The sequence below is a fragment of the Pagrus major genome, chromosome 15, assembly GCF_040436345.1.
Source record: "Pagrus major chromosome 15, Pma_NU_1.0".
In the NCBI taxonomy this organism is placed as follows: domain Eukaryota; kingdom Metazoa; phylum Chordata; class Actinopteri; order Spariformes; family Sparidae; genus Pagrus; species Pagrus major.
In genome coordinates, this window is record NC_133229.1 from 9,710,036 (window position 1) to 9,911,916 (window position 201,881).

The 201,881-nt window shown below is 39.0% G+C and overlaps 2 protein-coding genes across 2 annotated transcripts; one reads left to right on the plus strand and one right to left on the minus strand.

Moving 5' to 3' along the window:
• The first annotated feature begins 377 nt into the window (after positions 1 to 377).
• Positions 378 to 120,355, plus strand: adgrb3 (adhesion G protein-coupled receptor B3). Its single transcript, XM_073482013.1, has 30 exons — positions 378 to 1,131; positions 47,985 to 48,095; positions 50,578 to 50,739; positions 56,650 to 56,814; positions 57,670 to 57,834; positions 59,647 to 59,811; positions 60,326 to 60,427; positions 65,463 to 65,569; positions 67,140 to 67,334; positions 69,188 to 69,256; positions 72,242 to 72,350; positions 80,271 to 80,417; positions 81,423 to 81,498; positions 84,219 to 84,321; positions 84,817 to 84,860; positions 97,450 to 97,576; positions 98,611 to 98,714; positions 98,827 to 98,929; positions 107,317 to 107,467; positions 109,329 to 109,398; positions 109,819 to 109,885; positions 112,165 to 112,250; positions 112,607 to 112,705; positions 113,024 to 113,195; positions 113,934 to 114,029; positions 114,874 to 114,913; positions 116,586 to 117,256; positions 117,380 to 117,415; positions 118,276 to 118,380; positions 119,667 to 120,355. The coding sequence occupies exons 1-30, from the start codon at positions 378 to 380 to the stop codon at positions 119,853 to 119,855; spliced, it is 4,590 nt and encodes a 1,529-aa protein (XP_073338114.1). The 3' UTR covers positions 119,856 to 120,355.
• A 6,320-nt stretch (positions 120,356 to 126,675) lies between these two features.
• lmbrd1 (LMBR1 domain containing 1) lies at positions 126,676 to 195,029 on the minus strand. The gene is made up of 16 exons (XM_073482093.1): positions 194,941 to 195,029; positions 193,086 to 193,262; positions 190,336 to 190,399; positions 175,259 to 175,356; positions 173,380 to 173,447; positions 170,693 to 170,781; positions 163,061 to 163,134; positions 152,219 to 152,344; positions 151,124 to 151,276; positions 147,133 to 147,197; positions 146,864 to 146,966; positions 143,884 to 143,988; positions 143,648 to 143,797; positions 142,615 to 142,696; positions 128,543 to 128,634; positions 126,676 to 128,079 (listed from the first exon to the last, which is right to left on the minus strand). The coding sequence occupies exons 1-16, from the start codon at positions 195,004 to 195,006 to the stop codon at positions 127,969 to 127,971; spliced, it is 1,623 nt and encodes a 540-aa protein (XP_073338194.1). The 5' UTR covers positions 195,007 to 195,029; the 3' UTR covers positions 126,676 to 127,968.
• Positions 195,030 to 201,881: the final 6,852 nt, after the last annotated feature.

Here is a 201,881-nt window from a genome sequence, read left to right on the forward strand (position 1 = left end):
TTGTGCCTTTCCAAACACGACCCAATTATAAATGTCTAAATGACTCACATTATTGCACCCAACCAACCTCCCCCCCCCCCCCAAAAAAAAAATAAATAAAAAAATAAATAACGGGTGAGGCAGCCACAAGGTGGCAATGTTTGCACAAAATATAGTAATGAAGGAGGCAGGATGGGGATGCAAAAGACGTGTTGCTGAGGTCAATGTGTCTTTTTTTCTCTCCTTCCATTTTCGTGCAAGGACTCTGGCTAGAAATGTGTGAATCACGTCGATCAACCCCTGACAGAAATCACCTAACGTGCTCCCTGTGTGCTCTGCTTTTAAAAATCCCTTTGTGTAATTCTCTCCATCTCTCCCTGCAGGCCAAATGACATAGGATGAAGGCTGTTCGAAACCTGTTGATTTATATATTTTCCACCTATCTTCTGGTTATGTTTGGATTAACTGGTGCCCAAGATTATTGGTGTTCCACTCTGGTCAAGGGGGTCATTTATGGATCATATTCGGTGACTGAAATGTTTCCTAAGAACTATACAAACTGTACATGGACGCTGGAGAACCCAGACCCTACCAAATACAGCATCTACCTGAAGCTATACAAGCGAGACTTGAGCTGCTCTGAATATTCTTTGCTTGCTTATCAGTTTGATCATTACTCACACGAAAAGATCAATGAGTTGCTGAAAGTCAACGAGTCTATAGTGTACCTGTGCGATTCGAAGAATATTTATGTATTTTTGCTGTATGACAAGAATTTCGTTCAGCTACGGAGAGTTTTCCCTTATGATTATAACGGATTGACGCCACAGAAGCTGGATGAGGAGGAGAAGTCCATTGTGGAGTTCTTGGTGTTGAATAAGGCAAGCCCCAGCCAGTTTGGGTGTCAAGTGCTTTGTACGTGGCTGGAAAACTGCCTGAAATTAGAGAAAGGGACAGTGGAGACGTGTGGGATCGTGTACACAAAATGCACATGTCCCCAGCATTTAGGCGATGGAGAATCAGAGAGCATGCTCATGCTCAACAACGTGGTTTTACCTTTGAATCCACAAACGGAGGGTTGCTTGTCACCCCAACTACAAGCTGGGCAGACCTGCAACCTGAGTGCAGAAGTGAAAAGGCCTCCTAAAGAAGGTGAGTATCCTGTCCTCTTCCTCCTTTACGCTGACATAGATATAGACTTAATGGACTACTGTATGCCTAGATAAGATAGCAATCATGTCAGTCAAATGTGCACGTCAATCACTCCCTTCTCTGCCCTTATTGCATGTTTGAAGTGTGATGGCCCATGAAACAAAGAGCACACATAGATATAGACTGCAGTTGGCTCAGAAATGTGTCAACTCCAAGAAACAAAGCTGCCAGAGGAGTTGGGTGCAGCAAAGACCACAGCAGCACAAACCAAAGCACCTAAAGGGGGTCTTTCATTTGGCTGGACTGCATTCAAAATGCACTATCATTGCTGTGAATTTAAAATGGCTGTTTTTCTACACATTGGCACAGAGTTAAAATGGCTGCAAATCCAAAGAAATTCTATTTTTGTGTGTTGTACATTTATGTCAGTGTCATCCTGACAAAGACCAGCAGTGGCCAATATGGACACGTCCTTTGCTTTTTACTGGCATCTATGTCACATGGAACAATTTGGATTGTGGATGCAGCAGTGTCAGATTGGATTGGGGTTAAAACTTGTGCATATGGTTTTAGTGCTCAGTCAAATCTGCAGCAACTGATAATGAAACATATTTACATTGAGAGTACTGAATAAAAAACTCTTTCTAAAGATGTTCTATTACATAGGGGTGCTACTTTTCCAGTGTTGCCATAGAGCAATGCAACGTGTTTCACTGTATGTTGGAATTGAGCATTAATTAACACGTAGTCAAGGGAAGAAAATGGCATTGTCGGCACGCCTGCTTGCAGTTATACCTCACACATGTGCATAAATGCATACTAATAACACACAATACACATCTACTCTCACAGGCAGTCAGCCGAATGAACACTTAATAGTAAATGTTTATGATAAGGTCATAATGGTTCTGTTCATTAGTGTCACCAGGTAGCAAGGGGGAGATTTTCTAGTCAACACATTTGTGTAGCTTTTTGAATTACAAAGGGAGCCCGTTTTGGCACATCGCTGCTTGCATTTTTACCAGATAGCAGAGGAAAAACCCCAGAGGAATTCGCTGCATACTTCAGAGGTGAGGTGCGTTTACTGTGACACACAAAGGAGGGGCATTCATCACGACACACTGAACCAAAAATAATGAGTCAACCTTTAGGTTTTCTTTTTTTTTTTTGGGGGGGGTTATAATGATAGCGGGGAATGTTATGGAGCTTTTTCCCCTGGGGCACTTACTAAAATAACAGTTGCTATTTTAGCACCGTGGAGAACAGGTGGCAGTTTGCTAATCAAGACAAACAGGTGAACATCGATTGCAGTAGTTCAGCTGTTTGGTTGACTCCTGCTGCTAGATCACATGTTCCTGAAACGCACCAATTCAGGATTTTTTTTCCAGAAATATTCCACTACTACGCCTAAGGTATTTTTAATGCTTTTGTGAGAGTTACTCTCCCTTCAAAACTCGCTGGATGAGTGGATGATGAACTCGTTTTGAGTATCGTTCACCTACCCTTTCACTAGAGCCCTTAAGCAATAATGCATACAGTTTCTGACGCAAATTACCATTACAACTCACCCTGCAGTCAAGTAGCATGTGCTGAAGACCAGGAAGTATGACTCAGCTGTGTATTTTTCGTCCGATGATTTCGTCATTTAATGAATCTCCTGTCCAAACCACAAATACAACCAGGAAGAGTTCAGCTTAATTTCCACAGAAAACTCTCTGCCCCCAAAACAACATTTGACATTTTTCTATCAGCATGTTAATAACAGCTTAAGAGCAGAGCTTATTTTTTTTTTTTCCTCTCAGAAGATTTTCCACAAGCTTCTATTTATAGGGTCGGTTGATGGGAGGTTTGAATAAATCCGTTTTCATCTGGATAACGGGGGAGATCACCGCTGGGTTTTTAAAGAGCACTGTGTCTCCAGTGGCATCATGGTGACAGAGTGGGTGTTCCTGATGAAGAATAAAGCATTACAAACAGTCGACAAGGGCTCCATTTGATAAAATCGCTTGTCTTTGATCTTCTCAGTTCCTGGTAGAGGATGGCTTTGGAGCACATCAAAGAAACGCAGGGCTGGAGGTTGTGTACTGCAGCCATGCCAGTGTTTCACACACATACTGAGGATAACAACATTTTAAAGGTTAAGCTTAACTGTCTGATTATGCAAAGAGACAGAACTCGCTCCTTCATTTTGTGGCATCTTGAACACCAAGGAGACACAATGAAATCCTTAACAGATGTACTACTCAGATGAGTCATTTATGCAGTTTTATTTTTATCACATTCTTCTATTTCATGAATAAAAAGTTGTAAAAAAGAGGCAGCACAGTGGCGCTCACAGCAAGACAGTTTTCATTCTCTGTCTGTTTCTTTTCGTTCTGTTTGTGTGGGTTTCCTCCCACAGCCCACACATACGAGTCAAGTAGGCCGATGACTCCGAGCTGCCCATAGGTGAATGAGTGACTGTCTGTGTCAGCTCTGAGATGGGTGACGTGTCCTGGCTGATTCTTGCTTCACTCTAGTGAATGCTCAGATTGACTACAGCTAGACTGATTCAGACTTTTGGAGTAGACAAAAGAAAAAACAGCTAGGTAGAAAATGTTTTACAGTTTTCTACACTGTAACTGGTGCATTTTATTTTGAAAAGATGAATCAAGCGCATAAAGAGGCCTTTATTCTACAGACAGCAGCTACAAGCAGACATTTTAGAGTATGCTCTCACCCAGATATCTGCCCTCTCCTCGTCCTATCCCATGCAAACGCCGGTGTTTGTGTGTGTGCAAGTTTATAATCCTTAAATTCACAATGCGCTGTTCAAATCATCCACAAATTGCTACTGGCTCGAGGAAATAAGCAACATCATGAGGCATCGTCTTGTTTCGTGGCTCAGTCTCACAAGTCTGCCCTTGCCTGAGGAATAGTGTCTCATCTTTTGTCTCGTTTGGTTGGAACTTGCCAGTTTTCAAGGATCGGGGTCAAAGAGTTTCATTGTTTGAGAGGGATGTGCTTTGTTGCATGTCTTTCAAGGTGTTCACTCTTAATGAAGCCTTGAACGGTGACGTTCGTGTCACGAGCACTCTCTATTAAAAGAGAAAGACTTGTGACTTTCTGTTTCCTGAAATACTGCCAGTGGAAAGCCTGTTTTGCAAAGTAATTCTTTTAAAATGAAAAGGGAAATCTGAGATTTCTCTTGCAAACATAATTTTGATTCTGTCAGATATTTCAGTTCATCTTTGCCTCCACTTCCTGTTTCCGTGTTGGTTATTGGCTTGTGGAGAGAGATGACAAACGTGGCAGTGACAGTAAGATGATTTCTGGTGATACGGGTTCGTAATTTGTTTCAAACCCGATGACGCTACAAAGATCTGAAGCTCATATGCATGCAAAATATTCACATTAATATTTTATGAGTCCAAAAAGTGGGCTTCTAAATTCATTGTTAGTACAAGAAGTAGGTTAGAAATGACTATGGCATCACAGATTTGAGTCCCAATCCTCTTGTTTTCCACTTGAGAGGAAAGTGTCACATTGATTTGACTCTAACATGCAATATTTAATACTGTACATTAAAATAAATACATTTTTTATTTGGATTTTCTTGCTTTGTCTAACAAGATTGACAAAGAGGGAAAGAGACTTCATCCCTTTACTGCTAAAGCTTTTCATATTAACTAAGATACATATCCACCTTCAGACTAAATGCAGATGCTTCTTTGTGCAGCTGCGTATTTGATCATTACACTTTCTGACGACACAGACCGTGTGCCATGTGGAAAATGGCAATAGGATTTTATTGGCAAATGAAATGTGTGTGAAGCGTTCTAATGCACTGTCACCCGCCAAAGTCCTGAGCACTGCAGCAGCTCAGCCTCGCTGCCTCACATAGTGAGGCCTTTTATTCACTTTGGATCTCAGTCAAGTCACTCAGTAGTCACACTGCATTATGCTCACCCCCATTGTTCAGTACACTTGGAGGCCATTTTAGTTCCAATTCAGTGAAGGAGAGAGCTCAGCTCAACAGCAAAGAATCTGTTTGTTTTATCTTCGACATGCATTATTTGTCTTTAGCTATAGTAAATACCTTGACTATCCCATGTCCCACTTCTCTCTAAAATCCTGAGCGGAATTATTCCAGCTTGTAGCCTACTGTAAATACTGTTCGTAGGCTCAGCTCTTGGACTTCAGATGTGTTAGTTTAGTAGATGCTTCTTCTGTGTTCATCCTTCTGTATTCAACCTCCTGAGGCAGCTGTGTTGAGAAATGCCAAAGAAAGTTGTCCAGGAATGACAAGGTCAACACAAAAAGCGTGATAGACTGCAGGACCCTGAAGAATCAGCGTGAAAAGTGCCAGCCATCTTTTTTGTCCATTAGCTGCGCATTAGATTTTGCCCATTTAAAAAAACAAAAAGGATGGTGCAGAGTGGGGAACGATTAAGTTTTATGCTATAATCAATTACGCAGCTTCGGTTTTGTGAAACACACAGAAATGAGGTCAACAATTACTTCTGGATCTGCAAGACTGTGATTATTAGAAAAAGATAATGGAGTCTGGAAGTGAGTGAGCAGTCGTTTTCTGTACGAGGCTAAAGAATGTACATGTATAAACTGTATATTCTTCAAATGGCCGAGGTTGCTGTTTCTGGGTATAAAAATTCATGAGGCTCTGAGGTGACTCCTAAGTCGTTTTACACTGAGATATAAAACCGCAAAAACTGTTGCCATGTTTAAAGTTCTGCTTAAGCCACTCACACTGTCACACATGGATGCAAATGGGCTCTGTGGAACCACAAAAGTCTCAGTTTTCCAGCTATTACAAATTTATGATTCAATAAAGTATTGGGTCCACCACATGGGGCCTGGCATGGTTTTTATTTTGCACAGCAAGTTGAAGGATTAAAAAGATAAAACTTGTACTTGTGCAGTTATCGATAATATTAAATAGCACTTCTGGATAATTGCTTTATTAAAGGGCCTGAAAACCTATTTTCCCAATTAGCTTCTTACATGAAGAGATGGGGTCTGATATGAACAATAAAATTTTATGCTAAAGTTAAATTAGTCTTAGTTATTTCACAGGGCTCAATTAGGAAAGGGCAATGTCATGTATTTGTGCAAATGTTCTGGGTATTCTGTTAAATTTCAGCTGTAAAACTTAACTTTTCGTCGAAGTTCATTATTTTTAATAATCAACACCGACTATTTTGACATTTTCTTCATTTCTAATTAGAGCAACTATGCTTCTACTCTCCAGAACCTAGATTCAGCCCCGATGCTTATGATGATAACCTGGCAGTGGGGTGGATGCAGATCAGCTGTGAATTCTGTGGTTCATTTGACATGGATTTGTGATCTTAGTCTTGAGGCTCTGTTTCAGCAGCATGGCAATTGGAAGTCAGAGTGATAACTCTCCGCTGTACCCAGACTGTGTACTGCAAACTGCCTTAAAGTAAATTAAAGCCTCGTGTTGGCACAGCTGAACTGCAGACAGAATGCAATGAAATGCAGGAAGCCTGGAAGGAAGAAAAACCTGAAATACAATTTAAAAAGTGTGGACATGATTTATGGTTTGCAGACATCTAGAAAGCATTACAGTGTGAGAATCAGTGAATTCATAGCAAAAAAATACTGCATGAATAAATGTTACAGTTAACATGTCCCCAGAATGCTGATCAAAAAAGAAAAAAAAAGTTGAAACTACTTTAAATGAAAAGACATTTTTTTGATAATTCAAGTAAATCTGAAATCAGTAAAAGTATTACGGATATAATTTTATGTAGTGTAAAATTATGTTTTACAACCCTGGGCTTGTTGTTCAAATGCAGAAATAGAGTATAACACTACAAGGAGCAATATGCATTGGTAACACTTTATAATAACCATCATTAAAAATGGTTAATTTATAGTTAATTAAACTTTAATTAATAGTTATTTAATGCTAACGACCAATAAAATGCTTTATAAACCTTTTGTTTATTGTAAAGTTGCAACTGATATTTATAAATGTTTACAATTGCTTAATACATGTTTATAAAGCAGCAAATAACTATCAACTAAAGTTTAAATAACTATACATTTACCATTTAGTAATGAGGGTTATCATAAATTATCATTATCATTATTATAAATTATCATTATCAATGCAATAATGTGCTGTAGTTGATTGAGGTGAAGCTCATTTTGAAGAATAAAGTAACATTGCATTGAAAATAAATACTCAAGAGTACTCAAGTACTCACTTAAGTATAGTACAGTACTTGAGTAAATGTACTTAGTTACAGTTCAACACTGACGGTTACAGATCAAGTCAAAGTACCAGTAAATTGCCCAAAAAACCTCAAACCTACATTTTTTAAATTAGTGCAATCAGTCCATCTCCATCACTTCTGCAGTGTCATGGAGGTGACAAGTCCTCCTTTTTAACTTTACAGCTTACAATAAATACAAATGTGATAAACACCGTGAGTAGCACTTGTGGCCTATAACAACGTCATATTACAGCAGGAATCGTAATCAGAGTAATGGCTTACGTAATGTAGTGTCTAATTCTCTGATGTGAGGCAGCCACACCTCTCTGTGGCAACTCACCAGTAAAACCCTGAATAAGCAATGCGCAAACGTGCATGTCTGATTTATTAGTGTTTGTATCCCACCTGTATGCATGTTTCTTGTTATGAATTCCAAACAGTGGTAGATTTGTGTGCCTGTATATCCACGCCGCACCAGCTCCCACAACTACTCATAAATTCTTCTTGAAATGCCACAGATTCGCCTGTTTAGCATTCAAGCTCTCATTCAATTCGGCTATGCCCATTAAATAAAAATAACACAGAGCAACAAATCTAAACCTCCACCGCCTTGTAGACAGTGAAAATGCTGGATTGGGGCTGGTTTGATAGACTGTTTGATGGTTTCCCAGTACAAATGAAGAGAAGTAAATGTGAATAGTAGCTTTTTTTTTTACCTATCAGTATCTCGGCTGCTTGATTTATTGCGCTTATGCTGAACAATTTGCAAAATTATCATCAATTTTGACTAAATCTCATTTTGAGACAAAACACGTGGTCTGTATTTTAAATGGCTGTACTACAGGAAATGTGCTTAATAAATGGTAAGCATTTCATTATTGTTAACAGTACTAAACATGTTACTTTTACTAATGCTGGATAATATAAAGTGTTACCAAAGACTGTTTTGCACATTCATTTTAAATGAATATGTTTTAGGTAAACACTTTATACTAAAGACCTTTTTGCTTTTCCAAAGACTTGTTTAACATCTCATCATGTAGGACACTGGTGCTGCATCAATTTTGCCGTTGCAGCACATGCACGGTTGAGCAGATTCTGTTCTTTGTCAAAGGCTCCATGCAGTATGCCACAGCGCCGTTTCCTCGCCACAGCAGCAATGCATACTTATCATGAACCATTTCCATTTGTAATTGCACGTCTTGCTTTGACATCACAGCATCCAGCCTCTATTTTGCAATTTATGAGTAACAGATAAGTGAACCTTGTAAATCAAAGGAATAGCCACTGTTGTGCTCTTGTTTCCTTCAAAAAGGTTTCTATATGAATGCAAACATGACAATAATGAGTCTCTATAGATGAAGACTGTCTCATGTTCTTATTATACATGTTTTTTTCGCAAGCATCATATGCATAATTCAGCAGTAACCATCATGTTTGATTTTGCTGCCCTCAAAAGAAAAGAAAAGAAAAGAAAAAATATTCTAGCAGCCTCATTCAGGAGAAAAAGAGGGAACACTATGAACTTGCTTCAACTGTATTCAACTAGTACTCAGTGTGAAATGAAGATCGGCTATCTTTGCTTAACAGCATTAAAGGAGCAATTCAGCTCATTGTACAAACAACACTGGACAACAACAATTGTGATTCTCATATGACAAATTTCATTTCGAATGCAAAACCCTTCAGAGCGGGCCTCAACAATCGTGCTATTCATCCTTTTATGAAAACATGAACATTCACATGAGTGTTTTGCGGCTTTGCTCAACAGTTCTCAAGTGAGGGCAAGGCTTTGAAGCTCTTAGTGTGAATAAACACTGTCAGATGTCTTGAACATTTCTTGTCATTTTTTAAAGAGGCAAAAAAAAAAAAAGAATCCTAACTTTTGTGTGGGCTGATTTAATGTGGTAAATTTTTATCAAGCCCTTGTTGTGCGGTGCCAGAGATGTTAATGTAAATTATGCACTGCGTTCAGCCTCTCAGTTGCATGTTCCTGCGTTTCAACCCAGTTAGTTTTGGCCTGTCACTGGATGGCTATTTCAGCCCACAGAGGAGAGGCATTTGCATAAACATCCACCCACAAAACCTGGCAAATGAGTCTGTCACTCAAAGACACTGTCTATGTGGTAAAGTGGAGGCAAAATCCATTTTTTTCTCAAGGGGCTTCTGTAACTGCTGCTGTTGTAACGGTTCTGTAGCTGTAATGGATGCTGCCTTTAAACTTACATGTTATACTATGATCTAGGGCAGCGTACACACTTACATAATCAGTGTGGCAAGACAACATCATGTATTCTACATATTCCCCAAGTAGATTTTTAAATATAACATCTATCAGACCTATTTTAAGCATTGACTTTTAAATACAGTTTTATGGTCAAGGGCATGAACTAAAAGGTGAAAGCCACTCAATAATTCACAGTTTTTCCTTGAAAGCCAGACTGACCAATTTAGAATTTAAAAACTTTCTCCTCACACTAGAACTAAGTGAATCCAGACTGATTTGTCAGGATCAGAAAATCCAGACCTAACTCCTGACCTTTTCTTTATTTTTTACCTACCACACACAACGTCTATTGGGTGCCCTCTTTTCCATCCGCTCTAAGCTACATAATTAGCATGAGCAAGTAATGAGGATGAAAAAAAATAAATATATATATATATCATATTTGAACTTCCTTTGTAGCCAAGCCTTCACTTTGATGTGAAAACAACACAACCGAACAAAATTGGAGATGAACGTGTCATGTTCTGTAGAAGATAAAAGTTAAGAAAATAGAGTAAATAAAACAACAAGAATTGCATAATGGTATAGGACAAACAAGTATTCATCAAAATATGTCAGTTCTCAGCCAAATGTCTTTGTCTTCAGAAGGGTGCACTATGCATATTGTATATTAAGCTCGTCAAAGTGCACAACAACTGTCGTGGAATGACAAGGCTGTGTTTTGTTGAATGCAAGTATATGAAAAAGATTGAACATAAGTTTAACAGTAAATAGTTTTCAGATTTTACAATACAGTGACATTCACTGTTCACAAAGAAACTAGAATACATCACACACAACTGACTGTATATAACATATTTATAATCAATAAATTAAACAAAATTACATTTCCTACAAGATTTTCATGTTTCAATTTGTCTTATTCGGGTTTTCAAACTTTTTGTGCCCAAGGCATACCAAAGGGCAAGCCAAAAACTCGAGGAACACCTGTATTCAAATCCGTGCAAATTAGCCTCTCTGTACTGTTTAATTTAATCTACTACTGACAAATAAAATTTGACAAACAACTATATTACTCATGAAATATTTAGAAACTAAATGATTCAAGAATTCATTTAAAACATTTTTATAAAACCACCAACACACATTTAAACCAGACAGGTCACAAAATTAAAAGTGATGTGTTTGTCTATATGTCTGTATACTGCATGTATTAGGTCTGGGCATTATACACAATATATATCATTATCGTGATATGAGACTATATATTGTCTTAGATTTTGGATATTGTTATAAGGTGTAAGTGTTGTCTTTTTCTGGTTTTACACTTTATGACAGTAAAGAGAGATAATTTTCTGAACTGACCAGACTGTTCTACTTGTTCTAATACTTGCCTTTACCCACTTAGTCATTATATCGTCATTACTGATGATTATTTATCAGTATTGTTGCAATATTGAAATTGAGGTATTTAGTCAAAAATATAATTTTTTTTGAGAAGATTTCAAAATATTAAGATATCTATTATCTTTGGTGACATAGCTGTAAAATATCAGAATATTATTTTAAGGTCACATCGCCCTGCCCTGGCACGTATGTATGTAAGTATATTGACATAATAATGTATGGTTGTAACAAAATCACATGGCACACCATTTGGGAATCACTGATCTACTTGGCCCAGTATATATGTTATCTGGTGTTTTTGGGGGGTACTACAGCCCAAAACAATATTACAAATGCCTCATCACATGGCGTCTTTAGGCACTGTTGAAATCAAATGCAGAACTGTTTATAGGTATACAATCATTTGTAAATTCATAATTTTGAAGGAGCAGCTCTCTGAAATGGCAGTACTAATGCTATACAGATGCATGATGGGATATTTCAGTAATGGCCATCACTAACTGAGACAGATGACATTTGCTTGTGCCGCCTGTATGGTTGCATGGAGCATTGTGGTTATTCGGCTCCTTTCACTGTAGGGAGAAGTGTTACGTAACACAGAATGAGATTCAGAAATTATAACTCTGCAACACTCTTGTGCCAGATTGTCAGCCTGTCTACAGCTCTCTGTCCTTCATAGCATAGATAGAAACAATTATGGTAGTGGGTCTCTCTCGATAATAATTATAATAATACTTATAATAATAGCAAGACCAATGATAAACTAAATCATTTTAACTTTAAGAGGTACATTTTTCTAATTACCTGCAACAGTTTTCTGAAGATATGTAGTAATTTAATAATTGGTGAACAGTGGAATCATAATTTTATGGCAATGACATCTTTAAACCCATGTAACTTCAGTGTGTTTTGTGCTTCTGTTAACTTCATGACCCAAACAGGAAAAGCAGTTACAGAAATAACTGGAGGATGGGCTTTTTTTTTCTTGACTGCAGGTGCTTTGTTGGGCTCCAGATCTTGATTACCTGAGTAAAACAACAAGTGCCCAAGTGCAACTACAAAATGGTTCTGTTTTGGAAACGCTGATGTTTGGCACATCCAAATAGGAGTCAGACTAATTCATCAAGTCTGGACACAGGGGAACTTAATTTGAAAATCAGATTAAAACCACATTCCTGGCGGCGTTGAAATCAAATTAGAGCAGAATTTCTGGATACTGTGTGTGTGCCACAGTCTGCCTGTTTCAATCAGATTTCAAACTGTTTCTTACACCACTGGCAACCAGCACACCACACTGATGTCACATTCAGAGCATGGTTAGCCTGCCAGCACTGCTGCACATCTTAAACTCATCTGTCAGTGATGCTGTCTGGTGTGGTGGCAGAGATCTGCACCACAACTAGATATTGCTCTGGCATGAAGAGAGGGACGATTTATCTTGATGCATTCGTCTGGCCTGCAGCATGCTAGTCAGACTCTGGTCACACACCTACACACGTCCTTACTGTAGCAACCAACGCAGATGGGGTAACAATGCATGGACATAATACCTAATCGATCACTTACAAATAGGAGTGTGGACAGTTGGTCCTGAAATTGAATTGGAAACACAAATGTGATTTTCTAGCCGTCTGGATATTGTCTTTTTGCAAGATAGCTTGTATCCACTGTCTTTGCTATTGAATGAAATGCATACCAGCTTATCTGTGAAGATCAATATCAGGGCCTATCAACACCATTGCAGATATGAGCATGTAACCCCCCCCTTTATTCAACCCTCAAAGACCAAGAACAATTTTGGACAACTGACTCTCCTGCAATTATTATGTTTTTCATACCCTATTCTAGCATTCAGCATCAACTGCTATACATCAATTGACTCAGGAGAACAGGCCCTTTTAAAGTCACTATTTTTACTGATTAATCGGTTTGGCCGATTAATTGGTGCCGATAGGATTTTTTACAAAATATTGTTATCAGCTAAACTTGGCTCCTATAGTTAGATATGCAGCAGTAATACATGCGCGACAGACTTTAATTAATGTCACAACTTCAGCGTAGACAAAGAGAGACTAACGTTACATTAGAGGTAGTAATTCTCCACTCCATGAAATACCTTCCACGTATTACTCTGGCGACAGGGTTAGGAAATATGGGCTAACGTTAAATCTTTCCGGTCCCGTCGTAATTTTAAATGTTGGAACAGCTGATTTTACCGTAGGCTGACAAGTGTGGCATTCAAGTCATATCTAGTCTCGCATAGCCAGACATCTCTCATCTGACCAGTTTTCAGTTTATTCTCCACACAAGTTATCTGGTCTCAAATATATAACACAACACCATCACAATGGTTTCACAGATTGTTGAAACTCTAAATGTGGTCAAAATCTGGGACCAAAACATTTGGTCAAGGTTGGTTAAAGATTGGGATAAAACGTTCACTCTTGCAAGATCTTTCGCAGGTCTGGCTTTACCATCTTGGCACAACCCTGTTAGAGGCTGCGCTTAGGCTTTTTGCAAGATGATCAGCATTTCTATGGCATGCTCACACTGAACACAAGGTACAGCTGGGGCTTATGTGAATGTCATTGCAGGTATTTTGGTCGTTAAAGTACTGGGTAAATTGATAGAGTAAGAGGTTATTACAGTTTATTCTCTTGAAGGTCCGAAACAAATTTTACAGCAATCCATCCAATAGTGTTCCACAAATGTCAACCTCATGGTGGCACCACAGAAAAAGTTGGAATGATTCATTCTCTGAGAATTTACGTCTGTATAATGGCAATCTGCCCAACAGTCCTTGAGATATTCGCTGAGATGGTGGACCGAGCAATCAACAAGATTTTAACGTTTTCATCTGCAGGGCTACTGAGAGTTTAAGTAGGGTTTTAGTATCAAGGACTACTTGGTTCTTGAGGTAAAAAAAAACTGTTTCATTGGTTGAGGGAAACCAACATTGGCCTCTTGTATCAGAGTCATGTGCCTTGTTGTTAGGCTTAATTATAAAGCTCATTTTCACCTGCTTTCACAAACGACCCACACTGTCACAGTCATGCTGTTTTCCAGCATTAATTTAGCAGCAACCGACAAAGTACACAAGTGAAGAAACATTCTTTCTGCCAGTCTGTAACGTAGAGAATATAACTGCTCTACTGGAGTATTTAATATCAGAAACAGGATCTTTATTTAAATAATCCTTAATTGTCGATTTAGTCATACTCTCCTCGTCATGTCTCAATGGCAGTCTCAGTGTGAGATCTCTAAACACAGTAAAATGAGCAAATCACACTCCACCAAATAAGTGAAAGTCTGCTGTGGGGGGACCTATCCGTTCGGCCAAATACAGAAGACACATCAGATGGTTAGTTGCTCTCTGTAGTATTGTATTAAAGAGAAAGAGCTTCAGAGCGCAGGAGTCATAATGAAATGTGACAGATAAAGCAGAAGCACTTGGGAGATGGCTTTGGATTACTGAATCAATACTGTACCACCACAGCTAGTCCAGACTTCCCAGACTTGCTTTGTCTAAGCAGAGTGTCCAGTAAAAGCCTTCACTTTGGTTTGATATTCTTTTATCCTCTGACATTGCTGGTTTGTAAATCCAGTTTAAGTGAAGAGGTCCTATAGCAAAACAAGCTACAGTATATTTGAAAAAATAAATGCAAAGATGCAAATGAAGTTCTGAGAAGGAACATAACTCACATGTCACCTGGGATCAATTAATTACTTCTCAGGAAGTCTACAGAGGCACAGGTTTCTGTTACTTCATTTCTTCACTTTGCTGCAATGAAGCAAATGTCCTCAGGGTGCATTGAGTACATTGTTACATCAATTTCAGCGGCGGTTACAGGTGTTACAGTGCATAGCTCTGATCAGTTTCTGATGAAACTGTCATTTTCTGCTTGGTGGAAAATTATGTGGAAGAGCAGACTGTTATGTAAATACAGTCAACATTTTGTCATTGCTGTATCAATGGGCACGTTAATGCTGCACTCAGTTGTGGAAGACAAGCGCTGGATTTATAAAAACAGAGCTCATCTGTTATTCTGTAGTCCTATACAATATAAACCCATTATTGGATTATGCAAGAGGTCAACGAAGCATAATGTGTCGGTATCTGCGTTCCTCCCTCTGATGATGGAGGCGTCTAGTTCATTGCTGGTAACTGTAGCCATGCTGTTACCTTAGTAACCATCCTCCCAGTCATCTTTGGACTGTCTGGTTATTTGAATTCCATGTACGACATCTCACAAAGCTGACACAGATTGAATTTGTTTCTGGGGTTTTTTAGCAGCAGTAAAATGACATGTTTGGCAAATGTCATTCAATTACAGTACGCTCAGTTTTTTTTAATGCATGTTGGTGCATGTTAGTTAAATATAATCAGGATGCAAAAAGGGATTTGAAGGGATGAAGAATTAGTGGTAGAAGACCAACATGTATATTTAATATTAGAAAATAATATGCTTTGCAGAGTCATTACTGCATGTCCTGTAACAAATAATTTATATCAGCAATCAGCTGATAGCTACATACATTCCTTTAGTCGAATTTTAAACTGAAAACAGACACCCCCCACCCCCACCCATAGGCATTTGCACAAGGTATTATTGTTTGCCCAGCTGTGGACAAGATAACCGGATCATTACTGTTTTCCTCAGAGTAGAAACTAACAACAACACAGGACAAAACGTAACATTGTGCAACTTGTAGTTCATAATGTTAAGTTAAAGCGAAAAACTTTTCATTTACAGTTTAAGATAGTGACTGTTAACTGCTGATATTATGGATTTGACATCTCTTGTTGTGATCTTTAATTTATTATTCACTAATTTGGCATCCTTTTGATCATGACAGAATCAAAGACAAATGTGATTTAGTTTGACATATTTCTTCAAACATTTCTTAAATTTGTTTTTATATTTCATTTGTTTTACTGTCTTCTGGGTAGTGTCTGAGTGTCTGTGACTAGGAGTACTCTATGATATAAATCAAATATGACTGCCATGTAAATGCTACGTTCTCTATAATCTGTTTAAGTCTTTGATTTGGTGCATTCAAAGACACCTTTGTTTCCAAAGGAAACATTAATAGACCATTTCTATGTGTGAAGCAGTTGTACAGGCCTTTGATTCTGTCTCTTTGATACTTACATCTATGAAAAAAGGTCATGTACACAGCTGCTGCTGTGTGTGTGTGTCCGTGCGCGTGTGACTGTGTGTATTATATCAAGCTAATGAATAAAGAGCAAATGGCACCGATATGATAATGGAGAAAATAATCGCCCCGTGATTCTTACCCCGCCTCTGAGCTACATTTGGTTTCTGTCAGTATTAATAAACACTTCCTGCACTTCTATTTCATGATGACTCAGTGCATTAGAGAATTGTCTCTAATTATGCCATGCATTTGTACCTGATTTAAAATTTAAATCCAAATGCAGAGCGTATAGAATATCGAAACATATGTGGGTCTATTGTGTGCCAGGGTCTCTGAGATCTGCAACAGACCTGCAACAGTGACAGACATTTAAATAAATAAAACTGCATTTGTATAGTTACAAAGAATTACAAATGCATTTATAAAAAAAGCAGGCAAGTAATTAATTTGTCATTATTCTCATTTTAATAATTCACTGCATCATCTGTTGTGAATTAGAATTAAAGAGTCGGTTATTTTGTCAGTTCCTCTCAAAACATTTATTCATATGTGTTAGTGTTGATGTGTTCATGCTGATCTATCATGGCACATATCATGTGATTTATCAATTGTAAAATAGCTTATGTTTCCTATTATGTGGTGAGGCTTAAATCCCGGTAAACGTCTAACCATCACAGTTGTTGAGAGTTTGAATGCATGACTTTTAGCCACACAATCCAGTGCAGTTCACTGTAATAGTTGAAAGCCAAACCTTTATAATCAAGCTTATTCTGAATTCTCAAGGATTCACCAAGGTTCAGTATTCCTTGTTCAGAGGCTTTATCACTTCTTTGCTCTGGAATGTATCAATGCGGGGATGATGGCTGGAGGCCATTACTTGATGGTCATCCTTGTGCGTCATTGGATCATGTGGTCACAGTCATACACAAAACCCTTCCTTATCACTGTGCCAAGTGAAATGTGCCTTAACAGTTTTGTGGAAAAAATGTAACAAAGGAAATCTTTAACGTGGTTGATGTATAAATGATTGCATCACAGTTTTGACTTTTGAGCAAAATATTTTGAATCATAGGTTTATAAATGTATTTATTCAGTCATCTATATTTGATGCTGCCCTATTTGAGATGCTGGCACACAACGGATGCCACAGCAGAGGGGAAATAATAAAGTTAAATCATAATGGTTTATTGATTTTTTTCGTTCGAAACCCTGTTTTTGCATGGAAGGACAGATAATTATTGCAGCAACACAGATGAAACATTTGCAGTAATTTACTATCTAAAAATTAGATTTACTGGACTCATGGAGGTGTCACGGTGAAAGGTGAAGCATTGGTTTCATTTGTACGGCACATTTAAGTATAAAATTTCAATCTTACAAATGCATAGTACCCTTGTTTGTACACACACACACACACACACACACACACACACACACACACACAGAAAAAACGTTTGCCTAATGTTGCTATTTGAAACGTCTAAAAACACTCGTATCCATGGAAACCGTTGCAGCAGATGGATCATGCATTCAGAGACAGTGGTGACATACTGCACAGCCTCTTTAATCATTGTTCAAACTGGAGGATACACACTTGCTATACATACACCAACACGCTCTTAATAAAGCAAATGTAGCCTCTATAATGAATCGTAAAGGTGACCCCTGCAATGTTGTCAAAACCTGTTGAAATGAAGCCTGCACTGAGTTCACACAGGGCTTTCCTCCAGGAGAACAGATTCACAAAGGTTAATGTTTAATGTCAGTGTGACAATATAAACATAAACCTTCTTTTTGACCTTGTCAGGCCCTGACAAATATCAAACTGAACTGTACTGTGTGTTGTACTTTTGCTTTGGCACGTGGAAAAAAAAAGAGTGGTACACGCAACTCTAATACAATTTTCTTCAAGGCAAAACTCCACTGCAATTAAAGAAAATTCACCTGCCAATTAAAAGCTTTTGTTAATATGCTTTGGGTCATTCTGTGATCTGATTCTCAGCTGTTTTGATTTCTCTGGTATTTCTACATGTCATGAAGAAAACATTACTGAAGCAATTATTGCTCTGGCTAGTGCACATGACATGTACACTCGTGCTACTGTTACTAAAGATAGGCAGAGGTTAGACCTTTGTCCTTTGACCAGATTTAGTTATACAGCAAAACTCCAACTAGTAGCCAAAGTCTTTATTTGCACGAGCAACCAAACTGATTAGTGACATTATTTATCTGATGCAGCCTAATTGGGGAACTATTAGTGATAGAGACAAAGCTGATGAATGTCTGCTGTTAACACAACCTAAGGTCAAAATGTTATCAGGATAAAACACTTTCAGCATGAATTGTGACTATTGCCATTGAATTAGCAATTTCCTTATTTGCAGTTTCACATGATGGATGTCACATGCATTCCATTTTAAACAAGAATACAATGTGCTGAATGTGATGTTATTTCGCCGTTGGACACACAACAAACAAAGCACCCATTTTCACAACAAAGTGCCCATTCACTTTCAAAGCATAAGCCCGAAAAATGCGTGACATTACAGTAAACTGCTGCTGCAGGGCTACTGAACAGTGATGGAGGCATTTCAGGTGTCTTTAGGCACCAACACCTGGAACTGCTCTGTGGGTTTACCCCTCGATGGGCACATTTATATGAAAATGTCTATACCCTCCAGTACTCTCCCGCAGTGATCTAAAGCTATCATTTAGCAGGTGCTTGGAGCTCAGAGATCCTCCAGTTTAAGAGCTCTGCTTCTCAGACCATCTTGCCAAGCCATCAGCTCAGCGGTGTCCAAAGCTCCACTGTTGCGATGTTGTCTCAACAGTTACTGAAGTGCAATAATTGCAGCTTTCTTCTCTGACGCGAGGTGACAATTAGAGAAAAGGGGGCGAAAGAAAAGGATGAGCAGTGAGAGCGAGAGAATTTCCTTGCCATTTGGCAGAGTGAACGTACACATACTGATAAATCAAAGGATTTTGTAAACATTGTTCTATGTGGGTGTCAAGAGATGCAGCGTTGACATTTTTTTTTTTCCGAGTGGCTCCAAATAAGCGATAAGGCCCTGAATATATTTTCACACTAACACACAGGTTTTTTGTGTTGCCTTTTGTCTTCCACTTTCACTTTGGAAATTACAGAGTTCACCTTAGCTCTGTGACTGTTAAGTGTAATCAGCAGCTTTAAGGTCAGTGTTGCCTCATATCGTTGACCCGAGAGACAAATGAAAAATAGTGTCTGATTTTGTTATCTGTGTTCGGAGCAGACAGAGGCATTACAATAAGCCTCAGATGTTAGGGTCAGTGGGCGTCTGCAGAGATTGCTCATCCCAGTGTCAGTGCTTATCACAGCGGCTTGCTCCAAAGTGTCCGTGTCTGCGTGACCCTATTATGGTAAGTTTCCAACCATGAGGCCTTAGTGTTTAGTCCATAAGGTGAATTTCACCCTCCATTTGCCATTACAGTCTCTGCCTTCCAGTCTGCTGTGTGCACTTCTTATAATTTGCACAGCTTACAGATTGCTGATTGGAAGTGTCTTACTTAGAGCTATATTAGCTGTGACATATGTTGCTGGCACAGCAGTAAAGCGTGGGCAAGAGATGTTAATGAGTTACAGATTATCAGTCGGTGCATTCACACAGCACTACTGCTGGTTAAAGGAAGAAAGAGAATTGAATCGATAAAACGTTTAAAAGGTTCTGAAACCCTATTTTCTCGATCAGCTTCTTACTTAAAAAGATGGCTATGTAGACGTGAGAATTTTCTGCAGAAGTTGCAATAGTTTTGGTTACATAGCATGTTAAATGAAAGCTTTATGTCTCATTAGTTCATTAGTTTTAAGTGGGCAGAGCTCCTTTGGGAATTGGTGATAGCACATACTTCAATGTACCAATCAGAAAATAGCCATATTTGAATCAGTTAATTTTTTGGGTTTACTCGTTATAACATTGATCATTACCTATACATTCATTAATATTTAATGTTCCGGAGAAAGTTTTGAGGGAATTTAGGATTTATTTTAAGTGTGCAACAATTGTAATGAATAGTATAGTATAATGTATGTCAAGTCATTTGTAAAGCCAAAATTATAAACACCTGCTAATGCAGTCTTCTCAAATGTGATGATTTACTACTTTTATCCATTTAACATAACTGCAAACTGAATATTTGGAGTTTTTGATTGCTGGTTGGATAAAACAAACTAATTTAAAGCACCATTTGTCATTTTGTACTTCTGTCAAGGGCTGCACAACATGGTCATAAAATGATACTGCAAATATTTTGACAGACATTTGTGATTGTAATATGATTCACGATTAGTGGGGATGGTCATTTGTGCCACAATTTCATTTTCACTGAAAAAACATTAAAATCATGATGATGTGTCAGTTTGGATCTGTGCCAAACAACAATGTTTTCTAAAGTACTTCATTATTATATTATTGTCAAACATTTGCAGCTTCTTGCTATTTGGATAGTGTACTGTGTAATACTGCAATTGCGAACATTTTGTGGATTAAACAAGTTAATAAAAAGATAATTGACTGACAAATTTAAAAATAACTGTTAGTTGCAGCCCTATGTACATCATCAGAAAAGCACAGCGGACTTTATACGGTCGTACAAACAGTAAAAGACTAATATTGCGGGGATCAGACCACAACAAGCAAGATCCAACCAACAGCTTACATAACACCAAGGACTTATACAGAACAACGAATAATGAGGACAAAGGGGTCAACTCTTCAATCTTCTCAATTTAGGTTTAATGTACCTGTTGCACTGACCAACTTCAACATGTGCCATCGAGGCCCTACTAAACACTGCACAAGCGATGTGACGTTAGTGATGAGACATTTCATGCAGACACTTGTAGCCTTATTAATGAGCTCATTTTAGCTACATGTAAAAATAGTAAAAACAACTGCAATGAGCAAACAGCTGGATATAATCCACTACAGCCTCCATGGGTCGGATATTCCCCACACTTGCCTCTCCACTGCTTGCACTTGCTGAGGTAATACTGTGATTAAATTACATCAGAAATTTTCCTTAGGGTCTCGCTGAGCTCAGCGAACCATTCTCAAATGTATCTGACAATCCAGATATCGAGCCAGAAGTTATTTTGACAAAACGGGCAAGTAGAAGTGTGGATGTCATAGGGTGGAATATTATCAAAGTGGTGAACACATAAACACATGATCATGTCAAGAGGGAGGTGTAGACATTGCAGTCAGCTGTTACAAGTACTAGTACACCAGGGTTTTGGTTCGAAAATGTCCTACATAACTGTATATATACACAACAATATTGCATCATAACAACTCTGGCTGTACTGAGAGTGGAAGCAACTCCGGGGTTTGTTCAATGAAGCAACTGATTTGATGTCACCAATTAAAAGTTATACAAGTGATTAGTTTCTTGAAATGATTTTCTGGGACGACCAAAAGTAAAATTTCATAATCATGCAAGGCATAACGACAGATTTGTTTCATAATAAGTAGAATGGCAGAAATATGTTGTTCCTCTAAAATCTCTACCTATCTATGCAAGAGCTTCTCTCATCATACTCTCTGTTGACTGTCCTCAAAATGGAAATGATCGATTACATTTTTTCCCACAATGATCCCACTTTGTTTTGCCGAAGGGCGCCCCAGAAATCTCAGCTTCCATTGAGCAACGATTGAGTTGAACTAGTTTTGTGTTTCTGTCTCACCGCCATGTGAGAATGCAGGACGCGTTCCTTTACTTTACTCCTTTTACTCCTTTATATAAGCGCAAAACACACTGAACAAATGTCTGTGTATGCTTTCAGCCCTAAGGCCACACTTGTTCACACAGAAAATCATAGAACATTATTTTTGTCCTTGAGGGAAGCACATATTTGGATGTTTGGCCAGTACTTTATTTGTGCCTGTCCTACAGATGCCCTCCATCAATTTCTTCTAACGTTCGTCTGAAAAAAGCATTGATTTATTGGACTTGCAGCATTTTTGGACATTAACAGTGAAAAAAACAAATTTCATCTCAGAGGGAGAGTTGGTTTGTGTCCATTCTTGCAGCATGTCAGGTGTGTAAGTCCAAGCCTGACTGAATTCCCAGATGGACTGAAGCCATCAGCGCTGGCCAGACAGATGAATCTAAAGCAAGCAATGAGATTTCTGCTGGAGTCTGCCTTTCAGGACAGAACGGCATTGGCGAACTTAGTGGGAAAGAGGTATTTGGTCTAGACAGTGTCTCCCTGCTTTTAATGCACAAAGCCAGAGCTTTGTTTAGAAGGCCCCTCACGTCCTTGGGCAGGGCAAAGCCTGTCAAACAGGGACTGTCAGAATACCTCCTGTCTTTAACAAAAAGAGGAGCACGCTGATCCTGTTTAATTATTCAAGACCTCGGACTGGCAAGAAAAAATAAACGCCACCCATCAGATAATGTCAGTGTTGGCTTCGACAGAGTAAACACCCACACAAATCTGTCGCTACCTTGGTATGTTATCACTCCGTTTTCTCATGAGAGTTTCAAATGTAAATTGAATGTCTACGGAGAGGCACTGCATTTCATTATTTTTTAAAACTGTGAAAGTCATGTAGAAACTATTTGCATTAAGCACAGCAGAGAAATGAATACAACCTATTCTCTCGACTTCTGGCCAAAATCACAAGCAAGTATGTTCACACTGGGGCCATAAGGGGACCAATGGCTTCACTGAAAAGACAGTAATAGTTTGTGCTGTAATTTGCCCCCAAAAAGCCACAGCATTGCTGCACACGATCAATGTTACCACAGCACTTAATGCAAAAGGTTGTAAATTCGTTTGTCAAATCAATCCAAATCCAACACATTTTCAGTCTATTTTCATGCTGCTATGCATTAGATTTTTTAAACCAATTTGCTTTAGAATAAGATTGTGCTGTGTTATTCTGTCGTCTCATACTTCAGGGTGCTCAAAATCGACTTAAGAAATGTTAACACGGTCTTTTCAGCATGGTGTGAAGTTAAATAGTTAAGCCTGTCAGATCCATTTTAATGTTTTTCACTGCAATATATTACAGAAAGCCTAGGAACTATAACTCAGCAATCAGTGAAATATTTTTGCATTTAGAGGTTGACAAAAGCACCAGGGCCAGGTTTTCATGAAAGGTTTTTAAACTGTAAAATTAAAGTAAATTGCCTCGTGGGCATTGGTGCATTACATTATGTCCCCATTTGAGTTAAACATACCCCCCATCAGAGCTGGATTTCGGTGTCTGTTATGCCAGCGTTGTACTAGTTCTGATCATCCCTTGGCTCGCTCTGTTAGAAATTGCTAAAATCGGCTCGGATAGACAAGAGCAGAGGAAAGTTTGCCCTTTAAAGTCTGTGCAGAAACACTGTGGGAGAGGGAGAGAAAACCAGATCAAAGACCCAAAATTATCAAGCCACATATTTTAACACTAGTTCCCAAAAGCAAATTAATGATGTAAAATTACAAGCATCAGTGCTCTTGGTAAAACATGCACCTCAAACATTGTAGCATTTTTTTTTACTTTAAAGACATATTCTGTTTCTAAAATGGGAGTGTGACAATACAACCGTTCAGACGCAGTGCAGCTGACGCTTCATCGGATGTTATTTCCTTTCCCATTTATTTCTGATGCTATTCATTGGATTACAGTTTGCTGGCTCATAATAGCGTAGATGTTGTCTGAGTTGATTAATTGGCCTATAATTGTGGAAACAAACATGTGTGAAGCCTGCGTGTTGTACCACAGTTCTCGATACTGTACTGTAGACATTTTAATTTTGCTTTAGCCGTACAGCATAACCTTCTGTATTTCACATCTGTTTGCAGCTGTTTCATTTCTCATTTCACATAATTATCTGTATGAATTTCTTGATGGGAAAGGCTACAAAAGACGTCCACAAAAAAAAGGCAGACGTAACATAAAACATCTGTTGCCATCTTAGTCCATTATACTACATACAGAGACAACATTCACTGACCTGCTTAACAAGCATCTGTCTGTGTGCTAAGAACATTATATCATATGAAGGTGATATGTAAGGCTTGTCTGGCTCATAGATATCATAGAAAAGACAGGAAAAAGGTGGAGATGCAAAAAAAAGGGGGGGGGGTTGTGAGCACAATACAATGCATGTCCCCCGCTTGCTGAGCAACCAGAACACCCCATGGCATGTTATATTTTGATATTTTCATAAACATGTCCTATTATTAGCTTGTCCTCCAGCATTTGTGACATCAGTCTGACTGCGGCAGTCTCCCTTCATGTCTTGGCTTTGCCTATTACACTTCGTCTGACTCACCAGTGGACTGTGCCTCCCAGCTGGCCATAGGCTGACACTCTCTTCCACCTCATTACCAGGAAGGCCAGTGAATGAAGTGAACGTGCCTCCTAGTCTAGTTAGAGGTTGACACCCGGGGCTGTACAATACCTTATGTCGTTTACCTTGGAAGACAACTGAGAAAACAGATATAATGAACCAAGTTAGGCAAGGGTTGTGCAGCCTTAAGATTGCTTTTGAAATCTTATATTTACATGCATGAGATTGAAATTTAAACTGCATGCATTTCCGTTTCTTCAATATGCCTCTTGCAGAACACTGATGTTGTCAGTTGCTGGCGAGAGTGGGAATATCTATCCACACAATGCTGGAAGAATTCTTGTCTCGGTAAAAGGCGTCAGACCCAATTCATATTCTCATATCCATGTCCCTCCTGATGCAATGCAAAGTGACTTTTTCCTCTATGCATTTTGCCCAAATATTTTTTAAAAATGTATTTAAAGCAGAAATGATTTTCGCCAAATACGCATGCATCCTCTACTTGGATTTAAATCTGTTACTCTTGCAACATTAAACCAGTAATTTGTTGACAAAATAATTTGGGCATGATAATGCATGCTGCTGTTTGCTTTTGCCTCTTCTGTGTACAGTAAGTATAGTCATAGCTCATTTATTTCTTAATAGAAAACACAATATATTATGTTTTGTCCTCTTAGGTATCGGAACATTAATCGTGTTTTGATATAATGATACTTTTATTCTGTTTTAATGAGCTATGCAGGAAGAGTACATTGAGACCACTGATTCAGGTTCAGACATGCATGTGGCTCCAATTATAGTCATCGGCTGCACTGTACTATATTTCACCTGTCAAATCTTTTTAAAGGGCAATCTCCATTATTAGTAGGTTGTTTAGAGTAAAAGCATAAGGTCACCTTTGTTGCTTTTAGTGGCCACGCCAGCTCTGCAATTTGAAATTTTGCCATTTCGCTAAAGACACTTAATTATGGATGGGCTGAAGTGAGCATTTATCATATTTCACGCCCAATATTATGACATATTTGTCAGAGCATTAATTTAGATTAATGGCATGGGGAGGGTTTTGGGTGATCTGTAAAGCCTTTGACAGCTCATCCCTTTAAAGTAAGATGGTTTTAATGAAGGTGGTCTGAACAGTAGGCAAATGTATAATAAAACTTGAGCCAGTAAAATGTATTATAGCTGCAGTGTGAAGCCAGACAGCGGCAGCATTCAATATGCAGTAATTGCCCCACTAGGTGTGTGTGCAGAATTAAGAGGAGGCAGGTGCTCGTCCAAAAATAAATAAATGAAACAGTGAGGGAGCAAGGGAGAAAACTGTTCTTTAGATAAGAATAGATAAAAAGGAAAAAGAAATGGGTTACTTAACAAGGGAACAGTCACCTCAGACAGCTTCACTGACCTCGGCGTACATCCTAATATTAAATAATCTCACATTTAAAATCAGCTCTTTCCATTTGCTCTATTGCCAGCAAAGAGCATTGTAGACACTCACAGGTGATAACAGGAGCTTCCATTCAAAGCCGAGTTTATTGAGAGGTAGTTCGGCAGGTGCACTAGTTGTACTCTGTCCACGTGCCTTTCGACCATCACCTCGGCTCCGGCATCGCAGAGAACGGCTGCATTATTCAAATGCATTTTGTGTCCCGGCTATCTGTCACGCAGAGGGGCTGTCAAGTGCCATAAAAAGGTGGGTGGTACTGTCATATGCTTCCCGCCCGCTGCTGAACTGAAATGAACCTGACACATAGGCTGAAGCACATAAACATAGGATGGATATTTGTCGTGAGGGTGGATGGCTGGGTCGGGGCGGACGCATTCTGGATGTTTACATCCTCTCCTGCCTACTTTCATACGTATAATGGGACAGCTGTGGACTTTAAAACACTGTGCTTACAACACTGCATGAGTCAGGGGTTTTTAGGCTCTGTAGCCCAGCAGAGACACGCTGTGTCACATAATATTAATTTTAATTAACCGTTGTATAGATGTAAAAAATGATAGACGAAGATAACAGGCTTTGTGTAGCTATTTTTTGTAGTTTCAAAAACCTTTGGACAGCTTGTTTTGTTTACATGAATTAGAACCTTTAAAACAATTGCATAAAGTAGTATTAATTATTTTTTAACTGAGGACCTCATCTGTCTTTCCATCTGTGATTTCTTGATACCTGATCTCAGAAAATAAGTCGCTTCTACTATAACTTGGGTCTTATCCTCTTATTGTGGCTATGTCCTCATGACAGACAAAGGAAACGCTAACAAAGACCAACTCTTTCACCCCGTTTGCGTCTCACTCCCTCCCTTAAGTCCACTTGTTTTAAAACCCTACAGAAAATTTATTGCCCTTACCATTGCCACTGGCCAAACTACTTTCGATTCAAGTCACATCAACTTGGGAGTCTCAATAATGCCTCTAAATGAGCCAAGTTCTCATTAAAGGAATTTCAAACACCCCGCTTCGACTTGATCTGTTGTCACACATTCCTACCGCTTTGTCCTTTATCGTGTTAAAAAAGAGAGCTTGGAAACGGACAGGGAGCCCAGTTCCCCTCACCCTGCCTTTAATATGGACAGAGTGGTATGCACATTGGTTGACTTGGTTGCTTGGTAACAAGAAGCTAGGCATGTGATTCCCTTCTCTCTTCTCTGTTTTAGATTTAATTATGAAGTCGTTTTATAAGCGATATGCGGGTTAGCTCATTTTGGACCTGTACCCATCTGATACATCGGAGACAATCCGAACTGACCCAGCTCAATATCACACAAACAAACCAGACATCTGCCTCATCCCTGACCCAGAGGATTGGAATGAGTGCAGTGTGGAAGTGGCAGTGTTTTTAATCCTTCATGCAATTCACTCGGTTAGATTCCAAGTGGAAGTGAAAGTGGCAACAGTATTGCCGGTTTCGGTAGCTGACATTAATAAACATAGTCATTTTCCGGGAGAGAAGCTAAATCTAGCAGACATCAGAGCACTGAACCCCACTGAGTTACCAAACAAAAGTCTTCTTGTTCTAACTCCAGAAGCCGCACTTTGTGCTGCTTGTGGCATTGCGGTCTCCTTTGCCCTCCCTTTGCGTTCGCTCAGAGATGCTGCTGAATAGATAGAAGGCGTGACTCTGGTGGGTTAGAGGCAGGAGGGGGAGGATGAAAAGCATCATGTAAGTAGAAAGGTCTGAGAGTTTTGGGAAACAGCTATTCATAGCAATAGGTCTTTGGTGTTTTTGATTATTTGTATGAATATACTTGCTGAAGCTGAATCCAACTAAAGCAATCACAGACTGCAGTCTAAATATGGAAGTGGCTTTGCAAGGCTGTACAGAGTTACAGTGGTGCTTGAGAAAATTGTAAAGTCAGCATGCTAAAATGCTCACACTGACAATGTAAACATGCTGATGTTTAGCAGGAAAATGATTTACCAAGTTCACCATCTTAGGTTGTAACCTTATGACTGGGCGCTTTGGTTGTCAATGCCTAACAATTTTTGTCAGGTTTGTGAGTCAAAAGTTTACTAGTCATCCACAAACGGGACTAAAAATATACTGTAATATATCTTGAACCCCTGAGAAGACATGCCCAAAAGCAAACATTAAAAATAGGCTGACCAACAACAAAAATAATCTGGGAACAAAGAATGTCTGTACAAAATTGTGTGCCAATCAATCTCGTAGATGTTGAGATACTTAACAAGTTCCATGAAAAATTTGACTCATGGATGGCATATGGGTATCAACAATTGCATTCGTTAATGATTATCTGTACAAACATTCATGGCAATCCATCCGATAGATGGATATTTTCAGGCCAACCCTGCCATTCCCAGAGTCATGCCACTAGCATTGCTTGTTAGCACCACACCATTCCTCCATCCTTATGGCTATTTAAAGTACTTGCAGTATTTTGATCAGTGATGGTGGTGGTAATGTGTTTCCTTTTCTCTATGATAATCCTAAATTCATTCACTGCATTTTCATTCATTCATTTAGTCTTCCAAATATATGTAAGCAGAGAATTGATTGCTACTCTCAGCTCAGGTTTCAAGCTGAAATCCCCTTGGTATTTTTCCAATTCTGCTATTTCCCTTAATGACCAAATACTTGCATATATAACAAATTAATGAATTCAGAAATATAGCAGTAAATACTAATTACAATGTCTTCAAACTAATTTCTCCGTTAATTAATTATTCACTTAATAGTACCAGAAGTGACAGTTGCATTGTGTCTTCAATGTCATATTCACTTTATGCAATAATTGCTTGTCAATTGTGACATATTCCAAGGTCTTTTCATTTATCACAAATTTGTCTAAAAAAAAACTAATTACAGCAAAAGAGAAAATATGTTATTATTATTGTAATGGAAGTGAGGATGATGTTTGGAAATTCTTATTTGATTCAAAATGTTCAAGCAAGTGAACTGTGAGCATTAAATACTGCACATAAAGCTCTCTCAGTTGTTTCAGTATAATTGGATGTAACTGTAGGTTGACCCTGAATAGAAGCACTTTATAGATGTAGTGATATATATTGCTTTTTGAAATGAGCGGTGCATTGACTGAGCTTCGGAAGCTCTCTCTGAGGTTTATGGAAGTCCTCTGTTATCCACAGTACCTTGCAATTCAAAGTTTACTGTACTTTTTTAAGAGGGGGGTGGGTAAGTCATTTATTGTCTAGATCTCCAAAGCAACAGAAAGAACAGGCACAGAGTGAGTGAGAAGAGAAAGTGAGGGATGAAGCTGCAGCCTTGAATAACTGTGGAGCCTGCAACTGGGATGAACAGATAATGAGCGAAAATCTCCAATTGATTCATCCTCTTGTGAGATTCCCCTTGGAAGTCAATTCCACTGCATGTGTCACATGCTTAAGATGTGGAAGAAAGTAGAAAAGGAATCTTTAATGTTGGCAAAGAATGCAGTTTATCGCAAAGCGAGATGTAGCTCATCATAGGTTGATCATGGAGGAGGTCACTCAATGTGAGCTGCCAAGCCACAGTTGACCAAGTCGTTAAGACAAGGAGAAACAGGAAGGGCTCATTTGTAATGAATTATTGAGAATGTCATATAATGAATCCTGTCTCCTGTCTCCGTAGGGTGCCTAGAGACACCGGAATTGCTGATTGCTCTAACTTCAAATGAATGTATTGCATTTTGCATTATCTTATAAATAAAGTCATGGAGAAAGTGTCGGGCCTCATTAGTTTTAGCTATTTACATGTCAGTGTTTATTAGATAGAAAGCTACGTATAAAGTGTATATTTACAAATAATTATCCTCACTACAGAAAGGGGCAGTATTAACCGAAGAAAGTCCTTTTTCTATTTGAAAATATGTATTTTCATTAGGGATATACATAGTGATGAATCTCATAACATAAGTTGCTTGTTGTCTGTTCCAAGATAGAGACAGAAATGTTATTGGATGTCTTGCATAGTTTTGTGACAGTTTCTTGGTTATGTATTAAGGGAAACTAACCTTCACTTCATATTAATTCTTCTGGGTATCCTGCCAGTTAGATTAATGCATATTTTACGCCCAACCCAACTGGTGCTCATGAAAAGTATCCATCTTAGAGGGATGGACTTATTTCAATTCTGACCTCTATGTCCAAATAATTGATTTTTTCTTTAAAATGTTTTGACATCAATGTTATTGTGTTAAAAAAAAGATCATCAGCAAATCTGTCTTCCTAAATATCACTACCATCTGCCTCAGGAGTGCCACTGGAAATAAACAGCATGGAATGCTAATTGTTGCCTTGAAAAATGGCTGTGGAGACACTAAAGGGAAATATGTCACTTGTTAAATAAAGAAACCACAACAAGCATTTAAAAAATGCCTTGTAGGAATAGACAAATCAATATTGCAATAAATGCTGTCCTATTATGACATTAGATTGCTCTTTTATGTGTAATCTACACAGTCTGGTAAAAGTGATTTAGTTTAGTGTACATCTGTAGCTGCATTTTTACTGTAGCATCCAGGGTATACCAGAGTTAAGCTATTCTTTAATGTACATACAGTGTATCTCCAATATACAGTGGTTCTTGTTGGGTTCAGAAATGTCAGTAACCAGTCACTGAGTTACAGGAAAGCTGTTGTACTTGTGTATGGGTAGGTGAGCAGCGCATTTAGCTAAAGGGAGATATGTCTGTCAGATGTAACAAATGCCAAGCAAGTGAAGATCTTGTCCCACTGAGCTCATGTTCCTTGTGGTGGGTAGCTGGCTCATAAGGAAAGTGGGACTTATGATTTGGTCGGCAAATGAAGGCTGTTTGGAGAACATGAGCTGTGTGGGAGCTGTTGGACTACTTCTACTAAGCATCCGATAAAAAGCCAACTGAGATAGGCCAGCATATCATCTCTCTATTTTAGAGTATGCTATAGTCCTCAGGAGCCTGTGCATTTCCTTATTAATATTACAATCAGTATTTTTGTCAGTATTAAACAACTACAGCTCCCATGAGTCTTAGCCATATGGCGTGCTGTCGAAACTTCATCTGCAGTGTTAAATGCTAACAAAGTAATCTTGGTATCTTGTTAAAATGACAAGGTGCTTTCATTGGACTCTCCAGTAGTAGCATAAGTATCATCCTTCTGAAAGATGATTGCCTGCCCTTGATGCCAACCCACTTTACTTGGATCAGACTTCCGTCAATCTGGCTCTTTGATTTCAAGACCATCAGTACAGCAACCTGACTGCTGCTGTTCTAAGCACAGGAAAATATCCTGTGTTGCCAGCAACCAATAAATGTGAGGTATGAACACACTGATTGGTTGGACAGTCAGTCAATCAGTCTGTCCTGTCTGTAATCTGGCACTTTACCCATAACCTCAAATGGCACTCGCTCATTTTGTATTGAGCGATGCTTACTTGCCCATATTACAATCTTACTAGTGTGTGTGAGATTGATTTTTCACCACAGTGCAAACTGTGTTTAACACTGTCTAACACTTTACTTAAACCCCGTCCGGGACTGTCTCATCTACTGCGTGGGAGACGGTCCCAGAAGGTCCCAAAGAAAAGCTCTGGGAAGCATCTGTGACTGGGGGTGTGGTAGTTAACCAGACAAAATGCGTTAGTCGACATTCATAAAGTCGTTTCTCTTGCACAACCAAGTGTTGGAAAACAGTTCATATAAAGCATTAATCTCACTTTAATGAACCTTCTCAAAGTTTGTTTGTGGCTGTTGTTGAAAAAAATACCAAGTGCTACAGTGGTTTGCACCAACCGTTGAGTGACAGTGAGCCTCCAGCCTCAGAGGGCAGTGATGAGCCCATTATGGTGTGGTGCACCACAATGTGGCAAATAAGAAGCAACATTAGTAAACGTACTTGATGTAGAGACACAAAAGTGGCATTGTCTGTTGTTAGACAGTATTTTTGAGAAAAGATTGTAAGGATAAAACTGATCTGGTTGGTTTTGCAAATGTACATCTGCTTAAATGGGATGTTCCATCATGATTTACTAGTGTCCAGAGTAATGTCTTTAGATTTCTTATTTGTCAATCCAACAACCCAAATCCTGAAGATATTCAGTTTACTAGACTACAAGACAAGGCAAAGTCCTGACATTTGCAAGGCTGAGAACCAACAAACGTTTGTCATTTGGCTTCATAAATGACTTAAATTAAAGCGTAAATATCAAAATAGGCGTAAAATTATTTAAATGTCAACTAATCAGTTAATTGACCAGTTGTTTCAGCTCTGCTAAGAAGCACAGCGGCATAGCAGGGTAGATGTAGATCTACTCTTCTTGACAATGGGAGGCTGATGTGATTATCCTGATTATTACAGGATGGCAGTACCATCAACTAATGCAGCAGCTGATGTTGTTATGTTGTTAATGTTAAATATGCTATTTAATGAAAAAAGAACTCATATAGGCGAAAAAACAATTCTCCAAGAGATGTTTAAATCACCATTATTTACACAAACTGGAAAACCACACAAGGCTGAGGGATATATTCATAAAAATCCAAACACACAACATCCTTGTTTTTTGCTAATAAAATATTTTTCTGATGCAATTCTGTATCCTCATTTTCTAGTTTACAGATCTGTGTTTTTATATTGACACTCATGGTTGTTGTTTCCTGTCATAAAACATGATTAGTATGTAGAGAGTTGTCTCCTGATGCTGGATTACAGGTAATTAATTTTTAAAAATGTCATCTGCTTTGACATTTTGCATTTAAAAAAAGAAACAAGTAGTACAGCAACAGCAGAGGGCAGCCGTAGGGCAAAATCCCAGATAAATGAAAATATAACGTGTGTTGTATTTTAAATATTTAAAGGGACACAGAAATTTAAACTCAGAATTTTAATATTTACAATTAATGAGGTAATGATACAAACTCCATACTGAATAAACAAGCTGTTCTCAGAGGAAAATAAGGTCCCGGGAACACTGTTTGAAGCTAGAGAGGTGGCAGGGTCCACCACATATAAATGAAGTAAACATTATGAAACTGTGCTGTCCTTTAAGGTCATTTTGTTTATTCAGTCATGACAATGAAGAGAGTTTGTTTATTTAGTTTTTTTTTTGGCATAAAAAAATCAGTCCATGAAGATCTTTCTCTTCTGATTAAAACTGCTTCCCTAAAACTATAAAGTGCTCCTTTAAGATGCATTAAATTTATAATGATCCTTTTTGATTATTTATGCAGCACACTATGAGACAATTCACAAAACTTGGCATTGTATTTAGGACGCTGGTGTTGAACTTCTGGTTGTCCCACTGGATAGTTTCAAGCAAAAATAGATACAGTAAGCTATACATAATGCACACACCAGACCCTGTAGATTTAATGTGAATCATGTGTATATTTATCCACTCCCGCAGCTGCAAAAATCATCCATATCGGTTTTTTTTACCCGAATATTTTTTTTCATTGTAGACTGGGGTATATTTGCAAAAACAGATATATCACTTTATATTTTACACTTTTTAGGTGTACATGCAATAACGATGTAAGATTGACCTCTGTGATCGTGAGAATGTTAAATCTATGACAGTCTGAAATATATTTTCAGTGCACTAGCATTTATTTTTCTATATAATGTATACAATTTAAAAAAATATTCTGTTTGTGCAATTGCAGGTTTTTATTTTTCTAATACTGTAGCATTTCATATGTAGACAGTTTATGGAGGACAATCATCCAGCCATAATCCTGCTGTACTATGTCTTGTCTGCATAGTACTCATGGTGCATTGTGCCCTCTGATTACCCTCTATTTTTATATCATCTTATGTCCATGGAGATTCAATTACTGGCTGAATATAGTTGATTTATGTGGCCATTCAGTGCCGCCTGTTTTAAAATCAGGAGGAAATACAGAAAATATGCATTCATCAGTGCCTCTAAATGCCATAATGAGGTGAAAGGATAGTTAGGACTAAAGTGGTTCCTTCGCCCATTTGGTGTACCATCCTTTTCTACTGTCTGAGTAGCTAACTCTGACTGCGGAGGAAAATGTAGCTATTGATGTCCTTGAACTTCTGCGTAGTTTAATAAATTCTAATTAGATTAGAGCAAGAGAGTGCATGCAGAGACGGCTTTTTTGTCTTTGCTGATTAGAGTGGAAAAAAATATATGCATGGGGATACATTTTTTGCATTGAAAAGCTCATTAAGGGTGCTCTCACACAAGCGCGAGGGGAAGAGGAAGGAAATGGTTTTGTCATTCAGGCTCACGAGCAGATCACACATTGTTTGTTGTGTGAGAAACGCACAATGAACAAGTGGTTGCCTTCATATGAGGAAATGTTGGAAGCTATATTTTGAATGCTAAATACGTATTGATTATTAAATGCGTGTACACAGCTGTATTTATTCAAGTGTTTCACAAAATTGATACTAAAAGATAAGCTACTCCAAGCACTTTGAGGAATTCAAACACTGTGAGTAATTTTGTCTTATTCATTCAGGCAAGATCTGAATAAACTGGGAGACATTATGTGGAAAACTTGCCATAGCCATGACAGACTATTCTCTGCAAATTAACCGCTTCACCTGGAATTGAATTGCAGAAAAGGATATGTTTTAAATCATCTCTTTTTTCTTCAAGCCCGACAGCACTTTGCTGAGAGGCAGACGACCTGAGAGCTTTGACTGCGTATCAGACAGGTACATCGACAATAACGTGAACCCACCGACAATAGGTCAGACAGGCTATTCAGCCAAAGCTATTGGAGGGCTTTGGTGTCATGGGCCTTTAAAACTCCACGTTCCTCTGCAGTGAGTGTGTCTCCAGCTCCCTATTTCAGTGCTCTGCAGAGCACAGCTGAATGGACAGCAGCCATTGTGTGCCCAGATAATACGCTTCAATCATCCTTAATGTCATCACAGCCAAAAAGGCTCAGAAGCTTGGTTGAAGGCGCTTCACTTCCTCTCATAGTCAAGAACAGAAGCTGAAGTTTTGGTGATAAGATTAGGGCTGCGTTTGTTTTGCACAGTAATTATAGTGACCAGCTGTACTAAGGCATGTGAAATATTTTTGAGGCTGTTTTTGATGCACGTTCGGTGGTGGCCTCTGGGTGGGAAACGATTAGGCAGTCATGTTAAGGTTGAAGCTGATTTAATTCACTTTGTTGAGTTTAACTTTTTTTTTTTCTTTTACATAATACTTAATATTCTGGACATGGTAGGCTGCGGGGAAAGCTTGTGGTGTGGTAATCAATTCCATACATTGGCCACCGGTAAGATGTTGAATGGCTAATTGACCACAGTAATGGTCCATGGCTGTGTGCTGGTGGACGATGGAGACGTGCACATTAAAAAACAATTAATTTCCAATACTAATGTCACTCTTGGCTGCCTCTGCTGCTGCATATAACAAGGAGCTGTCACTGATAAGTCACTCCATACTCCATCTAGGATTTGATCCAGGCTTTGCAAAGTTAGAAGGCCCTTTTGTTGGATTGAGAAACATACTTTCCTCTTGAAAGCCACTTGATGAGAATTTAGGCATCCCATTTGGTTTATGAGTTTTTTTTAAAAATGTTTCCCTCCTTCCCTGCAAAGCTTAAAGGGTCATGTTCTGGTCATGTACTGATTACATTTGCCGCTTCTAGCCACTGAGTCAAATTTTTCTCTTACTCTTGTTTACAGTATATTTTAAGCTGCAACGGGCAACTCTGCACTTTGGCAGCCTCACATGGCAGCAAGATACATTTTTGACAGTTGTAACAAGTTCACCATCCAGAAATCATGAGATGACTTCAATAAACTGCAAACTCTATGCTCTAATTTCACTGTGGTAGAGGCTGGGCAATGTTTGAAATGATTTGAAAGCAGAGCCAGGAGGTTCAGCCATCTCTGATAAATACTTTCTGGTTGTGGTTTGGTTGCTGGCGACTGTGTAGTTTGTTTCATTCAAATTTAGATTTTTCATTTCTATTTATCTTTTTACGCGCACATGGATAATTGCTTTGGTTATACTGTACGACAAACATATCAAAGTGAAATTCCCACACTGAGGCAATAGTTCGATTACATTATCAGCATAACCAAATTTTCCTCTAAATGACGCCTTTGATAACCAAGTTAATGGTTAACGTACCATAAGTACATGACAAATCACAGATTTTTTTTTTTTTTTTTAACATTGATGAATGAATGCTCCTTTCACTCACAACAGCAATGTTTATGTTTCCCTCCACCACTGACAACACAGCTGTTTGTACACAGACAGACCACATTGCATCTGGTTGACACCGCTGCCTTTTTATAATCAAGGAAAAAGACCCAAAAGTGACAAACATGGAAAATGAATGGACATGCATTTCCTACTTGTTTACAATCCGCTCTTTCATCAGTTCTTCTACGGATGATTCCAAAGGCTTTGAGTGGATAATAACCTGAGACCTTTTTCAGGATACAAAAATAAAAACATCATGAATTAATTATTCTGTTTTTAATGTGCCCTTCCTTTTCTTATTTTGCACAATTAGTTTGCCCTGCTGAAATTACAATTATCCCCCACCAACACTCAGCATAATTTCAACAGCACTGCTCAGCATAATTTAAAATGAAGATAATGCTTCTTTGCTCAATTAATTTAACAGTACTTTGCATCTCTTTGATATAGGGTTGCAGAAGTTTGAGAAATAAGACTGTGAATACATACATTAAACTTGAAAAGTGTACCGTAGCCAGATGGTACAGTTCATTTTAATATCTTATTGTTGAAATTTTCCAGTGTGTCTGTCTATTAATTTGCCTCTTTTGCAATCAACTTGACTAGAATAGACATTTTACAGAAGGTAAAATGGGCCAGATTTCAACCCAGTACATGATCACATCGCTGTTGAGTTTTTCTCTGGAATATTCTGGGCTTCCACTGATCATCATGTGGTTAAATCCCCTGCCTCTTGAACTAAATGGCCCCCTTGTCCTGGGACTGAATCCCCGTAGAGTGTTCTCTCCTGTGTTTCCAATTCTCACTCTCCCTCAACACTTTACAACTGTCTAAATAAAGAACCGAAAATACCACAGGTGAGAGGACTACAGACCTTACGTAAGACTAAACACAGGTTGTGGGTTAAGCCATTGCTCAGAATAAAGAAAAAGATGTGATTGATGTAGGCCTGGTAATAAAATAATGATTTACAGCACACTGTAGACAGATGAGCACATGTTTTTTTAGGTGGATCTTTAGTCTGTTGAATTACACCAAAACAAGCAATACTGTATTTGGTTATTTGACTGTAAACTATAGCTGTTGGTCATCTGGTTATGTTTGATTAAAGAGCTTCAAAACTGACAAGATAAACAAATTGTCATTTTGCGCAAATGGCCAAGCACAGCAAGCTGCTTTAAAATTCAACAAAATGAAAATACAAAATTCTCTTAAAAAGGGAATAATCTAGTTAAGTTCATGTAGCCCAAATAGTGTATGTGCTTGGTTATAAATATACAAACAGTAATTACCAGCGAGTGCAGCCATGCATGGCCTTAAAACTTGCAATAACTGTGATGGTTCTTGTGTTCCCAGACTTGGCATCAGAATCCATTAAATTAAAAATCCTATTGCGCTGCTGTTGTGCTCTTGTCTGAGGACATTTCAGCATCGCCACAGTGTCCTTGTAATTATTTTGGAGCGTGTGTTTGCGTTAACATGAGCTTAGCCAATGAGCAAAGACAGGGCATGTTGCAGGCATCTTCCTCATGACTAACTTGCATATGACACAATGTTCCCTGTGCTGATAGATGCAGGGTGGCAGTCTGAAGCAGTGGGTTTTACCACTGCAAAAGGATCAGACGTGATTGGTGCTGTGGAAAAGCTGACAGCATGAATTATGGAGGTCTCATTAGGGGCTGTTGGAAATGATTTATCTTGCTCTGAAATATGGTCATCCAACCACATTTGCCTCCATGGTTACAGAGTCCATATTGTGATTTGCTCTTTTAATTTCTTCTTGGTGTATCATTTTCAGTGTATTAGTGAGGAATTTCCATGGACGCCAAACCATGACTCTATTAAATCTAAGGTCACTGCTTGGTATGCCAAGCAAAATGGCTCAGAAAAGGACAAGGTATGCTCTTTGAAAATTGGCTGCTGTCGCAAAGGTGCTAAAAAATGTGTCATGTTTCTCACTTGACAGATGCATTGCTTGGCATGGTGGCATTGAGCTTGGCAGTGTGTGCGACTGCCGGGTCATCTACTGGGGTTGTGCGTTTCTATACTGATGCCAAGAGCTGCCGCCATAGTTTTCCAATATCCCTCAGCAGGAGCATTGTAGTAAGGATGCCTCAAAGGATAATTATGCACAATTTACAACCGTATATTAGAATCATATCCTGCTGGTCAAAAGAAAATCTCTCCTTTTTGAGGCAATTGGCTAGAACTTACAAAAGAATATTTCATGAAACGCTTAAAGCAAGTGTCCCAGATTTGAGGAAGACTCAGTATTTCACTCAGCATATAATGTGTAGTTTCTATACTATTCATGTAACCTTACTTCTCTTTTCTGAAATGGTTTCATTAGTAATCCGCTTCCATCCTTGTTTCTGTCGGTGCACAGTAGTCCTTTCACTTGTGTCCCTGCAGCAGCCCCACTTTTAGTCACGGGTGGTTCAGCAGTGTCGCCTTTTGAAAAGGGCTGGTGATTTTGGAAGTTATAAGCTGCAATCTTGGCATTGCTCTCATTTTAAAATGCACCATAGGCGGATCCACTTTCTGATAGTATCATGCAGCTGAACTGAAAGCACGACACATTGCTCGCATTATCATGCAGAGGGTACATCTTGGTGAAAATCCGGAATAGATGACAAGGAAATGAGTATCTTCATTTGTTGTTGTTTTCATTTTCCCCTCTCTTTTATTTAAATCAAAATGAAGCCTGCTTTCTGGAGATTGATAAGCGAGCATTTGTTTACAGCCACAGTGATGCGGATGATGCCTTTGATTCCTGTAGTAGCAGTTTATTACTAAACTGTACAGCTTTTGACAGAGTAGAGATTCAATTTATACACGTTTGGATGACATGAAACCAGACTGCTGAAGCCTGTTCCCTGAAGTGTATGGAAAAGAGGAGGAATGATCTGCTCACGGCACCCAGCAACAGGGCTTCTTGATGCAGTGCTTTGATAACGTCAGAGCTCCATCTAGGTTGCTTTGTGAGGTACTGCTCGATAACCTTGTGATTTAACACTGTGCTGTAAATTATCAATGCAATCTCCAGTAGCCACTCATTTGCCTACACATCAGTAATACAAAACACATCCTCTCTACTTGTATCTGACTGTACTCTGAGCGCTCGTCTCACTGCGCTCGCGCCATTTTTAGGCAAGTTCACATGACTTTCCAATGAGGTGCAGTGGCAGTTGCACAGAATTCTAATTTGGCTTCAATCTAAGTCATTAGGAGAGTCAACAGGAAGCAAACAGATGGCAGAAGGAATATGATGGATAATTGTATGTCTCAGAGGACAATTCATAATTTGTATCTGATTCCGTGCAACCCCCTCATTTTCCTAATGAAGGACTAATTGAGTTTTTTAGATTGGCTCAAGCATATGGTCCCACCAACAGTGAAGGGTTTGTATTATGGCTGTAAGGAGATACAGTGGCGACATTTGAGTAGATTTATGAGATTGTCTCTAAATGGCAGCCTGATTTTAAGGTCGGAGAAACATTTAAGACCTGGTTTGGATGTGGAAGTGTCTTCATGACATCATAATCATCATCAATGTCATCATCATTGTCATATTTCCTTATATTTTTTTACATTGAAGAGTAGTTTCTAAATGTTGGATTAAGGAAAACATTGCAAAATAATCTGAACTTTACTTATGAATAAATGTATATTTGATGTTTTTTTTATGTAAAGTATTTTTGTATGTCTTCCACCGTAACACATAATGACTGATATTCTTTTTGCTTCCCTCTGTAATGTGTTTTTGTTATTCTAACATTTTTTTCCCTCTCACTATTGTTATATACTTCTTGTAAATTGTAATTATGTTAATTTTTTTGTAGCAAAAATCCACAATCAACCAGAACAGGCTTTGATGATCTTTCTGCATTGATATTTAGGTTTTAATAACTCCAGCGAATGAGCAAATGAACAGGTGCTGTACGAACAGACAAGAATTTGTGGACCGTTGAATTATAATTAAACTGTTTTAGCATCTGGTCATTCTCACCTTTTCTAAAGGTTAATGTCTTTTATTTTGTTTTGGCATCTTTTTATATTTAAATATTATATCTGTATTGTAACTCATGACTAAAACAGATATCAAATAAATCTAAAAATGTACTTTAAGCACCGTACAACCCAGAAATATCTCTAGATTTTACCAAAATTGGCCAGCCATGGTAGCTCAGCTGTTGAGAAATGGATCAAAGACATGCTTGGGTACAGGGAGGTATCCCTCTTCCTGGTCTGCGTGGACTGTACGCTTGTCTCTATTTTGGGAACTTACACTCTTCAAAGTGCCGTGGTAATGAAGTGCCTCTCATTAAGAGCTACATTTGTGACAGTCAGTCAGTCAGTCAGGCAGGAATGCATGGAGGGCAGTAAGCGGAGCGCCCCTGATAGTAGCTACTCATAGGGGCCTCTGAGTAAAGGCTCATTTCATGCAAGGTTAGACACATCAGTCATTGGACATGGGGCTGGCTTTTACTGCCTTTCAATAAAATTACACATGGAACGTGTCCACACAGTGAAGATGAACCTGGAAATGAAATGTCTTCCATTGGACTCTCTGCGGCTGGCGTGATCACTGCCAGTGTAAAAGCTTAAAATTCCCTGCATGCAGAGGATCAAAGCCTCAATGATGACAAAGGTCATGGACCCAGGGAACTTTTTATTGTCTTTGATTGCGTGCTGAGTCTTTCTCTGTCTGTTATTTGTACTGCATGTGCTTAGTAGCTGGACATTAATTAGATCAAGCTTGAATATCTCTGTAAATATGGCTACTAAGTAAGCTTGAAAGCATCAGTGTGCTGTGATGGGTCAGAGAAGCTTTGAGCCCACCAAATCAGACTTGCATAAATAGTTTGGCCTGGTCAGGATAAATACTGTCCAGCACTATCCATGTTTGCACACCTTTGACACACTGATGAAGGCCTGTGTGGGCCAAGGCACATGCAGTTACACTGTTGTCTCAAAGTCTGAGCCGTGGTATCCTTCTGTTCTAACCCTCATTTACTGTCACCTGCTGAGGTCACAGCCCAGTGGTGACTCGGTTACTGCTCCTGCACAGCCTGTAATTTGAGCAGACATTTTGTAACATTTTGGCCAAAGATTTTCATTGTTTTGGCCGTTTCTGCATGCAGCGCTGGCTTCGCTAACAGATGCACCTCTGGAGATCATCTTCCAAAGCTGATTGGAACAAAAGAGTTATTTTCCTTTTTCCTTTTTAGAGCAGCCAGTTATATATCTCATGGTAAGATCAACTTGCAAAGCAGCCTGACTAACAAGGCTATAGCCACCAAATCATTTTCAGTTTATTAAAGTTGAGAGGAAGGAATGTTTTTGCTCAAAATAGCATAATCTCATTCCTCACCTCTTTATTGCTCACCTGATTTGTTGATAATCCCTGCAAAGCAGGCAAAATGGCTGCCATTATAAACTGATGGCACAGCATGGTGGCAGTAAGCAATCTTTGCATGCACCTTTTAAAGGATCCATTTTTTCACTTACTGGAGGTAATTGCAGGTTTGATTTTGCAAAGTGTTACTGAATGTAGTGCTAATTCTGCTACTTCCTTTCGCAAATTAGGAGCTTTAAAAAAATGTAAAATGTGAGAAATGGGAAAAGGATGCGTGTTGTGTATAGGTAAATGAATTTATTCTTAATTAGATATGACAGAAATATATCTACTTTGTAGATTACTTTTTTCTGTGAGAGTGATTACTACATGAGAGGTTCCCAAGATATCAGGTCTATAATTTTGCCAGTCAAAAGTCAAATTCCACAGCATCATATTAAAATTTTGGCCACCTATGTTGTAACCTGCATGGAAACTGTCAACAGACAGAGAGATTTGTTATTGACTGTAGCTGAGACTGACAAGGAGTCATCTTGGTTCATGTGTATCTATAGTGAGTCACATAAATCATCAGTGGGTCTGCTGACGACTACAGTTCTCAGAAGTTCTGCTATTATAACCTCTGGGACCCAGTTAAGTAATTTCCTGATGCAACATAACACTTTTGTTTGATGGAGCTGGCAATTTTATCTAAAGGGAAATATATGGCGCAGAGGAAATTATGTAGATATTTATAGTATAACACTACATTGTCTTTGACATGAGGCATTGAAATTAGTGAAAAGGGAGGTTAAGAACGTATACAGAAAGCAGAGTTTATATTTAACCAGAAGTTCCGCTTCTCCATGTACACCATATCTAAAAAAACTGCTTTGTTACAGTAAATTGACCTATAATAGGCCTTAAGCATCTTTTTTTTTTTTTACAGTACACTGTATATTGACTGAATTTCCATTACAGTATTTGCACAAGCTGCTAGATAGAATAGCTTGCAGTATATGACTGCTCTCTGAAAAATTACTACAATCCATAATATATAAACTAGGGATGCACGATATTGGATTATTGCTGATATCCGTTAAGCCGATATTTTCCAACTCATCCTGGCCAATTGCGATGGCTGATATGAATCAATTTTTCTATAGTGGAATTAACATATTATGCCTACTCTTATCATGATGGCCCACTGGCAGATGCACACACACCATGCTTTCCAAACGTATAGATAAATTAACACATAAAGATGTTACACTACCTAGTCAACGTTTCATAATCTAAGTGTTATTTTATCGACCTATCTTATCAGCAGAAATGTTAATTTCTGGCCAATGCCAACATTTACTTTTAAAGCCTATATGGGCCGATGCCGATGCTGTGTGTATATTATCATGCATACCTAATATAAACTAATTGAGATCTATTTGTAAGAACTATTTGTGAAGCTATTCTTCGGAAAATCCCCCTTGTCTGGTCCATCTGATCCAGCATGTGTCAGATTATTTGGATTTTTGCTGGGACAAGCTGCATGGCTTTGACCTTGTGTTAAATTGTGTTTGTAGTAAAAGTGGTTACTGCTGATCCGTCTACCAAGGTCATCTTAGCAATTCAGGCCTCTTTTTAGGCAAATGTATTCAATGCTCCACAAATAACCTGTGTTGACTATTTCAGTAAAGCAATGCCGTCTCTATTCCTCAATCCAGCTAAATTCAATTGTCATTATAACACCTGTAGTTTTTAATTCTTAGACCCAAGGTGCATGCTCTATCAGCGAGGCATGCCACTGTTATGTGCATGTGAAACTGAATGAATGTCTCACAAAAGGAAAAGAAAGCTAACAGTGATTGATTTCTTTGAATGGCATTGTCTCTCCTTTGTTGTTGGAAGCACGATGGTTGATTGATATCAATAATAAGTTATTCTCTTTAGTCCAGAATGAAGGACACCTCATAAATCTTAGACTTCATTTCCTCTAAAGCACACAGTTAAAAAAGTTTTGAATAAAGGCCAAAACTTGAAAATGATGCTGTCTCAAACAGAAGAAATGTTTCTGAGTAATGACACGCTGAATGCATCATCTGCGCTTTCTGCCTCGTAATATACAGTGAAGACACATTGTTTTGGGCTGCTTTGACAAATGACAACAGCCTGCCCCTCCAGTTATTAAAATTCTGGTTTGTCTCTCATGTTTACTGTCATATAGCCACAGGCTTGAATACAATCCTAGTAGTTCAATTAAACCGCTGTGCTTGTTTCTCAGTACTTTTCTGGTGTCATGTTTCGACATCCTGCTCTTTTCCATTCTACCTCGGGCTCTCAACATTAAGAAGAAAATCTCAGCTTTGTGGCATCAAAAGAGACTCCAGTCTCATTCACTTTAACTGAGTCTCCTTATGCTCTAAATTAATTTATTTCTCATTTGTGTACCAACAGGTTGATCTGTTTTAATAGCTTCCTGCCCATACCAATGTGGATAGAATTACTCAAACATCAGCCATGAAACGATGATGATGAAACGCTTCTATTTAAAAATGTGTGAAGTTTGATTCATGAAGTCTGCTCTGCAGTCACTGTTTGTCATCCAAGTATCTCACTGACATCAGACTTAATGACATTTTTATAATCTCTTTCATGTTGCAATGCTTTTGTTGTATTGTTCATCATGAGCTGCTGAGAGCTAGATTAGATTAGGTGAGACTGACTCCAGGGCTAATATCACTATTTAATAGGCTTAGTTGATCAATGTTGTGCAGAGGCAAATAATTTTTAAAGGTGCAACGGAGTTATGATCAATGAATTGTGAAGCCAGTCATGTTAATTAACATTTAAAAAGTACAATATATAGAATATAAAAGTCTACAGCTCCATTTAGAGTATGTCCTCTTTGGTACAGGAAGTGACCAGTTTCTTTTTATTTATATTACTATAATATACTGATATCTATAAATACATTTTAAGCTCTGCTGCTCTTTGTACTTGCTAAAATTGTTGCGTTGTAATAGAATACAGGACAGTAGTGTGTCTATAATAATGTCTATAATATTATTTTTTTCATTCTGAACATCAAATATTGGGCCGATAATGTGAAATTTATGTTATTGGCTATTGGCCTAAGAATGGAATCATAGCTGATAAATACAAAGCAGCTTGCTTTCTTTGACTTATCTACACACTCTGATACAGTAGGTGGCGGTATGCACTTTTAAGTTGGTTTGCATATACTGTAAACACAGGGACAAAGAAGAAGAAGACTAACAAGCGTAGCAACTTGTCGGATTCATAACGTCACACCGTTGCACCTAGGTAGAGCTAGGCAGTGTAGATCAGAGAGCCAAACATGTTGTTATTGTTGCTGACGTTTTTTACAGTTTCAGAGGAAGACAACACAAATGCAATTTGAAATGTGTGTTCCGCAAGGGTTCACAAAGGAGGGGAAAAGTCGAGTCGGGTTTTACCACACCACATCTTACTTGTGCTGTGGAAATTTTAATCATCAATCTTTGCTCACTACATCTTAGCCTTTCTTACACTCAGGTGTGCATAAACTACAGGTTAAGAACTTCTCTTAAAATTAGAAAAATGTCAAAATACTGGCCATGAGAAGCAGGTACAGTAATTGTCAGTTAACAGTATCGGCTAAAAATAATCCATATCTTGCATTCCTTATTTAGACTGAATGAAAAACTAGAAGTGTAAGAAGAAGCCAAGTTGTTCTGTATGAACTGTCTGAACCCAATCGGCAGAATAAATATTAGCAATGTACGTTTTTGCAAACCACAGATGTCGGACATGCCACAAAAAACACTTGGTTAGGGTTCATAAAAGATACATTTTTTTGGTTGAAAATACAACAGGGTTTTAGTCACAAACAGGGCAGTAGATGCCCGAACTTCAAAAACATTGGGTTTTTGTTGCCACTAACAAGGCTGGAAATTGTCCCGAGATCTCCGTAAAAATATCCAGTGGTGTCATGCTTACAGATGTTACAAAACACCTAGTCCACGCTGCCTGCATGAGCAGCACATGACAGCTGCGTGGCTGAACTGCTGCAGCTCACACATGTGTATGTGTCCACACTGACAGTGATACTGCTGCAGGGCTGCTACTGACAGCTTTATTTTTCTACACAGTTTGCCTTTGATAATGATCAATAAAGATGATGACATGATTATACTCTGCGATGAAAGCGATGGAGAGCGAGAGAGACACAGAGAGAGAGCACACCGGTAAAATAACTGCCTTTCACCTGTTGTGTATATTCTTTTCGTGTCATTGACATTCTACAGCTATAGACATTGAAACTGTGGTGAAGCGCTCGTGTGATGTCAATATAATTAATCACAGATCGTTTTCAGATCAATTTTTGCCGAGAACCACGCATGTCACGCAGAAATATCAGGCACGACCCTAAATATCTAGATGATGATGCGGCAGTCACTTGCGTGAGATGCGGGCAAACATGGGCACTAAAATGAAAAGCAAGATTTTCTGCCACGTACAAGTGCCGCTCTCGCAGGCTATGTGGACTTGGCAGTAACTCCAACACCATCGTCTTCACCTCCTAAGATGAAAGTGAGGCCATAAACATATAATGTGAATGGATATGAATGTCAATATGGTACGCGTTATACGTACACATTTGAATATATTAGTGGTTTGCAGAAACGTTAACTACCAACATTTTATTCTGGCGGCTGGGCTGTCTATATCCATCCAGCCTCAGTGAGCCCAGTGGCATGAAAGTGCTACTGTATGGTGTCTCATAGCTTACAGTGTTTAGTATTCATTTGCATGAATTCATTAAAAAGCAGTGCTTTTTGTATGGTTCCCTGCAAAGCAGCACACATTCAGGCAGACTAAATCAGACAGCTCTTTTTATCTTCTAAATAGGAGATAGGTTCACGATCCGAGACACCACAGGGTAGAGCACAAAAACACAATAAAGAGATAACATGTCAAAGTTTCTACAGTAGTTAGCCTCACATGACTGAATGCTGGATGAACTGCCCGCTGTTTGTCCAACCATCAGTGTACCTGCACAATCTTTGTCCAGCACAGAATTCACACTGTGCTTTCTGTTTAATTTTGTTGTGGACACAGGATCAAATCAGACTCAAAGACCTTTGAACATGCTTCTGAAGCTTGTTACTTTGTGCAGTCATGGTTCTGAAGATCCCAATCAGCATCAAAAGGCTGCGATGTTTGTTTCTACCTGGCGGCTTTACTCTCCTTTCATTATACCCTCCTTAATATTCTAATTTTTTATGCAAACACGAACACAGTTCTCCTGATGCTATACTGGGAAGGGATGTTTTTTTTTTTCTTTTTGGTCTTGATTAATTAATTTATTTTTCTTAATCCAATCATGGAACATGTTTGTTGATATGATTTGCTTAATGCCAACAGTCTGATGCGTGGATCAGACAACACTTTTTTTCTAGCCAAGAGATTTACCGTATAATTAGTCGTAAAATCTTTCAGTGGAACATAATCAGATGAGATGGCAGATTTCCTCCTCGAGGCCTCACTGAGAGGGAGGTCAGTCTTTCTAAGCCGACAGTTAGCTGTAGGGAAGACAGTAAACTACATTCGAAGAGATGACTTAAACATCCTCCCTATCAACGGCTGATGCATTGTATTGTCTAATGTACTAACATAAGCTATGTGTGAATTTGTTGTTGATGCATCACCTGCATTGCCTATTTGCAAATGATATAATCACCTCATTAGGACCACACTGCCAAAAGTAATGCAATTTTTAATGAAAACAGGTGTTCAGAAACATTTGCATGAGCTATTAAGTAAAATAAATGTATTACAGTGTGTCGGACTTACTTAAAAGAGCTGATGCAAAATTCTTAACTAAATGCAAGATTGCAAGCATCGCTTTTCTCAGTGTGGCATCAGAACATTGTTCTCATTGTCTCTTTGTCCCTTTATGGGAAACAAAGAGGGCATGCATTGTAATGAATACAGCTCAGAATACATTTGTCTAATTATACAAAGGCTCACAATATTTTGGTCTGGGTAAACTAAAAAGAAATCCTACAAAGATGACAAACTTTTGAGGAAACTGTGGATCAATAGCATGTTATGTCCATGACCCCCCTCCTCTGTGGCTTTCCGATGGCTTACACATTTTTACTTTCATTTTGTTTTGTTTTTCTTTTCTGGGTGTGCAGGAGGGTGGGAGGGAGGGAGCTGGTCTGATGACGTGTTAGAGTATTCAAAAAAATTAAACAATGTGAGTTTATTTGCATGTTTGCTATGTGTCTACGCTGTGCTTTCAAGCTCAATTAATACTTCCAACTCACCCTTATAAATTCGTTGCATTGTTCTATGCCCTAGAGTAATGGAGAAATTAAATACAAACGTGTGTGGTCTTTGTTTCTAGCCATGTATTGCAGTTGCTTCGAACATCCTGAAAAACAGTATGTAATAATAAGCTGTTGTTCTCAAGCCTAGCTTTCATATGAACCTCTTATCTGTCCCATAGAATATGGAATGATCGGAGAGCATACAGTAAAAAGTCAGCGGCCAAGATCAGTTCATGACACAAAGGCCCTGCAGGAGCAAGCTGAATCTGCTAAATTTATGGCACAAACTGGTAATACAATAGTTATGTTTCTTTACTTTATTTTGTTAACTAAACTTAATTTCATCATGCATGCTCTCTCTTGTACTGCACCTTTTTAAGTGGAAATGTTTTGCATTATTATTTTTTCCATTCTCTACTGCTACATATGAGCTAGGAAGATAAATTTCCCATTTCTCTATGAGTATTTACTTTGAATATGAAACATAATTGGGTTTTGTGGGTCTGTTTGTTTTATTGTCACATAGTGAGTTGGCAAGTGGATTACTCATACAGTATATTCATAGAACATTAATTAAACAGCAGTTTAAAAACTAAGGCCCTGATGTAGTTAATCATTTCCTCCAAGGCATGATAAATTAAATGTCATTCGATGAAAAACCCACCCCTTCAGCCAAATATGAAACACACACTTGGCAAAAGTTAAACTGATAGATGTTGCCCTTAGAGATAAAAATGAAGATGTGTGGCTTAATCATGTGTAGCATCCAATAAATTAAAAAGTTAAATTACCTACATTCATAATGACTTTTACAACCTACCACCTTAGCATTTTTTATTAAATCACATAGTACTGAAATGAGCAAAACCTTAATTTTGCTTTCATTATCAGTTCTTTTTGCTTTATTCTATCTTGAAAACACTTTAACTTTCAGTTTCAGTGGGTGGGTTTAGATCTAGCTCCTGTTGAGATTTTTTTTTAAATTCTTTATTTTGATTTTTGGGAAATGTTTTATTTTTTTCCATGTGTTGTTCCATTTAAATTGCTGTCATTGTTTAAGATCTCCTTTCATGACCATTTTAATTTGCGACACCATACAAAAATACTAACATATACTCATTAACACCTCTTCATTTTACACACGCTGTAGGTTTGTTGTTTCCCTGTCAAGTCGCATCGCTGTGCTTTTCTGTTTATCATTCTCACACAATTTACTCTCCCTGTACTGCCTCATTTAACAAATTGATCCACCTTTCAGTCTATTTTATGATCTGCAAAATTAAGGGCAGGGTTTAGATCCCTATTTGGCTGAATCTGTGTGTCCTTAATACTAAACTCTGAGACTACTTTAGAGCATATTGTACTTAAAATTCTAGCATGATTTGATGACTTCCAATGACATAAATGTATTCAGAGCTGCAATTGAAACTATTCCTCTTTGTATTAAATTATTTCTCTAATGCATAAAGGCTTGAAGAAAATGAATACTTCACCTGAGGGTTTAACATAATCAAACATCAATTATTTGGTGACTACTGATGCAGGAATTTGACTGTTCATTCACTTGTCACCAAATAATTTATTCTTTTTTCATTTAGGCTACCATGGCTTTGGAAATCACCCCACTGCCTCATCATAATATACAGCTTTATTTAGCATTTCATGGCTTCTTGATATTTGACCATTTTTTGGACCATGAAGATTGAAAGTTTCTTCTTATTATTATCATTAATTTAACTCAAAAGAGATCTTAAGATGAATTTAACAACCATGGTCCTAATCCTTACTAATCTATTAGAAAATACTATATATAAATATTTAATAACTTGTTTAATGTTTGCATGCAGAGTCAAATTACTTGAAAGTCTGCTTGCCAAACCTTTATATAGGTGCAACTGCCTTGACACAGAATCCATTCTGATTCTGTGGCTTGAATGCTACCTGTTACGTTTCCTTCTGGGAACTCACAATTGAAATTTGAACACATGGAAACAGCTGTGATCTGCTGAATACATTAGCTAACTTTCTCATTTTCCTCCACCCCTGGGAGTTAACAGGCTAAGACGGATTTGAAAATTATTTGAAAAACCATCGTCTCAAACACAGAATTTGCTCCATGGTTGTCAAGGAAACTAGATAGTTTGCTGCAGTGCAAGGGATGTCCATATCTCAGAAACTCTTTCTGAACTAACATCCATTAAATTCCATTTTATTTTCTCAGATGTTGTCTTTCTTGCATGTCACCATGTTCTTATGGAGTTTTTGTTTGTTTATGGTGATTTTCTCCGTTTGTTTAAACACATTATTGGGTTCCATTGAAATGCATGGATTATTTTTTAAAGATGAAACAGTTAGATGTAACCCCAATGTCTACTGTCCATTTTTATAGTCACAGCTATGCCCTCTTTGTGATCTTTGCATAAATGCACATCTAAATTTGTTGTTAAACGGCTGATTGATTTATACATGCACTACAGAGACCATTGTTATTGCAGATACTCACTATGATTCTAAACACAAAGCTCTTTATTGTGTCTTATACAAATTTTATAAGTAAGTATTTAGTGTTTATCAAAGGTCACATAAAGGTTGTATAGACTGTATAATAGTGTTCTTGTAAGTCTTAAAGACCCCACTTCACCCAAACGTGACTCATGTTGGCCCCTCCCCACATTTGACTAAACCTTGCCCGCCTTGCACAACCCTGCCCCGTAAGCCCTGCCCCAGGACCATATTGCTGCATTTAACTAGTGTCACCCTTCTCCCACACAGGTGAATCAGGTGCAGAGGAGTGGTCCCAGTGGAGCTCATGCTCTGTAACATGCGGTCAAGGGTCGCAGGTGCGAACAAGAACATGTGTCTCACCATACGGAACACACTGCAGCGGCCCTTTAAGAGAATCAAGGGTTTGCAATAACACTGCCCCTTGTCCAGGTAGTGTTAGCCGCAGATTCTTGAATATAAATGTTTTTTTCTCATTTGTTGTTGATGGGAGGAAATGTGTTGTTGTGTTTTAACGAACTTTTCAATGTGTATATTTAAGACTGTATTACTATCATCATTGCAGGTATTATTATAATAATTAATCTAATGCTTTTTTTTCTTTGATGTTATTTTGTGAATGTGTATTCTTTCTCATTATCACTTTTGTGTTTTCCATTTCATATAAGCGTAAAGGCAATTCATCAGCATTGAAATGGTTTTAATGACATGTGGTTCTGCATGGAGCTCGGGGAGCGGTAGATACTGATGTGATGTCAGCTTCATTTCCTTGAAGGTCAGCCGTGCATTTTAAAATAGCTTGGCGGAGTTTCTTCAAACACACTGTTAGGCATTTCTTCCTCAACCCATGATGGCAGGGCAGATGAGTCACTGGCAGTCAGGTATCAGCATCAGATGTTTTGTTTTTTTTGACTAGTGATTGCAGCGCGCCAATGCCGTACTAAACCAGGCACCTGGTCTTTTTTTGGGGATTGTTTATGCAGATAAATATGTTGATTTAATAATGAGATTCTGAACTCATGTTTAGTCAAGATATTTGATGGCGCTGATGAGTGTAGTGCATCAAAAACTCTTAACTGATAATTATTGCTGATCAAAAATAGCGCTAGCTGCATCCTCTGACATTCTGATTGATGATGTACTGTATTCAATTTTAGGTCTGGCATGTGCAAGTGGGAAGTTGGCAGATTTCAAAAGGGCCATTCTCTTACTGTGCGTGGACACTTAGAGCTAGAAAAAGAATGAGTCATTTAAAAAGAGCAGTTTCCCATATACCAGTCTTGGTGTGACTCCTCTACTGCCATTTATATTTAGCTCAGAAAGAATTTAAGCTCCTAATTCTCAAGAAATAAGAAGCTACACAGCCCAATTCCAGGTACACGCATCCATTTCCATAAAGAATAATTATTCATTCAGAAACAGGCTGTACAGAGCTGTCCATGTGAATTCATTATTGTCCTTGATTTATCTCAAGACCTGCAGACATCCGGCGTTTGCTCATGGCTAATTGTGGATCCAGACTTTTCTTTCACATAATAATGCAGAAACACTCATCACCACGTAACTAGGCTTTAAATTCCTGGTACAACAATTCTGACTTTTCTCACAAGAGTGTGTCAGATTGTTAGAGAAAATAAAAGGGAAAGTTAGTATGAGTCTTTTCCAATTTTCAAAACTGTCACCATACTTAATTCATTATGTTGTTTCATGGAGTTTTAGTCAGACTATCAAACGTACAGTAGTCCTGCAGTGTTGTGAAATTGCATTGCCTGTAATATCTGAAAGATCATGTTTTTTTTCTCTTCACTTATATTAAAAACCCTGCACTGGGAATATAAAATGTATTTTTCCCAAGTCATCCTCAAAAAGCAGCTGATATAGCACTAACCTAAAAGAAGAAAACTGGTGCAAAAAGAAAATCCCACCTGGCGTGGTGCCACATGAAACAGAGTTTATATCTAATATTCTGTAAGGCAGACAGATCGATTCGCTTCCTTCAAACTGTCTGTAGTATGCCAAGGTGGAAGGATACCTTAGAAAAAACAGTATGCTTAAATTATAGACACATCACTTTCAGTCTGAAAGGAACCTTACCTCATAGTCACCATCACCGAGAACACCAACATCGTCCATGACCAACGGTTCAGGGGCCGCAGGCTGACATCAAGCATGCCTCCATCCGAGCTCACATCCAACACAATGCGTCTGTCGAAAACAATAATATTACTGCTTTACAAAATATTACTTTTACCTGAGTAGTTCCCCTTTTCAACCCACCCAACAGCACTCAAAGCTATTTATTTTTCTTTTTTTGAAAGTCTGGTGCAGTTATTCTGCAGGAAGAAGGCAGTCCATTACAGGTGGATATAAATTTGATATTTCTACAGAAGATGATTTATGTCCAGTTCTAACAGAGCCAACAGTATTAGTTTATTTATTTATTTATTTATTTACTGTAGCACAGAATACAGTGAGATGAAGCTCTTCAGCATTTTGTTTGCAGAGTAAATATGCTCACTCAGTTTATCACAACAACACTCCCTGTCCTCTTTAAAACATTACTACAAAACGGGTAGCCTCATTTTATTTGATTTATGTTAGTATTCATTATTTATTTCAACACAATATTCACAATGCGTGGTTAAGATATTTTCAACTTGGCTTATGGCATCAGTCAATTTGAAAATGCTTGGCTGCCAGGAGAAGGTGCTAGCTTATATTACCTTGCTACCAACAGGTGACAGAGCAGTCTGTCCACCTCTATAGATTAATAAATTGTTTGCCACTCCACCCCACTGCCATCAGAAATGGTCAAAAACACAGAAAAGAGTCATACCTTTGAACTTCAGTGAGATATGTCTTCATTTCAGTGAGCACGGCTAGCTCATAGCTGATTTTATATTAGCTTGTTGAGCTAGCAAAGCGAATCAACGGACCACTTCGCCGCGCATGCGCAGATACGTCTGTCCGGCCTGTTGTACTGTACACAAGTTCATTCAGCCGCAGGCACCTTGCAGAGTGAACTAACTACGCTAGTGCTCCTTATAGTTATTATATCACTCAAGTGTAAAGGTATGTCTCTATGTTTTTAATGTGTTGTGACGACAGTGACCTCCGACCGAATAATCTGTTGATTTGTAGGCAAGCTAAATTCCCTAACACAACACTCAATCTATTTATTTCGAAAGGTAGATCAGTATTGTCAATTGATATACAAATGTCGACTATATTGACTCAAACTAATGAAAGTTTATAGTTTAGCTGTACCAAACACCTGCCACCAATAAGCTAGGATGGTAGTATGCAGGATGTGATATGTTAAAGTACAGTATCACCAGCAGTCACACTGCTTTTTTTTACAATAAACAGGAGAAACTTTAGCATAAGCTTCAGCTTAGCTAACTAGTGTTAACTTACTAGCACAAGCAGAACTAGCCCCTATGGAAAACAAAACATATGGTTCAGTCAGTACACAATGTTTAAACAAGCAAACCAAAGACAAATCCAAAATTAAAGACCTGAAGAAGTTCTGCCTTCTATTATTAACCATAAACACGATGCTAGTACAATTAAGAGCAACGTTAATGTAACATTACAGTTTGACTGAAAACAAGAATGAAAAGAAGAGAAAAGTTATAATGTCACTATATGGGATTAAATATGATCAGCAAATGTACAGTGACAAGTGGGTCTTTGTTGTCTATTGATTTGAAGGACCCTGAAACCACTTCTGATAACTGTACATGAGAGGCAGACCGATAGTATCTAACAGCTTTTCAAGGCCCTATTTGCATTGTGCAAATACAAGTGCCAAGATCAATATTGTGCATAGCATCCTTGTGCTACCGCTTAATGATTGTAAGTGCGGAGTTGATTGTGTTTCAGTCAAAACTAACTCAAACAGCTCTGTGGCAATAAAGAGATTGGAACTTTGCAGCAAAATAATAAATACAGTGTGGTGTAAACATACCGCACAAGAGGCAGGCTGACAAGTTACACAGGTAAAACCTTACTGGAATGTTATGAGAAGATGAACAAATCCCAGTTTACCACAAATTAATGAAAACATTCTTGGCAAATGCATTCCCTTTGTCCACCATCTCGTGCTGGTCCAACAACTGCACCTCTAAGAGCACAATACAGTCACTCATGGCTGTCCCTCTAAATCAGGGCTGCAGTTCAGAGAAAAAACACACAAAGAAGTGGAATCCTATTCCATCATTGCTAACTGTGGTGACTGCCTGCTTTGAACTCGAAATTTTCAAAGTAAGTGCTTTGGCCACCACGGGACACTTAGCTAAGAGCATCAAAGCAGCGCCTGGAGGCAGGGTCTGGGACAGACGGTACTGTAGCTCGCCTCATGGCAGACCATCGGCTTGATCCCAAGGTCCAACTACTCTACAACTGATCCTGAGATCTATCTGTTTATTGCTGGAACTGTAAGCCGCTGCACAAACAGTGGATAGTGACCCCTCTGAAGACGAACCCCCAATTCCCCGTGGACAAAGTAGTAAGACTTCCAAGTTCTTAAATCCCATTTGCAATCAACAGATGATAAAAGGCCACCACACATGTTGTATTACCCGCCCATCTCCATTAAGTCCGCCTTTTATTTTGTGCCTCAGTCTGAGTCCAGCTGAAAATGTAAAGGCATGGCTGCAGCCCACACACACATCGGCCTGTTATTCCCATCGCAGTTCCTTGTGTGCCATTGCAGTTGATGAGAAAGGGATTTTGCAGCTATAATGTGTTTTGTCCTTGGCATACAATACATCTATAGTAGACACATATACTTCTGGTGCTAAAGAATAGCTCCAGCGTGATTTGAGTTTGACACAGTTTCCATCAGCTTCAATTCTGCCACTTTATCGCTGGGATTAAGATGCCAGCAGTTGCTTCAGAAACTAATATCAGAGGTTAAATTTTTACATTTTTTTAAAAGAGTGTGTTCACCCTGTCATATCACTGTGTACATTCAGGAACGCTGTGAGTGCCAAGACAAGAGGTGTCTTACTTCTGTCAGCCTCTCAGATTTACATATCTCCCTCTGCAAAGTAAAACTTTGAGCCAATAGCAAACATTCTCTGCAGTTCTGAGAAGACTCACCATCTGTCAGCCCGAACCCTGTTAGGCTTACACACAAACCAGGATGCAAGATTTAAGAGGAGTGATGCTTTTGCCAACTATTGTTTGAAATTAAATGGAAAATAACCATTTTAGGTAGGGCTGCAAAATGATCCGACATATGATCGAAACTGCAGTATCACAAAAAGGTAAAATGTGTCATGCTACAGAGATTAACAAATTATTAACAAAAAATAGTTCCACTAAAATTGTGACACAAATCGCAATCACAATATCTGTCGAAATAATCACAATATGATTTATTTTTGCATATAGTTCAGTTGTAATTTGAGTGTTAAAATTTCAAAATGATCAATAGCATTATCTTTGAGTGATACATGTGGTGGAAAATGATGTGCTAGTAGAAATATAAAAGGAAATACAGGAAATGATCAGAAACTCAAAACTTACTTCAATAATTCCTTGGAATAAAGATGGTGAAATTTGTGTTCATCAAATGATCAAGACCTTGAAAAAGGGACATCCCTTAGTTGTTGTATTTTAATAATTTAGTGTTTAAATTTTGTGTCCAAAATAACAACATGCACCATGAGATTTAGAATTAGCATTTTATTAATTGCTCAGGCACATTTATGCTATGAAACATGCTAGTGAATACATCGCCTTTTGGATTTGGGCTGTCTAGCCTGATATTTAGTCTGAATGGCCGTTTTATCGCTCGACAAAACCTAAAAACGTGGGTGTTTACTCAGAGGTCTGGAACCAGGTTACGGGCTGTCTGCTTTGTGTGTAAGCATGATTAGTATGTTGGTGTAACGGCAGATTTGCAGAACCATTGTCAGCCCACATTAACCTGAAGGTTCACTGCTATTGGTTTCCCAGTCAACCAAGAAGACTCACCGAACTAACACTGTGCAGACCTGCTGCTCCTCACCCACGTCTTGAACTCCACCAGTCTTATTGTTACTCTGTTCAGATTTTATACCTTTTACTACCGTATGCAGCATTGTTAGTGGGTAGCTTTGTATGTCTTATCATTGTGTACATGATAAACAGATGTGCAGAGGTGACTGAAGCTTGAGACGAAGTCCCACAGTGTCTGTGTGCTCAGTGTTTCATTTACATTTGTTTTGTTGCTAATTGTTTCTGATTGATTTCATTTCATTTATGGCTCACTGCAGTCTGTTATGGGTTTGTTTATGCTATAGCAGGGGACATAGACATTGATTAGGCCTGACGCCCTTTCTGTGCCCGCAGTACATGGTGTATGGGAGGAGTGGTCACCGTGGAGCCTGTGCTCATTCACGTGTGGCCGAGGTCACCGCACTAGGACTAGGATGTGTGCCCCTCCCCAGCACGGAGGCAGGGCCTGTGATGGACCTGAGACCCAGACTAAGCTTTGCAACATAGCCCTATGTCCAGGTATCACCTGTCTGCTCTCTAAATACATTAACAATTATCCCTGAAAGCATGATGATGAGAAGGATATAAAAGGTAAAATCATGAAGTCATTTACAAAGATCAGTCCTTGACAATGGCAGCAGTTTCCTTACACACAGCTATGGCTGCAACTAATAATTATTTTTTATCATTGATTAATCTGCCAATTATTTTCACAATTAATCATTTAGTATTTAAAATGTCAACAAAGTTGGAAATATGCTCATTACAATTATTCAACACAATATTGCAAAGGTGAGTAAAAAACTGGATGAACGCAGGCTTTTATAGATATAGTGCTTACTGCTCACACTATGATGCAGTTTAGGAAACCCTGCAGAGTCAGTACTGTAATACTGACGTCAAAATCACTTACCCGCAATTGCCTGTGAATGGTAAACAGATTAGTGATGATGAGTTTTTTCCACACAGTAAACGTTAGCTTTGCTCTGGTAAGAGACTCAGTGAAAACCACTCAATCCCAGATGCTTTTCCTCTCGCCCGACAGGGAAAATGGAAGGCAGCTAACAAAACTGTTTCTGCCGTTTGTGCCTTTTGATATTTGAATAATCTAAATCTTAACACAGAGACCAAAAAATACCACAGAATACTTATTCTGCTTTTGCCTTTGGCTGAATTTGAAGCTGTGGGAAAAAAGCAGGACAATCCTCAAAAATTTAGTAGCCATGTAATTTTTTTGCTTTTCCACTTAATGTCTGTTTTACTGGCTTTCACCCTGAGAGAGAATAGTGATCTGAATATCTCCTCCCATTTCTGTCTGCCGTCTTTCCCCCCTTCACATGGGACATGCTTGTTGGGTTGTGGTTGGTGCCTCAGTGGACGGACAGTGGCAGGAGTGGAGCTCTTGGAGCGATTGCTCGGTGACCTGTGCCAATGGCACTCAGCAGAGGACCAGGCAGTGCTCAGCGGCCGCCCATGGGGGATCTGAGTGTCGCGGTCACTGGGCAGAAAGCAGAGAGTGCCATAATCCTGACTGCACAGGTAAAATCCTGAGCCTCTTAATTCTATATCCGCTTTGATGTCTAAATTCGAGAACATTAATTCACACAGGGAAAAGAAGAGACAAAAAACAGTGCGTTTCATATTGTTATCGAACCCTAATCAGTACTATCAACTATGGATAAAACATGCAGTCTGATTTTACTGAGGTGTTTTACCCTTTCTTTGTGTACCGAAAAGCTCTGCAGCAAGAATCAAAGCTGTGTTGTAAGAATCAAGAATAATGTTTAAGACCATGCTCTATCAATTGGATTTGCAAAATCCAGTTAGATATACTGTATGCCTTTCACATAATTCAGGGTTAGCTGTCCAAACTGCCTGTCAACATCATAGATGTATTAGAGGCTCAAAGATGTCAGCTTAGTGGTCTCCATCAGGCTTTGAATTGTCTGATCATATGAAGGGCCTGAGCACTCTCATAATCTCCTGATGCAATTTTCACTGCAGCAGCACAAAACAGCTGGGGTTTTATTCTGTATTTCTCTGGTATGTGTGTGGCAAATATGGTTCCTCTCAAATGTTTGGAAGTCAGTGTAAATGTTGTGTAACTAGCCCTCCAACTTCATGATCTCTTGGACCGATGATAGAATGCTTGTGAATGTCTCCTTTCAATTTGTTTTTATGATAATGAAGCGGGAGATGCTGTTGTTTGCCTCACAGTGAGAGGGTGCATTATACAATTTATCCATTTAATGAGACCCACCTATTTAGCAATTCTAATTTGTTTCCAAGGTGAGAGATCAAACATTAGTGAGACAACACAGTCTGAGCCATCATTTAACAAGTCAGCACCATGTCCATGTCCATGACTGCTGGAGCCCTTTGTCTTGCTTTGTAGAACAAACAAAAAGAGTTCAAGGCAAACCCAATATGTTTTTCAGAAATATATATCGTTGAGCAATGCCGTGTGCTAAAATGCAACAGGCATTCTTTTGAAATGCCAACAAATCAGAGTAAAGAAAAAGAGACTAATAAGTTCAATAGACGCCTGTGCAGGATTCAAAATCAATGATATGTGTTTCAAAATTGGAAGAATTTCTCCAGGACTGCTGACACAATGAGCTCTTTGAAACTCATGAGCCTGCATCTGTCTGAGGAATCAGCCGCTCTGATGCGCAGCAGAGGCTTCACTATCTACTGGGATTTGATCAATGTCTCACAGATAGTTTTAGCCGACAGGTCACACACTGGTTTCTGTTCTTTTCTTTCCTCCGGAAGCAATCCTGACAGAGGTTAGTTGTAGGACACGAAATAGCCCCGCACGTGCGAAGGAGGGGGTAAGTGGAGGTTAAAACGAGAGTGGAGAGTCTTTCCAGCTCACAGGGTGTTGCAACTTTCCGTTCAGACAAGGACGTGTGATTTACTACATCGCTGAAGGGGAGCATCTGTTTTTTTTTTGTCTAATGCACAATTTAACAATTCGTTACAAGGGCATAAAACATGCTGCTGGGTTTGGAAACTTCAGCATAAATGCCTTTTTAATATTGGCAAAGTGAGGCAAATGATCACCACTCACAGAGCAGCTTCTTTAGCCAAAAACCACACACCCTCTTGATTATTCAAAGTAATTTTGTTCAATTTTGTTACAGATAAAACTGCATCTACAAACTGAATGCAAGGGAGGGAAAATAAATAAATGTAATCAAAAATGATATTGTTGATGTCACACACTAATTAAAAGCTTAAAGCATAATGCATAGTAGATGTCTTATTTTATAGATATTTGGTAGTTTATTTGGTTATTTTTATGCCTCTAAGAGTATCTGTTCCTAACCGAGAATGATTCTGTTTTAGCTAACGGCCAGTGGAATCCTTGGGGTCCGTGGAGTGGCTGCTCCAAGTCCTGCGACGGCGGATGGCAGAGGCGAGCCCGGGTGTGTCAGGGGGCAGCAGTGACTGGGCAGCAGTGTGATGGCAACGGAGAGGAAGTCAGAAAGTGCAGCGACCAACGCTGTCCAGGTGAGCCAAAGGATAATAAGACTTGCATCCGAATGAAACCGGGGAGATAATTATCTGTGTGGGGTGAACGACACTTCTCGTTACACGAGATCAGTTAAAACAGGAAGTGAAGAGGAGATGCAGATGAGCAGATACAGAGGAGGGATGAATGAATATATTCCAAAGTCACTTAAATACTGGTGACATATGGGTAATTTTCAAAATAATCCCTTTTTTAAGTGAAGTCTTAAACATAATGTCACCTTATACTTTTGTTATCTGAAGTAAAGAAAGGAGTGTTTGATTCAACTTTTTTTATTATCATTAAAATGAAGTAACGCCTGCAAAAGTTGTGATTAAAGCAGAGGGAACATTTTGTTATAATCCTTTAACACAGTGCTCATATTCACCAACATCATACAGCTTTGATCCCCTATATTTTACGTGCTTACTTGTAACATGAAGAAATTGTTGCATCACATTGGAAATGCTGAAAAGCTCTTTGCATTGACACTCGTGCTGCTTTGCTTTTCAGCACCGTATGAGATTTGTCCCGAGGACTATGCAGTGTCAATGGTGTGGAGACGGACGCCTTCAGGAGAACTGGCCTTTAATAGATGCCCCCCTAATGCCACAGGTAAGGATATCAGCAGTATCTTAAATTTCTTTATTTTTTTCTTCTTTTGTTAGTTCTTAATTGGTATATTGTTCAATGACAGGTCCACTTTGGGCTAGTCTCCTGATTCCTCTCTTAAGGAAATAACAAATATTTGCTGTGAGTGTAAAATGAAAACAGTAGCCCTCCAAAAAGGCAACAAAATGGTGGCATACATTTTAATATGTATGATGAGGATTCAACTTTTTGCTAAACTATCCAATGATACAACGTGATTGATCAACCTTAATCTGACTTAATGTCAGCAAATGGCTGTTTGAATCACACTGATTTGCCCGTCACTTTGCAATGTTAGAATTAACATGCAGTTTTAAACTAGTTTCATGGTATCATTGTTTGAATACACATCACAGTGTTAGTAATTTGGTTGCATTTGGTTGCATTCTCACCATAGTAAGTCATCCTTTTTTACGGAAGTTATCAAGCCATTTTAAGTTGCCTGGTGTAGAAAATCACCAAAACACCACGATGATAAAACTAAAAAATTGTGTTTCTCCGTGTGAGGAGAAAGCACATATCCTTTCATCCCGTTTCCACATGCAGTGATGTAACTGACTACACCCGCCAGTGCACAGCGTGTGCAGTGGATGGAAGAAAAAAAAAATGGTTACTGTGATTCTGAGAGCATTGTTGAAGGAAAGCACACTGAAGGCTGTTTTCAGACAATAAGCAGAGGCTTTTATATGTGCAGGGAGAGAAGAGCATTAGAGCAGAGGATGCGAGTCCTCTAACGGGGCGAGGCTAACACTCAGCTCTTCAAAAGAAGAGAAAGGAGGGAGAGGGGGGTGGTGGCGGGATAGGGGTAAAGAATATTGCAACCTCTCATAATGCTGTTATGATTTCTTTTGTTTTCGCTGAAGGTCAGTTTGCTAACAAAGCAGGACAATGTAGCGCCGTCTGTTGCTTAAGTTACGTGTTAGTTGGACAGAGTAAGCTGTTGTTAAACTTGAAACAGTCTAGGTTTCTACACTGACATTTCTTCCACAACCATAAAAAAGCGACCTGGCAAACCTAGCTGTAGCAGCAAACCCGCTGTCATTCACAGATGGCTTACCCGCGGCAAAGTTACCCAGAGTAAGATTTACTAGCATGACATTAGCTTTCCGGCATGACATTAGTTTTATGGCTAATAACTGTTTGGCACTTTGAAGCTATTCCCAGCTCGCAGTGAGGCTTTTTTGTGTTTCTTCTTCTTCTTCTCTGATAGGATGTTGTTGAAAAATATAATACCTTAACTGATTTAAGAATTCAATTTGCACCAAGAGGTGTCTCTATGTGCCTTAATTCAGGTGAGTCAGCTCAGGTGAGATAGTCGCCTCTTTCATACAAACTAATTTGGGTTCTTTACAAAGCAGTGTCACAATAATTAATTACATTTTTATTTAAAAGGAAGTAAAAGCTGTATTATTGTAAACCCTGGACATTTAAAATTGTATTCTACATGTTTTTCTTATATGCAGCTAAATGTACTAATAACTGCAGTCTATGTATTATTTATATTTTATGATCATACAGTAGGTCAACACATTCTGACATTTTGCAATATATCAGAGCTAAGTTTTTTGTGTCTGTCAGTGTTGGTGCACATTTGTATGCACGGCAGTGCCCACACAAAGATAATATGGGGGTGCCATGTCACTTTACCAGAGAACCAGAAGACTAGTGTCATGATGAAAGGATAAAATAACAGATAGCAGACATATATCATGTTTAATCACCGTGCATTCGCCTGTCAAAGCTGGCACTGACCACTGGAAAAAGAGAACATGATGGACAATAGTTTAGGTCAGGTCAAGTTTATTTGTAAAGCCATTAATCACAGCTCAATTGTCAGCGGGTTTCACAAAGCACGCTGTAAATGAAAACAACACCTCCCAACCTTTGACCACTAATTAGATCAAGGTCAAAGCCACAAAACCCTTAATGAGAAAAATTTGAAAAGAAATGAAACGCCTCTCAAACAGACCTCCTCGTTTCTGAGACAGTCAGACGTGTAATTGCTACTGAGAGCGACTAAACAAAGATGAAATATTGATCGGCAAAGGCAACACAACAAAATGTGCGACATGAATGCAGTAAGGCTGCTCGGATGAAGAGTCCAAATGTGTTGGGGGGCATCCGCGCCTACTCAGCCGTAGTCACTGTCGTCATCAAGGTCATCATAGGAAACAGCACCCAGTGCAGGGGCGTCAGCGCCGCCACGGTCATCACAGATGACAACTGCCACCAGAGGCGAGAGGAGAGGAAAAGTGGAGAGGATACATACACACAGCAGATGAATTTGTTCGCTTTGTATCACTCAACGAAAGGTTCATACACAAAGTAGCCTTTCCGTCTTACTAGTCGGATGTTCCTGAAGAGACTGGGTGACTTCGAGGCATGGTGCACTGCTGAAGCAAAAGACACGAAGACAGAGAAAAATGTCATGTTAGAAAAAGAGATCCCTGTTTTTTTTTCTTTTTTGGGGGGGGGGGATACTGCACAGAATTCTTTAGAGCAAATAACCAGTATTTTTTGATGTTTAACTAACTGTCAAAAAAAAGCTTTTACATGCATTTTATGTTTTGCCCTACTGGCACCTGAAGAGATTCTGTGTGCCTCTTATTTATGTGCCTGTCTAATGAGAGCCCCAAATCTCAATTAAAGTTCGAGTCAACCAACTGAAAGAGGGAGCAATTAAAGCAGGAGAATCACACGCTGATAAACAAATGCCGAGAAAAATGATCATCAGCGAACATGTGCGACGCCATCCTTTAGAATAAATGAGGTCATTTTAGTGAAGTGCATTCATCCTTCTGATAGTAGGTAGCTTCTAGTAAGGTAATTTTTTCTACCACTGAATCATATTAACACACTAAGTCCTTCTCCAAGAGTGTTTTTAGACACCTCTTATCTCTGCTAACTGCTGTTTTTGCCTCCTGTATTGGGGAGGACTGTTTGAATGAAAATCCTGGTTTTTAACGACAGCTGAGTTGAGGACGCTGTAAAACCGGACAGTGACAGGTCAGTGCCTCGGTGGAGTGCTGTGCCTTGGTTTTGATCGAGCACATCTCCACTGACCTATATTTCATACCCAACCTACTCTACATCACTGATGATGCAAGGAGAGACGACAGATTGATGCAGAATCAAAGCAAAATCCTGTCGTTGCCATCACTGACCTTGTTTGAGCCCACCATCAACATGGATCAAAGCCTTAATCACTGAAAAATGTATGTTTTTACCCCATGCACACATAAAAGTGAATGCATTGATGGTAGATCCTGATGACCAGGATGTGTTGTGTCATCTCTCTCCACTGACTGTAGCTTTACTGTTGCTTATGCCCACCTCATTAATACATATGAGCACTTAAGAAGTGCTTATGGACATTTTTTATTATGAAATGTCAGTAAGTGTGGTTTCAGGTTTTTTTTTTTTTTTTTTTTTTTTTAATGCAGCTAATAAACCACAACGAAGATTTTTCTCAGCAAAACTGTTGTGTAAACACAAAAAAGAGCTCTGGTCGAGGCTTTCCACATTAAAAGGATTTTGGCCTTGGGCAGTTTGTAACTTCCAGTACAGCTGAAATCACATTAGAATTGCAGCATCATACAGTGTTGCGCTACAATGAAAACAGGCTAAAGGTCGTCAAGCATCCTCTGAAAACATCTTTCTGTAGCTTTTGATTTAAAGTCATCATCAATAAAAACGAGATTTGCATCCGTCATTCGAAGAACTCTGATGCTTATCATTTTTTCTTGAACATTAGCTCTTTTCACTGCTTTGTGTCTTTTTGACGATTCACACTGAAAGCCCACAGTCTTTCTGAGTTTAAAATGACCTTAAGGAATGTCAGTGCCGAAACACTGATGTGAATCTCTAATTACGCAATACAGAGCCATCATGAAATACACTTTTTGCCACCTTTTTTTTGAGTGTGAGGGGCCCGAAAGATGATCGAATAAGAATAGTGATGGTATTCTTTTGAGTGCTAGTGTCCTTAAAAATAGGATTATGAAAGAGAATAAAACCACCCAGGTGAAGCCGGTTAGGAGGAGACGGATGCTCAGTGTGGTGTAAAGCAGTGGGCCTCTCCCGCTGCCCTCTGGGCTGTCTCATGGTGCTGCATGGGCGCTCTCACTATAGTGATGTTTTGTGTGCACTCACGGCTTCAGTGCATATCACCAGGTAGTTGCTGTTGAGAAGGTGGGCGTAGGAGGTGTGGTTTTGATCTGTCTGAGTGTGTAGAGAGAGAGAACAAGAGATAGCGAAGGGTTTATGTGAAGCGCGGATGCCAGGGGAAATGTTTTGTGCTGTGGGAGTTTTCTTCAGGATGTCAAGCACCTGTGTTGGAGCGGTGGGGTGACGTGTGAAGTGCACTCCACTAGGTCGACAGCTGGGAAGGTGTGATGTTGGACCCCTATGTGGGATGTGTACGGCGATGTGGGTGGATATTGGGTGGTTCTGCTATTTCGGGATCACTGTTTAAATGCCTGACAGCTATCGCAGCTGAGCTGCTGCATGCTTGAGCAACTGTAAGTTGTATTAACATGGCACACAGTGCATATATTAAAAGCCAAGGGACTGTGTTTCTAGCTCATAATGTGAAACCACTTCTACTCAAATACTGCAGCACTTTCCCTCCAGAAACCTCCCTCTCTCTCTGTCTATAATGTGCCTCAACTCTGCTGCAAAATTTAATGGCCGACATCAAATTTTGATGGTGAGTGATGGGCAACAGAAATGGACAAAAGGGAAAAAGATAAGTCTCTCTTGAAAAGAATTAATATTTCTGTCTTCCATCTCCTTTTTTGTCCTTCTGCTTCTCCTGTATCTCCCCTCTCCACCACTTCCATCTGCCTTTCTTTTGCCTCCCCTTTGGTCTTAATCCCACACACACTCCCCCTCCCTCCCCCTCTACGCTCTCTACGCCTCCATCCTCATCTCCCCTCTCATCCCTCCCCCGCTCTCCCCCTCCTCTCCAAATCTGTCGCTGTCTCTTTCCCCTCTACAGGCACCACTAGTCGACGCTGCTCTTTGGATCACCGCGGTATGGCCTTCTGGGAGCAGCCCAGCTATGCTCGATGCATAACAAATGAATTCAGATACTTGCAGCAATCAGTAGGTGCAAAGTCAGCTCCCTCTCACAGCCTCTGTTTCCAATGCATCATAAATTACCTCCCCTGTGTTTTCCCCCACCCCCCCTCAGTCTCATCACACTGTAGCCAAAGATTAACCACTTTCAATAGAGGAGCAAATTAAAACACAGCTTTTGCCATTTTTCTCAGTGTAATGAATGGTCATTGTCAAGTCCTTAAATTATTTGATTTAGAGTTTCTAGCATGTTCTCATCTGTGTTTGTCGTGTTGCTTCAGCTTGTTGAACTGAAAGAAGTATCTCACTTTCACTTGACTGCATTGTAAATAACATACACTGAAATACATTACTTTGTTGTTTGTTTTACTCCTAATCTGGTAAAAAAAAAAAAATCATGCCAAAAACCTTTAGTTGCACAGATGTGCAGTGGACATAATGCATGAATGGTGATTCAGGAATAACTTTTAAAAGTGAAGGTTAAAACTAATTAAAAGATAATGCTGGAAATACTTCTATCCAGATTTATCTCCACATCTTTTTTCTGTGACTGGAAATACGTCTGCCCTCTCCAGTGGAAGTTGTGTGCCAAAGGGTATATTCTTCCTGGCTATATATTGGACAATTTAACATTGCTGTTTAATAAAAGCAGTCAAGTGTAAATTACATCATAATCTTAAATAACATATAGGGCAGGATCTTATATACCCTTTGGTGCATAACGTCCTCTGGAGTGGACAGATGTATTTTCAGTTACAGAAGAAAATGTACAAGAAAAATGTGATTAAGATCTGGATAAAAGTATTTCCAACATCTTCTTTAGTTAAAAAAATATATATATATTGTTTTTACCTTTTTAGGTTTTCCCTCAAAATTCTGAATTTATTATGCCATATCTCAAAATGACAAAGAGATACAGGGGTTATAATCAACTGGACAAAACTTTAGGGTCCACCACTTGGTGATTGGGACATCATACTCCAGCTGAAATGGTTAAAAATGGCTTCCAAATATCTGTCCGATGTAGTGCATCATCACCTGGTGTGAACTCTGTCTGTCTTTCATCCTTTTTCATCTCATGTATGACGTGACACCTAGATCACAGAAAAATTGAGTCTGTTTTTATTAAAGTTTGGGTCCATTTTAGAGACCTTTATTAAATATGTTTTGCTTTAGTGTGTTTGCCTTTAGTCTGGAACCACTAGACCAAGCAAACTTGGTAACCCCTCCATCACTGTTGAAAATAAAATAAATCAGAAGAGCTGAGGAAGCACATACAGCGCTGCACCTGTGAACGTGTATTTATGGACATAAGCCCTGTGCAATGATGTGAAATGTCATTTCGCTGCGCAATTTCTGCCTAAATGTGTGTCTTCTGCTCCAGTTAACTCTTTTATTCATATTGGCTCATTTCAAAACATCCGTGAGGCAGAATACATTTCGGGCCTGGCTTAGATATAAGTGTCACATAAAGGGGCCCTCAGAGAGTCGAGTCTTTCTTCCTGATTTTTGCACTCCATTTACTCCAAAATGTGTCGCTTAGTGCATATCTTGAGGACACCGATGCCCCAAGTTCTGTCCTTTCCTGTTTTTGGAGGTTCAGGGGCACCTTGCGAAGGGCCAGAGGATGCTGGCGGGGGATGGGATGTCGCAGGTCACGAAAAACCTGCTGGACCTCACCCAGAGGAGGAACTTCTACGCTGGTGACCTGCTGTCTTCTGTGGAGATCCTTCGCAACGTGACAGAGACCTTCAAGAGAGCCAGTTATGAGCCTTCTTCAGACGATGTGCAAGTAAGTTTACAGTGGGTTTAATTCAACACGAGGCATGGATGTTTGTAAAATATATTAATCTCCTACTGTGTAGTGGTTTCAAATGTATCTATTGTGACAAATTAATCAGTTGGATCAGGGTAATGTCTGATACATTTTACTACCAACAGTGTAATATATGAGAAAACATGTCTGAAGTAGCACAAAGGCTGAAAAACAACACCCCACGGCTCTATTGTATCAAGAGATCTCCTGCACGTCCTAAGCTGTTTCATCTCATCATGTTGGGCTTGACTGCAGTCTTGATCCTCTTTATGTCAATAGGATGATGGAGATTATAGCTAAAGCTCCGCCTCCATCACCAATAAGATAATTTATGTCCTCGGAGCAGTGTCATTTTCAAAGACAACCTTCTCGAGCCTCTTTGTGGGCTTGTGTGGCTGTCACAATTTGTGTGTATTTTAGTTTAGTTTTAGAATAAAGCTAAACTGCAAGGAAATAAATATTGCTCGCAATTTGATGGTTACAGCCAAGCAAGTTTTAATGAAAAACCAAATTCTCCATCATTGTTCTATTGCGAATTTCAACTCTTACTGTGTCAAGCATGTTTTTGTTGTCCTCCTTCTGCACTGAGATGTGGTTGATAGTGCCAGAAAAATAGAAAAGTATTTATCTTGCCCATCAGCCATTTCCTGTATGGAAGAAGAATGTATTTCTGCTATGATAGTGTCATGTCAACACAGTCATGTTTTCATTCACTAGGGAGTTTTTGTTTCAGTACATTCGATATGAAAATGTTTTGGATCTTTTTTTACATCACAAAATTCTCATAATTTTAGTTGTATACTGTCTTCTAGCTTTGAAAAGTAATACAATTACATAAAGAAAGGAAAGAAACAAGCAGGATATCTAACATAAGTGATGTGATATGTCAGTATTTGAGCTTTGGAATCTTTTAAAATCTGATTCATCTTCATTGGCATACAGTTTGTACTTCAGGAAGGTATTTAAATCACCAACATGTTTAAAATGTGACTGACGCTCTCTTCCTAAGTTTTCCACTGTTTCCACTGTTTGGTCTGCTGAGAATATTCTGGCAAAAATAAAACCTAAATGTTGTGTCGATGGATGGACGACCCAGGGCCCATTCAGTCATTTCCCCACCTTGGAAAATCTATGAGATGAGGAAAGCATCCTGTCTCTGGTTATTATGAGAGCTCTATAGTGTGTGTGGGCAGACAGGAGAGCAGTCAGCCAGCCCACCCCCTCCGTGTGTCTCTGCGCTAATGCAGTGTTAAAGTGGGCACATTACCACCAGAGGGAGCATAAGCATTCAAGTAGAAAACAAGATAGCCTGTGTCAAGAGAGAGAGCCACTCCCTCAGGCACATTGTAGACCAGACGAAATAACAAGGCTAAAGATCAGACAGGGGGTCCTATTGCTACTGCAGGCGTGCACCCCCAAGCAGCCCCTGCTCCCTGCTGCAGAAGAAGACAATCCACACAGCTGCTCACACAGTCCCTTTCATCTTTTTCTTCTGATTGCAGCTTGTGCTTCTCTCCTCTAGCATTAAGTGTTTGCTGCAAGCTGCAGGGGGGGAGGTTCAAGGTGTATTTTTGTCAGAGCTGGTCCACAAAGTCCGTCTCCTCTCTGCTGGTTCACCATCATGGTGTCAGTGGCAAATTTTCCCTGCAGGGACTGTCATTATTCCCTTGTCGAAATCCCTCCAAATGTCAGTATATTATCCATAACAGTCCTTTTTGAGTGCATGGTGTTTATGTGTCATGCTTTTCAAAAGCATCTTGCTGCAGTGCCTGTAATACTTGTGTGTGGGTGTGTTACGTATTTTCCCTTTCCTTTCATCATCTCCACAGAACTTCTTTCAAATCATCAGTAACCTCTTGGAGGAGGAAAATAAGGAGAAATGGGAAGACGCGCAAAAGGTAAGCATGTTGCTGCACACTTAGTAAATAATTCACTTTGCTGCATGAGTGCTGCGCGTCTCAAGAATCCACTCCAGGCATGTTTGCAGTTGCTCCATCTGAATAGCACAGATGAAGAAAAGTCAGGTTAGTGTTGAGACAGTGTTATACATGCACGTATCACTGTGAGAGGTCTTTGGGCAGGTGAGACATCTGGCCTCATTTAGAGAGCTAGTTCCCCAATGCACCACTTGGTGGCAGCAGCACTGCCACAGAGACTGTCCAAGTATTAACACTGCAGGACTCACCCAGCTCATACAGATCATGGCAACCAGTGTGATGAGACCATTAGCTCAGCGGAATTTTATAACAGGAATAAACATGTTAGACTTGTCATTGCTTGTACCACAGGAGCCTCCCGTGTGTGCCTCTCTCTGACATTGTAAGGAGGCTCAATCAAATGGAGAAGCAGTATAATAGTCTCAATCCAACATAAACAGACTGCATTACTGCTGTTTGAATACAGAACGGTCCACTTTTTCAACAGTGTGTTTATCCACGATGGTTTGCTTCGGGCCATGTCCTCTGTCGGACACATCTCTCAGCTCGAGAGGTGGCAACTATCGTTTTCAAAACCACCACTGGTGTCTGAGACAACCTGAACCCTGAAATCACGCACATCCAGACTCTGACTGAGATACCATCTGTGATGACTGCGAGTCTGCAGAGGGCATCTGCTCCGTTGTCACCTTCACTGGTGAATTGACTTAAATTAGGTATCACCAGCGCTGACACTCGACTGATACGGCATTTTAAAATCAGTCGGATCTATTTTTTTTGTCCCTGTTACTCCACGCCTGGCTTCAGGTGAGATGGAAAGGAGAATGCAGGCAATTCAAACTCTGCCATGAGTGCCAGTCCTGAGTGTCTCCACGGGCAGTAATTAGGTGTTTACTCGCTGCAGCTTTGGTTTGGCAGGCCCCAAAGGTAGGTTGTCGGTGAGAGGCGCTCACAAATAAGCAGTTTCGTCAGTATGGATGCGTCAGAGATAGAGACAGGCAGATAGAGGAAATATAGGAATAGGAAAAGTTGTCTCTGTGATTGAACACCCAGAAGAGATATGTGTTAATTATTTCTGTAGTTATTAATGTGCCTGTCTAAGAAGGGCTGCTTCTCCACCGTGAGCACATTGGCTAAGCGACGTCGCCTGATTTCATCGGACGATGCTTGGGCTTCACAGTTATCAATTTTTCTCACTTGCCTTCTCTTGCATTAATGAGCTCAGATTTTACACAGCACCCACACACTGCGTGCTGTGGACATTGAAAACACTAACATGAAACACCTCACTATGAGGTTTTTTCGCTGGCTGCAGAGTTGGCTCTGTGCGGAGATCACTATATATTCACCTCCTGTCACTGTTACCATGGCAAGCAAAGGAAGAGCTCTGTCTACAGAAGCTCCACTGCAGCCATTTCCCTGCGCTGCCTTCACATCTCATGGTTGCCATGGAGACCGGCCGAATGAGCATGACTGCACTGTGCGTCAGACATGCCGGAAGGGGCAACGTGATGTGCTTTTCTCCCCCACTATGGCTTTCACTCTGCTGTGTCAGAGGCTCTCGACTTCAGCATCACTGATCCGCTTGCCGGGCTTAGCGGCGGCACATGTAGGGGCATGTGCAAACACACGGAGCCACAAGGTGTTACCGAGGAGGGAAATACCTGCCTCAGGTGTTTGTTGAATACCAAGAGTGAGGTGCTAATTGCTTAATGCCACTCAAAAGGCCTTTCTAATTGCTTGACATCATCACTGTGTGCTCACACTTTTGTTGGAGCCCTGCAATAATATTTGTATAATTTGACACATTTCTCGAGCAATGTGACATTTCCAAATGTTACAGCATTGTTCTGTGGCAACTGTGTGAGAGTCTGGCATAAATGTCACCATGTATGGCACAGCTACACAGTCCTACAAACTGTATTCACTATATCCCAGTCAAAGGACAAAACTGCTGGACCCCAAATCAAAGCCTCTTATTAGATCTGACCCATCACCACTCAATTGGCAGCCAGGACGTCGGTCCAATCTTTTGAAGGTCATTTATTGGATTAGCGTGCCTTTGATTTATAGACTTGGGGGAAAAGAGCTGACCTGACCAGCAGCATTACTGGTCGGGCCACGGAGCTGTCCGCGGTGCTGAATTCCTGGCTCTGCGTTTTCTCACTGAGCCCTGATGTCCGTGAAGCATCGCATGAACCCGGGCGATCACCCTTGACTTGGCAGAGCCTTTTAGACGGGAAGCCAACCAACAACTGTTTGTGTAAACTGGCTGGTTACAGCTCTGATGCTCATGTCACATGGATGGTTCAATTAGGGCTGCCACTATATGTCCATAATTTTCAGGATTAATCAACTCATCATTTGAGCTATAAAGTATGTTAATATCCCATTAGATTTTAGCAGAACTCGAGGTTAAATATGCAAGTTGCTTATTTTGTTCAATCAATCCAAAAAACATATAAAGATAATTTTCAAATCTTTTTATTTGAGAAATCATTTTTTGCCAGTTTTGCTTTTAAAAGGACTTATACAATTAATCAGTAATCAAAATGGTTGCAGGTTTTCATTTCCATTGATTAATAAAGTCATGAGTTATATGTCAGACATGTCAGAATTTCATGCATACAAGAAATTTTCAAAGGAATCTAAAGATCTTTAACTTTCTTCTCATGCATTTTTTCTTTTTCCTATATTCTGATTTTGCTTTGTCATTGCTTTACTGTTTATGAAACTATTACAATTTCTAACATTTTTTACAGCTTTAATATTTAACTATGTAACTGAAGCTTATTTCCTTATATGCATTTGTGACCTGCTTCTTTTATTTGCTGTCTCTTTCTACTTTTATTTTATGCTCCACACACACTTTGTCCAGCCATAGTGACTCCTGCTTCAATTGTGAAAAATCAAAAGTCTCTTCTCGTCTGTTTTTATCTTGTCCAGATTTATCCCGGAGCGGTGGAGCTCATGCAGGTCATTGAGGAATTCATCCACATCGTCGGATTGGGCATGAAGGATTTCCACAATGCCTATTTGATGACTGGGAACTTGGGTAAGAATCAGCCTACTTTTTCTTCCCAGCCTTGCAGCCGCTGAGGTCGTTTCGCCATTTATTTCTGCTTGACATGGACACATAATCCCTGAGCTCTGCTGACTCCTCGTGTCAATTTCCCCACCATCATTAATTTAGGATAAATGGCGCGTGGTAAGGGTGGGGGAGTAAAATTACTGCAAATCAATAATGTTAATTAAAACTGCGCTTGTGGTCTTAATGTGCTAAATTCCTATGAAAACACTTAACACCCAATCCAAAATCAAGAGCGTGCAGTGAAGGAACCCCCGCAAGAGGAGAGCACTTCTTTAACTGGAGCTATAAAGAAAATATGCACACAGCACCTCTGTAACATAATATATTTTTATACTCTACTGACATTTTATTCCAGGGAATACAAGCTGCCTAAATGGTTTTGAAGTAGTAGTATTAAGATAACAGCATTTTTTACTATATTGTTTTCTTAACACGATATACATTTTCTATACGTCCACAGTTTCAAAGATTTGGCTGCAATAATCAAATAAAGTATTTGTGGCATATTTGAAGTTCCTCTGTCTGATGTTGCAGTGTACTGCAGTCCTTTGAGAAAGACATGATTAGCCAAGCGTACCCTAAAGCATGTTGTGCAGACGTACAGCAGCATGAAAGAAGATTGTTTGTAAGTTCCTTGCGAGATTAGCAGTTATTTAAAAAAATATGTTGTGGGAGTGTCTGATAAAAGGCTATAAAATTGGAAGTGAAATTACTAGTTATTCTTCGCAGCTGTAATGAGCTTGCTAACACTTTTCTTTCTGCACCACTGATCGTGGTCCAGATTATAACTCCCCCTCTCTGGATAAAAAAAAGGTCTCTGGATATGAGTGTTTGTGCAGTATTTCTCCTCCATAATGTTCTCGTGGGTTCTTTTTGCTCTTGTCGCACAGCCTCTTGGATGATCTGAGGTCTCTGTGGCATTTCATTTCTTACTCAGCCATAAATGGTGTCTTACTGGAATGGAATAATAGAATTGCGGTCGTGATTTATTCATGGTAGTGAATGTGAGCATGTACAGCTATGCTGGTAGGCGATTCCTCTGGAGGAGTGAGGCTTCTTCCTTGTATTCTTTACAATAGCTAACATTTGACCCACTTTGCAGCAAACACTCGCACTCAGTGGCTTTTTATGGTCAATGATTTCCATAATGATGAATAGGTAGCCCCCAAGAATAGCATACCAAACATGGTACAATGAATGCACCCATCAAAATGCCATTATGAAACACCATGAGAGGCAAATTAAGTAATGGACACTTGGAAATAAGGCTTGAATGCATCTCATAATGCCAAGCATTAATGACTTCTTTCATAGACGTGAGAATATTTGTGTGCCCTCCTCCTATTTTATATTTCTTCCAATTTGGCTTAATGGTCGTCGTCCAATATCAATGCCATTCCCTTCTCTTTATGCTCGAAAAAGCATTAACACATGACCCCTGCTTCACACACAATGTGCAATCTATTCTGTGAGACTGACTCTAAATTGACCGTTCAGTTTTTATCCAGATTCATACAAATTCCTTGAGCAGCAGTGTGTATAGCATGGTAAAACTTGAATAAGAAATACTTGACACTTATTATATTAGTAAGCCATGTGACTGTCTGGCCTTCTCTCAAATCTGTGGGAATATGGATTAAAGCATGTCCATCCGTGAGACATGATGTGACAGGAAATCTCTTTGTAAACAAGCGATGATGCGACTCAGCATTGTATTTTAGGGGTTAAAGAAAGCACTGACTGGCATAATCTGACCTTTATTATAGCAAATCACATATATTTTACCTCTGACTATTTTCCAAGTGTACCATCTTTTTTAAGTTCCATTAGTTTCTATTTAGTTCACATGATATAAAAATGAAATCACACAAACTTAGAAACTTGACAGAAAATGTCTTTATGCTTATTTTTCATCAAAATTATGATGTATGTGTGGTAATGCATTTAACTGACACCTCATACAAAAATCTTAAAGACTAATATTATGTCTGGCAATAATACAGTATATATTTTAGTAAATGGGTCAAACTTACAGCAGAGAACATCCGTAAGCCTTGGTTTCATAAAGGCTATGCCTGTCACACATTTCTGTTATGGCAGTAATGAGGAAACTACTCTATAATCAATGTTAATTTATTAAAAAATAAGCCTTAACTGTGCTGTTTTGTCATGACCGGCAGGTACTGGAATATTTTAAAAACACTGACATTTAATTTTGAAACTGTAATTAAAGACTTAAGCATTGGAAGTGCTAAATTAAGTGTGAAGGATGACACACCTGTACAGACTGGATCGCAACATTGAGGTCACAACTGCTATCAATTTAAATTATCAGTTTAAATTACACAGAAAAGGAGGGGGGAAAACAACACTAACATTTGACTTCTCATGTGGCAACAATGCCTAAATGAAGGCACATTTAAAGAACAATGAATTTATCATGTGTTAGGTTTGATCAAATGATGTACTTGATGATGTATGTGACTGAATGCAAATCAAAGGCATTGAGAACTTTTTGTGTCTTCCAGTTGTCTTTTTTGCCTGTCAGAGTTCTTCAGGTGTGACTGAAGTCTTCCTGATTACTGCATGCACCTCGGTAATGAGTTGCAGCTGTGTTGGCTCATCAGTTTTATTAATAGGGCAGACCGACCCTCCTTTGTTTCTGACTAATTTGTAGAAATACATAAAACTGACAAAATCCTTAGTTCCAGGAGATTTTATAGCTGAAAGTGATTTGTTTTTTTCTGGGGATCCAACAAATGAGGATTCATTGATTGGTATATCGATGATCAATTTGGTTTTCGACCCTTCTGGTTTTATGCCAAACTATTTGTGAGAGTTTCTCACAAGTTTTTTTGTTCTGTAGTTCAGATTGGATACTGTTGTGGAGTTTGTTTTTTGGCATTTGTCCCCAACTGTTGCTCATGCTTGGGTTGGTTTTGTTAGCTTTGCTGCAACTTCGTTTCCAACTTCAGAGGACTTGGTTGGCTATTGAGCCTTTTGTTTAAGAGGAACCTTTTGGGTATGCTTCTTTGGTTTGGCACTGACATTAATTTCAGGTTTATGTGCATTTGGTCACTGGAATTTTGCGAGGACAGCATTGTGAGTTTGCTTTGTGTAGCTGCAGTCAGGGAAGGTATGAAAAAGCGTGCCTGATGTCAAATAGCTCGGAAATGGTATGATTTGACTTGCGATGGCGGAAGTAGCATTAGCGCTCTTTGTTGCTGATAAAGTTGACGCAGTAGGAATCCCATTGTTGAGGTGGAGATGAACATTGTCAATATCAGCATACATTTAAAAGTATGATTCAATTTCCTGACTGACTACTTCAATTTACAGATCACTTAAATTGTGTAAGAAACATCCGACACTTATTATTTTTTTTCTAATAAATCAAAGGCTACTCAAAAGAAGACATAGAAAACAATAAAGATAAAACTGTGAAGATGTGATAAATAAAACATTAAGGTAAAACTGAAATCAAGTAAAGATAATAAACAGCAGGAGTGTGTATACAACTGCAAAACAACAAACAAAAGAAAGAAAGAAAGAAAGAAAGAAAGTTACTAATGCTAATCGTTTTCTCCTGTGTGTCTGCTTTTCCCAGCCTGAATTAAACACTGACCTGCTGTGTTGGTAGATGGAGGCAAATTCTTCAGCTATCTCTTTATTACTGGCTATCTGATATCTAAGGACATGAGTGTAAACATAAATATATCTTGCAATTGCTGGAAAAAAACAACAATTACAATTCCCAGACCATTTGTAATAATTGGTTGTAATGATTTGTTTTAGCCTTAAGGGTGTATAAGTATTCGGAGAACAGCTCACTACAAATTAATTGAGTGTTTCTTTATTTTAAAACAAATTAGCAGGGGGGTTGAACACTGGATGTCAAAAGCATAACCACTTATTACTTTTTTTAAACAATTTAGGTCAGTGGGTTTTGATTTACTGTATTATGGAGACTGCACAAATGTGATAAATTGTTAACAGTGGAAATGTACTCATTAAATAGATTTTGTTATTGGTTAAGTTTATGTAGATAAACTTTGTGGAATAATGATTAAAAATGTCAAGTGTCATCAATTATGAGTTGTGACGTAAAACTTATGCAGAGCCAATTATAGAGTTCAGTTAATAGCACTGGTAGGCACACTTTTTCTAGTGGTTTTTAGGAGTAGAAATATGTTCAACTTTTCAGCACAAAGCTCTGGGTCGCTCGGCTTTTCCTCATAATAACTTATGATGGCACTCGCAGCACAGCTCCATGGGTGTGCCACACTGTTTTGTCCAAAAAAGGCTTTTCAAAGGTGTTTTTGAAGCGAACACAACTGTAGTGAGTCTCTGTGTGATTGGGGCCTAAGTCTTCCCCATCAAGCATTTCACTTCTGCAGCTTGTAAAGAGAAACAGTCGCTCCTAGCGCTCTTTGTCCCGCGAGATTTCTGTCTTGCACAGTCGAACCCTCCAGAGGAAGTCAGACAAAATCATTAACCATCATGCAATGCACTCAGCAAGACAGCGATTGAAATTGTATGGTTCTGGCTCATCTAAAAGAAGCTTATTGTCCTTTGGTTTGTGTAATGGTTGGTGTTGACTTTTTTATACTCTTGTTTTTCAGTAAACCTCCCTCCTTGTCACATTCCCTGAGCCAGTTTGTGACAAACACCTCTTAATAAGACCATGTGAATGCTGAAAGTCCGGCAGGATTGTGATCATTTTGGTGATGCAGGACCGAAGCGGGCAGATTCCTGAAGCAGCTTTTTGTAAAATCCTAGCACTGTAGGGCCTTTTGGCTTTTGAGCAATTATCTGAAGATGTGGCAGTAATGAGCTGCCTCTGGCTATAATCAAGCAGAACCTTACTGGCTGCTGGTGGAAAAATATAAAGGTCTTGAAGGGAGACATTTTTAGTGAAAGAACTGACTACATGCTTTACCTGTTTGTTGTAAATGCCAAGAAAAAATACTGCTCTTTGTTTGTGTTTTCAAATTTGCCGTTGTATTGCAAGAATGTGTCTCACAGACATCAGGTTTTTATATAAAAGGTGCATTTATTTAGTCGTATTGTGTTGTTTATTTGGAAAATAGTCAAAATAGCAAATTTTGACAATACATGACTAGGACATGGCCACGGGGTTTTCAGGATAATTATTTCACCCCTGGACACAGCACAGGCTTTGGTAGCTGGCCACACAGTAATTTGAGCTCTCACCACAGTGGCCCTTTTGATTAAAGGAATGGAAAGTTTTGTGGATCCATCGGTGGAAGCCAAGTGGAGAGCATCTGGCTGAGTAAGATATTGCGGCATCATTTCGTCACTAATTTATGGCAGCCTCCTGACACCTAGATAAATACTGGCTGTCACCGGTGCATCGTCCTCTGTCCTCCCACTTTTAGTCAAATAACCTTGATTGCAAAAGGCTCTCCACTCCGGCAACTTATCCTCTCTCCTTACAAGCAAACACTTGGAGGACAAAGTGAAGCATGGGACATGTTAGAAAATTAAACAACGCTTTGAAGGTGAAATGCATCATGTGCGTTTGACATTTTTGTTCTGGCTGTCTATTGTGAGGCTGTACTTCACGGTCGAGAGAATATTTTGACATTAATAGTGATTAATTGCAATTACACACACACACACAATGGCTCCAAATGCGCCTTAATTTATTTTCCATGCAAAATGTTTGTGTTGTCTGACTTCAACAGTTTACTTAATACTGAACCTCTCATGAGCGCATTCAGATGTAATGAGCAATGCTATAATTCTCTCTTATGAAAATGAGCCATGCAGAATGCACTGAATCGCTGTTCAGAGGCATCACAATCCTAACTGATCACTTTATTTATGCTGTCTGGCTCCATCAGGCAAGTGCAAAGCCCCATTTACCTGCAGAATTACCCAGAACTCTGAAAGACGGTCTTCCTAGCACCCTGTTGTGTTTCACAGTGCGCCCCAAGACTAAAATCCCCAACACACACACACACACACTCGTACCACTCCTGCTCCCAACATCTGGCGCTGTGAACAGGCCTTTTTGCAAATTCCGGGTCTCGTGGTGCTCTGTGATTTCATGCCCGCTGCTGGATCATCCGAATCACACAGACACACCTTCTGTCACAGATTTCACTCAAACATGGCATCTTGCCAGCATTCAAATTGTATTATTGGCAGAGCACAAGGAACAATAGAGCTTTTTTTGCATCAATGGTAGGATTAGCCTCAGATTCCCCCTCGCTGAAGCACCACCTGACCGGGACTGGATGTGATACCAGGTAGAGAACAGTGCAGCTTTATTTTCCCCTTGTAATGCTGAGGCCTTTTCAGTTGATCCTGGGAATTTTCCTTGTCGTCGCCTTAGTGCACGGACCAGCCTTTTATGGCACCTCAGCGGGGAGGTGAGAGAAGAATAGAGTGATTAAGGTGATTACCTGTCTACCAGTTGTCAGGTGCCAGTTCTTTGATTGTGCATTATGTGGTAAATGTGTACATGAAAGCACTAACAACCTATTTAGGGGTTTCTTTGACATTTAAATTGTCTGCTTATTCAAAGTATTCTTGGAAAAATATTGACCTGTCATCCTTAAACATTAATGATGCAAACAAATCTTTAACAGCGTCTGGACACATTGGTAACAAGAAGTCATTCTTGTGTGGTTTTAGGGAGAGTATTTAAAGATGTGCCTCTCAATTTGGCAGTGATTGTAGGCTTCAGTCCTGTGTTTTGACTCTTTGGGTTTATATTTGGAATACAGATTTGCCTTTAAAGAGCAGATGTGTTGTTGCACAACCTCTGAAAGATGAAAGTTTTCAGCCCCGTTGTGCTCACCTGATCTGAAGTGTTCAAGATTTAGCAGGTGAACACAGGTAGCAAGATATGCTCTTCCCAGAGTGATGTAATATTGCACTAAGAGTGCAATGTTACATCATTTTTAGGGCGTAAACTAGACGTGGAAAGCAGAGTGAAACTTCTCAGCTGCTACACAGCTGGAAAGTCAGGCTTTGATTTATATTAATAGGTTGTAAAGATGGAAAATTCACTCATATGGTAGCTTTGAAAACTCCTCCCGTCAATGCAATGTTAAGAAATGTCTGTTTTATTAGTTACTTGAAGCTACAGCGAGCGTCTGGTTAGCTTAGAATAGCATTAAGGCTGTCTCTGACTGAAGTAACTGCTCTCAGCCACATTTTTAAGTTACAGTTTGTTAAAATAAATAAAGATTTAACACGGTCGTTATGGACAAGTTATACATATTTTTTAACCTTCTAGCAGATCCAAACTATCTGTTTTCCAGTCCTCATGAAAACTAACTAACTGCTGGCATCAGGTTGCGTCATGTTATTCACAATTCAACCACAGGAAAAAAAATAAAATGGCTCAGTATTAACAAGACCAAAAGCTGGACACAGCTCCAAAAGCACACAAAAAGGTACAAAAACAGTTCCAAACAATGTCTCTTTTATTCCCCTCTTGAAAGAAAGTTTGTTATTGACCAGTTTAATGTCATTTGTCGTTTGTTCCGGGCAACAAATATGTATATTTTCAAATGTATTAACAAATACAAAACAATACAAATCAGTCTGAAATGATGCTAATGTGCAGTATCTATCCAGCAAAAATGAACACTTGAAAACGCATACATATGGAAGTAAAAAAACAAACAAACATGCATCTATACGTGTGTGTTCCATACTTCAGTTCACACTGAATGTATGACCAGTGTGTACAAGACAGAAAAAACATGTGACGGAGAATTTTTCATCACAGGACAACTTTTTGATAAATTGAACAGGGTTGATTCTCCATGAGACAAACTCATAAATACTCTAAAGTCTATTGATCATCAGTATTTCTCCGTTGGTCTGTGTGTTTGAATTCTGCAGTGGCCAGCATCCAGAGACTACCCGCAGTGTCTGTGATGACTGACATCAACTTCCCCATGAAGGGTCGTAAAGGCATGGTTGACTGGGCCAGGAACTCCGAAGATAAAGTGGTCATCCCAAAGGGCCTCTTTGTTTCCCAGTCAGCAGGTATGTGACTGATTGTATCTCACAGAGCTACTTCTACTTCCAGTCCAACGCATATTTCTTTAGAACTCCAACATACACTGTCTTCATGTACATACTTTATGTCTGTAAAGTTTATTCCAGTATAAAACTATAAAGAGGAAAGTGAAGTAGAAATGTAGGATAAATGCATAGTGAAGAGACATTGATGGATTCATGAGCACTGCTGAGGAATGGGAAACAAGTATCTTGACATCTCAGCAAAAGCAGAATGATTTTAGTTGAATTGCTTTGTCTGAAAACTCACAATAGACTTTCACACAGATGCATCGGTCATCTGCCAAAGGTATTTTCTTTATGTTTTATGCTACATCACCCCTTGTTTTGGGAAATAATGCTACAAGCCTTCGAACAAAGCCAGTCTGCTTGCCTGCGCTTGTCCAGTCAATGAGTTTTCCATTGACGCAGCATTTTCAGCATCCTTTCAAACACTGCCAGTCGCCACTGTATATCCAGAGCCAGACAATTTGGTTAATTGGTGTAATCAGTCTTATCCGGAATATATCAAAGATAACAAAACAAGGGATTGATTGGAAATCTGTGCCTAATCCCAGCCACTTTAATTTGGACGGTGTAAGAAGCTGATTCGACTGGAGACTTTAGCACTTCTCTTACTGGAGTCAACAAAGTCTGTGGGAAAAAGTTGCGAAAAGTGCTCCTTGTTAAAAAAATAAATAAATAATCATTTTCTTTTAAAGTGTTATTGGCAGAAGCTGCTTTGGCACTGCAACCTTGCAGGTTTGCTTGAGCCAAGTGTTACTCCAAATCAAGACTTTCCTTTAAATTAAGAAAATTCACCATATTATTGGATGGCAGAACTTACTGTATTTTATATAATATACAGTATGGACATTTTGAATGTCTGGCAACAAGTTCCAGTTGCATAATGAGGTCTGATGATACTGTGAAAAAGAAAGTCTATCACTATAAAAACCGACAATGGTGTGAATTGTTCATTTCTCCCTTTAGATATGGAAGGATCGCCTGTCTTCATTTTGGGAACAGTTCTCTACAAGACTCTTGGACTCATGCTACCTTCACCAAAGTAAGTGCAGCGTATCTCCCTGTCTGTATTTTCTGGTCTGCTGGCAAGAGGAAATATGAGGCAGATTTAATCCTTTGGAAGCAGCCGAGGTGTCCTTTTTTATTCAGAGTAGTAGATCAAGTCTTAAAAACAGGCGGCGCCTGACTCCAATGTCCCTGAATTAATCCTCTTCAAAGACATGGAATTCAAAGTTTCCATGGAGAAAGAGAATACCAGATACTCCCCCTGTACCATTTTAATGTACATGCTGTTTTAAGTCAAAGTTGATGGCTTTTAAAGATACTTATTATAATAAGGTCATTCCAGCCAACTCAGCCAGAATCGAGAACATTTTCCAGTTCATGTCATTGACTATCTCATGTAAAAACGTCTGATAAATGAATGGGACCTTACAAAATCCTTTGACTGTACTCTTTTAGTTATCTTTTTTTTTTTTTTTATGTTTGGCCCTCAGAGCAAAATTTTATTCTTTATGCGATTATTTTTATAAGCATTCTAAACCTCACAAGTTACTTATTTTTTACTGGATTGGGTTGGAATTTGTCCTGAACATCCAAGAAAACCCTAAGGATAATTTGCAACATGTACTCATTTAAATAGCTGTTGCAGGATGTTTGCAGTAATCAAGTTAATAACAATAATTCAATTTTACCCAGATGAAAAACCTTTATTTTGACATTTTCTGAAAATATTAAAAGAAATAAAACATTTTAAAGAAAGCCCATATCATGAACTGGGAGGGCCTCTGTGAGTTGGGATCGGATTCTTCTAATTTTGATAAAAACAAACACCACATTCATATCCAAAACTTTGAGAAATTAGTGTGTTTGTGTTGACTCTAATTTAGCAAATGAAACACATTCACTGTAGCATGGAATATGGAGTTAATTAAGGATGACATTAGTGTCTGGAAAAGCAGTGGGTTGTCCCGCACAAACACCTGGTGTCAGACCCCAATCAACAAGTCCCTGGCACCGACGTCCCAAGGACAGAGCGGTCATACCATGACCGGCCAGGCCAGCTGTCACAGGTGGAGCAGCAGCCCTCTGTGCACATGTGGAGATGAGCTCATATTGGGACATTGAAGCTCGCCCTCTCCAGACTTACCGGAGGATAAGCAGATCAAGTGGACACTGTTTAAAGCTGAATCCAATTGCCTGGACTTGACTGCACTTGCAGACTTTGCAGACGTTTTCCAGGGAAGTGTGTGAGTGCCGAGGGCTGTCCAAACCCACAATTCAACCAGTCCGCAAGGGCCCTCAAAGGGATTTTAAGCAGACTTCTAGAGATTTTGCTTGGAGGCAAGACTTGAGATTTAATTACTCAACAAAAAACAGAAATTCTTATAAATGTGTAAAACAATTACTTCTTAAATGTTACACGAATTATGTAGGCCAATTTAATATTCAGCCACATCATGATACAGAAATGTATAGCAGCAAAGGCTTTAGATGAAAATGAATTGTATTATTGTAGCATTAAGGCCTGTCTATGAGCGGCCTATATAGCCTCACAGTCTTGCACCCTCGCAGACTTTACATGATGACGGTGAACACGTCACAGTACATGCGACTGAAGTCTGCAAGGGCGAAATTGTGACGGTGAAAATTTGGATTTAGCTGAAGACTTGAGGAGATTTTCCATTTGCCAGATTTTAAGCTTGTGAAGTTTCAAAGAGGAAAATAACTTTTTTGTCACCAAATGTCAAAAGTCGCTCACTGCACTTAAAGTGGAGCGCTGAAAAACGAATCCATTTACTCCATTGATTTCCATTTTAAAATAACTGACTTGTACCGTACGAAACAGTCGGATAAAAACATTCTCCGCTTGAGTGGTGCTGGTAGGACGGTGGGCCGCTGCAGTATCACCTCTACTTTCCTTTGTGAAGTTGTCAGTTTTCTTCCTAGTGGGAGGCGCTCATAGATTTCAGCTTCTAATAAAACGAAAATTCTGTCAGCTATACAATAGCTGGAGATGGTTTTTGAGACAGAACTATAGCCAGATTTTAAAAGCGAAGGACACAAAGAAACATCTCGTTTGTCTAGGCCGAGCCTTTGATTTGTACTCTGCTTGCTGGTCTGCTTGGATGTTTTGAGCACCATTACTGGCAAACACCCTGTATGGCTGCTTTGACATCTAATGGGCAGCTTTTTCTATCATCCTGTTATTGAGTGTTTGATATATGTATTCAATACAAGCCGCACGAGAGAAGAAAAACATACATGACTAGTTTAGAAATTAATTCAAAGAATGTGCTGTATAAATGTAAAATTATTACTTTGCCAGCAGAGAGGACATTTAAATTCAAAATATGTGCACAAAATCTTCTCGGAAACCCTAAATCAGGTTTTCATACCAGCGTTCCTTATAGATCCGACATAAGTCTCACAGACTCTGCATTTAAACCTAATCCTTAAGTGTTAATGCTTCTTCACGGAGCATAAAAAAGAGACCTCAGGTGTTTGAAGTAAAACCAGAGTTAAGGCTTTCTACACTGGAAATGTTGTCTGATGCTCATCCTTTATACCCATAAGCTCCATGTAACATTTAAAGGGATGTACAGTATGCTAATGCAGTTAAGCTCACATATTAAATGTGAGCTTCTACCGTACATTATGTAAAAGAATGAGGTAGATTGCATTTTACCCTTAATTTAACTCATTACAAATCCAAGAAATTGTATTCATTTTCTGACATTTGTGTGATTTTGTTTGACTCAGGAACCACACAGTCGTGAACTCCAAGGTCATCGCTGTGACTGTGAGACCTGAGCCCAAGGCAACCGAGTCCCACCTGGAGATTGAACTGGCCCACCTGGCAAATGTAAGAAAAATGTGTTGTATAGATCAACAGATAAAGATTTTGTTTGGACCTATGAATAATGCAATAAAAGATTAAAGGCGCCTTCTTTTTTAAACTCTTGAAAGAGTTCTTTGTCTGTTGTCTGAATGTTCGACAATGACCACAGCACATATCAGCACCCATTAGCCAACGCACAATGGCGGTTAATTGGCTCCATAATTAATTTGCAAGCATCCGGTGTCAGGAGAGTGCGCCGCAGTCAGATAATTACATGGACAATCCCTTTTATGATTCAGCCCTTTTATTCATCGTGGAGATAAAGTGCATCTCAGTCTGAACGTGTCAGCAAGTGTGTGTGTGTGTGTGTGTGTGTGTGTGTGTGTCTGAAAGAACACATGTTCAAAAGATTTACATAGGACTGATGTGCAGTTAATTTATAATGATGATGACGATTATAATGATCAGTTATCATCATAATTTTCCTGATAAACATTTTGTCCTTTTCCTGCCTTCCAGGGAACGATGAACCCTTACTGTGCACTGTGGGACAGCACCATCATGTAAGTGGGCATGCACTTTCACTCTTCTAACTCTGTTTCTGTGTTGTTTGGATTCATGGGTCTTGTTGTCAGTTACGGTAATAAATATCAAGGTAACAGTGTGTTATTATTAGGAGAACACACTTGCTTAATTACTTTTCTGTTACATCTCTGAAATTGGGGTAGTGTGCGTCGTTCCTTCATCTTCAAAAATCGGGAATTTCTCTTGTGCACATCTTTGCAAAGAAGCATGAAAACCCAAAGCAAGCTGGTGAATAAAACCTGCAATGCTAAATTATGCATTGAACTCTTACCAGGGGGTGGACAAAATAAAGGAATACCTTTTGATATCGAATAGCCCTCTACAAAAAAGAAAGAAAAACACAGGTATCGGTGAAACTTTAGGTGTTTATGCTTAAGCCAGTTGTTGTTCAGTTTGTGGAGGTTGTCAGTGTCTTCAGTATCTGACTCAATGTTTGTCTGGTTCTACAGTTGCAGTTGTTGAGCGTATGCCGTCATGATTTCGTCAAGACTCCAATGCAGACGCAATATGAGTCACTCATGAGTCATAAGTTCACTTCTGTAAATTGTAGAGATATTCGTATAACTGAGTGGCACTGCACAGAATGTTTAATTAAAAAACAATTAGCAGTGTGTGGCGTGTTCAACTGACTCAGAAACATCTCAAAAATACTAATTTTTCAAGCGAGCGCTGATAAGGAAACTTGCAGTCAGGCCAGATAGCGACTGCCTGAAGTGCCGGAGCATCAGCCGCAAGTACTGCAGAATTATGTAACGTAGCGAGGTGAAAACTCCTTAAAATCATGAGGACATATGCAAAACACAGCTGCGAAAAAGAAACACAAACAGCAGAGACTAAAGCCTTATGACAACAAAACTTAGGCATCAGAGGCATCACAAAGAAAGTAATTGTATAAGGTTGCATTACACTATGTTGTAATGTGTTGTAATTATTCTGTCCACATCCTATACACTCACACAACTAATTAATGCTTTTCTGAAATCTTTATCGCCTGCTATACATACCCTCTATCATTGCGGTTGTTTTGGCTGAGTCTGATGTTTTGATGCTGTTGAAGGGGATTTAATATTACCTTGTTTGCAGTGCAATGATTTTTGGTTTGACAGCAGTGTTCTCGTCAGTGTCCCTTGATTAACACCACAGTTACTGGAGCATTTCTGCTTGGAGAAGGTCAACGTGCCTTGCTCCATTGCAGTGAGGCCCGTTTGTTGCTTTAGCTGAGAGGCAGCTATTCACTAATTACACCAAAATAGGAAGCTGTAGCTGTTGAATTATTAACAGTCATAAGCCTTAAAGTTTTCATTAGAGCAAACCCTATTTTTTAATACTATTTCTGGTCAACATTTCTTGAGCAATTGTCTTTGCACGCTGTAATTGTCTTCCTATTTATAGTAGTTTTAATTGTCACTGGGCTGCTTTTCCTGTTTGGGGTTCAAATTGCACACACAACGATGCATGCACACATTAGACGTGACACAGACGACAAGTTCTGTTGAATGCGGGGAGTCCTCTCAGCCCATGTTTTGTTTGGGTGAGCTGTAAACAAACACAATAATCGCTCTCCCTCTGTTGCATTCCTGATAAAGCACAGTAGCTTCTCAAGGATAGTTTGCTTCCCCCAATGGTCGACAAGTGTCTCTTTCATATGCAACTTGGGGAATGGTGTTATTAGCAACCACAGATGTCACCAAATCAACCAAGACTGAAATTTCAATCTTTCTAATTTTAAGATTAATTGCTGACTGGTAACTGAATCAGTATATCTAATATTTTTCTAAAACAGTCTAGCATGTTACAACACAGCCCTCTAGTATATTGATACTAATTATTTAATGTATTTTGATGTGTAATTAAAGTTTGATGAGCATTTACCAAAAGAATTAGGACCTTAGTTTTGTTTTATTAATGACAACCTGACAGCAGCTGTGGGTAACCCAGCTTAGGCAAAAGCTTATATGAGGTTGTTATTTTAGCATGTGAATTGTCCTCTATCATGGTATTTGAGGGCAACTGGTCTATTTTTGAACAGCAATGATACAACTGGGACAACTCTGCTCCATTCTCTTTCTCTGACTTTCACAAACCAAGTGTTTCATATCAGTTTTTATTTGTCTGATCCACACCAAGTCATTTCAATCAGAGCACCACAGAATGACTCCATGGTACGATTATCGTGTTCATTTCAAACAGTTGGCTCGTCCTATAACACAGTAGCGGCCACTCTCAGCACTCATCGAGGGGGTAATGCGCCATCTGTCAGCCATGTTGGTTGAAACTGAATAAGAGTGCTCGCTGTAACAATGAGCAGAATGAAAATGTTGTTCACAAGTGGAGAACCGTGTCCTCTGCGCTGCCCGTCGCACCAACTCATTGTGGTCCAGATACAGAAGTGTGAATACTGAGCTGAACAGTGGAGGCAGCGGCAGTGACAGCCGCGGGGCTGAGACAGCTGTCACACCTGAGTCTCTGCTGCTTATGTGACAACAAGAAGAAAAACTGCTGTGATTTGTCTTTTTATGTAAGCGACTGGGCGGACCAAAGATGCTGGAAATCACAACAAAGCTGTAGCTTGATGTTGTGATAGACTCCACACTTTCTGGAGTTACTTTCAGGCTCTCTGTGTCCTTTTGCCCATATTTTTGCTTCAAAAAGTGAACCGACTGGGTGCATTTTTAATGAGGGGCTGTTAAATCTTAATAACTGCAAAACTAGAGAAATGTATTGTTCTGTTTTGGAGAAAGGGAGAGGAGAAGTAATGAAAGGCAGCAAGCGACTGTTCTGTTTTTATTTGTGAATCAAAGCACTGGTATAATGAGAATAATCTGATATAAATTAGATTAAATGTTAAATTAGGAGTGTTAAATTAGGAGAAATAGGCCGGCAAAAGAATTCTGAGAAACAATCCAATGGCACAAAATTCTTTCTCACCAGTATAATAACACTTGTAAAGACTACAAGATCCCCTTTATTATATACAGTATCTTCATACTAAGTACATTTACTCAACTACTGTACTTAAGTACAATTTTAAGGTACATGTACTTGTAATTCACATGTGTAGGTCAATCTCATGCATCTTATACTTCTTCCCCATTACATTTCAGAAGAAAATGCAATCATTTCTACCTTTTACTTTTACTACATTTATCAGACAACTATAATTTTTTATATATACTGAATGTAACATTTTCAAAGGAGATAAAAGATTTAGCTTGAATTACTTTTTTCCTTGCACTTAAAGAAAGGGTTAGGGGTTAGGGTTAACCCACAAGAAAAAATATCATTTGTTCTGTAATAAACTTCACCCTGAGCTTTTTTGTAAGACACTCAATGCGATGCTTTAAAGGTTTTCTTATAAGAAAAAAGGTATGTGTAAGTTGTGACTCGTTCAATCACCTTTTCATTTTAAGTAACGATCTGCTAAGCACCATCATCTGCATTCTTCGACCTTGAGAAGCACATCCTTTTAGTTTTGTCAGCGTTGAGTACTCAATCTACAATCTCAATTTACAAAGATTCCTCTAGACAAGATAAAAACAGCAGATCATCTATCACACACTCGCTAACGACGAGGCAGAACCATACATAATAGTGTTATAAATAAAAACTAAGGGCAGGCTATTGTACAGAATCATATTGCACCTTAAAAAAAAGACAGTTTAGGATATAGATGTAGGGTTGTTGTGAACACTAAGCAGCATCATATTGTATAAATATATTGAATATTGAAATGCTATGTTTATGTTATGCATCACTAATAATAATCGAATTGCATATTTAAATACAGTTTTATTTGTAATTGACTTTTCAATTTCAACTTCAGTTTTTTAAAATGCACATCACCTAGAGAGTCTCTGTACACTTTACAAGTTAGTAAAAACAGCAAAACATAGTGTTACATGTCAAAGAAAATATACAATATAACATATAAAAAAGGGTTTAAAGGTGCAATACGTAAGGATTTGCCAGCCAGGGTGCAAATAGGGTGCAGCATATCACCACAGTAACTGCTTACTGCTGCTATCTGTCACTGCCGTTAGCTAGATTGCTCAGTTAGCAGGGCAGTTAGCGATGATATTAGCTGACTATGCCTGGACTGGGAGCTCGGAGAACTGGGAGAGTATTGGTATTGTTTCCTATCTGATCATCGCTTCCTGAGGGACACAGTGGTAATACAAGACGGGAGAAGCAGGGGCTAGCCGGTTAGCATGCTAACTCAAGCAGATCTCTGCAACACAATACATAGATGTCTTTGTAATGACGCAAAACTGTCTTCACATTCTGTTGATGAGTTTAGTTAATTTCTCAATTATGTAACCTTACATTCTTACATATTGCACCTTTAAATAACACATTTTTTGTAGAGTTTGTGGGTTTTAAATACAGCTTTGTTACAGAAAATGGTGTGTAATATCGGCTATAATGTGGCGAATTTTGGTTCAGTCAAATGTAACACTACCTTCCAACATTTACATATTGCGCCTTTAAGACAATTTGTTTCCATTTGATCTTCATGTAATTCCTCGCAAGTAAAGTAAACAAAAATATTTTCCTGCCAGAACTAGCGCTGCAGGTTTCAAGTGAGGCAAAGTGAGCCATGCTTCCTTGGATCGTCAAATTTTGACTAGTTTTATAAACTGGAGCAAAATGTAGCACCTGGCTGCCACAGTGATTACCTTTAAAGTCATGAGGAAAATAAATGCAATGAAGAATAAAGCAGAGATAAGTTATCGTGTTTGTATGCCTTGCTCCATGCGCTGTTGAAAATAAAACGTAAGAGCATTCAGGGAACCAATATCTTTTTTTTATTCACTCTCAAGTCTGCAGCTCCACAGCACCAAGTGTAAACAGGTCAGATGCATACACTTTTATTACTCTTTAAAATGTCAATATTTTCAGCTATCAAACAAGTCTGAAATTACCAATATCCCACCACTGCACCAGGGGAAAAATATGAAATGGAACCCAGTGATTTCAGATGTGTTAATGTCCCTGTAGTGTTCAAAGATAAATATTTTGGAGGAATAATGTACCAATAAAATCAAGAGATATGACACTATCTCACACTATCTTGCACTATCTTGGAAATGTTGTATCATTGCATCATGATCATGATTACTTTTCAGCCTGTCTAAGCTCTCAACTCATCTTTCTTTAAATGGGTTTGGGAAGATTAATCTCATTTTGAGTATTGTAATCACTTGCATAAATTCTAGCTCTTCAGTTGTTCCAGACTGCCACTACACTGGCAGAAAAAAAGGAAATTACAGAATGACATTACAAGCTCGTTCTAGCCTTTTGGCTCTCCCCTGCAATTAAAATCCTCTGAATCCTTGTAAAGCAGAGCATGGAAAGCCATATGAGTGTCTCTCAGACTTTTTAATCGCAGATGTTTGAGCATCCCCTCTGAGATTATCCAGCAGAGTCTTATAGAGGCCAAACCTTAAACTGAAAAGGACAACCTTCATCATTAAAAGCTTGTAGATCCTGAAACAACGTGCCACATCAGGATTAACTGCATCTCGACCCTTCTTTAAACCATCTTCATACAACACACACCTGTTTCTCACTTTTAAAGATTTATTTCCCCTTGTTTAATCTGTTTGTATCCTCTCTAAACCACTCTAAAAAATTGTAAATTACACTATTACTCGTTGCTATTGGAAGTATTAAATGTAGTTACATTTTACAGTGCAGTGTAACCACAAAGATTGTAATCTTTATGGCCAAACATGTATGATACATTTGCCAGAACTACAGTGCTGAAACTGGAAACGGTTGAGATGATTTACTCTGCAGAACATACAAGGCTATATACTAAACAATAACAACCTAAAGGCTGTCATAAAAAGCTGTAGGAGACCCCTGTAATAACAAGACTGAGCAGCAACAAGCACTTTATTAGTGGATTTATCTGCAATGTTTTAAACAGTATAAGTGCTAAACATTGAATAAATTCATCTTAAAATACAGAATAGTAGAAAAGCAAGAATAAATCTGAGAGAGATGTAAAAACAAATTCAGGTTTACTTATGACTCATCTCAGTAGCTACATCTCAAATTACTCAGTGCTACACAGTTCGTACCATGAACGTTACCGGGAATACTCTTGTGGAATCAAAGCTTATGAATCATTTACGCATCAAGGTGTGAAAAGCAGCTGTAGCACCTTCAGGTTCAACAAACATCTGGAGATGCTGGATTCGAGCCAAACAGGACACACCAAACACTGCCAGCTGCAGTGAATCTAAAGAACCAAGAGAAACCTTTTCTGTAAGATATGGTTCTTGAGCACCGTCTTTCAACAATTTTATAATATAGACACCAGAAGATACATGAGTGCCATATGATACTCTTGAATATCACCTTTGTTGATGTTCCGTGACGGGAAAAAAAACTAAACCTGGCCCTCCAAGTCAACATCCAGAAACCTATATATATAAACCATGTAGTTTTATAGTATTAGCACGACATACAGTTAAAGATAGAGATAATTATATAACACTAATATGCTTCTTGTAACATTCTAGTTGTGTGTGTAAATCTTGATTCATGCTGTAATTATGGTATGCCTCTGCACTTTGATCATATTGATCTACTTTACTTGGAGCTTCTTCAACAGAACAGTTAAACAGAACATACACCTACTGTAGGTGATACATACTTAGAGCACAAAATGCACATCTCGAGCTGTGTCTTTCAGTCTAAATACACAATATGCAATTTATGAAAGTGGGTGACCCTCAATCAAAACGATGAAAACCAAAGACATGGAGAGGTAGAGTGGTATAATGGGAGTTGTTGTCTTCATTGGTAATCACCATTGCAGATGAAAATCTATCAAAGTAACTCAGGCAGGACGAATGTAACTCAAGGAAGAAGTAATGTCATAAAGTACTCATTCGTTCGCCAATTTGCTTCTTCACTTTCTGATGTATCATCGAATAATGCTGATAATTCTGATAATTCGAAGTGACACGCACCGTTGTCTTGAATAAAATCAGGACTTCTTTGGGTTGGAATATTTATGGAAGGATTTAGGATATGTCAATACGCAACAAAACGAAAAATAAAGCAAATGTACTTTGGCAGTGTTTTAGACATTTTAATGTGGAAATGTTACATTAACTGTCTAAGTTGTCTTTGATTATTTGTTCCATCCGTCTCTTAAAATTCTGTTGATAGGCTCTCCAATGGTTTCCCTCTTTGACATCAAGCTTGTTTGACGTTTTCATATCTGAGATCAGCAGATGTCAAACCTTTTCACGTCATCGACCCTCAAATAGACACATTTCCTCCAAAGACACGCACATGATTGGATTTAGTCCAAGGACACCGTGCAGGAAGATTTTTTTGTTGTTTTTAGGTCTGTTTTATGTGAATAGGAAATGTCCACGCTGCAGATCGGGAGACGATTACGGTGAGAGCGTTGCATTCTTTATTTCTGGTGGATTCATTTAGATTAAATTAAAGCACCTTTGGATTTGCTCTGGACCCCTGCTTGTCCACTTTGAACTGATCTCTGTGAAAGGACGTTGGCAGGCAAAAGAAGTAACAATGTGGGCGATGTTTACAGTAATTGTAAGCTTTGTTCCAGCAAGGACACATGATGGACTGATAAGGACACTAACCATGCATTAGTTGACAGCGGGAGGTATTTCTGTATTTGCGTGTGTGACAGCACAGGATGTTAGCTGGGGTAAATCACATGTACACCCTGAGGTAGCGCATGAAGTAGAAGTACAGCTGCAGTGTCATGGCGCTGTGATGACTCAGTGGTGCTACACGCAACGAACAAATGAACAGCTGTGATTGATTTGATTGTGTCACTTTACTTTTAAACCTAATGGGGTTGAGTCATTCGTGAGAGACCAAACAACCAGCCTGCCTTTCACGTAGAGTAAAAAAAGATTTAAATAAGCTGTGTTAAATTGAACACAAACTGATCTGGACAGGCACAGTTATAGGTCAGCGTAAGGTCACCTAGCTGCAGTGATAATAGGCATAATGGAGCTATTAGCAGGTGCATGACACCTTCACTTTGTATGCACCTGTGGAGTCATTCATGTCCTCACTTTAAAACCAAAACAGCAGGCTCTCTTACTTGTCTACCTCCTTTTGATGGGTTTTTTCCCACTCAGGATTAATGCACTTTTTTCATGCTATATAAAAATATGCACTCGTTTTTCTTTCATCTTCACTCAGTTAACACACGCAGCGTGGCCCACGGGCTGATATAAATTGCCCGTCATCAAGTGATCCGCATTGGATGTAATAATTTTTCCCAGCGCTGCCCCCGCCCTCCTCTGCCCGTCATTGTGTGTCAGTCTCTCAAGACTTTATAAAATTGCCTAAAGTGCATCGCCTAAGGCAATCTTTAAGCCCCCAGTCTGGCTAATCTGATGTGGGCATGCAATGCATTAAGAGAGGTTTTTGGATTGTTTTCCCCACACTACTGAAGAAATAGCATATGGTAGTCTCACATGCATAGCTGACTGACGTGCATAAGAACAACACAGGCGTTAAAAAATGCAGCTAAATTTGGTAATTTAGTCTATTCGGCTGCTTGTATGTATGGACAACCATGAGGAAGCACAGCTTCACTGTTTGGCTGCTGAGTGCACTACTTGGACATCTGGAAATGTGATGGGTTTAGTAATAAGATCTCTATGCCTGGAGGAACCCAATCTGTCAAAGTTCAGCAAGGAACATAAACCTAATTGGAGTTTTGAGAAACTGTCTATCTCTCTGTTTCAGCGAGACGCAAGGGTTTAAATATTGAATATGTCTAAAACTTTGTCGACTTTTTATGTCACTCTGCTGTCACTTATCTTGCATCTTGACACCGAAATGTGTTCAAATTGGAGCACGATCAAATTCTGTCACATATTTCAATCCTGGAAGTTGTAGCACAAAGTTGTCAATACATCACTGCACGGATAGAAAGTGGTCAACAAAGGGTATATGATGAACGTCACGTCATCAGTCTCACTGTGGTTAACATCAACACTGACACTCTGTCTTGGGGACGTTTTATATTCGAAGGCCACCGAGCCCAGATAAGGTCAGACGACACATCAGACGTGGCGTACATAAATCCCCAGTCAGGGATGTTCTCCTGTCAGCTTCTCTCACTGGCACAAAGGAGAAGAAAACATCTAGCAAGTCAAAAGTTAGGAACAGATCATGTCAAGGATTGAGTCCTCACCGGGGGGGAGAGGTGTATTTATCACAAAGTTTTCAAAAACTAGAGGCATCACACATGCTATCAATCTCATCGCAAGAGAGCATGCATTGGAAAGTGGGTTTGCTCCTGAATCTGACAATCATGTTTTGAGAGTGGAACAGCTCTGTACTCAAAAGGCGATCTCATGTGGGCAGCTGTGTAGAAGGGTGTGATGCTTGTTGGTCACCCAGCGACACGGCCTATTTCTCTGTCCTACAGGGATTACCTCAAACAATAAAAGGGCTGCACTACTACTAAAAGACATGCTCAAAATGTTGGTTTCAATCATGTATGACAATGCACAGAACAACCTGCCCAATAATAATAACATTTTTGAATACGATCCGATACGGCATCTACTTTAGGTTGAAGAACTCTTCAGAATATACAGTAGTACAGTTTCTTAGAACATTTCTAGTGTCCTGAGTAGAAGTGGAAGGGAAGTGGTAATAACACTGAAGTCCTCCACATGCACCCTTGACTGAATCCCAGCCTCCTTTTGGAAAAATGTTTTTTTTACTCTGTGTTTGAGGAGGTCTTCAAAATGTTTTACCACTCAATGAAAGGAGGCATGCTTCCTACAGCATTCAAGACTGCACTTGTGATGACTCTAAGAAAGAAGCCTCTATAGATCAATTTCCAATCTTCAATTTTTAAGTCAAATTTTAGGAAAACTAATGTAAATTCAAGAAAACAATTTAATCGGTTCAAACAATAAGTTGGAAATGTTTCAAAAAAGTTCAAAAGTTCTTTGTTGCAGTTGATAACTTCCTCAAAATAACCCGCAGAGTTCCCCAGGGATCAATTTTGGGCCCACTGCTTTTCACTCTATATATGTTACTGCTCGGTAATGTCATCTCTTTCCATTGTTATGCCAAAGACACAGACATTTGAATGTCACCAGGTCTCCTGATAATGCCACAGTACCAGTTGATTACCCCTTTTAAATGTATTTAAGATATTAGTATCTCTGTGTCACACAACGTTTTGTAGCTTCACCAGGATAAAACTGAACTTTAAGTCATAGGTTCTCGAGCTCAGAGAGAGAAACTGGTAAGAAGATTAAGTTCCCTTGGACTTACCTTAAGGCAACGAGTAAGAAAACCTTAGCCTGGTATTTGAAATGGATCTGAACTTTTAGGGTCACATGGGGTTTTTCACCAAATCTGCTTTATATCACCTCAAGGAACACAAAACACATTACACTATTAAAGTCCTTACATTAGTTGCCTGTCAGAGTCACATTGATTTTAAAATTCTTTTACTTGTTTTTGTTGTTTTCACATGCTCACACTGTGTTAACCAGCACGGCCCCTCAGGTCCTCTTGAATGACTCAGTTGTTTCTAAAGTACAGGACTAAAACCTTTGATGAGGCAGCTTTTAGCTTTTCTGCTCCGAGACACTGAGGATCTGAGAGCAGCTGTAAGTGTTGTAATCTTTAAACGTAAACTTAAAACCTACCCCTTCAGCCTGTCTTTGATTAGGAACTGTTTAAAGACGTTTTATTCACTTATTCTTCTGTTGTATCTTATCTTTTATTTTATTATTAACATCATTATAGTCCACACTTGTTCTGTCTTGTTACCAGCTTGGCAGTCATCTGTGAAGCACCTTGAACCGCACTAACCTGTACCACCGCTGCTATACAAATAAAGTTTGATTGATTTATATTGTTCAGCGCAGCTCAGTAGAGATACGTTTATAAAAGCCTCACCAACTACTATCGTGAAATGCCAGTGGTTGAACCTTCCTTTATGAAGCCACCAAAGAAATCCTTGAAAATTAAAGTTGGCAGAGTCCATCTACAACGGACCTTTAAGGTGATTTTGGGCTCTTTAAGCATAATTCATCCACAGCCTGCATAGAATTTGGGCTTATACTACCTATTCTGATACATTGAAAAATGTAAAAGTTGTTTGAAATGGCTACACGAATGGTAGCAAAAATGAAAACATGCAAGACTAGTGGTCAGCCCTGGTTGGAATTTTGCAATGGGCTCCCCAGCCCCTTCCAGGAACAATAAATATTGTTGCCATATTGATCAAATGGCAAAGCAGGAATGCTTCACACAGCAGAGGCCACTTGGCACACAAATCAACTTGCAAGTATGCTGCGTAGGGATGTAAATCAGTGGCATGAGTCTTGTTTTATCTTGAAGATGAGTGGGATGCTGTAAAGTGGAAAGACAGCAATGTGTCCTGGAGGACAACAGGTGTTTGCCTGACACGATTCCTAATATGTTGCGGCAAAAGGCTCATCTGAACGCTGCCATGACGCGTGTTTGTGCCAATAAAGTTTGCACATGGGGCTTTTAATCAAACGAGGATGATTTTTTTGTGTGCGTGTGTGCGGAGATAGAAAAATGAGTGGGGGCGAATGACAAATGGAAGAGAAGCGCTCCTTTCATTTCACCTGCTAGTGGTGTGAAGTGGGGACCGGCTGCAACCATTTGCGCTGCTTCCGCGGGGTGGTATTAGTTCTGCAGTGGTTTTTGCAAAGCGCCTCGCGCCGAGGAGCGACGACTTTCGTGTAAAATGGTTTTCAGGAATAATCCAAAAACATCATTTATTCCCGTCATATCATTAGACTCGCAGCCGAATAAACAGATCCTGCGACAGCGTGCGTTTCTTTTCTCATTGTATCAGCCTCCCCCTCTCACGCCAGCAGAGAGGAACAGAGTATCAATCTGATGCTGTCCACCGTTTCCAGGGTGAAAATCCCCCTAAGGAAGCATTCAAAAGCTGCTAATTAAAACAGTTGAGGGGGGCGACAAAAAAAAAATCAACCGAAAAGGGAAGAAAAAAAAAAAAAGACAGGATAACAGGGTGCATTGAGAGGAGGAAAAACAAGGAATACAATCGTTTTGGAAAACATCTAGAGGAATAGACAATCAGCCATACAGGTAAATACGAACGATCTTATCTGTGAGCATTAAGAGGGAGTGATGCTGTTTTCATATCAGTTGTTTGCTATTTATCTGCGTATAGCGAATCAATCAGCACCGGTCTGCTTGGACAGCTCCGTGCGTCCTCCCCCTCCTCCGTGTCTCTGCCTCTCTATCTGCTTCCAGCTGAAATGCTGCTTGTAGCCACACAAGAGCCGTGTCGATGTGTCTGTTCGCTTTTTTTTTTTTTTTCCTCTCTTCTTCTTCTTCTCCTTTTTTTACGTAACGGTCCATACGGCTCTATAGCTCTCTCTCTCTCTCGATTCAAATAAATAATTAAGTCAGGGGGAAGAAGAAAAAAAAAAAACGCACGAAGCGATGTCGATAAGTCCTGGGAAGTCGTGCCACCGCTGGAATTAAAACCTCTAAATTGCCTCTCTGCCTTCTCCCTTGCAGGAACGATTCTTGGGGAGCCTGGTCCACAAAAGGATGTAAAACGGTGCTTACAGATGCATCCCATACAAAATGCTTATGTGATCGTGTATCTACCTTCGCCATTTTGGCTCAGCAACCAAGAGAAATAGTAAGTAGGCTATTGATTTGTTATTCAGTGTGGGTTTTATAGGCCAATGTAAAGGAGAAACGCTGCCCGTGTGTATGTGTGCGTGTGTGTGTGTGTGAGTGAGTGTGTGTGTGTGCTGGTGCGAATGTAAATTGAATCTTTGGTGTGCTAATCCCGTTAAATAGTAATTCAGCGGTAAGGAGAGATTGTGGGGGGATATTTCTAGTTTGCACATAGATTTAGATAACTCTGTGTGCGCGCGTGCACGCGGGAGGGTGTGTGCATGCTGATGCTTGTGTGTGTGTGTGTCTCCCCCCCCCCCTTCTCATCAGTCACATTTGGGGATTGAGAGGGATAGAAGTTGTCAGATTGAACATGTTTGTGTGAGAACCTGTAGGTGAGCTTTTGAAATCACGTCGTTGTGCTCACCCTACTGTAATCTGATTACTGTAAAGGAGCCAGAAGCCTGTCATTTTGACAAGATGGAGTAATTAACATTGAGAACAGAGGGTACTTACGTTGTGGCCTCCGCATTAGTACACAGTAGGAATCGAGATAGCACAAAGAAATCTATTACCTTCAGCTGCATCAGGCCTGAAACATTCAATGATCTTAATTCAGCCATAAAATTGATTTTCATTCTGGAAAGACTCAATCGTGGCAAGTGTATGCAATGTATGAAGCCACATGAGTGTACAGTATGCTCCCAAATCGCAGGCCTGTGATTGGCTAGCTCACATGATTTTAAAGTGTGACTGTTAAAACAAATGACAGATTCAAACAAAAACAATAGATTTCTTAGCTTCAGCCTTCACTGCCTTCTATCAGCACAGATAGGTGGAAAGTTTTGGCCATGTATCTAAACAACCTTCAAGCCCACGCACGCACTTAGAAACCTCACAGTATATTAAGGAACCCACGGTGGACTATTCAGATTGGCGGTGGTTTTGTTTTGATTGGTTCCATCTCCGGGCAACAATAAAAGCTTTACTGTCCTGCGTGAACCACATCCAACCTCCCACTGACTGCCTCGTCTTGCTCCGTCTCCTCCACAGACCATGGAGTACTCAGGGGTCCCATCTGTGACATTGATAGTTGGCTGTGGTCTGTCCTGCCTCGCCTTGATCACGTTGGCAGTGATCTATGCCGTGCTATGGAGGTAATTGCAAACACTTTAAAAGCATTATGCAACCACGTGATGATGAATGATCTCACGAAGATACAAATTGAAAAAAATTCGCTGATTTGTTTTTCTTTCTTTTTTTCTTTAGATATATTCGATCTGAACGATCCATCATCCTGCTCAACTTCTGCTTATCAATTATCTGCTCCAACATATTGATTCTTGTCGGACAAACGCAGACGCACAATGTGGTAAGTGTCATTTCACAGATTTATTCTGCTCAGTTTAACATGTGGGGCTCCATTTATGGTTTTATAAATCCAAATATTTAACTGGGGATAATGGCAGTGTAAAGATTCAAGTGGTACTTCACTGTGGCCACATCCAGGCTTAATAGAGCTTGATACTTGTTACTTTTGTATTGGCCACTGTGAGTGTTTCTTTGAGATCTTCAGGTTTCTGTTGCAACACATGAACATGTGCTCTGACAGCTCACAGAATAGTGTGAGGTCCATCTTATTCACCTGTTCCTAATTAATCGATTATTTTTACTCCGCCTTACTCTTATTTTGAAAAGGCTGAGATTTGCTTCCTCTCATTCTTCATTTACCAGAAGTATAATCTGCAGGACAGCCCCTTTTGTATACCAGATGTTGTCTTTGTCATTGAGAGTACAAAACAAGACTATAACAGTTAGGTTATAGCCTCTTTCAGGCGAAGTGCTAATGTTTTCTTTGGTCTTGTGCAGACAAGCTTTCCGTATTTCATCCAAATGGAAAATTAAGCGTTTCTAATGTCTCTATAAGATGTAGATCTACTTAGTGTTGGCTCAGGACCATTGGTCTTCACTCAGGTGTTACATTGTCCTCTGGTAAACTTGAGACAACCCCAATCTGTTGGCGCTGAGACAGTGATGATCTTTAATTGCAATTAAAAGCGCAAGGCTATAAAGAAAACAAAAAAGGGAGACATTCGGTTCACTTTGAGATGAAATACCAATGCTAGTTTTATTGCTACAGTTCAAACGTGAAGCGCTGCGGTTCTTAACAAGTCAGAATAGTTTGGCTGTCGAGGATATTCAACAGTGTAGGAGAAGAAAGGCGGCCATGATGCACAGCAGGAAACATGGCGCACCGGTCAATCAAAGACTAATGAAATTATTGTGATGTCGCCCCTGAAAGGATCCTATAATGGTGACAATAAAGCGGATGCCTGATAAAAGCAGCTCTCGTACTTTAACTGTTCCGTGCACTGTGCATTACTGAAATGACTCGAAGCCATCACAGAGGCATATGAAACTGTTTTTTGTTCAGATGTCAATGAGAGCTGAAGTTCAAATCGAGTCAGCAGGATTCAAAAGGACAACTGCTATAGTTAAAGAAGGACTGTGTCCAATAAATATGTATCACTCCCTCTCTCCGGCTTCATAACTGGCCAGTAAACAAGTGGCTAATGTAAAAGATTGTTTGGCAAACAGTAGTTGGGATTTACAAGCTGCCCACACAGATGCCCTTCTCAGTCATTTGGCAGCACTACAGAATGACACATTGTCCATTTTATTGTATAACCATATTCTCACTTTACCTGCACCTTTTGCAAGGAACGCACTGTTGTTTTCCCTCATCTCATTATGCCCTACTGTTTCTCCTCATTAATGCATTGTCCTTAGTTTTGAGGCTCATTAACAAGCCAGTGTTTCAGTATTTGGACGCTCTTACGAGAGTTTATGAGTTCAACATGCAAACCAGAGCCAAAAATCTTTTAAAACGCTTGCAAAAATTTATATCTGTGGGGGTACTCCATCATTAGAAATGCATTTGCTTGTGCTGTGCAACATGGCTACTTATGCTGTGCTTACATGTATGACTTATCCTCGGAGCAGATGGGCCTACCAGCAGTCGGGGGCTCACATTGGACCAGACTCTGCTCATAAATCAAACTGCTTCCTCCCATTAATTTTCCGGTGTTCAATGAAAATTGAATCATGAATAATGAATGAACGAGCCAAAAGAAAAATAGTCTAAAGTGTGTTTTGTAAACCTACAAATTCTGTTGCTTGGTGACACTATATATTAAAAAATGTATTAACTGTAACCTTTCACCAGAAAGTAAATTGATTAACACTGTAATCTCACTGAATAACAAAAACAGCAACCACACATGATAAGTTCATCTGTTTCCTCACTGGCCCTTGCATCTGGCACACAGTAGTAGCTGAGACTATGAATGCACGAGAGCTTTAGGGCATTTTTAAAGCTGAGCTGATTTGAAGCCTTGTCAGATTTAATCAGGGCTCCGGTCATCTCCTGTCTTGATTACGAGGACCACCACTTAACATGGAATATTCACTCGGCATGCTCCTAATAAGATATCTGTCTCTGAAATCTGCCGAGAGATTAGGTGGTTTTCGGAAAATCCACTGACATACTGAAGATGTCAATTCAGCTTCTCCCAGAGTGATCTGACAAACCTTCACCGACTCACAGGGGGCCAATTTAAAGCAACACTGGCTAATATAGTTGCAATTGTCCCAGTATTTTTATTTATACTGGACATTAAAGCTTAAACTTCAATCATACACTATACTACTATCAATATACTTATCTTAAATTACTATGCAATGTGAGAGAGGTTGCTTCTAGTGGTGAAACAACAGAGAATAATCACCGGACTCAACAGCTCCCTTCTGCTCTGTTGAGTGTTTTAGCCTCGTTCAGCTCATCGCTTTGGTTGTACAGCTTTTAACTTTACTGTTTAACTTTAACTTTACAAATAAGAGACAAAGTTAGCAGCTAGCTGGTGATCATAGTGGAGTATTTAGCTGCTTAAGAGCCAGATATTTCCCTCTGGAACCAATACAGAGAAAAAAGGAGTATGAATATTAGACAGAGATTCATGTGGTGGCCAGAAACACGACTCCAACTAAATGCTTATGTTGCCTTGCATCTTTTGGATGTGTGATTAGGCTGCATCCTATGCTAACACATTTGCTATCAACTTTTTTAGTATGTCCATATTATTTTTGTAGCTTGTTGGTCTGCTCACAAGTGGCCAAGAAACTCGATTAATTCAGGCTTAAAGCCTAAATTCTGTAGTTTCAAATAAAATATATAAATATACTAACAGTTACAATGGCACTCTGTAGAGCACATACCTCCACCAAGGCCAAACAGTCCCCTTTTGTACTTACTCATAGATACTCTCCAACTAAATATGCCTGATTTTTTTCATCAAGATCAATGCATTATTCCCTTCCTTATTATCTCTCAATATTAAAGAAGTGAGAAAAGAATTCTGGATCCTCACCAAAAGTTAATTGGGTCTATTCTGGGCTGAGACCCATCCTCCATCCAGGTTTCTTGGAAGTCTGTTCAGTAGTTTTTGTGTAATCCTGCTGATAAACCAACCATCGAAACAACGTTCAGGGGTGAGAACATAACTTTCTTGGTGGAGATGGTGAACAAATGCTGCTTCTGTATGGATACAATTTGCTGATAAAGTTGTTGTTCCTTTTTGAATTTAGTCTTCGTGAGCAAGAAAATATGAAAATCAAAAGGAAAATTTTAGTGTTTGTATTAATACAAAAAGCTTTACAAGCATTAGATTATATTTCAAAGATAAATAAGAAAATTTTATTATAAACCAGAATTTCTCATATTTGTCTCTCACAGCCTCCAGAACCTAATTTGTAAGCTTTAATTGGACACCTCGAAACCACACCAGCTCTTCTGAGGCCCATCATCAACCATAGTGAAATACAATGTTGTTGGCTCAGTCAAGTTAGGAAGTGGTCTCCACAATGTTGTTGATAAAAGTTCCAGGACAATTTATTACTATTGCCCCTTTGTTCCGTCTCGACTGTGACTTTCCTGTTGTAATAATATTTGAGAAATATTTCATTTGTTTGATCAGAGGTACTGTAGAAGCCAGTGTTTGAGGAGCAGGCTAGCAAGAGAAGAAAACATAGCCCCTGTGTGGGTTTAATTGCCATGCTGCCTGACACTGCCTCACTTGTTTTTCCTCCATCTCTTGTAAGAAGTGCATATAATTGGCTCCACTGTTTGTGGATTCAGACTTGCTCATCGTCTAATAGAAATCATCTCTTTGGTGTGGAGGTGTCCTCTGGGAGCAAGAAGTCAGTGAGTCACCTTTGTCTGCCTGTGCTTTCCTTTTGTCCTGTGTCGTTGTTCATCTTGGGTTTATGGAAAGAAGACAAAGAGGAGCAGACACTGTTGGTTTTTCGAGCAAAGGTAGAATTAGAAGGTGTTAGAAATATAGAGGATATTCCAGTAAAATGCGCATCCTCTAATGAGTGAAAATGTATTATACATTAGGTGGGTGGCGGTCAAGTTCTGCTGCGTGTCAACCTGTGCTTTAACTACCAAGAGAAGACAATAAAAACATCACCAGGAAAGAGTTGGCTTTTATAAAATAATGAAACACCAGCACATGACACATGTCAGAAAGTCACATCTGGTGAGCATTGTGAGCTGACACAGTTCTTCTTTAGACATCCGGCTTTAAACAACTTATCTGCTTTTGATTTTTCGGGTGTCTAAACCTCCTGATGCGTCAGGAGATTAACAATTATCACCTTTTGTTTAAACGCTGCATGTCGAGTATCAGCACAGATGGCTTATCAAAGCTGGTATCTTGTCAAAAATCATTTTCCTTATAAATAGGAGCTTGGAAATTTTCAGTTTGGATTAAAAATACTATATAATTCCAATGATGTTGGTAAATTGTTGGCAATGTTATTTGGTGATAGTAGTCGGAATGGAAAACTGGAGCGCCATGGTAGCATGAATGGTTACAGTGAATGCTGCATGGCCACAGCAAAACCTGTCCAATAAAGATAAAAAAAATGCCCAAAAAATCATCTTTTGGCAAACAAACTGAAAATGAGAAAATGAGTACAGAGCTTAAAGATGTGTTTTAAGAAAACGAAGAATTAAATCTTGTTTTCAATTTAGATTTCTGTGCATGGATATACAAGAGATCAACCATAAAAAACAACATGCTTGAGCTCATATATGTGCTGAATATTACACATGCAGTAACTGCAGCGTGCAAATTTGAGCGATAGTATATTTTTAGTACATCAAGCCTGACCTCCCCTTATAGCGATGTGCGGGAAAGAGGGATTGTATCTATCCCTGCCATCCAGTCAAATGGTAAACTAAATGATTTATGAATAGAAACAGTCAAGACCAACATACAAGCTCGTTCCTACATGGTTGAAAGCAGCTTATTAACTGCAGAGATCCTCTGAAGGGTAATTGTGTGCATTGTTTTTCAACCTTACGAGTGTTACATATTGAAACAAAGTGGGCAGGAGTGTCCTAAGTATGAGCTCGCTCCAGGTTGTTGGGAGGTACATCCATAGAAAGAGGAAGTAGGAGTAGCCATTTTCTGACTGTGGTGGCAAAGTCGATGCATTTTTTGCTCAGAGATTCTCTGCGGTTCAACAACACTTTGCCTCCACCACCACCACTTTGTTGTTTGAAGCTTTTGAATGTCCTCCACCCAAGCACCTACTGTTTAAAGCGCTGGGGCACTTGTTGCTTGATTCAAACGGAGGGTGCTTCAGTCAAAATAACAACCGGCCTCCTCCTCCCACACTGATTCACAACAGTTGGGAAGATGAAAGTAGTGTTATGAGGTCTGGTCCAGATTCTTCTGCAACATTTTAAATAACGTTGTAGATCTTTGCAGAACTAAATTACACATACTGTGCAATTAATGTGATCTCCCAGAGCAAACTATTCTTAGTTCTCTTTAAGTGCTTATTGTAATAATAGAGGAAATATGTATTAAAAGATACAGTGTTTGCTGGACTGAAAGTTACCTTAAATAAAGAATGATTGTGATTGGCAAATAAAAAAAGAAAAGAGGGTTTTCTTAGCTTTACTATAAGTAAAACTAAAATCCCTTTTTCACTTTAACAATATGCCACTGCTCCCTTCTTCCATTCAATCCACTGCATTATAAAGCAGTGTGCAACAGTTCATGACAACGAGGCTTTCAGTTCTTAACATTTGAGAGAGCACCGACGCTCGGCCCAGAGCTTTCAGTCAAGGTTCAGTCTGACCACAGAGAGAAATTCTTTAAATTTCCTGTTCTGACCTTAAATGGACATTATTGAACCGTCCTGAAGTATTCACTTACAGCCCCTACTCTTACCTTCATGTCTATCAGCTCTGCAATGTTTTAATGTGGTCCCTTCCTCAGTTTCCATGGATACTGACACAGTGCGCTCAACATCTCCCGGCATTTGCCTTTCTAAAGGGCAGTGTGAATTTCGGGTTTCAACCTTGTTTTTGTATGACTGCCTTTGTCCAACCAGTGCCATCCTCGTGTCTGTACCTTTCTCTCTTTTCAAATGCACAGTTTCTTATTTTCGAGGACTAATGAGGCCGGATGGTACAGGCACCCGAGTGAACCGTGAAACATAACAGGCGCATGTGACCTGTTTCCAGGAAACAAGGCAGACTCTATTTTCAGCACCCTGGACAGCTCATGAGCAACACTAGATTTAGCTTCGGATGCAACTACAGGCAGTATAGCTACTATACTGTATATACTGGAGACAGTGACGACAGTTAAGATTAAGGAACACACATTTACCATCAACTAGCTGATTATTAGCATGCATATTAGTAGCACATTGGCTCGTTATTACTCATTATAAAGGCACCTATTAATGCCTTACTCTGCATGACCATATTCTACAACTACTAGCCTATAACCTTTCCTTCAATAACCTCATATTACTGCGACATATATGCATGCTAATGAGCAGCTATCTAATGGTGAATATACAGTGCGTGCCTTTAATATAGAGTGTTGTGGCTGGTTCCTCCTTCCCCTGCCTTCTCCTTCATTTCAAAATCAGCATGTAGATGTTCCTCCTTCATTTGTCAGGGTTATCCAGCGACAATCACATACAGCTCAGCGGTATGCTACATACAGGTCACTGAATTCATAAGTCCGTATAAAAAGGCTGAAACATTGCATAAATAGACGATATGTGGCTACGATACAGCACAGTAAATGTCCATTTCAATTAAGAATGTACTGATCAAATGCAAAATGTCTCTCACAGTACAGCTTAAACATTTTGGCAGATAGAGGTACATTTTAAGAGGCTAGAAGTTTTAACATTTAAGTATCAGAAAAAATGCGTGTGTTCTCTGAAAGAGCCTGCTGCTGACCCTGTATATCTCCTGGGAGCTGCCAAAACTGACTCATATTTGCTTAGGTAACTCTCACCATTTACGGTATATCTTCATATCTTTTCCCAGTAGATCTTAACTGCATGTAGGTTTGGCCAGGGGAGAAGTTAGTACATGTTGAACTGACCAAGCCGAATCCACCGTGACTCATGTGTTGCAGAAAGTAAAGATTTATAGAATTATAGATTAAATTGCAAGCTTGATATTGCTGCCTGTGCACCATGCTGTTGCCACTTTGCACCAGAAAATGACAGTATATATAGTATGTTTAATGTATCCTATTAATGTTAGCGGGGTGATTCTTTTTTATAGGCTATTCATTTTAGTCCGATGTTCTTTAAAGTCAGCCATTAAAAACCACAACCCTGACAATTACATTTAAGGGTCAAACTCAGACATCAGACATATGGCATTATACAGCAACATACCTGCTGTACCTGAATGCATCCTAAATTAATTGTGACAAAAGTTTTTTTAACCTGAATCCACAGTTACATAACTTACATCCCTCGCAAGTGTAGGTAAACAGAATTTACCACCCTTCGTGCTGGATCATTATCTCGTATGAACCCCATGAACACTACAGGCGATGGATGGATTTAGTGTGGTTTTTCTCAGTGGGTGATGTAAAGTGCATGGGAGATCTCACAGTATGGTGTGGACGCCCTGGGACGAGATGATACACTTCAATCTTCCCCTCTTTGTGCGGCGTCGCTCAGATTACTGCAGCTTCACACTGCAAACAATCTGAGCTGACAAAAAATAAACCTAATCTCTTCTCACTCACGAATGTCAGCGTGCCATGACAAGATTCCTAAGGATACTTCTTTATTTCTAATCCTCTCCTAAACAATCCCATTTGGAGATTCGTCTCCGTGGAACAAAGATGGACAAGCTAATGAAGCTGAAAAGTGGTGCTACATTGTCAAGCCTGAATGCAATCTGCTGCCTCCGTCGCGTGCGTTCTGCATCGTTTAGGCAGTGTTGTGGTTTGTTCCCCTCCTGTCTGTGTAAAACAGTTGACCTTGGCTCACATGCCTCCAGGTGGGATCCCCAGCATACTAATGAGGGTTAGTGCAGAAGAATGCTACGCAATGGCTTTCTGTGTCAGCTAGCCTGGCTCTGATCTTTACTACAACTGCCACTTGTGTTGCTGCAGTTTTAAACAGACGCTTTGTTTCATTCGATGCACATGGTGGTATTTCAGTGGATGGTCTAGACAGGCAAATGCTGTCTGTGCTTCAAGAATAGTTCAAGGAAATAAAGAAATATCAATATAATCAATGTGTATCTGCAGGGTGCACTTGTTTTAGTTGTGTTACAGCTGCATTTCCATTTTTATAATAGCTGTTGTCCTGTCGGCTAATATATCTCTTTCTGACCCTTCTTTCTCAAATCAATAGGGTGTCTGCGTCATGACGACAGCCTTTCTGCACTTCTTCTTCCTGGCATCGTTCTGCTGGGTCCTCACGGAGGCCTGGCAGTCCTACATGGCGGTGACAGGAAAGGTTCGGACCAGGCTCATCCGCAAGCGCTTTCTGTGTTTGGGCTGGGGTAAGTAAGCAAGCAGCATGTTTCCTCTGAACCTCTTCATTACCTCCCTTCATACCTCGCTGCCGCCATTTCTCTCCCAAGGTTTCTCCGGCCAAGGTGTCTTTCCAAGTAACTGGACGTCTTTTTCTCATCCGCCGCTCTCATCCTCTCTGTGGGGCAGCCAGATCTTCATCCTATCACGTTCTTTGTTGTGATGCTTTTGTGCTCCAGTCAAGCTCTCTGAGGGCTGGGTAAATGGACTGGCCTTGAGCAGTGGGGGGAGACAGACTGGTGCGGCTCTCCCGTAGCAGGCTGCAATGACCTTATGTCTGATAAAGAGGGCGTGAGCCGAGCTTTTACACTGCAGCAGAATACATTTTATCTCAGAAATAGAGTTCAGGTGAATGAAAGGTGTTTGCAAAGGTAAAATGTATTGAATTTATACACTCCAGCTGGTTTCAGTATGAGTTGCATGGTTATAGATATTCTGACGTATCTGTAACATTAACACATATCACAAATGAAATACAGGCGGCAGTGCTCAACCAATATAATGTGCTTATTATCCATATTGCGACAGATTTTAATCAGTCTGAGTCTCAGATAATTAAGTTTCTCCTTCCTCCCACGCTGCTGTCCCTGCGCTTGAATGTCACATAACAAAAAAAAAAAAGAATAATGACAATTATATATATCCATCGATAAACACAGGCGGTCTTAAATATCTGTATCAAACTCTGAAAGATTTTGATTTTCACTTCATTTGTTAAATGTCAGTATGGATCCTCGTCCAAAGGGTTCTTTCTTACAGACTACTAGAAATCTCTGCTTTAAAAAAAAAAAAAAAATCAATTTGATTATGAAAGAGCCCACACTCATTCTTCTTGTTACCTAGCAACAAACAAGGCTCTCTTAGTCATTGCAGTGCCACTGCTTGCTGCAAAAAAAATGGACAAAGGCTGTTCTACAATCACATAGATTCTCCCCCAAAAAAACGCCATAAGACACAATCTGATGATAAATAAGACCACAGGGTATCGTTGTATGACAATAAAAGTGCTTCACATAATCGGGATGCTATTTATTACATGTAATGACTGTAGAATGAAATCACACTAATCCTCTACAGATTACCACCTGCATTCAAACAGAACATTTTTGAAAACTGATTTCTGAAGGCAGCACACGGTACCTGTTGTCTCTTAATTCAGCCTGTTTGAAGTGCTGCGTCTCCACCAGACTGTTGAACGCGCGGTGATTCATGACATGCTTGTGTACACTCGGCACTCTTTACCTCTTCAGCACTGCGGAGAGGCACTGGATGGCCACGGGGTCTTCGCCTCGTGCCTCCAGGAAACTGATTACATCAATAGCACCTGCCTGCGCCGCTCCGAGAGGAAAAGGCGTTAATATTCTGAGCACACAGTAGTAAGGAGCCGAATCCATTACACCAATCCATAATGAGGAGCCATACAGCAAAAAAAAAAAAAGAAGAAGAAAAAAAAATCATAGAAGAGGTGTGGAGGCAGAGGGGGGATCTCTTACAGTACAGTGATGAGATTTCACTACGTGGTTTTCTGGACTGGATGCACTGCTGCCATTTTGTCAAAGCACAGTACAGTCTGTTCTCCTCCGCCTCTTAATGGAATACTGCACAGTATGTTGACTGAAATATTGAAATGCATACACTGTAGTTGATCATATACTCTCAGATGATTGTATAGTCTCATTCTGTAGCTTCTAATGGAGTGAATCTAGCTGCACTTTGTTTAATGACTGCGCGGCACAGAGGCTGACTTCTTCTTCTGCACTGAAGTGGGATCATACTCTCAGTTCTGACAGGAACTGCCTGAATAACTATTGATTGTTTTCTCTTTTCAAGGATTACCAGCCTTAGTGGTTGCTGTTTCAATGGGATTCACCAAAACAAAGGGCTATGGGACACCCTTATAGTGAGTTTGTCTTTTTTTTGTCTTCTTTTTTTAAAATCTGTATTCATTATTCATTACACACACACGCAGTGGGTTCATTGTAACACTTAAGAGTAATGATTAAGTGCTTCTGCAGTGGCTTACTTATCCTAAACAGTGCCATAAACAAAGTCCCCTGAACCCAATCAAATTTCAAAATAGCGCAGCAAGACCCCAATTTCCTGTGAGTTGTATCCCTGCTGGATACCAGACGCATAAACACTGCTTAAAATCTCTTTAGCATTTTATTATCCTGTGAAACTTTGGAAATAGAGTCACAGCATATGGCACTTCTCCCCTGACAATTGGGGGAAATACAATTGTATGCTGGTGTGCGCCATTAACTTGGATGTTAATGTCTTTGGTGGGAGTTAACTGTGTTTTGCTGCTTTTTCCCTGCAGCTGTTGGCTGTCTTTGGAGGGTGGGCTCCTGTACGCCTTTGTTGGACCCGCAGCTGCTGTTGTTCTGGTACGTTTCAGGCATCAGATGTCCGCCTTTAACTTTTATATGCTGAGAAACGAGGGAAATGTAGATTTGCAACAACAAAGCCAGTTTTTGAGCCATCAGAAAAATTTGCATGTGTTTGACTGTCTTACTTGTAGCGCTATTTATCCATCTAGATCGGTTTGGTGTGATTTGCGTTTTGGAAATATCGGCTGTAGAGATGACCGCCTTCTTTAAATATAATGCAACTAGATGTCACTCGGCTTGTGGTGCTCAAAGCACCAAAAAATAAATTTGAAAGACTCAACAGCAATGTCTCTTCCCAGAAATCATGACCCAGATACTCACGACAATCCACAGACCTTGTTGTGAGCAGTTTCATCTGTAGGAACTATTTTCTTTCTACCGAACTACAGCCGCCAACTGTATCACAGCACAGAAGGGAGTGTGCATCGTTCATGGGTGACAGCATGGGATGATTTTTGGAAAAAAGACATTGCTGTTGATATATTTTCAAATGCATTTTTGGCACTTTGAGCACCCCGGGAGTGCCAGCTAGTTCCATTATATTTGAGAGAAGGCAGACATTTCTATGGACGATATCTCAAAAACTCACACCAAAACAGTCTAGATGGATATATAGCAGGAAAAATATATATTTTTGATTTGGGGGGAACTGTCCCTTTTAAGCAATATCAAAAGAACTCCACCTAACTTGGCATAGCTTATAAATAATGATAATAATAACAAAAAATGACATTTTGCTGCTTGTTTCCAAATAAAAGATGCACACAAACCATAATGTAGTGTTACTGATGGCACAGTACCAATGTGGGACAACTGCACTGTGCTGAAACTCAACAAAGTGTTGCTGTGAAAATGCCTAACAGGAGGAACACACTCTGGTTTCAAAGTCAAACTAATGAGCGTCCCATCAGGCAATGTGCTCAAGTAATTCCCTTTCATTTACCATAATGGTGCTCCATGTAGCTTTGAGGTTATAAAGTATTCATGCGTTAGATTTGTTCAAAAATCTAATATACTAGGGTATTTTAATCATCTTGTATTTACACTGTTGTACAGAGAAAATTACACAAAGAATGTGATTATGCAAATCACTCTGAGTGTGTGTCAGAGGGACAGAGGACAGCGAAGTCTGAGTCACAGTCTTCATTGTCAAACCCCTGTTCTGTGGTGGGATTTGAAATAAAGCGATTTCAGATATTTCTTCTTTTTAAAAGTGACTAAACGTCTTAGCTTGACTTGACGTCTCGCTGTTCTGCGGTTTTCATTTGTGATGAAACTCCAAGGAACACACGCTAATCTCTTCAAAAGATGGCAGAAACAAGCCTCTGCAGTGAGGAAGAACACCACGCTGCCTTTATCACTGTATTGATACTGTAGCATCTGAATTAAATGTCTCCCAGTAACAAAGCTTATTGGATAAAAAACTTCCCCAAATGAATTTGTATAAATTACTGACGAGCTCTTTATCTCAGCAAGAGGGATTTAAAATAGCAGCAGCTGAAATGTTTTAAAGAATTTGCGTCCCAGCTCCTGTAAATCTCCCTCTGTTTTTCTATTAGGCGCTGCTAATAATAGGAGAAGGTGCCTTTGAGAAGACAAGTGTTTCTTGTCAAGCAGATCTTTTCTTGAGGCTGTTGTGCTGGGTGAAGTATCCAGGGCATGCCTCATCCATTGGCTGAAATGTCAAAGAGATGAGCAAACAATAGAAGCTAGAGGTCAAAGCTCAGCATAGATGGAAAACGGAGGGGGGAAAAAACGCCTGCAGGATAATGACATTAAATCATCGGCTACCTATGTGCTGTAGAATGTCAAGCTGGGAAATTAGAGGTATTTTTAAACGTACTACAAGGAGTTTTAAACTGGTTATAAAACAGGCTCGATTTAAGAAGATGCCTCTTTATGACGTACATGTGCAAACAGGATCATCAGCGAGAAGACTGGCTATTTTAATGCCTGTCACCAGGTCGGATTCCAGCTTAAACAACTACTTTCTTGCACGATCGTCATTTTACAGTTATTAATCTTACACAGCCACAAATAGATACATTACTTCGTTGCTATGCATCGTACAACCAGCTGTGCTTAAAAAAGAAAAACAGTCACTTGTTTCCAAAGCAAATGCCCACACTAGTCAGATCAAGATCTTTATTATGTGGCCGCCACAATCAACAACAAAGGAAAGCTCCTTGTAGCGGCTTAGACAATGGTGTTGAATTAATATTGTTGCAGCTGAATTGTTTAAAAACTAATATTCCTGTTTCCTTTCCTGTTGACAGGTGAACATGGTGATCGGTATCTTGGTCTTTAATAAATTAGTGTCCAGAGATGGCATACTGGACAAGAAGCTGAAGCATCGAGCAGGGTATGACAGCACGTCCTTGTTAGTACCTCCATTTTCTATTTCCTAACATTTCTTCTTCTTAACTTCTTGCAAAAGTATAAACATGCTTTGATTTTCTTATACATATGGAGATTCAGACCTCCTTTTTTCTCACTGTTGAAAAGGAAATTAGAGGCATAAACATAAAGAGGTCAGATCTCTCTCGGGAGCGACGTGGCTCCGTACTTTCTTTGGCAGAATCAGTCCAAGATGAAAATCATTTTAAAACGCCCACACGCTGGCTGCCTCTGCTGCTGCTAATATGACGGGGGAGAATTTAAAGTCGGACTAGTGGCTGTTAGCGTTGTTTGTCATGCTGTTGTCTCTGTGTCCCACAGACAGATGAGTGAGCCGCATACAGGATTAACTCTCAAGTGTGCCAAATGTGGTGTTGTATCAACAACTGCTTTATCAGCAACTACAGCTAGCAATGCAATGTAAGTGCTTGTCAGTGTCTTTGAATCAATAAGTCAGTGCTACGGGGAGTCTCTGCATGTACAGCGTGTCCACCTCCACAGTATATACCGTAGTGCAGTCCACTGCAGTGTAAACTGATGTCCCAATCACACCCACAGAGCATCAGATCAGTACAGGGGTCTTTTACTGTAGACTTCCATTACTACTAGCATGAACATTAAATCCCTGCTGTGACTACAGGGGTGAAAAAAAAGATGTTACCTTATCAAGATGTTACTGATCTACAACACTTTGCTTGCTTTTATTTCCTCTACACGACCCTTCTTTCCTCCTCTCAGGGCGTCCCTGTGGAGTTCCTGTGTCGTCCTACCTCTGCTGGCTTTGACCTGGATGTCTGCAGTGCTCGCCATGACGGACAAGCGCTCCATCCTCTTTCAGATCCTCTTTGCCGTCTTTGACTCACTGCAGGGTTTTGTCATTGTGATGGTGCACTGTATCCTACGGAGAGAGGTAGGGGATGATATGAAGTCACCTTTCTTTTTTCTTTCCTTTATTTTTTTATTTCAGTGTTGCAGGGAGTAGATTTGCTCAATACAAATTAAGTCACTTCCCAACTGTATTCAGAGGACTAAAATAAAATACTACTATTACTACTACAATTGGACATGATTTTACTTGCTCCCGAGAGTAAACTTCTGAACACTCTCAAGTAAAACTAGAATGGCGCTCATTAGAACGCATACCTCTGCCAAGGCTGAACAGTCCCTTTCAATTCAATCCAATATCAAATTAAACATAACCTAAATACATATTTTTATGTGGATCCGCATCATACTGTACTCACTCATAGATCCCAGCCACCTAAATACATGATTGTTTTCATCAGGATCCACGTATCATCTCCTGAGAACTTAACAAAAGCCCTATTTTGCAATTTTAAAGAAAGCGAGAAAGAGAAAATTCCTGGATCCATCCCTTTATCTGGATCCGCACCAAACGTTAATGGGGTCTATTTTGGGCCGAGACCCATCCTTCAACCAAGTTTCATGGAAATCTGCTCAGTAGTTTTTGTGTAATCCTGTTGACAAACCAACCAACCGACAAACAGACACCCTCGGCGGAGGTTTTAATCTTTATAGACTTGACAGAGGCCGTGACCTGATAACAAAAGCAAACTTTAAAAAAAAACGTGATGTCATTATTATTGTGTTGTGGACATAATGAAAACCTGACGGCCTCTGTCTTCAGGTCCAAGACGCCTTCAGATGCCGGCTCAGAAACTGCCAAGACCCGATCAGCGGTGATGCAACAGGAACCTTCCCGAATGGGCATGCTCAGATAATGGTAGGTGCAGTTACCCGCTGTTATCTGTGAGCATTAGATGCTCCATAATTTAAGCAGACAATGTTCTCTGGTTATTCATAATACATATGCAAACCTCTCTGTTCTCCATTGACCTTAATTTAACTTGTGCTCCTCTTACTGTTTTATTTTCATTTTCTTTATTATTCGGTTTAATTTGCCTTCTAACACATAAGGCATTGTTTCCCATAGGTTAATAATTTTTCACGCGACGCTTTTTGCAAGGCTGCAATTACATGCAGTGTGGACACTTGGCCCTCTGACAAATTGCATTGGTTCCCTTTGGTTTTCTTAGGCCCCGAGCGCAATCCTTTATTTCGGTTTGATTGAACTTACTGTTTGCCATGCACCCCCTCTCATTTCCTCTCACAGAGTAATAGAAGACTGTTCCCCTGCCTGACCTTTTTGAATGGGACACCAGTCTCTTCATCTAACACGACCCCGCCACTGGCACATCATGGCAATGATCTGCCATTAGTATTCTAATACCCATCCGACGGAAATACTTTTCACGATAGCAGAATGGTGTCATGGGCGTCCTGGTTCAATACAGCCATTAGAAGAGAGCACAGAATACTTCCCAGCTGCTGCAGTTGCATTTCTTTCCCCATAGTTGTTTTATTGATGTATTGTCAGGATGAAAATGAGTGCTCTGCATTTTTCTAAATAATCAGGAATAAAAAAAAAATACTATTGATCCTAATGTTGCAGCTAGCTTTTACAGATGAGAATAGCTCTGATTTTGTCGGACAGGAAACAGCATCATTATTTTTAACGGTTTTCATTTTTTAGCAACACTGACCATTTGTCTGTCCTCCTTCCACAGACTGACTTCGAGAAAGATGTGGACATCGCCTGCCGATCAGGTAAAGAACAGATGGCCGGTCTCTCGTTAACTAGATTCTCCTTGCATGGCATGTTAAAAAACAAAAGAGGTTAGACAGTAAAAAATAGCTGAGGTTACATAACAACCAACAATCCCCACAGGAGGTTTTTCACAGTTACCAAAACACTGACTTTAATCTGAGAACAAAACAGTACAAAGAGAGCTGTTGGATTTTCGCTCCATTTTTTCGGATTTACAGCAATAAATGTGAATAGCGGCAGCTTCTCCCGTCTTCTGCCAGTCGCACTTTGTAATTATGTTTTTCATTAACATGTCGAGGCTGTCATGGAATAAGTGCGTAGGTGCTATGGGTCTCATTTTGAGAGCATTTTCTCCCTCAGCTAAGTGGGGAGGTAATATCCCATCTTGATTCCTGCATCTTCTCTACTTTTGAGCCGCAGTAATTGCTGCTAGACAAGTGTATGATTTAATAAAACAATAGTGAATAAATGCTCCTCAGAGATGGTGCAATTCATCCTGCATGTAACTAGTGGTGGCAACCAGCGTGAGCCCCGAGCCTCGTTTCTCTCCAGTTCCTTCCAAACCAATGAAAAGCACAAGTTAAATGGATCTGCTGGGAATAACCACGCTGACCATTATTCAGAGCTCTCTGAAACACAGCTTGTTAAGAGACGAAAAGAGGCTGTCTGGCTCTTGTGACCCAAGTCGCTTCATTCTGTGCGGTCTTGTAAAGCTAAAGTGGACATACCCGATACAAAAAGGCTGAGCTCAGGTGTCATTCATAAATCATGACCAGATCCAGTCTGAAGGAGAGGTGCAGTCAGGGAGAAGTGCACTTTACAGATAATTCTCTAGACTCACAGAGTTTAAGTTTACAAACAGGGATTATTCTCAGCCGCTGAAGTTAGATTCTGCTGTGTCATCCCTTCAGTATGTGAGAGTAAACTTTGATCTGAGGAGTTCTTCAGTGTGAATACCAGAGCAGGACAGTTTCATACAAAAAGGCGAGCATTATATGTCTTTGTGATCTCCTTGCAGGCATTTTGTGAACATAATTCACGATGAAAAGATGAAAATGCTCAGTGGGGATGACAGGGTGTTTAGAATCACGATATCTGAATTAGAGCTGCAACAATAAATAGATTATCAAATAGTCGACAATTAAAAGCCTGTTTTGATAACCAATTAATCATTTCAGTAATTTTTCAAACAAAAATCTCAAACATTTTCTCGTTTAAGTGTCGTAAATGTCCGGATTTGCTGTTTTTCTTCGTCATTTTTGGTCGTTAATTTAGAATTTTTGGGTTTTTGGACTGTTAGTCGAACAAAAGAAGCAATTTGAAGATGTCACTTTAAACTGCAGAAAAATTTGATAAGCATTTTTTGTCATTTTATAGACTAAATCATCGATGAATCATGTAAACAATCGCAGATTAATTGATTATGAAAATAACTGTTAATTTCAGTCTATTTTTAATAGATACCTCCTGTTTCTCAGAACATGTGATGCATTACAATGTCATTATCTGTTATTACAGTTTCCCCTCTGCAGCACAAAATCCTCTGTGAATTGGCTCACATCGATTTGATTTCTCTTGTTCTTTTGCTCATATGTTGGATAATCTCAAACTGTGACACCACTTTCATTACTGAGAAATTCCACCTAATCCTTGTATCACTCTGCCCTGCAGCACTCCACAAAGACATGGGCTCTTGTCGCGCCGCCACCATAACAGGCACCCTCTCCCGCATTTCCCTCAATGACGAGGAGGATGAGAAGGCCCCCGAGGGCCTCAACTACTCCACGCTGCCTGGCAACATCATCTCCAAAGTGATTATCCAGCAGCCTTCAGCTCTGCACATGCCGATGGGAGTGGGTGACCTGAAGGAGCAGTGCATGGCTGACAGCAGCGTCGACATGCGCCGCACTGTTTACCTGTGCACCGACGACGCCATGCGCCAGAGCGACCACGACATGGGCGGCCACGACATGGAGGGCCACCCGGCGCAGGGCCAGATGATGGAGACAGACTACATAGTCATGCCCCGCGCCTCCGCGGCGGCAGGGTCGTGTAACACGTCCACCCTCCTGAAAGAGGACAAGATGAACATCACTATGGATACGCTGCCGCACGAGAGGCTGATGCATTACAAGATGAGTCCTGACTTCAACATCAGCCCGTCAGGCATGGACCACATGAATGTGAACCTGGAGCAGCAGTATCCTAGCGCTCCGGAGCAGATGCAAAACCTGCCCTTTGAACCTCGCACGGCTGTTAAGAACTTCCTCGCTGAGATGGAGGAATCTGCGGGGCTTTCTAGGAGTGAGACAGGGTCGACAATATCTATGAGCTCCTTAGAGGTACTTATCCTCCTGTGGGGAAGCACAGAGGACACAGAGCTGCAATGAACACTTTAAAATATACCATACATGTTATTAATGTACGTATCTTCTTAGTAACCCCTCCATGTTTTATTTTCACAGAGACGAAAGTCACGATATTCTGATCTGGACTTCGAGGTACGTACAAACACGTCTCCTTCCACAGTACATGCATCTAGCTTTTTTTATGCAGAAAAAAGCCATTTTTTGCAGTTGTGTTTGTCATTTGATTTACTAGTACTTGTTGTGCCTCTTAAGCTTATTAGAGTAACACAGCCTTGACTCAAAGAGATTTATTGACTCGCTGTGTCGTTAAGGTAAAAGCAAGGCTGTCAACTGACAAACAGGGCAACAGTCCTCATCTACATTTTGTCCTCCTCCATCTCCTACATCCATTAGCTGTACGCTGATTTCCAAAATGTATGCTTTTAAAGTCATTTGCACATTTCACATCTGATTTTTTACCACTGGTTTCAACTATGATTATATTGGCTTGCAAACCCCCTTCGGCAGGTTTTAGCATTTCCTTTGCATTGTTAAATCAGGCTTTGCTGCATATATATTGTACACGCTTTCGAAGTAAAGGAAACACGAGGCTCCTGGCAGCTATTTTAGCGTGGCGTGCATTTTGTTTGATGCACACCGACTCTTAAAATGGAGGATTTGTGCCAAGGTTTGATTATAAGGATTTCCCTTGCGCCAACAAAACTCTAAACGAGGCAATTTGTCACTAAAGAAGTATGTTTAATCCAGATACTCCAACTGCTACAAATTAAAAATAGTGTTGTATCACCCCAACTTTAATTATCTTGGTGTTTCCTTTATTTTGGCAGTCACTTATGTATATATATGCAGGGACGAGTAGATTTGTTTCAAACCTGGCCTTTAAGTCAACTACCATGACACTAACAAATTGATCAGAGTTGGAGGGGGTGGAGAAGAAGATGCATTTCCATTATTGGCTGTCAATACCAAAGAAAAAACCCTTGCCATTGCAGAAAGTCATGCACACCAGGAAAAGACACATGGAGCTGTTCCAGGAACTGAATCAGAAATTTCAAACCCTGGACCGATTTCGAGACATACCAAATATGGGCAGCATGGTGAGTAACAGGAAACCAGGGGGGTGGCGGTCAGCCAATTAAAGAGAGCAACATCCAAATAACCCTATTCAGACATCCGGGTGCAGGGCACATAATGTGTGATTGTGCAAATGAGCAGCTACGTAGCTGGAGTATTCATGTGGAAGTGAGCCTTCCCATACATAGAGTGGCCTGCCAGCAGCTGGCGGGGGGCGACTGAGGGTGCTGCCCCTTTAAAAGCACGGAAGCATTTTCTCCACAAGGCCAGTCTCAGGGAAGAAAGACCTTTGGTAACGCAACAGAGTGCATCCATTCCAATGCAAGGCCATGAATGCACTTTTATTTACATGCACATTTATCTACTTAGCAACCCCATCATTTTTCCATTAATGCATGGCAGATTTTTTAATCTATCAACATCTATACAAGTATTCCCTTAAGTTCACTCTTTCTCTTACTGAACCTGTGTCGGGGGGGGGGGGACGTCTCTCCTTTCGGGCAGGTTATGAGAATTCCTCTCGACCTCGCCGCAAATCAAAAGTCCCACCGTCTTGTCGCCACACCTGGCTGGAGCTGTAGACAATGGGAGATGTCGAGCTTTATCCATCTCTCTCAGACAAGCAGCAATGTTTACCGTATTGAATGCAACAAATAGAAATTGGGCTGGTGACCAAACACAGCCAGACTATTAGACAATGTCAGCCAAAGAAGGCTTTTTGGCTGCATGTTATCCTTTTTTTGCTCACATTTCAGTCAACCCTACAGCACAATGTAATTTGAGGCCCGTTGCTTAGTTACCAGTGCAAGTTCTTTTGTATAGAAAACGATATTACAGTACATTCTCACTCCCCCCCTTTTCTTTTTTTTTCTGTTTCTTTCTCCCAAATGAATCTGCTGCAGATCTGGCTGCAGACATTAGTATCCATTTTATAGTCCCTGAATGGGAGCAGCTTCTTTGCCTTATGTGCAATAGTGTCTTTGGGACTGTCGATGAGAGCACATTCAGATGAATGGCTCACACACGAAGCCTATATAATGCACCAGTTTCTGAGCTTGGGGAAAAAACACAGTTCTGCTACGACTCCATGATAATAGTGTAAGCATGGTCACATTTAATACACTACCATTATCTTTTGTTATTTGATGCTTTCCACAGCATTAATCCATTATTTTCAATTAGCGATGGGTAGGAACTCATATAATGCCCTTTTGAAATGAACTGAATGTTTTATTTTTGTAAATATAACAAGTTTAGCTGCAGAGGATGTCATGCCATTAATATCACGCCCCGCTGGCAATGTTCACAGGACAAGACAATGCCAATCAAGAACCCATGGGAGAGCTACAATCCAGCCTGTGAGTACCAGAATTACGCCACTATGAATGTACTAGAATCTGACACCAAGGACTCACTGGAGATGACGCCTGCAGAGTGGGAAAAGTGTGTCAACTTACCCTTAGACGTCCAGGAGGGAGACTTCCAAACGGAGGTCTAGAGGGTGAAGAAGGAGAGAAAATGCAAACTAGGAAAAAAGGAGGAGGAGGAGGGGGATGTATTTTGCACTGAATAAAGCAACAGACTTTTCTAACAGCCTTGGCATACATATCTGGATAATACGAGTGTGGCAGGGACATTATGTGCCAATACAATATAAGGACTGAGGAGAGAGGAAAAAAGAAAAAAAAAGGGAAAAAAACATCAGTGTTACTTTTTGTATTCTCACTAGTGTACTTAGTGTGGGGCAGCCTGGTGTACAATATTTACCATCATGTGTTTCAAATTATCTGTTGGAATTGGCTAAAAAAGGTAATCTCTCTAGATGAAACCTCACAAAGCAAAATGACATGCCATGTCGTCCCAGCTTCATTGGGTCCAGTTTTGATTTCCTAAAACTGGACCCGGGAGCACAATGTATATATTTATGCAGGTTTTTAAAAAGTTTATAACAGTCTGTTTGGCCATTACTACACTTTTTACTTTATAATATAAAACATGGGAGGCAAAGAGGATTTTTTCTGTCATATTAAAATGAATGTTTGTCAAGCTACATTCTTCATTGCTTTAAATGCAATAAAGATAATACTCACTTTTATATAAATAATATATTTCACAACTTTAATACTGCAGAATCTGCTTGAAGGATCCCAGCAAGCTCTCTCATCTGCAGCTCTGTATAAAATATTTAAAAACAAAAATGTTGTATGGTGTAAATAAACTTTTGTCTACATATGTTTTACTTGTGCCAATTTATTTTAATGAGAACAAATGCCAACCTGATCAAAAAGTTATAGCGAAAAATGTTAACATTTGAAAAGGAATGTAAATAAAAGAGGAAATATGTTCGTACTGCTTCAGAGGTTGTGTCAAGTTTATGTGGTTTGTTGGTTGTGGAGTTGTTTCTTTTGTGAAGAGAACATTTGAATGTGTGAAATCAAATGATGGACATGTGACTGATTATGAACAAACAGCCATCCCTGCCGGAGTGTTAATGAGGAAATTTAAGAAAAATTGTGCTCGTCCCATTTCTCTTAAAATGCATAAAAAATTGCATGGACTTTGGTTTAACATCCAATCCCCAGTTGAGCTCGGTACAGACTGGATTACCCAAAGAGTTCTCTTCAGAAACTCTGATGATTCACAGCTCAGGTTAGTCATTCCCTTTTCTGATTCAAACCTTCCATTTAACTGGAGGTGAGCACTGTAGAGTTTCCTGACTCACCTCATAAATCCACCCCCTGTATCTGATTTCTGAATTTGGATAGGAAACATTCAAACTCCTAATAGGTTTTCTGTGCCTCCAGAAGGTTCACCTGATAAGATCAGTGAAGATATTCGGGGCCCAGACGGAGCACAAATGGGAAGTGGGTGCGAGGGCTTAGGGGAAAATCTTGTTTGTCCTGTCCGGTGGTCTGCGGCACGGCTAACACTTTGGCGATGAGCACATCGGTATGAGAGCCTCCTCTGGGAAGCGGGGGAAGAGACAGATGAGGAGGAGGAGGAGTGACTTGGATCTGCAGCATCAGTGAAGAGTGATGATGAGAGGGAAAAAGAGGAGGAAGCTGACAATAAAGGCGGGCTTACATTAATGAGGTTTCTCAGCTGTGCTCTGATGTCCTCACAACATAAATTAAGTTGATTACACGTAGTGCTCGGTCTAGACATGAATGTATGAATTAACAGTGCATTTCAATTTAGACTACCATGCATAATCAGGTTAATTATATACTGTACTGCTGCTGCCTGTTAGAGATTTATTTTTTCATTAATGTGCCAACGTCAGTGAAGTAACTGCCTCTCATCCCACCGCAGTATCCATCTTTATACAAAACCTGAAAGCTTGTAAAAGATGAGACACATTATCTTTATGATGGACATTTTCAGGGATTGATGTGAAACTGTATTTTAAAAGGTGCAATATGTAACAATTGGACACCTGTTATAGGTCATCCAAACAAATAGGGGGCAGCATATCGCCAGAGTAATCGCTAACTGCTGCTAGCTGTAGCCACGGATGGGTCAAGAAACCTGGATTCAGTGTTGGCGTCCTGTTCACTCCTATGAAAGATGCTCAGCAGTGCTTTAGACTTCAGCCAACCGAGCTGGCTAACTTCCGGTTTAGCGCCCGGCTAACTTGAATGGGGATAAAAATAATTAAATCGTGCAGCTCTTCTAAATTTTATTGGACCGAATGGCTCAAATTATGATAGTAAAACAAGTCATTTAGCATCATTCTCCGCCGCTTCTTCCACAATGTAACGTAAGCTTATGGGGAAAGTCTTTTTGGGCTACAGCGTATGAGGTGACGACGCAATTACACCTTTTGGCCCTGATAAAAACTGGCCTCAAAGCCTGGTGCTCTTTCTGAGGGCTTGACTGTAGCTGCCGTTAGCTAGTTAACTCAGTTAGCTTAGTTAGCCGTGCAGCCAGCGGTCCAGACTGGGATCTCACAGTGGTGTTACGAGACAGGAAATGCAGTGGCTTGTTGGTTAGCATGCTAAGTTCAGTGGATATCTCTGCAACACAATACTACAGTAGATGTTATTTCTTTGATTTCAGTTAAATTCTTACATATTGCACCTTTAATGCATAAGGGGTGACAAAAAGGTAAAAATATATGCATTTTGACATCAAGTTTTCAGGCAACATTACAGTATTTGTATATTGTCCTCTTTTTACACCAATGAATTAATGTTACCTTGTGTTTGAATGGTTCAAGAACAGTCTATGTTATGCGTGTCAAGACGCAAGCGGACCACCACGCTTTAAATAACCGAGGTCATCTCACAAAAGCACACGGTAGAGCTTTAGAAAGCATTATTTTATTTATTCACGAGTCGTGCGGCTGTTCAAACGTATTTTTCTCTCACAAAACTTGTTGGCTCGACAACATGCACGGCTGTCAGGCAGTTTTCTTTTCTGCAGAATGAATATCTTCCTGAGAGTGATGAGAACGGATCGGTTTCGGTGCCTCCGGAGATAATTTATGTGCCCATATGACCTAATGGTATTCAAATGTGGGGATCCGGGATCAAAGTTGTTCATCAGCTCTACTGGGTGAATTATGTCACTGTCAGATGAGTGCGCCATATACGTAGTGACTCAGCAGCAGCGGCAGCATCTGAGCATGACACACTTTAACCGTGCAAATAAACCGTCTGAGAGGGGCCTTTTTTAATGTTTGTTTAAAAATGCTGTTTGTGATCATTCCTCTATTCCATTTGTGTCAAAAGATCCTCAGAGAAGAGGCTTTTTAAGTGTTTGTGATCTAAATTCTGCTGACGTCATGCAGTGCAGTTCAGGGTCTTTCCTTTTAACTGTTTGTTGGTTTCCTCTAACAAAAGTGAGCAAGGTACTGAGGTGAAACATTTCCACCTTTACTCCGACAGCCTGCGGATAAGTCTCCAGAAGAAAATGATTAATGTTCCATCATATTCTGCCTGCTTCAACACCTTCCTGCTAGTCTTTAATCAGGTTCAAATGCAAAAATAAAAACACATTCAGGCATCATTCAGCATATAAATGCTTAACTTTACTTGCAGTAATCAAATATTTCAGATTTTACTGTTATTTCACGAGAATCCTGCAGAATATTTAAGATTTGAGTTCCAGATCATGCCGTAAACGTGTCTGTATGTCTGATGTCGTTACTAAGTGAAGCCGGGACGTGTTGACAAGTCTTCATTTGGGAGTGAGTGGCAACTCCCTCGGGCCCAGGAGAGCACAGAGGTTAACCTGCTAAGGGGCTGCAAACACTGAATCAACATAATCACATTGATCCTGCGTCACTTTCCTCCCTAGAGGGGTGACTGAGGGGTAAGGCAAACTGTTGATCTATCAAGGGCCTGTCAGAGGAGTTAAAGCCCGGGGGAAAGATTCAAAAATCACAGAAACCACTCCAGCAGATGTTGTGGAGGGTATCAGGAAAGAGGAAAAAATTGAAAAGAAAAGTGTCGACAAAACAGTGGTACGAGTTCAACCCAACTTTTGTTATAACTTTGGCCGATCTTGAGTTTTCGTCTCAGGGAATCATTACTTCGGTTCATGTGAAAGCCAAGAGCTGCCATGTTACGGAAGCTTTATCGTACAGGTGTACTGTATGTAGCCGAGATCAATGATAATGTCATTAGTTTTGTAGGTAAGAAGTTGTAGCTGAGAATGGCTGTGCTTATTATTTTGTTTTCTGTAGAAAACGAGAGATTTAACCCATTAGCACGTGAAAACAAAAGGTTGTTTCGTCTCCTCGGTGCCACGCCGGCATGTGCAGAAGGCATCTTGATAAATGTCGCAGCAGATAAATGAGTAACACTTATTGATCAATACATCAGGTTGTACTTTTATTTATAACATTCATTTCTGTTGACCGCTATAAGTAAGCCTACCCCTTACAGTAAGTAGCTAGAATGTAAATACCCTCATATTGAGTCACTACATTCACACAGCGTCAGGCTCAGGGTGGGAAGATGTGATGCTGGGATAATGTCGTGCTGCTGTGTTCCAGGTGGTAAGTTGTTTAAATGCGGGGGATCTGAAAAAACGTGAGCATTTCACTGCTTCCTGATTGATGAGCAACTGAAAAGACGATGGATAGCTGAAATCTGGAGGGACTTTTTGCTGTCTTTCAAGGTAAAAACGACGTTTTTGATAACCCACGAGCTAACGTTCAGTTCGATTCACCCAGTGCGTTTCACCTCCACGCTTAAATAAATGTGTTGTAGATGTGTGTTGACATTTTAGAATCAGTTTAACTCAGAGTTTAGCTCAAAGCACAGCTAGGCGAGCTTGTTGACCTTGCAAACAAACGTCTGTAGCTAAAGCTAGCTCGGCTTCAAGTCGAGCATAAATGAGCTGCATCAAACATAAACAGTCATTTCAGCTGTTTACAATCAAATATCTGGCATTAGAAAAGCCACTGTAACATTATAATATGATCGAAATATTTTTGTTAAGCTAACAAAAAAAAAATCATCCAACTCTGAGACAAACGGCAGCGAGTTAGCTGACTCGAAGCTCGAAGCTGAAGATGAACTGTAAAACTGTGACTGTACTTTCCAAGATATCTGAACTGGAAAAGAAGAAGAAGTTCCTCAACAAAAACTTTGGAAGGCTCCTCACAGCAGGTACTTACCATGCACTGTATAATGCAGTATGGTCTTTCATCCTGTGGAGCAGGAAGATAGATGATGGGTACAGAGGCCCCTGACAATGGCTCTACTGTTGTGTAATTCCTCTCGGTATCTAGGGTACTCCACACAATCATCTCTGCCTTATTTGAAAACAGTCCTTTTATCTACTGTGGGCAGTTTCTTCATTGCATTTTTATGCCATCTCAAGTTGTGTTATAAATAACCATAAAAAATAAAGGAGAGAGAATTATTTTTCTGTTTTGTTGACTGATAATTGGCAGGATGGTCAGGTGATCACAAGTTGGGAGATAATGAGATTAAAACCTGTTTCAGGGTCTCCAATCGATCTGAGTCTGAAACCCCACAGCTTTCGTGGTGGCTTAGAGAAAAAAAAAATGGTTTAAAATGATTTAGAGATCTAAGTCCCAGTCTCAAGCTTTTCGGTGGGATCCTCTGTAGATATTAAAAGCTCATTCAAAGGTAAACACAATGATTCTTCGTTTCAGGCGATTACACACTAATGGAAACACAATTATGAAAATCACATTCCACTTCTGCCGGTATAGCCGCCCCCTAAATCCTACACACTGAACCTTTTTCATACTGGAACAAACTGAATTTGAATAAACATTTCAGTTCTATGATGTAGGATCAAATTTGATCATGTTCACCAATACAGATGAAACAGTTCTGCATAAACTGTGTCCAAATCAAATTCATGTTATGCACGGCCCTCAGGCTGATCTTACTATAATGTAGCTCCCTGCAAAAATATTTGTATTTTCCTGAACTAATACTTCCATTTTTTCATTAAAAGTGTCTTCATTGTTCCCAAACAAACTTGCGAGAGACGACCTAAAAAAGCGATGCCCGAAGGAGCCAGTAAATGAGACAAGACTTTGGCTTTTGAATAAGGGCCATGACGAGACAAAGTTGCACTCTGAGCAGCAAAAGCCCTCTGATCTGACATGTTGATCATCCTCTCTGCTGCAGTTCCGGGGCTCCATGATTTTTGGCTCAAGGCTCATATGGTTTATTAGCGCATGTGGGGGTGGCACATCACATAATGGCTTTACTCAAAGCAGGCTTGCACAATAGTTATGACAAGGTATGCATACCACAAACTCCTAATTGGACACGCACTCAAAATTTCATGCAAATCCATCCGAGGCAGGCGCTGAGTGGTAATATGCTAATCCAGGAACGGATGTATTTGACTGTCACTTTCATTTGATACGTGTCCTTATTGCTCCAAAACTTGTTTAAGTGTCAAAACCTGAGCTTTAATCGGCATAATACACTTCCTCACACACAGAATTACTGATGGTGGTTATGTGCTTTGCGGCTCCTTAATAGAATTTGCCAAATCTGACCACAGTGTAGTAATAGTTTGTCAAAGCGCTCATTATAGTCAGGGATTAATGAAGATAAATATGGTAAGTAACACAGAATTAAAGGCTGGTTAATTTAGTTTATGTCTTTATCACAAACTTTATATTCGAGAGAGATGATTTCATAAGGAAAGACTCAATAGCAACCACATTTTATAGACAGCAGGAAGAGGAATGATCAGGAGGAAGGGACTGGTTATGGAAAATGGCTGCAAACTGTCCAGAGCTGCAGAAACACCGACTCAAACACCGGGCATTATAAAGTCGAACTGCTGAACTCACTCACTTCAAACAGTGTGAATGACTGTCATCATCATGTTGTTTTATTTCTTTGAATACAGGTATCATTAAATATTGACACAATGTCCACAACAGCTGCTGATTCTTAATAACTAACCAGATCTCAAAGAAAAAACATGAGATTCAGGCTGATTTCCAAAATTTAGGGGAGCATATACGTGTATATACAGTACCATGTGCCCATCATGTCACTGTGCATTCATGAGGCACAAACATTTGGTCTCCAAATAAAAAAAAAGAAGAAGTCATTCATCATAATATTGTGTCAGTTTGTTAATTAACTCAACAGTGTGCATTTATTTTGACACTTAATACACTGACAGAAAATCAAACACAGCAGAAAAAGTCATTAATAGTTCTATGTAACAAGCCTGCTGTTGATCAACTCCACAGCACTGCAAAACAAGAAGTACTGCTTAATTAAAAGAAAATCACATCCATATCTTTGATTAATATATTTTTCTCATGCTCTTCCAACACAGAGAGCAAAAAGCAGTTGAACCCATTTCATTTAAAACCAAGAATAACTGAAAACATCAGCTGCAGTTGGTCCTTTACATTTCAAACACAGTGCAGGTATGTCAATACAGTAACATTTGCTTAAATAATAATGGTCTGAGACTGCAGGTACCTAAACATAGGGGGGAAAGCAGCCAGCCCCTAGCACTATTTAACCTCAGACAAAAACAAGCTAAAGAAATAACTTTGAAAATGTTACTGCTGTCAACACTCAGGAATCATTATTTTTATACCAATTACCTTTTCAGAAAACAAGCAAGCAGAACAGTTTGTGTAGGCTCAATTGTCTTAATAATATTTCACTTAAAAGGTAAATTAACGTCAACCAGCTCTTGATTCTGTCACAAAATAACCTTTAAAGGGTCTAGAAAGTGCTTGGAGGGTTTAAAAAGTAAGTTTGTGTCCAAACTCTGTCTCAAAATAAAGCTTAAAGTTTGGGAGCAGCATATGACTCCGTCTCCTCCAGCAGAAAAATGACCAATTTGTGTCAGTTTCAAACTGTTGATAAGTGAATTCTCAAGGTAGGATTGAGTTGGGGGACGCTCCCAGAATCCCAAAGTCATCAATAATATTGACCGAGAAAGACACAACAATCAGTCTGAGCGGTCTCATTAAGGGGGAGGGATGTGTCAACTCGAAACAAGGCAGGAATCCACCGCAATTACTCCTTAAAAGCAATAAATTACATTAGGACAAATTACTCACATTCATTTATATTTTCTTATGAAATTGTACTTTCTAGTCCCTTTAAGTTATGGTTGGAAAATCTGTCGTCTCAGTGTACATATTCATCATCGCTCACGTCTGAGTCATCGGCCTCCACCTCTCCTTCAATCACAGACTTCTTCCCCCTGCAGCAGGACACCACCAGACCAATGAGGAAAGCCTAAAAAAAATAATAAGCAAAGCTCGCATTAGAAAATATTTCATAAGGGCCATTTGATCGATAGAATGCATCCACAGCAACGGGAAGGAGGCTATTAAATGTTTTTCTGCTGAGGAGATTAGCTGTGTGCATTCTTGGAAAATCATTTTCCAGTAACCTTTTTCTGAGTAGAAATTAAATTATGTGCTTCTGCTCTCACACTCGTCCCCGGTGCAAACACTCTTGAACTGCTTTTGAACTAAATTAAATGTTTTATAGATGTTGTTTCTGTGGATGTTTTGCTGCTCCAAAGATACAAAATAACAATTTTCACTGTTTTGTTATTAATCACTGCCAAACAATGAGAAAAGTCTCAGCCTGTGTGAGCTCTTTTTACAGCCCAAATCCATAAAAAGAACATTCTACTGTGATTTTGACTCGACTTATCAAGACGATGACATTTTCTTTGCATCCTTGGACTCACCCCAATGAAGGCCCAGTTACCAAAGTAGTAGATTGTGCTGAAGAACCAGAACTTGTGGAGGAAAAGATAGGATCTTGTCACAATGCACTGGTCTGAAAAGGAGAGAGAAAACACAAAGACATCCTGATAAATCTTTCTGTTAATAAAAAGTATACAAGTTAACATAAAAATGCATGTACAAACACATGTTTACATTAAAAACTAAAGAATTTATTTATTTATCTCTTTAGAATTGAGAGCAAAAACATTGTGCTAGAGTTACTCCTACATGTTGGGAGATGGTGGAGACATCTGGCCACATTTCGGATTGAATGAAATTACTGGGAAGCATGAAGTGGAAGGGACAATTACCAATTACTAACCATGTTAGCTGCGTTCCCTGAGCTAACGTCTGCAATCACTAAGAATACAGCAGGAAGAGGCGCTATCAAACTTGCCGTCCAACTCTGAGAGGTGTGCGCAGCAGAGTCATGTTTATGATGTTTGCCACATTCAAGCAGTGCCCCGTTTTAAAACTGCTATGTGAAAATGGAATCTTTGTACATTACAGCACACGTGTAATGCATTGCAGACGGATTTCTGTTTTGTTTTTGTAATGTTTATATGCACTGGGGTGGGTAACACAGATACTGGTATTGAAGAGGTATTGAAAAGTTTTTATATTGTAGTCTGTTGGGGTCGGAGTTCAGATTTATCTAAGTGCTTGTATTAATGGATGAAAAAGTAGCTGTTTGCAGTAACAGAAATTGAGGATGCTATACATTGAAGAATTGTTGGCAGGTGATTGTAGCCACATAAAATCACGCGCCCAGTGAAGATTCACACCACTATTATTTTCCATCATGTATTTATGTCACAATATTGTCAACTTTTTCTTTTTATTGTGACACCCGTTATTTCTTTGAATAGAGAAAACATTTCATCAATCTGCAACCGAGTGGAATTTAGAAAGTTTAAAGTTTAGAAAAATGAGTTGTTACTGAGAAAAATGGAAAAAAATGTAAACTGGTCTTTAAACACAGTGAAAAAACAAGAGTGGATTTGCCTTCACAGTGTGGAGGACATTCATTGTACGTTGCCTATATGCATGTTTGTTCAGCACCACTTTTGATTCCAGCCGCGAGTCGAGATCTTGTTGTCTGAGAAGTGGTGTTAAAGGTCAGTCCTATCCAGAAAGCAGATTTCAAATTATTGTTGTGCAGGCTCATTCTTGGCCTTGGGAAAACACATCTGCCCAAAATATTGTCAAGGTTCACTTTCTGAGCCATTCCTTAAGAGGAACGCGTTCTCATAAAACTTTAAAAATTTTAATGTTTTTCATTAAAAAGTTTGCTAAGTCACAGCATCCTCTGCCAAAACATCTTCTGGAGTATTTCTTCTTCTTTTAAGTTTAGTATTAATCGATACAGAATCATTGAAAGGAATAGTTATAGGAAATACATTTCTCCTTCAAAATGATTAATGAGGTGGAAAGCTACAAGAAGAATATTTTGGCACAGGAGGACAGAAGACAGATATGTAGCCTGAGAAGACAGGATTTTTGGTTTTTAGAGAAGTATGAGAGGTAACTTCTCTGTGCCGTGAACTATCATCAGGCCTCGGTCAAGGACGCCGGCAGGAGAATTAACCTGATACACGCTTGTGATGGTAGGGGAAGAAAACCCCTGCAAGCCTCGAGTAAAACCCACGCAAACACAGGAAGAACATGAAAACTTCATACAGACTCCGCCCCAGACGGGAATCAAACACTGAATCTTCTTCCTGTGAGGAAACAGTGCTAGCTCCTGGGCTCCCGTGCTGCCCTGATGTTTATATTCACACAGGAACAGCGCTTGTTATACATCATTGTTATTAAGGGGCTTGCGCTCACTTAAGAGCCAAAAAGCAGGCTGCTATTACTACATGGAGCGGTCCCTGAGGCAATTTTGTCACTGTAACTCAAAAAGACAACCAGTCTTCTGAAAAGAGGAAACCCATGTCCCTGTCAATGTGAATATGGCTTAACCAATAGATAAAACTGGTGTGATGCAACATTTAATAGAGTCTTGCGCCAAATATATCAAGTGTTACACACTGGAAAGGCAAAAGGTAAAAGCACAGACACGCAACAAGACACCAACAAATTGTGAAGACAGTCAACCGTAGGTTATGGGTTATGCATGTAACCCCGATTCTCTGATGAGGTACGGAGTATGCAACTCTGTTTGGGACCCTCTGGAAGCTCTCCAGATTATTATTGTGAGTGAACAAGTACAAAATTATGATCTTATTATCAAAAGGATCTGAAGAAGATCTTGTATGTATATGTTTGACTCAACTTCAAATATGTGGAAGATATCTCATTGTTGCTTTTATTTAATATCAATGGTTATATTCTGATTGATGTCTCCATCTGTCTTTGTATGAGCCTTTGATATTCTACAGCTAAGTGCAGCCACAGTCATGAATAAACCAGTTAAGAGAACATTTCTGTTTACCTGTGATGTGCTTGCCATACCGAGGATGGAAAAGTCCACTCGCAAAATGTACGAAAAGCTTTCCTTGCTTTCCTGATCTACCAGGCAGCAGCTTACTAACTAATTTACCAAAAAGACATTTGGAATTTTGGTTCCTTTTTTTTGTTGATATCAAAGTATTGCTACTGAATGTGTGAAGCCTGAGAGCACATTAGGAAAATTCAAAAGAGTAAAAAAATGTAACATTATACAACAGTACTACTTCGATTTCCACATAGTGCCATTCAAACTGACCTTGCTAAAGGTCAGCATAACTCGATTCTGTTATGTTCTCAAAATGATATTTAGTTGCTGTGACCAAGGACAGCTCAATTGGTATTGACTTAGCAAACACAAACACGTCAAAACCTTAAACTTGAAGAAATAAACTCATTTATTGCTTATAAACTCCAAATGCTTTCTGTGCTTTATGCCGGTGACATCACCTTTGAGTCTGAGCTCTCCAGCTCCTGACAGAACTGATACTGCTATTGATCTGACTGGCAGAGACGGCAGGAATAATAAAAAGAATTCTTAAGCTGAGTCATTCCCCTTTATGTGCTTGAATGGGTATTGGCAGGCATGGGAAACGCTGATGACGTTGAATGTGGAAAGTGCCAATGATATGCGTGCAGTGTCTGGGTCTCTCTTCAGTGCTCTGATTGTTTTTTTTTTTGGTTTTTTTTAAGGGGGAAAGGGAAGGAAAAAAAATGCTTCCCTTAAGATCACATGTATTAATTAGCTCAGCCACGCACACTGAAGCAATAAAAGAAAAAATCTTTCAATATAATCCTAATAAGACTTGTATAATTCCAAAAAAACAAGGCAAGAAAGGAAGTCCACAAAGCTTAAGTGAAGACGAACCGCACTGTCTGGCTATGTTAGAGAGCCATCTGGAGCATTAACGCTAACCCTGCTGAGCTGCTCCTATCACACTGCTTCTTACACAGCTCTTCACACTGACTTGAACCCCATGAACAGTGCAATCAGAGTTTTACCGAGCGACATGACATCGAGGTCCAAAGCAATAACTCAGCCTGGTTCAGAATTTATTCATTAAAAGACAGTCTTTTCGAAAACTTTCTCCTCCAGAGTGTTGAATTTGAAATCTAAAAAAATAGGCAGATCCAGGTCTGTGCTCTTTCATGTATCATAAAGATTAGATAGAGTGGGCTCACAGGGCTCTGAAGGTATACCAACAATGGGCTTGTACTTAGCCAGGATCAACAGATAATAGCAGAAGCAAGTCTATCTACATCCCCATGACCCCACTCTATTCCTCCAGCACCTCAGCCATCTGTAGCTCTCCAGCTGCTCAGCTGAATTGCAGGGCTCCGAGTGGGACTTGCAGATGGTTCACAACAGTGGTCTGCCTAAATATATTATCATGTACACCACTGACCCACTTCACCTTGAAATCATTACCGTGCTCCGATAAGAACATGGGGCAGTGTGCGAGTGCAGGTAATTTCACCTTGACTCATGATACCTGGGTGAGTGGTGCCCCGTGTAGCATGATGCATAATGTATAACTTTCATCTCTGCGTTCAAACACAAACACATGCAGGAAACCCTGAACACATAAACAGACAGACAGACAGACAGACAGACAGACAGACAGACAGACAGACAGACAGACAGACAGACAGACAGACACACACACACACACACACACACACACACACACACACACACACACACACACACACACACAGTCCTTTGTGAGAGCCTTTCTATCGGTAAGCACTCATGTTCCTACACTGTGCACTTTCAACAGAGCACTTTCATTCCAGTGTCCTTAGAGGATGCTGCTGTTCCTTCAACACAACTATTTTCAAATCTCTGGCTTTTCATATTAGTGTTATGGATGAATGTTCACCAAATGCATCTTCATTGCAAAATCTTTTTTTTTTTTTTTTTTACTTGCAGAGAAAATCCATTTGAGAAGCATTCAAGAGCTTCAGATGCAGACAGACACAACAGGCAGCACATGTCAAAGTCACCTTACCTTACTCGACCCAACCTAAACCACTCCTTAGACTAACTAAAAGCAAAGAAACAAAGTTCCTGCTATTTACAACGCGGGTCTTGTTTTCCGGTACTGTTAAGGTGTTTACACACAGTGGCGAATAAAAAAACTAAAAAATGCTTGCCTGCGAAGACGTCACATCAAAACTATTCATAATGGTAGTGACGTGAATTTGCAAATTGTATGCTCCAATATGCACGTTTGCAAGATGTGTATGTTATCACATTGAAATAATACCTACTGCAGACTAAGGGTAGATCGATTCATCGGCCTGGCCAATATTCAACATTTTTACAGTTATCGGGTTTTGTTTTTTGTTTTTTATGTCTGATTGCTGATAAGATAAAAATAAAAATAAAAACCACTCTGGTTTCAGTGTCCACAACACTATCTGATGTTACAAGTAATAGCCAATCACACTGAATAATCTGAATTTGCTCATTTAAGTTATTAAATAAATTAAGTGGAATGAAAGTATTAAGTAGCAGAAAACTGAAATATTGAAGTAAAGTACTTTTAAAATTGTACATAAGTACAGTACTTGAATAAATTGCACTTGGTTACACTCCATCATTGGTTATTCTCGACTTTGAGATCTTCAATTTTTATTTTTTCTGTAAATGTATATCGGTTCCAATTATTGGCTATCGGTCTCCTGGATTACTTAAAATCAGTATCAGTATCGGTCCTGAAAAAATACATATCTATCAACCCCTACTGTAGACCAGAGTTACAAATGAAAGGTTGACCAGAAATTCCCATGTACTGCATGGTAAATTTACTGCTTTTATCTGGTCATTTTTTAGATCTGGGGATGCAGCTACATCACCAGTCTAATCTATCTGAAGTCATATCAGACAATGTCACAACTATTTAAAGATAAAATACATAACATTTCAGCATTAAAATGTCTAAAAACAACCAGACCTTTACTGTATATTCTGTTGAGTTGTGTACTTGCATTATTCCAAATATTTCCCACAATGTTTAAACCTTGAGAATTAGGTAATTCTTTTCAAGGTAACGGTGCATTTCATTTGGTTCGCCTGACAGATATTCATCAGCAATGGTTGTTGTTTAACAACCATGACAACAATCCCCACGATCCCATAGTACTTGTGTTTTTTGTTTTTCCTTTGTTTGAAAGACCCCCAGTGGCAGAAATTACATACGGTGAATTTAACAGACGGATGTACATCCAACATTACTCCAACACTCTCTTTTTTATCACTGTTTTTTGGTCTCAACCAACTCCTGAGGGAAATAGCTGCTCTATAGCTGCTTTCAACAGCTTAAAAAAGCTGCAGCTGCAGCAGGAAATAAAGATGAAAAATAATGATTCGAGCAGCTTTAAGCAAAAACCGTCATTTTAATTAGACTCATTTAATGCCTGATCTTGATCAGAAAGAGTTTTTAATTCTATTAATTAATAGGAAGTCTGTTCAATACCAAACAAACCAATTCTACCCCTCCATCTATCCATCTATCTATCCATCTACTATCTATTTATCCATCTATCTACCTATGAAAGGTAAGGCGTGTCTGTGGATTACAAGATAGACGTTTTTCTTCCAAGAGAATACGTTTTGATTGACATATTCCATTGTTACACAAATTGATGATGATCCCCTTGATGCAAAGACAATTACTATTAATTTGTGTTGGGGTTCAGGGAGCCTCCTGTTGAAAATTGCCTGGGCACCTGACATCTCAGAGGCAGCACATAAAATTAGGACCATCTTCCACCCTGAAGCTCTTTAAAACAATGCTGTGGGAACTGGCAAGTTGCTAGGAAACAGACAGCGGTCCACAGTGTAAAGTTTCATCTGTGGGATTCAAACAAGAAAAATGTGAAATGTCTTCCAAGGTAGCTCATGGTTGGAATTCAGCTTACAGAATGAGACGGCATCAGGGGTCTAACACTATAACGTTTTTAATTTCATCTCTGACAGTTTCGACCTTAAATGTGGAAAGAAAAAAGAGAGAGAGAGAGAAAGAGACCCAAAGGGCATGTAGTGGTAAATTAAGCAACTGTGTCAAAAACAAAACCTGGAGTTGGATTTATTGATATTAAGTGTGAAATAAACTTTCCTTGCTGCAATAGTGCACTTTTATATGTTTTTGACCTGCCTTTTAATAAGAAATGATATTGAGTTAGTAGAGAGTTTTGTAATATGCCTTTCATGTACGCACAGGGTTTTTCAGGAAATTTGACATAAATTACCTCACAAGAATCTTTTGGTTTGGCGAAAGAAATTGAGTCAGGTGTGCTTATGGACAGAATGTCATTAAAATCATCGGTCAGACTGTCAGGAGAACTAATGTAACCGACAGTGGGAGTTACAGATGTGATGATGGAGGCGTTAACCTGACAGCAATAAACAACAGAGGAGACAGTTAATTACTTGAGCAAGGGAGTGATTATTAGAAATGGACATGAAGACAGATAAATCTGTGATGGGAGGTGTCACAATTAAGAAAAATTCAATGCAACAAAAAGTGAGATGAAGGCCTTTTTTCAAATGGGTCTGATGAATCAACATCTGAGATCCTCAACAATTAGACAGTCAGTCAGACAAAAAAAACATAAAATATAGATCATCATATCATCCAAGAGGGCGGTGAGTATGAAAAATACCATTTTTACTGACAAGGGCAGATGGGGGATGTAGATGAACTTATATGAGAGTCAGAGATTCTGATCAAAGACACTCGCCCACCATAAGCTGCAGCATGACGGTGGTGAGAATAATTTGAAAGAGCAGCCTCATCTAACGCTGAGAATTCCTTAGCGTTAGATGAGGAAAAAGTCAGGCTTCTTGAAGCCATAAAGGTTTTAACATGAAACACACTTATACTTTTTTTTTTATTAGAAGAGCTTTATCCTACTGGATATACTAAAATATGGTACCAAGAGGAACTGGAGCTCTTTTCAGAAAGTTTGAACGTTTATTTGAACATTTCTTAACAATTAAGACACTAGAGTTTGAAAAATGAGTTGTTACTTAGCAAAATAAAAACAAAGACAAAGTGAAACCAAACTTTATTTAGTGCTGCAAGGGTTCACGTTTGTGTGTCAATGAGAACAGATATACAGTGGGGTCCAAAAGTCTGAGACCACAAATCAGAATACTGCTATTGTGTTTCGAATGTAATACAATTTTCTTCATTACCAATTATAATATCAGCTCAAGTGTGAAACATTGAATCTTTGATAGATATCCATTTATTTCAGAATATCTCAGTATTTGTTATGTTATTATTTGTTATGTCCTTTAATGACAGCATGCACTGGAGCTTGCATGGACTCCACAAGCTTGTGTAAAACCTGATGACTTATGTTATCCCAGCATGACTTCAGTGTTGACATGACAAACTTTCATGTCATGTCACAGAAGGCCTGGTTTTCTCACTCTTCAAGCACCCCCATAAATGTTCAGTGGGCTTTAGGTCAGGTAACTGTGAAGGGAAGTCCATGACAGTCAGGACTCCTTGGTCTTTATTGGTCTTCAACTTACAAAGTTTTGATGTGTGTTTGGGCTCATTATGCTGCTACAGTATGAATCCACCACAGGGTGTAGCACATTGCTGAAGAATGGAGGTAATACAGTACTTCTCCTAGGTCAGGGTGGAGTCAGTGCTGTGCAGGTATCAACCTGCCACCATCTTGTTTCACTGTCGGTTTGAAACACTGTGGTATCTCTTTTCTGGTTGTCTCCTTACATACATCCTTCTGTTACTGACTCACTCATCCACAGTGAAATTCTGGCATTTCTTCACCCACCTCAAGTGCTTGATTTCTCTCCTGAGAAGTGGTTTAGAAACTGCTACTCGTTCACTGAGACAGCCTTCTTTTGACTGTCATTTTGCTGATGGGAGTTTTGCATCCCTTTTTTTTTTTTTTTAAAGCAAATTCTGTATCTTTGATGAAGTTGCTTTTCTATCTCTCAATGAACTAAGCTTGATGTACTGATCCTCTGGTGGTGTGGTCACTCTGGGTCTGCCTGATCGTGCTTTGGATACAACTGATGCTATTTCATTCTTTCTTCTGATTATTTCTAGGTTTACGTGACATTATTAGAGATTTTCACTGTGGTCTCAGACTTCTGGACCACACTGTTAGATGAAATGGACTAAGACAAAACTATTCCCAAGCTAAAATAAACAGCTGCTAAAATGAGGAGGAAAGCAGCATCACTACTAGTTGGAGGTCCGGATAACAGAGGCTCATGGAACGATAATTCTTTTCCTTAAAAAACCTTCGTACACTGTGTCAAATCACATACTGAAGAGGGTGCAAGGTGTGTGAGGCCATGGCATCCAATTCCTGAGGATCCATTTCCATTATGCTGAATAATTGAGTAACGGTGTGGTAATGACCTCAGAGTAGATAATGGAGAGCTCGACACTGAGTACCTGCTTACCAAGATGTTAGTGTCATTACACCACTGTGACCAACTGGTCAATCAGTCACCAGCTTGACTTCTACTCTCTTTTTGCCTTTGCTGTCTTTTTTCCCCGTGTCACACTAAGAGTTATTACAGAGAGATGCCCTTGCAGATGCCCTGTTCCTTTTCTTTTTCTACCCGAGTATATCACCATTGTTATTCTTCACATCCACAGCGAGGGGCCTTGTCAATTCATATTCATGTTTCTGAATCTCTTGGTCATGCTTCGGTAAAGTTTTTTCTCCCAGGAAACATGGCATGAGGAATACTCTTTCCATGTTTACAAAAATACAGATATAGTACACTGTCTGATTTAATGCTGTAGCTCTGGATTTGAGAGAAGCTTACAAGAATGCAACCAATATTTAAATATTTTAATGCCATACTATATAATTCTTGCCAATATAATGTCATGTAATGAGAGTGCGGATGGAATATAATGCATGATACACATTCTCCTATGTAGGGCAATACTGAATTAGTTTTGTCAACAATATTGATTCATCAACACATATCAATTCTGAATCTTTTAAACAGTTTCAATGCTCAGTTTTTACAGCTGTATTGATATGCAGGTACCAGATGTGCTTTCTCACTCTCTCTTCTCTTCTATGTTCCTAAGAAGTTAGATAGTGAATCTTTAGTACAGTCATTCTGCTGTTCTCCACTACAAAAAAAGCCTACATATAGATTTGAAAGCAGAATATTTTGTGAGATAAAAACATTATATGAATTTTGGCCATGTTACATGTTATCCCAAGTTTTGATGTTTGGATTTTACAACACTCCAAGTTATTGAAATGTTTTTATCACAGTCGGAAACAATGGTACATAGCCAATACTGAAATCTAATTGTACTGAATAGTATAATATTAATAATATTAGCCTATTCATTATCTTTAATTGTGCAAAAATACTGGGTTTGAATAGGATGAATAGACAAATAGAAATAATAAATTAAATGATAATAATAAAATAAAATAATAAAAAGCTGCGCAGCATTCAAAGGTTGATTTAGATTTTGAATGTCAATGTTATGAATGAAGCTCCGAACTTGATACAGGACTATGAATTGCATATTTTATGCGAATGCCATAACAATGCTTTCCCATTTACATTTAATCATCATGACTTTTCAGATTGAAGCTGCTCATATTGACACAAACAAACAACGGAAATTGCTGTATGAATGATCTGGTAGCACATTTAGATGAGCTTTCTAACTGACACGTAGCCACTTAGTACTCTACACTCATACCTCTCTCCAACCTTTTCACTGCTTCAGGCATTGTGAAATAAAACAAACCACCTCATACCAATGGCTGATGAGGTACTCTCTTCTTTATAAAAATATGATTATGTGAATTAGGAAAGAAAGAGTTATACTCTTCCACCATACAAAAAAAATCTTTCACCTGTTACTTTGTACAGTATATCATTCGATAAGCTTTTGATCGTGTTCCCTCTCAGTCGCATGTGTTGTCTCTGCTTGACACTTCCTCCTCCTCATGGTAGGTGGTACAACGGCTGTTATGAAAGCAGGAGCTGTTTCCAAGAAGGCCAAAATAGGATCAGTCCTTCTGAGCTTGTTGAAGGAGAGAGTAGAAATACTGCTGGCCATTGTCCTAGTGACTCCACGACTCCTTTAATGTAACACCACTGAAGTGTGCCAAAACGTCTGCCTAAATGAACAGATCCAATAATCCTTTGACACGTGCCCTCTGTAATTAAAAGTAGTTGAACATATATATATATATAAAAAACCAAACTGATTTCTGTTCTTACAAACTGTGGGTCTTGTGGTGCCAGCAACTCATTATTTCACTTACTTAATTCCGCTCAGCTTCAACAGCTATCAACAACTTCTCTTCTAGTCAGATAGGAAACAGCTTCCAGGCTGCGATAAAACAACATGACGAAGAGGTGAAGAATCATGGCTGAATCTGTTCGGGTTAATTGTGATAGTTGTGGGACAGGAACCAAATTACTTGTTTGAGAAAAACAAACAGCCAAACAAAGAAAAGCCAATTAATTTCCCCAATTCTGTCTGGGCAGTCATGTAAACAAGAGTATTATGGGGGATTGTCAGTTTACGTAATTGCTCAATGTTGGCAGTATTGGTGTTATTATCACATGTAAACATTGCTGGATTAATATTCCAGTTTCTTGAGTTTTGCAGTACTTACGTTTTTTATTATCTCTTACTATTATAATTGTTATGCACTTAAATACTTTGCAATAATTGAATGCAACCTTATTAACTGTTTAGGTAAATGTGATTAAAGCTGCCAAAACAATACATCATGTTTATTGTATTTTGTTTGGTATATATACTATATTTTCCAGATTATGCACTTCCATAAACTTCCCAGTTTCACCATAAGCGTCACTACAATTAATGTATTCATACCAGTTTCTAAATATGCCTCTCTTTAGACATGGACCTCTAACCAAGAAAATAGCAACGAATGGCTGCTTTTAGTGCAAGGTGCCAATGATTCATTAGAATAAGGCCCAAAGAGATACACTTCTTTCAAATGTCAAAAGACCATCAGCACCTCCACCCTGTATAGCCCTGATGAAGTCACAATCATGAGCTAAATCCACTGCTGAAAGCCCAACCAAATACAATAATCACTTATGGTTCTTTCTTGATTCAGTTTGTATTTAACCTAATCAGCGCAGGGCAGCAGTGTAAAAGAAAAAAAAAAAAAAAAAAAAAAAAAATTTCCAGAGCCCAAAGTGACATCTTCAAATTGCTCCTTTTGTACAACAGACTGTCCAAAACCTGAATTCTTTTCATTTACTATCCTAAATGGCAAAGAAAAGTAGCAAATCCTTATATTTATCAAGCTGGAAGGAGCAAATGTTTGACATTAAAATACGATTATCATAGTAGGCGGAGATTCATTTTCTCTTAATTGACTGATCGATCAATCGACTAATTGTTGCAGTGTTCAGCAAAGTTGTTTCTGTATACCGAGTATGATTCTAATATTTTACAAATAAAAACTCAATAACACGTAATTTATCATACCATTACTATCTGCCCATAAATTATATCACAATGTCCCTTTGCAGGTTCGAGGAGATACTTCTATGATAAATTATTACTTTATCAACAGAGTATAGCACCACACTTTCAGAGGGAAATACCTTGTGGCTCATAACAAATGGCGTGTCATAGAATATGGCTTTGAATATGCACTGCAGTGCTCTGAATTAAGTCATGTAGTCGACACTGTGCAATCAATTCCTATCTTGTACACATCTACCAGTATGCCACCTCTTTCTATACTATAACAGCAGCATAATGAAAAGAACAACGAGGACAGTGATTCAACAAAAACTTTTTTTGTTATTCTAGACAGCTATCAGCCATTTGATTTCCACACAGCCTTTTTGCTACAATGTGTAAAAAATCAGTCTATGCTCCCTACAGGTAAGAGAGGACCTGAATGTATATTGACTACACATCAGATTATTGTAAACAAATCATATCATGTCTTTGATCTCTGAAGTTACTCGTCTGTCTCCGCTTATATTTCTTATTTTCTGCCTGTCTTACCCTGTCTCAACAATATTTTCACTACTGTTGGATAAAGTGAAAATTATTCATGAAGACCGAGTCAGTAATGGCTATCTGTAACATCTTTGCCGTATTCAAGCATACACCTCATTGTCATTCCAAACTTTGCTGCCACAACAGGTCCAGACTCACTTGTGTCTCTCAATGGTGATGGGAGTCACTTAAGGAAACGTCTTCATGGGAACTGAGACACGAGAGGGGACTCTTAAGATAACACAAGCTTTATGTGGAACTTAAAAATGATATAATATTCCCAGTGACAATATAGCTAAAGACATACTGCAAATAAAACAAGACAGTTACCTCATTTTCCACGCCTACAGTTGCTTTCAGCAGTCTACTTCAAAGCCGCTAAGACGCTATTTACAATATTTATTATCAAGTAAGACTACAAAATGTTCTTGAAAAATCTATTTGTGACCCTTGTAGAGATGACAACCAACCTGATGCAGTACAGGCAAAACTTCTAGCATCAACAACATTAAAAAAAAAAAAAAAAAAAAACTGTAATCAACCAAATTAAAACAAAACATACAACCTAATATACCCATATTCCAACATATGTTCAACCAAACAATAATGCAATGATTTTCAGACTGGTACAGTCAAAGGACAAATGAGAAAGAAAATACATCTGATATTTAGAGAACATCAAATATTCTTAAATTTAAATCTAATGTAAAAATAACAACTCCTACCTCATTGTTTTCACAGGAACTGTTCTCTATGTCTTATTACAAACTTGACATTTAAACCCATCCCCACTCATTAGCCAGTAGTTTAACTAATTGCGATGCAATTCTATGTCTTCGGGAAGAGCAGTTTTGGCCAGACACCTTGATTCATTTGAATAAATAAATAATTATCCCCCAGACTAATACACCTCCGCTAACACAAACAAACATGCACAAGAGCCCACACAGTCCAACGGGTTAAAGACAGACCCTGTGGAATGACTTCACTAGTCTAAAAGTCAGTCTGTGTGTGTTGTATTGTAGTGGAAAACAAGGGCAGGGATCTGAGATATGACAGGTATATCAAAGAATAAAGTATGTTTGTGATCTTGATTTCTTTTTTTTAAACCTTTACATGAATGATAGATTTGAGTATTGCATCATATCCGCTCCACCACCAACAAGAGCCGTCCTTCAGCACTCAGCAAATGAATAAATTAACATGATAAAGCCCACTGGTGTGATGTATATTCACACGTTTGTGTTTTCATGGCTGATTTACTGTAATAAGCGCTGGCATGGATACAGCAAGAGGCCATGTACTGCATTACTAAATGTTTGTCCTTGGTATTATTCCCTCTAATGAATAATGAATGGTAATAAAGATTACTGAACAGTGTTCTACACGATATGGCTGGGTTGTATGATGTCCTTCCTTTCTTCTAGTATAGACTCGACTTGTGAGGAATAAATCTTTGATGATGTTTTGTAAGTTCTTCCAACATCTCACATAAGACCAGCGCTACCTTACTGTGCTTGCCGAAATGACAGACTTACCCTCAGGCGCGTCAGCATCACAGATCCTCGTTGTGCCAAAAGTAGCATTCCCAGATGTAGGACCTGCTGAGGGCATCTGACTCTGATCAGAAAACAGAAGAGGCATGTACCTGTTCAGCAAAGGAGCGTTACAAACTTCTTCATGCGGTACAAACAGTTTACGGCTCGAGAAGGACCATGAAACCATAGTCTCTGAAAATCTAAGATACAAGAATAATACCGAACAGCATTTGGCTTTTACTTATGAATTATAGAATGACCTTGTTACGTCAAAATAACAGAAAAATCACCTGGAAGTTTTGGTTCAAGATGATGCTCTGAGTTTTAATTCATATACTAACAGAGCAAAACAGGCTTTTATTAGTTAGCAGTAAACCCAAACAGCAGGTAATTATACTGTAATTTTCAGTAACACAAGAAGAATTTAAAAGGTTACCAGATTGTGAAAAAAGGCATACGTTTAAGGAATTTACTGTGTATAGCACTTAATATGCACTACAGACGTCACTGAATATGCTAGGCTGGTATATATGACACTGAGAGACAATGCATTCAAATGCTGGAGGTGAAAGCAGAGAGGAATAAGCCATGTTTACCCTGTGAGTCATATGGAGCTGGTTTTAAAAAGGTTATTTTCTCTCATTTAAAAAGAGGATGTTTCAGCAAAAACAACACCGCGGTTCATTTTAATTATGTTGTTTAAAAGATTTTTCTAGACGAAGCGTAGACACGAGGATGCATCTAAACTACATGCATACACCCACACAGCGAGCGCGCGAGAGAGAGGAGCTGCATCAGATCACACAGAGGGTAGACTGTCAAACAACAGATCCACACAGTAATAGCCACGTAGTCTAACACAGACAGACAGAATCCAAAAAGAACAAGCATCTAAAAGCTCTGCTGCCAGTCCGTGGAGACCATGCTGCTGCCTACACCCAGCTGGGCCGAAATGGTCTAAACCAACTGACTGACCGACAATGGCATTGTAAGAGCCCCATCCACAGCAAGACGTACGAATACTTTTCCTCACCTGCACAAGATACTTCTGGCTGCCATACATGACATATTGTGGGGCGAGGCTGTAGATCATGTAGCTGGTGTGAAGGACAATCAGTAGTAGAATCATACAGAGGAAGAGAAGAGCCTGGGGGCGAGTCCTCTTAGGTCTTATTTTGTACAGCTGAAAAACAAGAAAACGGTAATGTGCAATTAATAATAAACAAATCCTACATTTTAAGGTAACACAGCAATACGTCCTTTGCTTACCCTTATCCAGAAGAACCAGATGCCCAGGTTGCGAATGCCAGCCATGGATGTGACTACAAAGTACATGGTGATGACCGTGATCAGGATATAATCCAATGGGAAAACCTGTGATATACCAAGGACACAAGTCAGCTACGTATACAACATCCAAGTGCCTATATAAAGTCAATATTGACAGTGAAGGAAAGTAACTAAAAACATCAACTCAATTACTTGATTATTTACAGTTTAAGCTACTAAATACTTCTACTACACAATGCCTCAGAAGCAAATATTACACTTTTGACTGCATTACAGTAATTTTAAAACTTTAGTGATTAGTATTTTGAAGTTTCAGATTATTAATGCAAAATATAATCATATAAATTATGATGTATTATAAAAGATTCAACTGTATAACGTTGTAGAAAACTAGCCCCACATTAACCAGCAACAACATGTAACGGATGCACACATTCATGTATTAATAATTATATTAATTATAATTAATAAAATGATATACATGATTCAGAAATTGATGATGATTCTGCAAAATGAGTACTTTAACCTTTGGTAAATTAAGTATATTTTGATGCTAATACTTATGTAGTTTGACTGAAAGCAATATAATGTAGAAATTGGCATTTTGTGCAGTTTGGCGCCCCCTACAGCTTTTGAGTTCAACACCACTGTCGTAAATACAAATCCCAGGTCTGTAACAATTTGTCAGACGTAATGTGGGTGCTAACTACAAACAAAACTTATTACGTCATAATAATGTTATGTGTTGAAACGTGTATGTTGAAGTAAACATGTATGTAACGCTGTGATCCTACCCTCTCACTGAAGTTACATAGTGCAGAAACAAGTGATAGGCGGGGCGCAGTGGCTGAGACAGAGACACCATTCACCTTATTACAAGACACTGTACCATCAAATTGATTTGTGTGCTGTTATTTTAAGGTAAAAAAAGTTACATAATGTTGCTTTAAGGAATGTTCTGAATGCATGACTTTTACTTGTAACATAGCACTTTGTGGTATTATTATTCTTACTCAAGCGAAAGATCTGAGTACTTCTTCCACCACTGATTATTGCTATCAGAGCCAAACATTCAGGCTGGCTGCCTCTCAAGGATCCTTGGAGCTGTCAATGAGCAACCATCATCAATACCACTTGTTCTAGCCCAGTCATTTGAAGCACATCTGAGCTGGACACTCAAGAATGTTGAACTCTAAAATATGTACTCCTGCCCTCTTCCTATTAATCAGTAAATAGAATATTTACAGATTTAGTGTGGACAAAACCTCACAGTACCTGAAACATAAAGTATGTATTATGCTCTGTGACCTGAAATGATCTGATTTAACCTCAAACCTGATCCCTATAGAGTACCATATCCCATTCCTGGGTTGGTGCACTTAATTCCTTAAATACCAAGGTCATACTTCTAAACACTAGCCTTAGACATTTAATCAATGCCAGTATCTATGAGGCAATTCTTTAATGGCCTGAGCTGTCAGTCATTTTTTCCTCTAAATTCAGCAGTAGAATACTAAGTTTAAGAGAGGCGGTTCTTTTCAGTATCCATACCCGCGGCAACGACTTGGAGGAAAGAAGCAATGGTAGAGATTTAATAATCTGTCAATCTCAACAGTTCACATTTTAAAAGCTTAAAATGAGGCTTTAGCCTTTTGACCACATTCCTAATACTGCTTTACAGAATCCACAGGTTTATTCATGTAATAAAAATGCTTACACATGAATTAGATTCATTATTTGGCAACTTAAAAGCTGAAAAGAAATTGATAATGGTTGCATTTTTCGATTTTGAATCTGATTTTGAGATTGATTAATACCCTGATTTGTTAAGCTCCAAGTTAACCAAACCACCAGTTACAACACTAACATGGATTTTGGATTGCAAAATTGTAATAAGCTAAATCATTTACTGTAAATTCATATTGCCATTTATTCATCACTGGTAAAATTACATTATCGGCGAACAGTCATTTGATTTATGCAGGGTGCAGATCATTTAAATAACATGCAGAATAATTATGGGTATTGGACAGTTTATTTTGTCACTTATTTACTGTCATTTTTTAGGTGCTGCACTGTACCTTTTATTCTTTTATTTCTAAATCTGGTACATTCAGAAATGTATACGATGAAAACTTGACTGAATGCAAAATGAAGAGAGCCCTGAAGAGCATGCAGTGGTTTTATTCGTTCAGTAATTCAATCAATTATGTCTAAAAGGTAGTTGCTTAGTTATGTTTTAATAGACTGTATTGTACTGGACTGTACTGGAGAGGTTACCAGGTTTTACAACTTACTGAATAGTAACCTTTGCATCATTGTGTATAACCTTGTAAATAAGCAGTTTCAGATTTAGATCAACGGGTCCTTTAAAACAGTTGTTCTACCTGTACAATGCTTATTTTTGCAGGACCCTGTCACAGAAATGTTGATTCATTCATTATTATTTAGAGTGTAGCAATTATCCTTTTTTCTTCATTTATTATCCATTGTGCTCAGGTTCATAAAAGTGTTAACTGTGCTCGTCATGTTGCATTTGGAACATTTAATTATTTTGAGGTTACTACCTAAAGTGCACTTGTGAATATGATTTATGTGGGGACAATGTCCTGTTTTGTGATTTTGTTATCGTATGGTCTTTGATAAAATGATAGGTTGTGCTTATCAGACTGTATTTAAAAGTAAAAATTGACATTTAAAGCAATAGGACTCCCTTAGTGAATGTCACTGCTTTTGTAGTTGAGATTCTGTTATTTCAAAGTTCACCTGCACTAAACTGAAGCCCATACACTTCAAGTTTTTAACAGTATAACAAGTGCATTTAAGGATAGCCAGGAATGAAGCTTTTAAATTAAGCTTCATTTAGGTTAATGATGATGGAGACAAGCAAATATGGCTTTAAGCATATCTTAATTGAGGATAATCATCTTTTCACCATGAGAGATGAGAGGATACTCACGGGTTGCAAGGCTAATAGAAGTTCATTCAGAGGATTGGTGAGGTTGGTGCCAAAGATTATGAACCCTGAGCTGATGCCAGCAGAGTGGAGAGCTTTATCCAAACTGAAACACAAAGGAAATATTTCAATATATGTGTATATCTCCTGGAAAACAAAACAATAGGAAAAAACTACACTGTAAATTTTTGTTACACTGCCTGACTTGATGACACATATTTGTAAGCTTCATTGTTAAAAATCATGTTGTTACAGAACAAATCAGGACTTACTTTGAAATGAACAGGGCGACAGTGAACAGCAGTGCAACCAGGATAAAGAAAATGCCCAGCAATATCTGAAAAAAACAACAACAATGCAATAAAACACATTAAAATACCAAACAGTGATATGCACCCACAACCAAAGGCAGGATCAGCTCTTACAGTGAACCCCATGCCTGAAGCCTAAATAAAGGAATATAAATGTTTTCAAATGCTTCCGCTGGGTCAGAAAATATAACCTTTCTGCCATTTTGACAAGGACGGACCATATGGCTTGGCCAGCCTCAGTTTGGCACTGTTGCCTAAGGTGACAGGGGGGAGCAATTGCACAGCCCAGACAGAGTAGGGAGGTTGCAACCAGGGAGGCAGAAGGTGGGTGGCAGCCAAAAAGGCAATAAACCCTATCAACTGTCCGCCTTCAAGAGGGTGTTAGCTAACATATCTTTTACCAGCCGTTGTGATGAAAAATTCATGTGAACACATGATGTTCGAGCAATGTATAGCACCATGTAAAACAACAACATAAACATGGTGATATTTGGCCCCTGACCACCAGTTACCATGCTCATCATGCCTCAGGATAAAAGAGTGATTAGAAGAGACTGAACGTAAATTTAGGACCTCTGACATACCAATGTCAATGGTATTTTGTCAAATTAGCTTTGACAAAACATTCTTCATGTAATTTCTCAATGATTGCAGTAAAAGCATCAATTACAATCAAGAAACTGATAATCACCACACTTTTTGTCATTATTGTTTGATTTTGTTTGACAACTTGAAATGTTAGACAGCCAGGTGGAGGAAAAATACAGTCATTCAAATGTACTGATTAAACTGCCCTTATCTCCTAATCCAACCAAGCAAAAGCCTAAAGAAGAGATTTCCTAACAGTGGCTTCTAAAAATGAAATACTGTACTAAAGGCTAATAAAAAAAAGTTTTTAAATCTTGTAAGATGGGATTTATTTTCAATATCTTAAATGAAAAGGTAGCACTTTTCTTTAACAAAGAGAATGGCATAGTATTATAAATTACACTGCTCTGCTTGAAAACTGTTTTATTTTTTTTAACCTTTGTTTTATGATCCCGTCATAACACAGTAATTATTTTGTGAGGTCCAAGCACTACAGTGTGTGACCATCGCTGTTCCACATGTTCAATAAGTCATTCTCACTCACCCATGGTTGATATAAAAAAGACAGCATGTGTTTGAGAAACAGTGGCACAACTGCTCTGGAGACATCACAATCATTTGGCTTATCACTCTGCACCAGTGCCTAAGTATACAGTAAATAAATCTCCCAACTCATTACTGTTTAAATTTGAGTCTGGGGACTGTCATTAGCAGCAACCCCCATTGGTTAAAGACAAACTGTTACAGGCACTGGTTTAAACTGTTTGTGCATGCCTGCAGTGCAGAAAAATACTGGAAAATGAATGGCAGTGCAAAAGTAAAATGTGAACAATGAGAATAAGGTTGGAACTCGTCCGGTCAGTAAGGTAGAAAATGTGATGGGAAAACAGTGGGACCTACAGATGGGTGACAATTTAAAGGACAAACCAACACATCTCCTTGTCTTAGCAACCCTCTCTTCTCTTTAATAGGTATTCAACTGATTTATATTATATTATATATATAAATATTCTGCTCATCAAACCATTCAACCACTCATGCCTGTATGAAAGCATCTGCATTTCTGTGATTTGCTCCTCTCATTCATTTCTAACTTCACTTTGTCGCCCATTAGTTATTTGACTGCCATTGCTGTTGCGTACAATAGACAATAAGGGCATGCCAAGCATGCATGCTATTATGTGCACTATGCACTTACTGTAGTTGTGGGTAAAATGAAAAATGAATTTGAAGGTGTGGAGATTATTGCAGTGAATCATTTAGTAGCATTTTGGCCAGGTCCATTAGTCTTATTCCTGTTCAACAGCCAAAGCAAGAAGTGTGTGAGTAGAAAAAGCACCCTGCTGAATGCACAGTCTAAAATGATCTTTTTTTACCTGCTACTGTGGCAGGTCTCTTCATATTTCCACTGACCACTCATTTTTCTGTCAATCACTTCTGAAATCTATGTAGAAGGCTTAACATTGTAAAACTGACTCAGTGTGGAATATGTAATATACCACAAAACCTTAATCCCGACTACTTTTAACTTAAGGATTTCGTTTTGAAAGTATTATTTCGTGATATTCAAAAAAGCTTTCCTGGTGGCAGGTGACCTCAAATTTTTACCTGCCACAGCCAACATTTACCCTGTATCTGGCAGTCGGCAGATGTTAATATCATTTCCTGGTTGTCTTTCAGGTGTAAAGAGGTTGCATATATATGACTCCACAAATCTGTTGCCAGAGAATGATAATGTGCCTTTGAAGTAGAATTTACATCTTAAGAGACAGCCAGTTACTGTGTGACAAGAAAATGAGTACAGGTGAAATATTTTTTACTGTGATAGGTTTAGGAAAATTTAGGAAAAAACTTATTTCCCCACCCACCCCTATCAAATTGACCCAGAATAATTACAGATGGTGATTCTGTTATTCTCATATTGGTCATGACAGCCTCTGGGCTTTGTAAAATTCAAATAAAGTATTTTTTGGGAAATTAAAAATGCAATGCTGTTTATATGCCAACCCTACTACAAAGATGCTAATGATCACAGCTGCTGCTCCCTGGTAACTGAGTGGTTTGGTTTGAGTAGGATGCAGAAAGTAGTTAGGATGAGTGGGAATAGGCAACCTTGAGGGATTTTGGTTGTGATGAGCATTTTTTTTTTTTTGAAATTGTTGTTTTCAACGTGACCCCAGTAAGTACTTTTTCTACAATTTTGATGGTTTAACTATTGTATGAAACTGTGTAGTTCATAACTGAACAATTGATCAGTTATATCAGAATCTAATTAGTTATGGCTATTCTGTGCTGGTGCTTTAGTGAAGGTACCCACTAGGGATCTAGGGAGCTGTCTCCAGATGTTTGTCTGGACTGGGCCAGTTAAAATGTAATTTTTTTTTGAAGGGGCACTTTGTAGTTTTGGAGAAGATATTCAAACTCAGAATTTTAATATTTACTTTTTTAATGAGGTAAAATAAAAACTCAGAATTGTTTTCTTCCAAAACAAGCTGTTCTCAGAGGAAAATAAGGTCCTCAAAACACTGTTTCAAGCTAGAGAAGTGGCAGGGTCCGGCAAATATAAACAAAGTAAGACAGTATGAAATTGTGTTGTCCTTTAAGGTCAGTTTGTTTATTCAGTTAAGTTTAGTTCAGTCATGAAAACAAAGAGATTGTTTATTTAGTTTGTTTAGACATAAAATTCAGTCGGTGAAGATTGTTCTCTCTTAATTAAAATTAAAACTACATAATGCACCTTTAAGTCTTAAACAATTTGTGGTATAACCCCTTTTCTTTCCCAAGGGCGAATTTGAATATGGGAGCAACAATATTGAAACTGCATAGACGAGGTCCAGGTGCTAGTTGCCCAACCCAAAAAAAGTAAATCAAAGAGAAGTTTGTGGTTGCTTTGGTGAATCCCTGGGGCACCATGAGATCCTGCTTGAGAAATGTGAGTCTCCCTGAGAGACTTCAGAGTAAATTAGGTGAAGAGACTACCCGTGGGAATCGTGTAAATATGCAGTTGTGTGAAGTAGAACTAAAAGTAAATCTAGAGCAGTCCAGATTAGAACTTGAGCACAAAGAAACAATTGGGGGGGATGTGGAAGATGGAGAAAATGAGCAAAAGCTGTATACTTTGCCAAATACACATTTTTAAATTATACAACTATTAAGTGAAAATACATAAAATTAGCTGTGGTATATTGGGCAGCCCTAACCAACTCTACTTGGAAACCAATTAAAACAAGGCCTGAACACATGAAGCTAAATAATGTTGTTTGTAAGATCACATCCAATACAAAGACATTAAAAGGATTTGCCTTTGTATACAATACAGTCCATATCAAGACACTGGAGCCAATACCATTCTCACAAGACTCACCTTGATAGGCCTGAGAGCAGAGCCCACTTTAGTGCAGCAGTTCCTTTCTGCAATTTCCAGGTGTCTCCCCCTGCGCTGGAGGACCTGTAGTTTGCTCTCTAGCTCCTGCAGGTTGTGTCTGTCCCTCGAGGAAAGGGGACGTCCATCATTACACTGGCGAGAGGACAAACAGCCATATAAATAAACAACCTATGCATGTATGTTCACTCTGACATAACATAGTTGGAAGTTTTATCAGGATATTTAAAGTAGACAGCATACATAACTGAAAATTGAAGTTTTTAACATACCCTGAGATTCCCAAAATATCCATTAAGAGAAACAGATTTGCATTTAAAAACATATTTAACATTCTCTTTGGATATAGTTATTATGTCGGCAGGGGATATTTGAAGCATTAAATATTGCGGTCTAATGATTTGGGTATAATTTAGCTGCCAGTTATAATTAGCACTATTACAAATTATGTTATAAAGTTGCTATTTCTCTACCTTCAGTCTCTGAATAAATTATTCAGTGTTAAGTATTCAGATTATTGCCATTCACCTATTAAAGCAAACTGTTTCGTGTGTGTTCTGTGTTGCACTTTAGCTTCCTACTGTATGTCATATTTCATACAGCCATACCTGGTTTTCAATTATTATATCTACGCAGGGGGACAGAGGAGGAATGATGAATGCTCATTTCTTCATGTTGACACTGGCAACTAATAGCAACTAACAGATGTGTATACTTTGTTTGCTTGTTTGTGCTGCTTACATTCGAGCGGTTCGTCAATAAGGACAATGCTAACCATACATAATTGCATGCTAAGATAGAGGAGCACGGCAGAAAGATAAGGAAGAAAGTCTGAGCAGCAGGAGGCTATGCATGTGTACCTTTCAAAGAATGCATGATTTAACAGAAGACTGTATTAAAATGTGTGAAAAGATAACAACAGTCTAATATGTTTAATTGATAGCACTGTTGTTAAAGTAATGATCTATGTCCTCTAGGTTATGTTCTATGAGGTTATTCCATGACTTGGATATAATTTGCACTATGTCTTTATGTCACATAAAGTGCTAGTACTTTGTGTCATTTGGTGAGACCAACCTTGGATTTCAGCTTTTCTATCTGATGCTCAACATCATCAATGTCCTCTGTGTTCTCCAGGCGTTCATACACCACACTCCGGGTGCCTTTTATCAGATTCAAAGGCAGCACAGACATACCGTATGCCTGAAAGAAAGTGCAAACCCACCATTATAATCGCACATTATTGTCATAGAGGGATGGCACATATGGCACGTGCATCCACCCACACATACCAACGGCTGCCTGATGACAGACTCATCACTATGTGGAACGAGCCAACAGTCAAATGAGGGTAAGTAAACACACACACAGCAAATCATATAGTCCCTGGCCTCCCGGGCTATGTCATTTTTGATAGAGGAAAGAATATTAAAATGGTGGAATCTATAATTGTGCTGAGGTTTATTGGTGAACTTGCTGCAACCATTTTGTGTGGATATCACTGCCTTATATCACTCTGATGCAATTTACAGCTTAACAGTGCCCCCATGTGACAGCACCATCCTCTATCCAGGATTTGATGACATTTTTATAGGCAGAATTTTTTGGAGGAAAATCTGGGTTAGAGGAGTGGGCATCAAGGTTCCATCAATATTGAATGACATGAATTTAAATGAATAAACATCAACTTTTCTTCTCTGTTAAGCGGCACATACAATGTATAAATAATTAACAATGATAGCCATACATACAGAAAGAGATACACATACATAAAGTGACAGCAAAGAGAGGCAGAGAGAGAAGATGTGCACTAAATTCAAAAGACAATTTTCAGCTAATAGTGGGCTTCAACCTCCTGAAGGGATGCTTGAACTTTAATTAAAAATGATGGAAATCTCTAATACCAGGAAATAGACTAATCAATACAAATGAAAATAACAGCAACAGGCCGATGCGTTCTTGTTCTCCCTGTACCATCTCATTCTAAGCAACTTGGAGGAGTGCCATTTTATGGATTCATAATAAAACAAAGGGGTCCTCTGTGCAAAGACACTTTCAGCCCTGTCAAAAGATGCTGCCCTCTTTCTTCTATTTTTCAAGTGGAGAAACGTCAGAGCCTATATTTTTCTCAACCAACTTTTACTAGTTTCTGAGTGTTAGTAGCGGTAAGAGAGTCGCATGGGATACTAAGTCAGGCTAGACTATTATTAGTCTCTGCTGTGGATCTCTGCTACGGGCGAATGTCGCCTCCTGCAATGAATCATGGAGCTCTTAAGGCCGGAGCATGTCCCGAATATCAAACACACTCATAAAAGGAAAACCTGTCCCAGATCCCAAGAGAAACATTTCCCTTCCCTTCAAATGTGCAACTACATGGGAGAAATATAAAAGGAGAGAAAAAACACAGGTGTCCCTCTGCTGGAGCACACAATTTTAGTTCACACATTATCATGCTTGCTCATTAAAGTTATTTTAAAACCCAGTGTGGTCAATAATAACCAGAAATAGCTTGGAGCAGGGTGGATGGGAGTGTGTGTGTGTGTGTGTGTGTGTGAGACTGTGTGTGTATGTGTGTGTGTGTGTGTGTGTGTGTGTGTGTGTGTCATTTGATGGGGGAGTTACTGGCTGAAATCATTCAGAGAGAGTCATGTGACTGCTGAGTGGGAAGAGGGAGAACTAAGTGGACATGGGTCTCCTACACAAGCCTCCTCTTTGTTGCTCTTTCTACTTGTGATGATGGAGCCAGAAGGGAGGAGGCAGAGGAGGTCCCCCTCTACATTCTCCATACCTTTTGATAAAGAGGTCAATCCAGTATAATGCAGCTAATTGGAAAGACTCAGACTACAAGGTGGCTTTAAAATAATTCCACTAATGTGAAATGACCAAGCTCATGCATTCAAAGATATTAAAATTAGTACATGCACATTTCCTAATTCCATTTGATTAATAGGACAAATCGGCTGGTTGGAGCATTAAGAAAGAAAAGCTCCACAAACCTAATGCAGAACAGCCTTGTTAATGCGTATGTGTGTCTGTGCTAGAAATGAGACGGTGATTAGAGGTCATAAAGATCATGAAATCAAACTTTCTCCACTAAGAAATCCTTTAGAATGCTAGATTTTTTTTTTTGCCTCCTATATTTTCATTTAATCCAAAATTTTCAAAGTCTGTACACAAGTTGTGCCAACTGACAATCACGTCAGCTGATTGACAGTTGAAGAGATGATCACTAACTGTTGCCCCCTGTTTTTCAGGCAGTGGAGCAAAATGTTCTGATGAATAATTAAAAAAGTCGAATCAGTCTGCTGTGGTATTTCACAAGTAATTTCCTACACATACGTGTTTTGCATTATGAAACCAAAATGTAACCGAAAAAATACCTGGCGCTGTATCCCCTCCAGCACATTTTCTGTATGTTGGTACATTTGCACATTTTAAGAAATGTTCTCCAAACACCAGATGCCCCCACTGAGCTCTGTCTGGTCACTGTTTTTACACATCAAGGTCAAGTCACATTTTAGAACATCTTGGCAGAAGCATATGATAAATGTGATATAAATGAACATAAGCCATACTTCTCATGATTTTTAGTTCATTAAATCAGCAATCACAGAGATGCTTTACAGTCTATTATGGATTTATTTGGTTCCCGTCTCACAGAGATTGGAACTAAACTCCAAAATATTGCCTGCATGTCGCCATGTTTGTTATAAAAGTGTGAAGTACTGGATAAAAACAAAACAGGAGCAGATGCCAAAACTGGAGGAGCATTTGGGATCACTAAGAATATTGAGGGTCTAGGTGTATGACTGCTTGCTTGTTAAAAAGTTCCTGTTGCCAGAACTAGCACACTGTTTTCTTGGTCCCAAGGTGAAACAAGGAACTCCTCCATAGCAGCCAACCAGGATTGTCCATGACATCAGTTTTAGGTCGAGCAACCTACGGACCATCCACAGAGATGGATGCTCTACAGATTCAATAATTGACTGGCGGTTTAGCATTATGGTCTAATGTAAAATCTATTGTTCTATCCAGGCATCATCTGTTATACACAAGATGTTGGGGTTTAGGGGGGGGTTGTAGTTGTTTGCTTTCAACATGTCTTTGTAGTTAGTGTTTTTAAGGTCTTTTCATTAAAATTAAAGAGTGACTGGGTTGGTCCGGTTTTTCACTAATCTTTACATCCAGGAGTAGAAGGGACACTTCCTTATTTCTAAAGGGCTTGACTATTATTATAATGGGAGTCAGGACTGACAAAGAGGTGTGATCAGGTGGTAACACACTTGCATTTAAATATTTAAGTTTTATTTAAATATATTTAACTGTTTAGATTGGTCAAATCACAAAATGGGACACAGTGACAGAGACATGGTGCACGGCTTAGCCAGCCTTTATTAAGCTTCTGCTAATGTTTGAGCCCTATAAAATATTACATATCCATGAGTAAGAGTGTAAACTTGATTCCATGTTCCACAAATTAGCCTTTTTGTTTGTTTGTTTGTTTGTTTTCACACAGAACACGGCCTCCATGGATTGACCTGTGCTGCATTATTGATCTGTTCACCAATAGTTGAGGTCAAAAGCAGCAAAGAGCAATGTCAACAGTGATTGTTTAAAAATATCCTTACAACCCTGAGTACATTCAATATTTAACAAAAATAGTTAAAATAATTTAGATAGATTTTTCTTTCCGTTTGCTGTAATCAGAATGCTAAGGCTATAACCCATGGCTTCACAATGAAATGTTCAAAAATGTAAACACTAAAACCACGAACAACAATTAAATAAGCTACAGAGAGCTTGTCAACCCTTTGGACACTTTAAATTAATATCTTTCTATCTCAAAGACTGAGAAATGTCTATTTATCAAACATCAGATGTATGAATTTATCAATAAGATGAGTAAGTATTTGACTAAATTAGGTAAACACCTGTCCCAGTCACTTCAGTTGAATTGGGTATTATAGTAAAGACATTAACAGATTGTTTAAAATTTTAAATTAAAATTAATTGGGGGTAAAATGTTTAAAAATTGAGTCTATCTTTCAATGTAATTCTTTAACACTAAAATTCTAATCTAATCTCTCTCAAGCATTTCAGGAACAGAGAAATGCAACAAACATACAGTGAAGGACACATTACAATGCAATCAACAACCCGGCAAAATAATAGAGCCCTGACTGCCTGACTTCTTTCAGTACTTTCAGAGCCGTCTAACTTACTCCTTATGCAAACATTGTTGACTTCTTTGGAATCTGGGTTTCTTTCTCATACTATGGTTACTAAAGTTCAACCAGGACAGACTAACAGATTTTTGCTTGACAGAGACTGAAAACTAACATCAAAGTTTTTGAGCTACAAGGTCAGAGCATATTCTTCTCGATTCTCATCTTAGCAGATAGACCTTTACACATCAGACATTTGGACTTGTCAAAGCAGGAAAATACAAACATTAACAATGGCTCAATGCCGGGCTAAACTCCCTGACACTGTGACATCATATCAAGTTTCGTGAAGATGTGTGTGCCGACTAAAACTTTCAGCAAATACAGCAACAACAATCCCCGGTTTACAGCTAAAGTCAGGATGCTTTGTCAAACCAAGGAGGAGGCCTGAAGAAGTGGTGAGAGAATCTTGTACAACCAGGCCAGGGCCAGAAACACACTGACAAAGGTGATCAGAGAAGCTTCACTGAAAAGCTGAAAAACAAGTTTTCAGCCAACAACCCTCCATCAGTGTGGAGAGGCCTGCAGGACATCAGAAAATCATCCCCCCACACTATGAAGAACCATCAACTGACCTCAAGACCTGGATGTGTTTTACTGTAGATTTGATAAGCCAACATTCACACCTCTCACCCACTCTGACTCAGACATCACACAACCAACTGCACCACCTGTCAAACCCCTATTCCCTCCCCACTGTACCCTACCTGCACTCACGATTTGTGAAAAGGACGTGTTTTGGCTCCTTCAGAGGTAGATGACCAGGAAGTCACCAAGCCTAGATGGCATGTCATTCTCCTGTCTGAGAGCCTGTGCTGATCAGCTGGTCCCTGTGTGAAGTCCCCTTCTGCTTAAGATGCTTAATGATCATCCCAGTCTCCAAGGAACCCTTTATTTCAGAGCTCAGTAACTACAGGCCTGTTGCCCTGATGTATGTGGTCATGAAATCCTGTAAGAGACTGGTGTTGCCCCACCTGAGGGACATCACTGACCCTGTGCTGGACCCCCAGCAGTTTGCCTACCAGGCAAACAGGTCTTTGGACATTGTAGTAAACATGGGACTGTACTACATCCAACACGCTGAGTACCTTGGGGCAAGGATCCTTTTTGTTGACTTCAGCTTGGCAGTAAACATCATCTCAGAAATCCTCCACTAACCTCACTGAGCTCACTGTAGCAGCCCCCACCGGTCAGTGGATCACAAACTTTCCCGACAGACAGGAGGCAACAGGTGAGGCCGGGGGAAAATCACATCCAGCACCAGGACAACAAGGACTAGGTGTCCCCCAGGGATGTGTGTTGTCCCCACTGCTCTTTTCCCTCTAGATCAACGACTGCACCTCAGGAGACCCATCTGTTAAACTCTGGCATTATCCAGGATGGTGATGAGTCGCATACAGAAGGGAGGATGAATAGCTGGCACTCTGGTGCAAACATAACAACCTGGGGCATGCTCAAAACTGTGGCGATGACAGACGACTTCAGGAGGAGCCCCTCCAACACTAACCCCCTCAATAGCACTGTGTCTGAAAACCTACAGGTTTCTGGATTCTACAATCTCCCATGACCTAAAGTTGGCATCCAACATTGACAAAATAACCAAAAGGCCCAGCAGAGGATGTAATTTCTACACCAGCTCAGGAAGTTCAAAGCTCCTCAGGAGCTGGTGATCCAGGTCTAAACTGCAATCATCTGTTTTCTGTAGACACATCACTGGTTTGGATTGGCCACCAAACAGAACAGAATCAGACTACAACAGACAGCCAGTACTGCAGAAAAAAATGACTGGTGCCAACCTGCCCTCCATTGGACTTGGACAGGAACCCCTAACACCTTGGACAACTTATCCCCTCTGGTAGTGCACTGTATGCGAAAGTAACCAGCCACAAGAACAGTTTCCATGCACCATCACAATTGTCCCTGTTGCACATGCACATGCTGCAACACTTACATTTCCTGGACACTGCCCCTAGGTGCTGGCCTCGACACTGAACAGACTTTTCATACAAAGTTGATTTGCATGTTGATGCCGTTGATGAGCTTGCACGAAGTGTAGCTGCTACAAACTTTTCAGCCTGCATGTATAGTGCTTCCCATTCTTTTGTTGGTATTGCGGATACATCCAAATACATGTAGTATTGATATCAGCACAATATTACAGATGAGTCCTTCTCCCACTCCTGCACAATCTACCCAGGGACCACCCTTCACCTTAACTGGAGTATTTCCAGTAGGAGAGAACGTGTCTGACATGGACATGACATGTATGAAAGGGCAATACATGTATCAATGTCCAAACCTGATTTTCTGGATATTGTCCAGAGGTCATATGTGAAAATATATGATGAAATATATGATGAACAGTTAAATCAGTCGTAGAATGTCAACATACGTGTAACACTAAAACATCCAAATATCTACAAATTACACACCATTTCTTGCATAGACGATTTCATTATCATCACTGTATATACTGATATATACTGTACATGTATCATCTTCTTCATGTATGTTAAGTGATCTATTACATTGCTTTTTTTTAACATATGTGTAGTGTTTTATTTATACCTGTCTTGGTCAGCATTGCTGTCCTTTCAGCTGTATCTATATTTCTATCTTTCTTCCTTTCAATTGTTCTTCTAATTCTGATTCATTCCACCTGTTTTGTTCCTGCTTTGCCATGAAAAGGGCCTAATTGTTTTGGGTTGTTACTTATGCAATAATATTTACAGACAGTTAGATGTTCTACCCTTTGTCACTGCAGAGCAGCTTTTCAATAATCTAGTATATCCTTCCAAATTTAACATGAGGGATTGTTTATTAAGTGATTTTTTTTGTATTACTCCCTGTGTGACGCAGGTCTCAGAAAGGACATGAAGTTTTCTACAGCCACATTGGTACCCAGTCACAGCATTGAGAGATTAGGTGTGGCCCTCTGGTGAGAGGTATTAAGGCTGGTTTCCAGTAATTAAAAACATCCCTTTATGCGAATGGCATCATGAATTTTTTAGATAAAAACTAATATAATGGGTATTCTTTCTGAATGCTCGCCTGGTAAAAATATATTTTAATGCAGGCCTACTAAATAACTGAACATCAAGAGCCTCAATGAGAAACTGTGCTAATTTACCCAACATGTAACCCAGGTTTCGCTGCAGCTGTGCACCACAACTCAAATTGTTCTGTGTTTTGATTTTTCTAGGGGCGGCTGGATCACGAGGACTGTAATTTGCTGCTATGACATTTCGAGAGAAAAGCTTATAGTTTAGTGACAAAAAATAAGGGGTAGTCTTAAAGAAAAAGTGAGCTTTTGACAAACTTTTCTGTTAGATTATTTGATAGTACACAGTTCTATGAATCATATTTTTGTTTGAGATTGTGTGTGAATGGCACATTTAAAACGGTCCTTTTCATGGACAGCAATTTGACCCCATTTTCTACAAAAACAAATCAAGCCAACCGCCATTATAAAAAGACTTGACCAACAGGCTTCCCAGGTGGTTTCCAACCTTTTAGAGCATTCTTTTGTTTCTAAAGACATTGTACAAAGTTTGACCTATCGCAGCTTCCTTAATTACAGTAATTCCAGAAAACACACTGTGAGGTTAAATATTATAACCCATGATTCTAAAAAAGCTGGGACACTGTTAAAACGTAACTAAAACAAGAATGCAATGATTTGCAAATCCTTCTAACCCATATTAAACTAAATTCAGAACAAAAACAATTAAAAATAGTATATATGAAACTTAAATATATAATGTAGAAATCAAACAACCAATAAGAATGGGAGAATCCTAAAGTTAGAGGTACCCCTCTGATTCACGCTGAGACCCCATCTTCCCAGGTCAATCTCAAGGCCTGTGATTAGATCAACAGACATTAATCTTCCCAACTTTAGCTCCGCATCAGCATCTTATGGCTGGCAATTTAAGAGCAAGAGAAAGGTAGGTCCATGGGAGACAGAGCCATGAGAGTCATAAGTCAATATGCAAGGCAAGCTATTAAATGAAGCCAAAGGACTTCACATGATGCATGAGCTTTGAGATGGGTCCGATCAGTCTCATGTCATCACAGCTAGGTACAATCAAACAAATGGGAAATAATATAGGAGGACTATGCAAGTGCAAACAATCCAGAGCAGGTGGAAGAAATTGACTTTAATTATAGATTTGCATTATTGAATAAAGTCCTCACCATTAAAAAGTGATTGCTTGAGTTTAATATGGCTATAACTTTCAGCTCAAATCCAATGCAAAGCTAGTTAACTATTTAAATAAACTTGATGAGTTTTAGATAGGTAGATATAGTAGATACACACACAAAATTCATTTTTATGCACTTAAATTTGCTTTCATCTCTTCTTTACTTAGTTAATAGTGAAGAGGTGAAAATACAGAGACTTAAATAGTTGACATATGGCCTACAATGTGTTAGCATTATAAAATGCAGTTTTCCAGTGATGTTTAGTATGTCATATATTACAGATCTGATGTCACATATGACCTTGTTGGCAACAAGGTGGGCTGGCAAAGTTTTTCTTGACACGTAATAATTTTACCGAAAGTCTTTTACTAAGGCATTAATATGACTTTTTTTACTGCAAAAAGGGATACACTGCTGTACTGCCTTACTGTTATAACACATTAGCCTAACCCCAACAGTATTGGAGGCTCGGGTTGGATGGGTAAGAGGCTGTATTGAAGAAGAATAGATCAGCGCAAAATCTTGAGAAATTAATGTGAACTAGTTCATTTTTGGACAATGAAAAAAACAAAATTAAAAATGATGAACTCTGAACATGAACTAGTTTATTTTTAATCTGTGTGAACTGAACTTTGTTCTAGTTCTTGTGAAGTGTGACTGTGCACAACACTGAAGATTGAGCTTCATTTCATATACTGTAGTTGTAGGACTGTCACTGTGCCAGAGCAACGTAAAAGAAAACAAGCTAAATGTATCATTAGTGGACAACAGACATATGTTGCATTTATTAGCTGGTAAAAGCATTTGTTTAGTTTAGCAGAGCTATAGTAAAGCAGACACTAAATCTGGTCATACAAAAGGATACTAATTGTTTATGTTTAATATAACTTTAAGACCACCAGACAAGGGCAGACGGAAAGACAAAAAACGCTGTAAAAGCTATAACTTGCTTCACTTTATATTAATTTTAAGTGCACGAGACAGCAATGTTACATACTGTTTACATCACAGCGTTGTTTGCATTAAGGGTAGATGGCGAGTTCTGCACCATAGTGATAAATTAGCACACGAGTCATGGGCAACATTTCCGCTGCTTATGGAACCCGTCACTTACATTCCATTAAGTTAATCAGGCTTTATAGTAACATACACAGAGTAAAGAATGATAAATCACACAGCTCTTTGCACATATGGGAGGATTGCCACCAAGAAGTGTTTGGCTGCTTGTAGATAGAAGAGACAGTAGAGAGCAAATAAAGTAGATGAAGGGATTTAAAGAGCTTCTGCATTTGTGTCTGTGAGAATAAAACAGGGAGGGCAGCTGCTGTTGTTGCCTAAAGGCCTGATTTCTTTGATTGACTTCATCAAAACAAGAAACATCAAAAACAAAAACACACTGGGAGTTTTGATTTCCACAGGGCATTCAATAGCAACATGGGGTCACTGCACACTTCTATCCCCAAAATGTACTGGATAATTATCCACTCTTTAGAGGACTGTGAGAAGCAAAGTGAGAGAGCACTGGATAAAATTCCAGCTGAGACGGATTACATGTCCTTAAGGGAGATTGGTTCTACAATTTACTTGACTAGGTTGTGTATTATTCATTAAGAGCTCCACATTCAATTGTTGTGTAATTTGTCAAATAGGACTCTTTGAGCTCAACAGAAACTGGATAGATTGGGGTTGCCTGTCACTTTTACTCTCACTCCCTGGGTTGATACTCGAGTAGTTTTTTTTGTATTTATTTCCCCAGTAGGCACTATTCTGTGTTATTCCCACCCTGACACCAGCGCCACCACCTCAGGGGAATATTCACAGTCTAGTTAGCAAGATAACGGCTATGAAAAATGGACAGCATTAAGAAGTGTTACAGCACAGTCAATTTTTCTGATCCAGAAAAAAATGAAAAAGTGCAGAATGCTGAGGGAATCAAAATATAGGCATATATTAATGGACACTGAGGTAGATCTATATATATAAATAGGCAGCAGATAAGTGGTTGATAAGCCAGTGAAGGGAGAACATACATCATGCAATAGTCTGGGGGTGAAAGACAGCAGCCTGGGCAATTTGAGCAATTGAATGCCAGAGCTCTAAAATCACAAGGCATTACTAATACTGAAAGGCCACTCCATCACTAGGTACATTTCAACCAAGAGGATGGGAAACCATTTGTACACAAAAAAAAACTTTAAGAAACTGCACTGCAGCTCAAGTAATATTTTATAAAAACATACTTTATCAACCTAGACATATCCACTGAAAAATCTTGTTGGGTATATCTGACAAAATACATTTTAGTTAGTCTTCATACCTCAAAACATTTTCATCATGTCAGATGTCTCAATAGGCAGAGCAGAGGTCCTACAGGGCTGGCTAGATTTGGAAATCACCCTGTTGGATGATTTGCCTTAATTACAGTGCAGATATAGCTCCACTGAACACAAGGAACAACATTAACCACTTGTCTCAGGCCCCAACTCACCGTGTAAGTGATGACTGCCAACATGCCAATCAAGGTCAAAGAGCTGATGGAGAAAGACAGAGCAGGTAGACCATCTGCAGGTGAAAAGACAGAACAGGCATTAGGGTTTTGATCTTGGTCTTGGACAGAAGTATCAATGGACTCTTTGCCACATGAGCCAAACATCAAGAGTCTATTTTCTTGTGCACTTTGATGGCATTTTCAACAGTGACAGCTATGTTTCCAGCCTTCAAACAATCTTGCAGGGACTGTGTGAAATGAGAAACACTGCATCTAAATTTCTTTGAATATTCTAAAGATGCTTCTAAAATTTCATTGCAGTGCTCCTGCAGACAATCCAATGGAAAAATTTCATGAAGACTGTTTGATGTAATGTAGTTTGCTCTAAATCCCCCGGCTGTGCAGCGCATATAATTCATAAGGAACTGGATTGCTGTGTTTCTTGGTGAGACACAAATGACTTTAATGCACAGAGCCAAAACTGCTGTTACCAATCTGAAGCTGGTGCATCGGCAGGAACTGGATGGAAAAAATAGATTAGCAAGCAAATGTCACCTACTCTCACTCAGCCAGCTAACATTTGGGATGGGAAACAATTGCTCTCTTCAATGGGTGTGATTGATAGAGTCTGATGCACAACTTTCTTAGTGGAAACTGGTGGAAACTGTAATGGGGACAGATGAATACTGAGGATAGTGAAAGTGTTCAACATTGTATTATAAACAAATAAAAATAATGTCTAAAGAAGTCTTTGAATTATCCTGAGTAAATGGGACATTGTGTCTGAAAATAAATACCGTTTGTGAGGTTTAAGAGGGCACTCACTGATTGTGCAAATAAGATTAGTTTACTTTTCATGTGGAGTACTACTCAGTGAAAACAGTTGTGTAATGTCCTTAGTGGCTCTAAAGAAGTTTTGTCTAGTCTAAAGAAATAACCATAGTTATATACTTGTGTTATTAGGGCTATCCCAGCTTGGATTCAACTTTTAATATAAAGCCTGAAGGTCAAAACACTATATTACTGAAAACACAACAAAATGTAAGGAAACAACATTTCAGGAAACACAACAGAATTTTACAAAACTCAACAATTTTCTGTGATGTTGTGTTTTGACCTTCAGGGCCACTGCAGATTTGGTATCTGTTGATACCAAGCTGCAAAGACAGCCAGACCCTTTCAATGTCTTGAATGTAACTAGGAGGCTCAAAGAATTGTTGAAAGTAAAATGCATAGGCTCAAACAGAAAGAAAAGTGTTCAATTGAAAAAACTTTTAAAATGATTTCCAAAATGTTTAAAAAGTTTGTTTAATGGCACACCTGATTCCAAGATCACAGCCAATTTTGACCTACAAGGATCCATCTTTGTGATAATATTCTTAAGGTGAAAAATTCACAGAATTAATTTCATTTCAAAAAGGCTCAAGAAAAATGTATCATGTTCATATTCTGTTATCTGCCTTTAATGAATACACTACAGCAAAGTCTTACTCTTGAAAGACACATCTGGTCACAACTTTTTGCCATCATTGACTTTTCATACATTGTTCACGCTAAGCTTTTAAACAGCTGGATCTTTCAATGTATGTAGCTTGAGTTGATGAGTGTCACCTTTGATTGAGGCATAAAGGGGACCACCCATCAGGCAAGGGCAACAGTGGGTGTCATACCAGCTGTCAGAGCTGGAGTTAGAAGACAGGGATTGATGAAGAGACTGATTGCCTCTCTCCCCTGTCAAGATCCCACCTGTTAAAGGGTTCCATGTAAAAAGCTACACAGTTGTTCCGCATCCTCTCAGCAGTAGCTACATGGTGCCCAGCCCACCTGTCAGCTCGGGCATAGGTGGCTCTCTGCTTGCCTTTCTCCTTGACAGTGGCATTTGATAGGGAATATTAAGTCAGTATTCAGGGCATGTATAATTTGTCCTGTTTATAACATTTATCACTTTCTTTTAGAGGCATTTCACAACCAGCAGGACAAAGGGGTGGAAAATGGAGATAAATTATATGCCTGCTCCCCATTGTATTGTATGCAAAAAGAAAACTTTGAAGTCTGACAGCTGGGCTGAACATTAACATTTGAATACATGTTTCCTATTCCCGAGTGTTTCATTGCCATTTTTGCTGCCTTTGTTTAGTGGTGAGCTTGGTAAAATAGACAATAGCTCCATGTTCTGCATGGAGAACATTCTGTTCATGAACTCCACACAAAGCAAAGGATAGATGTTTGCTGCCACTCTTCTTGGTTTCTTGAGCAGATTTTCCGGGGATTAAACAGAAGGAATATTGTCTATTATCGGTGGTGCTTCCACATCTGTAAAGCTTCGATTCCAACACCAATGGAATGAGGTAGTTCTTATCTCACCCTGCATATAGCCCTTCAGGCTAGTGTGCATGCATGAGACTTGTACAGAGAGGTGTTTATTAAGGAGCTCCTTTAGCCCAAGCACCCTACTTATGTGGAATGACAGAATCATCAAAAGCCAGTAAGAAGCAGCTGTATGCTCCAGGGATGGGATATAGTGTACTGTATGATGGCAACAATAATCTCTTCCTGCCACAATGCCATATGACAGCATGTTGTTAAAGCAAGGTTGGTCATGTTACCAGGCACCATCAGTTGTAAAAGTCTTACAGTATGATCTGGGAAATAGGATTAGATCATAATTTGTGTTTAAGAAGATATTTTGGGCATGTTGTAACTTTAAACTCACAGTTGAGGGACACCATGCTAATACAGATAAAGCAGGATCACAAACTTGAGGGACGGCAAAAACTTTACTTCAACCCCCTCAGCATGAATCTGTCAAGTGAATCCTCAAATGTATTTTAAATGATAATAGCATCTATTTTTACCCATGCTATTTTATAATTCAGTTAGCTAAACCATTGAAAAATGTACTGTGTATGTGCAGAACAAACAGCATGGTTTAATTGCATAAAAAAAATACTAAAGCCTGAATGTAAAATGAATGCGTTTGACTTTATGGTTTTATGAAGGCACGTCAGAGTTACAAGGCTCTAAAGACACATTTAAAACCTGACCAATGCATAGGTCTGCAAATGTATTCATGTACTGTAAGTGGTGTCTCATTTAGACTAGAGTTACATTAGATTGGATTACTGACAGGTCTAAAAGCACAAAAATAAGATTTTGCACAAAATGCCGTCTGGTCTGTGAATCTTTGAAACCACATACAGATTTTAGTTGTGATTGCATTAGTATTAGTATTCCATGAAGTCACAATGTTAGTACAACAACTAGAGTTACTGCATAGTGGTTGTATGCCTCTGTGCATCAAGTTGCTGTGAAGTTGCTGTTCCTGAGCTATGGCATTGATAATGGTGAGAACATTTTTAGCAGAGTATTATGTCACAGTGCATTTAACCTCTGACCTTTGGCCACAAAATTCTAATCAGTTCATCCTTGAGTCCAGGTAGATTCCTTCCCTCGAGGCAGTTCTGAGATATCGCGTTCACAAAAACAGGGTGCCATGAGGTCACAGTGACCTTGACCACCAAATTGAGTCCAAGTGTACATTTGTACCAAATTTTAAGAAATTCCCTCAAGGTTCATGAAAAATGGAGTAGATCACAAGAATGGGATGGACAACCCATAAAACAAAACAAAAAGGCTCTCAAGACACATTCAAGTGTATTCATATAGTGTAAGTAGTGTCTCATTTAGACTAGAGTTACACTTTATTACAATGAAGTGTTTCAACCCCAATTCTCTCAGATTGGATTACTGACTGTGTAAAAACACAAAAATTCCGTGAGAATTTGAAACCACATATAGATTTTAGTCAGGGTTGCATTAGTATTAGTATTCCATGAAGTCACAATGTAAATACAACAAAAATAAAGAGACATTATCAGCGTGGATTAAAAATAATGTAATTAAATGCAGGAAAGACAAAATCCTTCAGGATCCTGCTGCAGGTCTATGAAGTCCTAAAGTGGTGACCTCTCGAAGACCTCACCCAGTGACTCAGAGAGGGTTTGGTACTCTGAACTGCTGTTTGCTGCACAGGATCAATCAACAGTCCAGTGAACATCCCGTCTACTTTTAGATTCCAAAACTTAAATTATTGTGCATAATATAGCCTTCAAAAGCACAGACTGATATGTGCTCCTTTTTTTTTAATCCATAAATGATGTAATTATACCCTACGGAAGCTACAAGTCTTATCAAGTTGATTGCCAAATTATAGTGAAATGAATGGATACCAGTGGCTGCTTTGGAGATAGGAAAAAATAATTTAAAACACATGGTGCGCTTTTGTCGCCGTTCAACAAGAATGTAAGTTATACTACACATGATTTGTTATATTGTACATGCACTAAAACGAGCAGAAATACTTGTTTGATCATTTAACATGTACTAATTTTTATGTTTTGTTATTTTATGTATTTTTTCATTTTTTTTCTCCATTTTCCAAATCATGTGTGGTGTATGGTATAGCATCTTTAGAGCCCTAGGAGTCAGAGTGAGATATGAATAGTCCATTCCCATATAGGAAAACGCAGAATAACTGCATACTAATATTGAATTAAAGTATTTTTCAACTGTAAGCGATGGGGTGTGAAGAGAGTCAAATATGCTGGTAAAAAGAATTTCTATGGTTTAGATCTGCTCATATACTCACATGTGTATGTGTATGTCAGGGTCAGTATGAGGTTATTTGTTCTTTTCTCACTGATAATGGGTAGAGGCAGGAAAGATAAAGAGTCAAGAAATCTTTTCCAAGTACTTTTGCTAGTTTAAGATGGATTCCCACCCACTCCACTCCTCCTTGAGGCATGGCCAGAAATACAAGAGTGCACTGTATGGTCTTGCATACCAACATTAATAGCTACTGATCTGAAGTACATTCAGGCATCATTGGAAGATTGGAACATCTGTAACGTTGGAGCTATTAAAGGATGTAGTGGCCTTAATGAACAGTCTTTGCAAAGCAGTCAGTAGGTTATGTGGCAAAAGTGCCTTTCCTTTCCACAATTAACCTCCCATCTGGAGACAGATGAGATGGAGAATTAGAAAAGGGATGATCCTCGCATTTCCTCCTCAGCCACCGAGCAATTTCCCCCTGTGCCAAGGAAGGAAGGTTAGGGGAGCATGTAGGGGTCCACTATTGTCAAGAGAGGCAGATGGTTCAACTTCCTTCTTGATCCCCAGATGGCAAAAGGCCAGAGGACTGTTAGGAGTCCACATTTGGCAATGCTCCTCAGGAGCTCAGGAGCACGTCTTCACAGAGTTGGGATCACACAGTCAACTATCAATACTAGATTACTTTAACCGGTACACTTAATTGCATGCACATTGACATTTAAAATGTTAGAGGAAGTAGTGAATCCACAATGAAGGGTGGGCACAAACATCTGGGAATACCATACCAACATACAATATACACTGCCCAGCCAAAAAAAATGTTATGCAAGTGTTGGAAAACTGATAAAGATGTTTTCTTTATTTGCTTGTTTTGTCTATTTGTGCTGCGTTGCAGTACATTTGCCCTTGACGACCACTGTCGACTGGCAACGTATTGGTCTCAACCCTTTGGTGTGCATCACACTTTGTCCAATTGGCTAGCAGCAATGTGATCTTTGACTGCAAGCCATCCTCTGACATTGCAGCCGGATGCTTGTGCTTAAAGGGATAGTTCGGATTTTTTGACATGAAGTTGTATGACATCCTCACCATCAGTGTCGTGCATCAGCAGTGACTTTTCCCCCACTGCGTCCTGTGAGCCGAGGTCTGTCCCGCTGTTGTTGCTGAAGAAAGTAGTTACGGCTAGTTTGCGGGGTCACGAAGATAAAGCGTTTTGCTTCAAAAAACAATATCCGTTCAAAAGAGTAAAACATTTGCATCACAAAATCGTTTACGACAAAAAAGTCAGACCTCACGATCACCTGGCACTATTTTCCCTCCCTTCGTATCACTGCGCGCTTCCGCCTGTTGACACACCGCACCGCTCCGTCAGCTGTTTCACGGTGTTTACATGCTCGGATGGTAAATGTAAATATGTCTGACTACGAAACGAGTGATGAAGACATTCCTTTTACCACAGAGCCAAAGGGATATCTTTATGAACCCGAATACACAGACACCGAGCTTCGTCAAATGGAGTTAGAACGGGCAGAGAGAGAGGAGAGAGACAGAGAAGCGGTCCAAGTTGCTGACAATAATAATAACAGTCATCATATAAAAAGGCACCATCTTTAGCTTGTAGATAGTTGTTCTTACCTGGGGTCGTTGCACAGCAGCGCTCTTCAAAACATGTTTCTTCCTCTTTCCTGGGCGTGTAGGAACATAATCGTCCTTGCTGAAGTGTGCACTACACACACGAAGCTTTTTCACCCTTGGCAGTCTCGCTTCAATGTTCAAGCCTATGGCAAGAAGCCAAAGTTGCCTAATAGCAATGTCCGTGACAGGAAAGCGGTGAAATATATACGGCGACTTGGTGTGATCTTTGTTGTTGCAACCCGGATAATCGCAAATCCGCACCATTTTTATATATCCTCTTGTCTAATAATCTCGCTAGTACTCACGTTAGCTCTCTCGCACATCCGAGCATGTAAACACCGTGAAACAGCTGACGGAGCAGTGCGGTGTGTCAACAGGCAGAAGCGCGCAGTGATACGAAGGGAGGGGAAATAGTGCCAGGTGATCGTGAGGTCTGACTTTTTTGTCGTAAACGATTTTGTGATGCAAATGTTTTACTCTTTTGAACGGATATTGTTTTTTGAAGCAAAACGCTTTATCTTCGTGACCCCGCAAACTAGCCGTAACTACTTTCTTCAGCAACAACAGCGGGACAGACCTCGGCTCACAGGACGCAGTGGGGGAAAAGTCACTGCTGATGCACGACACTGATGGTGAGGATGTCATACAACTTCATGTCAAAAAATCCGAACTATCCCTTTAATGTGGTACAGCTCGTACTACTAGTAAACTGAAGATCAGCATCACAAACAGAAATATTACATTTGACTTTGTTGCCTTTCTGGAGAAACTGCTCCCACAATGAGCTTTGTTTAGTGCGCTTAATTTTATACCCCAGACTGCTTGCTAGCGAGGCTGTTAGCGGAGTGTGTGTTTGTATGCAAAATTCATTTATAGACAGACCTACGTAACTGCTCAAAAGTTTTCCTATGGGTTTCCCGATTAATGGTTAACCATTGACATCCCTACTTAGAACTGACCCTATGAAGCGTTACTTTCATTTTAAACATGCTAACCTCTATTACCTTGTCTTCCATGAGCACTAAAAGGGGAGGACCCTGTCAAAATCTACCAGCCTCCATACACACAACCTGTGTCTTTTTGGGTCTTACCTGCAAAATATGCTTACCATTCTGTCTAAACAGCCAAACAAACTTCACACTGATCAATGAGGCTGGATGATAAATGGATATTAGAAAGAAGATAACAGGAAGAAGCAGGAAAGAAGAATCGATGTAGCCATGGATGTGGGTGAAAGGGAGTAATGAATATGACTAATGATGGAGTAGGGCGGAATGACTGAAGTAGTCCGATGTAAAAAGAGATAAAAGAAATAAAATATGATGGTCAGCTGTAAAACACAAATTGAATATAACAGGAAGTATCTTCTTGAGAGGATATACTTACGACTACTGCCAAGCTCCTCAAGGAGGTATTGCACTTTCTCCCATTGAGTGGAATTCTGACTGGGTGGGGGTACAAGTGGAACGAAGGCTCTGAAAACAATGACACAACAATTTATTAGAAGTAAGGACAATGCATTAAGAAACTTCTGTACTTCTAGGCTGTCACTGTCCCAAGTACACAATATGCTCAATCTTAGCCTTTGTAGAGGCAGTGATGGTTTCAGCAACAGGTGTATTTTTTCAATGAGCCACACATAAAGGAAAATAAAGAAAACATTACCTTCTATGAACCTCCACCACAGCCAAATATGTAAAGCTACCAATCTCATTACTGTTTCTGAAATATGGCAAGAGAGCAATAGAGACAGATAGATAGACTGCTGCTAGTTCGGCTGGAAAACAGTGAGAATACATCTTATTTTCTTACATACAGTATATAAAGGGATCTTGCAATTGACCTTTTGGTTATCTATCTTAGTACTGCACCCTTGAAAACTGGATTAATTGCTATTTCTAACACAATGGACAGTCTTCTGAGCTCTGCATCCCCTCCAATCCTTTTCAATTTATTTTGGGAAGGAACAAACAAAACACATAAGCTGCTTAAGATCTCAAATGTTATAGCCTTACATATTTAGTGCTATTAACCATGACTGTCATAACCTACAGAGTGACTTTAGCACTTCTGTGCACAAAGTGTTTGATATTTGTGCCCCATAAAAGAATAACATTACCTTCCAATCCACCGGATGTTTTAACCTTTACATGTGTTTCCTTGAATAGGCAGATGATTATGGTAATATGTTTAGTTACATCCTGTAAGCTCAATATTCCTAATGACATGTAGCCATTTAGATGCATCCCTCACATAGACAGACCTATATCATTGCCAAGGTTTCCTTTTAAATAGAACTTTAGTTATTTAGGGGCAGATATTTAAGTTGTACCTAAACAGCTCCTTGATGTTGAGGGGGAAAAATTTTTAAAACATATTTTGTCAACACTTCTTGGGACTACCTGTATATATCTATGCAAACTAAATTGGGGAAAAGGTCAGCAGTATTGATGCCAGATGCCTGTGCAGAATTTGATTCTATTAATCATGAAATCCTACACAACAGAGAAATAGGCCAGAACCCTTCTTAGTATGTAGCCTCTAAAACCCAATGAAATAGTGCTCTGTGAATCTACAGGGATTCTTTTCGGAAGTTAAAAAAGAGAAAAAACCTTCACCAGGGGAGGTGAAAGAGATTACATCAGCATCTCAGAGACTTTCCTTTGCCTCATGCAAAAAAAAAAAACCAAACGAATTCAGGTCTCAATAGGCTTCATCTGCCCAACTATCATGTGGATAACCCCAAGGGCCCACACTTGCACTTAATCTTTTTCATGCACTTCCCTTCAGTTATGTTATTTGTCATTTTTCATTTTCAGAAAAAAACACATCATCAAAGTGACCTTCACCCTTATCCAACTCTTCACAGATGTGTCTGCAGTAAGGATGTTACTCTCACAAAGTTAAATCTAAACAGGTTTTCTCTTTAAATGAGACACAGAAACATATAGACTTAGCACTTGAAATTCTGCTTCATCTTCAACAAAATGTGTGCTATGACACCGTGTCATAAAGAGGGTTTTAAAATACTACAAGTAGCCACATACTCCAAACCTCTGACAGAACTCAGCTTCTATTGCTTTAGTCTTAAATAGAAATTGACTGGGAAATTTTCTTTGAAGGCACCTTTTCAGAGCTGCCATCCAGACTTTTTCAAAGCATCAATCAATTTTCTTTAGATCATCGCAAAAAGCACTGAAAACTGAATTTGAGACTAAATGACATGTTGAGATAAGTTACTTGCAGTTGCCAAAATAAATTAAAAAAAACAAAAACCTGTAGCAGTGAAAGATCAGGGGTCATTTAAGAAGTTTAAGACCTTGCCAGGTTTAAAGACAACAAACAAAAGCCATCAAGAAAAGACTCGCTGAGTGAGCAGTCGGAAGTGAACAAAGCCATTATGTCTCCTGGCATCAGAAAAGCAGCCCAGGATAAAAGCTATCATGTTCTTGAAAATCAAAGGACCAAAGCAACAATTGCCAGAACAAAGCGGCAATAGTTCCAGTTCATGAGGTAAAAAGAGGGGCTAAATTGCTTCTGTCTATAAAACTTTCAAACTTCAAGCTGTAAGAAGGTATAGTCATGTGTCCTTTATTTTCCCAAACTAGGTAAGCTTTCCAGACATGCACCATTTAATGGTCCAGAGAGCACATTAAATCGTATAGGTTGAACTCTAGGCATGTTGCTGTCACGCCTGCAAAGGAAATCTATTATGTAGTGCAGGCGCTACTGAGCAGAACCAGTATAAAACTGGCGGATAAATGGGACACGGCTGAGAATGTGAATCACTATAGATTTGTTAATAGAATGTCACAAAAAGACTCAATGTTCTCTCCACATTGACAAAATGCAAGGAATTTAGTTGAGAATCAGACAGACAAGAATAAAACCTATATTTAGACAGACCAATATAGCTTTTTTTTTGTCTTGAATGGCTTATCATGGCCAGACAAATGGTACTGTAGCTGTTTGAAGGGGTCCTCCTCTCATTAACTGAACACAATGACATATCCACACCCCCTTCCACCTATCGTGTACTGAAGCAGAAGAAGCCCTCCGTGTCTCCAGCTTACCCAATTAAAAGGAGCACCACGCAGACAATGGCAAATCCAATTGTGTACTTCAGAGCGTTTTTCACTTGCTGTAATAAAAGAAAAAATTAAACTGGTCAATCGTGGGCATGAAGTGAAATATTATTATTCATTGTGAGTGAGGGAAGGGGGTCATCCTCCATTTAGCTGACGACTATGGTGAGTGAGCGGTATATAGAGTGAGTGTAGATCCAGTTTGACCTGGCAGAGATAACATGTCACTCCCAGTGCTATTCAAGGTGCTTTTAAAGTAACAATACAAAAGACCTCACTGTCTGAGAGAAAGTGCCTCTGTCAGCTCTAAACTGACACAAAGATGGAAGAAAAGACACTGTGAGATAGCTGGTATTTGGTACATCACTCACTAAAAAGACTTCTGAAGATAGGGATTTAAATTTTTTCAAAATTTCAGGTGACAATATGAGACCTATAATTTATAATGTGGATGCAAGGGTTTGACAATGTGGCCATTTACTGCCACAAACTGTTACATACATATTAATGAATTTTAATCTTTTTTCCTTAAACTTTTGCTTTTATTTGAAACACAAACTCATATTGTCTGTATTGTTGTGACCTGTGAAACATGCTGACTGCATTTCCTACCTTATAAAAAAAGCGTTTTTTCTTGTTTTTGAATTGATTTTTTGACAGCAAAGATCTTTTCATCTTTTACAGATATAATCTCCAATAACTGTTGATATGCCCTCTGCAGTCAGTGTAAATGTGCATCATATCACCTCTGTTCTTATGGTATGCATGTGTGACCTTTCTGAGACGTGTGTGTCCTGTGACCGCATGATGACAGGATACAAGAATATGAAACATTGCTCTGCAGCACCACGAGGGGCTAAAAATCTACAGGGTTATTTTCAGTAGCCAAATTATTTTCAAGCTCATACTTGTTCATTTTGAGTATGAATATAATTGCACATTTAAAAATACGTTAAGAAAAAAAGGAAATACAGTCATTAACAGAACTTGGTTGATGAGTCTTAAAGATGAAGAAGTCTATGTCCATTTCCTGAAGACAAAGGAATGGAAGCACCACAGGTCTTTCTGGTGGTTACAGGCGCAATTTGGACTCTTCAGGTACACTCTCCTTATTCCATCTTATTTTAAATACATAATGCCATGTAAAATAAAGGCATTTTATTTTTGCACAAATCATAGTGTGCGCCTTGGACTGTTTTTGAAGGAGACTTATGTTTCACTCTTCAAGGGTGAAACATAATCTTGATGCCAAATGCCTTTATTTTACATGGCATTATGTATTTAAAATGAACAACATAGGTCTTGATCAAAGTCATCGTCAGCAGTAGCATGATTGTTTATGAAAGAGACTTGCATTTTATTTTTTATTTTTTATCAAGATTGTATAAAACCCATGCAATCAACACACAAGATGGAATAAGCTATGTCTATATCCTGTCTGAACAGTAGATAGGAATACTAGTTACTAGATAGACAGTACAGGCAGATGAACAAATCGCATTATAAAAATACAGGTGAAATGAGATGTTATTTCTTCAAACATCAGACAAATCAATGAAAGCAAAAATATTGAGGAAACATATAAACTATCTTGTACTTGCTGATAAAACTAAAATTCATATTAATGTTCATGCAGAATCCAAAGAAGTAAAATTGGAAGGATAGACATTTGCTTTCATTGCTTGTCAAGTAAAATGTGGACAAATGGATTCAGGTTGGAAGTTCAACTAAAAATTACTTCAGGGCATTTTAGCATTAACATATTGGTCAGCTCCACCTAAATCATTTGAATCAAATTCGAATTCCTCATTATCGCATCTAAGCATGGCACGGAGTTGTGTGTAGAAGAAGAGGGGTGCATTCTTACCGAGCATTTGTTCACGTTGTCATCATCCTTTTCTTCATAGTAGAAATAAACAAAGGGGATCCACAGGAAGACACAGAAGAGTATGATGGAGTAGAGTGCTATATGGACACAAAATATAAATAGAAATCCAAGAATTAATAAAAGATTTTGTGACAAAAAGTGCCAAAACTGAAAAATCATTAACCCTTCCTAGCATACAGTATGGTAAACATCCTAAATCCTAACACTTGTGTGTGAAAACATTGCAGTGCAGTACATAAAAAAGTACAAATCTAATGTTTTTGATTCAGATTTGTAATTTTGCTTATTTTTTGTGTGACTGTGAGATTCAGCAAACATTATTTATCTCATGCAAGTTTGATATTACTGTAGGGTGTCCTCTGTTTATCCACTTGAAATGATGCTGAGTTTCCCTTGACAGGCTAAAGGCAATGTAAAGTAAACATGATTTCTTTGAAGCATATGCTGTAATTTCTCTAATCAGGTTGTACCACACTCAAAAAACTAATAACTATAATTCTCTCTTTCAGTCACACCCCTCACTTACGAATGATAATAGCAGCTGTGAAAAGTTAAATACGTCAATGAGTTGTTGACTTTTTGCATGGCATGTCAGAAAAAAAGTTTTAACTCAGCCTCCATTATCATCCATTCAGCACAGAGAGTATAAAGCCAGCCTAAGTGACCTCATTCCTTAAAAACGTTCTTATGACAAATCTAGGGCATGGATCATTTATTAATTTATCGAGAAACATTGATACCAAAGAATTACTTTTAGTCAACTATAAATACATGTTTGTAATTATAAATCTTACATTTAAGTTGTTTTATTTTTTAACCACAAACCCCAAATTTATTATATTCCATCCTTAAAAACGACAATTTATAACTTTGCTCTTTTCTGGATTATTTGTCTAGTTTGTTACTTGACAAAATACTGCAGCATCTGTGGTTGTCTGTTTCATATGACACAAAAAAACACTTTCAGGCAACCACACCCTGCTACTTTATAAGGAAAACGAAAACATATGGGACTTGTGTTACATTGAAGTGCAACTAAAAAACTGGCTGTTGTTGCAATTCCCATTAGCTGAAAAAAAGCAGACACCCAGGGTAGTTAAAGCAAAAAAGCCTTTAATATAACACAACAACGTCTGATATATAAAAATAACTTGAGGTCCCGAGACATGAGAGAATTTCAGCTCATGTTAAGGCTTCCATCACATCCTATTGTTGCTTTCTTTTTGTGCTTATTGTGTTTAATTGCTTTGAGTTCTGCTCAAATTCCTCTCTTTTACTTTACTGTGATCCAGATAATTCATTCTTTATGACAGTGACACAGTATTATGAGTTCGAGGTGCAATGTTTCTAATTATTTGAAACTAATAACTCTAGTTAGAAGCATGCTAGTGGGTTTGTGAAATGCAGCAATTTGAGGAAGTGTTTTAAAGAATTTATATTTGGGCCCTACAGGTGGTTATTTCATAAGAGGTCCATTAAGCAATCATCATTAACCAATCATTAACCTTATTTCATTAAGGTGCTAATACTCAAAATTTTACTACAAATATTGTATGTATACTTTCAGGCATTTTTTAACAAAAATCCCCTTAATGTATTTGTGTTCTGTTAAGGTTTTGAGCAGGCCTACACAAGAATTGATGAAAAAGAACTAACATTAATTGTTTAATTGTTGATAAATTTTTTTAAAAAGAAACGATATTCCAGCGCACACCAGGATACGATTGACACTGTTTTATTATTGCAAACAACAAGAAGCAAACTACGGCTACCGGCTGCATCCAGAAGAGAAGAGATTAATTGTGTATCCCGATATAGGTAAAAATATTGTATGGCATTATCTCCTAGCCGTTATGTTGAGTGTATGCATGTTAACCAAAAGGTTAAATATTTATTTTTGAATAGAAACATTTACAATCCCACCAGTAAGTTTCCCACATTATGATTGGTGTGGTTTTATTTGGTAGATTATCAAGCTAACACATTTATTCATCCTGTGAGCTGATACTGTAGTCCCTTTGGGTCTGCTGCTTTTCAAACAGTAGCTCAAGCTGAGGTTTAACATGGCACGTTAAGCAATGTTAAACAGCTAACAGCTTTACAATGGTGTCTAACCATGGTTGACAAGATTTATTTTAATTTATTATTAGGTTGAATAATTCAGTTAACTTTATTGTTCTCCATCTTTGGATGAGTGGACCAAGACCACATTATAACAACTGTTACCAATCAAAAATATCATACATAATATTGATAGCAGTTTTTATACAGGTGTTGTCTATATAAGTGCTATCTATAAAAGCCAGTTAATACGATAATATCACTTGGTGTGTTCTGAGTAAACTTAGAATGCTGTCATCTCAAAAAACTGATTAAATTAGAGGAGTACTTGCATTTGAACACATTAACCATCTTCCATTGTATTCTTGAACATTGCTTTTGCAAAACTAACAAAGCAGGCAATCATCACTCCCATTTTCATGTTGACCACTGCAAGAGGAAATGGTATTCTGCATCAGAAATCGATCAAATTTACCTAAGTGGGTGACCCTCTGTATGAAGTGGATGCAACACACCAGTCTTTGGTGGAAAAGACTTTCTATTCTCTGATCCAAGCCTTTTTTGTTTGTTTGGTTCTCCCTGTACAAGCAGCTTTTATAGAGAAAAGACCAACACTCAAATACATTAGAAATTCATAGAATGGAGGTGAGGCAAAAACACTTAAATAGAGAGATGCTATTTCAAGCTTGGGGCTTTTCTTTCCGCAGCAAATGGATGTCAGTGAAGACAGCCCAGACAACCCCAAAATAACTCAAAGAAAAGCATGTTGCAAAGATGTGTTCAGCAACATGGTTGGCATAGCTCAATAGCCCCTTGAGGTGATAATGTGAATCATTAGCACCAGTCACATTGTGATGCCAACTCAAAAAAAATGTGCAGGAAGGCAAACAGCTCACCACAGACACATCAATTTCACTTTTTTCCTGGTAGAGAGGTTTGATCTGACAGCAGCTGTTTTTAATTTATGAATCAGGCCTCAATTTAACGTCACCAAAATCTAACTAAATGAAAGGGTTTAAACCATTAACCCATAAGAGATTTAGGCCTTCACATAAGAAAAGAACTACTAAAAACATGCCTGAAGCAATATGATGATAGCATGATAAACTACACAACAAATTTAAATCGAAAACATGCTGCTGATAACCACTTAATCCATAACATCAGCACCGCACTTCGACTTCAATGTACATGTGGAAAACAACCGCTCTGTATCAGTCAAGACTGCATTGCCTTAAGCAAGTACAAACATGTACCCTGTGAAATGGACTATATTTCACAAAACACTCTCTCAGCTGCAGACAAATGAATGTCACTGTTATAGTGGCTTGCTTTTTGCCAGCTGTGATTGTGACAGGGCATTACTTTCAATAAACACATGCTCATTGCTCCACTAAGGTATCCATTTACACTCATTTAGAGGCAGACAAACTGAGTTTAGGATGATGCCAGGAGCCAATAAATGCAAGCCATGCACAGTATGCAGCCGTTGGCATATGCTTGTGGGTTAAGGCAATGGGTAAAATTAATCATAACAACATGAATATTAACATACTGAGAGAATAGGTCATACTGCATTACCATGTATCATCCATTACTCTCTAAGCAGATCTTCTACTGGGAAGAACGCCTGACCAGGGACAAGAGTTTAGCACATTTATCCCCCTGACAGAGAGTAAAGGACTAAATAATTAATTGTCCTTGCTTAACCCTTTAAAGTTATTGTGTTCATATATAGCATATACTCCAACTTACTCATGGTGGAAGCAAAAAAAGTAAAAATAAATCTATTATAATATTTTGGAGATTTGGTAGGAGAAGTGGCTATAAAAGCTTATAGTCTACCAATGGAGTGCCAGCTGGGTAAACAAAGTGAGGACAATAGTTATACCTTGTTATGTCTTAATAATTATTTGTGGAAATTTATAACAATTATAACTAGGGATGTGCACAATTAGTCAGCCAGTCGATTAAACATTGCTAACCTCGCTAGTCAGCAGTTCAACTTATGATTATTATTATTATCTTAATAATGTATTCAAAATTTACACTGAAAATGCTTTAAATAAAGTTAAAAAAAAAGATGTCATGACTTCCGAGTAAAATGTTGCTTTATAAAAAACGAGCATCCGTTACGAACTAACAATGATGGTTTAAGATTTATTTACGTATTTGCTATGCAATTACGGTGACAAAATAAAGAAGTTGTAATCATCAGAATTTTTTTTTTAAAAGACATTGTTACCTTGAACTTTGCTTTACGTTGAATAAGTGTTATTTGTTACCTTTCATCAGTGGGTTGTCGTGTTCTGTAGGATAATGTGCAAGGTTCATAATGCATGGTGCAAAGTTCGACACATTCAAAATTTGTTTTGGCTGTTGAGGTTTGTGTTTAACAGTTTCAAAAGGCTCTCATAATGCACAAAATATTTTAGGGGACGATGTTTAACCTTGTGGATTAAATTTTGCTCAATTTGACTGTGTTTGAGTGTTTTAATGCTTTTAGACTAGTCGACCAATGTAAGGTTAAACTTGCCTAAAACATCAGGGAAATTAGTCGTCAGGAGCATCCCTAATTATAACTATTATTAACTCTGAATCAGAGCAGTACCAATAGTTTCACTTCCAGCACCATGTATGGCTTAATGAGAAACATTAGACCCTTGTCCTCACCTTACTGTGACCCTCCACAGAGGGATTAGCACCTGGACTCTTGTCCCTTGCAGACTGGCAAAATGTATTACATTTTTGTGAAAATTAAATGCCAGGGGAGATATCTCACAGAAACACTGTCTCTGACAAAGGACTCCAGAGACTGAAGAAACTATCTGTCTGTACAGACACTTGCTGAAAGGTATGACACTACAAGCTTGCGCTCTCATTTTCAGTAAACATCAGGGGAGACACCATTTTTGGAGGGCCAAACCTGGGATGAAACACAAGTGGATATTAGATCTAAATTTGACAGGTAGCATGAAGGACATGCTGCCCGTGTTGCTCTTATGTGTGAGTAAACAGGTGTTATAGCTAATATGCGAGACAAAAGAACTTGATAGTCTATGAAGACTCGCTGCTGTTAGTTGTTAAGCCACTTAATGCAGCTTATAGGTCAAACAAAGGTATGATAAGATAGAAAAAGAAACATTTTCAGTATCAAATAATAATTTCTTAAAGTGAAATTTTAAAATCACAAAACCTACTCCAGAATATTTTTAACTGTACATTTAGGGCATGTAACTGCTTTTTTTAACTATGTTTTCAATTGTTCACAACCATGAAAGCCGAAACAACACATTCACTTCCCTTGTTTCCCATGCACTTGTATCAGACTCTGCAAACATGTCTGTAAGGATCATTTTTTTGTTTGTTTTTTTGCCATTAAGAATCATTACTATGATAAAGAATAAACTCAAAACAATATCATATCAGGAGATGTGCTGACTCCCATTTCTTACAGTATATTAGCAGCATGTTTGCATTGACTGTTTCTTTGGCTATCACACTCAACTGTTTTGATTTACTCTTCTTGGCCCACCTCTCTCACACCCGCATTTCACACTGTCACCCAATTTTTTTAGATTTACTGACTCCAACCTGACAAGATGGCAGAGAGTAGTAAACAAACTCTCTGGATACCTATAGGTTTTTTGCAGATGCTAATTCTGCTTGGAGAATCTCTTACCTCCATCCAAATGTTTTTTGTAGTTTGTTGCCATGTGCTTGACTATAAACTGTTGCAAAATGAAAACAGTCTGCTGTCACATTTTAACATTTTGTTTCATTCCATTGGTCAATGGCAAGATTGTTTGGGATGAAAAGAAGTCACAAATGGACTCCACATGTCACCTTGTCAGTGTAATTTCTAAGGACATGAGCAGTGAGCTGGTATGGAAGAACCTCTTAAGACGAACAACATCTTTGTGCACCACATTATCGAAATGTTCCTGAGCCGGTCTCAGTATTTTTAAAGCTCCATTAAGCACAACCAACCTTCCTATAAGGAGGTTCACAGAATACATACTGCACCATGCCACTTAGATACATTACAGGAAAAAGAATAATAACAGCCTCATGGGCCATTCCAAAATTGGAGGACATTTTATGTCCCACCCATGAAACTTCAAATAATAAGTTTACAAAATACAAAATCATGCAGTTGTTGTGTAACTTTTACTTGTCCAGAGACCAACTCTAAATAAACTGGGAGAAAAAATAATTTGAAAATATTTTTTAAAATATCAAATAAGTCTGGAGTACCCCCTAATATGCTATTTTTCTCTTGTCCCACACCCTTGGTGACCAAATTGAACTCCAATAAAAACTGTCAAAATGACATTTAAATCTACTTTTTTTTGTATTGTTTTGTTCATAGATGTCTCTTGTAGATGGGGAAACATCTTTTTAATAAAACATAATGTTTTAAATAAGTATTATTATGCAAGAAACCCGTGTCCCACAACTTGCATGCAACCCTGTTACCTTAAACTTTTTAGCATGGTAAAAGAAGAAGAAAAGGGTTAGCCACATGACAGACTAGAATTGACATCATCAAACAGTTTCCCAACAGCATGGGTAGAGCAAAGGTATGTCCTCTCTTATATTTTTCAAAAATTAATAACATTGTCAGCCTTGCTTGAATGTCTCACTCTACCTCACGCAACCCTGTTATGCATAATTCCAGAATAATATAAATACTTTACTTGTTTACTTATGTAAGTTTGTCATCTTGGTAAATGCTAACAGCTAGTTAAACAGCTAGCATAGATTTGTGAGAAAACGCTAAAATTAGCATGTATTTGCAACCCTGTTGGTAACAGGGTTGCGCCAGATTTAGTAAATATCAAATGAAACATGTAATATAAAAAAAAAATCCTTTTATGCCTGAGATGAGCCAATAAAGTTTTTTATAGTTTAATACCTATTATTGATGAATATGTAACAGAAAATTGTCAAATAGAAGGTTAATTTTTTGAAAATTCCGAAGCCCAAATGTCCTCCAATTCTGGAATGACCCTTATATTAAAGCAAAGACATATTTGAAGATTCAAATTTTTTTCAAAGCAAGATTTGCATAGATCTCTCAGCATTGGACATCACAGCTTACATCCATGCTGCAATAAATCAACATGCTTCACCCCTTTTTTAATATCATTAGGGCTGTCAGGAGAGGAGAGTAAAGACTTAATCCTACCCATAAAACATATGACATCGAGAAGACACACATTTTCAGGACATTTCTTCAGAAGTATTCAGAAGAGGCTGCATGTGTTTGTTTTTGTTTTTATTATATCGTGGAATTTTAGTAAAAAACATACATTTCTATTGCTAAGTAATTTGAAGAAATCAGGTAAGAAGGTAATGTGAAATTGAGGACATATAAGAAAAAAAAACTGGCTGCATTCAGAGTAAGTTTTCATCAATCTTGTCTTCATATTGGATCCATGTGCAGTAATAGGGACGTTCATCATGAAGTGATGACATTTATGCATTATTTGTAAACAAGATCATTGGAAAGCTGGACATAGAAATGTTATTTTTAGCTTTTTGGCAGGCTAACAGTCAATGACACATCCATCAACATAACATTTATCATATTTACTGTCATGGTGGGAAAAGTGTCTTAGAATTGATTATTAATGACTTTCTCTTTTGGCTTGTTATGTCCGCCAAGGAGGTTATGTTTTTTCCTGCACCCATTTTATTGTTTGTTTGTTGGTCAGCAGGATTACACAAAAACTAGTAAACAGATCTCCACAAAAACTTGGATGGAGGATGGGTATCGGCCCAGAATACCCTATTAACTTTAGGTGCGGATCTGGTGGATCCAGAATATTTTCTCACTTATTTCATCATTGCACGATGGGGCATTTTTGACATTTTCTTAAATTTCTCAGGGAACAATGCATGGATCTTGTTAAAAAGAAATCTGGGACAATAAGGTGGCTAGTATCTATAAGTGAGAGTAACTTGGTGCAGATCATAAATCTGGTGATCTTAAATTATGGTGAGCAGTTCGGGTGTTTTGAAATTTAGACAGAATTTGATATTGGATAGGCTTAGTCTGAATTAAACAGGACTGTTGGGCCTTGGTGGAGGTATTCACTCTACTGAGGACCATTCTAGTTTTGTCTATAGAGCTTCATTTGAAATAACAATAACAGATATCAGTTGACAGTTTTTATTTTATTAAAAATCTATTTGAGTTATTTATGAGCTTGCGTAACAAAATCTGTTAGAGAAGTTAGTTACCCCATGTATTCAATAGGTAACACACACCAAATAATTAACATTTGTTGACTGTATAAATTAGCACTAGGTATTCTGCCAAATTCAGCAAATGGCATCTGCATGAAAAAAAAGCTCTTAGATGATTGTTCTAAGATTGATTGCTAAAACAATGATGATAGAAAAGGGAGAGAAATTAGTACACCAGTACATCAGAATGGCCAACATTTACTGATTATAGATATAGTGTTATAAGCATACCTATCTATAAGCTGGATCATATTTTGTTTTAACAGAGGCTTCTATCATTAAGAGGTAACCGCATGCTAGGGCTGGGCAAACTCTATTGGTATGTTTACGTTGCGCAGTTCTGCAAGTCAATGAGGTTATGTGAAGTTTTGAAAACAGAAGTAAGAGGACATCAATATATATATTGCGATCACTGAAAAGTATATTGTGGGCGCCTTCAGAAATCATGAGATAGCTCAACCCTACTGAATGCTAACAATTTTGTCCATAGTCTAAATGTCAATATTTGGAGGCAGACAAAAGGTAGACGTGAAGAGCTATGGGTTGTGGTTTTTGCACATAATGGCAAGAAAAGTGCCCTTTTCTTCTTCTGCACACTGGGCAATGTTCTTATCGTTGAAGGCCCTTTGTATCACACAAACTGTCCTCCAAAATAAAACTGCAATTTGTCATTGTTTTCAGGATGCTCTTAAAAGAAGTACTAGGCTACCACTTTCCAATAAAATTCAGTCAGCACATGTAGGTGGACAAGAATCACAGACAAAAAGAAAGTACTTGCAGTGTATTTACAAGAGGGTTGCATCCTCTCTTGCTTCTTTTCTACAAATGGCGTTAAAAAAGGCCCAGAGAAAGGCAATGATTTATTCAAAGGGCCCAGGGGTATTTTGCCCTGTTGCTTAAGGGTCTTATGCACGACTGCTTTGAAGTGCTGAGCAGTCCAAGGAAATGTATAAATGGACAGAGGCTGGAGATTGAAAGGCTAGGCTTTCAAACTTAGAGTTCATCAAAGATCACATAAAGCTATTTGGGCTCTAAAAGGAAGTGGGTGTTCAAGTTACAGAGATTCATGCCCTCTGTAGAGCTAAAAGTACATTTTATCAAATATTACACTATATAGCATTTGTGAATAACTGCAAGGTACATGCTCTACAGACAGTAAGTAAATATCACTTTGACAGAATATTATCACTTTCTATTTTTTGCCATTACAATATTCTGATTAGCTATTATCTCTCTATGCATCCTATGTAAATAACGGCAGTATACCCATCATGGTCATAAATGCATGCTTTTATCTAAGATGTAACATAAGTGGAATGCATTTACTTGACCTACTTATGATGTTACTGTTAATGTGTACTGTAGCCACCAAGAAAAAGGAGTCTGAGCAACGGTGAAATTTCACATGACGCACAGGGGGCATTCACATAAACACACATCCAGTTCAATGAACAGTAGGTTGCAAAACAACCACTAAATATCACCCACTCCAACTGATTCTGTATAATTGCAGGAGTTTCTTTTAAAAAATAGAATAAAAACCTGGTAAAAAAGTTAAAAAAAAAAAAAAAAAGAAAATCATTAAAATAACAATGGAATTGTGCTATAATTACCTCCAATAACTACCACACCATGACAATGTTGTGCTTAAAACACTCCACAGTGTAATTATACAGCAGGAAACTGGATTCAAAGGTGCTGCAGAAATGTTGACAATATTAATTATAGGTTTGATGAAAGACTTGTACAATGCAACATTTCTGAACCAGAAACTGACAGAAATTCACCACATGACAGCTATGTAAGGCCATCAAGTGATTTCAAATATTAAGTAAATAGTGTGCTAAAAAACCACTGGACATACACATGCTTATTAACTGTGATCACCACTGAATACAAATCAATCTGCCTTGCAGAAAAACATGCTCCAGTGGAGGAAATAGGTAATCTTTATGTCAACCCTGTAATTATTCTATTTGTGAAGAGAAAAATGGACAGTACTGTCAAATATGGCCTTAAAGAAAATTCCACTTTAAAGGTTAGATCTGTAAGGAAGCTGTGCATACAAAACACATGGAGCTAGGTCTCCACCTACTGGCAAATAAAAAAGGAATGTCCCTCCAAACAGAGAGGAAAGAGTCTCTGGTTATGCATAAACATAATCAGCAAAACAGTAACATAGACTATGCAGCCAAAATAAGACATATCATATTTTCATATTTAGCCTACTACTGTAGCCTTCAACAAAGTATGACTTTGCCTCAGCACACAGTCCTCTTATACTGTCATCTCCACAAACAGCTACTTGCTGCAGAGACGTGTTGCTACATAGAAATGCATCATGAATCCCATTTGACTTTCAAAAATAATAAGTGGTAAGCCAGTATCTGAACAAATTATTATTTAACTTGAAATAGCCAAGGCAACTGATCAAATTCAGCAGAAAATCTTCAACAATCTCACAATATATTGCTATAACACCTACTGTCAGCTTAACAGAAAACAACTACAAATCTAACCATAACAACAAAGTGCAATGACCCGAGGAACATGTCATAATAATAAATAAAAGGCACCCCTAAGCTTTGAATACATTGGCAATATTTAAAATGCACTGTAACTCTATTCCAAAAATATGCTCGGAGGAACTGAGCACAGTATCAATCAAAACTGCAAGGCTCTGATTTTTGTATTTCAGGTGGTGTTACAAGCACTCAACCTTCCTTATCTACAGCCAAAGGTTACAACACCACAACAAATTTGCAAGCCAATCATTCCGCAGCACACAGTCCCGGAGCTATGATCACACGTATACATGCCTGAGGCAAGCAGCAAAATCTTTCAAGCTTTGCTCTTATCCCTCTCCTAGCTCCTAGAATGCATACTGTTGGTGTGTCTAAGATGTTTCTGCTGGATAAGAAAATGTATATGTGAGAAAAACATTTCTTTTTCCTCTGTGAAAAGCATGAACAAACTATAAAGACAACGTATCTAATCAAAGCATTTATGTGGAATAAGACTAGAAACAGCATAACATGAATCCCACATTGTGAAGTGCCGTTTGATGCAAAGGAAGTCTAACTGTCACACAAAGCAATAATAAAATTTTAGATTGTGACTTTAGGTTAATTCTGAAACTTTCTGATCAGATAGAGATATACATAATAAGCAAACTTCTGAAGCAACTATATGAGCTTTTCATTTGATGTGTGACAAATTTCCTGAGTGTAACTGCTGCATCATGAACATGGTTTCCAGGCAGTTTGTCCATTAAATAAATTAAATTACTGATGGGACACAGCCTTGCATTCAAGTCTAAGCTGACAGAATGATTCATTTGTTTAAGTGTGTTTGAAGCAAAGTTTCCATTTAAGGAGATAACTTACCCAAAGTATAGATAGCAACAGAGGAAATCAATCTTGTGTATGAAATCATACTTGTGTACTGTGTCCAGAGGACCTTATTCTGTCGTCCCTTCAATGCTGGATTCACATTCAGTCTTCTGTGGTCTGTGAAAGCCAATTTTCTGATGTCACCACACCAGTGGAAGTGGTTTCTTTGATTGGGCTGTCTGGGCAAGGAGACAGCTTGTCTTCCTTGCATTTGGCATTTCTGAACAGACGGTACATAACAGTGTTGCTGACAGGCACTTTAAGCCAGCATCTGTTCGAAAACGTGTGATCTAGTGTCTCTGGCATGACTGAATTTGCTATCGTCAAAGACAACGCACTCATGTTATCCATTAATATGACAATCAGTAGAAGAAGAAAGAAATAAAATGGCACTAATAGCTTTGAGTTAGGAATTTATCAGCCAAACAGCCTGGATACTGTCCCCATGAATTGCAACTACAGAAAAATACTAGAATTATGGAGCGATCCATTGGGACTAGACCTGCCCTCTCTCATAGCAAAAGAATCTGTCAAGATAAGTCCAAACCTACTAATAATACAATACAGCATGTCACAAGCCAAAACCAAATTGTCAGTGCCAGTGAAATGGTATCGTTTTACTGAATACAAGCCAGACATGACAATTATGACAAGTGAAACAAGTGAGGACTAGCTTGGTGAGAATACAAGAACAGTTGTAGCTGTTGGTTTTCTTGGAAAGTAATACTGCCCACTGTGTTTTCTGCTGTTGTTGTTGTTTTGTTTTGCCAACTAGAATAGGGCAAGGGACACAAGCCCAGAGATGATACAAAGGTTGTAAACACATTCTTGGCGAAAATAAAGCCAAATAAAAGAGTATTCAATTCACAAACTCCTGTCACAGACTGTATTGTTGATATCTCATCTTTATCCTTTAAAACATTACAAAAGACAAAAACCTCAAAATCCACTTCTTATTCTATTTTGCGTTCACATACGTAAAACTGGTCTGACAATGACCCAGCAGCTCCCTCTTGAGGAGAGCTTTTAGCCTGCATGCAGTCAAGATGTTTCTCATGCCTAAAAGGCACTGCACACTCACACAGGTGTTTTCACTTATTCTGGCTAATTAGACCTCTGCCCAGGTTACAGTAAGACTGAGCTTAGTCTAACTCACCCAATGTAGACTGTGGGTATAAGCTTGCCACTGGGGCACCGGTTTCAGGCAGCATTCTTCTCATTTCCGCTAGGATTATGGTTAGTCTCCGTCACTACAGGAAGCATCAACAATTACCTCCGAGCTACCAACCTATATGCGGAAAATGGAAAGTTACCCTCGAACATAGATTTGTAATAGAACTAGATATGAACTTAAAGATGGTGTCTATTCAGTCGAAGGATAATTGTTGCCTGGTGAATGCACCAGAAAAGGTTTCTTGCTTCTGGGTTTACTTCCTGGGGTATGGGGCCCACTGAATAACACGTTAGCAAGAGCATCATCGAGAGAGAGACAAGCTTGCCCTGACACTATTTTGCAGGGGGCACTGTCACAGCATCCTGGGCTTAGCACCACCCAAAACAATTGTGACTTTTCACCTGTACCAGAATGAGAATTGTTGCAGTCGGACCTTTTTCTGGCTCTGTAGAGATAGGTCTGGCTATGCTAGCCTCAGCTATACTGGAATTACTCATTTCATGAGATAACCAAATTTCATGAGCCAATAAAAATGACAAAGTTGTAATGCAAAACTAATAGGGTCAGACAAGTGTCAATGAAGCAATGTCTGGACCCACAGCTACTGCCAGTCATAATGTATCCACAATGAAAAATCAGTGCTCAAAACTGACAACACCAAAGTCTTATATGACCGACAATAAACTGACAAGAATTGTCAAGAGTATTTTTGTGACAGGTGTTTTCACAACCACTACGTTAAACCTGACTAAATGGTCTATTAAACATCGTTATTTACTTGCTCTGTAAGCAAACTGTCCTCACATGAAGGAGGAAGAGTTTGTAGCCAATCAGATGCAACATCAATATATGCAAAGCAGCATCTTTAATATGTAGTGAAATCGCTGTTACCCATGGAGAAAATAAACTATTGGCGCATCATGGTAGGGTCCAGCAAAGAACATATATGAATACACAAAAATTGACCTTACAAAAATACATAACATTAGAAATAATAAATAATGCCAAATCATACATAAAAACAAGAATTGCAAGGATGCATAAACATGAACCTAGAAAGGAATTAAATATTTGCATTAATGGACATACAGTATATACGACCAATGATGAAAGACTTTAATAGCAAAATGTTAACAAGGCAGAGACTGCAGGGATTGCACATTGTAAACTGCAAATAGTGTAAAGATGTGAGTAAATATGATCATCACTGTCCATCATTAAGACACAGTTGGAAAATTATAAATGACACTAAAATGTTCCTCCATGTGAAGGTCATAAAAACAATTCACTATGTTCATTAGTAACATAGTGATGGGAACATTTTATGTGCTCCATCTAATGCACAAGTCAAATCTAAAACATTTCAGCACACTTAATATGCATGCTAAATCTAATTTATTATTGACAGCTATAGTTGACTAATGTAGGCTGTCTGCTATCTGACAGATTCCATTCATTTTCATGGTCATAGTGGGCTTTTTGCCAGAAAACACTGTAAATGTTTTAATATCTCTGATATATTTCATCATCATGGAAAACAAACTAATCTGTCCGTCCATTAACATCACCCTGTGAAAAGGGCTTTGCACTGTGTGTCATTTCAGCAGTACTGCCCATTATAGTTCATTATTGTATTAGTCCAATTCATTTGAATGCCATGTTCATGTTTATATCAGGTTTTGTGAATAAAATCTAGCTTTTTAAAAAAGGCCAGAGAATGTTTTAAAACCAGTGAGCTATTGTATGGGCATTCAATCTATCCTAAAGTGACAGCCTGAACAAAACTGCTCAGGTGCAGGAAGATGCGCAGCCTGAGTTACTATAGAGATGCCCTGTGTGGAAATGAGTCACCATTGTGACGATGAGCCAGTGTGAATCCACAAGTTAGACTACTAACCATAAGATTGCTGTGTGGGTGAGTCAGGCAGGCCCCAGGTGTTATTAGACTGAAAAGTATGGCTATCAATTGAAATGGGAGATAGGGTTGATATTGTAGCAGAACGACAAAGCAGACACATTAATAGATCGAAAAACAGATAAATTCAACAGAAATAGTCAAACAAAGGGGCTGACTAAAAGTAGATTAATTAGTTTCTGCAGTAATCCTCTCCAGTTAAGATTTGGTCCACACATATGTGCACCCATGTAGATAGGTATTAAGAGAATGCACTTACTGTAATATCCATACAGCACAGTGTCTTCAATTTGTCCCCTCGTCTCATTGTTTGCAGCCCATTCCTGGATGTTACCCAAGGAAAAGTCATGGTGAAAATAAGAATCAAGATCAGCAGGAATAACACAAGAATAAAAATCAATAAAGACAGGCATCAGTTCTAATAAAACTAATCAAAAGACAAAAAATAGTATAGAATACACTATAGTGTGAGAAATAACAACAACACAAAGGGAAGTATGTTGTATTTTCACTTATTTGTTTACCATACTCTACTCAATTCAAGACAGATGTAATACACAAAAAACACATTGCACCAATTAATAAATGAATGCAAGAGCCTGGAAATGGTAAGGCCACACCAAATTAGCAGGCATGTGGGTTATAGTGCAGGAGAGTGCTCTGGCATCTTTGTTTATCTAGTTTCACAAACTGAATTTAGACAAAAACAAAAAATAATGCAAAACCGACAGGCCCGAGGAGTTATAACTCAGAGCTGTCAGACCTTAAAATCTATTTTTATTCATGCAGGTAGCACAGGTGTTGGAAATTGTCCATCATAAGCTTGCATTTCCTGCATTTTACTTTAAGAATGAATCCTCCAATTGGAAAAAAACTGTGAAAAGGTTCAGAAAGATTAAAAACCAGGTATTGCTTTTGAAGAGTAACAGCCTAAAGGGAAATGTCTGTGTCATTCCTGTCAATTTCTGCAGTGTCATGATCCTCACTGCTCCGAGCCAAATCAAATGATCTTTTTCCCATCAGAAGCTTCAGAGTTTTTTACTCTTATATTTTTCTGTTTCCACTTGTCAAATTTCAGCAAACAAGCCACTTGCTGTCATGCCTCATTGCTTATTTAGATTAGATTAAATTAGATTTACTTTATTTATCCCACAACGGGGAAATTCACTTGTTACAACAGCTCAAGATGCAACAAGTACAGGAAAAAGAGTCAGACAAATAGAAAAAATAAGATATTTACAAAAAACAAAGTGAGTGGACAGTGATTGTTCAGGTAGTGCTTGAGTTAAACAGTCTGATGGCTGTGGGGATGAATGATCTGCAATAGCGCTCCTTCTCACACAGTGGGTGTAAGAGTCTGCTGCTGAAAGAGCTGCTCAAGGCTTCCACAGTCTGGTGCAGGGTGTGAGAGGTGTTGTCCATGATTGACGTCAGCTTGGCTAACACCCTCCTCTCACCCACCACCTCTATGGAATTCAGCGGACAGTCCAGGACAGAGCTGACCCTCCTTCCCAGTTTGTTTAGTCTCTTCCTGTCCCTGTCCGTGTTGCTACCTCCCCAAAAGACCACTGCATACAGAAGCGCTGATGCCACCACAGTGTCATAAAATGTTCGAAATAATGTCCTCTGCACACCAAAGGACCTCAGTTATCTCAGCAGATGTCCTTCTTGTACAGGGCATCCGTGTTATCAGTCCAGTCCAGTTTATTGTTAAGGTGAACACTCAGGTATTTGTATTTTGCCACCATCTCTATGTCCAAACCCTGGATGTTCACTGGTGTGATCTGTGGTGTCTTCCTCTGGAAGCTATTTTACTGGTGTTTATATGCAGGTGGTTGCATTCACACCACTTAACAAAGTTGTTGATGACCCCCCCTATATTCCTGTTCGTTCCCCTCAGACATACATCCAACAATGGCTTTATCACAGTGTTGTGCATGAAGTCCGATGTGTACAGGGTGAAAAGGAAGGGAGAGAGCACCGTACCCTGAGGGGCCCCCGTACTGCATACTACCACATCTGTTGGTGAGAAAGTCTATGGTCCATGCAGCCAGGTGTTGGTCAACTCCTGCCCCTTCCAGTTTCCCCCTAGGAAGTGCCAGCTGTATTGTATTGAAAGCACTGGAGAAGTCAAAAAACATGACCCTCACAGTGCGTCCAGTGTAATTTTTGTAATTTTTAATTACCTACACCAAAGAGGTAATGTTTTGGCCCGTGCTGGTTGGTTTGTTAGTTAGTTGGTCAGCAGAATTACACAAAAACTACTTCACAAATATCCATGAAACTTTGATGGAGGAATTGTCTCAGCCCAGAATAAACCCCATTAACTTTGGGTGTGGACCAGAATAAAGGGATGGGTCCCAGCTTTTTTCTCACTTTCTTTCACATTGCAAGATAGGGTGTTTTGATAGGGATAATTTTCAGTTTCTCAGGGAACAATCCATGGATTGAAATCTGGTGTATTTGTGTGAGTACAATTTGATGTAGATCCAAATAAAAACCAAAATAATATATGTTTCATTTTATATTGGATTAGGCTTGATTGAATAAAGGGAGCAGTTGGGCCTTGGTTGACGTCTGCGCTCTACTGAGTGCCATTCTAGCTGCAAAGAATATAGAAATTATATTTGGTGAAGTAAGTGAGGGATTATGTTATAATGAGTTATCATGTGCTGCCTCAGTTAGGTGGCCATGACTAAAGGACACAAAAAAACCTTTAAGTAATCAAAGAAGCTCTCAGCCCACATGTAGCAACTAATTACCTGCAGCTCAAATGAAGATATCATTACACACTTTGCTAAATCTTCAAATAGAACGAAACAGATTAAATGACTTGGCAAAAAATTTATGAGCCAAGAAATACATTCAGCTGTTAGACTGGACAAAAACAATATCCACTTTGTCTAATTCAAAGGAAATTACAAAGCAAAGTTAAAAGCTGCCTCAGGAAAAGTCGTTAACATTTCTCAGATTGATTTTATTGCCGCTGTTAGAAGAACAGATACTAACCTTATAGGTGCCATTGGGATACTTCATGAATGACACGAGGAATATATCCACTGGTAGAAGTGCTGAGGTTATCAAAGCAATGGCAAGTGCACATATTGCTGTTATGGTTGAAACGACTTCACTCTCTTGTCGGCTTTGGAATTTGCGAATGTAGACCCAACAGAAAGCCAGGATTACCTAAACAGCAAGAGCAAGCAATTAATAATCAAGTTAAAACACAATTATACCTTTATGTAGAAGAGTAAAAATGAGGAATACGATGAGTTGAAAATAATTTGTCCGAGAGCGATCTATCAAATCTACAATTAAATATGAGAGACTATATGCAGTTAAAGAGATCAAAATTAAATGTCAACTTTGCATCTGGATGTATTGTCAGATAGATTGTCTTAATAAAATTCAAAAGGAGGACGTGATGAAGTTATAATGAAATAATGAGACAATTCGACATAATACCCTGCAATAAATTCTACCTATGGTGAGCTTAAATGGGTCACTGCTATATTTTTTTGTTGAACTTTATAATACTGCATTTACAATTTTGTCTACTCAGCTTTGCCTGAGTGATCAAAAATGCTTGAAAAACTCAAGCTAGTGTGTGTGTGTGTGTGTGTGTTGCTACGTAAAAAAAAAAGGTAATACTCAAGCTAAAGCATTGACACATCAAGTAGTGTATTATAAACCGAGAATAGCCTGTCTGCAGGCGCTGTGGAAACAGCTGATGTGATTATATCATACTCTCTCCTCTTATCCTCTTACCGCATAGGAGTGAACACAGCTGACTAACACTGTTAAGTATTGACAGGAAATAACACAAAGTTGACTCTTTATGAGAAGCAGAAATTAAAAGACAATTATTATTTCAAATCTTTGAACTAGTTCATGAATGTATACATTTGGTTGCTGTTTAAGTGGAGAAAGACTGCAAAGACAGGAACTGTCATGTAACAGGGAAGAAACTCATTAGAAAGAGAAACAAAAAAAAAGGAAGCTCCAAAATGACAAGGTCATATTCCAGGCACACAAGCAGTAAGAAGTGAGGACACTGCTAAAACTAGTCCCTTCAGATCAAGGGCTGCCATTCACAGACAGGATCAATTAAAGGCCTGCAGCCTTAAGCCTCTGGCTGCTTGTTTTGCCAGGTAATGACGCAGGCTTTGCATCTAAATAAGATCCACTGAAAGGTTTGCTCAAATAGAGGGGTGCTAGTGGCGGGTAGGGAAGCAGAGCAATTTACTGGCATCCAGGCATTCTTCTGGCAGGCTTCTGATCTAGCTATGTGACTAACAGAGGTAATAAGTGCTAAATTGGGCAGCATATTACCAAGCTGACCAACTTCAAGGTATTCATTTAGGTATTACCACAGCTGGTACGTAAAATATATGACTAGCAGGAAAGGGAAGTGTGTTTGTATCTGTGGTGAAAAACAGCATTTGCTTGCTATCACGTTCGCATTACTTCCGGAATACATATTTTTTGTAAACTTCCCTTTAAAGCCTTGTTGTGATAGCTAACTGGGTGAACATGAAGACCAAACCGGAAATGTTAGTTTTCTTTACGATAAATAATACTCTTTTCCCCAGTTCCCACCGCTGTTCCTACCAGTATAAAAATATAAATGCATGCTAATAACCACAACGAGCGCCTCTAACAAAACAACAGCCTGTAAGTGTGTCACGGCTAATGTTAGCTAAACCCAGTCCAAAGCCAATATTGACGTTAATACACCGGAGCCATGTCGCGCCAGGTTAACACGTTAACCAAAGCGCCCTGTCCGCCCGCTAAAACACCCAAAACCAATTACATGACGCTCTACTACTTGATGAAGCGACTAGGCAACTTTATGTGCGCTTACCAAAAGTATAAAGGTGAAAATAGACCAACCGAGCACAGACTCGGAGAGCAACGACTGAGCCGCCATCTTCACTTCCTGCAATAACAAACCCACGTGCTCCCGGTGTCGTCACCGCGGTGGAGCGCGAGCATCAGCCGTGACGTCTCCACAGGAAGTCCATCTGTCTGATAATAAGTCCATATGTGCGCTGATTAATACAGGAGATTTAGTGAACTGTAGATTGGAATAGCTTCATTTGTGTTGGGACAGGACGGCAGTGTAAAGAGAGGCGACATTCTCAGTGTCCTACCTTTCTACCAAGAGCTGTACCAACAATGCAATAAGGCAATGTGGTGCCAAAAGAGCAAGACATTCAGGGTCAGCTGTTAGAAGATTAAAACTATGTAAGTATTGTTAGCTAAATGTTACAACTGCTATTATTATCATTATTAATATCATTATTATTATTACAAAATAGAAAGTTCAAGTTACAGTAAGTGCAAGTACCTTAAAGGTGCATGTAAGAATGAGCCACCTGTTGAATTCATTCTCCAAATAGGGGGCAGCATAATCATCAGGGTGACTGCTACCTGCTGCTAACTGTAACTGCAGTTAGCCAGGCCCCAGAGGGTGCCGTTAAGCCCAAGCCTTCAGAAAGAACGCCCGGCAATGAAGCCAGTTTTCGCAGTGGCCAAACCGTGTAATTACATCGCCATGTGATGCTCTGCGACCCATAAAGACTTTCTCCCATAAGCTAACATTGTGAAAGGGTGTCTGTAAAACAGTGGATATGTGTTTTTGAGTGTCACAATCCCGTAACTGGAGCCTTTCGGTCTGATAAAGTTTGTCTAGAATGTCTAGAAGAGCCGCATGATTAAGTTATTTTATCCCCATCCAAGTTAGCCGGGTGCTAAACCAGAAGTTAGCCAGTTCGATTGGCGAAAATCTCTAGTGCCCATGATCTATGGGCCGCACAACATTGAAGATACAGGTATTTTCATTCCTGGGAAGTCGAGCTTTTTTGGCTTCAAAAATCTCACTAAGATGTCTGTAAAACTGTTTGCAGGACATCAAGAACTGCAAATAAGGTCGATAATGATTCTTTCTTCAATGAATTTTTTAACCATGGAGGTTTTAGATTTTTAAAACTTCCAATAAGCTGAGAAAAGCGATTTAAAAATATGTGTGAAAACTTTTTTGGCATATGTGCCAGGCGAGCACTTCTCATTGCGTTGAACGGACGCCATCTTTGCGTCTGGTATGTAGTTTTTCTACAAATCTATGCCATTAGCTAGTTAGCACACTCAACCATGCAACTTAGCTGCCTCTGCCCAGAATGGAGAGGCAATGGAATGTGCACCAGAGTTGGAGCCGTGCGACAGGGCAACGGAAACAGGTGCAGCAGCCTCCAAGTGAACGTGGCCAGACCAGGACAGACACAGCCTCCCAGACTGTGAGAGGCCAGTTTGATCACAGAAAATACAGTGCCAAGGCGATTTGCAGTGGCTTCAATCAGGATTCTGACACTTGGGACAACAAAGACACAGTGAGTGCATGCAGGGACAGGACAGACATGGAGCAGGAGAGGAGCGAGAGGGAGGCTGGGCATCAATCAGCACTCAACTCCAGAGGCTGAGGGTTACGGCAGGGTCAGCTCTGGAGTGCCAAAGGTGAAACCCAGCAAGAATGCCACTTTGGTGTTGTTGGACTGAGGGCTCGATGGATGCCACAGTGACTCACTGTCGCCTCTTAATGTACAAAGTGGTTTTATGAAACAGGATGCAGGATGTTAGCATGCTTACTTCCCAGTTGATATATCTGCAATACACTAAATGGACGTCTTTGACATAACATCAAAACTGTTATTTCTTGACATTATATTGATCATTTTTTGTCAATTTCTGACTGTTTCAACTAGAATTCTAACATATTGCACCTTTAAAAATTATACTTTTACAGTATGTTACTTATCTGAGTAGTGAAAAGAAACAAAATGTCTGTAGTTACTTGCCACCACTGCATACAGTTAACTTAGACTGACATCTACAGACTAAAGAGGGCAGGTGAAACACATTTATGTCCACAGGGTCAGGGTTATATTGAGGATTCATTCATTTAAGTTCATGTTTGCCCAAAGGACACCACGGTGGCACCTGTGCTTAGAAATAGGGCATTTATGCCAGCCAAAGGGCGTGGTCCAACCAGACAGGCACTTTGGCTTACCTAAGGGGCACCTCTGGGGCAATCCATTAGGCATGTGTCCTCTGCACAGGGAACTTAAGATGACCTTGGACACATTTAGACCACCATTTAAACACATGTATGTAATATCATAGTGTTATCTTTCACCTGTTTCTTTGTATCCTGTTATCTGTGTCAATCTCCGAATTTTTGTCTTTCAGTATGCTTTTTTTTTTTTTTAAATAATCTAGTATAACTGTCACACAAAGGGCATAATCATACACAGTAGCACTGATATAAAGTTGGTGCATTTTCAAAGTCTTACATGCACCATACTCACATTCAGTAGTCATCCAGATTAGGAAAACTAATCTGATTCATTAAGCTTTAAATTTGCTGAAAAGTAGAAGTAGGTCACTGTAAATTAGGGTGCAGTGCACCTGTAGCTGCATTCCCATGTGTAGGCCAGATCATTGGAGTAATACTTGCTATTAATTATCCACCACAGTGGCCCACAACAGCAAACAGCCACTGTCTGTGGTGCTGCAGGTAGTCCCTCAGCTGATATGATGGTGTATTACTGGAAAATTCATATTGTTAATGAGCCAAAAGCAAAACTCCATCTTAGCACAGCTGTCTGACCAGTGGCTCACTGAAAGAGTGTCTGTTGTGAGGAGCATCGACTTGCTTTCGTCACCTTACAAAGTTTTTTCTTCTGTTTTCTTTCTTGGCTTCTTTTTCTTTAATCTAAACTTTGTTGTATATTCTCTCTTCTGGCCCTCTTTTTTGGTTACCAACCAAAAATGTGTGGGAGCGCGGAGATTTGCTCCGACACTGTAGGCAATAATCAGTATGTCTTCTGTCTTTTGATTTGCATTTGTCATTTCCACTAGGGCCTCAGGAATATATAAAACCAGTATTTATTTTACTACCTGTTAAGAAATGGCCAATGTTGAGTCAATTTCAATATGAGTTTCACAATATAACAAAAATCAGTACTGTCAGATGTTTCTGCTGCGACTCGAGAAACTTGTTAAGGTGTTTTGTCTTTTATATTCATCGGTTCAATAACTAGAGGGGCCTTGAATCCCTGAAAGCCACTGTATGTATTTATTTGAAGTAAGAAAATGCATCCAAAGCAATACCACTCAAAATTTTCCCCAAAAAGTTGACTCTTTAGAGGTATGAGCTTCTCTTTCATTCAACTGGGGAGCCAAACTTATGTAGCAATGGGATTATATAACTTTTCCAGACTCAATGTGAAGTGTAATCAGCATGGGGTTTTTTTGTGCACCCATATGCCAGGCACATTCTCCATTTCTTCCCATTCTTATCCAATTTATCTTGCGTACAGATCCCATGGTATCTCAACATAAAGAAATTGCTGTCTTTTCATTCTGGTACCCTTTTCACAGTCTTGAGTGCACAGCATCAGGAGAAGTCTTCTCCATTTATATGGAGTATATTGTCCCTTAAATTACAACAGTCTAAGAGTGTGCAGTCATGCTTCACCATGTCTGGAATTATTGAGACAAAATTAAATTATTACTTGAGTAATTACTTTCGAAAGGGGTAGGCTATAACAGTCCACGGTGACATTGAGGCTCTAAAGTTTCTGAAAGTGAAAATAAGACTTCTCTATATTGTATTGGAGTAAATTAGACCGCTGCTAATTGGAATGAAGAACATTCCCACCAGTTAATTAGTTGGTCACTATTGGGTTTGGACACCTTTGAATTCAACTCACTACAATCAGTAACCATATTTCTAAACTTCATACCCCTGACTCTCAGATTTCTAATTAAACTAATGTAATTTGTTCAAAACCCATTATTCACTTGCACAGGGAAGGTAGGTCTGCTTAATTCATGCAACCTTTCAAAACTGCAAATGCCTTTATCATGCAGCCTGGCAACTGCCCTAATAAACCATGTACTTACCTAAATCTATTAAAAGGGGCATGCTGGGAAAAAGGTAGGAAGTTGTCAAGATTTTCTGTCAATCAATGAATGAGTTGAGCATTAGCGGACTTACATTTAATCCTTTTCATTTCATAGTGATACCAGTCAGCTGCCAAGGTTCCTGCAGTGAGCAGATCACAAAACCCATGTTGCCTATTACACATTTCTCTAGTGGATGATAGCTCTGTCAGAGCAAAATTATAATATCACATCCACCTCTCATCCACTCTTCTTTTTATTTTCTGACATCCAAAAGCAGTTCTATCATTCCGGCTGAAGAGCATAAGAGATGGCGCAAAAATGGCCCCAAACATGTCCAATAGCAGTGGCCCTGAAGCGCCTGCTCCCTTATTAAATTTGTCCTTTAATTCTGAAAATGAAAATGCACTCTCACCATTTAATGTGACCTCTCACTGATTGGGAGAGGAGAAAATAAATGGAGCCCAGGCGACTAAAGCAGACAGTGATAAAGCACAGGAATTTTGGTCGGGTGTCAGGTGGGTGTATGCTGTTGTCATCGTGATGTGTGATGTGGTGATGTGGGGTCAGTCTCAGAATATATATACATATACACATTTCTAATTTAGCATGACTGAAGCTGCACTGTAACCTCCCCTAAATCATAGTAATGTATAGTGGTCTCACCTTACTCTAACCTTGACTATAGCATTAACTTAGGGTGTTTGCAGGTTATGCTTCGACAATTATAGGTAAATGTATGTAAAACATCATGTGAACAGTGCATGAGTACAGGCAGCTGAAGAGCAGTAACAGTGTACAACAAGGTACAAGGTAAATGTATTGGTTTATAAACGAAAAAATGATTAATAATGAATCCTTCTACATCTCTTTTAGACAAAGGAGTGTTAAGGATGAGTTCAGGAGTCTCACAGCCTGGGGAGTGAAGCTGCTCTGTAGTCTGGTGGTATGGCAGCGGATACTTCTGTATCTTTTGTCAGATGGAAGCACGGTGAACAAACTGTGGCTGGGGTGGGTGTCGTCTCCTGTAGTTAAAGCAAAGGCAGTTTACAGACAGAAAATTCATTATGCACAGATGTAAAATGACCAAATTCAATGTAGAATAGTGTTTATATAAATACTGTAGGTGTAAAACACTGTGTAGTGATGACAGGAAACAACGATGTCTTCCATGGCCAAACACTTTACTTTGGATTCCAGTGCCATTTGGAGCAGCATTGACTAGTTTGAAAATTTTTTTTTTTTTATTTGGATAGGACAGCTTACAATTCAACAAGGAATGGTGAAAAGAGAGAGAGGATGACACCCAGCAAAGGGCCTCAGACCTGAACAAAACCTGAGCCGCTGTTGACGACCTGGCATCCACACATCGGGTGGATGCTCAACCAATCAGCAAACTATTTTGATAATCAATTAATTGTTCAAGTCATTTCTTTCCCGGTATAATCGCAGGACATTTCAGACTTACAGCTTCTCAAATGAGAAACTTTGCTGTTTTTTCTCCTCTCACATATGTTGAGGTTCCAATGTTCTGAAGACCTAACGATTAATTGAGAACCTGACTGACAGATAGTGATAGTGAAAATAAGCAGTCCTAACGGCGTTGCTGTAAGAATGGTATCTACAGATTAGACATACACAACATAGGAATTGCTTTTAAGATGTGTGTTAACCTCAAATTGACTTTTTTTATTTGAAAATTTTAACCAGAATAATTATGTCTACAGTGCTACCTGCACTTGCGCCTCTTGTTCAAAACCTGTACCAAACCACTGACTGTTTGAGTTGATATCAAAGAGAACCAGTTTCACACAGCTATCCCAATGAGGTTGCTACCAAATGATTTTCTTTCATTAACTTTCAATAGATGGGTCAATTATATGATCATATTTCAAGAATAAACCACAGAACTATCGCTGCAGGCCAAACTGACATGTTATTGTATCGTTTTAATTCTTCAGTTTTTTTCATTTCCATACTGAAAGCTTTCATGCCCAGGTGAGCTCTCAGAAATGATGAATGAGACTACTTAATGGCTTTTGTGATTTTTATGAGCACATGAAAGGTACACATCAATGGTTATGTCTGCATACAGATTAGTGACACGCAGTTGGCTGCCTTTGTCTAGTGCTTTGCCATATGTCAATTTAGTAAATGATCCTGTAAAACAGACAGGTGTTTTGCCTCTAAACCTCTCCAACAATAGACACTTGGCTGGCGTAATGAAGAATCAGAATACAGTGATTAGTCTGTTTGTATTCAAGGCAAATGGCCGCTTGCCCAAAACAAAAGTGTTTGCTGAGGCCATGTATGTACCCAGTACAAATATGATACTACACATACACTCATACATACGAAAGAGGAGAGTGCTGTATTTCCTTTACATGTTCATTCTAGGATTTAGTGAGCTTTAATGCATTAAGGGAAGCAGAACACAGATTCAACAGTAAATTGTTTTTTTGTTTTTGTGTGCTGTTTGTGTTAATGTAGTCACATGCATGCATATATGTGTGAGAGGCTGCTTATCATTGTTTGTTAATAGCCCCTCATATGATCACCTTCAAGTACATAATGAAACATAATTAGCATCAAAATCAAGAGGAAGAGTGTCAAAAGAGAAAGTTTCCCAAGTACTAATGTTACAGTTTGATCAACCAAATCATCAACAATGCCAAAGTGTGCGCTGGAGCATGTGATGTTGGTCACAGCGCGCTGAAACCTGATGGTTTTATATGCCGCTTCTGCTCAACATGTTGCCCTGAACACTTATGCGTGCTGAAAATCAGTGAATTAATCGCATAATTTTCATCTTGAGTAAACATTGTGAAAACGGTGAATCAA

Coding starts and splice junctions, on each gene's coding strand:
- lmbrd1 (XM_073482093.1), bottom strand. CDS start 195,006: ATGGCGGCTCAGTCGTTGCTCTCCGAGTCTGTGCTCGGTTGGTCTATT. Junction 193,263..194,940: donor TTTTCACCTTTATACTTTTG/GTAAGCGCACAT, acceptor CTTGCTGTTTAG/GTAATCCTGGCTTTCTGTTG. Junction 143,798..143,883: donor TCTGGTTCTTCTGGATAAGG/GTAAGCAAAGGA, acceptor CTTGTTTTTCAG/CTGTACAAAATAAGACCTAA.
- adgrb3 (XM_073482013.1), top strand. CDS start 378: ATGAAGGCTGTTCGAAACCTGTTGATTTATATATTTTCCACCTATCTT. Junction 65,570..67,139: donor TCAGATACTTGCAGCAATCA/GTAGGTGCAAAG, acceptor CTGTTTTTGGAG/GTTCAGGGGCACCTTGCGAA. Junction 67,335..69,187: donor CTTCTTCAGACGATGTGCAA/GTAAGTTTACAG, acceptor TCATCTCCACAG/AACTTCTTTCAAATCATCAG.